The sequence below is a fragment of the Eschscholzia californica genome, unplaced genomic scaffold (genome assembly GCF_041429995.1).
Source record: "Eschscholzia californica isolate CP2 unplaced genomic scaffold, dmEscCali1.0.p SCAF_2, whole genome shotgun sequence".
Taxonomy (NCBI): domain Eukaryota; kingdom Viridiplantae; phylum Streptophyta; class Magnoliopsida; order Ranunculales; family Papaveraceae; genus Eschscholzia; species Eschscholzia californica.
Window position 1 is genome coordinate 56,910,437 of NW_028238309.1, and position 283,857 is coordinate 57,194,293.

A 283,857-nucleotide genomic window follows, 5' to 3' on the forward strand; every position below is an offset into this window, starting at 1 on the left:
TATTGAAACCCTCAAAAAAATCATAAACTTAGAGTGATTTTGATTTGATTTCAAAATCTAGAGAGAGAAAGAACCTAAAAATTTGTCGACGAAGCCAAGAAAAAGAAGATTGAAAAAAAGAACCACAATATTTTATCTGAAAAATTATAGAGGCGCCCCATAACTGTTAAAGGACCCCATGTTACTATTAAAGGCACCCCACATTACTGTTAAAGGTGCCCCCTGATATTTATTTGGGAAGTTTGAATTTGTTAATTACCTCTTGTTATAACGGTCTTGCAGAGAAGTCATTCACTTTGCACCCTAAGCTAAATGTGAGATTGCAGATTAACCTTTAAACTAACATATTATATTATAATTTTGTTAATATTTATATGTTTGCCCCTTGTGTTAACTAATTATAACTATTCACCATAACACAATGTTATTTTTGAGTATTATATACAATTACGATATATTTAAATTATTTATGTGGTTTTGTAAAATTTGTACACTGTCGGAATATTTTTACGAAAATTTTTCACTTTTCGACCGACCGAAATTTCTACTGAAATCGACATTTCGTCCCTTGCTCTCAACTACTTTTTTTTTTTCTATAAAATATATGTGTGACATGTGTAACAATTAGAGTTTTTTTTTTATTCTTGCATTGGAGAATGACTTGATTTCGACACTCAATTTAACCACATACGAAATTAAGCGAATCGCAATTGAGACTGACACATAAGTCAATTAGAATTTTTTTTTTTTTAGTTTTTGCATTGGAGATGCTCGTAGAAGACAACTGTTGGTGTTCAACTTCATATTCTCGCTCATAGGCTCCGTTTTTCTCTTTTTTTTTGTATTAAAAACTAGAAAAAATGAAGGAAGATAATGGATAAAATCATAAAATTATAAATAATTAATATTGGGCACAAAAGTAGTTTTTGGCGCAAACGGTGACAATGGGGAAAATTGACATTGGATAAATGGTTGCCTTATTAGATCAATAAAATTGTATTGTCCATTTTCTCGAGATGTGTGGTGTTTGGATCTGCTCCACATAGTGCAACATCCGACCCTGAAAGTAAATTTAGTTTTTCTTTTTATTGAAAGAAAGTACATTATCCGACCCTGAAAGTACATTTAGTTTTCTTTCTTTTTTGTTGAAAGAAAATACATTTAGTTAATACTCCGTCCGTCTTATATTAAGAGTCCCACTTTGGAACTCCATTTTTTTTTCATATATTTTGTTCTTTCACTTCTACCCTTCTTTATCGTAGAAAAAATCGAAAATTAAAGAGAGTCTCATTTTTCCACCTCACTAAACATTAAAGTGCTTTTATAGCAAAAACTAATTCCAACATATTATCATTGACTCAAGGTAAGGGCATTGTGGGAAAGTAGATGGATTTTATATGATAAAAAAAGGAGTGGGACTCTTAATATGAGACATCTCTAAAAGGAAAGTGAGACTCTTAATATGAGACAGAGGAAGTAATATATTAGATACAACAAAACTACTTAAACCACCAGTTTGAACCGTCCCATGAACCGGCCAAGAGAGAAACCCTTGTTTCTCTCTCCATGTGACTTCACACGTTAGAAGCGAGAGAAACAAGGGTGTCTCTCTTTGGCGGTTCATGGGACGGTTCAAATTGGCGGTTTGAATATAATTTTTCTATTATATATACTATTTGAATTTCCTGTGAGAATAGTCCCACATGAGAAAATGAATATGTAGCAACCAAGAATATAAGGTGTAGGTCCTCTCCACTCATTGTCATTTGGTTTTGAGTTGGATGACCACAAACTTAACATTTCCAAGATGATGGAATATCAATCTGAATGTGTCTTTAAGTTGATCTTCTCATCATCTTCAACAATATAAACTCAAAATAATAAGTAAAAAAAGAAATTCAAGAAAGTCAAAGTTACAAATAAAGACCGGAGAGTACTAGACTTCACGACCCTTAAAATTTTGGTAAGTAAAGCATCTTGAGAGTCCAGATGACTAGGACAATTAGACAATCTCAAAGTGACACTATAAAAATATAATGTCTTCTTGAGATATCTCTATTTAACTATCGTTATATCATCTTAAAGATCTAAATTGAGTTTTGTATTAGAGAAAATTAAGAAAAATCTATTTGACGCTCTTACTTTCTAATATTGAGCAGGGCCGTGCCTGACAATTTAGGGGCCCGGTGCTAACTTTGAAGTGGGCCCCTTTATATAAAAAAACAAGAGAGTTTTCTTTTATCTGAACTTTTTTGTTTTCAAATGATTTAACTATAAACTTAAGATTGAATCATTAACAAATCCAAACTCAATGTATAATGTTAATATATGATTGTCGTGACACGTTTTATGTAAAACTTCTCTGGTTTGACGAGAGTCTTATTTTTATAAAACATTAGTTTGAAATTTAAATAAGAAACATTAAACTATGGAAATAAAAATTAACATTTAGGCCTGTTTGCTTTTTTTCCTTGATAACAAAACAACTTTTTTCTTAAAATAATCAAATGTTAGTGTATACTAAGATTTTAGAAAAATTAAATTATTGATCTTGTCAATGTGTGACTGTCGATTATGATTTTAACTTAGAACAGATTTAAAAGTGAAGCGAGGTCCGTGAACAAAAGAAAGACACATTTTTAAGAAAGGTTTACGCTAGAGACTGATGAAGAGTGATTTGAGATTTACAGTCTCTAATCCTTATTTCGTAAACAAAAACTATACGAAACAACTAGCAAAGCAAAAAAGTGGTTTGCTCTTAAAAAGAAGCAATAAAACACATAAGTCGTAAAAAAAGAAAAGAAAATTGTCATCCGTGTGACTTGAACTTGGGACTTCCCAGTATTGGTAATGAAGCATCAAACCAACTAAGCTGCTTGCATTAAGATGCTTATAATATGACACTCTTTTTACTTATTCACTTCTCCCTACACCTCCCTACACCTCTCAAAGCTAAAAATAGGCCCCGTGTGGTGGGAGGCCCTGTGCGGGCGCACGGCTCGCACCCCTCACCACACGGCCCTGATATTGAGTGTCCCATTAGATATGCTCTAAACCACTAAATCTTGTCAATATTTTAGTTTTAGTTCTATGTAGTGAAACCGCTCCAGTCTTTACTCTATACAACCAAAAGCAATTGGAGCGGCAATAACAATTATACAGGAAGGGGGCCCGCTTAGAACATTGTTTAGTACTGACTACTGAGAGTCTGAGACAACCATTTCTCCCGCCAAAACCAAATGTTTAGTCTCTTACTCTCTTCTATATAAAACTAAATACAGCCAATAAAATTGGAAACTCTAAATTTTGATAAACTCCTTTTCTTTCTCTAGTTTTTTAATAGTTATTTTCCTTCTCTCTCTCATCTGTCAATTTCAACTTCAATTTCTTTATTACCCACATGTTGTTCGAACATGTTCAAATCAGAATCAATTCCCATTTTTTTTTTCATTAGTTCTTCCTCTTCATGTTTTCCTTTTCGTGTTTTAGTACTAAAAATTGGCGGAAGCTATTGAACTTATCCTTGAAATTGATCTGATTATGAAAATTAATCGAAAAGCTAAGCCAAAATCTAAATATGGGAACATAATTAACGAGGTTCGGCTTAAAGCTTATGTCTTCGAACAAGAAAACTTTATTGAAGGATAGATGAAGACGACTCACACAATCCGCAAGTTCGTCCCAAGATGGTACCGTATAGAAATTAACCTCATATAGTAGATCTTCGACGACCGAGAAATTAAACACCGCTCAAAACGATGAATAAAATTTCTCTCTCACTTGCTCTCACTTTATGTTGAATAATTGTTGTGTTTTGTTGTATGTTTCAAGCAGTTTTCCAATTTTGAGTAATTTCTAATTTTGAGCGATTTCCAATTTTGAGTCCAATTTGAAAATCCAATTTGGAAAAAGATTCCTAACACCAACCGCCTATCACATGTTTAATCAACCACCATTTTGTCTGATTTCGAAAAGTGAAAAGGGTTTTTTATGTTTTTAAATTCTCTTTAATTGAGTTAATAATGGGTACTTCTTCAATTGAATTTTCTAGGATTTTTTCTCTGTTTAATTTCACCATATTTAAGTTCTCAGAGGTTGAGGAATAAAGAATCCATGGCTACTCTATCATTATCTTCTCTTGGTGTTAAAATTTTACTTAAATTTCCTGTAAGTGCTGAGCCTGAAATTTGGGCTAGAATCAAGTTTCATAGATTAGCTAGTAGTAGTGGAAATTCGATTTCGATATCGTCTGAATCACTTGGAATTAATGGGTCTGTAATTAATGAAGGAAAGAAGTTAAATTTTGGGTCAAAAGATGAGGAGAAGAAGAGTGAGGAAATTCAAAGAAGTTCAGAAGAGTTGGAAGCATTGTGGGATGATGGATATGGGACTAAAAGTGTGAAAGATTACTTTGATATAGCAAAGGATATGGTTAAACCTGATGGTGGTCCTCCAAGATGGTTTTGCCCTATTGAGTGTGGGAATCCAATCAAAGACTCCCCTGTTCTTCTATTCTTGCCTGGTAATTGTGCATTTAACCCTAATTGAAATTGCTCTTATACCAATTTATATTGTTAAAGTATGGTCGTTGGGAAGAATTTTTACCAATGAATTTCTATTTTCAATCCTATGTATTTTTTTGCCATAAAGGTTGAATATAGTTTATACGGGTTCGCACAATTTGTACCGTTTGCACAGGAAGCTCAAGCTTGAAAAAATATTGACATATCATTTTAACAAGGACAAACCGAAAATTGGCCCAATACCCTAAAGAAATCGACATATCCTATTTCCTGTATTGGGTTATCATATAATTTAGTTGAGAAAGTTTACGGAGTTGTTTGTGGTTGCTTGAGTTAGTTTGCTTCAAATATGAGTAGCTACATGATTGTTCATGGTATGGATTTTGACAGGAATTGATGGTACAGGGTTGGGACTCATTTTGCACCACAAAGCTCTTGGGAAGTAAGTTTCCGAATTATTGTCTTTGTGGTGGAGTAGCTAACTAGACTACTAATTTTACAGGAATAGCCTGGTTCACGAAATGCACGGATATGTTGGAAAATTCATCGGTTTCTTTAAGTGCAGGGTATTTGAAGTTCGGTGCTTTCACATTCCCGTCAATGATCGCACTCCACTTGAAGGTTTTGATCCTAAGTACTTTTCTTGTGTTTTTAAACAAGTGTTCGTGGTGTAAATATTAATGTTTTCGGATAAACTTCTTTTTGTATCTTCATTAATGTTGAATTATCTTGTTTGAAGGGCTATTGAAAATCATCGAAAATACCGTGAGGCATGAGCATGCTTTATATCCAAATAAACCAATTTATCTAGTTGGGGATTCCATTGGAGGATGCTTGGCACTTTCTGTTGCTGCTCGAAATCCTAACATGGACCTTGTACTGATATTATCAAATCCGGGTTAGTCTCCGAAGTTCTAGTTTATCTATGAACGTTTTGTTAGTACGAATCTGAATTTATGTTCGAAATTTATGATGATTATTACATTTTTTTATTCAGCAACATCATTTGGCAAGTCGCAGTTGCAACCTTTGCTCCCTATCTTGGAGGGTTTGCCAGACGACTTTCATACTACTCTACCTTATCTTTTTAACTTTATCATGGGTACATTTTCCTCGCTATCTCTACACTTGCCGAGTAAATCTGAGTTAGAAACTTCTCCTGGGAAATTCTCTGGTAGTAATACTTACAGTTTCATTACTTTGGTTCAGGAAACCCGCTTAAGATAGCGCTTGTCAACATTGAAAATGATGGGATTCCTCCGGCACAATTACTTGCACAATTGTTCGGGAACCTTATTGCTTTACTCCCACGCCTTTCTGTGAGAACGATTTCTTTAGATGCTAGGTTTCTTAATTGTAAATCCATATGCAAATTTAAGTTCTTAGTTGTATACTTCTATGCGATAGTCCAGAAACAGATACGAACACGTGTAAATTAGACATAATGAACCCATCTTTTCTGTCAAAATAATGGATTTACCTTTCTCTATGATTCCCATTTGTACAGGGTTTGTCTGATGTAATACCGAAAAAGACTCTCTTATGGAAGATAAAGCTGCTTAAATCAGCAGCTGCTTATACTAATTCTCGTTTACATGCTGTCAAAGCTGAAGTACTTGTTCTTGCCAGGTGCTAATTCTTAAGATTTATGTATTTTCCACTTCTTTCGATAACTTTCTCCAGTAACTTAAGCTGTCTAATTGGGTTTAGCTTTAATTATATACTTTAGTGGAAATGATAATATGCTACCAAGTGGAGATGAAGCTCGGCGACTATGGACTTCGCTAGGGAATTGCAAGGTTCGCTATTTCAGGGACAATGGTCATACTCTTTTATTGGTAGGTACGGAAACTATTTTACCTGTGAGTTTCACAATTATGTTTCGTAGGTGTAACTTCAATGGGCATCGGTTCAACCTGAAACAAAACAGTTGGGGGTGGGATGGTGCACACTTCATATTGTATTTTCTTATACAAAGGCCTATGCTCTAGTCTAACAATCCTAACCAGTTCACGAGTTACTCAGATGGATTGGCCGACCCAAGTACTTAGTCCCGAAATACACCAACCAATACTCATCCTGGTCCTGTTATAGTTTCTATCTTTTCATCAGTGTAAAGATTTAAGAAAATCTAGTTCCCCTACATATGCAATTTATTCGAAAAATGTTCAATCTCATCATCCTTTTTGATACACCAGCTAGCAATATCAGAAGAGAAATTATCTAATAGCGAATGACCTTGAATGTGTAATATTTCATTCTAAAATGTAGTGTGACATTGTGCAGGAAGATGGTCCGAATTTGTTATCTGTTATTAGAGCTACACGTACATACCGTCAATCTAGAAGACACGATTACATCTCAGATTATATTCCACCTAGTATGTCAGAGTACACGAAAATTCTTGTTGAAGGAAATATGTAAGTGTTAACTACTAGCTTAGTGATCTTTTGACTACTAGCACTCATTTATTTTCTTTATGAGATTTTTTGTTGTCAAACCTTTAGGTTCAGATTCTACCGAATGGCTACTAGTTCAGTGATGCTTTCGACTTTAGAAGATGGCCGAATAGTGAGGGGTCTAGATGGCATTCCTAGTAAAGGGCCTGTTCTATTAGTCGGTTATCATATGTTGATGGGACTCGAACTTCCTTCAATTATTCAAGAATTCTTGAGAGAGAAAGGTGTTATGGTTCGTGGTCTTGCTCACCCTATGGTGTTCTCTCGAAAGAACGAAACTCCATTGGAAGAGTTCCCAAGGTATGATATAGTAAGCGTGTTTGGTGGGCTACCCGTTTCACCGAGCCACTTGTATAAATTGATGTCAACAAACTCATTCGTTCTACTTTTTCCGGGTGGTGCACGTGAAGCTCTTCATCGGAAGGTGGGAGCTTCAAAATTACCATTTCATTTTCAAGTAATTTTATTTTTAATTCGGGCGATGCATTTTTCCTGTAGTCTAAAATGGTTGCTCCTTTCAGGGTGAAGAGTACAAGTGTTTTTGGCCAGATCAACCTGAATTTGTGAGAATGGCAGCTCAATTTGGGGCTACAATTATTCCATTCGGAGCAGTTGGGGAAGACGATATGGCACATGTAAGCGTATACATTCATAGCAATATTTTTCTATCCATTAAAATTACAAGAAGACCCACAGAGAGAGACATGAATCTTCAGTATCAAGTTAATGATATAATCTTTCATCTTGAATTTCTTTTTAATGAAATTGAAAGTTGTTGTTTATTGCAGTATGTTCTTGATTATGACGATCTAATGAACATTCCCATTGTGAGAGAGTACTTGATAAAAGAAAATAAAGAACTTGAACGATTAAGGTAAGCAACTATATGCATATTCCCAAACTCTTTTTTCTTTATCGAAACATTTGTTCTTTTTTTACATCATCAATTAAGTTATGATTCTTATAACAAGACGCTCCTCTGATTTTTAGAACCGATGCAACCGGAGAGGTTGCGAAGCAAGACATGTTCGCTCCGGGGCTTTTACCCAAGATACCAGGTCGTCTTTATTTCCTCTTTGGAAAACCAATTGAAACAATGGGGCAGAAAGAAGGGTTGAAAGACAAAGATAATGCAAATTCAATGTACTTGAAGATCAAAACTGAGGTAGAAAACATAATGTCTTATTTGGTGAGGAAAAGGAAGGAAGACCCATATAGAGGTATATTCAAAAGGACAGTTTATAAGACTTTCCAAGCACCCATAGATCAAATCCCTACATTTGAACCTTAGACTTTTTAATTTTTAATAATAATTTGTTTTTTTGTTGTTGAAATAATATTTAGTTTGTTGTTACTTATTATTTATTTGCTCTTTCTTAGATTTCAATAGTTATTAGTTTTTACGATAAACTTGATACAACTCCCTTGAGGACTGCATAGTTATACTCGTTCGTGTTAACTTTAGGTTTCACTTAGTATCGTATCTCAAGTTATCTGATTGTTAGTTTTTATTAGAGGTATTGGACCCGACACGTTAGGGTCCGGCCATGCACACGTCCAAGGCCCACCGACCAGTCTCCACCTCCTTCTAATTATTGTATTCCACCTCCTTCTAATTATTTGTATAAGGGTTTCTAATTGTATTATATTTAGGACTCATGTATTTATATATATACCCACATTGTAAACCAATATCAATAAGCAAAGTTGATTGTATCTTAATCTCTCCTCTTGGTTAGCTTCTTTTTCTCGTTCTCATCTTGCTCTTGGTTGATTAGAACATTCAAGTTCTATAACTTCACATGGTATAAGAGCCAAGTTATTTTTTTTGAGAAACGATGTCTTTTACAGATGACGTTAACTCTGTTGCTACTACTACTACTCAACTTAATGCACCTTTTGATGTTCATCACTCTAATTGACCCACCGTAATTCTCATCACTCCACTTCTTTCTGGGATAATTATGCATCTTGGTCTCGAGGTATGAAGAAGACTCTTCGAGCCAAAGATAAACTAGGTTTTGTTGATGGTTCTTTCCCAAAACTCAATGATATTCACTCTTGGGAACATTGCAACGATTTGGTTGCAAGTTGGATTATTAATTCAGTCGATCCTAGTATTCGCTCTTCTATTCTTTATGATGATAACGTTGCCGATATATGGCGTAACTTATTTGATCATTTTCATCAAACTAATTCTCCTAAGGTATTCCAAATTAGACGAGCAATTTCTTCCTTGAAGCAAGAGTCGTCTGATGTCTCTACTTATTTTACTACTTTGAAATCCCTTCAAGATGAATTACAATCATTAATGGTTATCGAACCATGTACTTGCAATCATGGCAAGTCACTTATTGATCGTGTGAATCAAGAAAGAGAAATGGAGTTTTTGCAAGGACTACATGACCGTTTTTTGGCTATTCTTAGTCAAATCTTAATCGTGGATCCGTTCTCGTCTCTTCTTAAGATACATAGTCTTGTCAAGCAAGAAAAAGTTCAGCAAAATATCATGCTTGACACTCCCATGGTCTCGGATTCAACCATTCTTGCCATTGGTCAATCAGACCAATCTTCCCGCTTCCGGTCGGATCGTCCAAACCGACCAGACCGAGGTGATAAATCACGTCTGAAATGTCCACGACCCTTATGTGATTATTGTGGTCTTCATGGTCACGTTAGGGCCTCTTGTTATCAAACTCATGGTTACCCGGATCATGTTCGCAAAGCTAGGTCAACTTCGGTTGCAACTGTCCAACAAAATTCGGAGATGCCTGCAGCCACTTCAATGTCGGTTGAACAATATCTCCACCTCGTCTCTCTTCTCCAAACCGAGACCGACAACCTACATGCACCCCTCAACCGATCCTACCTCTCCCTTCATCAACTTGACAGGTATGTCTCTATACTCTAAACCATGGATTGTTGATTCGGGAGCCGCAAGGAATATTTTCTCTCTTCTTTCCTTGTTTACTTCTTATACTCCTGCTCTACCGAACTTCTATGTTCATCCACCGGATGTTCACGTTCCCGGGTTCACAACATTGGTTCTAGCACTTTTAAATCAAATTTTACTCTAGAAGCGGTTCTTCATACCCTTTCTTTTCACTTCAATTTGATTTCTATTTCTCAAATTACAAAGTCTCTCTCTTGTAATGTTAATTTTGATTCTATATCTTGTGTCTTTCAGGACCAAGTAACGATATGGACGATTGGACTTGGTGATCAATACGATGGATTATATTTTCTACGCACGGAAGTTCGTATTTTGGCGTCTTCTTTACCGTTTGATAATTTTTCTTCTTTTAGTATATGGTATTGGCGTCTAGGCCACCCATCTCCTTCCCGTTTTAAGTATTTAGCTAGTCGTTTACCTTGTATGGATTTTTCTTTTATTAATAATATTAATAAAGTTCTGTGCACTATTTGTCCGCTTTCTAAAGCTTCTCGTTTACCTTTTCCGATTAGTACTTCAACTACTTCTCACCCTTTTGAATTAGTTCAAGCTGACTTATGCGGACCCTTTCCAGTCCTGTCTACTTCTGGAAGTCGTTATTTTCTCACTTTGGTTGACGACTTTAGTCGATGTACATGGTTTTTTCTAATGCCAGCCAAATCTGATGTATTCTCTTTCTTTTCCAAATTTTTTAACTATGTTAAAACTCAATTTCGGACTTCCATTCAGATTTTTCATTCTGACAATGGTACGGAGTTTCTCAACTCCAAATTCGGTATTTTTTTTCTGATAATGGGATCCTTCATGAAAGAAGTTATACCCATACTCCTCAACAAAACGGTGTTGTTGGGAGGAAACATCGTCACATTCTTGAAGTGGCCTGTTCTCTTCGTCTTCAAGCACACCTTCTCCCTCTTTTTGGGGAGAGTGTGTCCTCACCGCTGCTTATCTTATCAATAAACTTCCTACTTTGGTTTTAGACGAATTGTCTCCACATGAAAAGTTACTTGGTTCTCCACCAAAGTTGACCCATCTTTGTGTTTTTGAATGTTTATGCCACGCTAAATTCACATCCACTAAGTCTAAGCTTGATCCAAGAGCTTTTTCCGGTAATTTCCTTGGTTATCCTCATGGTCAAAAGGGCTACAAGGTTCTTAACCTTTCCACCAATCGTATCATCACTTCTCGTGATGTTGTTTTCAAGGAGGATACTTTTCCAATGGTTCATCTTCCTTCTTCTTCACCGACCATTTGTACTCCTTCATTTATTTCAATATCGGATGACGACTCTTTCACTTTCTGGCGTCCCGACGATGTCGTCGTTCACCGTCCCGCCCATGATGTCCCGCCGGACGAGTCTTCTCCTTCTGCCAACACGACTGATCAGTTGGCTTCCTCCGCCGATGCTGCTGTTCCCAGCTCCCAGCTCCTAGTCCGTCCGTAGGTGCCCCTAACGAGCCCACCAGAACTAGCTGTTCGGGATCTTTCGCGGGCACCCCCGCTTCTTCATAGCATCCATCCATGGGTGCCTCTAAGGAGCCCAACAACACCAGCGGTTCAGGCTCTTCTGCGGGCAACCCCGCTTCTTCTAACGCCAGTCACCATACCCACGGATCATCAAGGTCGTGCGACCAGAAATCGCCTTCTTCCGAAACACCTTTCGGATTATATTTGCACCTCTTCGACTGACTCCATAATCCGGTTCCCTCTTTATGATTATATTTCTCTGGATCGTTTCTCTCCGACTCATAGGTCTTTCATTGGTTCAGTTCTTTCTCATATTAAACCCTCCTCCTTCGCCGAGACTATGGAATCGCCCAATTGGCGTGACGCCATGGCTGCCGAAATCAAGGCTCTGGAATCAAATAATACTTGGTCTCTTGTTCCCTTACCACTAGGCAAACACCCAAATGGCTCTAAATGGGTGTATAAGATTAAGTATCGTTCAGACGGATCCGTCGAACGTTATAAAGCCCGCCTCATTGCCAAGGATACACTCAGATTGAGGGGCTTGATTATCATGACACTTTTGCTCCGGTCGCAAAATTGGTCACTGTCTGTATTCTTCTCTCTCTTGCCTCCATTAAGGGATGGTCTCTTCATCAATTGGATGTTAACAACGCCTTTCTCCAAGGCGATCACTGTTGGGTTTTACACCCTTATACTAATGTCTATGGCGGAAATAAGACATCTAATGTCTACATTAGTATTCCCAGGATCACATGCATAAGCCCATAATGGTACCAAGTAAAAACTAGAAGATGAATAGCTTATTCGCTAGTTTTTCCCTCGAACCTTTCTAGTCGCTTTTGAGAAGACCAAGAGCTTCAAACGTAGCTTCTCTACTTGGGACACGAGCAATCAACTTGATCTCCCACCTTGTTGTTTAGCTAGCACACCAATGGTGGTTGGAAGAAGAACACCTTTCTTCTTTGACTAGATAGATAGTAATGGGAATTAACTCACTTTCTCCTCTCTACTTGATGTGGTAGAGTAAGCTTAGAGAGAAATTCCACACCTTATTCTCTGCCCTAAGAGTGTTTATATAGAACCCTAATGAGAATACACTTCCTCAAAGATTTCCTAAAACACCCTTTAGAATAAGATTTAGGAAAATAGTCGAAAATAGCATCTAATGATATTTTCTCAATTACCTAAGGAGGGGGTGTCCAAACACCACGAAATTTTGCATTCATATTACTGGATATGTCAGAAATCTCCCCTCAAAATTTCAGCCCAATCCGAGCCCTAGAAGTAGGGGTGGGATTTTGGTCCGGAAACCCGGAATCCGCCCATGACCGCCCGAGTCCGAAGCGTCCGTGACCGTCCGTTGCCCGAATCGGTCCGTACCCGCCCGACCGAAAGAGCTTAAGCGGACGGACGCGGGCATAGGTCCTCCGAAATCTCAATATCTCATTAGTAACCCTTGAACCCACAATACACCGTAGAACCCACAATGTACCGATCGTAATCCATGTGAAGAAGAATACAACCGATCGTAATCCATGAGAAATTTCAATGATTATCTTTTAATTTTGTATTCGTATACTTTTTGGAATTGTAAAGTGGGAGTTTAGAAAGTTGTATTTAGTTACTAAACATTTTTAATTTCGGGAGAAATTTTTTTTAATTTGTTCATTAGTAACCGGTGCCCGACCGACCGATACCCGGTTTGCCCGACTATCAAAACGGTCACGGACGGGCACTTTGTTAGAGAAAAATCCGAAATGCCCGCCCGTTTTGTCCGTATGTCCGAATGGACACTTAAGACTTATGCCCGTTCCGCCCGGACCGGTTGACTTAGTGTCTGTTTCCCACCCGTCCGAACCGATTCCCACCCCTACCTAGAAGTGGCCGAATCGGCTAAGGCCCAAAAACCCTGTTTTTGGCCTTTTTGTACTATCTTTGCCTAATTCCTTTTTAGGCCTATGAGATATGTTTATGGGGCACTCCCATGATTATATGTCACTCCCACTAGTCATATCCTAGATCAATTTGTCACTCTTATGTGTAATCCGTTGTAGGATCCGATCGAAGTTAGCCGCGAATTACTTCGTAACTCGACGAGCGTAGTTGGTCTCTAGCTAAAACTCTACGATCCCTAAATCAATCAGACTTGATGATCTTCTACATCAATTGTCCTATATGACAAATTGTTCGCATTGTCACCTTGGTCGAAGGACATCTCCTTCAACTCCTTCAATCACGATGAAGTTGTTTTTGTGAAACCTCCTCCGGGATTTTCGCGAAAGGGGAAGCAACTTGTTTGTCGGTTAAACAAATCCCTTTATGGTCTAAAGCAAGCCTCCCGTCAGTGGTTCGCGAAATTTTCTTCCACACTAATACAACATGGATTCATCCAGTCTCTTGCTGATTATTCTTTATTCACCTATACATCTAAGAATGTGTCTCTCTATGTTCTTGTGTATGTTGATGACAGAATCAATACCGGTACTGATGATTCAGTTATTTCCAGACTAAGTATTTTCTTCATAAGACATTCTCCCTCAAAGATAATAGGTCGCCTACAATATTTTTTAAGGTATTGAAGTTTCACGCTCCTCTCAAGAAATTTTTCTAAGTCAACGAAAATATACCCTTGACATTATCGCCGATTCTGGCCTCATTGGTTCCAAACCTTTTCCCTTCCCCATGGAACAAAAGCTGAACCTTCACAATTCCACTGGGATCCCATTCCTGATCCATCTATTTATGGCCGCCTTATTGGTCGTCTTCTTTATCTCACGGTGACTCGACCGAAAATTACTTTTTCGGTAAATTATTTGAGCCAGTTTTTACAGTCACCAACTTCCTCGCAGCTGGATGCCGCTCATAGGGTCCTTCGTATCTCAAAAGTTCCCTTGACAATGGTATTTTCCTTTCTGCCAACAGTCCCACAGTAGTATTTGGATTCTGTGATTCTGATTGGGCCAGTTGCCCGTCCTCCCGTCGCTCCACTACGAGTTATATTACCTTTTTAAGGTCCAACCCTCTCTCTTAGAAACCCAAGAAATAAACTACCGACGCTCGTTCTTCCGCTGAAGCTGAATATAGAGCATTGGCTTTACTGACTTGTGAATTCCAATGACTTCAATTTCTTCTTAAAGATTTCGGTATCCCTCACCCTACTCCTATGGCCGTCATTGTGACAACTGTGCTGCCCTCCATATTGCTGACAATCCGGTGTTTCATGAACGCACCAAACATATTGAGATCGGCTGTCACTTGGTTCGTGAGAAGATTATGACCAAGTTAATTGCGCCTCGTTTCACGCCATCCAACGAACAACTTACTGACATATTCACCAAACCGCTTGACGCAAATGCTCTTAAGAAGATTACTTGCAAGTTCGGTGTTGTTCCCCTTCCCTCTCCAACTTGAGGGGGAGTATTAGAGGTATTAGATCCGACCCGTTAGGGTCCGACCATGCACATGTCCAAGGCCCACCGACCGGTCTCCACCTCTTTTTAGTTATAGTATTCCACCTCCTTTTAATTATTTGTATAAGGGTTTTTAATTGTATTATATTTAGGACTTATGTATTTCTATATATACCCACATTGTAAACCAATATCAATAACAAAGTTGATTGTAATCTTAATTTCTACTCTTGGTTAGCTTCTCTTTCTCGTGTTGCTTTTGGTTGATTACAACATTCAAGTTCTATAACATTATCGTTTTTCTTAACAATTGATCTCCAAATTATCAATGAGGGATTTGAGGAGGATTTATTTAGGTTTCACTTATCTCTTTCTTCCTCTTTGTCTTCTCTTTTGTGATTTAATTTTATGTAGAGACAACGCGACTAAACATTTTATTATCATATCTTTGTTTCCACGGTAGAAGTTAATCACGTTCTAGTATTCAAGGTCACATTCATAGTTGACTTTTTTTAGAAACCATATGTCTGAAATAAAAATAATCTCAAAACGATATAAATATAATAATCAACACACAAACAAATTGGAATCGATTATATTAGTTGATGTACTACTTTTTGTGGTCCATAGTTGTGGAGAGAGTCCTAGTTCTTTTTTTTGTTGAAAGGAGAGAGTCTTAGTAAGACTCCATCTCTTGGAAGGAGAGAATATCTAGATCAATCTTAATAAAACAAGAAAAAAAAAAGTAGTACATCTCCTTTTAGACAATTCAATTTTGATAAAAGTTGGTAACTTTTATAGCCAAGAAAATTAGGATTCTTGTCTTTTCATTACGTGACATGTTAAGCTCCTCAAATGTTTTTACTCTTCAAGTGTGGAAGTGAGAAAGCCACATAAGTAAACAAAGATACAAAATTGACACCGAACATTACTCCCGCCCTTATCCGTTACCTTAATCTAACGGTGCATATTATAAATATCTACTAAATCGCTTCGGTCTAGGAAGGCGAGAGCGGGATAAATTCGGTTTCTCGGTACAAATATAACCTTAACAAAGGCGCCAAAATGAAAACAAAAACCAGAACTTTCTGTGACGTATCCCGCCAAAATCACGTCTTCCACATATCCTCTCTCTCTCTCTAGATTTCTATCTCTCTCTCTCTCTAGATCTGAATCTGTTAATGGGTATTGTTGAATTCAACTTATTAATCTTCTATTTTGTTTCTACCCAACGTTTTTCACTACCTTCTTACCCTTTTTTTTCTTTTCTGGTATCAATCAATCACATCTTTTTTGTCTTGATTCATAAAGTTTCCGTTTTTATTTTTATTTCTTAAGCAACTAATCAATACCCATTTAAGTTTAAATTTAGGGGTTTGTTCTGTATTTGATTTCATTCTTAGATATTTGTTGTTGTATTATCTACTTTCAATCTTTTTCCATTAAAGCTTTAGATTTTATTTTCTATTGTGTTCTAGATAGATTCTTCTTATTTGGGTCTAATTTGATTATTTGGGTTTAATCTGAAAGGGGAAAAAGGCCAACACTTTTTGAGTTTTGACCTAATTTTCACTTTTGGATTGCTCTGTAGAATTCATGGCATCTGCTTTAACATTCTTTTCTTCTTGTTCTTCATCTGGTATTAGGAGTTTACATTCTTTTCCTTCAATTCCTGAGTCTGAGATTCGAACTAGAGATCGATTTCGTGCCTTAGTGAGTGGGAATTCGATTTCGTTACAGTCTGAATCAGTTGAATTCAATGGGGCTTCTTTAGTTAAAGGGAAGGAGAGAAATGGGTTGGTTGCTGATGAACAAAATAATAAGCTAATTTTTTCAATAGATGAGGAGAAGAAGAAGAAAAAGGAGATTAATAGAAGTTCAGAAAAGTTGGAGGTTTTGTGGGATGATGGTTATGGGACTAAAAGTGTGAAGGATTACTTAGATATAGCCAAGGATATGGTTAAACCTGATGGTGGTCCTCCAAGATGGTTTTGCCCTATTGATTGTGGGAATCCAATCAAAGGTTCCCCTGTTCTTCTATTCTTGCCTGGTAAATTGTTGCTTAGACTTACTTGAATTGCTTCTTATTTTCAATTTGAGTTCTTCGATTTCATCGATGAGATTCGTTTTAGTTAGTTACTACTATTTATCTTATGTTTGCACCCATGGGTTTTAGAGCAAAATTTTGTTCTTTGTTTTATAATTTTAACAGATACTTATCTGATTGAGTGTTGGAATTGTTGATTCTGTTTGTTGCAATTAGTTGTTTCGAATATTTACGTGCTGGTTGTGTGAATGGGTACTGGCAGGAATGGATGGAATTGGGTTGGGACTCATTTTGCACCACAAAGCTCTTGGGAAGTAAGTTTCAATATTCTTATCTTGTTTAATAGTAGCTTATTGGATTTTACATCACCAAATTCGTCTCACTGAGCACAGAACTAAAAGAACTAACAATTGGATCAACGTGGATCGCCAAAATCCTGCTTACATCCACAAGCAACCTCTGCAATATCCACTACTGATATGTCATTCTGGCGTGAATCGAACTGAGACACCATGAAACCACTAATAAGCAACCCCTTTGAACAACATCAAATAAAATATCACTGTCGTACACCCCTCTCTTGATCCATCTCTATAATAGATATCTAATAATGAGATCACCCGATTAAGAGTTTCGGCAAAACTCGAAGGTATCAGTGACACCCAAACCCCCCATTGCCGGCACATGTAGAAAGGGAGAGAAATATAATTACCACTTCCAAAATTAAGTTTGGGAGGATATTTCAACAAGTAGGATAAATTTTATTCACCCCATTTGTTGATTTGAGTGCAGGGTTTTTGAAGTTAGGTGCCTACATATTCCTGTCAATGACCGGACACCATTTGAAGGTTTTGATCCTTATACCTCTTTAACTTATTTTTTGCAAATCTTTCGTTGGGTATGTGAATCTTGACGTTTTTTAAAATTCAATAGATGCTCCTTTTCTAGTTTTCAAGCCTTATATGTAGAGGTGGTAATTGGTAATGGTATAGAGTATATACCTTATCTGTTTTGTCATTGACAATGAAATTATTTTGTCTGAAGGTTTGTTGAAACTCGTCGAAAATACTGTGAGGCACGAGCATGCTTTGTGTCCAAATAAACCAATTTATTTAGTTGGGGATTCCTTCGGAGGATGCTTGGCACTTGCCGTTGCTGCTCGTAACCCTAAGATTGATCTTGTCCTGATATTATCTAATCCAGGTTAGTCAACCAATTTCATTAAATCCTTGTTCATAATTCTTGGGATGCCTTTTTCCCATCTTTATCGTTTCGAGTTAGATCTGAATTGACAACTTTGTTACTTTTTTTTTTCAATCCAGCAACATCATTTGGCAAGTCACAGTTGCAGCCTTTGATTCCTCTCTTGGAGGCTTTGCCTGCTGACCTCCATGTCACCGTTCCTTATGCTCTTAGCTTTGTCATGGGTACATCCTCTTTGAAAAATTTCGCCTTTTGGTAAAAAATGTTAGAATTAAACTTATCTAAAGAAATTCACTCTGAGAGTAATCAACTTTTCTTCATTACTTTAGGGGACCCGCTGAAGATGGCTCTTGTTGATATTGAAAATGGGCTTCCTCCTGCTCAAACACTTGAACAATTGTCAAGCAACCTTACTGGTTTACTACCTCGTCTCTCTGTAAGAAATACTTCCATTAAATGTGTCTTTTTTTTACTTAAGTTTTAAATTCTGCATGGTATATTTTATCTGTTTGTACTCTTTTCTTTCCTACCATCTTTTCTTATGCAAATACATATTCAAAAGTAGAAGTTTCGAGCTTCATTCTCCGACTTGGTTTTCAGTTGGGAGACAGTAGTCCACATAATGTAACCAGTTTTTAATTCCCCCTCACTCTCCTCCACCCTGAAAAGGATGGAACCTTGTATATATATATATATATATATGTTTTAGTTATTAATTCAAATCTTACAAAAGAGAAAAGACGGTGCTTATTCTGATTACGGAAATGAGATCATTCCACATTGATGAACTAGCTATGTACATGAAATGATTTAATATGAATGCATTTATATCTAAGGTTTTATTCTTATGTGTGTTTTACGTTACTTCAATCATCTAAAGAAACAAGTATTATGTCATTCGGACGATTTTTAATACAATAGGACCCCCTTTGTCAACGGTTCTTGTTCATATACTTTGCACCATTTCCTGCAGGGTTTGTCTGATATCATACCCAAGGGGACTCTTTTGTGGAAAATAAAGCTGCTCAATTCCGCTGCTGCTTATACAAATTCTCGTTTACATGCTATTAAAGCTGAAGTACTAGTGCTTGCCAGGTAGCCCTCTTAAGCTTTAACATATAAAGTTCCTTGTTTCTAGCAATGCAATTTCTCTGCACCTCTCTAGTCGAATGACGTGATGGTTATTTTGGTATAGCTATAAAAGTAGATTGCTGTTTGGATAATGATTCTCATTAATTCGATAATCATTGTTCGACCCTACTGCTGATAGACTAATAGTCATTTTATTAGATATAATATATCTACTCCTTGTAAAAGACAGTATGTTTTTTAAGTTAGTTTCTTTCTTTAATAGTCTAATTGCATTTTAGTGGAAAGGATAATATGCTACCAAGTGGAGATGAAGCTCGACGACTTTGGAACTCATTAAAGAATTGCAAAGTTCGTTATTTTAAGGACAATGGCCATACCCTTTTATTGGTAGGTGAGGAAAATGTTTTTTTTCCCTTCCAAGTTGAAGTATTTCTATTTTTAGGTAAATATATGTATCATGCGTTTGTCAAAATTCTTGTTGGTGTTGCTAAAGCTGTGAAAAACCATTATAATTTCGTATGTGCCATTGTGCAGGAAGCTGATGTAAATCTGTTATCTGTTATTAAAGCAACTCGTTCTTATCGTCGTTCTAGGCGACGTGATTATTTCTCTGATTACATTCCACCTAGTATGTCAGAACACATTAAGTTTACCCAAGATAATGCGTAAGTTATTACCTATTAAATTGTAACTTTTCAAAACTATCAAATTTTATTTTCTTCATGAGATTCTGATCTTGTCAAGAAATTTATTACAGATTATTTCGCCTGGCTACTAGTTCAGTTATGTTTTCAACTTTAGGAGATGGCAAGATAGTGAGAGGTCTAGGTGGGGTTCCTAATGAAGGTCCTGTTCTGTTAGTGGGTTATCACATGTTAATGGGTCTCGAACTTCCTTCACTTATGGAAGAATTCTTGAAAGAGAAAAAAGTTTTGGTTCGTGGCATTGCCCACCCATTGTTGTTTTCTTCACTGAATGAAACTCCGTCACAAGAGGTCTCCCAATTTGACACAATCAGCCTGTATGGTGGAATACCTGTCTCACCAAGCAACTTGTATAAAGCGTTATCAACTAATTCAATTGTTCTTCTTTATCCCGGTGGTGTTCGTGAGGCTCTTCATCGAAAGGTGAACCAAAATAATAGATTCACTTTCAAATTTTTAGTAATATTTTCTGGAAAAATATCTGTATATAATAGCAGGAAACATATAAAATTTCGAAAGATGATTCGTGTTATGTCTAGAGTTTAGTGATTGATAATCTTTCTCCCGTTATCGCATTTGTTTAGAAGTAATTATGTTGCTTTTCTTGATTATCAGGGTGAAGAGTACAAGTGTTTTTGGCCAGACCAACCTGAATTCGTAAGAATGGCAGCTCGATTTGGGGCTACAATAATTCCATTTGGAACTGTAGGAGAAGATGATATTGTTCAAGTAAGCCTACATTAGCTTTGAAATGTCCTTCCTTACTCAGCATTTCTTGATCTTATGTTGGTATAATCATGAAAGTTGGATAGACGGCATTCTAGCTAAGTTTGGTTGTTTATTTGTTTGTCGCCTGTCCTTCTTAACAAAAATTTGTCTTCTCTCTGGGAAAAAAGAGATTCTTGGTCGTCTAATTAATCTTATTTTCTACTTACAAAAGAATTTAAATATTGTTGCTTGTTGGTGCAGTACGTTCTTGATTACGAAGATCAAAAGAAAATTCCGTTTCTAAGGGAGTACTGGAAAGAACAAAACGAACAAGTTTTCAAGTTGAGGTAATTCGGTATTTTTCATTTCTCAAGTTCTTTTAGTATAACAAGTGAAGGAGAAAGTTCTCTTGTTCCATTAATTTAACTATAACCAATACTTTGTTTTGCTTTTGGCTTATAGAACTGATGCAACCGGCGAGGTTGCAAACCAAGATGTTTACATTCCTGGGCTTTTACCGAAGATACCGGGCCGCCTTTACTACCTTTTTGGTAAACCAATTGAGACAAAGGGCAAGAAAGAAGAACTTAAAGACAAAGAGAATGCAAATGCAGTTTACTTGCAGATCAAATCTGAGGTAGAAAACATAATGATGTATTTGGTAAAGAAGAGGGAGGAAGATCCATACAGAGGTATCGTTGAAAGGACTATTTATACGTCCTTTCAAGCTTCAACAGAAGAAATTCCAACCTTTGAACCTTAGCCTGATATCTTTGTACTCTTTTACAATTTTACAAATAAGCACTTATCTTTTTAAAGTTTAACTTTTATACAAAGAACCAAAACCATTTTGTTGTATCATCAATCAACATTTACATACACCACATGGTGTATTTGTGTTTTGTATACATTCTTCACATTTGTTAGTTGGAATTTAACTTCATCGTTGGCTTTATATGCTTTTTCGATAACTTTTTGTTGCTTTTAAGTCTTGTTCTCTTATTCGGTGCTATCTTTTGCTCATTGATTAGTATATAGTCCTTTCTCCCCGAAAAAAAATCATGGCTGGCTAGGCTATGATGTGGGTGGTGTTAAGTTTGATTTGTGAAGTACTGAAGTCCTTTGTGAAACCCACTTATATAATTGTTAAATCTTAATAATAGCATATTGAGCTTTTAGAATAAGCAAACTTGTTTGGCAAACCATTAGTCTTGTGAATGTGCAGTTTGATGATTTATTAGCTTGTTTTAGTAGGATTGCTACTAAAAATAGATCTTAATCTCATAGGTTGAGGAGGGGTTTGGATTAAACCCTCTGCTTTTTGGTATCGAAAAGTTTGGCAAGGTGGCCTTCATACTAACTCAACAATCTCTGTTTTGATTGAGGAGCCCCTTAAGTCTGACTATGTCTCTGCTGGTTGAGTGGGCTTCGGCTGAGGATTTGATGCTTAGCTTGGGCAGAACCCAAGTTTCACCTGTCTAGTTTCAAACTCTCATTCCAAAAGAGAAATTTGAAGAACTCCTAAAATCTTGTGTGATAGAAATACTTTGACATTCTCAAACAGTTTTCACATTTTTTGATCGCCTTTAGAGATAGATTACTGCAATCTCATTTCTGATATTCTTACCCGTTATTTCATTACTTCACTGTTTGCGGACCACTTATAACAATTAGTATGTTAAAATAGTCAACTACGTGGAAGCATAACAAAATCTTACATCATTTCAGGTTGTGAAAATAGAAGAAATTCTTGTCACTTTTTCTTTATTCTATTCGTGAAAGCTAACATAAATTCTTTCAATCTCGAAAGGATCAGATACCTTGCAAAAGAAGGTTTAAACGAAGAACATCAAATATCGAAGATGAGAAGATTAGTTTTGCTCCGTTTAGAAGAATCTAATCTTAAACAGCATCTCTTCAGTGCTGCGATTAGATTCTTTAAACAGAATATGATCCTTCTCCACTATTTCTTGCTACCTGTTTACTAGCTATGAACAATGAAGCCACTGGTATAAAATGGCAAGGTGAGTTGATGGTAAGAATGTGAAGCAAGTGTGAGTTTCTTATCAACAAGAACAAGACTCCTAAGCTTACTAATGGCTGCTACTAAATATGAAGCATGGAAGAGAAACTACAATGGATATGAAACACCTTTGGATGGCGATGGATGGAGCAACTCGGGTTTTTCTGAGGAATATCGGGATGGGGATCAAGTTTTTCGAAGGTCAGTCATTGCTTGCAATCCGATTGAGGGATGTGTTCTCACAACTGAAATGATAGTCGAACAAGTACGAGTACCTGCATTGACCATACATGGAGGTAGGTTTCCAGAGGGAGGAGAGTTGAAGCTTTATGAGTTTGGAGATGGAAAAAGCTCTCCCATGAGTACAGGAGCCATGAGAGTTTACGGGGCGGCTGGTAACCGAGGGGATATGTCTCCGCGCTCATCTCACAATATGGGTCATACAAGCCCCACAAACTGGAAGGAGAAACCCAGCTCCAAACATCCTAATGGGTCGGGTTTCAGTACCGAAAGTAGGAAGGTTGGCTATCCTGAGAAGAGAGGGCAATTGGAACCTTATGAGGTTGACCATAATGGAGGGAGCTCTCCTATAAGTAGGGTACCCATGAAAACTGATGGGGGGGCTCATGACAAATGGAATGTGTCTGTAAGCCCACCTCACCAAACGGGTGCGCGCCCTATGAGCACCACAAACTGGAAGCACAGACCCAATTCTAATGGATCTATAACTAATGGGAGCACCTACAGTTGGACAAACGACTATTCTCCAAAGGGAGGTCATTTGGAACCCAATGAGGTCGAGGATAACTGTCGGAGTTCTCCTGTAAGTAGGGGAGACGTGAAAGTTTACGAGGGTGTAGATAACAAATGGAATATGTCAGTAAGTCCGCCTCAGAAGACGGGCCCTATGAGCACCATGAACTGGAAACAGAGGCCTAATTCTAATGGACATGGTGGAAGCCCTGACAATTGGAGGAACGGTGTTGGTACTAACGTTCATGCTGGACATAGCGGATATGCATCAAATGAAATCCGTCGACATGAGTCAGAAGGAAACCATGGAAGAAATGAGAAGTTAACCGATACAAAACATAAGTTTAATCCGATCAAGGAGACAGGCATCACTGGTGTTGATGATAACGAGAAGGAGACAAGGAAATCTCCAACAGCCCCAACTCGACCTGGACGAACGCAAGGACGATTTACAATAACTCATTCTGCGGCACCAAAAGAAATCCTCCCATCAACTATTGATAGCAGCGAGGCCGCTCGGAGATTTGGTGGGTATTTGGTACCACCTCAGGTAATGAAAGAAGCAAGGACTTATACTCCAACTATTGACAGCAATGACGCTGCGAAGTTATACAAGGGGCAGATACTGTGAAAGCAAAGATTAAAGTACCAAGTGGAAAACAGATTTCAACAACAAAAAAAGTAGAAAACCGATAATATATGTATGTGGAATAAATGGAGCTTCCTTATTGAAGAAGCTTGTTTATATTTACTAGTAAGTGTACGATCGGTGTGTGGGTGTATACTGCTATCTGTGATTGTCATATCATAAGGAAAAGTTACTTGTTCGAAGATGATACACCACTAATGAAAATATATTACTAAGGCAGTGTTTTTTTTATAAGTCAGAAACGAAATCTTACTCGAGCTTTGAATTCACTCAGTAAGAGTACTGCTTTTTTGTTTTTGACTACCTAGTGATGTCTGACGAGTCTAAATGGCTGATTTCGATTGTTTTTAAGGCAATTTGATTGAGACAATTCCGTTGAGTCAGACAAGTTAGTTTCAGACAATGAGAAAGGAACAAATACCATCTAAAACTATTTGATATGCATTTTACATTGATGAACCAATTAAGAGGAGATAATTCAGATCAATTTGGTTCCTATAGTTAGAAAATTAATTAGAGAATCGATTAAATAAAAAACAAAGATCTTGTGATACATATGTTTTTAAAAGTTGATTATGATAATAAATTTTGGAAGTCTTTAATAGTAAACTTATTGATCACTTTATTTGGTAAATATATCTTCAAAAGCTTGATACACATTTTATACATGTCCCTTTCATCATCAAAATTCTTAGACCCTTTTCTTGTTTTCGATCCAAAATGACATAAAAACCAAGGGGAGATGCTAGGTTCACAAAAAAATTTGACAATTTTATCGGAATGACGTGGTAAGATTCTTTTCAAACTTCCACTGAAGCTGGACCGTTCTCTTTATGAGCGAATTATGTTTTAACAGTCAGGATTCCGTCAGACTTTGAAAATAGACTTACCACATCATTTCGGCAAAACTTTTGTCGATATGAATGACACGTGGGGCGAGTGTCTAGACCTTGGAATATATATTGGTGTGGTACTAGTACCTTGGAATGTCAAAGCATATCGGTTGGCGCCTGTAAATGCTCAAAGAAAGAGTTAATGAACATGTATCCTTTGGGTTTTACTGGTTCGATTCGAATATCTTGTTTATGTATTTTGTAACTATCACTCCTCTCCATAGACTGTCTAATTCCTTTACAACAATTTTCCCATTAGTGCCCTGCACGGCTGCACCATGTCTTTAAGTTTGCAGACTTTTTTCGGATTTGACATTGTGTATATTCGATTACCCCCACAAGGGATTTCTTATAAGCTTCTCTATGCACTCAATGTTCTTATAAATAGGTACAGAGAGAGAGAGAGAGAGATTGTTAATATAAAAAGTGCATTTTATTTCTATTTTGCTAATCAACCAATGTTCAAGACCAGTGGTGACATTCCTCCCTAACAAATGAGAGTTTCATAGTATTAAGATCATACAAAAGCCTATGATTAGCAGTCTGATGTGCTCCTATAATTACTCCTGAACGAATATCATCTGATGGAACGATGGCAAGACAAAAAAACATACGAAAACTTAGGAATCCAAATTTTGTATCAAAATCAGCATCTTGAAAATGATATGTTATCGTCGGATATTTATAAAAATCAGCCGATGGTTTTTGATAACAAAGATCTAGATTTCCCACAGGGTGTTCCAATGGCTTCAACTTCAACCCCAAAAAGTAGTGAACAACATGAAGTTTAATAAGCTCATACTCTTGTCTTCGAAAATGGGTGAATGAAGTTCCTGAATCTATAACACAACCACCACTTGGTCCACTTCCATCATTTTTCGACTTAAATGTACCAGGGGGGAACCCAATTTTTTTCCCACCAACACTCACATCCAGCAAATTCAAGTTATAGATTGAGCCATGACTAAAAGAAATAGGAGTTGTATAAATTCTCTCTCCAGAAGTACTTCCTATATTTGCATCGTCACCAAAACGTAAAAATGTGCTGGTGGTATCACCGCCAGTATACGGTTGTAAGCAATAGGAAAATCGATTTTTTCCCATATTACCTAATTGTCTTAAAAATGACTTTGGTGATCCTGATAAACTTAAAATTCCTGATACCACATCAGGTTGCCCTCTGCGTCGTCTATCACCTATTGGTGACATATTTTGTTGGTCTAGTCCACACCCAAAAACAAAAGAATTGAATTCCTCAGTCCCATAAATATCAGAAGATAAAGTAAGTCTTTCAGTAGCAAGAATACCAGATGTACTTGAACCATCAGCGTAACTTTCACTGTAGGAACATACTCCGCCATTACACTTTCCTTGTTCGCAAAGATCATGTTTACAAGGAAGAGCATGGAAAGAAAGCGATCTTTTATAAGGGAAAAGAGGTTGGTCTTGATGAAAACAATTAACACAACCTTCACATTGAATCCATGTTAGATCACTCCCAGTATCAACAATCAAACTATAAGACTTATAATGTGGTAATTCAGCAACAGTACCTATTCCAAATTCTGCAATATAATAGGATCCTTCGAAAGAAACAGGTAGACGAGCTATCAAAGGATTAATTGTTCCGCTGGTTATGTTACCGGCCATCAACTTCTTTAACGTGAGATGGTTGGCTCTGGCTTTCGATTGTTGGACAAGTCTTTGAACTCTCTCTTCTGTGGTAAGGTTACCAGGGTAGATAGGTGACTCTATGGAGTCTCTGTGAACTATCTTCATACTAAACCCATTTGGACCTCCATTTACAAATGGTGAGTTACTTAATGCTAATAGAGATACACCCAGAAGGTATAGAAAGAATACATGAATATCATGATTATTTATTCGAGCCATATCGATTAATATGGTCTCTACTGGAAGGAATACTGGTGAATTTGGAGAACTGTCAGGTTGATATATATAAGATTTTGGGTAGATAATTGGATCATGCTGAATAATCATCTTGTTACTACATATGTACAATAAACTTTTTATGGTTAGTGAGATTTTCCTCATAATTAGTGTCCATAAATTCATTCTTTTTATCACATTAGTTGGATTTGACAATAAAATGAGATTTTTTTATAAATGTTGGAGTAATTATGATTATATCTTTTAAAAATCTCTCATGACAATCTCAGTGATCCTCTTAATTGGGATTGGAGAAATGCTACATGTACAAATTAAAATATGGAAAAAGCATCCAGGTTGACATGGACCCTATATAGCATGATGCATCTTGGAGGTCAAAATACACTAATTAGTTGTTTCTTGCCTTTCCGAACAACCCTCTATTTTTCTCTTCTGTCTAAATCTTTTGTGTTTCCTCTTTGACCGCTGGTATCCGATTGACTCAGCTTTAAATCCCAATTTAAACAGAAAATGGTTGAAGCATTCGTACCATGCACGGGAATATTTTTGTACAACGCTGATAGGGGGACTCCATGGCATACCCCATGGTGTACTCCTAATAGGACAAGATATATTTTAGTCTTTTTAGACTGTAGTGTCTTCTTAAGATGACAAATATGAGTGGGTCGCTCAAAATCAACATAACATGGAAGCGGAGCCATAAAAACCTCCTCATGAAGTTCCTTTTGAAGGAAAGCATTCTTCACATCTAACTGAAAAATATCCCGATAAAATGATACGTATAGTGGCGGGTTTAATCACATGACCGAACATTTAGTCCAAGTCGACCCCAGGTTTCTGAGCAAAGGCTTGAGCAACAAGGCTCGCCTTGGAGGGATCAATAGAACCATCTTGTTTTGATTTAGTACGGTAGACCCATTTGGAGCCTACAACGTTCACAGAAGAAGAATGAGGTACTAAATCCCAAGTTACCTGCTTTTATAGAGCCATCATTTCTTCATCCATAGTCTTCTGCGACTGGAGCTTCTGAGAGGCTGATAATAAACTCCTAGGTCCCATGATAGCAGACAGAGCTGCATAAAAATAGGAGCCAAGATAACCAAAAGTAACAGGATTAGGCAATGGAAAAAAAATAGTGAGTAGATACTTGTAAACTGTAATAGATGATGGCACAATAGCTGCCCGTTCATAACCTCAGCTAAGAGCAACTCCAGTGTGTGCCAGGCTGAGGCTAAAAATTCAAATTTTTGGCCTCACCCAGGCACTCCAGTCACGGTCGACTGAAGTTCCCCAACGGTCATGTTGGGGGTGATCCTAGCCGTTTGATCAAATCCAACGGCTAGATCTTCTCCTTTTATTTATTTATTTATTTATTTTTTTCGAACTTTTTTACAAATTTTAATTAGTTTAAATATTTTTTGAAACTCTATAAATTAATAATTAAAATACATCCCACTAACGTATCGGTCTCCGACTTTGGAAAAAAATTTATTTCGAAAATAGTTCAAATACATGTTTTGCTCATACATAAGATCACACACGTTTTCCATACACCCACAATAAACCACACATGTGTTTCCCACATGCACAAATTTTCGGCCTCAAGAGAGGCTGAGGTTGGAGTTGAATTTTTTAGACTGAGCTGAGGCAGAAAATTTTGGCTGAAAAAGTGGGTTTTTCGGCCTAAGACAGGCTGGGGTCGGAGTTGCTCTAAAGGCCGATATCTCTACAATCAGGAAAACTAGCTAGCAGCTGAATTCTACGAAGAAGCACTCACTAACCAGAAGAAGAACCAATCCCGAAACCCAACGATGATACATTAAGTGGTAGAGGAATACAAAGTACAGAAACTAGAGTAACTAGTGACGAAGAGAGGTGACCAAAAGCCAAAGGAGAAAAAAGAGGTGAGTCAGTCTTAGGTGACACCGGTGCAGTGGCCACGATGTGGTGGAGCCTGAGGGCAGATAATTGGGACAACAAAATATCGAGAAGCTTACCAAAGAAAACAAAATATCGAGAAGAATTTTGAAGAATCAACGTAGGCATGCGGTTGATTAGAGAACTGCAGACCTTTAACCCAAAAAATTTGGAAACCTTACTAAGAAATAGGAGACTTAAGCCCGTTTCAGTGATATGTTTGTGCTTTCTTTGAGCACGAGCACTCTGAGAGAGAGTATAAGGACAAGATAAACGTTATTGAATGCCCGAACTTGGAAAAACAGATAAAAACGCTAAACTTAAGAATTTAGTGCCACCATCATGTTGAAGACACTTAATGGTGGTAGAGACTGATTTTCGACTAAAGCCTTAGAGTTATTAAAAAACAAATTCAGATTTAGATGCGATGGGTATAACCAAGTAAAACAACTACAATCATTTATCAACAAAACATAGTACCGAAAATATGAAGAATAAAAATAGGCAAAGACCCCCATACGTCAATATGAATTAAAGTAAACATAATTTTGTGACTCTTACTCATATGACAAGGAGTACAAGAAGAAAAATCATTGGTTGAAGTGAATTACATTATCTATATTTAAAAGTTCTAAAATCGGAGAAGAAAAATGACCAAGGCGCATATGCCAGACACTAGATAGAGCTTTAGGAGAAATACTACTGGAAGTAAAATACCCGAATTGTCTGAATCTAAAATATATAAATTGCCCCGCACCAAGATCTAGTATGTTTCTTGTATTTATGCTTTAAGGTAAGATCTAACTCCTAATATCTAGTTTATTATTGTGGGAGAACTTCTTATGATTTGTTTATGAGATTGTGTAGATCTACAGAAACTTTATAATTAAAACATGTTGATCAGAATCCTTTGAGTTTATTTGATGGTGTATCTATCTATACCTTCAAATCTCCAAGATTTTGAAGCTAAATAAAACTCTGTTAGATATGTGTAGTAACACTTTTATTCATAAACCAAAGCTCCCAAGAACCTTATATATACCAAGTACACCTTATATATACCAAGTACCTCCTAGCTAGAAACCCCACATTACTAACTTACCAACATACCATTTCAGTTGAAAATGGCTGGAAGAGATACTGATCATATCAACGTACTCTTTCTATACCTTCTGATCATATCTCTATTAGCATTAAGCAACTCATCATTTGTAAATGGAGGTCCAAATGGGTTGAGTATTGAGATAGTTCATAGAGACTCCATTGAGTCACCTCTCTACCCAGGTAATCTAACCATAGAAGAAAGAGTTCAGAGACTCGTCCAACAATCGAAGGCCTTACACTAAGGAAATCGATAGCAGGTAACATAACCCGTGGAACAATTCATCCTGAGGCCCGTCTACCCGTTTCTTGGGAAGGGTCTTATTATATTGCTGAAATTGGGATTGGTACTTTTTATGGAAGGCCACAATATAAGTCCTACAGTTTGATTGTTGATACTGGGAGTGCTCTCACATGGCTCCAATGTCAAGGTTGTGCTCATTGTTTTCATCAAGACAAACCTCTTTTCCCTTATCGAAAGTCAAGTTCTTATATGGGTCTTCAGTGTGATATCCACCCTCTTTGTGACCGAGGAAAATGTTACGGTCCAATTTGTTCTTACAGTACTGGATACATCGATGATTCAACCACATCTGGTTATCTTGCTAGTGAAACACTTACTGTGTTTTCTGAGAGAGGTGGAGTGGAAGAAATTAGGCCTTTTGTTTTTGGGTGTGGACTAAACCAACAGAATTGGTCACCAATAGGCGATGGAAGACAGAAAGGTAAACCTGATGTGATAGCAGGAATTTTAGGTATATCAGGATCACTAAAGTCATTTGTAAGGCAATTAGGTGATAGAGGAAAAAATCGATTTTCGTATTGCTTACCACCGTATACTGACGGTGCTACGACGAGCACATTCTTACGTTTTGGTGACGACGCAAATATTGTAAGTAATAATAGGGAGAGAATATATACAACTCCTATTACTACTTTAACTCGGGAGTCTGTTTATTATTTGGAATTACTGGATGTCAGTATAGATGGAAAAAGACTTGGGTTCCCTCCGAATACTTTTGAGGTGAAAAGTGATCGAAGTGGTGGTTGTATTTTAGATTCAGGAACTACAATAACCCATTTTCCAAAGAGAGAGTATGAGGTTATTAAACTCTCTGTTGTTAAGTATTTTAGGAACTTAGGGTTGGAGCCATTGACACACCCTTTGAACAGTGGTTTTGATCTTTGTTACACAAAACCGACAAGAGGTCTTTCTAATTTCCCCAAGATAACTTTTCATTTTCGAGATGCTGATTTTGATGCAGAATTTGGATTTATGAGTGTTGATACAAATTTCTGTCTAGGTATTCTTCCAATAGGAGGTATTATTAGAGGATCAGTAATTATAGGAACACATCAGACTGCTAATCATAGGCTTTTATATGATCTTAATATTATGAAACTCTCATTTGCTAAGGAGAGATGCCAATAATACAGCTCATGAACATTGCTTGATTAGCAAACTGGAAAATAAAAATGCAAGTTTTACATTAACTCTCCCTCTCTTACACACATATGGGTATAACCTGTGTATGTCAAAGTAGTGGTGGCCAACGAGTTGTGTCGGCCCGGAAACGACATGGCACGATCCGCTTATAAGGCAACACGGTACGATCCGGAATTGTTCTGTGTACTCGGAATTTGGTTATGTACTAGACATTTTTTGTACAGGGAATTTTCTTGTTTACTGGAAGTTTTCTTCTTTACCGTAAATTGTTCTGTTTATTAGGAATTTGGTTATGTACTAGACGTTTTTGTACAGAAAATTTTCTTGTGTACCGAGAATTGTTCTGTGTACTGAAAATTTGGTTATGTATTAGACATTTTTGTACTGGGAAATTTTCTTGTGTACTGGGAATTGTTCTGTGTACTGGGAATTTAGTTAAATACTTGACATTTTTGTACTTGAAATTTTCTTGTGTACTGGGGATTGTTCTGTGTACTGGTCAACTTATACCAATTTCTTTTATTTATTTATTTTGTTTCCAAATCTTTCCAGATTTATTTATTTATTCTTTTTTTATTTTCTTTCCAACTTTGAACCAATTTCGAAAATTTTCTCTGACTTTCCAGATTTTTTTTTTTTTTTTTTTTTTCAGATTTCTCTCTCCAATCTCAATAGATTTCTTTCTCTTTTAAAATATTTTTCTATTTTAGTAGATAATCTCTCAAAAAAGATAGAGAGGGCAATAATATAATTGATTTTTTCTGACATTTGGACCTGCTTTACATTTTCTCTATCACATATCCCATTTGGAAATAAAAAAAAATCTTTGGAGAATAAAAATTCTCTACAAAATTGGTCAACTGAGATTGACTTTTTTTTATATCTATTTGTTGTTATAGGGCTCCCAATTTTAGAGTTAAACAAAACTAAATTTTAAGAAGATCCTATAAACGAAATTAGAAAGAACTTTTATTAATTTAAGCAAAATCTTTCTAGGGTTCTAAACCCTAACTCTTTCCAAGTTTCTTCTTTTCTTCATCTTATTTTTCAAAGCTTTGTTTTCTTCTAATCACTAAACCCTAAAAACATAGGAGAACAACCTAATGTTTAGAAGTGAATATGTTTTAGGGTTTCAAAATTAATTAATTTTTAGGGTTTATAATGTGTTTATCTTGAGGAGGACTAATGGAGGAAGAAACTTTCTTTGGACATCCCATGGAAGATGTATTAAGAACTCCAAAATATTTTTTTTGATGATTTGTAGGGTTTAGAATGTTTTTTTCCTCTTTACCCCTCTAACTTTGTTGTTGATTTTAGAGAAATAAGGTTAGTATGTATTTGAGATTTGGGGAAGATAAGTATAAGAAGTGATAGAGAAGAAAAAAAGATGAGATGATTATGTTTTTTTTCCGAGAAGAAGAAAGAAGAAGGAAAGAAGAAAGAGGTGTAAGTTATTAAAAAAATTGTGTTCCCCATAAAAAAATATTCCCTAGAGATTTCACAAAGAAACATGGATTCCTCGGAGAATTTATTGCCCGGAGATTTTTCTTTATTCCCCAAAGCCGCGGCCTTCCTATTTTCTCTCCCATTTGTAACCAATTTCGAATTTTTTTATGTACTGGTAATTTTCTTGTGTACCGGGAATTGTTTTATGTACTATCCATTTGGTTATGTGCTGGACACTTTTGTACTGGGAATTTTCTTGTGTACCGAAATTGTTTTATTTACTAGGAATTTTCTTGTGTACTAGACACTTTTGTACTGGGAATTTCATTATGTACCCCGAATAGTTTTATTTACTGGGAATTTTCTTGTGTACTAGACACTTTTGTACCGGAAATTTTCTTGTGTACCGGAAATTATTCTATTTACTATCAATTTTCTTTTGTACTGGACACTTTTGTACTGAGAATTTTCTTGTTTACCGAGAATTGTTTTATTTACTGGGAATTTTCTTGTGTACTGGACACTTTTCGAACTGGGAATTTTCTTGTTTACCGAGAATTGTAATATCTACAGGGAATTTTCTTGTGTACTAGACACTTTTCGAACTGGGAATTTTCTTGTGTACCGGGAATCGTTTTGTGTACTAGCCATTGGGTTATGTACTAGACACTTTTCGAATATCTCTCTAGATTTTTCTTATTTTCTCTCTCTCTAAATTTTATTTTATTTTCTTTTTTTATTTTCAGATTTATCACAACAGATTTCTTTCTCTTTAAAAATAGTTTTCTGTTTTAGTAGATAATCTTCCAAAAAAGAGAGAGGGCAGTAATATAATCGATTTTGAAAGATTTATAAAGAGAGAGGAATAATAAATAAAAACATAAAACTTTTAGAGAGAAAAAGAACAAAAAACTTTGAGGTTTTAGAGATTGAAAGAGATAAAATGTGAAACAAAATGAGAGTGACGAAGAAGATTTTTGAAGTATAAATAAGAAGGAAGAAGGAATTGAAACAAAATATAATGGGTTGGATCCAAAAAAATCTATTCAAAATTTCGATAGATTCGAAATCTAGCTTACATAAATTTCTTGTCAAATTTCTGTCAAAATCTATTCGAAATTTCGATAGATTCGAAATAATGGTGGATTATTCAAGAGATTTCTTTCCTAAGTTGATCACAGACTCATACCTCCGTGTCGGGTTATTTAAGAGATTTTTATGTTACATTTCTTCAATGGATTTCTTCACCATTCTTGACTGATTTGGAGTGAATTTTATTCAAGAGATTTATTCCCTAATTTGAAAGAAAATCTAGAGAGGAGGCGTCGGTTTCTCTAAACTTGACGAAGTTTAAATCTGAGAAATTAGGGTTAATTAGGGAGAGATTCTCTGTTGTTACTAAGCAGGTACATTGAGTTTGATGTTTAGTTTGCTTTTAGGTCTTCAATATTTGACGCTTATTATAACTGTTCAGAAGTTAATTTTATTCAAGTTAGCCACCTGATTTTATTGTGTTCTTCCATTTTAACCCCTAAACTAACAGATGACTATTTTGTGGATGTTATTTTCATTACACATTTATTTAGCCCAAAATCTAATTGTTTACTGTATATTAACCTTCTAATTAACAGTTTATTATAGATTAGTCCTTTGTAAAATTTCCACACAGACCGAAACGTTTCCATGAAATGTTTTCGCTTTTGGACTGACCAAAATTTCCACTGAAACCGACATTTCATTCCAAAATTTCAAATATTCATTAACCCCTCTGTCAACTCGGTAAAAGATTCCAAATATTCATTAATGATGACAGGTGCTAGCATCTCTCTTTAACAAAGGAGAGTTGCATTCTATTAAGATCATACAAAAGCCTATGATTAGCTGTTTGATGTGCTCCTATAATTACTCCTGCTCCCGCTCTATCTGATGGAACGATGCCTAGACAGAAATTCGAACCAGCGTCAACAAATCCCAATTCTGCATCAAAATCAGCTCCTCCTTCAAAATGATAAGTTATCACCAGAAAGTTGTTGAAATCTCTCCAAGGTTTACGGTAACAAAGATCATAACCATGGACGTGGTTCCAACCCGTCAATGGTTCCAACCCTATGTTATGATAATAGTCGATTACAAATCGTTTAATACGCTCATATTGTGGTCTTGCGAAATGAGTAAGTGGAGCTCCTGTGTGAAGAGGTATCAACCTCTGACAATGATGATCTCGGTTGAGGCCGAGAGATAGAGAGATCGAGAGAGAGAGAGAGCTCGTCTCGGTTGAGGCCGAGAGATAGAGTGATCGAGTGAGGGAGAGAGCTTGACTCGGTTGGAAGCCGAGAGTGAGAGAGATAGAGAAATCGTGGAGGAGAGATAGAGATGAAAGAGATCAAGTACAAAGAGTTGGTTAGTTACAGTTAACAATTGTATTCTCTTTGTATTGATGATTAATGAAGTTTACACAAGTAGTATATATAGGGTTTACAATGAATATAGGGTTTCCTATTCTAAATATATTGTTTCTATGACTAAAGATACTAAGAATATATATTATGGAAGTTTCCATTATGTACACAAGATAGCCCACTCGGTTGGCCGAGTGGACTTGGGGCGGTATCCCCTAATACTCCCCCTCAAGTTGGAGCAGTAATCGAAGTAATGCCCAACTTGCCAATAATAGTCTTGAATGAGTCAGCTCCTAAAGGTTTTGTGAATATGTCGGCAAGCTGATTGTCTGAAGATGTGAAGCGTGTGGCAATTATATTATCTTTGATCTTCTCGCGAACAATGTGGCAGTCGATTTCGATGTGCTTGGTGCGTTCATGGAAGACCGGATTGTCTGCAATATGGAGGGCCGCCCGATTATCACAGTAAACTGTCATCGGGCTAGAATGGTCGATGCCAAAATCGAGTAAGAGATATTTGAGCCATTGGAGCTCACAAGTGAGAAAGGCGAGAGCACGATATTCTGCTTCCGCAGAAGATTTAGCAACCGTATGTTGCTTCTTGGATTTCCATGATAATGGACTTGAACCAAGCATGGTAAAGTAGCCGGTGGTAGAGCGGCGAGTAGTTGGGCAACCAGCCCAATCAGAATCACAGTAGCCTGTGATGTGAAGAGAGCTGTCAGCGGATAAAAAAATTCCATTATTGAGGGAACCTTTGAGATAACGGACCACACGATGAGCAGCATCTAAGTGGACTTGACTTGGAGTCTGCATAAATTGACTCAAATTATTTACCGCATAGGAGATATCGGGCCGTGTAACGGTGAGATAGATGAGTCGACCGATTAGTCGACGGTAGACTGAAGGGTCCTTTAAAGGAACTCCATCAGTGGGACTTAGACGCAATTTTTGTTCCATAGGAAAATCCGAGGGACGAGAAGCGGTGAGTCCGGAATCTTTGATAATGTCAAGGGCATATTTGCGTTGACCAAGAAATATGCCTTTGGAAGAACGGGAAACTTCGATACCGAGGAAGTATTGTAATCGTCCCAAATCCTTGAGAGAGAATGTATGGTCAAGGAAGGACTTGAGTTTGGAAATGGCGACTTCGTTATTTCCTGTAATGATGATGTCGTCGACGTAGACGAGAACGAATATTTGCGTGGATTTCGAAGAATATGTGAATAGGGAGTAATCACTTTTGGATTGAGAAAAGCCTCTATCTAAGAGGACTGAGGAAAATTTGGAAAACCATTGTCTAGATGCCTGTTTAAGGCCATAGAGCGATTTTTGTAGACGACAGACTTTGGACTCCCCCTGAGTGGAGAATCCGGGAGGAAGTTTCATATAGACCTCTTCATTCAAGTCACCCTGAAGGAAGGCATTATTGACATCAAGTTGGTGGAGTGACCACCCTTTGATGGCTGCAATGGAAAGAAAGACCCGAACAGTTGCTAGCTTAGCTACCGGGGCAAATGTATCGGTATAGTCTAAGCCTTCAACTTGAGTGTAGCCTTTGGCGACAAGGCGAGCCTTAAAGCGCTCGATAGAGCCATCAGACTTGAATTTTACTTTATATACCCATTTGCAACCAATTGGGCGTTTTCCTGGAGGAAGGGGGACGATGGACCATGTATTGTTAGCTTCCAAAGCAGAGATTTCTTTGGACATAGCTTCTCGCCAATGAGGAGATTTCATGGCTTGAGTGAAAGAAGTAGGTTCAACCGTGGATAAGACGGAAGAGAGAAAAATTTGATGAGACGTTGAGAAAGAATTGATAGAAAAATAGTTCTCGATTGGATACTTGATGTTGACGGATGGAGTGGAACAAACATAGTCCTTTAAATGTCTTGGCGGACGATGTTGACGGGTAGGTCGTTCTACGACGATGGGAGATGATTCGGCGACCTCTAATGGTGCGTCCGGTGTAGCCGATGGAGTCTCGCGTTGAATCGAGACTCCCGGTGTAGCCGATGAAGTCTCGGTTTGAGCCGAGGGAGATGAATCGGGTGGTGCTAAAGGCACCACCGTAGGGTTTGACGACGGAGGTGATGAAGTCACCTCTGTCGGTTGGCCGATCGGGGAATTGGAATCGGTAGTCACCGATGGGACCGAAGGCGGGATAGCCGGAAATGTGAACGAACCATCGTCCGGAATGGAGATGAAGTGGCGAAGTGAATCGGTGGACGGTGAGAGGGAGGTTAATGGCCGAGACATCGGAAATCTTGTTTCATGAAATACAACATCCCGAGATGTATAAATTCGACGAGAATGAAGGTCATATATACGGTATCCCTTTTGACCATTAGGGTAACCGAGAAATATACCGGCGGAAGCACGGGGATCCATTTTCGTTTTGACTAACGGGATACGGGCATAACAGAGACACCCAAACACACGTAAGTGTGAAAGATCGGGTGGAGAACCCATTAAGACTTCATGTGGGGAAAGGCCACGAAGAATTGGAGTAGGCAGTTTATTGATTAAATAGACTGCAGTTAAGACACACTCTCCCCAAAAAGAGAGAGGGAGATGAGCCTGTAAACGGATTGAACGAGCCACTTCAAGAATGTGGCGGTGTTTTCTTTCCACCACCCCATTTTGTTGAGGTGTATGGGTACAACTTCTTTGGTGAATAACTCCTTCGGAAAGGAACCAAGATTGTAAGTGATTATTCATAAATTCAGTACCGTTATCTGAACGGAAAACTTTGATTTTAGTGTTAAATTGAGTGGAGACGTAATTGAAAAAATTTGATATTAATTTGAATGTGTCGGATTTTGAACACATGAGAAAAATCCACGTACAACGAGAGAAATCGTCTACGAGGGTAAGAAAATATCGACAACCGTTAGTGGAGGGAACCGGAAAAGGTCCCCAAACATCGGCATGAATTAAATCAAAAGAATTAGCGGAGGTTGAATTATGAGATGGAAACGGTAAACGGGTTTGTTTAGAACGGGGACAAACATCGCACGGCACTTTATTATTAATATTAATAGAATTCATACATGGAATGCGAGAAATAAAATATTGAAGACGAGACATAGATGGGTGGCCAAGACGCCAATGCCATAAATTAGACGAAATACTACTAGGACTACTATCCAAACTAGTAATTGAAAAAACTGGACGCTCCGTGCGAAGAAAATAGAGATCGTCGTGAAGACTACCATGCCCAATCGTTTTCCTCGTCCTTTTGTCCTGAAATAAACATAAGTCGGAGTCAAATAAGATGGTGCATTGGAGAGATTTAGATAGTTGAGAAATTGAGATAAGATTGACTTGAAAAGATGGGATATGTAATACATCTTGTAAATATAAATCATTAGAGAAAAAAATTGATCCTATATGGAGAACACGGACTCGAGAACCATCCGGTAGTCTAACAAAAAGGTTAGGAGGAGCGCTTGAATACGTAGAAAAACGAGTAAGTGTCGAACATATGTGTTTTGCGGCACCGGAGTCTATAACCCAAGGAGGAGAAAAGGAAGAAGAAAACGTACCCGTGAGATTAATTCGAGGAGAGTCGAATGGATTAGCCGATTGCTTTTGTTGATCCAAGAGAGCAATGAGTGATTTGAATTGATCGGCGGTGAGAGAGGAGACGTTTGGAGTCGAGTCGCCGGATTGGTCTTGAACGGCGGCGGCTAGAGGACCCGTTCGGTTTCGGGTACGAGGACGATCACCGGATTGAGGTGGATAACCATGGAGTTGATAACATGTTGATATAGTATGTCCATGGATTTTGCAATGATCACAAAACGGGCGAGGACGTTTTGGGCGTTGTTTATCCGATCGATCAAAAGAGGAACGTCCATTGTCATGGGAGCCGACGGCAAGAGTAGCAGCTTCATTGTTGTTAATGGTGTTCAATAAACTTTGCTGAATTTCTTCTTGCTTAACAAGGGAATGAATACGAAGGATGGATGGAAAAGGGTCCATTAATAAGATTTGGCTTCGAATAGCCGAAAACCGGTCGTCAAGACCTTGAAGGAATTCCATAGCTCTATCTTGATTTGTACGATCAAGAAGAGATCTTGCATGTCCGCAAATACATGGTTCAGTAGTCATGAGAGAATTCAATTCATCTTGGAGAGATTTTAGATTGGTGAAATAAGTGGAGACATCGGAACCACTTTGCTTGAGTGAGGAAATAGCCCGTTTGAGTTGAAAAACCTTCGGAGCATTGGTTTGATAAAACCGGTCATGGAGATCTTTCCAAACATCATAAGCATTGTCATCATAAAGAATTGATGAACGAAGAGAAGGGTCAACGGAGTTGACGAGCCAACTTGAAACTAAGTCGTTGCAACGACTCCAAACATGTAAATCAATAGGATCGGTAGGTTTGGTGATAGTTCCATCAACAAAACCTAACTTGTCCTTTGCCCGAAGAGCCTTGATCATCCCTCGAGACCATGAAGAATAGTTATCACCCGTAAGAAATGGTGTGATAAGGACAGTAGTAGGAGAATCCGAATGGTGAACATCGAATGGACCACCAGGAATTGGTTGAGAATTAACAACGGTTTCAGAATCGTTGGTAGACATGATTAAAAAAAAAATATAACTAGCTCTTATACCATGTGAAGAGGTATCAACCTCTGACAATGATGATCTCGGTTGAGGCCGAGAGATAGAGAGATCGAGAGAGAGAGAGAGCTCGTCTCGGTTGAGGCCGAGAGATAGAGTGATCGAGTGAGGGAGAGAGCTTGACTCGGTTGGAAGCCGAGAGTGAGAGAGATAGAGAAATCGTGGAGGAGAGATAGAGATGAAAGAGATCAAGTACAAAGAGTTGGTTAGTTACAGTTAACAATTGTATTCTCTTTGTATTGATGATTAATGAAGTTTACACAAGTAGTATATATAGGGTTTACAATGAATATAGGGTTTCCTATTCTAAATATATTGTTTCTATGACTAAAGATACTAAGAATATATATTATGGAAGTTTCCATTATGTACACAAGATAGCCCACTCGGTTGGCCGAGTGGACTTGGGGCGGTATCCCCTAATATCCTGTATCCAGAAGACAACCACCACTTCCGTTATCTCTTAACGTAAAACTATTACGAGGGAACCTAAGTCTTGTCTCAGCCACACTAACATCTATTAAGTTCAAGTAATAAAGAGGGACTCGACGACCAATTTTTATAGGAGTTGTATATATTCTCTCTCCAGTATTACTTCCAATAGTTGCGTCGTCACCGAAACGTAATAATGTGCTCGCTGTAGTACCATGGTTATATGGTGGGAAGCAATAAGAAAATCGGTTTCTTCCAACTTGTTTTACAAAAGACTTATCTCCTGCTGATAACCCTAAAATTCCTGAAACCTCATTCTCTTCGTCAAAGTTCTGCTGCTCTAGTCCACACCCAAAAACAAAAGACCCAACCTGTGCCGTCCTGCCATCAATCTCAGAATTTACAGTAAGTGTTTCATGGGCAAGAATGCCACTTGTCTTTGAACCATCACCATACGAGTAAGAGTAGGCACACGCTGGACCATCACAAAGACCAAGATCGCAAAGATGATGCCGGTCACAAGGAAGAGGTTCATAAGAACTCGACCTTCGATAAGGGAAAAGAGGTTCGTTTTGATGAAAACAATGCCTGCAACCTTCACATTGAGTCCATGTGAGATCACTCCCGGTATCAACAATCAAGCCGTAAGCTTTATAGGATGTTCGTTCATTATTAAAAGTACCAAATCCAACTTTTGCAATATAATATGATCCATAGTGAAAAATTGACATGCGTGGACCGTCGGGATGAATCGCTCCGCTGGTTATGTTAGCCGATATCAACTTTCTTAAGGTGAGGTAACTGGCTCGGGCTTTTGATTGTTAGACAAGTCTCTCGACTCTTTCTTCTATGGTTAGATTACCAGGATAGAGAGGTGATTCAATAGAGTCTCTGTGCACTATCTCCAAACTAAACCCATTTGGACCACCATTGACAGATGATGAGTTGCTTAATACTAATAATTGAGATATGATGAAAAGGTATAGGAAGAACAATACATGGATATCATGAGTATGTACTTGAGCTGCCATATTGGATCTGTACAATCTCTAATGGAACTCAAGACACTGGTGGTGAATTGGGAGTACTGTGAGATTGCTATATATATATATATATATATATATATATATATATATATATATATAGTTCCCTTTGGGAAGATCATTTGGATTCTTTCATTGAATGAAAGCATGCTGCTCAGAATCCTTCAAATCTCTACCAATTTTGAATCTGAATTTTGAGTCCAGATTACCATAAACTCAAGATGATAATGTATAAAATTAGAATTATGTGGTTTTAATTAGAATATTAGTCATTAGCAACAAATAGTATCTTTGTAACTAATCCCAAGGATATGATATGATACTTAGATACAACTGCCTCTTTAATTTTAAAGCTAGGGAAAAGCACAATTAGATTGTGTAGATCAATTTTTTTTTTTTATCTACACAATCTTATAGACAAATAATATAATGTTCTCTCACAATAGTAAACTAGATATTAGATGTTAGTTGAGTTCTTACTTTAAACACAAGAAACATATTAGATCTATATCTTGTTCAAGTTTCTTCCTCACTATTCTCCTTATTTTTTTTTTGATCTCTCTAGACAAAAAAGATACTGTCATTTTTCTTAAGAACAAAGCCCACCAGATTTTAGAATACAAAAATGATACTATGCCCGGCAAGTATCCCGGCTGAATCCTGGCGGGGGTACTTGGAAGGGCATGATCTAGTGAGAGAAAGTCTTATCACCGCTGTTTAGAATATATGTTGATTTATTTTCAGACTTGAAACTCTGAAACTGACCAACTTAAACCCTCGCAACTATTAAATGGACATAGCAAGCCCAAGCTTACTGAAATAGGAATTTGGTTTAGTCCGGAATTCAACATCCCCTTCAAAACAAATTTCCATAGCTTCTCATGCCCAACATTCATTTCGATCTTTTCAAATTTTGGGTCTCCGCCATGCATCTAATGCCATCCTCTTGGGGATGAGCTGAGGCTCAGCCTCAAGTTGCACCTTCAGTCAACTCAAGTAATTGAGTCGACTGAAGGGGGTCACATGACCGTTTTTTCCTGAAAATCTTTCTTTTTACGATTTTTTTTTTCACGAAAACAATTTAAAGTAAAATAGAAAAATATATCCTGAAAAAAAAACAATTTATGACTGAAAAAACGATTTATGAAAAAATTGCTTTTGGAAAAAATAGGTTCCGAAAAACGGTTGCTGGGGGAAAAACGGCTGGAAAAAGTTATCTCTGGAAAAAATATTTCAGAAAAAAGGTTTTCGTGAAAAATTACAGTTTGGAAAAAAAATTCGAAGACAAAAGGATCTGAAAAAAGTTATTTTCGAACGGTTTCCATGAAAAAATGTTTTTTGAAAAAAATCAATTTCAAAAAAACAAATCTTAGAGAAAAATAAAATGTTTTTGAGGAAATATTATTTTTGTTGATTTTAATAGTTTCAAATTTTGGCTTAACAATTCAAAGTCCTAACAAATCTTAGGAGATAGGGTGGATTTTGATCCAATAAGAATATACGATTTAGGAATCCTTAGGAGTTAAGAGTCCTACAATTTTTTGTAACGAAATAGACCAAAAAATCTTGATACCTACCAAATCTCATTTTTAGTAAGAATCCTACTTGAGAATCCTACGACCAAACGAACTATTAGTGTTTTATGAAGTTGATATTAGTTTAGAAGATTCACACTGTTTTATCTTTTTATTTCCTTTCATGTTAGACAAATTTGATGTATTTCTCTAAGAGAAGGCACTTTTCAACATTTTAATGTTTACCCAGAGTTCCTTATATTCACTCATAGAGATATTATTGTACTTAATTCTAAGTTTGTCAAAGTGGGTTTATGTTTTGAGTATTGAGTATTAATTATTTTGATTTCTATTTTTTTTTTAAACCATAGTAAGAACAAAAATTCTTAAATTTTGTTGTTCGAAAACCGTATAAACTTCAAATTGCATCTTTAGCATTTCTTTTTTGTTTGCAATGGTCGATTTTCTTCTTTTTGCCTTCTATCGTACTTCTTCACATGTTGAACAACGTTCTGTCTTCATCATTTGTCATCAATATTGCCTCTTTAATATCTTGTACATTTTGTTATCACGAACGAACCTATATTATTTGGGTTTGTAATTTAGTACATTCTCTTTAGGAGTTCCTCTAGTTGTCCTTTACCATTTGGTATTTCTTTTTTGAATAATAGTAGATCTGTCGATATAAATAACCTCCCTTGTGGAAGTCTATATTTGAGACATTGGAATTAATTAATGTAGACGCCTTGTTTGAAATTTTGTGAAACGCGTTTCATCTGAAAGTGACAAGTCACTCAACTTCTCTTCTTCTTCCTCTTTTTTTTTTCTTTGTTTCCTAGAATTAAGCCTGAAACTGATTAATTGAAGACTACCCAAAGGAAGAAACATGACCAATATTATATTCAGATATTCGGATGACGACTCCGAGTCAATCTATGTATCTGAAACTGAATCTCCTCGTGCTATAATCTCTACCGCCCAATTCCAAAGAATGGGTGTTATTGGTAGAATGAATTGTTTTGGTCTCTCTGCTTCATCATCACCTTTGAACAACACCATCATCGATGGAGAAGTATCCAATCCTCCTCCAAACTATGTTGACAAACAATATGGTGAATGGCCTTCTTGGCTTTCTTCTGCTATTCCTGATGCAACCAAGGACTGGTGCCCTCGTCGATCCCATTCTTTTAAGAAGCTCGAGAAAGGTTCTCTCTCGAAACTCTTTGGTTTGTCTGATTTGGTAGTGTTTGTTTTTTCTCTAATCAGATGTGAAATCTGACTCGATGTCTGGGTTGACCCGAGTCATATTTAAGAGTGTGGGTCTTGGTCCGGATAACTGACTCTGGTTGATTTTGAGTCAGACTATTCAAAGTCAGAAAAATCAGACGAGTCAGATTTAAACAATGAGAGAAAATGAACACCACCTTAGTCATCTTAGAAGTTCAGACTTGAGAGCTTATGTATGTAAGCATGTATTCTCTTTATCTAGGTTTATGAAGGACCTCACAGCATGGGTTTCAGGTAAAATGTTATATGAGACAACTATTATCAAGGCTCGATCATTGTCACAGTCGTGGAGTAATCCACTGGAACATCAATGAGTCAAATCTTCTTATAGGTTAAGGAGGAATACTTAAGATTTGCGGGTTTGGATCAACTTCATTTTCAGACTCTACCCTCAATCAATTTAAGACCATCAGTGTCGAAACTTCATGGTATCGAGCTCCCGAGTTTCTCCCAGGGAGGGCGCCTTATGATATGAGGATAGACCTCTGGAGCAGTGGTTGTTTACTAGAAAACTTACTAGCTTTGACATCTTTCGAGCTAGGAATTCGAGATGTGATTCTTTTTTCCTTGCCTTTTTCCTCCTTATAAGTAGTATAATTTCTCTTAAATGAATTTTTCGTCATTGAGCTTTGTTCAAGCCTTTTAACCAAATGTTCTACTAATTAACATCAAACAGCTGCCACTAGTTGGAACTCTTTTGGCAAGTAATCCAGTTGAACGTCAAACAGCTGCAGCTGCATTGAGGAGTAAGGTAATTTATTTTCTACTTCCAAATTCCAATAACCTACTGCTCATATTAACTAGATTTATGAAATAGAGAGAAAGAAAAAGAAGATGTTTTGGAGACCCTCGGTTAGATAAGAACTGAGGAGGTTGGGTTTCATTATTACCATAAATTATGGTGTTTGTTTGTTTCTCATAACTTGAGTGAGAGCATCTCCAGCCCCAGCCGGGCGGAGCGGAGGCTGGAGCTCCTCCCTCAGTCGCCCCTAACATTAGGGGCGACTGAAGGAGGCCCCAAGTGACCGTTGGGGCCGGTCACTTAGGGAATGCCCCTAGCAGTTGGAGCAAATCCAACGGCTAGAAATGGGTCCAACCCCTATAAATAGGGGTTGGACCCATTATTCATCTCTCACACTCTTCATCTCACTTTCTTTCTCTCATTCTTGCAACTTCCATCCTCTCCATTTCATTTATATCTGTAAGAGAGTTGATGGTGATGAACCAGGGACTAGAATCGAAGACAAATAGACAGAGAGACTTAGAAGAAGAGGATCGGTTATGAAAGGATGAAAGAAGAATTAAGCAGTTTCCATGGGCACTCCTACACTCGTGTCATTCACTCGTGTGTTTCTTATTAACAGAAGGGATTAGTAGAAGTGTTAGTTAATTGTTAGTTATCCTAAAACTAACTTTCTCTCTCTAGGTATTAGTTTCATATTTCTGTTAAGTGTTTCCTTAAAACTCTATATAAAGAGATTTCTTGTAAACCATTTGGTATTGATTGAAGTAATAAGAATTCAAGCTTCTCTTTCATGCATATGCCAACTGCAACTTTCCTCATCAATAGGACTCCAAGTAAGGTACTTTCTTACAAAACTCCTTATGAGGTTTTATTCAATAGGGTCCCTGATTATAATATGATTAAAGTCTTTGGTTCCACTTGCTATCCCTATCTTGGAGACATTAAGATTGACAAACTGAGTCCAAGATCAACAAAGTGTGTGTTTATAGGATATAGTCCTACACATAAGGGATTCAAATGCTTGGATCTCACTTCAAATAAAGAGTATGTCTCTAGACATGTTATTTTTGATGAGTACTCTTTTCCTTTTAGTGAAATGACTCAGTCTCCTACTCCCTCATCTAGTGAATCCTCAGCTCCTTATGAAGTTATTGTCCTCCCTTCTTTACCAGCTAGTTGTGACACTTCTTTAAGTGATCACCACACCAATTACCCTATTCATGATCAAGATACTCCAACCCCTACTGTTGAACTCCCTGAGACAAATCCCTTATCTGCTCAACCCTCAGCCACATCTCTTTCTAATACGCATTCTATGCAGACTAGGTCTAAGAGTGGTATTGCTAAACCTAAGCACATACCTGATTATGTGGCCTTATTGACCTCTCCACATACTTTTCACTCTTCTTTTATGGCTGCTCATACCCAATCTATCCCTGAACCAATTTCTTACAAGGAGGCCAGTAAAAGTGAGGAGTGGTGTAACGCTATGTCTGCTGAATTTCAGGCTCTTACCCAAAACAAAACTTGGTCTTTGGTACCTAGGCTTCCCTCTATGAATGTGCTGGGTAGTAAGTGGGTCTTTAAGGTCAAATATAGGTCAGATGGATCACTTGAAAGATATAAAGCTAGGTTAGTAGCACAAGGCTACAACCAACAAGAGGGAATTGACTATCAAGAGACTTTTAGCCCTGTGGTTAAGATACAAACAGTGAGAATTGTGTTGACTCTAGCAGTCACAAGGTCTTGGTCTATTCTCCAATTGGATGTTTCAAATGCCTTCCTCCATGGGGACTTGTTTGAGAATGTATACATGAAGCAGCCACAGGGGTTTGTTGATCCTATTCATCCTGATTTTGTGTGTCACCTACACAAATCTCTATATGGCCTTAAGCAGGCACCTAGGGCCTGGTTTACCAAAATAGCTACCTATTTAGTTCAATGGGGTTTTACAAAGAGCTCTTCAGACTCTTCAATGTTTGTTTATAGCAAGAATGGTGATCTTTTGGTGTTTCTTCTGTATGTTGATGACATCATTTTGACTGGTTCAAGTACAATTTTGGTTCAGACCTTAGTTCATGATTTGGGTACTGCATTTGCAATGAAGGAGTTGGGTATTCTTCATTATTTTTTAGGAATTGAGGTCCATAGGTGTTCTTCTTCCACTTCTCTTCAGCTTACACAGACCAAGTATATACTTGAACTGCTCCAGAAGGTGGACTTGGTCAATTGTAAGCCTAGTGGAGTTCCTGTGACTCATGGCAAGAGAGTCTCTAAGCTAGATGGTGATTTACTTGAGGATCCATTGACATATAGGAGTATTGTTGGTGGATTACAGTATGTAACTCTCACCAGACCAGATGTTACTTATGCCATTAACTATCTCTCACAGTTTATGCACAGCCCTACCTCTACTCATTTGGTTTTACTCAAGAAAGTTCTTAGATACTTAAAGGGCAGCATTGGAGCAGGCATCACCATTGCCTCAGGGGATCTTTCATCTTTGTCTGGTTACTCTGATTCAGATTGGGGGAGTTGTCCAGATTCTAGGAGGTCTACAAGTGGGTTTTGTATCTTCTTAGGCTCTTCTTTGATTTCTTGGTCTTCTAAGAAGCAGAATACTGTCTCTAGGTCTTCAACTGAGGCTGAATACAGGGCTTTGTCCTTAGCCACATCTGAACTTCTGTGGGTCTCTTACTTGCTGCATGATCTTACCATTCCTATCTCTTTTCCAATGATTCTCTACTGTGACAACATGGGGGCTAAGTATTTGGCTTCTAATCCTGTGTTTCATGCTAGAACTAAGCATGTAGAGATTGATGTTCATTTTGTTCGAGACTTGGTCAATTTGAATCATTTGGAGGTCAAGTTTGTATCTTCAGATTTAAATCTTGCTGACATATTGACAAAGGGTCTTCTTCTCTCCTCTTTTGAGTTTCTCAGAAGCAAACTTATGTTCCTTCCATCCTTGGAACATATGTTTGAGGGGGGCTGTAAGAGAGTTGATGGTGATGAACCAGGGACTAGAATCGAAGACAAATAGACAGAGAGACTTAGAAGAAGAGGATCGGTTATGAAAGGATGAAAGAAGAATTAAGCAGTTTCCATGGGCACTCCTACACTCGTGTCATTCACTCGTGTGTTTCTTATTAACAGAAGGGATTAGTAGAAGTGTTAGTTAATTGTTAGTTATCCTAAAACTAACTTTTTCTCTCTAGGTATTAGTTTCATATTTCTGTTAATTGTTTCCTTAAAACTCTATATAAAGAGATTTCTTGTAAACCATTTGGTATTGATTGAAGTAATAAGAATTCAAGCTTCTCTTTCAATATCTCTCTTTCTTTCAATTTTTTCTTGATCTTTTTATTTGTTCACCCATGGATCCATTAGACATCAATGAATTCGATAACCAAAGTTATATGGAAATGTTGTCCCCTAATTCTACTTACCCGTCGGCTCAATTAGGAGTTGATGATTATGAAGTATGTGAGGATTCTTGCGTGCAAGGAGGGACGACTTCGACAAAGATAACTAAACGGGAACCGTATAAGCCGGATGAAGATATTTTACTTGCTAATTGTTATTTGAGAATCACATTTGATGCGGTTGTCGGAAATAGTAAAAAATATAAAGTTTTTGGCAAAAAATATCGGATGAATAGCGAGTGCAAAGTTTCAACGCACACTTAGAAGTTGTAAATCTCGTTTCAGTGAGATAAGCTCGGAATATCAAAGTTTTATATCGACTACACTTAGAAGTTGTAAATCTCAACGAATGCTTTTAGCAGCGCGAGACGCTTGGTTCAACGGTCTACCACGAGACCCAAGAAACCCCTTCTAGTTATTTTTAATTAATTTTTCTAGTGTTGTTTAGTCGTATTTAAGTAGTTTTAAATTTTTAATCAGTTATTAGTTGTAATCGATATTTTTTTAATTGAATTTTATTAGTAATTTGGGAAATTTCTAATTCAAATTTTCGGCCTCAAGAGAGGCTGGAGCTGGAGCTGAATTTAGAGGTTGAGCTGAGGCCAATAATTTTAGGTGAAAAAGTGGTTTTTTCGGCCTAAGACAGGCTGGGATTGGAGATGCTCTGACTTGTCTGAATGACCCGTTTGATACTCAAATGGATCCAAAATATACTAAATTAGCCATTCCGACGAATCTGACATCACATATCAGACAAAACACAAATATTCTGAAACCTTACTTGAGTGACTTCGAGCCAAGATTTCAAATCTAACTTGGAAAAAGAACAACACAAGACATTTGATGTCCAAACTTGTGGTTCATCTCAAGACACATCCACCTAAGTAGTACTTACAAATTTAATGGGCGTCCCAGATGACTTCCCCTCTACATATTCAGATCCGATCGAACTCTAGAGGCAGCTAGGGTGAAGTTTTTGTCAGTCTAAATTGTACTCGTCTGGTCACCTAAAATCAGCCACCCGGATGGACCGGATAAAGAAAAAACCGGTACTTCAGTGAAAAAATCGGTGAAATTTTCTAATTAAAAAGAGTTGCTTAGTGTTGTTTTTGCAGTTCTTTACAGTGGAGCCTTATGCATGTAATCGTTCCAGTCTCCCAAAATGTTCTCCCAAGAATAAGATTAATGATTGTGTCCTTAAACAATCAAGGTTTGTTCCTTAACCTGAATTCATCTTCTCCTATTGTAAGAAATATGTCCTTGATTCATTTTTCCTAGTGTCAATCAAATGAATGTGATCATTTCACATGATATTCATGCTCAAATGTAATTGATGTGCTAACTTTCAATATTTCATAAAATGGTTTCATATTTCATGATCCAAATAACTATTAATAGCGTGAATATTATTTATAGATATACTTCCTACGCAGACGTCTACCATCTAGCGTTTAGAACACAATTGTTACAATAGAAATAAAGGTTGTTTTGCTACTAACTCAGCCACCACCATTTTGTTTTTTTTCGTTACATGACTGATATGACTGAACTGTTGGGTTTTCCTCGTAGTGGGGAAACCTAGTTGGGTTTGGATTAGGAAACCAAACCCGGACCCAAGTCGAGTTTCTTAGGGTCGGTTACTTATGATGGTGGAATTAGGATTAAGGGGAAGTCTATAAATACTTCCTTAATCTTAATTAGAAGTATGCAACACAATTAGAAACGCACAAGAGAAGAGGGGAGAAAAGGAGGTTGTCGAGAAGAGCGGGGAAGAACTTTTTCAGCACGAGCAGTCTTCGTTGTTCGGAAAATCCGACGGTGAGTTCTTCTCTGATTGAGCTGCAATTTGCAGAACTGTTCTTGACATATTCATCTAGTATTTGTATGGTGGGATCGTTGATTGGTGGCCGGAATTCTAGTGAATTTATGGTCGTTTTGGGCTGCAAATTTCTGGGATATTTTGTTCTTTCTTGTGAGGGTTTTTCCGTGTTTCTTCGTGTTTGAGATTGATTCCTTTTGGGGGTCTGAGTCTCGGGTGGACGTAGTTTGTAATTACTTTGCTTATCATAGTTGATTTGGTTGATCCGTAGTTTTTACTTCTCATATTGAGGAGGTTTTTCACGTTAAAAACCGTTGTCTTATTTACTTTCAGTTCTTTGTTTATTGCGCCCACTATTCTTCTGTATTATCCTCGTAATTAAATCAAAGAGGAAAAACTTATATTCCGCTACGCCTAAGTGCCCGTTTTTCCCAATATGAACTTTTAAGTAAATGTTTTTTTGTTTATTTGTGGTTGTGTCGTATCCTGTTACACTAAAAAATCATTCTGGTGAGGGGTCTCTTAGGAAAGCAGGCCTGGGTTTACGTAGCCTTCAAATAAGCTCGTAGAACATTCGCCAAGAAAAACCATGTTTCTGTTGGACTTGGGTCAGGTATCAAAAGCTAGAACAATATGAAATAACTGTTAGGTTTGGATCGTAACAACTAAAGTAAGAGAGGTCGAGTGCAAGATTTTATTGAGAAAACGGAAAACCGCATTTTATTTTATTGTTTAATGTTTCAAGACAAGTGTGCTAGCTAGCATCTCTCTTTAACAAATGAGAGTTGCATCCTATTAAGATCAACCAAAACCCTATGATTAACACTCTGAACTGCTCCTATCATTACTCCTCCATTCCGGAGATGAGCCTCTGCTGGAACAATGGATAGACAGAAATTTAAACCACCAGCAGACAGAAATCCATTTTCAGCTACAAAATCAGCTCCTTGATCAAAATGATAAGTTATCTTGGGATAATTGTTGAAATTTCCATTGGGTTTACGAAGACAAAGATCATAACCATTGTTCAAATTCACTTGTCGCAATGCCGGTATGAATTGGTAATAGTCTAGAACAGCTTGTTTAATACGCAAATAGTGTCGTCTTTCAAAATGTGTTAATGGAGTTCCTGAATCCATTTGACAACCACCAGTTCCATCCGTTTTAAAACTAAAAGTACCAGGACGGAACCTAAGTCTTCTCCCACCCACACTGTGACGCCCCGTGCCCCATAACTAGGCACGAGCACGCCCCGGCAATTCACAGACGAACCGAAAATTCGGCAACATCTCCTCTGTAAATCGAACCGGTCGCACCTGTAGAACCTGTCATGCAAACCATACATTCGCATACACAAACACAACGGAAGCTAAAATGAAACTAAAATTAAACTAACAGACTCTGGTTCAAAACCGAACCACCAGAACTCACTTAACTCATCCTGCATAAATCCATACGTCCTTATACAACTTATGTGATACATATATATGTTATATGGTTCTTCGTGAAATAAAATATAACTTGAAGCTAAAGAAAACCAAAGTGAAAAGAGATAACACCCAAAGTGGCACCCCGCCACAACCACTGCAATCCATCTGCTAACCCAGCCACTGCAGATGATTCTAACTAAGAACCTGCACACTAAGAACTGGTAGGGGGTCAGTAACTCACCGACACGAGTTAAACTGGTAGAGGAGTCCCAAAACAAAACTACGATAAGCCTTTTCTCGAGTAAAACATGCATACATATAAATATATATCAATCCTAATACTAGCATACAATAGCAGACTTAACTGCCCACCCTTGGTATGCCTCTCAATTAACAGAGAGTTACCCAGAGAATTCTATAGTACTTTGGCTAGTACCGTCCCATTTCCGGCACTAACCAAGGTACTCAAATTCTCTCGAGAAAGTGGCTTACCCCTAGGTAGGTAAGCCCCTCTCCCACTAGGCGACTCCACAGTCATTGAAAAGCTAACCTCGTGATAAATATATACACCTAGCTTAACTAGATACGTTTTAGCTTCACCGAAGTCGAATAGTCAGGTCGTCCCTCCAGTATTCGTGTTGGGACGAAAAGCATATTCTCATTGGTACCCTAGCATGCAACTATTTCTTCTGGTTTTGGAAAAGTATTTATTGTGTCAACCACTGAAATAATACTCTTTTCTTGTGAAAACATCCTTCACCCACAATCTCAGCAGATTCGGAACTCACCCATTACGCCCTCGACTGAGATAGGCTTTTTAAAACATTACTTATCTTATCACACACAGAAGTGGCACAACCAAGAGTCATATCATAACGTGCAGAGGGATCCCAATCACCAAACCAGTCGGGCGGTCAGAGGTGTACAGCCTCTGAGCCCCGAGGGTAAGAACAAACAGGCTTACAGTCCAATCGAGCGGTCAAGGGTAGCAAATCCCTGAGCCCCGAGAGTCCAACCTAAACGAGAATCCTGGCCAGAGAGTGGAGCACTACAACTGCCAAGACCCTCATGACTCGTTTCAGTCCACTTCACCAATCACATACAACATACGAAATCGTTACGTTTTCAAAACATCGATATACAATCCGTTTAGAAAACCATTTCTCTAGGAATCATTCGTAAGATATTTTTCATATATAAACCATCACATCAATAAGGAAAGTTCACGATAACAGTTCCATTGAAATCAGAGTCTAAATCGTTAACCCATCAATAATCAATAATCCAAACCAACGATACTATTTTCATTGAAATCAAGGGTTTAAATCATGCATATATGATCACCTACCACCTACATATAATGATGCATGCATATCTCCTACTTCTAGCATGAATCTAGACAATAGTATAAAAGAAAACAAGAGGTATCCCCTACCTAGCGATGCAGGACTCCGTCCTCATCCGATTTGCTTCGAGCATCTTGCTCCCAACTTGTTTCGGCTTTCCTTCTGACCTCCTAGACAAAGATAAACTTAGATTCCTCGACAAGAATCTTAAGATGACATAAATAACTCTGAAAAGACAATACGACAAGAGGGACAAAAGAGACTTGACTCGCATTAACATCGGAAGACCCCGAGTGACTCTATTCTGTCTTAGATTCATTCTCGTCACAATTTAGTCCCAATTCAAGCATATCTTATATCGTTGAAAAGCTACTTCAGTTTCTAACATTTCAGTACTTAGTATCTCGGTCAAACTTAAAGTGTACGGTCCTCGAAATAGCAAAATACAAACAGCAGCAAATCTGAATTTCCTAACAGCGCGTTGCGCGCTAGAACAGTCATAAATCTCTCATCGCTGATCGGTTTCAGTCCATTCTTTCGTCTTCGGAAAGTTTATCTCATCTATAATGTTTTGTTCTCAGGTGGTTTCTCTTAATTCCCCCTCAAACATCTCCGAAAACCACAAACTGTACGCAGCAGTGCATCAGTTTCACTGATCGTACGCTGCGTGTTCTAACGGTCATATCTTTCTCATCCAAACTCGAAATAACATGTACCACACCATTTCGGAAAGATAACATCCTAATCTACGAGTCTCGTGTTTCCGGAAAATCCGTCCGAACAATCTACAAGGCCAGAAATACTAAAACAGTGGACTGCTCGTAACAGTCCCTCACACAGTTGTTTGATCGATAATCAAACACCATTAACCTCTCCAACATCATTTAAATCTCGTAATTAACTAATTCCCTTCCATATTAACCTTAAAATTCCATTGACTATGAAACATCCCTAAATTTCATACTCATAAACCCTAGATTTTAGAACATGATCAATTAAATCAATTTGGGTGAAATTAACATCATTTACCTTCTCTTTGATGTTGTCCCTTTGATTTCTTTCATCACTTCTTTATCTCTACACATGCAACAATAAACCTCCATTAAAACTAGTTAATTCATCTCACAATCATCACCTAGAGAGAGAAAGTAAGAATTCTTACCAAAGCTTCCATAAAACCTAGCTCAAATCCCATCTTCCATCCTTGAATCAACAATCAAGCATTTCCCCTTTGAAATTCTACCCGAATCTTCTCTTTGACCAATTTTTCCTACTCCAAAAACCCAACACCACTCTTGAACTCGGTTGCAAGATGAAAGAAAACCCGGTTCTGATATTTTTCCCATTAAACAGCCGAATTTCATTTTTAGTCCCTGATTTAGTACTGATTGCGAAAAGACCCCTGATTCTGACCCGATTGCACATTTAGTCCCTGATTTCACTTAGTCTGAATCCAGAATGGTCCCTCATCTAACTTCAACTCGTGGGATGTTACAATCTTCCCCCCTTAAAAGAAATTTCGTCCTCGAAATTTGGATTAACTCGGATTTTCTCGCAATAAATGTATTGAATCGACTCATTCCTAACTAAATCATGTAGTGACCCTTCTTTATCACTCCACACTATAATCATGAACTTTCGACTGTATCGACAACTGTTCTAAGAGCTTCTTTTGTTGCAGTACTTATGAGCTCATTCAGAGAACATACTCGATTCTCCTTTACCATCTCAAGACCTCAGATCTTTTAACACTATATCTCTCACCACCCTTACATTCCTTATGGATTTTGATCTCTGGAGAGTTTTGGATGTTCTCGAATTTCCGCCTCCTTCTCCCATGGTGATTCTTTGATGTTGTTGTGCCTCCATAGAACTACCACCAACGGGATTTCCTCGTTCCTTGGTACTTTTAGCAGATTGTCTCAAATCATAATTGGCATGAACTCATAGTTCGCGTCTTCATCAATCTCTAACTCGTCCCCACAAACCACATGAGATGGGATTCTAGTCGATACTTCCTCAGTTCTGAGAAGTGAACTATATTCTGATCTTTCACTAACTTTGTTGGCAAACATACTTGATATGCTACTACACCCACTCTCTTAAGGATAACAAAAAGACAACCGAATCTCGGCTCTAGCATACCCTGAAGTTCAAATCTCTTTACTCCTTTCCTTAGTGACACCTTTACATGCACATGCCATTCACAATCAAATTCTAACAATCGTCGTCGTCGTTTGTGGGCATCACACTTTTGGCTATCCTGGGGTCGCAGCATCTTCGATTGATTAACCTCACCTCACAACCTGTTACCCGGATCACGCTTCGAATGGTGCCATACCAGTAGTGTCTGTATATTGATATTATAGGATTCTGCTAAGGATAAATGATCTGTCCAAAAGCCTCTAAATTCTAGCACACATGCTCAAATCATGCCTTCAAGGATCTGAATGGTCCTTTCTGAACGCCAATTTGTCTGAGGATGAAAACTGGTACTTAGGCGTAATTCCGATCCTAGAGCCCACTGGAAAACCTCCCACAATCTTGATGTAAATTGAGGATCACGGTACGAAACTATTGATGTCGGTACTCCATGCAATCTGATGATGTTACCTAAGTACAAGCTACCAAGCTTCTCTAGTGAGTAAGTCAGGCTTACTGGTATGAAGTGAGCTGATTTGGTAAGTCGATCCACGATCACCCTACTGCATCATGTACTAATATGCTTCTAGGTAAATCTGTCACAAAATCTATCGTCATACGTTGTCATTTCCATTCGGTTACCTCAAGTGACTGGAGGAGTCCCGCTTCGCATGGTGTTTCAGATTCACTCGATGACAAGTACCACATATCTTCACATGTTCTAATATGTCTCTTTTCATTCCTGACTACCAAGAACTTCGTCTCAAATCCTTGTACATCTTTGTAGTCCTTGGATGTACTGTATGTCAAGTCTCTTCAGCTGTCTCAAACTTCTTTACCAATTTTCCTGTCACTCGGTACCCATAGTCTTCCTTTAATCTAAACTGCCATATGTTTGTATCTGCCAGTCCAGGTTCTCGCTACCCTTGCTTGCCTTTTTAATCTGTGAGTACTGATGATCAGAAATGTACTGGCTAACCACTGCTCAATGAATCAGGGTGTGATATGGGAATATTGTACCGGTATTTGATTCATCTTCTCTGAGGTTTCAATCTCTTGCTAGTCAAAACTACACTCACCACCAATACTTGGCATAGAGAATAACTTGGTTGTATCCTGTATGACAACTTCTTATTTCTTTCGACCCAAGGCATCCGCTACCACATTTGCCTTGCTTGTGTGATGAAGCAAGCCAATGTCACAGTCCCTCAAGAATTCCAACCGCCTTCTTTGTTTCATACTCCACTCTTTTTGCGAACATAAGTACTTCAACTTTTTTCTTCCCAAATACTACGGGTGCTCCTCATGGAGAATTACTAGGCTAGATGAACCCTCAACATACCAATTCCTGACTTTGTTGCACTCAAAATCAACATCACAATACTTACTCGCTTATCCAACATAATCATCTCTGATCTAGTCTTGTATTTGTCGAGTTATTCCCAACCCAACTCGTCGTCAAATATCTTTTTCTCTCGATACTGTACCCTTGAATAACCGAAGATTCGATAATATTCTCTAACATGTTTCTTTTATTGTCCCAACCATTTTACTTATCCTCATAATTCACAACCATCTTATTTCTTGTCGACCTTATAGCTTTCTTTTATCTGAATCTCTGAGCTCTTTCAACTACTCATCTTGGAAGTCCCTTTTTATTGTATAATCTTCCAGGTCGTATGATCCTTCATAACGTCCTTTGGTCATTAACTTCTTATGCGGTTCAATCCGTAGCTTCTTTGTTACTCGAGGGCATTTCCCATATTACCGGTTCGCCTAGGTTAGCTACTCCTGGCAATGCCTTCATATGAGAATCACCAGCTCGAGTGACTTAGGCTCAAAAGACTTTACCACTACTCCATCACTATTGACCAAGTTAACCATGCTTATGCATCCTTATCTGTGTTGTCTCCCAGCAGTAACCATTGTTGTTTTGATTGCTACCACACTTAACCTCCACTCGCTGAAAATCTCTTAGTTCCCTTGCTTACGAATTCCTTAAAATCTCCCCTTTTCTTTGTGACCTCCGAAAGATAACTTCTCTAAACCATACTTGTTTCCCCAAGTTCTGAAATACATTTCCTCAATAAGTCACTAATCGGTCCTTTGACTTCTTTCTCTGTTTTCCGTAAATTCAAGCTAACCTTATCACCTTTCATACCACCATGTATCAAATTCACTTGATGTTTGCAATTTGACATTATTTGGTCTTTCCACGACCAAGATGTGATTTGCTAATCCAAAAGTTTTCCACCAAATCCACTGACTAACCCTGTCTGTCATCCTAGTCTTACTAGTTGTTCGTACGAAAACTTCGTGGGCACCAGCATCCTCTTAATCTAACACCCAACTCTTATGACCAAGTTGTCCTTTCTTCACTAATCTTAATTGCCTCGATACCCAACTTTCCTTCATCATTGGTAACTATTATCCAACTCACAACAAGTTTGTCTTCTTGACGAATCGTAGTCATCTCTAAGACTCCAACCCCACATTAAACCACACTGAAGGAATTAACTTACGATTATCACCCATCAATCGGTTCTTCCTTTTGCGAGTAAAACGAAGCAAGAAACAAAAATCATAAGAAAAACAAAACAAATCAAATACTATATAGCATCTTTTACTCTTGATTGTTTTTAATCTTGAAGCTTTTAGACACCTAGTCTTGATCATTTTTATCTTTCCCTAAAACTCAGAGCAATTTATGCTCTACACTCCCCACCTCTTATCGGTCACCAGAACTCATGCTCTGATACCACTTGTGACGCCCCGTGCCCCATAACTAGGCACGAGCACGCCCCGGCAATTCACAGACGAACCGAAAATTCGGCAGCATCTCCTCTGTAAATCGAACCGGTCGCACCTGTAGAACCTGTCATGCAAACCATACATTCGCATACACAAACACAACGGAAGCTAAAATGAAACTAAAATTAAACTAACAGACTCTGGTTCAAAACCGAACCACCAGAACTCACTTAACTCATCCTGCATAAATCCATACGTCCTTATACAACTTATGTGATACATATATATGTTATATGGTTCTTCGTGAAATAAAATATAACTTGAAGCTAAAGAAAACCAAAGTGAAAAGAGATAACACCCAAAGTGGCACCCCGCCACAACCACTGCAATCCATCTGCTAACCCAGCCACTGCAGATGATTCTAACTAAGAACCTGCACACTAAGAACTGGTAGGGGGTCAGTAACTCACCGACACGAGTTAAACTGGTAGAGGAGTCCCAAAACAAAACTACGATAAGCCTTTTCTCGAGTAAAACATGCATACATATAAATATATATCAATCCTAATACTAGCATACAATAGCAGACTTAACTGCCCACCCTTGGTATGCCTCTCAATTAACAGAGAGTTACCCAGAGAATTCTATAGTACTTTGGCTAGTACCGTCCCATTTCCGGCACTAACCAAGGTACTCAAATTCTCTCGAGAAAGTGGCTTACCCCTAGGTAGGTAAGCCCCTCTCCCACTAGGCGACTCCACAGTCATTGAAAAGCTAACCTCGTGATAAATATATACACCTAGCTTAACTAGATACGTTTTAGCTTCACCGAAGTCGAATAGTCAGGTCGTCCCTCCAGTATTCGTGTTGGGACGAAAAGCATATTCTCATCGGTACCCTAGCATGCAACTATTTCTTCTGGTTTTGGAAAAGTATTTATTGTGTCAACCACTGAAATAATACTCTTTTCTTGTGAAAACATCCTTCACCCACAATCTCAGCAGATTCGGAACTCACCCATTACGCCCTCGACTGAGATAGGCTTTTTAAAACATTACTTATCTTATCACACACAGAAGTGGCACAACCAAGAGTCATATCATAACGTGCAGAGGGATCCCAATCACCAAACCAGTCGGGCGGTCAGAGGTGTACAGCCTCTGAGCCCCGAGGGTAAGAACAAACAGGCTTACAGTCCAATCGAGCGGTCAAGGGTAGCAAATCCCTGAGCCCCGAGAGTCCAACCTAAACGAGAATCCTGGCCAGAGAGTGGAGCACTACAACTGCCAAGACCCTCATGACTCGTTTCAGTCCACTTCACCAATCACATACAACATACGAAATCGTTACGTTTTCAAAACATCGATATACAATCCGTTTAGAAAACCATTTCTCTAGGAATCATTCGTAAGATATTTTTCATATATAAACCATCACATCAATAAGGAAAGTTCACGATAACAGTTCCATTGAAATCAGAGTCTAAATCGTTAACCCATCAATAATCAATAATCCAAACCAACGATACTATTTTCATTGAAATCAAGGGTTTAAATCATGCATATATGATCACCTACCACCTACATATAATGATGCATGCATATCTCCTACTTCTAGCATGAATCTAGACAATAGTATAAAAGAAAACAAGAGGTATCCCCTACCTAGCGATGCAGGACTCCGTCCTCATCCGATTTGCTTCGAGCATCTTGCTCCCAACTCGTTTCGGCTTTCCTTCTGACCTCCTAGACAAAGATAAACTTAGATTCCTCGACAAGAATCTTAAGATGACATAAATAACTCTGAAAAGACAATACGACAAGAGGGACAAAAGAGACTTGACTCGCATTAACATCGGAAGACCCCGAGTGACTCTATTCTGTCTTAGATTCATTCTCGTCACAATTTAGTCCCAATTCAAGCATATCTTATATCGTTGAAAAGCTACTTCAGTTTCTAACATTTCAGTACTTAGTATCTCGGTCAAACTTAAAGTGTACGGTCCTCGAAATAGCAAAATACAAACAGCAGCAAATCTGAATTTCCTAACAGCGCGTTGCGCGCTATAACAGTCATAAATCTCTCATCGCTGATCGGTTTCAGTCCATTCTTTCGTCTTCGGAAAGTTTATCTCATCTATAATGTTTTGTTCTCAGGTGGTTTCTCTTAATTCCCCCTCAAACATCTCCGAAAACCACAAACTGTACGCAGCAGTGCATCAGTTTCACTGATCGTACGCTGCGTGTTCTAACGGTCATATCTTTCTCATCCAAACTCGAAATAACATGTACCACACCATTTCGGAAAGATAACATCCTAATCTACGAGTCTCGTGTTTCCGGAAAATCCGTCCGAACAATCTACAAGGCCAGAAATACTAAAACAGTGGACTGCTCGTAACAGTCCCTCACACAGTTGTTTGATCGATAATCAAACACCATTAACCTCTCCAACATCATTTAAATCTCGTAATTAACTAATTCCCTTCCATATTAACCTTAAAATTCCATTGACTATGAAACATCCCTAAATTTCATACTCATAAACCCTAGATTTTAGAACATGATCAATTAAATCAATTTGGGTGAAATTAACATCATTTACCTTCTCTTTGATGTTGTCCCTTTGATTTCTTTCATCACTTCTTTATCTCTACACATGCAACAATAAACCTCCATTAAAACTAGTTAATTCATCTCACAATCATCACCTAGAGAGAGAAAGTAAGAATTCTTACCAAAGCTTCCATAAAACCTAGCTCAAATCCCATCTTCCATCCTTGAATCAACAATCAAGCATTTCCCCTTTGAAATTCTACCCGAATCTTCTCTTTGACCAATTTTTCCTACTCCAAAAACCCAACACCACTCTTGAACTCGGTTGCAAGATGAAAGAAAACCCGGTTCTGATATTTTTCCCATTAAACAGCCGAATTTCATTTTTAGTCCCTTATTTAGTACTGATTGCGAAAAGACCCCTGATTCTGACCCGATTGCACATTTAGTCCCTGATTTCACTTAGTCTGAATCCAGAATGGTCCCTCATCTAACTTCAACTCGTGGGATGTTACACACACTAACATCCACTAAATTCAAGTAATAAAGAAAGTCATCAGGACCAAGAGTTATAGGAGTTGTATATACTCTTTCTCCAGTATTACTTCCAATATTTGCATTGCTACCGAAACGTATATATGTGCTCCTTGTAGAACCATCCGATGGTTGTAAGCAATAAGAAAATCGGTTTCCTCCAACTTGTCTTACAAATGACTTTTCTCCTCCTGATAGTCCTAAAATTCCTGATACGCTACCGTCTTCGTGAAAGTTTTGCTGGTTTAACCCAAAACCCATAATAAAATTATTAAAATGTTCCCTGCCATTTCCCTCAGAAGGTAGTGTAAGTCTTTCATGGCCAAGAATACCATATGACATTGAACCATCGCCATACATGACAGAGTAAGAACACGCTTGACCGTAACACTTTCCGAGTTCGCAAAGATCGTGCCCGTCACAAGGAAGAAAGCCATAAGAGCTTGACCTTGTATTAGGAAAAAGAGGTTCGTTTTGAGGAAAGCAATTAATACAACCTTCCAATTGAGTCCATGTGAGATCACTTCCTGTATCAACATCTAAGCTGTAAGTTTTATAGGATTGTCGTTCATTAAAAGTACCAAGTCCAACTTTTGCAATATAATTTGATCCTGGGGCGTAAACGGGTATGCGTGCCGCATCAGGATGAATTGCTCCACTGGTTATGTTAGCCAATATCAACTTTCTTAAGGTGAGGTAACGGGCTCGGGCTTTCGATTGTTGGACAAGTCTCTCAACTCTTTCTTCTATGGTCAGATTACCAGGGTAGAGAGGTGATTCAATAGAATCTCTGTGCACTATCTCCAAACTAAACCCATCTACACCTCCATTGACAGATGATGAGTTGCTTAATACTAATAATTGAGATATGATCAAAAGGTATAGAAAGAAAAATACATGGATATCATGGGTATGTACTTGAGCTGCCATATTGAATCTCTATAATCTCTATTGGAACTCAAGAGACTGGTGAATTTGGAGTACTGTGAGATTGCTATATATAAGGTTTTGGGAAGATCATTTAGAGTCTTTCCTCTGGTGAATTTGGTTGGTGAGATTCTTTCCTATGAATGTTACTAAATTCATTCTTTTGTGGGAAAATATCTTTTACCATTATTATTGTGAGAGTACTTTTTATGATTTGCTTATGAGATTCTGTAGATCTAAAGAAAGTTTATTGAATGAAAGCATGTTGATCAGAATCCTTTGAGTTTATTTGATTGTGGCGTATATATAACTTTATTAGAGATATGTAGTAACTTCCAAGATGTCATATAGGATCACTGTCAATCTTGATGTTTTTTCCAGATTTTAAGTTGTCATGATAAATTTTTAGAAGATATTATCCTAATTACTCCAGTGTATAAAATCTATGCAATAACTAGACCAGCCACAAAGATTTACAAAAAAAAATGTCATTTTATAGTCAAATCCAACTAATTAATATGTGATAAAAGGAATGAATTTATGTACAATAATTTGGAGGAGAAAATCTGACCAACTATAAAAACTTTTGTACATTTGTAGTAACTAGATGATAATCATGATCTGATTATGTAACCAGAATCTTATAGATCAACTCCAAAATCATCACCAGTATCATCAGTTCCTCCCCGTACAGGCCATATCGATCGAAAATGGAGATATTTGTGTGTTCTTTCTATACCTACTGATCATATCTCTATTAGCTTTGAACAACTCATCCTTTGTAAATGGAGGTCCAAATGGATTTGTATTGAAAGTGAATTGGATATCAAAAACTCTAAAGGGACCGTCCGAAAGGACTGCCAAGTGAACCGTGTGAGAGAGGAGCCCCAGTTTCTCTCTCCTCACGTGACTTCACACGTGAGGAGAGAGAAACTGGGGCTCCTCTCTCACACGGTTTACTTGGCAGTCCCTTTGGACGATCTCCCCAGCCTTACTGATTGGATATGGGTTGCAACCCCCGAACCCGCTCTAACAGCTCTAACAACAATGGTTAGTTTGGGCCTCGACGCTAAATTTTAGACCCGCATAGCACGACTGATATTTAGAAGCAGGACTGACCTTATTGTTCGCGAAGTAATTCCATTGAAGGCGGTTATTAATATTAGGGGCATCCATGTAAATTTAGGTTTAGAAAGAGAGAAGCGGTGAGAATAGAGTTTTTAGTTGGCTATATAAACTGAAATCCTAGAGATACCTTATAACAAACTTGTTCTTCATTCATAGTGAAAATCGTCGCCTTTGTTCGCCGTGCAGTAGGTCTCACCAACCGAACCACGTAAATTTGTTTGTGTCATGTGTGATTGTTTTTATCGATTGTTTACTTTCTTCATTGCTTTCTTGGTTATTTGATTTTGTCGCAATAGTTTACTTTTTTTCCTTTCAATGTAGTTGGTCTATTTACACCATTTAACAACAAAAATTATTTACCAAAACATAAATTTAACTTTGAAATTTCTTAACGGCTTAAAAGAATTTTGCGAAAATAAGTACCGACTTTAGTGTTTGGGTCACATGTTTGTCCGTTATAGGGTCTGGGTCACTGACTAACCATTGACCCCGTTAACTGATGACAAAATTTAACTACCGTCTAAATTCATTGCAAATTACTATTTTACCCTAAAACTTAAATTAAATTCACGAAATAACCAGTCGTCTTTCCGTTAGGTGGGCCTCCATTGATCCTCTCTTCGGCCAAACTGGTCCTCCTCCCCACCAGCACCACCACCACCGTGTTTCCTTTCATAAACCAAAACCACCAAATATCTCTTACCGCCACCAAAACCACAATCACCACCACCACTACCACCAATATCAATCAATTCCACAAAAATAAGATTTAACTTTTGACTGATTCACTAAACTTCTCAGAAATAAAAATTTCTTAAATCTCAGATCTATATAGACCAATTATTAAAAATCTCTATGCTTTCTCTTCAAATTCAACCCTTTTCTCAATCTTAATTGCTTCAATTTCAGTGGTCCATCAACAATCAAATTTAGGGTTTTAGGAATCATGGGTGGAAGAGGTACGACAAGATTAGGATCCCAATTAACAAGTTCTAATGCTCGTCCATAAGAAGTATCAACAGTTTTAAATCGATAAGTGTGATTATTACAAAGACTAGATCGAAAATTCGGTGGAAGCCCAATATCAGGTCCGATATGAACAAGTTTTGATAAAAGAAGACGATGATGAGTTGATAACATGAGAAGTTTTTGTAGTTTAATGACTAAAGCAGTTGAAATTGAACATTTTAGGGCTAATTCTTTAGAAGCTAGGGTTTGTGCTTTAGGTGTTAAACGAACACAAAGCTGATCTTGATGAGTAGATGAAGATGGGATTGTGAATGTTTGAAAAATTGTTGGGTAATGATGAATCATTGAGAGAAGAGAACGAGTTTTTGGAAGAGAAAGATAAGAACAACATTTTGAGAGGATTTGAATTGGGATACAATCTTTAGGTTTTAATAAATTAAGGTTTTGAGTTTTTGAACAAATCTTATTTTGTTTTGATTCATTGTTTTTCTATTTAAGCTTTAGGGTAATATAGTAATTTGCACTAAATTCAGACGGTTGTTAACTTTCGTCAACAGTCAACGGAGTCAATGGTTAGTCTGTGATCCAGACCCTATAACGGACAAACATGTGACCCAAACACTAAAGTCGGTACTTATCCTTGACCCAACCGCTAAATATCCCTAAATAAAAAGAAGAAGAAGAAGAAGAAGAAGAAGAAGAAGAAGAAGAAGAAGAAGAAGAAGAAGAAGAAGAAGAAGAAGAAGAAGAAGAAAAAGAAGAAGAAGGAGAAGAAGAAGAAGAAGAAGGAGAAGCAGAAGGAGAATAAGAAGGTAAACAAACAAAGATTGTGAAGAAGAGAGATTCTTTTTTCCAAATTTTGGACGGAGGGGTTAAGTCAAAAAAAAATTTCACTTAATCATTGACCTAACGGTGACAACTATGCCGTTAGGTCAAACCCAGCTAAGGCACTGCCGTCTATTGACTAGATTGCCTCTAACCATTTGTGAGATTGTCATTAGCAAAATTATTGTTATGTGGCCGACCCACCCACCTTGGTCGGCCATCACATGGCCGGCCACTTGAGCCTGTCCCCGACACCCCTTCGAAGCATGGTTTTTTCTATCGTTGTTTCGCATCATCATTCGAACCCTTTTGGCCTATTTAGCTGGACCCAATCCATCTTTAGCCTAGCTCCTTCTAGTCAAATCTCTCTGATCAAGTAACCACTCTTATGTGTAACCCGTTGTAGAATTCAGTTTATGTTAGCCGCGAATCACCGAAGTGATTCAACGATCGTAAGCCGCTTCTAGCAAAGCATTACGACCCCTAATTGGACCGGATTGGATGATCTTCAGGATGAGTTCATCGTTATCCTAGCTGACAAATTGAGCGCATTGTTACCTTGGTCGAAGGGCATCTCCTTCAAACCGAACGGATATATCCTTCAAAAACAACACAAGTTCACTTTGCTGATATCAAAATTTTACCTTCCAGTATTATCCAGAATTTTACCTTCAAAAACTACTATTCCTGTGCGGTGGCACTGGGCCCCCGCTTTATCCAGGCCCCCAAATATTATTTGTTAGTCAATAGTTATAACTAAAAAAGTTTTAGTAAGTAGAAAGAAAGGAATATATAGTTCGTTGTAGTATTGCTTTCTCTTTCTAACTTTTGTTTCTCTCTCTACTGTTCTTCTCTCTCTTTAATATATGCAATAGGTACTGTTGCACTTTTATTCTTGTATTCTCTCCAAGACTTTGACAGTACTCCAACGTTCTTTAACTTGAGTCAATTCGAAAAACATTTTTAATATTTGCAATTAATTAACCTAATTGTAATGTGCTATGTGTCATGTGTTAATGTTCTTTGTGTCATGTGTTAATGTGCTATTTGTCATGTGGGTAGTTTGTTTCTCTCTCTAACTCACCTATATACTTCTACAATATATATATATATATGTTATACTGTCTTATTTGATAGTTAAAACTATTTTTTTCATATGGTAATTTTGTGTTAAAATAGCTATTTATATGATTTTAATCTCATTAGGTGTAATATCTCTTGTTGTTTTGTTGAGATATTTTTCATTTCTCAATTTTAGTATGGAGGGCCCACGATTAAAATTCCGCACTGGGTCCCCAAATTCTCAACCGCACCACTGGTTGGATTTCGCTGTGAATGATGAGATTGCTACGTTGATTCCTGCGTTCGCTCCTCTAAAGCTAGAGGAAACCTGCAAGGAGTTGGAAACATCTTTGGCGCATAAGATAGTCGTTTCCCTTGCAGTTGATTGCCTTTTATTGGCTGCTTTGACTGACTGTAAGGAGGCGGTGTAATTGAGGTGTGTGATCCACCATGTTAATTGGAGCTATTATTTCGTAGTTGGGAGATAATAAGGTTTCCCTTTGAGGTTATCTCGCATCCTTGATATTTAGGAATTCAATAGTTTAAGGATAATTGATAGATATGTTTTCGAGTTTGTGGATCCTGCTTTGAATGATGAGATTGTTTCGTTGAATCCTGCATCCACTCCTCTGAACCTAGGGGAAACCTGCAAGGAGTTCGGGAACCTCTCTGAAGCTTAGGACAGTCAGTTGCCTTTGTAGTTGGTTACCTTTTATAGGTTGTTTTGACTGACTGCAAGGAGGTGATGTAATTGAGGCAGTTGTGATCCACCATATTGATTTGGAACTACTATTTCATAGTTAGAAGATAATAAGGTTTCCCTTTGAAATTATCCCGTATCTTTGATATTTAAGAATTCAATTGTTTAAGCATACTTGATAGACATGTTTCCGAGTTTGTGAAACTCTTAGGAGTCCTTTACAACGATGAGTTGCTTAATGCTAATAGAGATATAATCTGAGGTTATAGAAAGAGTACATTGATATGGTTAGTATATGTTCCAGCCATTTTCTACTGATATGGCTTGTTGGTAAGTTAGGAGTATTGCGGGGTTTCTAGGGAGGAATTACTTGGTATATATATTGAAGGATATATTCCCTCGATCAGAAGGAACGGTATCCTTCCGAAGGAATGTCCTTCGATCATGGTTGCAATGCGTACGATTTAGCGAATAGGATCATGACCTTAATCGAAATTTAGTCCGGTCGAATTAGGAATCGTAATGCTTTAGCTAGAAGCCGCTTACGATCGTCGGATAACATCGGTAATCCGCGACTAACATAGATCGGATCCTACAAGGGTTACATATAAGAGTAATGATTTGAACGGAGAGAATTGACTAGAAAGAGAATGACAAATAAGCGGATTGGATCCATTATTGGTAAGTCCAGTTAGTTCGGCGGAGTCCGAACAAAGATAAACACATCCGGGCCGAAAGGGAGACCCGAAAAGGCTTTAGGTGGGCCGGCCATGTGATGGCCGACCATAGCAACGGGCCCGCAATTACATAGCCGGTTAGGCCCTAAGTGGGTCGGCCAAGGAAGCCCATAAAGGGCTATGTTGGCCAGCCACACAAGAGGAAACCCTAAAAGGGTAATTTTGGAAATTACCTTATAATTAGGTTTTAGGAATCCTAGTTTGGGTCAAACACCTTTTCTAAGGATTTCTATATAAGACCTAATTAGACAAACCTAAAGAGAGACTAGTGGGTGTGTGGAAAATCAAAGAGACACAGAAACAAGTAAGTTCTTCTCAGAGAGGGAGAGAGAGCTGTCTGAAAGAGAGAAAATGAGTTTTCTCAATTATCTAGTCAAGAAGAAGGAGTTCTTCATCTCAACCTTCAAGAAGGTCCTAGCTCACTCGAAGGAGGGAGTTCAAGTCATATACTCGGTGTCTCAAGTAGAGGAGCTACAATTGGAGCTCTTATCTTCCGAATACTGGTCGGGATTTAGTTCGTGGGAAAGCGATTAGAGGTAATCTTCTTTCCAATCTAGTTCATTGATATGTTCATGTATAAATCTTAGTAATCTAGTGTTAATTAAACATAGAGTTTGAAATTCCTCTTAGAACACTAGACAATTAGATGCATTAGATACACACATATTCCTTCATATATAAGGTTCTCGAGAGGTTTGGTTTATGAATGTTTGTCAACTATACATTAGTAATAAAGTTACTTTTGGTGGGTGAGATTCTTTCTTTTAAATGTCCCTAAATTCATTTTAATTGCTACATATGAATTCCTTGTTGGGTCCCTTGTAGATAAGCCTGTCAATGGATATTCGAATATTCGACATCCAATCCGTATCCGTATTTAAAAAATGTCCGAAATTTCGGATATAGGATACGGATTCGGATATTCCTTATCGGATATCTGCTTATCGGATATCGGGTACGGAAACACTAATATTCGATCCGATAAATATCCGTATCCGATAAGTAATATAAAAAATAATAAGAATTTAAATTTATTCATAATAATATATAAAATGTATGGTTGAGATTTATTATTTAGATCTAATGGTTAAAAATTTGAAAGTTTGTTAAAGTTTCGAATATCGGGTATTATCAGATATCCGTTAATACTATCGGATTCAGATATTGATTTATAATATCCATTAGATAATTATCGGATACGGATATTCGGATAGCTTATCGGATTCGGATACGGATATGCCTATATCCGATCCGATAAGCTACCGTTTATAGGCCTTGTAGACCTTGTGAATGATCATTTATCATTTTAATTTATGGAGATAAGTTTTCAATCTTGAGGATTAGTTTCTAGCAGGAAGTCATGCATGCGGGTAGAAAAGAGAAGATAAAAGAAAAGGGTTATTGGTTGGTGCGGACCAGCCTTCTGAGCTGCTAGTGATATTGTCTGTTTTGGCTCACTTGGACCTCACGATTTTAAAAGGGCTCATTAGTGAAAGGTGTTTAACCTCTTAAGAGAAACACCGCACTCTGTCTCACCACCGATGTGAGATTGTTGCCACAAAAAAAAGCAATTTTCAACATTTTAATGTTTCTGTATAGTTCCTTATATTCACGGGTAGAGATATTATTGTAGTTAATTCCTTAAGTTTGTCAAACTGGGTTATGTTTTGGATATGAGTATTAATTACTTCGATTTCTATTTTATTTTTTTTCAGAAGTCGACTACGATCTACATTTGTCGTTACAAAGCATGCCCAACAGCATGAAAGAAGCCTAATGCCCGACAAATTTATAAGATCACTTACAATATTTATAACCTAAATTACATGGGATAATTGTTGATGGCAAACTGCTTCCACCGAGACTCGATCCCACGACCACATAGGCTTAAGAGGGGGTGTCCAACCACTACACCAAAGGGTGGTGGACACTTTGATTTCTATTTAAATCATACTAAGAAAAAAATTCTGAAATTTTGTTGTTTGAAAACCGTATAAACTTCAAATTATATCTTTAGCATTTCTTTTGCAATGGTCGATTTTCCATCTATCGTACTTCTTTACATGTTCAACAACATTCATTTTCGTCCCTTGTCATCAATATTGTCTCTTTCATCTCTTGTACATTTTGTTATCACCAGCAAATTGTGTACTATTTAGGCGTGATTAATACAACCTTCCAATTGAGTCCATGTGAGATCACTTCTTGTATCAACAACTAAGCTGCAAGTTTTATAGGATTGTCGTTCATTAAAAGTACCAAGTCCAACTTTTGCAATATAATTTGATCCTCGGGCGTAAGAGGGTATGCGTGTCGCATCAGGATGAATCGCTCCACTGGTTATGTTAGCCAATATCAACTTTCTTAAGGTGAGGTAACGGGCTCGGCTTTCGATTGTTGGACAAGTCTTTCAACTCTTTCTTCTATGATCAGATTACCAGCGTAGAGAGGTGATTCATAGAATCTATGTGCACTATCTCCAAACTAAACCCATCTACACCTCCATTGACAGATGATGTGTTGCATAATACTAATAATTGAGATATGATCAAAAGGTATAGAAAGAAAAATACATGGATATCACGAGTATGTACTTGAGCTGCCATATTGGATCTCTATAATCTCTATTGGAACTCAAGACACTGGTGAATTTGGAGTACTGTGGGATTTCTATATACAAGGTTTTGGGGAGATCAGTTAGATTCTTTCTTCTGGTGAATTGGGTTGGTGTCAATAGTTATAACTAAAAAAGTTTTAGGAAGTAAAAAGAAAGGAATATATAGTTCGTTGTAGTATTGCTTTCTCTTTCTAACTTTTGTTTTTCTCTCCACTTTTCTTCTCTCTCTTTAATATATGCAATAGGTACTGTTGCACTTTTATTCTTGTATTCTCTCCAACACTTTTACAGTACTCCAACGTTCTTTAACTTGGGTCAATCCGAAAAGCATTTTTAATATTTGCAATTAATTAACTTAATTGTAATGTGTCATGTGTTAATGTGTTGTGTGTCATGTGTTAATGTGTTATTTGTCATGTGGATAGTTTGTTTCTCTCTCAAACTCGCCTACATACTTCTACAATATATATATATATATATATATTTGCAATTAATTAACCTATTGCATATATATGTTATATTGTCTTATTGTAGTTAATTCCTTAAGTCTGTCAAAGTGGGTTTATGTTTTGGATATGTTTTGGATATGAGGGGGCCCTACAATATCTCCCATAAGAAAATAGGGGCGTTACAACCCTCCTCCGAAAATACACTAAGCGTTTCTTTAGCAAGTAAACCAGTTGTGTTTGAACCATCTTCGTACTCAACACTGTAAGAACAAGGGCCACCAGAACGTTTCCGTTTATCACAAAAAGGGTGGTTACCAGGAAGACCCACATAAGACTTTGACTTTTGATAAGGGAAAAGAGGTTGGTCTTGATGAAAACAATGAGTACAACCTTCACATTGGAGCCATGTTATATCACTCCCAGTATCAACCATCAAACTGTAAGACTTATAAGGTGGTTTTTCATTGAAAGTACCAATCCCAATTTCAGCAATATAAGAAAACCCTTCCCAAGAAAAGGGTAGACGGGCCTCCGGATGAATCGCTCCACTGGCTATGTTAGCCAATACCATCTTTCTTAAGGTGAGATAGAAGGCTCGAGCTTCCGATTGTTGGACAAGTCTCTCAACTCTTTCTTTTATGGTTAAATTACCAGGGTAGCGGGGCCGTGTTTGGGCCCGTGCGGGCAGGGCGCTCGCACAGGCCCCCACCTATAAGGGCCCATTCTTGATAATTTTCAAACTTGGTGCTATACTACTATTGATACAAGAATCATATGTTCATAAGTTATGTGGCTTGTGGCTTGTGGCTTGTGGCTTGTGGCTTGTGGCTTGTGGCTTGTGGCGGTTTATTGGATGTATGTGGCTTGTGGCAGTTTATTGGATGTAGGCGGTTTTGAATTGTGGATGCATACCAGTTTGAGTTTCTAATTCCTATAGTTATGTCGGCTTATATTATATATTTTTTTTTTTTATGAGAGGCTTATATTATATTTAAATAGGGGATTTGAGAGCCTATTCAAATTATCAACAAACACAACAACTCTTCTTTAGAGAGAGCTAGAGAGAGAGAGAGAGCAAGTGAGAGAGAAATTTTGTTCATAGTTTTGAGCGGTGTTTAATTTCCCGGTCGTCGAAGATTTAGTATAAAAGGTTAAATTCTATACGGTACCATCTTGGGACGAACTTGCAAGTTGTGTGAGTCGTCTTCATCTATCCTTCAATAAAAATTTCTTGTTCGCCTGAGGACGTAGGCTTTAAAGCCGAACCTCGTTAATTTTGTTTGCATATTTGGTTTTGGCATAGCTTTTCGATTAATTTTCATAATCTGATCAATTTCTAGGATAGGTTCGATAGCTTTCGCGACTTTTAGTACTAACAAAAATAATCATGCATACTTTGTGAAAATTATCAAGAATGGGCCCTTATAGGTGATACTGGGAGTGATATAACATGGCGCTCGCACATGCCCCCACCTATAAGGGCCCCACCTATAAGGGCCCATTCTTGATAATTTTCAGAATAGTATTAGCTGGATTAGGCAAGGAGTATAGTCAATTTGTGATAGCAATTGATAGTCGAACAACAAGAATCAACTATCCTGAGCTTCGATCTCGTCTTCTCCATCATGAACAGTGGCTTTTATCTCAGGAAAAATTTGAAGAACAATCAGCCTACTTTGTGAAACCTAATAAATCTTCTAATCCACCTCAAAAACAACACTATAATAGACAATCAAGTCAGTTCAATACGAATAATAACAGATCAAACTATCACCAATACAACAGATCTCAGTCAGATCACAACAGATCTCAGTCAGATCATCAACCAACACAAGCTTATATTAAACAAGGTGATCGATCAGCTTCAAAACCTCAGGTTCCTATTTCATCTACACAACAAAATCAACAACAATTACATAATCAAAAGGCTATGAATCTTGATTTTTCAACCATTCCTTGTGGTATTTGTCACAAATGGGGTCACCAAGCCAGTAAATGCAGATTCAGGTATGCTCCATCTCGAAATTCAACTTCTAATGAATTTGCTGGTTTACACTTAGATAATTCAGATACAAAACTTCACATAACAATGATTCCCAACACACACAAGAGGAATGTAATTTTGCTACACATAATGAGTGTTTTGTAGCAAGCTCTTCTAGTTTTGCTAAACCTAAGAGATGGTTAGCTGATACAGGGGCTTCTAGCCATATGACAAATGATAGAGATATGATTACTTCTCCTAAACCATACAATGGTGGTGAATCTGTCATGGTAGGAAGTGGTACATCTATTCCAGTTAAGAGTTGTGGTAATACTAAGGTTGTACACTCAGATGTTCCCTATGGTCTTAACAACATACTCCTAGTGCCTAAATTGACAAAGAATTTGCTATCTATATCTAAATTCACCAAGGACAACAGTTGTTCAGTTGAGTTCTATCCTTGGGGGTATAGTATTAAAGATCTTTTATCTCACATTACTCTTATATACTCAAGGTCCTATGGTGAATAATCTTTATCCTATTGACTTTGATACACTGAGAAAGCCTCAAATTGAGGCCTTATCTGCTACTATAGTTGCTTCTCCCACTCTTTGGCACAAGAGATTGGGCCACACACCCAAAGGCATTCTTGATCAACTTAAGAAGTCAAATCTCATTGATTATGATTTTGAGGACTTCTCTTTTTGTGAGACTTGTCCACTTGGGAAGAGCAAGTGTTTACCATCTGAACTATCTACAACACTTACACCTGGCCCATTACATTTTATACACTGTGACATATGGGGTCCTGCACCTGTACCAACAGCTACTGGTGCTAGATATTTCATTTTGTTTGTGGATGACTTTACTAGATTCTTTTGGATACATCCCATGACAGTGAAGAGTGAAGCTTTATCTTGTTTTAAGAAATTCAAGACAGCCTATGAGAATCTATTAGCAACTTCAATCAAGTTGTTTCAGTGTGATGGTGCACCTGAGCTTTGCAAAGGAGATTTTTATAAATTTCTTACAGAGTCTGGTATTCTCTTAAGAATTTCATGTCCATATACTCCTCAGCAGAATGGTAGAGCTAAGAGAAAGAATAGACAAATTACAGAGATGGGTAATACATTGAGGTTTGAAGCATCTGTTCCAAAAAGGTTTTGGTTTGACTCTTTTGCTGCTGCAACTCATATCATTAATAGACTTCCAATCAAATTACATAATGGTGTCTCTCCTTTTGAAATGTTATTTCAGAGGGTACCAAATTATACTTCTATGAAGGTATTTGGCTCAGCTTGTTTCCCTCATTTATCTGTTGTCAGACAAGATAAGCTAAGTCCTAAGTCTACTAAGTGTGTGTACTTGGGTATTAGCTCTCTACATAAAGGTTTTAAATGTTTGGACTTGGTAACAAACAAGGTGCACATCTCTAGACATGTTATGTTTGATGAAGAATGTTTTCCTTTCAAGGAGGTTCCTTCATCCACATCATCTGCTGAGCTTCCCATTTCTTCTCCAGTGGTGTTAGAATTTCAGCCTGATATTCCTCTTGCAGTTGAGCCAGAGGTGGTGGTTGGTTCTCTCCAGCCAGAGATGGTAGTCCCTTCTTCATCTCAGGTAGCTTTGATGAGACATGAAAATGTCCCATCTGAATCTCTTAACTCGAGTTAGTTAGTCCATTTCGAGCAGTTACTTTCATGAATTACTTGTTTCTCTTTCTCAGGGGTCTCTTACGGAGTTTAATGTGAAAGACGGATAAAATTGGGAGAAAGGCATACAAAGGGCATTTTGGTAATTTGGAGATTATTGTAGTCTGGTGATTAGGCCAATTTTAGTGCTCAGGTGAAAGTAGAGTCCAACACGAATCCGACGGAGAAAGCGGAAGTGAAATCGGAATCCGAGTGCGAAAATTATATCGAGTCAAAGTTTTGGTCAAAAATGGGTCAAGTTGGAGCTTTTCAGTGCCACGTGGCGGCAACCTGACGTTGAGGGACACACTCTCGGTACACCAGTGGGCAGAAGAGACATTTTTGGGAGTCAGACCTGGCTTTGATTCAGTGCATTGCGTTGGAAATACTTCGGTGTTCCCCGAACGATCCAGTGATCCCATTTTGCAACACGTACCCGATCGGACGGCTGTTGTTAGTTCCTTAACACATATACGTGATTGGTGGGAGAATCTTCCTTACTTTCTCTTTTCTTCCTTCCACGAACAGTAATGGTTGAAGAGATTTTCTCTCTTCTTTGAGATACCAAAACAGAGAAAGATTCTCTTATCCTTTCTCATATACACATGAGATTTTCAAAGGAAACAAGAGAAATATAGAAATAACTGAAATGGGAAATTCCTTTTGGAGTTTCCAGAGAACGTAGAGAGAGAGAGATAGAGAAGGAAATAAATCCTATTATATGGAGAAACCATCTCCTAAATGGAAAGAAGATGAAACCGAGAGATGGAGAAGGTCGGCTAGGGGTGATCGGCTCTGAAATAAAAACAGAGAGCAAAGGAGGAGTAAAAGACATCTCTCAACCGAGGGTTCTCTCTGAGCTAAAACAGAATTATGAAAGAGAGAGAGAGAGAGAAGCTCGGTTTTTGAAGGACTGAAATCAGAGGGAAAGAGCTGAGAAGAAAAAAATCTTTAGAGAGAGAAAGAAAGAGAGAAAAACCGAGAGCTAGGAGCTAGAGAGAGAGAGGGAAATTTGTAGTTTCTGTTTCTGTTCTTATTCTTCTTCTGATTCTTCACTTTGTGAGAGAGAGAAGATTAGATATAAAGAGTTAAGAGAGAGAGAGATACTGTAGAGAGAGAGAGAGAGAGATTGAATTAATATAAACTCCATTAAAATTTCTTTATCTTCTTCTTTCTTTACTATTTCGGTTAGAGAGAGAAAGGGGTGTTACTGGTTTGTTTTAGAAAGAGAAAGAGAAAGTTTAGAAAGAGAAAGAAGGAGAAAACAGAGAAGGAAAGAGAAAAACCAGAGAAGGAAAATTATTTTCTCACCTGGAAATCGTTTCCGGGAAGATGAGAAAATAATTTTCCCTAAGGTTCTGTTTGGCTGCGCAGAAGAAAAAAAAAAAAGCGAAAAAAGGTGTTTTCTTCTCCGAATCTTTTTCTTTCTTTAATGTTATTAATTTTTATCTCTCCCACCATGATTATGATCTCTTTAGTGATGAGTAGCTAATTTATCTAATCTAGGGTTAGGATGAAACCATATTCGAGCTTTTAGAAACACGAGTTATTTGGTTAATTCTTTGAATGTGATTTAATGTTTAAATTGTTTTAATTTGTCAAGTCGATTATCTTTTCACTATCTATGCTTTTAGGTTTGATGTATCGTGCTTAGGTTAGATCCTTTGACGATACATACTTATTGATTGATAGATAGTAGTTTAGAAATTCATTTTTTAAATAAGACAATTACAATCATGAGTTAAAAACCGATTTTATCGAAAACATCTCCCGGAATTAGGATAGTTCATTATCCGAAATTCTGAGTTATAAAACGAGAGAATTAGTCAGTTGATTTCATGTGTTTAAAAGTGAGTTAATTGGTGGATTCCAGACACCCTAAGTCATCTCCCCCCATTTGAGTTCCTTGTATCATTTGTATTTTATTTCCGTCATTTTATTTTAATATTTTATTCATTTCAAAACCAAAACCAAATCATTGAAAAAACCGTCTTACTTCCAAGTCTTAGAATAGATTTCACTTAGTCTCTGAGGAACGAACCGGTCTTACCGGAATTTATTACAACTTGACGCCCGTGCACTTGCGGGTGTAGACCTATTTAGGAAACTTTCTAGGCCCATCAAGCTTCTTCTCCTAATACACCTATTGATATGTCAACCCAATTGGTACAAGATAATATTGTGCTCCCTGGTACTTCTGCACATCCTATGATCACTAGAGCTAAGGCTGGTATACATAGACCCAAATATCTACCTGACTATGTTGCTAATTTCTCTGTGTGTCATCCTCTCTCTGAGACATATGTGGCCTTATTAGAACATACCCCTGATCCTACATCATTCACACAAGCATCTAAGGTTCCTGAATGGTGTCAGGCTATGTCTGAAGAGATTAGTGCTTTAAAACAGAATGAAACATGGGTGTTAGTGCCAGCAACATCCTCTATGAACATTCTAGGATGTAAATGGGTGTTCAAAACAAAACTTAAGGCTGATGGAAGTATTGAGAGGTACAAAGCCAGGCTGGTGGCTAAGGGGTTTCATCAGCTAGATGGGCTAGACTATTTTGAGACATTTAGTCCAGTAGCTAAACCAACTACCATAAGGTCTGTTCTCACAGTTGCTGTTACAAAAGGCTGGTCCATCAAACAACTTGATGTGTCTAATGCCTTCTTACATGGTGATCTTGAAGAAGATGTTTTTATGAAGCAGCCTCCTGGTTTTGTAGACAGGTCAAAGAAGGATTATGTATGTCATTTGAAGAAATCATTATATGGCCTGAAACAGGCTCCTAGGGCATGGTTCACCAAATTTGCTGAGTTTCTTTTGAATTATGGTTTTCAAAAGAGCTCTACTGATCACTCCTTGTTTGTGTATAGATTGGGAGTTGATACATTGGTGTTACTTCTATATGTGGATGATATAATATTGGCTGGGTCTTCTTCATCTATGATAGATCATCTAGTCACTGCCATGAGCTTGGAGTTTACTATGAAGGATTTAGGAACTCTTCATTACTTTTTGGGTATTGAAGTTAATCCCATTCCTTCTTTTTCAGGTCTCTTACTTACCCAAAAGAAATACACCTTAGAGCTTCTCCAAAAAGCTGATATGCTTGATTGTAAGTCCATTTCTACTCCTATTCCTTTTGGACAGAGACTATCAAGTCAGGAAGGTGATCTTCTTGAGGATCCTTTCCTATATAGAAGCCTTGTGGGTGGATTACAGTATTTGATAATGACCAGACCTGATATCTGTTTTGGAGTGAATTATGTTGCTCAGTTTGTATCAGCTCCAAGAACATATCATCTTCAGCTGGTTAAGAGAATTTTGAGATACCTCAAGGGCACTTTGGGTTCTGGAATTTCTATTCTACCAAGTGATCTTTCACACTTAACTGCCTTTTGTGATTCAGATTGGGCAGGTCGTCCGGATTCCAGAAGATCAACCAGTGGTTATGGAGTTTTTCTTGGGTCTACCTTAGTTGCTTGGTCCTCTAAGAAGCAGCCTACTGTGGCTAGGTCGAGCACAAAAGCTGAGTACAAGTCAATGGCAGTGGCTACTTCAGAATTGCTATGGATTTCCTATGTTCTTGAAGAATTGGGTCTTCCTTTATCACTTCCTATGGTTCTGAAATGTGATAATATGGGAGCAAAACATTTGGCCATGAATCCTGTTTTCCATGCTCGCACCAAGCATGTTGAAATAGATTACCATTTTGTTAGAGAATTGGTTGCTACTGGTGTCATTCGTGTGGACTTCATTCCTTCTTCTGCTCAGCTTGCTGATGTTTTCACAAAGGGATTGTCTGATCCACTTTACTCTCATCTTCTCTCCAATCTTATGCTTCGTCACTCTGCCTCAGATTGAGGGGGAATGTTAGAGAAGACGATGGTGTCATTGAAGTGTTAGTATAATTTTAGTTGTTTCTCTTATGAGTGTGTATAGGCACTCCTTTTAGTGTTAGCTAAACATAACAGACTTTGTCTCCTTTCTTCTCTCTCTATAACAAACTCTATAAATAGAGCAGAGATGTAATCTTGTGATTCAAGTAATAATACAAACTCATTACTACTAAAATCTCTATCTCTCTTATAAACTTAGGGTTTCTAATAAAAGCAATGACGCATACTTGAAAGGGATCAATATACTTCCACTGAGAAAAAGATTCGTTCAAATTGAGATTTCTTCTTAAGGAACTCACTAAGGAATCCATGAAAAAGACAGTCACTTAGATGGTTAGCTTTCAATATCCCAAACAGATTAGTTTGGATAAATAAGACTTAATGTTTTATGAAAATGGTAGTGGTTTGGAGGATTCACACTGTTTTATCCTTCTATTTCCTCTCAAGTTAGACAAATTGGCGGTATCTCTCTTTTTAGAAAAAAAGAAAACAGAAAAGAGAAGGCAATTTTCAACCCTTTGATGTTTTTGTAAAATTCTTTTTCTTCTTACCTAAAGATAAACGCAATAAATGTCTTTTAGTTTCTACCATGAGAGAATATGTGAAGGTTATAATATTATTGTAGTTAATTCCTTAAGCTTATTAAAGTAGATTATGTTTTTCGAATGAGTACTAATTTCTTGATTTCTATTTAAATTATACGAAGAAACAAAAATTCTGAAATTGTATAGTTCGAAAAACCATGTAAACCTCAAAAATCATTTTTTAAAGGTTAGTAAGTTTGTATTATTGAATGAGATTGTGTTTTTTTTTTTCTTTTCCGAGTATCATCCAAGTGAAGAGAAAATAAATCTCTTCATAAAAATAAAATGTCTTTTAAGTTTCTTACTTGATTTATTTATCCCACAAGTTAAGCTTTTTTTTTGTTGTTGAAATCCACAAGTTAAGCTTAAAAAATAAAACCTCTGGTATAAGATTATGACAGTAAATAATAATTCATCTATAAAAATGGCATATATACACATACATAAACATACATAAATTGATAAATAACAGGTTGTTCATGACTTTGTACAAGAAATCAATGCTTCTTGACTCCATAGAAGAAATTAATCATCAATATACACGTACAAAAATAGCAAAAGCAAGTTGTTTATGTATGTGTACATATGCTACTTTAATAGGTGAATTATTATTTATTGTCATAATCTTATACAAGAGGTTTTAATTTAAGCTTAACTTGTGAGGTAAATAAATCAAGGAAAGTAAAAGTTTAAAAATTATTTTATGTTTGTATTTTATGTTTGTGGATAGATTTAATTTCTCTTCACTTGGATGATACTCGGAAAAGTAATTAATACTCATTGGCAAAACATAACCCACTTTAATAAACTTAAGGAATCAACTACAATAATTTATCTCATGAAAAAAAAACTACAATAATATATGTATAACCTTCACATATTTCCTTATAGTACAAACAAAGACACATTTCTATTATCTTTATGTATGAATAAAATAACTTTACATAAACATCTAAGTGTTGAAAATTGTCTTCTCTTTTTATTTTCTAAAAGGAGAAATACTTCTCCAATTTGTCTAACTTTAGAGGAATAGAAGGATAAAACAATGGGAATTCTCCAAACCACTACAGTTTTCATAAAACAATTTGTGAATTGAATAATCCCATGAGGTGAATCGAGAGAGAGAGGGAGAGACGTGGACTTGAGCAATAGAGAGAGAATTCTTAGTAAATAATTTCTTATGTATTTTAATCAATGTACATCTTCCTATTTATACAAGTAGTATTTGAATTCTATAAGGATACACACAATACTATTGAAGTTTATCAAATAATATCAAGACTAAAACCCTAAATTAACCGACCGGGTCGTGAGACCCAGCCAGGTTGGGTAGACCATGCGTCTACTCATAATACTCCCCCTCAAGTTGGAGCAGAAATGGTAATGAGGCCCAACTTGCGAATGTTCCTCTGTATGGCTTCAGCTCCAAGCGGCTTTGTAATGATGTCTTCATTTTCATCAGAAAACAGTGTGTATTGAGGGAGAATAAGATTTGACTTAATTTTATCAAGAACAGGTGACAATCAATTTCTATATGTTTTGTACGTTCGTGAAATACCGGATTATCAGCAATATGTAAAACTGCTTTATTGTCACAATGCACAGGTGTTTAATCCCAAAATCATTTAAGAGAAACTTGACCCATTGAAGTTCACAAGTCAATGTAGCTAAGACTCTATATTCAGCCTAAACAGATGAACGAGCAACAATATGTTGCTTCTTTGATTTCCAAGATAAGGGGCTAGTACTAGCATAATAAAATAAGTTGTAGTAGAGCGACGAGGTGATGGACAACCAGCCTAGTCAGAATCACAATAACCTGAAATCAGTAAAGAATTGGAAGCCAAGAAAAATAGACTTTTTCCAACAGAGTCCTTTAGGTACCAAAGGATACAACGAACGACATTTAAATGAATGTCTGTCGAATTTGTTAGAAATCGACTAAGATTGTTAACTGCATAGCAGATTGGTCAAGTGACTGTTAAGTAAAGGAGGCGACCAATGAGTCGTCGATAGAGAGAAGGACCTTCTAACGGAGAACCCTCGGTTCTAACGAGACGAGATTTCTCTTCCATGGGAAAAGGAGAAACTTTGGTAGCCGTGAGGCCAGAATCTTGCAAAATGTCAAGGATGTATTTCGTTGGCATAAGAAAATTCTTTGAGAAGAGCGGGAGACTTCAGTTCCCAAAAAATATTGAAGACGCCCAATGTCTTTGAGAGAGAATCTACGAACCAGAAAAGATTTTAAGGAGGAAATAGCCTTGGGATTATTTCCAGTGATAACAATGTCATCGACATAAACTAAAACGTAGATGCAAGCTGACTTGTGAGAGTAGGTGAAGAGGGAATAATCACATAAAGATTGTGTGAATCCATGAGAGGTTAAAAAAGAAAAGAATATCATCGTCTGAATAGTTGTCCGCTTGTTTTTTCACAGATTGACTCGAGTCAGATTTTAGAGGGTCTGTCTTCGTTCGGGTGACTGATTCAGGTTGATTTTGAGTCTCGCTGAGTCAGACGATTCAGTATCAGGAGAATCGGACGAGTCATATTTGAACAGTGAGAGAAAAGGAAAACCATCTTAGAAGTTCAGACTTGAGAGCTAATGTATGTATGTATGTATGTATGTATGTATGTATGTATGTATGTATGTATGTATGTATGTATGTATGTATGTATGTATGTATGTATGTATGTATGTATGTATGTATGTATGTATGTATGTATGTATGTATGTATGTATGTATGTATGTATGTATGTATGTATGTATGTATGTATGTATGTATGTATGTATGTATGTATGTATGTATGTATGTATGTATGTATGTATGTATGTATGTATGTATGTATGTATGTATGTATGTATGTATGTATGTATGTATGTATGTATGTATGTATGTATGTATGTATGTATGTATGTATGTATGTATGTATGTATGTATGTAGGTTTCTGAAGTACCTCACAGTATTGTTTACAAAGCTATAGATGCATCCACAGGAAGAACAGTGGCTTTAAAGAAGGTCAAGTTTCAACTCTTGAGCCCTGAAAGTGTGAAATCTATGGTTAGAGAAGTTCTAATTTTACGCAGTTTGGGTGATTCAGGATGGGCTGAAAATTTTAACTAATGAAAATTAATATCTTTTATCAATAGTGCACAAAATTATTTTTTAGTTGTATGTGTCTAGTAAAGTTTAATTCATTATCTATAAGTTCATGTACGTATTTGTAACAAATCGAACTATTAATAATTGTAAACCCTACTTCCATTCATACGATACATTAGATTATACGGGGGATAAGAAAGTTGAGTCTCAAATTACTCTTCAATATTCAAAATATTGGGACCATATTTTGTTGGTGATACTTATATTAGCTTAGGCAGTGGCGAGGCCAGAAAATTATACCAATGGGGGCACTTTATACTTACTCGAAAATATTCATCTAGTGGTTCATCCAGCCAATACATATTTATAATCGTACAAGACGAATCTACATCATTATAATAGTTATCAAATTATTATATCATTCTCATCATAAGCGCAAGTTAGCATTTATCTATACATTTATTATTCAATATCGTAGTTAGTTTTGACAATGTTCATACCTGCAAATAATGGTGGATCTATGATATATAAATATGAAATACCAAGAGCAACAAATAAACACTTTTATTTATACCATATCAACGTAACTGAAGAGCAAATTAAATTTGAAAGAAAGGCGACGGACACACAGATATTTAAACAAAAGAGTTGGTACAGTAGAAAATTTGAAACAAATATTTTACGCTAAATTGTTAATAAGCCCTGAAAGCCTAAGTTGATCATTTTAACTTAAGAATTATGAAGGAAGAATGGAAAAAGTTTTGAAGGGGCTAGTTTCAAACCTTGATGTATCATTTTAGGTTAACAAAAACAACTTAAAAAGAAAAAATAAGGTCTCAGGGTTTTGAACCCAAGACCTAGTGTTCTAAACAAATGAAGTCCTCCCATTCTACCAACTAAGCTGCAGTGCTAATTTGAATTGGAAAGTCGTCGATAAGTATATATTCAGTGTATTTGGGTAAATAAGCAGTAAAAGCCACAGGGGTTGTGGGGGCACGTGCCCCCACTTGCCCCTATGTGGCATCGCCCCTGAGCTTAGGTCATCGTCTTCTTTTTTATTACAAAAACTAGATAAGATTTATCACAAAAACTAGATAATGTTGTGGCAACAATCCCACATCAGTGGGAGACAGGAGTGTGGTGCTCCTCTTAAGAGGTTAAGCACCCTTCTCTAGTGAGGCCTTTTAAAATCGTGAGGCCCAGGTGTGCCAAAGCGGACAGTATCACTAGCAGCCCGGTAGGCTGGTCCGCACCATCCTATAACACGTTATCAGCACGATTCGCTCTACTATGATGTGGTCTTGGGAGGGTGTGCTGTGGCAACAATCCCACATTGGTGGGAAACAGAAGTGTGGTGCTCCTCTTAAGAGGTTAAGCACCCTTCCCTAGTAAGGCCTTTTAAAACCGTGAGGCCCAGGTGTGCCAAAGCGGACAGTATCACTAGCAGCCCGGTAGTTATTATTAATAAAAATTGTAGTTAAGAAGGAAAGATAAAAGTTGAAGATATTAGAGAAAACCAAACATAGATTTTCTTTGGATATTTTGTCAAAGAAGATTATGAGTTCAAACATGAGTTTCCCATGAAGTTTAATTGGGCATAAAGGCAAAAATCCATTGGAACATAAACATGGAACACCAGCCCTCTATGTGTAAGCTGATGAAGAACTCCACCGTTTGCCACTTAGCAATAAACATTCCCCATAAATGAAGTTAGTACCTGTATACATCATTACCGAAGTACACCCGGAATGCAGCACGACGGAGCCCACTAGTGGCTCCGCCTCTACCAGTCATCCTAATGTTAATAAAAACGGGAAGGTATAGTGTTTATCCCATGTTTCATCTAATTTGTACCTTGTATTTGATCTCATGGAAAATGATTTGGCTGATCTCACTATAGTCCACTAAATCAAACTTACAGAGCCTCAGGTAAAAATATTATATATCTTGTATCAATTTTGTCTGAAATGATGAAACTGAATCTGAATTCATTAAAGGGAAATTTTATACGGCCCCTCATTTTTGTTAAAAAAAGCCCCCCTCAATGATAATTTTTCAAGTGAAATGGTTTATGGGGACGTCTTTTGACAAAAATGGGGAGGCCTTATAAAACTTCCCATCATTAAATTGAATCTTTTATGAACAAAAGGTTTCAGGTAAAATGTTCAATATTATTTGAGTCAACTATTATCAGGGCTTGATCATTGTCCCAGTCGTGGGGTAGTCCACGGTAACATCAATGAGTCAAATCTTCTTATAGGTGAAGGTAGAATACTTAAGATTTGCGGGTTTGGATCAGCTTCATTTTCAGAGTCTACTATTAGGATAGGCGGGTTGCCTATCCGACGCGACTGGGTCCACCAACCCGGTCGGTTAGAATCCATGCATTATGGTTATCAATATTAGGATAACCATCAAGCTAATGTTGTATTTATCAAAGTCGTAATAGTGTTTGTATTAGGATTAACCTCACATTACTATAAATAGGGTTGTAACCTCATTAATAATGTACAAGAAAATATTTTACCAAGCTCTCTCTCTCTATTTGCCATCTCTCACTCTCGGCCGAGTCTCTCTCGCCTATCTCTCTCTCTTTTTTTTGTCTCTCTCTATCTCTCTCTCTCGCGGTTCAATCTACGTGAGTGAGAATTTCACATGGTATAAGAGCTAGACATTAATCAATCGCTTGTTTAATATTTTTTTCTCTTTTTCCCTCTCTATGGCTTCTTCTCATGATACCGGTTCTGAAACTATATCACCTACTTCTAATGCCATCTTCGATGTTCATCATTCGGATTCTCCGACTTCTATTCTCCTCACCCCACTTTTAAGCGGAGATAACTATGCCTCTTGGTCACGTGGGATGAAGATGGCTCTACGAGCTAAAGATAAATTCAGTTTTGTTGATGGAACAATCCGAAAACCATCTTCTACCACTAACTTGCATGCATGGGGACGTTGTAATGACCTAGTAGCAAGTTGGTTGGTTAATTCCGTTACTCCGGAAATTCGACAATCAATTCTCTATGATGAATTGGCAGCAGCTATTTGGCAAAATCTTTTTGAACGATTCCATCAAACTAATGCACCTAAGATATTTCAACTTAAGTGTGCTATTTCTTCTCATAAGCAAGATGGAATGGATGTATCTACCTATTTCACTAAGCTTAAGACTAATCAAGATGAACTTCAATCTCTCATGGTACTCGAACCATGTCAATGTGGTCAAGGAAAATCATTACTTGATCGCACAAATCAAGACCGGGCAATGGAGTTTCTTCAAGGACTCCATGACCGTTTTTCGGCTATTCGTAGCCAGATACTATTAATGGATCCCTTTCCATCTCTTTTGAAAATACATAGTTTGGTTAAACAAGAAGAAACTCAACAAGCCATTATGTATGATACTACCAATGGAATCGAAGCCGCGACCCTCGCAGTTAACCGATTTTAATCATCTCGGCCTCCCTCTTTGGACCGATCGGATAAACCACGATCTAAAAGAGTTCGTCCATACTGTGACCATTGTCACATGCATGGACACGTAAAAGAAACATGCTACAAGCTTCATGGTTATCCTGCTCGGTCCAGACAATCATCCACCATTGCCTCGATTTCCAATGGACCACAAGAGGCGCCCCCAGCAACGTCCATGACGTTAGAACAGTAAAAAAATTTGAATAGCCTCCTCAACCAACAGCGAACTTCTGCGGGCACCTTCACTGGAGGCACCTTCGCTGGAGGCACCTCCGCTGGGAACGCCTTCGTTGTTCACCAGCAGATCACGCTCCCCCGCAACGCTTCGGGCTTCCCTACTGCTGGAGACACCTCCGCTGAAGGCACCATAGGTAAGTTCTTTACTTCTCTTCCTTGGATAGTCGATTCGGGTGCGCCAAGACACATATGTTGCACCCTTTCATCTTTTTCTAACTACGTAATTGCTCCACCCAATTTGTTCGCCTACCCGATGGTTCTCGTTGCCGGGTTTTCCATATTGGTTCTATTACTTTCTCTAACGAACTATCTCTATGTAATGTTTTACATATCCCAAGTTTCAAGTTCAATCTTATCTTCGTCTCTCAAGTTACCAAGTCTCTTTCGTGTGATGTTAATTTTAACTCATCCTCTTGTGTCTTTCAGGACACAACGACAAATCGAACAATTGGACTTGGTGATCAACTTGAAGGTCTTTATTTTCTACGCACGGAGCATAGAATTTTTTCTTTTTCAATTTCTAGTACGAGTGATTTTGATGTATGGCATTGGCGTTTAGCCCACCCGTCTTTACCTCGTTTTCGTTTAATTTTGGACAAATTTCCATGTATTAAGTCTAATTTAGTGAATAAACCTCCGTGTTCTATTTGTCCTCTTGCTAAACAATCACGTCTACCATTTAATCGTAGTATTACACGATTACGTAGACCTTTTGAATTAATCCATGCAGACATATGGGGACCATTCTCTATCCCCTCTCACTCCGGATGTCGCTTTTTCTCACTATTGTAGATGATTTTTCTAGATGCATGTGGATTTTTCTAATGCATTCGAAATCGGAAACTACAAAAACATTAACAAATTTCTTCGCTTATGCGACAACTCAGTTTTATCATAAAATCTCCTTTATTAGTTCCGGTAATGGAGATTTATTATTTCCACAATTATAGACTTTCCGTTCTGATAATGGTACGGAATTTTTATCTAATGACACACAACGTTGGTTTCAAGAAAAAGGTATCATCCACCAACGTAGTTGTGTATATACACCTCAGCAGAATGGGGTTGTTGAAAGAAAACATCGGCATATTCTCGATGTCGCTAGAGCTCTTCGCCTTCAAGCCAATTTACCCCTCTCTTTTTGGGGAGAATGTGTCCTTACGGAAGTATATCTAATCAATAAGTTACCGACTCCTCTTTTGAATGGAAAATCACCTCATGAGATGTTAATTGGCTCTCCGCCTTCCATCACTGACCTTCGGGTGTTTGATTGTCGTTGTTTTGTTCATAACAGCCATATCAAAAATAAGTTCGATGCACGAACTATAGAAGGTATCTTCGTCGATTACCTACAAGGGCAAAAAGGCTATCATATTTACGATCCTTCAAGCAATAAAATATTCTCCTCTCGCAATGTTGCTTTTCACGAGAATATTTTTCCTATGCATTCTACTACCGGCACCGTTAGCCCTCCACGACCCTTCATCACGTTGTCGGATAACGGTTCCTACGTCTATCTGACGACCATTGCATCTCTCCCTATCGGTTCGTCTAGTGTGTGCCCACAGACAGCTGACCGGAACCTGGGCCTAATCACAGACGATCCTCCTGCGGGAACTCCCGATCTCCTTCCAGTGGGTGACTCTTCCAATTCTGACGGCACCTCCGCCACACCCACTGCTTCTGACGGAGCCTTTGTGCCCACGCCACCGAATGTCTCCTCGCGAGAATCTGTGGGCACCCCTGTGCCAGTATCTTTAGACATCTCGTGAGACTCTGTAGGCACCCCTGTGCCAACGCAATCTTTGGATCAGGGACAGGGTCGACCGACCCGGTCTCGCCGCCCGCCGGCTCACTTGGCCGATTATGATTGCAACACTATCACATTGCCATTTTCGGATAACTCCGCTTCCGTCAATCATCCTCTATCCAACTGTCTTTCAGTATCACAGTTTTCTCCTTCTCATCAGGTTTTTTTTTTGCTATAGTCCTTAATACAGAAGAACCTACTTCTTTTAAACAAGCGGCGACCTCTCCTCTCTGGCGAGAGGCTATGTCTAAAGAGATCGCCGCTCTTGAATCTAATAATACTTGGACTCTCATTGACCTTCCATCTGGTAAACGATCTATTGGATGTAAGTGGGTCTACAAGATTAAGTTAAGATCCGATGGCTCGATCGAGCGTTACAAAGCCTGCCTGGTTGCAAAGGGATACACTCAAATTGAAGGACTGGATTATCATGACACTTTCGCCCCAGTCGCCAAACTAGTGACTGTACGGGTTCTTCTTTCTATAGTACTGTGCAATATTACGGTAGGCTCGAACCGATTTTATGCCATTTGACGGCTCGAGCCCACCGTAATATTGCACAGTAAGTCAAATATTGTTCTGCAATATTTCGGTGGCCATGAGTCGTAAAATGGCAAAAAATCGGTTCGATCCCACCATAAAATTGCACAGTAACTACTAAGTTTAACCATTCGGTCTGGTGCGACCGTATTATGATTTTGAAACATTAAAATTACTAACTCTAATTGAATTTCAAACACTGAATTGAAAAAAAATCATGAATATCATAACAACACACATCATCAAATCAAAAATAACGAAATAAAATCATAAAAAGGTTAGATTTAATGGTTTACCTGAAAAATTTGGGGGTTTTCTATCTCTCTCTCTTTTCTCCCATAACCAGACGCAATGAACTACAAATTAGGGCTGAAACTTGTTGGCTTCTATTGTAAATAAATTAATTGAAGTGTTTAAGCCATTTATTTCAAAAATCAAATAAACTATAACCTAGGGATTTCTTTTATTTCATTTACAAAGAGATACAAGGAGAGAGAGAGAGAGAGATACTAACCGAGAGAGATGAGATGTTGTAGGTGATTTGAGAGAGAGGGCGAGAGAGAGAGGGCGGGAGATAGAGAAAAAGAGAGAAGCTGCTCGAATGAATGAAAGGGAAGGAGAAGGTCAAGGGTTTTAGGGTCTTGGGTTAAGTTTGACCTAACGGCGTTAACTTTGCTGTTAGGTCAAATATAGATGAAGGAGGTGCTCATTTGTAGAGGGGACCCTATAGCTAAATGAGTTATAATGGGGTGCTTTTAGCGGGGAGGCCTTTTAAAAAATGATGTTTGTCCCAGTCATCGTTTTCCCTTCTGTTTTATTATCTATATAACAAATGACATAGGTTTTGGTGCCATGTCATAACTTTGGTTTATAAATCTCGGTCGTCCAATTTTCTTTTGTAAATCATGACCCTTCATTTTAAAGAATCTTTGAAAAGATAAATATTTAATATTCAAAATAACTACCCACTCCCTAAAAACTCTCTAACTCTTTTTCTCTCTTTCCCCTTTTCTCCCTTCAAACAACTCAATATAACTTCCAAAAAAACTCAATATGATCTGAGTTATTATTTTAAATATATTTTATTACTTCGATATTTATGTAAGATCAAAATATTTAATAATTTTGTACAACATAAATATAAAAAATTTCGTGCCCATAGGGCACGGGCTATACCCTAGTATAGATATAAAAGGTAATAATAAATGGTTTGGTTTAGTTTTTTTGGTTACCCGTGTCAAACTAATCCATCCACCGAACCAAACCACTCGATTTTTACATTTTAGTATCCAAACCAATCCGGATAACCATTGGATCGGTGTCCAAATCTGTTTGGATTGCATTGGTTTGGTCGGTTCGGATACTAAAGGTACACCCTAGTTCCAGTGTTTGGTACTTTTTTTTTCTTGACAATAGACCAATAGTAGATCTGTCATCTGCCCATATAAATAACTTCATTTTAAGTGGAAGTGTATATTTGAAATATTGGAATTAATTGATGTAGCCGCCTAGTTTGAAATTTCCCAAAACGCGTTTCATCTGAAATTGACAAGTCACTCAACTTCTCTTCTTCTTCCTCTTTTTCTTTCCTTTGTTTCATAGAATTAAGCCTGAGACTGATTAATTGAAGACTACTCAAGGGAAGAAACATGACCAATATTATATTCAGATATTCCGATGACGACTCTGAGTCAACCGATGTATCTGAAACCCAATCTCCTTCTGCTATTATCTCTACCACCCAATTCCAAAGAATGGGTGTTATTAGTAGAATGAATTGTTTTGGTGTCTCTACTTCATCATCACCTTTGAACAACATCATCATCAATGGAGAAGTATCCAATCCTCCTCCAAACTATGTTGACAAACAATATGGTGAATGGCCTTCTTGGCTTTCTTCTGCTATTCCTGATGCAACCAAGGATTGGTACCCTCGTCGATCCCGTTCTTTTAAGAAGCTCGAAATGGTTCTCTTTATCTCTAAACTCTTTGGTTTGTCTGATTCGGTAGTGTTTGTGTTTTCTTCTAAGTCAGATCTGAAATCTGACTCGAGGTCTGGATTAAACCTAGTCATATTTAAGAGGGTGGGTCAGTGGGTCTTGGTCCGGAACTCTCCGGATAACTGATTCTGGTTGATTTTGACAAAACTTCTCTCTCTCTCTCTCTCTCTTTATCTAGGTTACTGAAGGATCTCACAGCATTGTCTACAAAGCTATAGATGCATCCACAGGAAGAACAATGGCTTTAAAGAAGGTCAGGTTTCAATGCTTCAGACCTGAAAGTGTGAAATCTATGGTCAGCGAGATTCAAATTTTACGCAGTTTGGATCATCCTAATGTTATTAAACTGGAAGGTTTAGTGTTTATACCAGATGATTCTTCTAATTTGTACCTAGTATTTGAATTTATGGAACATGATTTGGCTGATCTCTCTATAGTTCAGAAAATCAATCTTACAGAGCCTCAGGTAAAAAAAAAATATATATATCTTGTTTAAATTTTGTCTGAAATGATGAAACTGAATTCATCAAGTTATGAACATGGGTTTCAGGTAAAATGTTATATGAGTCAACTTTTATCAGGGCTTGATCATTGTCACAGTCGCGGAGTAGTCCACGGTAACATCAATGAGTCAAATCTTCTTATAGGTGAAGGAGGAATACTTAAGATTTGCGGGTTTGGATCAGCTTCATTTTCAGACTCTACCCTCAATCAATCTAAAACTATCAGTGTCAAAACTTTATGGTATATAGCTCCCGAGCTTTTCCCAGAGAGGAACCATTATGATTTGGGGATAGACCTCTGGAGCAGTGGTTGTGTCCTAGAAAATTTACTAGCTTTGACATCTTTCGCCCTACGTCTTCAAGATGTAATTCTTTTTTCCTTGCCTTTTTCCTCCTTATAAGTAGTATAATGTTTCTCATAACTTCAGTGACTTGTCTGGATGACTCGTTTGATTGGTACTCAAATGGATCCAAAATATACTAAATTAGTCATTCAGACGAATCGGACATCACATATCAGACAAAACACAAATATTCTGAAACCTTACTTGAGTGACTTCAAGCCAAGATTTCAAATCTAACTTGGAAAAAGAACAACACAAGACATTTGATATCCAAACTTGTGGTTCATCTCAAGACCCATCCACCTAAATAGTACTTACAAGTTTAATGGGCGCCCGAGATGACTTCCCCTCTACATATTCAGATCCGATCGAACTCTAGAGGCAGCTAAGGTGAAGTTTTTGTCCGTCTAAATTTAACTCGCCTGGACCCCTAAAATCAGCCACCCGGATGGGCCGGATAAAGAAAAAAATGGTACTTCAGTGAAAAAATCGGTACTTGGGTAAAATTTTCTAATAAAAAAGAGTTGCTTAATGCATGTGATCATTTTTCCTAGTGTCAATCAAATGAGCAGTGGTTGTGTCCTAGAAAACTTACTAGATTTGACATCTTTCCCCCTAGAACTTGAAGATGTAATTCTTTTTTCCTTGCCTTTTTCCTCCTTATGAGTAGTACAGTATAATTTCTCTAACTAAATTTTTCGCCCTAGGACTTCGAGGTGCCACTAGTTGGAACTCTTTTGGCAAGTAATCCAGTCGAACGTCAAACAGCTGAAGCTGCATTGAGGAGTAAGGTAATTTATCTTCTACTTCCAATAATCTACTGCTCATATTAACGAGATTTACGAAATAGAGAGAAAGAGAAAGAAATGTTTTGGAGATTGGGTTTCATTATGACCATAAATTATGATGTTTGTTTGTTTCTCATTACCTCAGTGACTTGTCTGAATGACTCCTTTGATACTCAAATGGATCCAGCATAAACTAAATTAGCCATTCAGACGTATCGAACATCACATATCAAACAAAAACAAATATTTTGAAACCCGACTTGAGTCAATTTAGACTTCAAGCCAAGATTTCAAATCTAACTTGGAAAAAGAAAAACACAGGACCTTTGATGTCAAACTTGTGGTTCATCTCAAGACCCATTCACCTAAGTAGCACTTAGAAGTTTAAAGGGCGCACGAGATGTCTTCCCCTCTACATATTTAGATCTGATTGAACTCTAAAGGCAGCGAAGGTGAAGTTTTTGTCAGTCTAAACTTAACTCGCCTGATCACCTAAAATCAGCCACCCGGATGGACCGGATAAAGAAAAAAACGGTACTTAAGTGGAAAAATCGGTACTTCGGTGAAATTTTCTAATAATAAAGAGTTGCTTAATGCTTTTTTTTTTTTGCAGTTCTTTACAGAGGTGCCTCATGCATGTAATCCTTCGAGTCTCCCAAAATGTTCTCCCAAGAATAAGATTAATGATTATATCATTAAACAATCAAGGTTTGTTCCTTAACCTGAATTCATCTTCTCCTATTGTAAGAAATATGTCCTTGATTCATTTTTCCTAGTGTCAATCAAATGAATGTGATCATTTCACATGATATTCATGCTCGAATGTAATTGATCTTTTATAGATGCTTCTTAGGCAGACGTCTACACACGCATCTAGCGTCTAGAACACAATTGTTACAATAGAAATATAAGTTGTTTTGCTAGTGACTCAGCCACCACCATTTTGTTTTTTTTTTTCGTTACATGACTGGTATGACTGAACTTTCAAGTAAGTGCTTTTTGTTTATTTGTGGTTGTGTCAGTATCTTGTTTCGCTAAAAAATCATTCTGGTGAGTGATTTCTCTGTACAACAACATTTTGACTCGTTTGCAATTACTTTACCATTGGTTAAAGTTTGTCCGTAAAACCTCTGTATTGGTAAGATTATATAATATTTTGTTAATTTGTTGTATAATAATGTCTGGCTTGCTAGGGTTATTGATTGCTTTTACCTTACGATCTTTTTTAACTTTTAAACTAGGAAACGGGGGTCAACCCTTGATAACTTTATCATATCTTAGTATTCAATTGCATGACAATTTTGTTGTTGGTTTTGTAGAGAATTTCGATACACCGCCTAAATCGAGAAGAGCACCTCCCTCGTGTATACCTCTTTTCTCCCTCATCCATTATTGATGTATTGAGAGCAAGATCGTCGAGTTAGAAGTCCCTTAACACATCTACGCCTTCCGTGGAAATAATGTTATGTAATTGTAGTAAGATGGTATTATTAGTTTAAAAGCCAAAGATAAACAATGTTATTTTTTTCCGAAAACACATCCATTTTGGGACAAACTTAATCTGGCTCTGAAATAATACTGTAATTTAAACCCGAATCAAATATTTGTCTACTTAAAAGTTTGTCTTGATTGAGAAAAACTTTTGCTACATCGAAAAGTTAAGTCATTTGAATCAGCTATCTGAATCTTCTCACACCACGTATATTTAAGAACAAATCATGTAAGAGAAACAAGAGGTTTTCATGGTTGTCGAGTTAATCCCTCATATTACAGTATATTTAATCATACACTCATTGAGTACACAAGTGAATCAAAAGAATGAACCACCATCTGGTTATAAATGCATTTTCCTGCTAAGAATGAAGCCAACTGCACTTTAGGTTGTGTTTATTTTTTTACTAGAGAGATGAATGCATGCATGAACTCGTGTTCCACATGAACGAAATTCAGATTCAGACTCAGATCCGTTAAGAAAACAAACACAACCTTAGCTATAAACCAGTTTTACCTGAAACTGGAATTCCAGTTATTGTGGAAGAACAGGCGGAGAAGTTGTCCGTGTATTGTAAGATTTGCAGTGACAGCATTTCTGCCCAATTATGTGAAAGAAAACTTCCGTAGTTTCATTGCAGTCATTACATAGGATCCAGACCTGCAACATTAATTCTTTTTTCTTTATCTCAGATGCAAAAAGGCATTAATGAATATAAGGAAAATGGAGGAATGAAAAACGGGATGGCTTTTGTTGTGTTTTATCAGTTCAGCAGATATAGAGGATCAACACAGAAATTGGGTCATTCAAAAGATGCTCAATCGATCAAAACAGTCTTATTAGCTTCTATGTAGTAGATCGAAATTGAATTTCTATACTGCCCCAAAATTTATGCACATAATCAAGTAATTTAATAAATTTAGCTCACTTATCCTACATTAATAAGTTCAATAGTAGGTTCAACTAAAACCAAGAATCTCAGTGTAAACTGCAGATGTCGTTGGGAGAATCTTGTATTGGTAGAGGAAGAGGTAGGTTGCAAATTCTTTAAGTAGGGAGCGTGACAAGCCTCGCCTCTGGGGCTAGCTTTTCGGGAGAGACAGTAAGAAAGGCCCAAAACCCCCAACACTAAGAGAGAGCTGGACATAACCCTCAATCTAGTGGAGAGATCCGGCAGAAAGAAGAGAGGAGAAATTGGAAACGGAAAAAGACTTAAAAAACAGACAGATGGAATCATAGAATTGTCAGAAAAAATCTAACAATGGACAGTCACGTATCATCAATAGAGTCATATAGACGAGAGTTTTGTTGTTACAATTTCTGAGAATGGGATGTCAGTTACAGATGCCAGAGTATCGGATAGTTATAGTACTCATACTGGGGACCAAGAGGTGGGTTTGGTGGAATTGGAAGCTATTTGGTAATTAAACCTTAAAAATACAAAGGGGGAAGTGAAGGCACCTTTTTATCCCGATAGTCTTCAGGCATCATAGTTGCTTCAATCTGATAAAGAAAAACTGTTTTGTTAGCATAGAGCGCAATTAAAATCTAATAGGATAATCCAACGGAAGAAAATAACACTAGATTTAAGTATTATAGGCAGGAATACAAGTTGATTATAGTTCACACATGAAGAGTGCATACATGTCAAGTTGTCAACTACTTAAGATAAGAGACAAACAGCCATACCTCCTCATCTATTCTTTGCCAGGCCATAGACATGTCAATCACTGATTTGGAGCAAATAGGGCAACAATATCTGCCAGAAGAAACAAACACACATTAGTTGTATTAAAAGGTACGCAAGAGTAAATTCTACATAGGGTTAATGAACGATTCAAATCGATTTTGCTACGATCCGACTTGGAATTTACGATTTGGATGTTAAATCTTACGATTTTAACAACACTGGTATTAGGGTCATAGACACACACCAGGCGATTGGTCCGGTCATGATTTTCTAAGTTCCGGTGTTTAGGTAACGGACTCGCATTGACCATTAAGTTTAGCGATTACTTAAAAGTGGAATTTGAGTCCATACCCAAACTCAATAAATTGAAAAATCATAAGCCCGATATGTCACCTAGTATGTCTACTTGACCTATATGTAAAATATCCCTTATATTTTTAAGAAAACAAGATGCTTACTGGGCATGCTTCCTCATCTCTTCAAAACAATCGCAATGTATTGTGTGGCCACACTTGAGAACTGTTGTATCTTTCATTGAATCAAAGAGATACTATGCCATAAAGAGAACAATGTAGTCACTCAGAAAAGTAATTATAATTTTTAAGTCAGTTGAAGTAGTTTAATGCACAACCTCATAACATATCGGGCAATGGTGTCGCATTGAGTTCTCCACACAAAGATGATTATCACGTAAACCAACCGCATAGCAAGAACCTGTTTTTATTGTCATACATTAAAATGAGCAAAAGAAACCTTCTACCTGAATACTACTTTGAGGTTATAAACGATATTCCACGATAAAGATATCTAGCATGTATAAGCTTAACTAAGCTCAAAACGAGTGGATAATGGAGAAAAGAAGGAAATTTCACCCAGCATACAGCATTGAAATGATAATGAAATACATGCACAGTTTCATGAAGTTTATGAGTCATAGTAATGTTTATCTTATTAGGTTGGGTAGTAACTGAAGTAAAGTGAAAATCACAATTCCCAACTTGGATAGTTCGTCAATTTGACTATACATCATTTGAGGACAGGAGAAGCCGGACCATAAAACACAAAAGTTTCAATGTGTCACTCTCTGTTGTTTTATTTACTCGGTTATTCTTTAATGAAGAAGGAAAAAGAGGCAGAGTTAGCTATTTTTTTATAGGTTCGAGAATATTTTGTCGAAATGAGTACATATTACATACCACACTTTTGGCAATGGAAGAAGTTCTCGCGACCCCCAACTCTGATACAGAATTACAAGCATTGGAGTATAAAGTAGTTCAGTTCAATATAAAGAATTGCAATTAATCAAAGCAAATAGAACTTTAAAGACTTCATTGGGAGTTCAACAAACCTGCAAATCCCACAATCATTGCAATGGAATTGTCCTTTCTCGGTCTGAATTGCAGCAAAATAGTAAAATCAGATAAAAAATAGGATGATACATCAAATTTCAAACTCCAATCAACGAATGATAAATGAACGCAAAATAACAAAACATGTACAAACATATTACATCGTCATCGTAGAATTTGCAAACATCACAAAAGTATTCTCCCATGTTAACTCCACAATTTGAACAGACATGAGCAACCTGCTCAAAGAAACCCACTTGTAAAAACTTGGGAAGACAAAGAAAGAGTAAAAAACAAGAGAAAGAACCTATTATCCAAAATACACCCAATAAGCACCTCTTGCTCTGTATCACAAACTGCACAAATAACCTGAAACAATGAATTAAAGCTCCATATTCAATCAACCCAGTTGAAATCTTAACAAAAAAAACAATAATAACATATTGAAACTCACTTGCTTAACATCATGCCTAACAATCTCATGACGATCTTGGGGTTTGATTAGGGTGCTCTAACAACACAAAAAAGTAACAATAATTAACAACAACCCATATTCAAGAAGAGATTATTTGTCTCTAATTAGTTGAAAGAAAACAAAAATAAAAGGGGGTTTCTGATTTTATACCGTGAACTCGTTATGACAGTGACGACAAGGGAAAATCTCATTACAACATGGAGCTCTGATTTTACATCTTCTCCTATAATGTTTGCATCTAAAAGATCCACCATTAAAACTAATCAATCAAAGAAACCCTCAAAAAGTAGAAGAGTAAAGAGCTAGATTGGAAAAAAAAACATACCCATATTCCATCTTTCCGAAATTCAGGCGTTCATCGGCAGATCCCTCCATTGATGAGTTATAAATTGAGTATAAGGTAGAAGAGGAAGCTAGCCGAAGATCCTGGGTTCGGACAAGATAGGTGGATTGTGAATATGAGAAAGAGGGGAATAACCTAATATAATATAAATATATATATATGTCAATATTTTATAGACTAAAGTCAAAAAAACAAGGGTTATTTTGCGAAAGGGACGTAGATAAGTACCGGATTTTGCGAAAGGGACATGACTATTTATTATTTTGGGAAGGGGTCGTGGACTAACATTGACCGTTAAATAAATGTTAAATTTAACATCACATTACATGAATAGTTAACATCATTCATCTTCTTATTTTTTTTCTTTCTTCCACCTTCGATTTTAATCGAAAATTGAAAGAGGTGTTGTCGCTTGAGTTTTACTAAGAGATTGTGCCGACAAGAGAAGAGCTTAGGATTTTTTTTTGGTTTTTTTTTTAATTTTTTTTTTTACGAATCCTCATCACACTTCTTAAATTCCTTTTACTTTCTAACTCTTTAAATTGAGTAGACTGAATAAAGTTTAGATTTATATTCATGTGCTTTTATATTTTTTTTTTCTCACTTGTTTATGTCGGAGTTGAAATTTTGCTTCTTTTTTTATATTTTACATAAATATATTTTGATTGTATCATTTATTAATCATATAGTAGATTATGAAATTCATTATTTAAATGTGTAATGCTAAAAAATCTAGAAAAATAATGTTTTTCAAGGTGGATGTCTTTTTTTCACCTTTGCGAATTTAGTGTCAAAATAGCATAAACTTCTTAAATGTAACAATATATTTTTTAAGTAATGGAATTAGATTAATGGTGTTAGAACTTAACCGGTCAACACTAGTCCACGACCCTTTTGCAAAAAAATAAAAGGTCATGCCCCTTTTGCAAAACCCGGTACTTATGTATGACCCTTTCGCAAAATACCCAAAAAAACAAAGCCCCCATAATTGTAGGGGTCAGAAGATTGGGTGAGTTTTAGAGAGAGAAACCTCCACGAAAGCAAAGTTTTTAAGACTCTTGAAACTTGCTCTATCTTTTTCTTTCTCCCTCTAGATGAAGATCTTGAGATGATTAGCTTTTGATACTAATCAGGAGCTTTGACGATTCTTCAAATTCGGTATTTTGCTTATTAATCAGAGAACGTAGTTCGATCAAAAGCTAATTACTCTCTTAGTTGACTTTCAGAGAAACAAGATAGTAATCTAGGGAGTAGTAGGTTACTTAAATTGATTGCCCTAATCTTTTGATAATCTGAACAAAATTAGATAATCCAAAACTATAGATCTGATAAGTGGAAACCTAGCTTTAACTATTATAACTTACAATTTGACATATTCAATATAAAGATTACCTGAAATTGAAGCAAGATTAGAAAATTCCAGATCAGATGAGGTCAGGCTGGCGAAGATATGATCTAGATTCTAGTTAGAGAGAGAGAAAAAAAAATTAACTGATTTTAGTTAGAGAGAGATGGAGGGAATTTTGTAATGGTTTGGATGACCAAATTTATTTGCTCCAATTTCCCTCTCCCGCCACCTGAAATGTTTTGTAGTGGATGGTGGCCTGGTGGGTGTGCCCATTTGGCCTTGAGGGCTGATTGTATGCCCGCCTGGCCGGAGTACTTGGTCGGCTCAGATCTAGTGAGCTTCTCTCACTAGATCTGAGCCGACCAAGTACTCCGGCCGGGATATTGGCGGGCATAGGATCATTTTTGTTTGCCCTTGGGATTGAGTAGTCGTTCAATTAGAGAAAACGGAGTTCAAATTTTACATTTCTAAGAGATGTATTCAGGTTGCCATTCTCAAGAGTCATCTCATTGTATTATCTAAAGTCACATTAAAAAAGGTCATGAGTAGGCGATGGATTTTGTTAGTTCGTTATTGCTCGGCTAATATTGTTTTGGATAAAAGAAACTATGTTGCAATCTTGGTTCAAAAACTATAATCAAAATGACAGATTTCAAGATCAATTCCTCTAGCCATAGGTCATAGCTTGCAAACTTGAATACCATAATATGATAAAGAGGAACTTCTACATTTCTCCTAGATGGAATGAAATTACCAAGATTTTCATAACTTAACTGACCCATTATCTATTTAGGCTCTCCTTATTGGTGGCATCTTTTGTTGCTAGGTTTTGTGTGCCTCAATTGACCTATCTTCAAGTATATGAATGAATCAGTTCTAGGTTATGACATGAGATTTGAATTGATTTCTGCATCCATGTTTTCTTCAGTTTCAGGGGCTCAGAGTCGGAGCTAAAAGACAACCAAAAAAGTAAGAAAATTTTCACACAATCAATTCTATTATTATTATTATTATTAGGGGTTCATATTGGAATAAACCCCAAAGATTAGATTATATTTACATAAAGGGTCATGAAATTACTATATTACATTCTCTAGCAACTAATTATATACACAGATTCCTTCAACAAAAAAAAAAAAAAAAAAAAAAAAATTATATACACAGATGACTTATGTCGAATTTCTTTAACCATCTTCAGAGCTCTCTCTTTTCACATCCTTCTTCGACACCAATTGATCATCAAAATAAGTTATGAAACAGAGGTACTATCAATATTCGTTGAAGTATTTAGTTCTATAAATGATTTAGTAGGATCTCTTGACAAAACAAAATTCCCACTTGGATCTTTTAAAGTGTATTTTTGTATATGCGGGTGCATCTGATCGAACACGAGTCTGCATGAACCCCATGTTTCAGCTTGTAGTTCAATACCAAAATACGATAAATGATCGAGGATGCTACTTCCAGTCACACCCCTGCTCAAAATCAGTATCAGAGAAAGAGCTATATTAGAGTTGGTATAGATTTTCTTTTCATATTCATCTGTCATTAGAAAGCTAACTGTTTAATGTGTGTATGAGAGATGAAACACGCTTACCTACTACATGTTGGATCTTCACCAGATTCGTCGCAGATCTTCTCGACGGGGCAAACTAGACTATCCAAAACAACATTATAAAGCCACACCTGCAATAAGAGAGAGAAAGAAGGAAATGGGTTCTTAGGGATTGATGACCGACAATAAAGAGAAATGGGCTTAAAGGAAATAAAATGCACAGCTTCAGAATCCCCAACGCCAAAATTAAATTCTTCCTTCATTATCTGCACAACTATTGCAGTCGAAAACATCTACTTGCGGTATAATCCCAAGCTCACCGAAAAAGACAATCTTCTAGAACAAATATCTAGTATACCAGCTAAACCATTTATAAAATGCTCTCTTCTTTTCATGGTCTGTATATGTGAGCGTAGCTGGATAACCTCAGACCTAAAATGTCTGCGACTTATTTATCAAAATACCAAATTACAGGGTATGATGTGTTTTTCATTGGCGATAACAGTTTCAACGGGTTTTGAGTATCAAACAAGTTAACATCATACTATACCTCTCTTGGAAAGTGGTGATATGTCTTTTGCGGAAATAAAGTATAGTACGGAGGCAGATGCGGAACAATATCATGATCATGTGTGACTCTGATTGTTCTTGGCACGTTTTTACTGAAGTAAGATGCAAACAATGCATTCCCAATACGAGGTTGTCCAAATGTCATGAGCTGAATTTCACAGGGTCCGTAATTGACCTGCAAATCAGTAGAATTGAATTCTCAAAACTTAATATTAATATAATGGGTTGAAATAAGATAAGGTGAAATTACTCGCATCTGAAGCATAAGAGACAGTGTAAGGTGTTCTTTGCTTCCAAATTAGCAACATTCAAAGTCCATGTTTGTCTTTCGGTGCAAGGGAGCATTCTAAATAAGCTTTCCTAGTTCACAACTTCGAATGGTCCACCATGTTCATTAATATTTGAAGAATCCAATAAATTACTACTTATTATGAGGAATATAACCACAATATTGAAGTTCATGTTCAAGTTAAGAAAATCTACTTACTGCAAGATCAAGTGCACAAAAGGAAGCCATTGCCCCACCCATAGAATGCCCTGTCACCATAATAGGTATATTTCCACATAACTTCCTGGCCCTTTTCACAGCATGAACAACACAATGTCGTATTGTCGTGTTATGATAAGCTGAATAAAATCCATGGTGCACCTAAAACCACAACAGAGAAACTTTTATAGTGATCACTATTACAACAGATTTTTCGCCAAGTACTAAATTCTCGTTTTACGCACCATTGCACCAGGCATGTCAGGGTAGTTTAGGTCAAGTTGCTTCCAGAATAAATCTTCTACCCAATTCTGTATACTGTAAAAATGCAGTTACACCATGAACAAGCTTGTGAGGGCAGATAAAACTGATAACTAGTTAACAATTTTGGCATAAGCCTTAGTGTACTTTAAAAGAATGCGAATATAACTCAGTATATTACTGAAATTACAACCAGGATACCGATTATCCAAAGCCAGATCAATAGCAATCATAGATAAAAAATGACAACCAGGGACTCTCATTTTTTATATCCGTGAAAGTAGCACTCATATCTAACAAATTTTTAAAGATCCATATTTTCACTGATTCTTCATCATTTGGAGGCTAAATACATATAAAGGTGCATATAAATCAGAACATGTTGTCATCTTCTTTCTCGTTTTTTATTTTTAGTTTTCAATGTCCAAAGCTAAATATGTTGGATTTCTCCCGTAAAAACAAAAAACTGAATATGTGATAAGAGACATCAATACCTGTGTTCCTGAGTGCCCCTAAATGCAATTACTATGGCATTAAGATCCTTTGCTATCCCGACAAATGCCTGCGTAAAAGGTGAGTCAAGCCTTCAGGAATGAAGAAAACAAGTACAATAACAACAGACAGAGTAACATGAAAATTGACAGGTGAAAGCTTGTTCTAAGGTATGAAGTTATTACACAACACCTGTAAGCAATGCTGAACATCAACAATGATCTCTAGCACTTCAAACCCCTGTTGATGTAAAGAAATAATTTCACTAAATCATCTCCAAAAACTTTATCACGTACCGGGCTCAACATAAAATACAGAGATACATATGCATACCTTGGTCATACCATCACACCTTTTGCACGTCCAAGAAAACAATGCTGTAAGATCTGACATATAAACCTAAAAGATGTACATCATGTCTCGATTAAAATAGCATGTCTCGATTAAAAATTTGGAGGTTAAGATTCTACTGTAAAGTATAAAACACGGATACACCTTTTCAACATTTTTGCTTTGCCGTGTCGCATATTGATACTTCTATGATTTATCCAATAATCGTATTGTATACTTGTTGAATACTCGAACAAACATCAAGGGTTGTATGGAGATTTTTGTTATGGGGTCGGGTCAAGTTGGCAGTGAGTATTAAATGCAACTGGAATGAAGATACCATTTCTTCCCTTGATTTTAGGAAGAAACCTCTTGCCAAGAATTAAGTGAAAGTAAGGTGCAGCGAGGTTATCAAGGATTTTTTACTTTCAAGCATTTTAATGTTCTCCAATTCCTCTGGGCAAGAGCCTATAAATAGGACAATCCTCACTCTCAAATCTATAGTGGATTAGCATGGTGCGGCTAAAAGTGGACGTAGGACTTGCTCCAAACCTCTATAAATCTTACGGGTCATTATTCTTTGCTTTCTTCGTGGTTATGTTGTATTTATTCACCATTGCATTCTAAGATCTTGATATTTCCACATTAGAGAAAACCTCTAAGTAGACTAATCACCTATTATGAGTGGCTTATTCTCTCAAGTCTCAACAACATTTTCCTTTCATCTTGTCAGTACTTGCACAAAATTGTGTTTCCTTCATAAAATTTTATTCTAACATAATGTCATTTATGTGTAATTTAACAATCCTTGATCCAAAATTCGAAAAATTATAAGTTAAAATAAAGAATCTTGTAATTAAGACAAATATGTACAGCCATGTCCCAGCTCGGGGACTTTAGGTTTTCATGTTCAACATGAATAATAATTGATATCCCTACAAGTATCCATGTCATATGGCAAATTTTCATTAAGAGGCTAATTTGACAAAGGTGACAAAACATTAAAACGTGGAATAAAAAAACTGAAGGCTCACCGCAGAAGCATACTCCACTAGTATCTTCGCAAGAGTGCTATTGTAGACAAGACTACTGTCAGCCTGCTCAATCGTTAGTTCTGTAATGTGGGAAACATAGATAGAAAACCCCAATGAATTTAGAACAAAGATTACAGCTTGAGTACTTCATAACTACAAGATTAGGTAACAACTACATTTTTTAGGTCATAAAATTTCATCACAATCCATAACTTTCTTAAAGTCATACAGAAATTAGTTACCTCTTGCGCCAGAAACTGTAAGTAAACTGATTAACACAATGACTTTTAACCACTTAAATCGTTCCATAACCTGTACAAAAATCAAACTATATGAACTTGATGCACTCCTAATCAGTAAGATCAAATCTTTTAAATTTCAACCTAAAATTAGTGAATCAAAACAAGTCAACTGAAACTAAATCTTGTGGTTTTCAAAATCCAGTAAGGTTTTTCAAGGTCCTTAACTGATTCATAACCCCCTAACCAAACAAACTACTAAAACTACTCAAAATCAGGAAAATAAAATTACATAGTTTTTTTTTTTTTGATGAGATAGAAAATTACATAGTTACGAATCGAACTAAATCAACCATCAAAACAAATGAATTAAACCAACATTTAAGTTCTATCTTCACAAACTTCATAAACAGAGATTAAAATATGATGGCGTAAATTAGTTCCAAACAAATTTGGAGTATAATAGAAGAAGTAAAACGAAAGTAAAGAAAGATCAACTCACAGAGATGAAGTTGGAAACTTTTTAATGCCGATGTTTTCGGATGAAATCTGGTTCGCTGGATTCTTTTATAACAATAGGAAAGGAAAGGAAATAGAGATTGGATCAGGTTAGGATAGACCAAATCCAACTAAACATTGACGATTTTGAACAAGAGGAAGGAGCGTGAAAGAAACAATTTGTCCTTGATTGTAGAGAGAGAAAGCGATGAGAGTGACACGGAGAGAGAGAGAGAGAGAGAGAGGGAAGGGTAGATGGAATTTTATGAGGAAGAACCAAATATTCCCTCTACATTTCAATGAAATGTCGATTTTACCCGTACGATGCTTGTTAAAATTTAGACTATTTTTTTTTGTGACAAATCAACTGTGATCTACAATAATCATTCCAAGAAGTCATTCATACAGTAATAATAAACCGACCAATTTATTATTATTTACACCTTTAATAACTTAAATTTACTAATCATCGGATTTCACTTTTTCTGAGAATTGAACCTGAGACTTTTAGGATTTTGAAGTTTATGTCAACACTAGGGGTGGGAATCGGGCGGGTATGGGCGCCCATGGGCACTTGAAGCATCGGGCTGGGCGGGTCGGGCACAAAACTTCAATGGCTATTAGGGTAAGCGTGTTAATCGGGCGGGCAATTTTGAACTTTGCCTTGTCCATTACCCGCCCAAGCCCATTAAGAAGCTCGGGTAATTCGGGTATGGGCGGGCGGGTAGCGGGTAATCTCATGACTTGAAAAAATTCACTTTTTCCTCTCCTTTTATAAAATCTCCTAACACCTTTCCTGATTCTAAAGAGACAATGTGAGATTAAAACTAGACATTATTTGTATTGTTCCTTTTAGGAATTTAATCTTACATTGAAAACTAATGAAGAATTCTCATGAGATATAATAAAACTTATCCCACTCTTTGTTCCCTCAAAGCCAAAGACTACTTCAGTATTCAACTAGGAATTCTCTTGGGCCACTGGAAATGCATTGGGTTCGTGCGATTGCCCTTAAACATATTGTTTACCATCTCAACTAAGCCTAGCAACATGGACGGTTGGGTTTCATCAACCAATAAAGTTGATGTAATTTGGTTGGTTATCATTGGGTGAGCTTAAGTGGGTGCGGGCATGAGCGGGTGCGCGGGTAGAGGTTTTAACCCATGCCCGCCCACCAAAATTTGGCGGGCTGGGCGGGTTATGCCCGAGATGGGCGCGGGCGTCCATGGTCCTCGTTGGGCTCGGGTGCCCGTGGGCGGGTTCGGGCTTATGGGCAAAATTCCCACCCCTAGTCAACACTATCAACACTTAGGTAACCAACCGGACTGATGTTATTCAGGGCAGCCCAAACCCTCTGATCAGTCAAAAGCCCACGTGACCAGGACCACGAAATACGTACGGTCAATAGTGGTCAATATTAAATTTAAATGTTCGGATGACGTTAGAACACGTCTGCCCGTGGATAAATGTGCCAACCCGTTTCCCCACACATAGTCCAACATAACATGTTTATGATTACCAAGCCACACTTGTTAGGCCTACCTTACTTCTGTGATAACTAATGACAATATCATGATAGTATTACAAAAGTTAGAACTGAACTTCTTTATATGGCCCATTTTTCTAAATTTATACAACAATAGTGTTAGCTTTGTAAATCACCTCATTATGTTTAGTTGATTTGGCATGAATGACTTAATAGAGAAAAGAAAAGTAACCTAAGATGTTGGAGTAAATTGAATATTTTACATAAAACAGACGGTAGTTATGTGAGGAGAGAATAGATTGATGTTAACAGTAAAAAAAATTTATATGGTTTTTTGTCTTCTTTCATAGGGATGAAGAGGATAATCCTTTTTCGAACTCAAGATTTCCACATTTTAAAGTTTTAACAGCTAAAAAATCAGTTGTAACATCAAAATTGGCGATCGATTCGGATACCCCTAGGACAAGTTGTAGTTGTGTAATCCATCGTGAATGTATAGAGAGAAAGGGTTTACTACTTTTTGAGATAGGAAGAGCTTGTGATCTTGAGAGCGAAAAAGCTTGCGGTTTTGAGAGAGAAAAAACTTGTGATTTTGAGAGAGAAAATGATATTAGAGGAGATGGTTTTAAAAGACGATTTACAGAGTAGGTTTTGCTCTTTGCAGCACAAAAAGTTTCAATATTTTTACTTTATCTTTGAATAAAATTATGTTATTTACAGATAATGTAAGGACTAAAATAAAATTCTCGTAAATATCAAGCTGAAATAAATAATAAACCAAATATAGCAAAAAAAAAATTTGTTATTTACAGATAATGTAAGGACTCATATAACAATATTCTAAGTGAGTAAATATTCCGGTCGGCCATCTTTAACCTAATTCTTTTTTTATTCCGGTCGGCGACCTTTCGCCGGAGAATAAAGGTGAGGTGGAGAGGAGGTGGTGTGATGGAGGAGATATAGGGTGAAGTGGAGGAGAAAGAAAGAGGTGATGTGGCTTTTATGCTTTTAACTTTTTTTGAAAAATATTTCTATTTTGGCCCCTGAGGATAATTCTGGAAAAAATTTAGCCCTTGGGAGCTAAATCGATCTGTCGGACAGTTATGGGAGCCAAAACGGTGGGTCACAAATTGGGGGCCAAGACGGAATCAACCCATTTATTCTACAAAAAAATACAACCTCTTTGTGACCCTTTTCACAACTAATCTTCACTTTCATCTTCTTCATCGCTTGATTCTCCCTCTGCAGTCATTTTTTCTTTTAATGTGGACATTGAATATGACCAGAAAATGAGTACAACCTTTCAAGCTTGTCATGAAATATTCTCTTCAATCTTGGACCTATTGGTGTGTCGGTGTCCTCCTCTAAAATCTGTGTTACAACTTCCTCTTCCTAAATTTGTGTTGCGACTTCCTTCCTAAAGTTGGTGTTATGACTTCCTCCACTAAAGTTGGTGGTATTACTTCCTCTAAAGTTTGTATTGCAGCTTCCTCCTGAAGTCGTTGTTGATTTTCAACTATCTGCTTGAGATTGGATTGTGTTGCCCTCTATATTTCACCTCGTACTACTTTGTGTTTTGTTGTGTGATTATTAATACGAGTTCGGAATTTCGTCCCCTCTGCATAAATTAATAAAGTGAAAAAAATATGAATCACAAAGCAATGGATATAAACTATGAATACAAATAAAATTTTCGCTGGATAAAAATTTAAAGTTTCCGGTCGAAAAAATAAAATAAAAAAGATAAACACAATATGACAACAGAAAAGAAGAATTTTTCAGCAGAATCGACCGAAGAATCTAATTTTCTTCCATTTATAGCAACTGAAAATTTTCATCTTCTTCAAAATCGTACCATGAAACCTAATACTTAGTAAAAGAAGCTATGAAACCCTAGCTAAAACTAGTAAAATCCTACTTAAAGAGAAACCTACTTATATGAATATCAATGATCCAAGATTTTTAGATTGAAAGCAAAAATCATATTGTAATGAGACCTATTATAATACCCACGTAACAAAATCACTCCATAGTTTCAATAAGTTCAGAAAAAATCTTTAATATTTAAAGAGAAACTAACCATAAATAAAAATCATAAATCTTGGCTTTTTTTTTAGGGTGATCACTGTTCGGCTCGATTCGGTTTTTAGGCCGAACTGATCACTGTTCGGTTCGATTCGACCGAAAAATCGATTAACCCAAACCGACTTGGTTTGGCTTCAGGTTGGGTTTCTAAAAGCCGCCCAAACCGAACCGACCGAACCCTATGAATTTTACAACAATAAAATATTATCCAGGGGTGGAGATTAAAAAACACTAAACTTTAAGACTAGTTTAATAAAAGATTATAAGTATTAACTATTAAACTAGAAAGGAAAAGAAAACCCTAAAGTGTTCAAGAGTCCACTGTCCTCCCACCTTCCCGCCTATTGTTGTTGTTGTCTTCATCACATTCATCAAGCAGGAACAATTAAACAGGTATGGTAATTGCCTATTTTTTTTTGTGAAGATACTATCATATAAGCATTGATCAAAAGTACGCCGATTTCTTAAGTTTTGTTTTGGGTATATGCAATGGAATGATTTTAATTTTCTCTAAATTGTGCTCGGTTAAACCGATCAACCGAACCGAACTTTGTCGGCCGGCCGAATGATCGGCTCGACTTCGGCCGATGATTTAGTCAAACCGCGACTTAATCATTCGGCTTCGGCTCGAGTCAAATCGAAAACAACCGACCGCTGCTCACCCCTAATTTTTTTGAAAACTTCAACAAAAAACATAGAGAGTAAAAAAAACAAAGTTTTACATTTGCTTTTGAGATTTTTCATTGTGGATGGAGATTTTTTCGTACAAGCATTGATTAAAAGTACGGCGAGTTCCTAAGTTTTGTTTTGGGTATATGCAATGGAATGATTTTAATTTTCTTTAAATTGTGCTCGGTTAAACCGATCAACCGAACCCAACCGAGCCGAACCAAACCGAACCGAACCTTGTCGGCCGACCGAATGATCGGCTCGACTTCGGCCGATGATTTAGTCAAACCGTCACTTAATGATTCGACTTCGGCTCGAGCCAAAACCGAAAAAAACCGACCGCTGCTCACCCCTAATTTTTTTGAAACCTTCAACAAAAAACATAGAGAGTAAAAAGAACAAAGTTTTACATTTACTTCTGAGATTTTTCATTGTGGATGGAGAAATTTTTAGATAAGTTTTTTTGTGTGGGAAGAACATCTTTTGATTAAGAAATTTTAGATGGGTTTCTAAAAGGACCAATTTCTGAAATAGTTCCCTATTTCTAAATATTTAATAAATTTTACAGTAAGTACAACATATCCTCTAAATATCAAAAAGTGTATCTCTAACCATCATACTCTATAAGCTGCTTTCCCTTTGCAAATACCAATGCCCAGCAACTCATTGTCTTATTCTTCTTCCCTTTACCATAATTATGTTTCCGCCGCGTCCTACGGACGCTATAGATCCCTCTTAGCTACGCCGGTAAACAACATTTTATCTGAAGAAGAATGAAGATAAAGATAACGATTTAAAAGAATTTATGAGAAAGAAGAAGAAAAAAGAAGATATAGATAAGGGAGAATGGAAAGTTACGGAAGGTAGAGAAAAAATGGAGACGATAAGAGAGAAACCGTGAGATGTTGAGACATATTTTTAGGAGATTTTTAACTGATTTAATTGTTGACACTAATACCCCTCTATTTTGAGAGGATTTACACGAAAATGATTTTATATCATCCATTCGATGTAATCTCTATCAAGTTCCCAACAAAAATGGACGGTCAGACTTATCCAAAATAACCGACTGACCTGTTTTTATATAGAATTTTTTAGCGTATAGACCCAAAAACAACCCTTAATAACAGTTTAGTCCTCCCTAATCTCATAAAGGGTTTAAAAACCAAAATATTAATCTTAATGGATATCTAGTCCATTTGTATACATCTAAAAAGAAAACACAAATTCCTAGAATACATAATAAATCTTAATACCTAAACTAACCCTCCTTAAATATAAAAACACATTTACCCTCAAATTCCCCAAATATCTCTTTCCTTTTTTATCTCCCACCTTTCTCTCTCCAATCACGTTTCTAAACAAAGTAACCGTGATCTTCATTATCTTCAGTAACCGAAACCTGCTTATTCTCTCTCTCTCTAAATCAGAATCGTTTGATAATCATCCATTAATCTCAGAAATCTTGTTTCTTCTTCATTAGAGCAGCTGAAATCATCTTCATCGTTTATCAGGTAAAACACATTATAGAAGTCATTTTTCGTTCCATTGATAAGATTTTATATTGTGTTTCAGGTTATTGTAACAGATTATCTCTCTCTTAAGTTAATCATATATGATTTTGAGTAAAAGTATCAAAGATTTGTTTACTATTTCATTAATTTAATGTTTGATGTTTATTTTCTCTCTCTTAAATTTTCATTATTGTTTTTTATCTTGATGTTTAATAGATATTTACTGATTAGTTCAAATCGAGTATGTTATTTTTTCAATCAATCATCATATCATATTTCTTTAGAAGTAGTTTAAGCTTAATGATTTTCACATTCTTTTTCTTCAGATCTCATTTTTCTATCCGTACAGATATATGAACCAGGCGTTTTTCTGTACGGTTCTTCATAACAGAATTTACATTACCTGTAATTTACAGTAAATTCCCATAATTTATAGTAAATTACGCAAACATCTTCCGTACGATGTTTTTATAACAGAAAACACAATATATGTATTCTTTAACAAATTATCCATACTTTATCAAGAATATCCAAAACATTATATTAATGTTCATAAATTATGGGTAATTTATTGACAATTACGCGTAATGTTAATGATGGGTCTAGAAAGTTTCCTAAATAGGTCACCACCCGCAAGTATACGGGCGTCAAGTAATAGTTCCGGCAAGACCGGTTCGTTCCTCAGAGACTAAGTCAATCTATTCTGACTCCTATAACTAATTTGGATTTACTTCGGTGTAAAATGTTGTGGTGGGAAAAATAATAAATAATTCAAAATGACGGGAAAATAAAGTGTAAAGAGAAGTTTTATATGGAGAAAATCTAAGGTTTCGGAATCCACCTAAATATGCGTAAATTATTGCCTAATTAGTGACAACTCGATCTTCTATAACTTAAGGAGAGACAAACCTATCATCCTCGGAAAATACAACTTTCTTAGAACAAAATATAATGCTTTGATTTCAAAAATAAATATTCAAGTGATAATCTAACTATTAACTATCAAATCCTAAGCATGAGACATTAAAGACACTTAGTCTAAACATGAATCATCAAAATATAAGTATAGGTAATGAAAGAAATATCATGAATTTAAATGAGAGAAATCAATTTTTCATTTAAAGGTAATTGGAAGATCTTTGGTATGAGTTGAAAAAGTCAGACATTTACGCGATACTAAGGTTTCATCCTAACCCTAGATCGGGAAAGTTAGTTACTCATCACTTAAGAGATCATAATCATGGTGGGATAAAATAAAAATTAATAAAATAAGAGAGGGAGAAAGAATCAGCAAAGAAACAATATTTTTTCTCGCAATTTTCCCTCTGCGCAGCCAAACAGACCCTTAGGGAAGTGTATTTTCCTTCTGGTTTTGCTGAATTCTGCCAAACGCGCCCCAGAAACTATTTAGCTTTCCCCAAAGCGCTGGCCAAAGAAAATGAAGGTGAAACCCTATGTCACTCATTTATATACACAAAGGTGTTTAAGAAATTATGAGAAAAGGGTTGACCACATCTACCACGGAACAAATATTTTTAATGGAACTATCGTTTGATCAAATAATTTTGGCCAAAATTGTCATCTTCTTGTTTTTTTTTTTGAAATATCACATTCTTGTTATTTAACACCAAATCGAGTAACTGTTTTTTACACAGAAATATTTTTTCCCAGACAGCCACTGGACTCGATTCCAAATCCTAAAGGTTGCAATTGAACATCTAGACTCACAATTAACCCTCAAAATAGCCTCACAATTTTTTCTTATGTCAAAAGTTTCGAGAGACATGTGTACCTCTCCATAAGTCCAACAACGTCCATCTAGAAAAGATAGGATAATTGCACATCGATTTTAATCCTCTTTAGCATGTCTTGGATTCTTGTTTCAGGTTTGATTGTTCTACATGCAAATAGAGTTCAATCGCACACAACATTGCCAAATCTTTTCTTCATCCTTAAGTTCTCTTGTATTACCAATTCAGTCCCTCTTCTGTTTGGAGTTGTTTATTGGTCCTTTTAACTTCATCTTATGTAATCCCCTAGCCATTTGGCAAACCAATGAAGTTTTATTTTCAAAAAAAAAAAAAAAAAGAGAGTTCAATCTCAAAGCCGTATCATAATCTAAAAATCTCAAATGCATATAGGTTCACCTAGAAAATAAATTTAATTTTAAAATTACCTTTACTTGGATTTTAAACACGAGTACATTATATTTTATAAATTTTAAATGTGGAACTCATGATTTGAATGACCAAAATATAATAAGGTCAAATTAATCAGAAATAATAAAAAAACACTTTCTTCTTCACTCAGTTCTCCATTTTTAACTTCAGCTTCTCAGTTCTCTCAATGTCCCCTTTGGTTTTTCCTCTTGCACTCTATTTCCTTCATAATTAGCTACAAATCTCTGGCGACTTTTTATCAAGTAAAATTGGAAATAGTATATTTTGATGAATCTTTTTGTGACTTTTTTTCTGAAGAGGATTGATATGTTATATCTCAGTATAATCATATTTTTTCACCAAATTTTAGAAATAGAAAGAACTTTAACTAATGTGCCTAGTTTTTGTTACTATGTTTTTCTCGTCTAGGGGCGATTCGAATGTCTGTAGAAATTGGAGAAATTTGATGAAGAAAACAACACAAATATATAGTTCGCTAGGGAAAACATACGGTTTTCACTTTTTATCACCATATTTTCCTCAATTGGGGAGGAAATTTGTTGAAGAAAATAATATATATATATATATATATATATTTGGTTCTCTAGGGAAACGTATTAGTTTTATCTTTTTCTTTTGCCATTTTTCATTTTTTCCAGTAACCTTGGGGAAAATTTTGTAAAACGAATACTAAAATTTAACCGAAATATTTGTCCAAAATTCCTTACATCTTGAGAGAGATCTTCATCTATGATATTACTTTTTGATGGAGCTGACGGTTGTTGGTTCGATTGAAAAATATATTCTTTCTCTATTAAAACGACATCAGAAATATCTTAAGACATAATAAATTTAAGTTTCCAATAGAAGAAGAAAGTGTGAATAATTAAATTAGTTTATGTGTATTAATAGTTGTTGTGTAACTTGATAGTGGAAAAGAAAAGAGAGGAATTGTTATCGAAATATTTAGGATTTAAGGAAGAAGATGACAAAAGGAAAAATTGGAACATTAAATTTTTTAAATTATGTAATTGTTTTTTCTAATCCCTCTACATCTCTTTCTGTTTAATTTCAAATCCTAAAATATAGTTCACAATACCAATTTGGTACAGGGAACCAAAGTACAAAAAATTGATTTTGTACCGTAGCTCCCCAACAACAATATTCAACTCCCCTTACCAAACGCCATGAATTTTACGATGAAGAACCAAATATTTCTTCAGTGTTTCAATGAAATGTCGATTTTACCCTTACGATGTTTGTTAAATTTCAGAATGGTGCTATTTGGACCGAGGCAAGCCCCTCTGACCAGTCAAATGCACCCACTTGACCACGATCAAGAAACGTGTACGGTCAACTATAGTCAATGGTCTGGTTGAGAGGGTCAAATGATGTTGTTAAAGAGTCAAATATGGTCATATTTAAAGGCATCAGAAATTTGGGTCTACAATCAACCGGCTTCTGTAGGGCTTTAACTTTTGGAATTAACACAATCTATATAATAAAACAGAAGGGAAAACGCTGACTGGGACAAACACCCTTTCTTAATAAAAGATATTGTCTAGAAGTCTTTCTCAAAATTTAAAATATAGTCTTTCGTAGAGATAAAGTTACCTATTTAAAAAATAATAACCGTATCTTTCTTAGAAATAAAATAACTAATTTAAGAAAAAAAGAAAAAAATAAATTTCAAGAGTTAAAAAAAGAAATTAAAATCTCTATCTCTCATTAAAATAATAACTAATTTAAGAAAAAGGAAACAAAAAAAATAATACAAAAAATGAGGGTATCCAGAATATCTATATAATAAAACAGAAGGGAAAACGCTGACTGGGACAAACACCCCTTCTTAATAAAAGATATTGTCTAGAAGTCCTTCTCAAAATTTAAAATATAGTCCTTCGTAGAGATAAAGTTACCTATTTAAAAAATAATAACCGTATCTTTCTTAAAAATAAAATGTCCAATTTAAGAAAAAAATAAATAAAATAATTTTCAAGAGTTAAAAAAAAAATTAAAATCTCGCTCTCTCAATAAAATAATAATTAATTTAAGAAAAAGGAAACAAAAAAAATACAAAATATGAGGGTATCTAAAATGTAACAATAAAATTTCGTTACATTTGATTGGTACAACTGTCCGTGACCTAGGGCACGGGATATACCCTAGTCTATTATATAAAACAGAAGGAAAAACGATGACTGGGACAAACATCCTTTTTTAATTATGCATATTGTCTAGAAGCCCTTCTCAAAATTTAAAATATAGTCCTTCGTAGAAATAAAGTTACCTATTTAAAAAACAAAAATCCTTTCCTTCTTAGAAATAAAATAACTAATTAAAGAAAAAAAAGAAACAAAATAAATTTCAAGGGTTAAAAAAGAAATTAAAATCTCTCTCTCTCTCTCTCTAAATAAAATAATAACTAATTTAAGAGAAAAGAAACAAAAAATAATACCAAAAAATAATAACTAACAAAAATCTCTCTCTCTCTCTCTCTCTCTCAGTAAAATATAAAATAAATCTATTATATAAAACAGAAGGGAAAACGATGACTGGGACAAACATCCTTATTTAATTATGCATATTGTCTAGAAGCCCTTCTCAAAATTTAAAATATAGTCCTTCGTAGAAATAAAGTTACTTATTTAAAAAACAACAATCCTTTCCTTCTTAGAAATAAAATAACTAATTTAAGAAAAAAAGAAACAAAATAAATTTTAAGGGTTAAAGAAAGAAACTAAAATCTCTCTCTCTCAATAAAATAATAACTAATTTAAGAGAATAGAAACAAAAAAATAATAACTAACAAAGATCTCGCTCTCAGTAAAATATAAAATAAATTTTGTAACTTTTGATTGATATAAGTGTCCGTGCCCTAGGGCACGGGATATACCCTAGTCTATTATATAAAACAGAAGGGAAAACGATGACTGGGACAAACATCCTTTTTTAATAAAGGATATTGTCTAGAAGCCCTTCTCAAAATTTAAAATATAGTCCTTGTAGAAATAAAGTTACCTATTTAAAAAACAATAATCGTTCCATTCTTAGAAATAAAATAACTAATTTAACAAATAAAGAAACAAAATAAATTTCAAGGGTTGAAAAAATAAATTGAAATATTTCCCTTTCAATGGAATAATAACTAATTTAAGAGAAAAGAAACAAAAAAATAATAATTAATAAAAATTTCTCTTTCTCAATAAAATATAACAATAAATTTCGTAACATTTGATTGATACAAGTGTCCGTGCCCTAGGGCACGGGATATACCCTAGTATGTGAATAATTCAGGTTACCTAGCAAGCGGCCAGACTAAAATATGTACCTGATCCGACTCGTCACTTCGTTACCCATTAGCGTCCAAAACTTTTTATAGAATAATGTCGAAAACCCATTTGGCCCTGGAGTTTTGCACGATTTCATTTCCTTTATCGTTCTTAGAGGAGAAACATTGATGTCAATATTTCCTAATGCCGTGAGGGGTCTTGAAGTTAATTCTAAAGCTTCAAACTTTTCATCTTCTTACCTGAAAATGTGAGAATGAAGGCCAACCCTCACTAACATTTGGACAAGTTTAAATTCTTTTCTTGACCTATCAAACTGGATGATTTCATATATAATGACAATGAAGAGTGCTTTGTGGAACTCTGAATAAGGTGAGACGAGATAGAAAACTAAAATATTTTTGTTTATATTTCTAATGAGATTTTTGTTTTTCTCTATACGTTCTTACATGATTTTTTTTTCCCTTCGCTCATCAAAATTTATTGAAATTAATGTAAATGAGACTAATATGTACCATCGGATCATGAAGACATCAACAACATGTACTGTTAGATGACGAAGACTTAACATGATATTACTTATATATCTTTCAAATATATTATTTTCTATTGTATTTATGAAAGATATATTGTAATATTGAGAGGATATCTTAACTAGTCTTCTTACCTAATAGAGTGACTGTGAGAGTCTGTATATATTTCGGTTGTAATCAACAATTGTCATGAAATAAGTATTATGTATTTTCTCTAATTCTATTAATTAAAGCTACAAATCTGAAAGAGAAAATTGGGGGAAACAATTTCTTCTCTACTACTAGAACAAGTGAGACATTTATATTGGCTTTAAAATTTTTAAGACTAACCTAACTCAAAAGTAGATAAGGGTGCTTCTAAAGGCACCAAGCCAAAAGGCTGTTAGCATCCATCTCTATTAGCACCAGGCTCAACTGTTCATTTCTCTGTTAGCACCGTTCAACTATGTAGGCACCAGTCAAAGCCAACTTAACCCTAACACCTCCATCCGTTTATCACAAAATCAAACAAAATCTATTCGGACGGACTGAACCAGTCCGAGCCTTAAGAGGACCAAACGGATCAGCTGATCCGGGACCTAGGAGGGCCAAACGGATCAGCTGATCCGGGACCTAGGAGGACCAAACGGATCAGCTGATCCGGGACTTAGGAGGACCAAACGGATCAGCTGATCCGGGACCTAAGAGGGCCAAACGGATCAGCTGATCCGGGCCTTGAAAAACATCCCAATCTTCACTCTCTTTCTCGTGAAGTCGACCATGACCAGCTCCTCTGCTACTTCTCGCAAGGTTTTCTTCATCTTCCTCTCTCTAAAAACCCTTATTCTCATCTCTCTCTCTCTTTACCTTTCTGAATCTGGTAATCTTTCTTCTACATTTACAAAGGGGATATGGAAGGGATGAAGATGACCATGAGAAGGAAGAGGAGAGAAAATGAGTTTATTTTGTGGATGAAATTTGGTGAAGAAGGAAGAAGAGAGTGGACCCATTCTTTTCAATTTTGTGTATTACTAACATGAATAGAAAGTAAATAAAAAAAAATTTTCATTTTTTTTATCTAGATGAGCACACATGATTTTTGTTTTGGAAAAAAAATGGATTGGTATTCTTTTTATTTTGGAAGAAGAAGATGGAAGAAGCAAATGAAGGTGAATGTCACCCACATTAAAAACCGGTGCTTATAGAGAACTCGGGTCAATGGCTATTGACCCGAGTTACTAAAATTTTCAGATGCTAACAGCCTTTTGCCATGGTGCCTTTAGAAGCACCCAGTAGATAATTACTTAAACAAATATTCAAGAACATCCCAAATGAAGAAATTTGTTGGTTCTAAATTTTTCCTTAAATAAAAAACATAAAGTTTCATGTTGACTTAGGTTCTCGAATTAACGGATTTGGGCCAGTTGGGTTGAGTGATTGAGCTTCAACATAGAGTCATATGATCCGATGATCTTAAAGCCTGTGGATAATTGTGTGCCTGTGCCAACCTGTTTCCCACACATAGTCCATCATAACATGTTTATGATTACCCACCCAGCCACACTTCTTATACTTGTCTCACATATTCTGTGATAACTGATTGACAATATCATGATAGTATTTTTTTTTTGAAAGTATCATGATAGTATTAGAAAAGCTATAACTAAACTTTGTATGGCCCATTTTTTTGAGTTTATATACAATAGTAGTGTAAGCTTGGTAGAGAAAAAGAAAAATAACTTAAATGTTGGAGTAAATTGAATATGTAGTATTAGAAAATGATAATTATTCTAAGTGAAGAGGAATTCCTTTTTCGGGATCCTTTCCCCAATTGAGTCTTTCTACCGTGTGCCCTTAGGTCATATTATAAGCATTAAATTATTTGCTTTGAAAATGTAATTTCTTCACTAAAATCAATTCTGGATTTTCTAACTAGTTATAATTCCTCTTTTGCCCTTAATCATTTATGATTTTAAACTATTAGAGCATCCCCAATGGTTGGCACTAAAAATATCACCAAAAAGTCCCACCAAATCACTATTCATCACACTTAATTTCATTTATACCATTTTTAACACTAATTTTTCATAAAATAAATTTAACTAGTTGAAATTATAAGACTAAACCTACAAACTAAACGAATATGATATTTTACTAAAACTATAAACGGAAACTAATACAACATTTTATTAAAACTACGACATTTTAAGGTAGTTTTTTTTCGAAAATTTTGATGAAATGTTTAATTTCGGTTTTATTGTAATTTAATTAAGTAATTAAAATTTTTATCGGACCAAACACAAAATAAAAAACACTTACAGGATTAAAATAAAATATAAAATGGGTTCAAAAAGTAAATGAAAGAACAAAAAGAGACCAAAGAGTGATGAAAATACCCCTGGCCCACCTCGCACCATTTTGGTTAGAGGGAACAGTAACTGCCCAGATTTGGGCAGTTACTGTTCACGGCACAGCAGATTATTGGCAATCTGCTGTGCCGTTGGGTGAGGATTTCTCAGGAGATCACCAAAATTTGGTGATCTCCTGAGCCATTGGGGATGCTCTTACTACCACTACTTTTTACATGTCTCTTGAATTTACATTAGTCTTAATGAATGACATCTTTCTTTCTTTTTCTCTTTTCTCTCTCTTATAAACAATTACAACAATCAAATTATCTCTACATCTATTCTTTTTATATTATCATAGATTAAGTAAAATTAATTCATCTTTAGTTATTAGTTCAACCTCTGTATACTAGAGTTTAGAAGGTTTTTTTTTTTTTGTTAATAGATCTTTAACTATTCACAATTCTTTCTACCAAATTTTGGATATCAACATAAGTGAAGCAATTCAACAAAAAATAAAACATATGTGAAGCAAATTATTTCCAAAACAAAAAAAAAAGTGGGGCAACAAATTTCAGTTTCTAACTTGTGTTATTTTGGGGGCATTTTTTTGGCTTAAAAGTAATTGGGTGTAGGTAAATTAAGTTGGAAACAACCAAAACTAAGGATCTAACAATAAATACCAACTTTTAATCCTACTTCTTCGTCTTCATCGCCATAGTTCATGAAGGATAAACAATATCTTCTTCTTCTTCAATGAACTATTCTAAGAATTGAACTTTAAGCCTTCTTCTTCAATGAACCTAATTCAAGGAAACCCTAAAAATATCCGGTACCACAACACTTTTCTTTCTAAACCATTGAAGAAGAAGTATGCAATTTTCTCTTCTCAAAGTCTGAAATTTTCTCTTATCAATGTATCTAAACAAAACAATATAGTATTCTATAATAGGGATCGATCTAAGAAAAAATTTCTTAAAAAGAGAAGCTATTGAAGTAGACCAATTGACACTCACGTAATTTTTCAAAAAGATTACTACTATTTATTTTCTTCTAATTTTTCAGTTTCTCTCTCTAAGAAGCAGAGATGGATTAATTAAATTGAATAGGAAAGAAAATCAGATCTTTGCAATACCTTCTCTAAGTCTTTTAATTTTTACTGAAATCAATGTCCTTTAAATGTTGATGAAGATCGAACATAATGGTAGTTCTGAGTAAAGGGGCCGCCGGAGTAAATGGTGGTCGAGATAGTAGATTGGATAATGACTGACTGATCGTGAAGAATGAAAAAAATAAAATGAGTATTGGTCCTTCGATACTCACTATATTTAGTTGCCCCCAACTCGTTTGTCCACTTAAAAAGTTCAGTTGTCCATATATTGTCCACTTGGAATTTAATATATTACAACTTAATTATTTTATTTTTTTAATATAGAAATATATATTTTTATTTAATTTTTTTAATGTAAAAATGTATGACAAGTAATATAAATGGTTAGTGAATCTAAAAGTTATTTTATAAATGATGCCAAAAAATATCCCTATATTCTAGAGAAAATGAGTTAATTCGAGGGAGATAGATTAATTTATTAAAAAAAAAAACAAAGAAAAAAAATGAATTACTAGAGTAGAGATAAATAAAAATGTGTCATTAATTAAGACTAATATAATCTTGAGAGAAACAAATAAAATAATTTGAGATCATAAATGATTAAGTATAAAACAGGAATTACAACTAGTTTGAAAACCCATAATCAATTTTGTGATTTATCTAAGAATTGAGATGACAATGTAGAAGGAGCTTTTTTTTTTCTATAGTTTTCCCCGTTTTTTTGTTCTTCTTTTTATCTCTTGAACACGTGCTTGTTATTTTTCTAAAGATTTAAGTTAATAACTACTAAAGTAAGTCATAATATCTTGATTTATCTGAGATTTTGAAAGTTTAATTTTGATTATATGCTTGTTGATTCAATGAAATTCTGAAAGATTTCTTTCTTTTACTTGACTTTCTGTGAAGGTTGAATATTTGAAGATTATGCATATACTCTATTTGATAAAATGCCTCAGAGAAATGTTTAAGATTTAACCACTACCCATAAAAATCTAATGACCTACTGCTATTTTATTACCCGTTTATGGAAGATTGAAGTCACAAAAAATGAAAACTTGAAATATGATATTGTTTGATATCACTGAGTTCTTTCTAATTGATTGTAACAGGTAGAATTCTTTGTTACTGGGTAGAAACTTTTGTCACTATCTTTCCAACTATGTTTTTGATGATAAAAATTTCATGCTCCTTACTCTTGAATCCTCTAGTTGATTTTTTTCTTTTGTTTTGTGGTAAAATTGACAGTATGATGATGAGGTGTGGTTGCTCCCCAACCAAGGGGTTAGTGTTGAATCTTGGCTGCTTCGTCTTCGGTGCTACTCTGTTTGCTATTGGTGCGCACTACTCATTCAAGAACATCGGACCTCAACAAGTCCGGATCCAAGCTCGAAGCGAGCTTCTCAGAGCACATCTCATTAAGAAATTCGGCAATGATGTCATCTTTTCTAACCCATCAAACTCCAGAACTAATGAACCAGGTTCTCTCTCTAATAGCAATAGCTAATGTATGTATTGGTACTGATCCTCTCCCATCCTTGGCTCAACCCACTAGTGTTGTTCATTGCTCTATAACAGGGGAGGCCCGTGACCAAAGCCACCAAAGCGGTCGCTTTGGGCCCCAAATAATCAAGGGGTTTTCATAGAACTTTCACATTAAAGTACAAACCCAATTGAAAGACATAGGCTTGTAGTCGAGTTGGTAGTGAATATCTGTCTAACTTCTGGATCAATATTATTTGCTTCTTTCATCTGGTATCTTCTTCTTCAGCTAAAATGATCAACTGGGGGTGTCTTTAGAGAAGAGTCCCTTCTCAGTAATATAAACAATAAACATGGGGGCATTCTATAAGCACCATTACTTAAAGCAACTCGATATGACGACCATATCACTTGATTTGTTTGCACAGTTGGGAACCCATCACTGAAGCGGTTTGACACTCAAAGTGCCAAACCCGACAGTCTTCCAGTAAACTTTATTATACATTAGTTACCGAGCCTTACATTCTATCTTTTGCCAAAATAAAGTATATATGCGTGTAAGAGAAAGCCGTTAGTGAACTTAACTAGTCGTATTGGTTTTTGTCGTTGTCCAATCTTAACGTACCATAGTCATATGGTTTTGAACCCCAAGTTCGAACTAAATCAAGCTTAGGTATATAATTTTCCTTTTGAACCCCAAGTTTGAACATAGTCATACGAAAATAAAATATACCGTATATTTCAACATGTTCTACTCAAAAAACAATTTGCCTTTTGCCAATTTCATAACACGCATTTATAAAAACGAAAAGAACAACACCAAACACCATCCAAATTATGAAACTACTCATTTTATTTCCGTTATATAAATTGCCTAGTACATGGGTTTCAACTTAATGATAAATGTATCACCACATGACGAAACCTTTTCTCCATAATGTATCACGTGTCACCAACCAACTTCACAAGCAGTTGTTTATGGGCCGAAACTTTATTACATAATACATAAGCTAATAATGAACGAAGATGTTTTATGATAAACTTATTTGTTCTCAACCCACACTGCAGATATTTTCCTTAGAGCCAGAGCGCTCCAACCCTTTTGAGTAAACGGTTTAAGGACCCATTAAGGTGGAGGGCCATAACCTCATTGGCACCACCCACCAGCTCGCCACCGATAAACACCGCAGGAACGGCTGGGTTACACCCTTTTTTCACAAGAGCCCTCTCCATTTCCTTTCCTTTGGGGTCTTCGTCGAGTTCGTGAATCATTGCGTGCACACCAAGTTCGGAAAATAAACTCTTAATTGTATGACTCATACAACATGAACTCTTACTGAAAATTACTACCGCCTTTTGTCCCGCTAATCCTTTTACCCTCTCCATCTTAACGGTCGGATTAAGTGAAGTTTTTCTAAGGAAAAATTATTAGTAACAAAAGAGGTTTTCAATGTGAATAACTTAGTAGGTGCAAATGCAACAAAAGTAAGAAGAGATCGAAGAACTTGTAAAGAAACAATGAAAATATGTTTGAACGGAAGGATGATGAAGAGAAATGAGTGTAGAGAAGTGTATTGAGGATTTGTGATGGTATGTTTGAGCTTGGTATGCCTATTTATAGTGGCATTGGTTAGTGGCAAATCATGGTAGTGGTGTAGTGGATATTGTATGTATGCGAAAACAAGAAAAAGGTTTGAGAGAGAGAGAGAGAGGGAGTGTGAGTGAGAGAATGTTCCCAAATGATATTTGTCCAATCTTATTTGTTTGATAAAGACATTTCCTTGGTGCGCGTTTATATCTCATCCTTTTGGACACGTTACGACACATGCTATAAAAGTAGTACGTGATACATTTATCGACTCAATCCCTCATAGTCTGGCTTAGCTAGTTGTGTTGTGTCGTGGATATTTGGGGTGTTAGTCATGATGCAATCTAGTATTTTAGGTCATAATATGACTTGTCATGAGCGAACATGGCATGGTAACGACATATACATTATCATTTGTGTTCCCTTAAAAACAATAAAAATTTAAGTATAATGAAATTGCATATATAAAAGTACACATAATAAATGGCTCCATGAGTTATTATTCTCATCTCTGGCTTACCCTTCCTTAGAATTGGTTTTACAAGAAATATTATGTCCTATAGAGAATTTTTCCATTTCAACAAAGAAAGATATAGAGAATTTGCCACTTTGGTGTACGGCTGATTTGAGAGTATAATTTGTCAAACTAGGGTCCTATACAAATAATATCAAATTTAAAATCAAGAAGAGTAGAAATTTATGACATATTATCAATTGATATATATATATATCTTTTATACATTACATGTGTTGTATCTATCAATAGAGAATCTGGTGAGTAGGAGTAAGAATTAGAATTTATCCATTAAAGATCAACTACTTTTCTTTTCTTGAGACATAATTCTCATGTATTTTTCCTTAAATGGAATATATTTGTAATGGAAGTAAGCATGAAATACAAACACAAATTTTTGGAAGTAAGAATAAAGCATGTTAATACAATTCCATCTTCATATTTGATCTTTGAACCTTCATTTATTTTTCGTAACTATTAGTTTACAGTGTTCGTAGCACACGATTAGAGATAGAAGAATTCAACTAATAGTACTGATTATATAGCTACATCTTAAAGAGGAGAGATTGTTAAGTTTGTGGCCATCCAACTCAAAACCAATTGGCAATGAGTGGAGAGGACCTATACTTTATATTATTGGTTGCTGGTTACCCATTCTCCCATGTGGGACTATTCTCACAGAGATCAATGAAACCAAAGGAACTTTCGACTTTCTTTAAAATGTTATGTTGAGGAATCAAAGTGAGCACCAAATGAAAGATATAGTGTTTGTCGGCGACACAATTTGGTCCCAAAATTCCATCCACAAAGCATTACTAGACAAAAACCTTAGCGCATAAAAGGTGTCGCTAAATGCCACGGAAGATAACAACACAAAAATGCATAATCGGAAAAGGATTAAAAAAGTTATGAACAACAAAATTTCAAACACAGGTGTCGTATAATGGTTCGTGAGTAGGAAACCTAATGTTGCACCTAACGAGTTACCTTTCATGGTTTTAGAAATGTTCATTTGTTTGAGGAGTCTCAAGAAAAATGAGAAACCAGAACGAACTAGACCCTAAAGAATCTTTTTGATCGAGAAATTTATAATTTTTGTTCACTTTTTCTCCGCCTCCCCATATTTTCTACCAAAATTACACAATGTTATCCTCGTGCAATTAATTAAACAAGTAATACAAAGATAATATACATGAACTAAGCTCTTCGGCAATTATTTTATCCTTGAACTACGAATCCACTTCTATCTCAATCGAGCAAACTATGAGAGAATAAGTAGTACATGAGTTTTAGAAGCCACATAGTTGGCATCTTGTAAAGAAAGTGACATGGAACATATTGATAAGGAAAAACAAAAGAAACTTTGGGCGATCATTAGAAGCCACACATTTGGTATCTATATTACATAAGTGACGATTGCTAAATAGAAGCGTCGTTTCTCCCCCCAAGTCACTATACTTTTGTAAGGGCAAGTAACTAATTTGGGTCCTTAACAAAAAAAAGTAACTAATTTGGGTATGATCGAATTGGGATTTCACTTTTGAGGGTAACCTAAAGATACTTCAAGCTAAACCCACATCTAATTGTCTCCATTACTTGTAATATTAGCTTAGTAGTTGGATTGAGTATTTAAAAAATGGCCATTATAACTGAAATAAACGTCATCTTTTTGTACAGTCTCTTATTGTTATTGTTAATGAATACACCTGATAGAGAATAAACGTCGTCTTTTTATTGACATTATTCCAGTTCAATAGACCAAGTCAAGCTTTTTGGAGGATAGATACAGTGAAAAAGGGGACCTATATAATTTCCTTACTAAATTTTCATGTTTGGGCTTGGGCTTAGTGTTCCATGAGGTTGGTTGGTCTCATAAGGTTGTCGATTGACACTAGAATTCTGATAAGTGTGTGAGATTCTATAGGCGTCACCACCTCCTCCGTCGACCCCGGTACCGCACTGACTCCCATCAAATGGCTTAAAAACTTTGGGGGTCCTATTTCCTTCTTTGTCTCTCTATGAACCCATGTTTGAAGGGTGACAATCAACGAGCAAGAATACGAAGAAGAAAGCACGCGAAAAAATTGATTTAAAAGTTTGGAGAGGATGGATGATTTTGATTGTTTCATTTCAAATGTGAAAATTACCCACATTCCCAACTAGAGCGTCCAAAAACTTTGGTTATCTGGTTACAATTTTGAAAATAATTTGATGAGAAAACTTTGGCGTGCTCTTTATTGGGACGATTATTGAATTAGTTGTATATCAAGCTTCGATCTGGTGTGGATAACGCAAATATCCAAGCAACATTGAGACAGTAGCTTGACGAATAAACATTGTATAATAACAACGGACTATAGCCATTTAACAAAAAATTACACTTAACGATCAAAAGCAATCTGAGTTTAGAGGCCCATAGAAACAAAACTGCACTTAGTAATCATAATAACGAAGAATTCAGAGGTTTACGAAAATGAAAAGAGACTGTAAGTAATCAAGGTTCAGAGGCTCTTTCACTCAAATCGGCCCTAGTTTAAGGCGATATCGACGGGCGATACAAATCTCTAATGAGGAAGAAACAACTACTCATGATAAAATTGCTCCTTGTGGTTGTTTTCGGATTGATCTTGCACCAATATTGAACTAATCTTGAACAAGAAAAACACCATATATTAATTCAATGTTATTGTCTCATCAAAACATTTTGGCGTCGGTTTTAATATTCCATGAAGGATGGCAGCACACAAGCACTCGCCGATAAAGAAAAGTGTCGAAGTTCACCCAGGTTGGATACATTTAATTCCACTGTTGGAATAGCTTACTACCTCAGCCAAGTTAGCAAACAAAGTTGCTTTAACTTGTGGAAATCAATTTGTGTATTATATAGATGGAGAACAACTTACATTGTTTCTCTCGTAACCACTTCATGTCAACTGAGTAATGTTGGGAAAAACGAACGCATTGGCGCAGCAGAATATAAGTTTTCACCCTTTGTGTTAGTTATGAGAAAATATGTAGAATAGTGGTAGCAATAAACGAAGAACTGAAATTAAATAAGACAACGGTTTTAACGTAGAAAACCTCCTCAATATGAGAAGTAAAAATCTCGAGACAAGTAGTCCACTCCAAAACAACTATAATAAGTAATTGAGTTACAAACTACGTCCTCCTTGTTCAAAAGAACAAAACCCAAGGCTCAGACTCCAAACGGATCAATCTCAAACACGAAGAAAGCCTCACAAGAAAGAGTAAAACATCCCAGAAATATGCGGTCCAAAACGACTCTAAAATTACTCGGATTCTGGCCCCAAATATCTATCCAGACGTCCAAATACTAGATAAACAAGTCACAGATACCTCTGCAAAATTTCAGCTTAACCGGAGAAGATGTCACCGTGAGATTTCCGAACACCGAAGCATGTACGTGTCGAAAATACTCAGCCCGACTGAAGACTTCCTCTCGGCAGACCTATTTCTCTCTTCTCTTGTGCGTTTCTTATTGTGTTCGGTACTTCTCGCACACTTCTAAATTAGATTAAGGTAGTATTTATAGACTTTACTTTAACCCTAATTTCATCGACCCATAAAAAACCAACTTGGTTCCGAATTTAGTTTACTAGATCAAACCTAACTAGGTTTCCCCACTAGGAGGAAAACAAGTAAACCAACATCGCACATCAAAAATAAAGAATATTGTCCTTTGAAGCTTGACTATGTTGGTGAAGAGAAAGAATCTCAAACAATAAATTATTCAAATCTAAATTAAATATGGCGAGAATTCATCTAGGTCTTGAAATTAATCATTAATACCAAAAAAAAATCAAATACTAATCTAATTGAAAAAAGAAAAAAAAAATATAACTATGATTTGAACAGATGGTAATCATTTAAGCGAGTACTTTGATTAGGTAAGCAGAAACAGAATAGAATCGAAACTATACTTTGTTAGAGTTTTCTGGTCTTAAATACCATGTTAAATATGTGATCATTAACTCAAAACTAATTGATAATGAATAGAGATGATGTAGACATTATATTCTTGGATATCTTATCACCCTCCTCCCATTTCGAAAGAAGAGATAGAAAGAGATGATTGTGGTGGTGGTTGTTTGGTGGTGATAGAAGGGGGAGCACAAAAGTAAGAAAAAGAAGTTGCATCTAAGAGCTGACCCGAAGGAAAGATTTTTAAATTTGGTGGAAAATATAAAAAATATGATGACGGTTAAAGTTAGTTCTTTAAAAAAAAAAAAAAAAAAAACGGAAGGTTTTTTTTTTTATGAGACTAAAACGGAAGTTGGTCATCGTTAGGGGGCAAAAAGATTTACCCTATATTTTCATACTTGAAATACAAAATGATTTACTTCCATGTTCTTTAACCCTACTTTCAACCAAAATTTTAATGTGATCTACAAGTTTTTTTTATAAGGTGATCTACAAGTTACAAATGAAGTTTAATTGAGTGTTACAATGGATGAACTGTACCATATAGAGTATTTGTCACGTGAGTCTACAAAATATTAATTGGGTGTTAAACTCCCCAAATAATTTTTGGGTTCATACAAAATCAGTACTAGATAAAAGTTCAATGAGAAGATTTTTTGCAGGATATATAGTAGTGATTTTTTTGTTCATTTTGTTTGATTCTTCATTATCTTTCACAAAATTTGGACAAAATTTGTCCCGAGTTTTGCATAGGCAGGTCTTATCGTTTGTAGTTCCATAGTGTGGTAGAACTATTTGAACTACGATAAAGAGGGCTGATTTCAAACCTAACTAATACCAAGTTACTAACTTAGTAATATTTATGATGGGTGATTATGGTGTGATTCTTCTGTAATCAGAAAGTAGTTAGACTTTTATCTGATGTTAAAGAACGATCAGTAATCTCAGTACGTGCAAACTGGTTAAATAACTAGTTGGGATAAATTTGAACTCGCTAGTGCAAGTGGAAATCAGATGGACTACAAGCATTTTTCTTAACATGTTGAAAACGACAATATTAAAAGCTGAGAATAGTTGTGATGTTAGGATGAAACTTAACATATAGATCTAACGGTTGAGGTCATTTTCTTTTTTACTTCTGTCATCGTCCATATCTTTGGTGAAAAAGAATACCACTAGAAGATGTATGAGTTTTAGCTTTACATCTTGATAAAAATAGAATTTTGATGTTGTGTTACGATGAACATCACAAATTTGAAAAAGTTGAGGATTCTAATTTTCTTCTACCTTTTCAAGGAATATTAAGAGAATCTCAATGAAATGGTGAGAATCAATGTCCCCAAGTTGCAAGACCCTTTTTTCTGTTAGAGATACAAGTTTTTTCTCGTTTTTCGCTAGCAATCATAAAATGAGGACTGTTCTAAAATGCTAAGCAACTATATATTAGCATTTTGAACTATTTTAAGTGTCTATGGAAAAATGGAGGTACCTTTAAATTTTGTTAGATAAATGGACTTGAGATATTTGTCAGACAGTTATAAACGACGATTAACCACGCTCTTCAAAATATACAATGTTGGTGGTTTAATTAATACAATTGACTATTCTTTCTTCTTTTTGTACTTACCCTTTTAGTTTTCAAATTTTGCCTCAGACAGTTATTAAGAAGCTAGAGAAAGCAGAAAGGACCTTTTGGTGGGGTCATGAGATTACTGATAGGAAATTGCATTTCCTTAGATGGGATATACTTTGTAGTCCTAAACACAAGGGTGGACTTGGCATCAGATCCTTAAGGGAGGTCAATGAATCTCTTGAAGGAGTTGAAGGAGATGTCCTTCGACCAAGATGGCAATGCGAGCAATATGTCGGATTGGATAATTGATGCGGAAGATCATCAAGTCCGATTGATTTAGGGATCGTAGAGTTGTAGCTAGAGACCAACTACGATCGTCGAATTACGAAGTAATTCGCGGCTAACTTCGATCGGATCCTACAACGGGTTACACATAAGAGTGACAAATTGATCTAGGATATGACTAGTGGGAGTGAGATATAATCATGGGAGTGTCCCATAAACATATCTCATAGGCCTAAAAAGGAATTAGGCAAAGATAGTACAAAAAGGCCAAAAACAGGGTTTTTGGGCCTAGACCGGTTCGGGTACTTCTAGGACTCGGATTGGGCTGAATTTTGGAGGGTTAGTTTCTGATATAATAAACATTATATCTGCCAATTTTCGTGGTGTTTGGACACCTCCTCCTTAGGGAATTGAGAAAATACCAATAGTTGCTATTTTCGACTATTTCCCTAAATCTTATTCTAAAGGGTGTTTTAGGAAACCTAAAAGGAGGTGGATTCTTATTAGGGTTCTATATAAACACTCTTAGGGCAGAGAATAAGGTGTGGAATTTCTCTCTAAGCTTTCTTACTCTACCACATCAAGTAGAGAGGAGAAAGTGAGCTAATTCCCATTACTATCAATCTAGTCAAAGAAGAAAGGAGTTCTTCTTTTCCAACCACCATTGGTGTGCTAGCTATACAACAAGGTGGGAGATCAAATTGATTGCTCGTGTCCCAAGTAGAGGAGCTACACTTGAAGCTCTTGGTCTTCTTCAATCAATTCAACTAGTTCGAGGGAAAAGCGATTAAGGTAATCTACTATCTCCATTAGATTAATTACTAGTTTTGCATGTGATCCTGGGAATACTAGTGTAGACATTAGATGTCATATTTCCGCTATAAACACTAGTAGAAGGGTGTAAATCCCAACAGTGGCGTCAGAGCCTCTTGCCATTAACTAGTTTTTGCTAAGAATCGAACTAATTAATATGCTTGATAGTTTGAAAATTGAGTTTATAAATGTATTTTAAAAGGTGTTTTAAAAGGTATTTTTAACTCATAATTTGATAGGATTCAATAAATTTTCAAATTGAGAATCACATTGATGATTAAAAGTGTTTTAAAAGTCTCAATTTGATTGAATTTCAAACTAATCCATGCTTGATTAAATTGATAGTTATGTTTAAAAGATTTTAAAACATAAAATTTGATTAATTTTGAATTGGATTCAAAGATTTTTCAAAATTGATTTCAAAATTGTTCTTTGAAAAATTTCAAAAACCTAGATTTTGATCCAAAATTGGTTTGATTAAGAGTTGTTTTTAAGTTTTGGAAACTTTTGAAAAACAACATTTTGGAATTTTAGAATTTTAGAAGTGTTCTAAAAAGAGTAGTTTTGACTTTAGGAAGCTCTCAAAACAAATTTGGAAAAATTTAAAAGTTTCTAAAAGTTTTAAAATTTTTTTTAGAAGTGTTCTAAAAGGAATTTCAAAAATTTAAGAAAAGTTTTAAAATTGGAAAATAGCAACTTAGAGTTGCATAAGAAAAAAAAAAAAAAATTTCTTTTTGGAAACTAGGGTTTTGAAAAACCCTAGTGTCCGGCCAGGAAGCTTCCTGGCCGGACCAGAAGCTCCTGGATGCGTCCTCTGGACGCGTCCAGAGCAGCTGCTGAGACGCGTCTTGAAGACGCGACCAACAGCTGCGACAGAAGCTTCTGGACGCGTCTTTGAGACGCGTCCAGAGCAGCTACTAAGGACGCGTCTTGAAGACGCGTCCAGGTCGCGTCTAAGACGCGACCAGCAGCTGCGAAGGAGCTTCCTGGACGCGTCTTGAAGACGCGTCTGGGAGGTTCTGGGTGTCTCGGACTAGTCCGAGACACCTAGTGCTGGTCCGGTCCAGTACCAGACACGTCTAGGACGCGTCTGGTACATGGACTAGCGTCCTGGCTCCGGCCAGGACGAGACCAGGCCTTGATAGGCCTCGGCCAGGACATGCCGGCCCTATGGGTCGTGCTATGTCCGGACCTTGTCCGAGCCCTTTTTGGGCTTGGGCCGGGACTTGTCTAGGACTTGTCCCGGGCTTTTTCGAGGCTTTTCGGACCACGAAAAGGGACCATCATTCGAGTGGGAGTTTTTTCCAAAATTTTTTCCGATTCCAACCAAATAATTCCAAAATCAATCCGGGCCATCCAATAGCCCAAAACGGATTTCTCTTTAAATTGATTTATGAAATCATTAAGAATCGAACCAATATTTTTTTTTCCGAAATGGACCCGGGCTTTCTCGAGCCCAAAACGGAGTTTTTCTTAAAGATGAGTTTAGAAATCATAAAAGATAAAACCGGAAAGCACCATTAGTAGAATTCTTCGAATTTAGACTTAAGGTCCGTAATGTGACATGTGATGTCAACAAAAGTATTTCCCAAGATAATCATGCATATATAATTCTTAGCCTTGATATATTATATGATTGCATGTGATGTGAATGCGGGAAACTAGTATGGCCATAGATTTATTTCTTTATTCTTGTTTTAAGCACGGATGGGTGCATGCTTTGTAATTAATTTTAATTTCAAGTTTATACGATCTGCGAATCGTTAGAGTCTTGTAATTAGAGTTTAGGGTCTATGAGTCCATTGAAGAAACTCGAGGATGAAATCCAAAGGCGAGTGGGAGAAATCAATGGAGGTTCAAAGATGGCGATCTAAGACGAACCAAAAGGCGAAACAAGAAGAAAACCAAGGGTGATTAGATCTTCTAGGTTAGGGGCCATACTAGGATCCATGTCTGCTTGATTTACTTTCTCGCGCGCATTTACTTACTTATTTACGCTTTATGTCGTGGATGTTAGTTAGGCTAAATAGTTCACTATAACAAACGCCAGACTAGCGTAAAAGTCCCCAAAAGTAATCTTGAGTAATCGCCTATCCAGATTAAGACACTCGTTGCGCCCTTGTTCGAGGAAGGTGGGTCGGCCTTCGCAGAGTACCTCCTCTACCTTGGGACAATGCGGGTAGGTCTATAGAAGAGGCCTACACGTCTAAATGGTTCTACTCAACGAAATCAGCAAGAGAGTCTTGGATACTCGAGGCAAAAGGATAGATTAGTCATTCATTAATGAAATTTATCAACCAAGAGTCATAAGGTATGATCAGTGAAGTAGTTCGCTCACCCGGAACGACGGAGTCAAAGGGTAGGGCCTTCGTCCGCTTTACTTCGAAGAACTGGGGTCTTGGAATCACTTATTCAATCGGGGACGATTTTTATTGAATAATGTGGGAAAACTAATGTTTTTCAAAAACGATAACGAGTTTTAAAACTTTGCCATTTCTTTATGTAGTTTTAAGATGACACAAACGATTTCAACATTGAATCACACCTAAGGGAGGTGCTGATCCACTTCCTAGAATGGAAGAATGAATCCGAGAATAATTCTCAGATTCAAAAGGAAGGTCACTAGAATACCCAATCCCAATGTTGACTCATACAAGAGAAGGTCAAAAGCCATTTGCAAGCAATCGTATAACATTCTCTTTGGAAGAATAATGAATGCTAGCATAACCATTAAGACAAACTGAGGAAGAATTTCCCACAGAAGTTATAAATGGAGAGGTACGAGACCTCCAAGGCAATCTGAAAGTCATCCTAACGGAAGACAACAGAATACATCTATCACCCAATTCAATATTGATTGAACAAAGATAGATAAGACCTTAGATGAGTCACTCAGGTTGTTACAAACAAACTGAGCAGAACATACGGGAATATCCAGTCTAAGAAAGGTTCTTAAGATTTGGTACAAAGAATCTAAGAAATAGATTCAAAAGGGCAAAAGGATCAGTCAAGTGAGACAAACATTTGATCAAAGAAAGGCAGCTACCGAGTACATGATCAAGAGTATTTCTCATTACTGTGAATGTTTCTGAACAATGGCTAGACCATTTAAAAGGAAACTACCTTTAGCACCTGGAGGACAAAAGGAATGGAATTATGAATTCCGATTCCGTATCCTTGTTAACAAAGTTAAAAACAAGTATCGTAAAATTCTTTCATCAGGTATTTAAGACCAGATGAGCGGCTCAGTGGGAGCTCAAGGAAATCACATACTTGACTAAAAGAAGTAAAGATCCAAGAGGGAGCAGAAGCAGTAATGCTAGGGATGCTGAAAGGGATCGAAGTCTTCTTTTAGACACTGATCTAGCTTAGAACTTAATAGTGATTATTTTGTTCTTCTAGAAACGTCTGATGTTTTAAACCAGTGATAAAATTAACTGAAGGTTAACTTTGATAATGGCTAAAATCAAGAGATTCAAACTCATTAAACTTCAGCATTGTCAATTGGGTCTTAAGGACTAATTGACAAAGTCACCCTTTTCAAAAGGCATAAAGACTAGTAATCTATTAGGACTCATACGGTGTTATGCAGACCTATAAGTTTACTTGCAGAAGCTAACGAGAGAAACTTCAAAAACGTACTCTGACAACTTCATGAAGTATGGAAACGTACAAATCATAAAGTATAAGTCAGAATGTTTGAAAGGTTCAAACAAAGTACAAACCGAAGTAAAGAATCACTTTGACAAGATAGTGAAAACTTGAGTCAAACACTTGATAACCATCAAAGGAGTTGAGAAACAGTTTCCCAACTCTGCTCCATGGAACACATCCGACGGATGGTGGATTCAGTGGGAGCAATCGAACATTGCTATGCATAATTCGATCAAAGATGGGTTTAAGCCAGTCTTCCGAATATTTTGGGACATATTCTATAAACGATTGTTTTCACACTTACCAAAATTCCGTCTAAAGCTAAATTTGTAAAAGCATTACAAAACTAGCTAATATCTGACGCAATTTCTTTTTTAAAAAGAAATTTGGGCTTCTTCCATAACCAATCAAGAGAACAAAGTGTTTGTTGCTCATGATAGTATTCTTCTAATAATTAGCACACCTAGTAGTCTGGGAGAAAACACTAATTATTACAAGAATAAGTGGGAGAAAAGTACAAGTCGATTTAATTCGATCATGAGAAAAATCATGGAGGGTCATGAAGAACAATCATGAAACTTGTACAAGACGATTAAAGTCGACCAAGAGCAACAAACTGCGGCTCCTCGGAAAAGGAAAGGTTAAAGACATGATCTTATAAACCCACCGCACAAAAGCGAATGTCATTCGCCGGAGAACTCTCAAAACAAGTGAAAGTGTCTCTAAAGGAATATCTCAAAGTAGTTGAGAAAATTCCAAATTGTTGTTCAAAAGCCCTAAAAGGTCAAATCTCAAAGACACAGAAAATAAAGGTTTTTTCTGAAGAGATAAAAGACCTGCGCAGAAACAGAAACTAACTCTAGATTTTGGCTAGAAGCCAAAATCATCGTGGAATCCATATCTCGTCAAGACATGAAGATTGATAATTTAAGTCAACAGAAGACCTAAATTGGTTTTCTAAAGTAGAAAACTGAGAAGGATGGAAACATTCATGTTTCCCGAAACTAGACAAGAAGAATAAGATTCTTTCAATCAAGTTATGTCCACAAGCATGCTTCAGAAATCTATCGACGGATTAAAAGCACGCAAGAGTTAGAATCTTCGATTCAAAAGGCAATCAGAGAAATTTGATTCCTGGAGAATGAAGAAAATCTTGAATCACGAGTTTCAAGAAGGTAAGTGGGAGTAAACAAACCTTCCGGGTCCGTATGCAGAGTACATACAAAAGATTGAGTACGACATAAGGTGTTGTATAACAGTAACGAACTGACTCAATAAAGGACCACACACAAAAGGATAAAATGCCATTTTGGGCATCTGAAGATCTATAAGCATAGATCAAAAGGATGATAGGATTAGAGAGACTCAGTACGCTGAGATGCTTGAGATCCGAAACAGAAAATCTAAGACTCGGAAAGTCTAAAAGAATTTCGACCCAAAAACTCATGACAGAGGGCGTTGCAAAACTCGGAGTCTAAAAGACACCGATGAGCTAGCACGCATGAGAGAGACATTTATGTTCGAAAACATAAAGTCAATCATGTTGGACATGATTAGCATTTAAACATCCGAATTCGGATTGGAAAACCGAAACACTACTTAGTACATCCTAGAAGGCTAAAGGATGAAGTAGTACAAAGTTGAACATGTCATCGTAGCAAACTTCCAGACATGGAAGGAAAGTAGGCTAAAAGTGTTTTAAGCCGGGAACTGTTGCAAATACTACACAAAGAATTAAAGGCCTTAACTCTAGTAAAGATTACTAGATATTATCAAGGTTGAAGATAGTAATCTTAAAATTAATTGATAATAAGCAAAGTTTAAAACCGACTACCACGGTAGTCAAACTAAACTGTCACCTAAGACATAGTATGAGATTCATACACAGTCTAAGGCATGAGGTGTAATTTTAAACCTCGACAAGTAAAACTGAGTGGGTAAAAGGAGTTTTACGGAAGAGGCTCAGATTTACAACTCTCGTTATCAGAAATAATAAGAATTATTTCACCAGTCGTCTAAACTTGGTTTAGTGTTTAAACGACAGTCCATCGATAATAAAACGTTCCGAATAGGTTTGTCAGATACGTGATCTGATGAATGAAACCCTATTAAGTGAACTTGGAATATTTATTATCAAAAATCCCTGGTCCAGGTCATTGCATGGACAACAATGACTCACGAAGACTAGCACGGGAGTCGATGGGTTAGCGCAGTTTCATGGGCTATAGGAATAGTATATTCTATTCGACTACGTGGGTGTATAAAAGGTTTATACACTGGATAACCCTCAAATGAGAAGTACATCATTCGTGATGAACGTCAATACTTCTCATAAAGACAATTGGAGAGATTCCTCAAAACATGAGTGCTCCACTCATCTTATGTAAGGAATGCCCGACTTTGGTTCCGTTAAACGTCGCGCCGTAAAAGGAGGTTATAAAGACGGATACTGGGAAGGACAGGATAGACATGAAGTTAAGTGGGAGCGTAAGAATGGATTGTGTCACCCTAATCACATTAGGTACAAAGTGTCTCAAGGCCACTTGATGAGTAGCAACTGAAAATGCGTGGCCGCGCTCAAACGGATTAAAAGTTAATCGTTTGTCTTTTACAGTTGTACTCGGATATCAAGAAAGTCTGAATGACGTGACGTATCAGATGGGATACTAAATTGACACGGGAATCGAGGCATTGCACTTGTTCTAAGTCCAAGTGGGAGTCTGAAGGAGTTGAAGAAGATGTCCTTCGACCAAGATGGCAATGCGAGCAATATGTCGGATTGGATAATTGATGCGGAAGATCATCAAGTCCGATTGATTTAGGGATCGTAGAGTTGTAGCTAGAGACCAACTACGATCGTCGAATTACGAAGTAATTCGCGGCTAACTTCGATCGGATCCTACAACGGGTTACACATAAGAGTGACAAATTGATCTAGGATATGACTAGTGGGAGTGAGATATAATCATGGGAGTGTCCCATAAACATATCTCATAGGCCTAAAAAGGAATTAGGCAAAGATAGTACAAAAAGGCCAAAAACAGGGTTTTTGGGCCTAGACCGGTTCGGGTACTTCTAGGACTCGGATTGGGCTGAATTTTGGAGGGTTAGTTTCTGATATAATAAACATTATATCTGCCAATTTTCGTGGTGTTTGGACACCTCCTCCTTAGGGAATTGAGAAAATACCAATAGTTGCTATTTTCGACTATTTCCCTAAATCTTATTCTAAAGGGTGTTTTAGGAAACCTAAAAGGAGGTGGATTCTTATTAGGGTTCTATATAAACACTCTTAGGGCAGAGAATAAGGTGTGGAATTTCTCTCTAAGCTTTCTTACTCTACCACATCAAGTAGAGAGGAGAAAGTGAGCTAATTCCCATTACTATCAATCTAGTCAAAGAAGAAAGGAGTTCTTCTTTTCCAACCACCATTGGTGTGCTAGCTATACAACAAGGTGGGAGATCAAATTGATTGCTCGTGTCCCAAGTAGAGGAGCTACACTTGAAGCTCTTGGTCTTCTTCAATCAATTCAACTAGTTCGAGGGAAAAGCGATTAAGGTAATCTACTATCTCCATTAGATTAATTACTAGTTTTGCATGTGATCCTGGGAATACTAGTGTAGACATTAGATGTCATATTTCCGCTATAAACACTAGTAGAAGGGTGTAAATCCCAACATCTCTTATAGCTAAACTCACATGGAAGCTCCTCACCAATCCTAACAGTATATGGGTCAAGCTAGTTAAGTCCAAATACATAGGGGATGATGACTTTTGGACTTCTGAAAGTCCCTCGTCAACTTCGAATTTCTGGAAGGCTATTATTACTACAAGGGATACTATTCATAATAATTTTCTTTGGATGATTGGGGATGGTACCAATATCAAAATAAAACAGGACCCATGGATTCCTAACATTCAAGGACATAAACCACAAATTATACAGGAACTCCCAACCAACATCTTCTGGGTGGCAGATCTTATGAAGAGGGAATCAACATCATACCATTGGGATCAGGAACGATTAAAAACATATTTTGATGATACCACTGTACAAGCTATAATAAATATACCCATTCCTCAACATCAACAACAAGATAAACTCATTTCGACATGTGTGGAGAACGGCAAATTTTCAACAAAATCATACTATCAACAGATCAAGAATAATCAAATAATGTCAGATCAAGCACATAACTTCCCTTGGAAGAAATTTTGGAAACAGAAACATATGGATCCTAACATTCAAATATTTATATGGAAGTTGATACATGATGGTTTACCCAATTTAACCAATATTAGCAGTAAGGTTCCGAACATACCTAATTTATGCATTATTTGTGATAGACAAGAAATCGAAACCAGAGATCATCTATTCAGTACCTGCAAAGTGTTTAGAGATCTTGTTAATCATACTAATAACCCGGATCTTCATCAACTTACTATTGATTTGGTTGGTACCCTCAAAAATATGCTTGTAAATGATAATAATAGTTCTCACATATGGTATGAAGCTACTTATCTGGTATGGAATTGGTGGAAGATGAGGAATGATTCAATCTTCAACCAAACACCGGTTGATATAGCTAGATGCTAGCGACGCACCCGAGAGTCACTGAGGTATGTAATACATAACTATACTCCTAGTATTTCTGATAATCTCGTGCAGGAGCATGATTGGAATCCACCTCCAGTGGGCAAAGTAAAGATAAACTGTGACGGATCTTTTCGATCTAATGGTGGATCTTGTGCCGCGGTTGCTAGAAATAGCTCAGGCACCATCATCGGAGAAAAAACTAAACTAATCGCACCAGCAACTGCTCTAGAAAGTGAGATGCTTGCCATTTCTTTAGGGTTGGAGTTGGCGACTAATCTGGAAATAGAGGGGTTTATATTGGAGACGGATTCTAGGGTTATGGTTGATTTGATCACAACCATCGATCCTTCAATCCCGTGGCGTTTGTGGACGGCTATTAATGATCTACGTGCAAGAATAACTTCGGGACGCGTGGAGACAATCTATTGTCCACGTTCACAGAATCAACTGGCACATAACTTAGCATCTTCATGGTTTAATCCTCCATAATTATTTTGTCTGTTTTGTGTCCCTAGAAGTTAACATGTTACTTTGTAGTCCTTTTATTGTCTTATTCTTTCCATTCTCAAGGACATCATTGTAATCTTTTCAGTTTAATGGTATTTCAGTTCAAATAAAAAAAAATAATACAATTGACTAGTGCTTCCATCATTCAAAAAGGTTCTTCTCATTATCGCTTCTCTCTCCGTTGTCAGAGAAGGGACTATAGGGATGACCGTTGGTTTTCATGATGACCCATCACCAGATAAAATAAAACATTCTTCTTCCCTCTTCCCCAACCACTACTACCGAAAAGGCACAACTACCATCATTACTCTCTCACGCAGTCTCTCTCTCGTGTGGGTCTCCTCACAATTTCGTCTGGGATTCAGGAGAATTCTGAAGAGTAGAGTAGAGGAAACTCCCTCTTCATCGGAACTAGAGAACAGGGAGAGAGAGAAGGAAAAAAAGAGAGAAAGAGGAGGACGAAGAAAAAGGGGGAAAGAGAAAGATACAATGGTGGTGGTGGTGGCGGTTTTCGATGATGGTGGTGCTGGTGGGGGAAACAAGATGACGAAGAAAAAAAGTTATTGTGATGGGTTGTTGGCGGCGTGTCACCCAGTGGGGATTCTGGACCCTTCTCTGAAGATGGAGAAAGAAATGATAAAATGATCTGAAAAACAGATTCTTTTTACTAATTGTTAAAGTTGACTGAAGTCGATTAACTAAAAAATCAAAGGGTAGTTTCATAGGGACCCCCCATTCTTGTTAAAAGGGCCCCTCCTTGTGAATTTCGTACGAGCCCACCGTATTCACAAGAGACTATTCAGTGCGAGTCCACCGAATTCACAAGAGACTATTGGATACGAGTCCACCGAAATTCACTCCAGTAGCCCATTTTTGTGAATTTGGTGGACTCGTATCGAATTTGAATTCGGTGGAGTCATACAGAATTCACGAGAGGGGCCCTTTCAACAAAAGTGGGGAGCTCCTTTAAAATTTCCCAAAATCAAAATAGGGTGATATTAGAAGGTGGTCATTTTAAGAAAATCATTTTGCAAAATTAACTATCTTTAGGGGGAGGAATGGCCTTGACCTTTTATTTTTTAAGTCATTTTGTATTACCTACGTTGGGTGGGGAAGTTTTTCTCGAACAATTACGACTCAAATCATGAAATACACATGTGTATATACTATTACTAGGTTTCCACTGCGTCAACAGACGCAACAAATCTCTCTTAGCTAACAGTGTAACATTATCGATTTTGCTATTTAAAAATAATTCATTAATGACACTATTGCCCTTCTCTTTTGAGTTATGATAGAATACGTCTTGTCTATCTCGACGAAATGGGAGGAATAGCTATCCCAATGGCCAAAATATTTACAATGTTCAGTAGCTTCTCGATGACCTTTCTTGCATTGTCGCAGGTACATAAACTGTTTGAATTGAAGTTATGGATCCCTCTCATGCAAATAGTCCATTTCTGTACGTATGACTCCTAATGGGGGCTTTAAGTTGGTAGAAATGATCAAGCAGTACTTCCCCACGATCCCGATCTCGAGTATGCTCCTAACCAGTATAGTCCTTGTTTCATCCCGCTGTAGGGTTTTATACCCTTCTACTAGTGTTTATAGCGGAAATATGACATCTAATGTCTACACTAGTATTCCCAGGATCACATGCAAAACTAGTAATTAATCTAATGGAGATAGTGGATTACCTTAATCGCTTTTCCCTCAAACTAGTTGAATTGATTGAAGAAGACCAAGAGCTTCAAGTGTAGCTCCTCTACTTGGGACACGAGCAATCAATTTGATCTCCCACCTTGTTGTATAGCTAGCACACCAATGGTGGTTGGATAATAAGAAGACCTTCTTCTTGCTTGACTAGATAGATAGTTAATGGGAATTAGCTCACTTTCTCCTCTCTACTTGATGTGGTAGAGTAAGAAAGCTTAGAGAGAAATTCCACACCTTATTCTCTGCCCTAAGAGTGTTTATATAGAACCCTAATAAGAATCCACCTCCTTTTAGGTTTCCCAAAACACCCTTTAGAATAAGATTTAGGGAAATAGTCGAAAATAGCAACTATTGGTATTTTCTCAATTCCCTAAGGAGATGACGTCCAAACCCAGCCAAAATTGGCAGATTTAATGTTCATAACATAAGGAAACGTCCCTCCAAAAATCAGCCCAATCCGAGCCCTAAAAGTGCCCGAATCGGCTAAGGCCCAAAAACCCTGTTTTTGGCCTTTTTGTACTATCTTTGCCTAATTCCTTTTTAGGCCTATGAGATATGTTTATGGGACACTCCCATGATTATATCTCACTCCCACTAGTCATATCCTAGATCAATTTGTCACTCTTATGTGTAACCCGTTGTAGGATCCGATCGAAGTTAGCCGCGAATTACTTCGTAATTCGACGATCGTAGTTGGTCTCTAGCTACAACTCTACGATCCCTAAATCAATCGGACTTGATGATCTTCCACATCAATGATCCTATCCGACATATTGCTCGCATTGCCATCTTGGTCGAAGGACATCTCCTTCAACTCCTTCAGACTCCCACTTGGACTTAGAACAAGTGCAATGCCTCGATTCCCGTGTCAATTTAGTATCCCATCTGATACGTCACGTCATTCAGACTTTCTTGATATCCGAGTACAACTGTAAAAGACAAACGATTAACTTTTAATCCGTTTGAGCGCGGCCACGCATTTTCAGTTGCTACTCATCAAGTGGCCTTGAGACACTTTGTACCTAATGTGATTAGGGTGACACAATCCATTCTTGCGCTCCCACTTAACTTCATGTCTATCCTGTCCTTCCCAGTATCCGTCTTTATAACCTCCTTTTACGGCGCGGCGTTTAACGGAACCAAAGTCGGGCATTCCTTACATAAGATGAGTGGAGCACTCATGTTTTGAGGAATCTCTCCAATTGTCTTTATGAGAAGTATTGACGTTCATCACGAGTGATGTACTTCTCATTTGAGGGTTATCCAGTGTATAAACCTTTTACACACCCACGTAGTCGAATAAAATATACCATTCCTATAGCCCATGAAACTGCGCTATCCCATCGACTCCCGTACTAGTCTTCGTGAGTCATTGTTGTCCATGCAATGACCTGGACCAGGGAATTCGATAATAAATATTCCAAGTTCACTTAATAGGGTTTCATTCATCAGATCACGTATCTGACAAACCTATTCGGAACGTTTTATTATCGATGGACTGTCGTTTAAATACTAAACCAAATTTAGACGACTGGTGAAATAACTCTTATTATTTCTGATAACGAGAGTTGTAAATCTGAGCCTCTTCCGTAAAACTCCTTTTACCCACTCAATTTTACTTGTCGAGGTTTAAAATTATACCTCATGCCTTAGACTGTGTATGAATCTCATACTATGTCTTAGGTGACAGTTTAGTTTGACTACCGTGGTAGTCGGTTTTAAACTTTGCTAATTATCAATTAATTTGAAGACGGTTATCTTCAACCTTGATAATTTCTAATAACTTTTACTAGAGTTAAGGCTTTTAATTCTTTATGTAGTATTTGCAACAGTTCCCGGCTTAAACACTTTTAGCCTACTTTCCTTCCATGTCTGAAAGTTTGCTACGATGACATGTTCAATTTTGTACTACTTCATCCTTTAGCCTTCTAGGATGTACTAAGTAGTGTTTCGGTTTTCCAATCCGAATTCGGATGTTTAAATGCTAATCATGTCCAACATGATTGACTTTATGTTTTCGAACATAAATGTCTCTCTCATGCGTGCTAGCTCATCGGTGTCTTTTCAGACTCCGATTTTTGCAACGCCCTCTGTCATGAGTTTTTGGGTCGAAATTCTTTTAGACTTTCCGAGTCTTAGATTTTCTGTTTCGGATCTCAAGCATCTCAGCGTACTGAGTCTCTCTAATCCTATCATCCTTTTGATCTATGCTTATAGATCTTCAGATGCCCAAAATGGCATTTTATCCTTTTGTGTGTGGTCCTTTATTGAGTCAGTTCGTTACTGTTATACAACACCTTATGTCGTACTCAATCTTTTGTATGTACTCTGCATACGGACCCGGAAGGTTTGTTTACTCCCACTTACCTTCTTGAAATTTCGTGATTCAAGATTTTCTTCATTCCTCAGGAATCAAACTTCTTTGATTGCCTTTTGAATCGAAGATTCTAACTCTTGCGTGCTTTTAATCCGTCGATAGATTTCTTAAGCATGCTTGTGGACATAACTTGATTGAAAGAATCTTATTCTTCTTGTCTAGTTTCGGGAAATATGAATGTTTCCATCCTTCTCAGTTTTCTACTTTGGAAAACCAATTTAGGTCTTCTGTTGACTTAAATTATCAAGCTTCATGTCTTGACGAGATATGGATTCCACGATGATTTTGGCTTCTAGCCAAAATCTAGAGTCAGTTTCCGTTTCTGCGCAGGTCTTTTATCTCTTCAGAAATAACCTTTATTTTCTGAGTCTTTAAGATTTTATTTTGACCTTTCAGGGCTTTTGAACAACAATTTGGAGTTATCTCAACTACTTTGAGATATTCCTTTAGAGACACTTTCACTCGCTTTGAGAGTTCTCCTGCGAATGACATTCGCTTTTGTGCGGTGGGTTTACAAGATCATATCTTTAACCTTTCCTTTTCCAAGGAGTCGCAGTTTGTTGCTCTTGGTCGAATTTAATCGACTTGTACAAGTTTCATGATTGTTCTTCATGACCCTCCATGATTTTTCTCATGATCGAATTAAATCGACTTGTACTTTTCTCCCACTTATTCTTGTAATAATTAGTGTTTTCTCCCAGACTACTAGGTGTGCTAATTATTAGAAGAATACTATCATGAGCAACAAACACTTTGTTCTCTTGATTGGTTATGGAAGAAGCCCAAATTTCTTTTAAAAAAGAAATTGCGTCAGATATTAGCTAGTTTTGTAATGCTTTTACAAATTTAGCTTTAGACGGAATTTTGGTAAGTGTGAAAACAATCGTTTATAGAATATGTCCCAAAATATTCGGAAGACTGGCTTAAACCCATCTTTGATCGAATTATGCATAGCAATGTTCGATTGCTCCCACTGAATCCACCATCCGTCGGATGTGTTCCATGGAGCAGAGTTGGGAAACTGTTTCTCAACTCCTTTGATGGTTATCAAGTGTTTGACTCAAGTTTTCACTATCTTGTCAAAGTGATTCTTTACTTCGGTTTGTACTTTGTTTGAACCTTTCAAACATTCTGACTTATACTTTATGATTTGTACGTTTCCATACTTCATGAAGTTGTCAGAGTACGTATTTGAAGTTTCTCTCGTTAGCTTCTGCAAGTAAACTTATAGGTCTGCATAACACCGTATGAGTCCTAATAGATTACTAGTCTTTATGCCTTTTGAAAAGGGTGACTTTGTCAATTAGTCCTTAAGACCCAATTTACAATGCTGAAGTTTAATGAGTTTGAATCTCTTGATTTTAGCCATTATCAATGTTAACCTTCAGTTAATTTTATCACTGGTTTAAAACATCAGACGTTTCTAGAAGAACAAAATAATCACTATTAAGTTCTAAGCTAGATCAGTGTCTAAAAGAAGACTTCGATCCCTTTCAGCATCCCTAGCATCACTGCTTCTGCTCCCTCTTGGATCTTTACTTCTTTTAGTCAAGTATGTGATTTCCTTGAGCTCCCACTGAGCCGCTCATCTGGTCTTAAATACCTGATGAAGGAATTTTACGATACTTGTTTTTAACTTTGTTAACAAGGATACGGAATCGGAATTCATAATTCCATTCCTTTTGTCCTCCAAGTGCTAAAGGTAGTTTCCTTTTAAATGGTCTAGCCATTGTTCAGAAACATTCATAGTAATGAGAAATACTCTTGACCATGTACTCGGTAGCTGCTTTTCTTTGATCAAATGTTTGTCTCACTTGACTGATCCTTTTGCCCTTTTGAATCTGTTTCTTAGATTCTTTGTACCAAATCTCAAGAACCTTTCTTAGACTGGATATTCCCGTATGTTCTGCTCAGTTTGTTTGTAACAACCTGAGTGACTCATCTAAGGTCTTATCTATCTTTGTTCAATCAATATTGAATTGGGTGATAGATGTATTCTGTTGTCTTCCGTTAGGATGACTTTCAGATTGCCTTGGAGGTCTCGTACCTCTCCATTTATGACTTCTGTGGGAAATTCTTCCTCAGTTTGTCTTAATGGTTATGCTAGCATTCATTATTCTTCCAAAGAGAATGTTATACGATTGCTTGCAAATGGCTTTTGACCTTCTCTTGTATGAGTCAACATTGGGATTGGGTATTCTAGTGACCTTCCTTTTGAATCTGAGAATTATTCTCGGATTCATTCTTCCATTCTAGGAAGTGGATCAACACCTCCCTTAGGTGTGATTCAATGTTGAAATCGTTTGTGTCATCTTAAAACTACATAAAGAAATGGCAAAGTTTTAAAACTCGTTATCATTTTTGAAAAACTTAGTTTTCCCACATTATTCAATAAAAATCGTCCCCGATTGAATAAGTGATTCCAAGACCCCAGTTCTTCGGAGTAAAGCGGACGAAGGCCCTACCCTTTGACTCCGTCGTTCCGGGTGAGTGAACTACTTCACTGATCATACCTTATGACTCTTGGTTGATAGATTTCATTAATGAATGACTAATCTATCCTTTTGCCTCGAGTATCCAAGACTCTCTTGCTGATCTCGTTGAGTAGAACCATTTAGACGTGTAGGCCTCTTCTATAGACCTACCCGCATTGTCCCAAGGTAGAGGAGGTACTCTGCGAAGGCCGACCCACCTTCCTCGAACAAGGGCGCAACGAGTGTCTTAATCTGGATAGGCGATTACTCAAGATTACTTTTGGGGACTTTTACGCTAGTCTGGCGTTTGTTATAGTGAACTATTTAGCCTAACTAACATCCACGACATAAAGCGTAAATAAGTAAGTAAATGCGCGCGAGAAAGTAAATCAAGCAGACATGGATCCTAGTATGGCCCCTAACCTAGAAGATCTAATCTCCTTTGGTTTTCTTCTTGTTTCGCCTTTTGGTTCGTCTAGATCTCCATCCTTGAACCTCCATTGATTTCTCCCACTCGCCTTTGGATTCCATCCTTGAGTTTTCTTCAATGGACTCATTGACCCTAAACTCTAATTACAAGACTCTAACGATTCGCAGATCGTATAAACTTGAAATTAAAATTAATTACAAAGCATGCACCCATCCGTGCTTAAAACAAGAATAAAGATATAAATCTATGGCCATACTAGTTTCCCGCATTCACATCACATGCAATCATATAATATATCAAGGCTAAGAATTATATATGCATGATTATCTTGGGAGATACTTTTGTTGACATCACATGTCACATTACGGACCTTAAGTCTAAATTCGAAGAATTCAACTAGTGGTGCGTTCCGGTTTTATCTTTTATGATTTCTAAAATCATCTTTAAGAAAAACTCCGTTTCGGGTTTTGAAAGCCCGGGTCAATTTCGGAAAAACATTGGTTCGATTCTTAATGATTTCATAAATCAATTTAAAGAGAAATCCGTTTTGGCCTTCTGGATGGCCCGGATTGATTTTGGAATTATTTGGTTGGAATCGGAAGAAATTTTGGCAAAAACTCCCACTCGAATGATGGTTCCTTTTTGTGGTCCGAAAAGCCTCGAAAAAGCCCGGGACAAGTCCTAGACAAGTCCCGGCCCAAGCCCAGAAAAGGGCTCGGACAAGGTCCGGACATAGCACGGCCCATAGGCCGGCATGTCCTGGCCGAAACCTATCAAGGCCTGGTCTCGTCCTGGCCGGAGCCAGGACGCTAGTCCATGTACCAGACGCGTCCTAGACGTGTCTGGTGCTGGACCGGACCAGCACTAGGTGTCTCGGACTAGTCCGAGACACCCAGAACCTCCCAGACGCGTCTCCAAGACGCGTCTGGTCGAGTGCTCTGGACGCGTCCTAGACGCGTCCAGGAAGCTCCCTCCGCAGCTGCTGGTCGCGTCTCCAAGACGCGTCCCAACAGCTGCTCTGGACGCGTCTTCAAGACGCGTCCAGAAGCTTCTGTCGCAGCTGCTGGTCGCGTCCTAGACGCGTCTCAGCAGCTGCTCTGGATGCGTCCAGAGGACGCATCCAGGAGCTCCCGGTCCGGCCAGGAAGCTTCCTGGCCGGACACTAGGGTTTTTCAAAACCCTAGTTTCCAAAAATTTTTTTTTTCTTTTGCAACTCTAAGTTGCTATTTTCCAAATTTAAAACTTTTCTTAAAATTTTGAAATCTTTTAGAACACTTCTAAAATTTTTACAAAACTTGTAGAAACTTTTAAAATTTCCAAATTTTGTTTTGAGAGTTTCCCAAAACTCAAAACACTTCTTTTTAGAACACTTCTAAAATTCCAAAAATCTTTGTTTTTCAAAAGTTTCCAAAACTTGAAAACAACTCTTAATCAAACCAATTTTGGATCAAAGTCTAGGTTTTTTGAAAACTTTTTCAAAGAACAATTTTGAAATCTATTTGAAAAATTCTTGAATCCCATTCAAAATCAATCAATTTCTTATGTTTAAAACTCTTTTAAACATAACTATCAACTTAATCAAGCATGGATTAGTCCGAAATTCAATCTAATTGAGTTTTAAAACACTTTTAATCATCAATTTGATTCTTAATTTGAAATTCATTGAATCCCATTCAATATTATCAAATTGTGAGTTTAAATAGTTTTAAAACACTTTTAAAATATTTTTATAAACTCAATTTATCAAACTATCAATTATATCTAATATGAACTAGTTCGATTCTTAGCAAAAACTAGTTAATAGCAAGAGGCTCTGACGCCACTGTAGGGTTTTATACCCTTCTACTAGTGTTTATAGCGGAAATATGACATCTAATGTCTACACTAGTATTCCCAGGATCACATGCAAAACTAGTAATTAATCTAATGGAGATAGTGGATTACCTTAATCGCTTTTCCCTCAAACTAGTTGAATTGATTGAAGAAGACCAAGAGCTTCAAGTGTAGCTCCTCTACTTGGGACACGAGCAATCAATTTGATCTCCCACCTTGTTGTATAGCTAGCACACCAATGGTGGTTGGATAATAAGAAGACCTTCTTCTTGCTTGACTAGATAGATAGTTAATGGGAATTAGCTCACTTTCTCCTCTCTACTTGATGTGGTAGAGTAAGAAAGCTTAGAGAGAAATTCCACACCTTATTCTCTGCCCTAAGAGTGTTTATATAGAACCCTAATAAGAATCCACCTCCTTTTAGGTTTCCCAAAACACCCTTTAGAATAAGATTTAGGGAAATAGTCGAAAATAGCAACTATTGGTATTTTCTCAATTCCCTAAGGAGATGACGTCCAAACCCAGCCAAAATTGGCAGATTTAATGTTCATAACATAAGGAAACGTCCCTCCAAAAATCAGCCCAATCCGAGCCCTAAAAGTGCCCGAATCGGCTAAGGCCCAAAAACCCTGTTTTTGGCCTTTTTGTACTATCTTTGCCTAATTCCTTTTTAGGCCTATGAGATATGTTTATGGGACACTCCCATGATTATATCTCACTCCCACTAGTCATATCCTAGATCAATTTGTCACTCTTATGTGTAACCCGTTGTAGGATCCGATCGAAGTTAGCCGCGAATTACTTCGTAATTCGACGATCGTAGTTGGTCTCTAGCTACAACTCTACGATCCCTAAATCAATCGGACTTGATGATCTTCCACATCAATGATCCTATCCGACATATTGCTCGCATTGCCATCTTGGTCGAAGGACATCTCCTTCAACTCCTTCACCCGCAAGGATCAAGATCAAATGAATGTTCATTTTTTTTCCAAAGGAAGATATATGTCTAGCATCTCCGTATGAAGGAGATACATTAGTTACATTTTTACATGAAAAATCGAGATCGGGTGAATAACGCAAGGCCTTCCAAAAGTAGAACAAGTGTTACAAGTGCGCTCGATTGATTCAATATCAATGAACCGTGAAAACGGAGTTGTGCCACATCCAATCCTTCTTTGTCTATTAGTTCCCAGCTAGTCGCTTCAGCGCGGGGTAGAGCAGCTTGGTAGCTCGCAAGGCTCATAACTTTGAGGGTTTCATTTTTCAAACTCTGGCTCTTTCACAAATACAAGAAAAATAATATGTCGGTTCTGGATCCCTGACTTACAATCAGATTGGATTTAGTTTGGGTTGGAGTTTTTAGTCGGGCAGGGTCAAGAACAACGAATATCTTTATGATAAACAGATCCATGTTGCAAGTTCGTTATTAAGGGTAGTTCCTACAAAGGATCAGACCAGATTTGATCATATCTAATGAAACGTTCTTGAATCAAATGACAAAGACAATGTTGAGAAAGAGATGGCTTTCCCTAGATGAAATGAAACATACGTTCCCACTGTGAATTTAGATGAGAATCCCAATATCAAAGTCCTCCCATTTCATCTGTTTATTCATTCATCACAGACGAAATGGAAGGACCGGAGTCGTAGGGATTGATAAAGACTCCACGGGCCCATTCCTTTTTTAGTAAAGGATTGGGCCGAATAACGAATGGGGCTCCTATTGCATCTATTTTCCATCTATATACATACTATACTAGATCTAGGTATACAAGATCTAAGACTAAAACACTTAAACGCTTATATTGTTGGATCTATAATTAATCCCGGCATCCCCCTTCTTGCGGTTAAGGTAACGACTTCGGGCATGGCCAGCTCACATAGTGTGACGGGCGGTGTTTACAAGGCCCGGAAACGAGTTCACCGTTGTATGGCTGACTGGCGATTACTAGCGATTCCGGCTTCATGGAGGCGAGAGTTCAAAATGATCAATATGTGGAATCCGAACAATTAATTCCTGAGATCCGCGCGGGAGCATCCGTCTTGAGTTTTAAAGAGAGTCCAGAAACTCAACGCCACTGTTCCTGAAAAATTTATAATCAGACCTTCTTTTCTTTTCGCACTATTATGGATACGGAAATAATGGAAAAAATTGGATTCAATTGACAACTGCTCATATCCTTCCCATGTTCTCGCCTACATGTATAGGATATTTTAAGAAGTAAACGTCTTTTTTAGTAGTGAGGTCTCGGGAAAAGATAGGACACGTGATTTCAAGATTAAGTCTCGTTTCCTATGTACAAGAGTTAATCGGAAATAAACAGTATAAATTACCCCAAGATTGGTTGATTAGTTATCATGATTTGAAGCGGGTAGAAAAGATCAACTGGATGGAGTTCTAACGGTTGTATGTATTGCGATACCGAGGATCAAGCAAAAATGAGTTGCCCGATTCGGGAATCTCCGGATCTACGCTTAATTTTTACTCCCTGAATCATTTCGTCGCTTGCTACGCCCTTCATCGTCTCTGGGTGCCTAGGTATCCACCACACCCCGAACCTGACTGAGGAAGAGTTGCAGGGAGTAAAATTCAAAAATATGCTGATTCGGGTCGGGCATACTATATTTCATAATGGAATCATTCGCGAGAAATAATAAATGAAAAGAAAAAGTAAGACAATTCAATTTCAACAAAAGAGGGATTTATACCAGCCATTAGAAGTGATCTTTATGAAACTCCTAATAAAAATGGACAGATAGACTTATTCCTCACATAGCTGACTGACATGTTTCATCATAACAGATATTTATACTAATAAGGTACAAATGAATTTTGTACATACAGTCAGGTGAATTCATACACATATCAATCCTAATATGCGCCATCAAACTGTTTATATCAACATAATATTAATATATCAATATACTGACTTGTATACATAGATACGTATAATACCAATAATATATATCTATGAAATTAATGCAGCATATGTTGTATGTACAGTCAGTATAGTATTGGAGTCGTCAACATTTGGTAGTTCAATTAGTGGATAATGTTGACATAAATTCGAAAATGCTAGAGGTTCTATGTTCGATTCAACTTGAGATATTATGGTATGAATAAGGGTTAATTCTGTTTTGCCCCGTAAGTGTCTGGCAGTTCGATTTAGTTCCCAGGAAACAAAAAAATGTCAAGTTTTTTCAGAACCACTCTGGGGGCCAAAATGATATTAATTCCAAAAAATTTAAAAACATAAACGTCATCTCATTTCCCCTCTCTCTTTTATTTCATCACATCTATCCTCCACTTCATCTCTCTCGCCACCTCATTATCTTCACCAGAGAAGGTCGCCGACCAACCAATTTTTCGATAGGCGACCTTCAAACATTAAAAAAAAAAAAAATTATTTCTCTCTATTCTTGTCCTTCCTTCTTCTTTCTCTCTCTCTCTTCTTCACTCTTCTCCTCTCTCCCCTTCACCGACCAGAAAATAGAAAGAGAGAGAGAGAGAGAGAAAAAATTATGTTTGAAGGTCGTTGGCCGGAAAATTGGTCAGTCGACGATCTTCGCCGGTGAAGACGATAAGGTGGCGAGAAAGAGGAGGAGTTGAGACGGTATTTTTGTTTTTAAAAAAAATTGAAATTAATTTCATTTTGGCCTCAATGATAATTATCGAAAAAGTTGAAATTTTTTTAGCTCATGAAAATCAAGATGGAATTAATCTTATAAATAATGTAGTTGGACTTTAGATCATAGTTTACGCGGCTCTTATAAAAGTTTGAATTAGGCGGTTATATGACTATCCTCGTCAGTTTCCAAAAAAATCAAATAAAGTGCAGAATTGGATTTATATACAGAAAGGAGGGTTGCCCCATACAGCATTGGGAACATTGTGAGGAATCCCACAGCATCTTGTAAAAGCTGATAAGGTGAAGGCACAAAGCTATGGCTTTTGCTTCTTTTCTTTTTTATCTAACAAAAGCTTTTACAGATTTTTAGTTATGGTATTTTCTAACGAACACAAACTAGATTAGTAAACACTTAAAAGATCGGCTAAAAACTTTTTATTGTTGTTTAAAAGATCGCTAAAATGTTGTCTGTTTATTCTTAAACAAAACCAAGTGTTGACCATTATTGAGACACATAAGGTAGAAGTAAAGAAATACTAATTTATTAGAGAATACAATATTACAATTACAAGCCAATTGTCACTACTACATATAGTTATATGCTAAATAACTTCAATTATCCCTGCATGGGTAGTGTGACATGAGGATATAGTACATAATTTTGCAAGCTTAATTACTTACACGTGCCTACATAATTTTTTAATATGATATAAAACAAACAGCAAGCAAAGTCTGGAAAATACATCTTTTTAGCTAGTGTGAAACACGATATGGTCTAATCATAGAAACCAAAGAGCCTCCAAGATGAAGAGACATGACCTCATTTGTCGAACCTACCAAATTACCATCGATGAAAACTGCAGGAATTGGTGTCTTACACCCAAGCTTTATAAGCGCCTTCTCAATGTCCTTCCCTTGTGGGTCATGGTCAAGTTCATGAACCTTAGGATTAACCCCTAGTTCATGAAATAAAACTTTTACAGCATAACACATACAACATGAATTCTTACTGAAAATCACGACTCCTCTCTCAGATACAATTCTTGTAATTGCTTCCATTTTCGACAGTTGAGATTGTTTGAATAAAGAAATCAGATATCTTGATTTTAACTATCGAGTAACAAAACAAAATGTAAATCAAAACCTAATTGTTTTAAGTAGAATAAGAAACTAAGTGATGAGAGAAACTAAATTAGGTTGAAGTTTTGATGAACTAAAGAGTCTCAAAAACAAGTTATTTATATAGAGAATTCTATATCAATATGGATTCCATATTAAAGCAAGAATATTGGAAGAAAAGCATGCGCATGAACTATATTCCATTTTACCACTCCCATGCCATTGGATTTACAACTTGCAAATAAGATACTTATTTTGACTGGTCAAATGGAGGTTTGACCATTCAATTCTCCTAGATGATTGAATGTCTATGGTTGCAAAATCACTTGGTGGGTCCAATGGTACTTTATTTAGCTGTCTAAAAATCATCTTCTTTTCACTGGTGTGACATTCGAGGGTGATCTAACGGTCGGAATACTTAAGAAGTGAAAGGCAAAAATAAAGTAAGATGAGAAAGATTCTAGACTTTATTGACCACACAAGATATGCATATATATGAGGTTGATTATTCTGCAGTCACATAAAATCTAAGAAAATGATCTCCCATTAATGTTGGAAAATGGTAGTCAACTGTAAACATTCCGACAAGTGCATGGGGAGCTCAACACTAGCTAGATGAGTGTGGACTGTGGAGAATGATAGAGAGAGTGTAACTCAAGTGTAAACTCTAGTGTCCGTCTATTAGAGGAGTTCTTAAATTTGGAATCTACAATCTCAAACTTTTCGAGGAGTGTTGTACTATTTCTACCACTCTCCAACTCCAACTCCAACTCCAACTCCAAGTGGTCTATCTGCATATGTGAAATCAAAACTTGAATTTAGACATAACTCCTATTAGATTTATTTTTAAAATTCTCTTACATAGGGAGACTTAGTCATGTAGATCTACTTTTGGAACTAAAATATTATGTCTTTGGACATGTTTTCTTTGATAGACATGATAGCGGTTGATTGTCATGTTAAGTAGTATGATTGTTCAAGTAATAAAGGAATTTATGACTTATTTTTGCCACTCGGTTGAAATTGAGCTAGTTTACTAGTTTTTTTTTGTTTGTAAGCTTAGCTTTGTTGGTAGGTCAATTTAGGCCTATTTAGACTTGAATTTGATTCCTTTGATTTTTGAAACCATTTCAGTCAATTAACAAGCAACTATAAGGTTATTATGAATTTTTCAGCCACTCGCTAAGCTAGTCTACTTTAGTTTTGTTGGTAGGTGATAATGAAGTCACTGATGGTGTAATTCAGGTTTATCATCAAAAGTATTTTAGAAATGAAGAAGGTGTAATTGGAGTGTCAACATAAGAAGCTTAAGAGTTGGTGGTGCCCATAACCAAATCATAACAAACTCAAACAGACTTGTAACTAACTGAGTTAGTTACAACAGTCGTTTCTCTCTCTTCTCTCTCTCTTCTATAACCGAATGCTTGAAGCTATAAAGCTTGATTTTTAGTTGTAATAAGATCTTATCTTGATTTCTAATACAATAAGTTTTCTCTCTCTCTGACTTTTATCATGGTATAAGAGCCTGGTGAATTTTTTTTTCATCCCAATTTCCGATCAAATTCACTTTCTCTCACTAGAAATTATAGTTCTTCCTGGTTTCAACAATGGCGTCTTCTTCTTCTCACTCTGTTTCTTCTCAAAATATTTCACTTCCAAACTCTTCCATTGCTAATATAGCAAGCTTTGTTTCAGAAAAGCTAGATGGCTCGAATTATCTCATCTGGAAGGATCAATTTGAGGCAATTTTGATAAGTACGGATTTATTTGGTTTTGTTGATGGATCAATTGAGATTCCATTACAGACGATTGTTGAAAACAATATTGAAATCTCAAATCCTTTATATTGTCAATGGCGGAAGACGGATAATTTTGTTAAATCATGTATGAAAGCCACATTTACTCATTCAATCTCGTCGGATGTTCTCGGTCTTAAGACTTCAAGAGAAGTTTGGAGATTTCTTGAACAAAGTTATGCTGAAGAATATGAAGCTAAAATAGCTTCTCTTCGTGAGCAAATTCAACACATTACAAGAGGAGATTCATCTGCTACTGATTATCTTCGAAAGATCAAGGTACTTTCTGATTCTTTAACTGCTGTTAATGAAAGATTATCTGATAAAGAGCTTACTAGAATTGTTCTTAAAGGATTAGGCAGAGATTATAGATCATTTGTTGTTGCTATTTATAATCGAGAATCTTCTATATCATTTGCTGAGCTAAGAACTCGAATTATTCATCATGAGCAATGGCTCAAAACTCAAAATCAGGAAGATGAGAGTTCAGCTTATTATGTTCATAATAATCCTTCTAGAAGCTCTTACAAGTCTTATGTACCTAATAGGACTTCTCAATTTCATCAATCTAACAGAAGTTCACAGAAAAATGATCAAATTAGATCCAATCCTCATTTTCATAGTAATCAAAATAGGCCTTTTGCCCAATATCATAAAGGATCATCCTCTATTAGTCATAATTTAGGTGATTCAGCCTCTGATTTTGATTTCTCGATTGTTCCTTGTGGTATATGTAAAAAGTGAGGACATTTTGCATCTAAATGTCGTTTTAGGTATGCTCCTGAGGATAATACCTTTAATTCTCAAAGTAAAACAGAACCTATCTCCCAACAAAGGAGATTCCAACAGCAAATACAAAGAGGCAATTTTGCTGGCATCCATCTATATGAAAACTTAGATGAAAGTAAAAATGGTAAAAATGATAAAATGGAAAATGAGTTTCCTACTCAAGAGGAGTTATATGAGTCAAGTTTTGACTATAACTCAGAAGATTTTTCCTATGAAGAGGCTAATATGGTGGCTATAGTTCCATCCAAGCCAAATACTACAAATGAAGTTCATATTTCTATCACTGAGAAGGTCTGGTTAGCTGATACTGGGGCTACCAGCCATATGACAAATGATCAATCAACTCTCAAGGAATCAAGAGATTATAAAGGAGCAGATTCTGTCATGGTGGGAAATGGTCTCTCTATTCCTATAGTTGCTACAGGTACTACTCAAATTCAGACATCCACCTTCAATTTTGATCTATTCAATGTGTTATTTGTTCCAAAACTTAAAAGGAACTTACTCTCTATATCAAAATTTACACATGATAATCAATGTTCTATGACTTTTACTCCATGGGGTTACCAAATTAGAGATCTATGGTCTGATCATATACTAAATGAAGGCTCTATGAAGAACAATTTATATCCTATTACTTTTGGTGTTCAAGAGAGTGATTCTTCTCAAAGTTTTGTAGCAACTTTGGCTGCACCTTTTTCTATATGGCACACTAGACTAGGCCATACATCTGATAATATTCTCCATCTACTCTCAAGGAATAAGTTGATATCTGTCCAAGACAAACCTTCTAAGAGCTTGTGTCACTCTTGCTCATTAGCAAAGAGTAAGCACCTGCCATTTTCTCTTTCAGAAAGCTTTACAGAATCACCATTGTATTTGATTCATTGTGATATCTGGGGGCCATCACCACATTCAACTGTGACAGGAGATAAATACTTTATTCTATTCTTAGATGACTTCAGCAGATTCATATGGATTTTTCCATTAAAGTACAAGTCAGATAGTCTTAAGCACTTCAAGCTGTTCAAAGCAACAAATGAGAACCTGTTCTCAACCTCCATCAAGTATTTTCAAAGTGATGGAGCTTTAGAATTATCAAAAGGAGCATTCAAAGAGTTTCTAGATGAGTGTGGTATAATCTCTAGAAGATCTTGTCCTTATACCCCACAACAAAATGGAAGGGCTGAAAGGAGGAACAGACAAATTACTGAAATGGGAAATTCTCTTATGTTTCAGTCAAGTGCACCAAAATCCTTTTGGTTTGAAGCATTCTCAGCTGCTGTGTTCACAATCAATAGGCTTCCTACTAAGCTCCTACAGGGACAATCTCCTTATCAGGTACTTTTTCATAAGACTCCTGACTATTCTTTGTTAAAAACATTTGGCTGCCTATGCTATCCTCATTTGGGTGCAACTAGACATGATAAACTAAGTCCCAAGTCTAGCAAATGTATTTTTATTGGGTATAGCTCTTCTCATAAGGGTTATAAGTGCTTAGATGTCTTGTCTCAAAAGACCTACATTTCTAGAGATGTTATATTTGAAGAAACCACATTCCCATTTGCTGAATTAAACTCTTCCTCTCCTACTAATGAGATTGTTCCCATCACATTAAACTTACCAATTGACACTGTTCCACCCATCATACCTGTATTGGAGAACTCTCAACATTTGAGTCCCTCAATCTCTGAAGAATCTATTGCTGAACCAAGCAACAGAATGACAACCAGGTTAAGAAATGGAATTACCAAACCCAAGAACCTTCCTGATTTCATTTCTCACTTTACCATTAGACATCCTTTGTCTCAGTCATTCTTAACACTACTTTTACATCATAAAGAACCTACTACTTTCAAAGAAGCAGCAAAGGATCCAAAGTGGCTACAAGCTATGGAAGATGAATTTCAGGCTTTAGAAAGAAATGGTACTTGGTCATTAGTACCAGCTGATTCTTCTATGAATCTATTAGGCTGCAAGTGGGTTTTTAAAGTTAAGTATAAAGCTGATGGATCAGTAGAAAGGTATAAAGCAAGGTTGGTAGCAAAGGGTTATCATCAAAAAGATGGCCTTGATTATTCTGAAACCTTTAGCCCAGTGGTTAAGGCTGCTACAATTAGAACTATTCTCAATGTTGCTGTTTCTAATAAGTGGGATATTCAACAGCTAGATGTATCAAATGCATTTTTGCATGGTATACTACAAGAGAATGTCTATATGACACAACCTCAAGGTTTTATAGACTCAACTCATCCTACCTATGTCTGCCATCTACATAAAAGTCTCTATGGCTTGAAACAAGCTCCAAGAGCTTGGTTTCAAAGATTTGGTTCATTTTTACTAACTTTGGGATTTAAAAGAAGTGCTCATGATCACTCAATGTTTATTCAGCTCAAAGAATCATCAATTTTAGTTTTACTCCTCTATGTTGATGATATCATATTAACTGGTAGCAGCTCATTACTTATGAATTCCTTAGTGACTGTTTTGAGCAAAGAATTTGCTATGAAAAAGCTAGGTCCTCTTCATTTCTTTTTGGGAATTGAGGTGTCTAGAGATGCTTCCTCTGCTCTTCTACTAACTCAGAAGAAATATGCTTTGGGTCTTCTGAAAAAGGCTGAATTACTTGACTCTAAACCAAGTTGTACTCCTGTCTCTGGTGGAAACAGGCTTTCCAAATCTGATGGTATCATTATTGCTGATCCTTCTTTCTACAGAAGTATTGTTGGTGGTTTGCAATATCTCACAATGACAAGGCCTGACTTAGCCTATGCTGTGAACTATGCTGCCCAATTCATGAAAGAACCTAGGTCTGCTCATCTTCAAATGGTAAAGAAAATACTAAGGTATGTAAAGGGTACAATTGACTGTGGGATTTCTATTACTCCAGGAGATATTTCTGTTCTTAGAGGATATTCTGACTCGGATTGGGCTGGATGCCCTGATTCAAGAAGGTCAACTACTGGTTTTTGTGTGGTACTTGGAAGCTCACTTGTATCTTGGTGTTCTAAGAAACAACCAACTGTGGCCAAGTCTTCCACAGAGGCTGAGTATAAAGCCTTGTCCATCACTGCTGCTGAGTTATTATGGGTCTCTTACCTATTGATTGAGTTGAAACAAAGAGTTTCTTCTCCTATGGTTCTCTACTGTGATAACTTAGGTGCCAAAAATATTGCAGCCAACCCTGTCTGTCATGCCAGGACCAAACACATTGAGGTGGACTATCATTTTGTTAGAGACTTGGTTTCCTCTGATCAACTTGAGATTCATCATATTCCATCTGAGGAACAACCAGCAGATTTGCTTACTAAAGGTCTTTCAAAGGACTTGTTCATCTCCTTAAGGTCCAAGCTGATGGTTCTTGTCGACCCTTCATCTTGAGGGGGCATGATAATGAAGTCACTGATGGTGTAATTCAGGTTTATCATCAAAAGTATTTTAGAAATGAAGAAGATGTAATTGGAGTGTCAACATAAGAAGCTTAAGAGTTGGTGGTGCCCATAACCAAATCATAACAAACTCAAACAGACTTGTAACTAACTGAGTTAGTTACAACAGTCGTTTCTCTCTCTTCTCTCTCTCTTCTATAACCGAATGCTTGAAGCTATAAAGCTTGATTTTTAGTTGTAATAAGATCTTATCTTGATTTCTAATACAATAAGTTTTCTCTCTCTCTGACTTTTATCAGTAGGCCAATACAAGCTACACATACCTGAACTCCGTTCAGTTGAAACCATTACGATTGATTAACAAGTGCTCATAAAGCCACCCATAAATAACATCAATCGCCAATGTCCATGGAGATTTAGAATCTTAGAAAGCAAAACACAATATAATAAATAGCATCATAGAATGAAAGAGCACTTGAAGAATTTTAGGAAGCAAAATGGAATATAAGAAATACAATTTCTAATATTAAAATGTTAGGGAGCAAAACAGAATACTCATTAAACATGAAAAGTATGATGTCACGAGTTTATAAAAAAAAACTCTTTCATTTCAAATTTAGAATCTTGAGTTGATGAAATATTAAAATTTCATGAAAAACGAATTCATTGGGCATTTTTTGGAAATATCATTTGGTATTCTAAGAGATAAAAATTATCAAAATATTAACATTTGTGTATGTCATTTACTATTGGGAAGTTTTATATGCAATGCCCAAACTTGTGGAAGACAATGTGTTTTCCACTCCAAGACTTCTTCAAAACAAGTTGATCAAGTACAGTTAGAAGCGATGCCTAAACTTAAGGGTGTTTATCACCCATATTTTTTTTGTTTCCCTCCGTCAAAGAGTTGCCAACCGGATAAAGACCTTAATTAAAGAAAAAAAATTTGTTCTCATCCTTTCTTTTACCTCTGTCTTTCTAAACTTTCCGACAGACCCTTTTGCCAGAGTGTTTAGAAAGAGAGAGAGTAGAGAGAGTAAAGAGATAGAAGAGAAGGAAAAGGAGGTGGAAGAGGAGGAGACAATAGGAGGAAGAATTTTTTTGTTGTAGGTCGCCGATTGGAGATTCCAAACGGGCGACAACTTAACAACATCAATATGCCATTATGTCAAACTCAAATGGATATTGTCTTGACATTACCTCTAAGGAATATATGTTATTAAAGAAATTGTCTTCAGAAAAATCGTTTTTAACAAGTTTGGCATCGTCTATAAATCTTCTCTATTACTAACTTGTTTATAATAAAAATAACAAAAAAGTGTAAACAAGATCACAAGATATTAAAGGTAAAATTGTGAGTACTTTACGTCACAGAGAGTGGCGAAGGCAGAAAATTTTGTTTTCAGGGACACCTTTTGCCTAATATTGCTGCCAACAAATTATACTGGTCATTAACTCATCAGTTTCTTCGATCATTAGCGATGTTAATAACATCTCCATTGTGACACGTAAGAACACTATAAAAAAACTTAGTTGTCAAGTGTCAATTAAGATCTCTAAGAAATTTAAAGACACTCTAATTTTTTGTCTCTAATGGAGATCTCTAAAATAACTCTATTTGATACAATGACAATCTTAAATTTAATAGGATAAAAATAGTTAAAAAGATAGTTTTCTTTTTGTTTAAACTCTAGAGTGCCATGAGGTGACACTTAGAAAACTCAAAACGAACCTCTAATTTTATAGTGTATTCATTGAGAGTCTCTACAATAAATGTTTCCCATCATTATTAAGTGTGTAATAGAGTTTTCTTCTGAAGAAGGTTTTTTAACAAAACTCTAAAAATCTAAGGTGATGCTCTAAGTTTTAGAAGTTGAGTGCTCCATTGGAGATGTTTTGAAAAGCTTACCAAATTAACCTTTGTCTACCCACGGTACACTATGATCAACAATGGTGTTAAAGCGCTCACGAAGTTAACCTTTGTCGACTCAGTGTATTCTTTGATCGATAGTTATGTATGGCTCTAAAAATAGAGGTGACATCTTTGTGTTTAAACATACTTAAAGAATTTGGGCCAACTGCATCAGTCATCTGGCTATAGTCAGACGAATATTAGAGCCATACTTCAAATTTGTTATTCAGTAGTCTCGCCAACATCAATTTGGTTCCAGTACTGGTAAAATCCCAATTGAGACGAGCAAGGAAAAAAAAAAGAATTTCTTTTTGAAAAATCTACTACGATCTTCCGAACCTGAGATCTCTTGGATTTTAGAGTTTATATCAACACTATCAACCACTTGACCACGAAAGTGTTTACTGGAAAAAAAAAAGTCCAACCAGTTCAATGAGTGGTAACAACAAACGGCTAAGATTAAATCATATCTGATAAAAGGAATTTAACGATCAGATTTTATTGAGAAGGCGGATGATACAATAGAAATCCCAAATCCCCAATTAGGTCGGCTTCGTGCTCCACTCACCAAACCTCGCTCTTCAAGTTCTCTCTCAGGTACGAAAATCTCTCCATTTTAAGATTGATCAATTATTTCACTTAAACCCTCTTATAATTCCCTTTCTTGATTGATTGCTTCACTTTAAGGTTAAAACCCTTTCCTAATCACTTGAAGGTTTTAGCTTCTCTAGAAATAATAATGAATATTTTGTGTTCTCCGTGAATCAATACATGGTGTGCCATGTTTCTATGATCGACTTTATATATAAAAATTGATTTGTAAATTAGGTTTTCTGGATTTGTTTTAGGTTAATTTAGAGTAGATATATAAGAAAACTCTAAATTAAGGAAGAAGTAGAGAGAACTGAACTTCTAAACCTAGAGGAATTCGAGACCGAGAGAGAGAGAGAGATTGAACCCTGAATCCAATCGAGAGGTGAGAGATCTTCATCAATTTCTCCTTCTCAGCTTCCCTAACATCATCATCTATCTCTAATACTTATATAAGTTGAAGATTCAAAGTTAGAAATCTAGGGTTATTCGTAAACAAAGTCAAGTAATTAACTAATCAAGGGATTATCTACTGTCTAGGTAACTAAGGTAAGTGATGTTTCTTTAAGCATTATTATGCCTATACCACAGAATTCCCTAATAATTGTGTACAATTTGTTCTTATACTTGTCTAAAGTGTTTTTGTCTCACTGGAAAAAAATAAAACTTGATTTCTTGAATGGTAGTGAAGGAAATGGGCAAAGTAAAATCCCCTTATACCAGAGAATTCCCTAATTCTTAAATTTGGGCAGTTGTCATTTAGGGTTCATTCCAATAGTCTGTATTGGCTGCCCCCAATTTCAACCATCTTGAGTTGATACTTAATAGTTAATAGTAGCATTCCTCTTAAGTATCAGGTATCGTCAAGGTAATTAAGTTAGGCCTTCTCCCCGCTTATTAGTTTGGTAGAATTTGCCGCATATAAGGTTTAAATATTGATTTACTAATCTTAAACCGGGATAAAGATGCATGTAAATATTGGTAGATGTTCAAGATTAGGTGAACCAAAAAACTTAGAACTTTGTCGGTTGTGGATACCTAGTTTTGAATTTTTTTTAACTATCTAAGAAATGGTGTCTTACTTAATTGATGTCTCAAGATTGAATGGCGAGCTGGTGGTGATATATAGGGGGTGGGGGGTGGCCATTAACCATCTAAGGAATGGTGTGATACACGGTGTTTCAAAAGCTCGTCTACTTGCATTTCGATGTGTTGGCTTAAGATTTAATGATGTGGTGGAAACAATCCATTTCTAAACCCCCAAGGTTGTTAAAACTTCATCGGTTGGCACGGTGTGACGGTTGATACAATTATTAGCAATTTTTTTTGTTACGGGAAATCCATTTTCATACTTTTTGAGGGCAATCAAACAGTGGATTTCTGACTTTCTTGTGAAAATCGATTTTCCAATCCTGTTTTTCCATGTGACCCTAAGATGAAAAGAATTTACCAGTACCGTAAAGCTGACTAGAAGTGTGATGCTACAACTATTACAATGAAGTCTAGAAATATTTATACGTAGCACACTAGACTCCTGCTCCAGCAGTAAAGTAATGAGGAATCGAACATCCTCTAATCTTCTCCAACTTCACTTCTTTCCCTTTGAAGATAGCACTGTTCATTTCCTTCCATATTCCCCGGTCCATCACATGAGGAATTGAACTCCAGAGTTCCCATCAACATTGCGATTAAATTCTTACTTGTTTTGTAATTCTTTAAAGAATTGGAGTTTGGAACATTAGTTATTCAAGTTTATAACTGCAACATTTCTCGTGTATGCGTTTTCATTTGAGATGGAATTCAACAAGAGAAAAAGGATGTACGACTTTTAGTCGCCTTATTTTATAGCACTCGGTACGGGGCATAATAGCCCTATTCCTTCACTCTATGACAATACAATTCGTAGGTTGGAGTGCTCTAGATATTTTGACAAAATAAATTACTTTTTCTTGGTATTCCCTACTTGTCCAACTCCTTTCGCATGTTTGTGTATAATTCTATTTTATAACATTATATTCTCTTTCAAAGTTCTTCATTACTTTTAGGTATCTTCCTAGTTTTGACTTTCTTGTTTGCACGCTCGTGATCCATTCCATGTTGTTCTCTATTGATTTCTATAGGACCTAGCATGGAACATTCTCAGGAAGAAGAAAGGTTAAAAGAAGAAACTTCAGAAAATGAATCCGAAAAGCAACAGGAAACTCGAGAAGAGGTGCTCTCTAGGCACAGGTAAATTCTCATTTTAATGCTGCGTCATTGTCTTATTCCCATGGGAGTGCTTCATACTTCATAGGTTTTACCCTTGTTTCATGCAAGTATTTTTTTTGCCCCTCCATTGCCAATTGGATAAAAAGTATTTTTTAAACCTTAGTATGAGTGTTTGGGTTTGTGTTATTTCATGTTTTTGTGTCTATTTAAAGAACTTGAGAATGGAACTAAGTTGGTGTGTCTTTTTTATCTGACGGTCTGAATTTGAATCGTCTTAATTTAAACTTAATTTATGCCTGAACTAAATGGACCCAAAACTCTGCCATAGTCAGCCATCTACATGAGTCAACGCACGAGTTAGAAATCCCAAAATGGAAGAAAAAAAAATTTGTTCTGAAATATGACTCAGATAAATCTAGTTTTGATTTTAAGTCAGACTCCATATCTGAATTTGACAAAATTAATATACCTTAAGTCACTTATATATCCTAACACAATGTCTTCTCGAAATGAACCCCGTTGTTTGTGTGTAGAAAGGAGATTACACAGCTTCAGCATAAAGAAGTTGCCATGAAGAAAGCAGCTGCAAAAGGCAGCAAAGCTGAACAAAAGGCAAAGAAGAAGCAAGTGGAGGACGAGATCTCTATACTTTCAACAAAACTCAAAGAAAAGCACACACAAGAACTTGCTTCATTAGGGTATAACAATAGCACTGGCAAGGAAAAGAACGACCTTGATAATTTAGTAAAGGCCATCGCTGGTGTTTCAATGACCAGTCAAGGCGACTCTTCAAAACCGAGCAAAGGTGCCAAGAGACGTGAAAAACGAGCTCAACAAGAAGCAGATAGAGAGCAAAGAATACAAGAAGAACAGAGCAATATTGTCAGTGACCGAATTATCGAAGACGAAAAGTTGGAAAAAAAGCTCGAACCACTCGGGTTAACAGTTAATGAAATAAAACCAGACGGTCACTGCCTTTATCGAGCTGTTGAGAATCAACTAGCCAATTTTTCTGGAGGTTCTTCACCTTATACTTATCAAAAGCTTCGTGAAATGGTTGCTTCCTATATGAGAGAACATTCTACAGATTTTCTCCCATTTTTCTTGTCAGACAACAACATAGAATTGGGTTCTGATGAATCACATGCAGATAGATTCGAGAAATACTGTGCAGAAGTTGAATCAACAGCAGCTTGGGGAGGACAACTCGAACTTGGAGCGTTAACTCATTGCCTAAGAAAACATATTATGATATTTTCAGGATCTTTCCCTGACGTGGAAATGGGTAAAGAGTACAAATCGGGTAGTGGAATCAGCTCGTCTAATCCGAGTATCATGTTATCCTACCACAAGCATGCATTTGGACTTGGCGAACACTACAATTCTATTGTCCCCAGTGTGATCCACTAGGTATGTTGAGTTGAAGTCTGTTATTTTTGTGTGTTTCCGTTTATTTGAACATGTATTACGGGCATAGAGGTTATGTTCTTGTTTTGCGTTTTTTCGATCTTATGATTATTAGTTTTTCATAGAAACCCATTAGAAGTATGTTGAAACAATTACAAAAATACTTAGCAAACTGTGTTGGAAGATCAAAATGTAATGGAAATGTTAGCTTCAAAAGTGGAGAACTCATTCCGTAAGTGTTTTGAAGCTACTAAAATGATTCTATGAATTTGAGTTTTGTTAGTTATAAAGAAGTTTTTAATGTGAAGCTTGCTTTGTTTTGGTGGTAACATGTGTGACTTAGAGCATAGTTTGATGGGAGATTTATAGGCAATGCCCAAAGTTGTTATGGGCAATCTTGATAAAGGCAACTCCTAATTTGGTTAAAAGCAATGTGTGTTAAGAGGCAATGCATATTTGACGTAGTGGCATCAATTGCCGTTAGGTTGTGGCCGGCCACCGACTGTTTTTTTCCTTTCTTTTTCTTCGTCTTCATCTCCTTCCTCCATCATCTTCTTCTTTCCTTCTTGTTCTTCCTCGGATAAAGACCAATCTGATGATATTTTTTTCTCTCTAAACTCTCTCTATTTATGCCATCGAGAAGGAAAGAAAAGTGGATGAACAACGTCGTAGACGCAAATATTGAAGAATCTAGATCCACTTTAAGGTGTTATTATTTTCTTTACAAATCCAATTAATTCATGTCTATTTTAGGTTTAGTTTCCTTTGTCATACTCTCTTCCCTATTGCTTATGCTTCAACCATATTAGGGTTTTTTGTTCCCATACTTGTACTGCTATTGATAAACCTATAAGTTTATAATGCTTATTTCTTACATGTTAGTGTTTATTGTGGGACTTTGGGATCTGAAACTGTTATGCTTGGGTAAAAAAACGATCACATTCACTAATCATTAGGGTTCTTTTTTCTAATCTTGTATGTTTTTTTTTTTTTTTATTATGGTTATTCCAGTTGTTCTACTTGTGGTCTTTATCTTCAGGTTGTGTTAGTATATTGAGTTTGCGGGAGATATTCCTGAAAGTTGATCTTCCATGGCTAAAATCAAACCTCAAACGTTGTTACTTCAAAGCAAAAAGAAGAAAAGGCCCAACTCGAATAAATGCCACTACTATTATCATGTGCAATTTGATTTTCATCTTGATTATTCTATTGTTGTTTGCCACTTACAGCATGAAGGAAGAAGATGATGAAGGAAGAAGGTGAACAACTATTTTCTTTGGTTTGTTGTCCGGAAACAACTGGCCAACTGGCAACATTTAGCCGGATGAAGTGAACAAGATTAGGTGGGTGACAAACACCTTCAAATTTGGACATTGCCTCTAACCATACTTGGTAAACTTGTTTTTGACCAAGTTTTGGATAAAAAAAAAAGCATTGCCTTCAACGCATTTGGGCATTGCCTATAAAACTTCCCTAGTTTGATTTCTCGTGGTCAAAATTTATGATTCTCTACAAACTCACTGTGCCCACTTGGAGAAAAAAGAGGATGCTAGTTATAGTTGGAGGGGTTGATTATTAGCATGGTCTTGACTATGTGAATAGCATCTTGTGTGAAAAGATATGGAGTAACTCTTTTCCTTAGTAAATATATTTCAGTGTTGGTACTCTCTGATTTCACTTGTGCCAACTCAAGTTGAAGTCGCCAGTACAAAAATTTTGTGGACCTGAGTCTTGTTCAAAATTAGACCCAACAATGATAACAAAAACAAGAGGATGAACATCCTCCTGGGGGAAGACGCCGTAGCCATGGTAGCACGATGCCGTAGCCATGTTGGTGTGTGGCCAAATCTCAAAGGGTAACGCACGACCGCAGCCCTCGGGCATGAAACTGACCTTTAACAAGTCGTGTTGAGGTGTGCCCATATCTCAAAAAAAAAGGGTCATGCACGAGCACAACCCACGGGCATGAAACAACTAGCAGTGTCATTCCATAGTTGTTCTGAGGCTGCTGCTAGGTTAGCCTGCTGCAAGTCGCCCGTACCTATGTATCCAATGTGGGATAAAACCTTGCCACGACCCGACCTGGTCAATGTGGCAGGCCTTTGGCTCCAGTACAACAATTTTGGCGGAGACGGGTGACACAACTTAATGGGTTGTGCTAGCTGGACTAAAAAACATTACGTCAGTCGGCTCCTTACAGCCTGTTTTAAGATTATACTAACTAGTACATCCGTAGCATCTACCGTATTCAAAGCGTCGACCTCATGAACCTCATCCCAAACAAAAAAGAAAAAATAAAAACATGGACCACTAATGCTATCTTACCACGTTAAGACGACACGCATGAATATCAGCACAAGTAATCGATTCCAAATCTATTAACAAAAAAAAAAAAAAAAGTAATCGATTCCAAATATCAGGCCAACTCTTGAAAAGATTCCTATTTGATTATCTTATCAATCAGAATAAAGTGAACACAAATTGGGTGGTCAACATCTCATACAGATCTCCATAGAGAAAGTGAGAGTGGCGTTATACATATCGTAGAACCGACCAGGTGCAGTATGACACCAGAAATGTGATGCCAAGAATCGATCGCGAGTAGCTACTTTTTTAACTTTTATTTATCTTTCTTTTATCGAATATGCAGCAAACACTTCATAACTTTTTTTTGGTAGTGTACATGTAATAAAGAGAGAAGGCTAACAGTTCAACAAAAAAAAAAAAAAAGAGAAGGCTAACCACATAAAAAGTGAAGAATTTTTATATCTTTTCCTCTCTTACCATTCCCATGCAATTTGAACACCATTAAACCCATGCTTAGACATTGGTAGTTCAACTGGTTCTAATTTGTTACCCAGTTTTGTGAAATGGGTCGAGCAAATTATTCTTTTATATGGTAGAAAAATGATTTCACGTCATTTTTATAAGTAGTAACCTTCAAGAAATTCGAAAAACTTGATCAATGTTCAGAGGGTTGTACATTTTATGTAATTTTTTACTTTCTGTCGATAACATTCTCAGACCAATTTTATTTTTCTAATCTTACTGTTGACGAAATTTTTGTTCTACTAAAACAACATCTCGGTCTCAAGATTAGTAGACGAGAAACGAACAAGTGGAATTGTGCGGTATCAATACCATGAGACATAGGAAACTTTATATATAAATATAAATGTAGTTAAAAGGGGGGGTTAGTGGCCCTTGGTGAATGATAGGGCCATTGTTTTTGAGTTGGCTCCCATGCACATTCTTTAGTTTTACAAACTTACCCTCCCAAAACATGTATGTGGCCGTCTTTTAGAACCTCAATTGTTTGTGATGGGATACTATTTTTGTACTTTCACAAACTTTATTATCATGTTATTATCTTGAAACGAAAGAAATGAAAATGATTTGGAATCAAATATTCCAATATCATGGATAATAATTAGGGTAAAGGTCATGAAAGATGGATCAAATCTCTCAAGAATTTGGATATCTTAAATCTCATTCTTCCTATAAAATTAATTTCTTTTCATTCTTTTTTCTTTTCTTTTTTATTATTTCTTTACTTAATATTTATGGTTGTTTAACATTACGAATTTCACAAAAACGGGTACTAATATATATGGGTCAACATTTCACTTGAAAAATGAGTGGTGTCTCGTGGAGCAAAAGTACATGCATAATTGAAGTGTATGTCAAGTTATGCCAGTAGCCTAAGATCGAGTTAAGACCAATCAATTTCACAGAAATTAGATAACGTAGAACTAAACAATGCACACTTTATAAAGTTCTCTGATCAAACGAAAAAAGAAGTAAGTTTTGTATTTGATCAAATATTCAAATATCAATATAAAGTATTAATAAAATTTTATACTAGTTGACACTAGTTATTAACTTTTCAAGAGTTTTTTTTAAGGGTTAATTCCGTTTTGGCCCCCGATTTGTGACCAACTGGCCGTTTTGGCCTCTAATTGTGTCCGGCAGTTCGTTTTGGCCCCAAAAAATTCCTAAATGGCCCCAAATTTTTTCAACCTCCCAATTCTACCCCCATGACATTTCTGTAATTATTTTTTTTTCTTTTTCTTTGTCCACCTCATCTAACAATTGACACATCACTCTGTCCACCTCACCCTTCTTCTCCGGCGAAAGGTTGCCGGCCGGAATAAAAAATTCCGGCCGGCCACCTTTACCAAAATATTTTTTTTTTCATTTCTCTCTCTTCTTCATCTCCTTCTTTCTCTCTTCTTCTTTCTTTACCTCTCTCTCTCTCTAACCCCTCTCTCTCTCTCTATAACTCCGGCGAAGGGGCAGAGCCCCTTCGCCGGAGAACCAGACCTTAAAGGTCTGGTGCGAAACCAGATTCGGTCTGGTGCGAAACCAGATTCTGTCTGGTGCGAAACCAGATTCGGTCTGGTTTGAAACCAGATCGGAATCTGGTTTCAACTAACCAGATTCCGTTCTGGTTAGTTGAAACCAGATTCCGATCTGGTTTCAAACCAGACCGGGATCTGGTTGTAGAAACCAGATCTCGGTCTGGTTTCAAACCAGACCGAATCTGGTTTCGCACCAGACCTTGAAGGTCTGGTTCTCCGGCGAAGGGACTCCGCCCCTTCGTCGGAGTTATAGAGAGAGAGAGGAGATGAAGAAGAGAGAGAAAGAAGGAGATGAAGAAGAGAGAGAAAGAAGGAAATGAAGAAGAGAGAGAAATGAAAAAAAAAATTTATTTTGGTAAAGGTGGCAGGCCGGAATTTTTTATTCCAGCCGGCAACCTTTCGCCGGAGAAGAAGGGTGAGGTGGACAGAGTGATGTCAATTGTTAGATGAGGTGGACAAAGAAAAAGAAAAAAAATAATTACAGAAATGCCATGAGGGTAGAATTGGGAGGTTGAAAAAATTTGGGGCCATTTAGGAATTTTTTGGGGTCAAAACGAACTGCCGGACACAATTAAGGGCCAAAACGGCCAGTTGGTCACAAATCGGGGGCCAAAACGGAATTAACCCTTTTTTTAAACCCCTTTAGTATGGCCATGTTTATATAGTGTCTACATGATTTAGATTCAAATCTTCAAATGAGGAAAAAAAAAAAGAGGTGAAAATGGAATAAAACTTTAATTCCTTTCCATTTCAATTGATGCTCCTACTCTCTTGTCTCTTCATGTAAAGTACTAATCTTAACATAAGTGATGAGAAAAGAGCAAATTACAATAATAACATCTTAACCAAGATTGTCAACAATCCTCGGTTGGAGTGGTAAGAGGTGTAGAATTCTATTTTAGAAGTCAATAGTTCGAAACACGTTGAACGGTTCAAAAAAAAAATCTTCGTCAGGATTAAAATCAAGAGGCACTAATTGAGGTGCTTTCATTTTTGGTTTCAAATATATCTATACACATAGATCATACCAACGGAATAACATAGCTAAATTTTTATTTTTAAGAAAACTATTTTCTCTAGTTGTATGCTGGAATATTACAATAATATATTGTAGGAACTCAATTTGATACTCAAGAGATTATCAAGGGCAACTTGGGTATCTCATAAGTATCAAAGTACTTCTTTGCCATGCCACCAACTAGTATAAATACTTACTTAGGGAGGTCTTCTTTGTATACAATAGCATCATTCAACTCAAAAATAAAGAATCAACTTCCAAACACCAACCCTAAACCCCGAATTGCAAACCCTTCTTCTCGGTATAAACCAAACATTTTTTCGTTCGAACTTTATATTCATACTCTTGTATATAGATGGCAAGAAATCATTTTATTCCTCCTTCGGATTTCGGTGTTGGAAGGTTAGCTTCTCAAAATCGAGTAGTAATCTTTAGCAAGAGTACATGTTGCATGTGTCATGCAATCAAGACACTATTTCTTCAACTCGATATCAATCCTACAGTTTACGAGCTTGATCAAGACCCAAACGGGAAGCAAATGGAAAGAGTTCTTCTAGGGTTAGGGTGTAAACCGGCGGTACCAGCCGTTTTCATCGGTGGGCAATTAATTGGTGGACCTAATGAAGTCATGGCTCGTCATGTTGACGGTACCTTATTAAGTATTTATAATCAAACAAATCGTTAATCTATTGAATTTATAATAGTTGTGATACCATATTGTAAGAAAAATAATCTCATAAGATGCATGGTGAGACAGTGAGAACAATGCACAAGCATCACTAGTGTACTAATATTTATGAATGTATCCCTAGTTAATACTTGGTTTAAGTCCTTTCATTTCCTTGTATGTTAGTTGAAACCTATGTGTGTTGGTATTACTAGTGAAATGATCTTTAAAGTACGATTTACTAGTAAATTTCGTATGTACGTGTTCATAGTGCTTCTCTAAACAAAGTAACAACATCGTAAGTAAAATAGATTGACTTTTATTAGTCTGAAGGAAATGTGGAGCATTCTTCGTAACATGTGTTAATTAATGGTAATCATTTTGCGGAAGAGACAACAAGAAGTTTAATAGCGCTATTAATCTTCCTAACCTGAGTAAAAGTTGAACTAATAACAAAAGGTAAATGAATTGTTCAAAATGAACTTGGTTAAGTATTATCTATTTACATGGTAGCGGAAGGAAAAGAATCATCTCTACCCGCGATTCTTCAGCAAACGAAAAACATTTTTATACTGTAAAAAAAAATTAAAAATCGTGTGCATGTGTGTGCATGATCCCTTGTCTTCAATGTTTTGTTGGGCCGAGAAAATAAATCAAAAAACATTTTAATCATACGAGAAAAAAGAATAGGTAAAAACATTGTTCAAACCTCAATTTTTCAAGTTGAAACTCTTATTACATATGGTATCCTCATCTTAAACATATTACATATAACACTCTTCAAATATTTTCCTTTTGGTGTAATTTAATTGTCTAAGACTTTTATAGTTGTAGTAAAAGTGAATAGTGAGTTTGGTGTAATTTGATCATCTAAGACTCTTATAGTTCGATGAGGATAGTCTTCCTAATATTAGTGATGCCTGTAAAATTCCTAACTGACAACTACAAAAACACTCCAAAGATCGCCCCTCATTTCAGTCAGTTGGAGACAGATTGTGCCAACATGAATTTCAAATATAATTAAAATCTCATAAATGTACGAACAAATAAAAATCGGATTGGGATACCCTCATTTGAAAGTTGTGTTAAAATTAAAAAATTTAAAGGACTTCCACAAAATTAAAGGCTTCCAAAATGAGAGGAGTCGTGAGTGCCCTCATTTCAGAGCCCTTGTTGGATTTGCTCTAAAGGAGCCCAGATGTGAACTCCCATTTTGATTAGGATGTTCTGTAGGCGCTCCCCTCTGTTTTTCCTTGAGAAATCGACTACGATACACGTTAGTCATTACAAGGCATTGATACATCATCAAGATGTGATAAACACGACCTAATTTAAATTACAAATGAAAGAGACTTAAAGTCCAACAACATACTGAAGAGGTTTAAAGTCCGAAAAACTTATCATTATTTATACCATTAATAATCCAAATTCAATAACCATATATTCCACCTCCTCTAGCAATCGAAACTGTGACCTCCAAAATTTTTAGAGTTTATGTCAACACTTTCAATCACTTGGGGGCTCCCCTATGTTGTGCTCCTCCCTACTGCAAACTTTCGAAATGGGTGGATGGGTGAAAGGGAGCGCCTATAGAGGCACCCTATTTGAATTTGGATGTTCCCCTTCCCAACTACTATAAATAACCCATCACGGTTTGCACCTCGAGGAATTACTGATAACAGGCGAAAAGATCCTTTTAACACGTAAAGACATGAAAGATATCCTGGAAAATCGCAAAATCTCGAAAAGAGACAGGCACGTGTCAGTAATTTGTAACCGGATTACTTGACTTTTGAAACTTCTGGTGAAAAGTTTTGTTGCCAAGCTTTTTTCGCTGCGTCCCAAGAAAGCAATAGTTGTGTTTATCTTTACATGTCAGAGCAAAATCAACATGATATTTTTTACCATAGCTTTTACCAATACTTGATGATGGAGACATTTTTGAAGCTGGGTTTTTATTGTATGCCTCTAAAGGGGCATACCTTTTTTGCTGGGACGCTCCAACATTCTTGCCTCTTGCCACTTCGTGTGGGGTGTGAAGCGCCAAGAGTGAAGACCGGCCTGAGTAAAAAAAAAAAGAGGTAGGCAACCTACAGACACTTTAAGAGATATTTGATATTTACGGAATGAATTTGCAAGATCAAATAGTTTCAATGTGAACAACAAATTAATAATCGTTACATTTTATTATATTGTTTGTTTAAAATAATACAGATCAATCATATTTGTAATTATTCAGAAGAAATGTAAACTAACAAATTGTTCCACCCTGCATGGGTTTGAGGTTATAACTATAACGTTCAACAAAAAATTATAACAATAACTATAATTCGGAAGAGTAAGTGTGAATATATTAGAAAAGATCGTTAAGAAAGCAAATAAAGTGAAAGTACGAAAATCTCGTGACATCTACCATTGATTTTTGTGACACAATAACCTAACCAAACAAGGTAGGTGTAAAATATGAAAATTGTGACATAAAGAATTCGATGTCAAAATTAGATTTCCGAAAGAGTACTCATGTCCATTTCAATCCAAGTTTGTAAAATGAAGGAAAATGAGTATCTTGGAAGGGGAAGATAATAGCTTCCCAAACAGTGTCATTGATATGTGCACCTTGTGATTGATGGATACATCAAAACAATAATATCAAATTATAGCAAAAAAATTTCTCCTCTTGCTTACATCGAATTTTGGGTGTCTGTTGGGGGTTGGGTTTTCAGGTCCCTCAACACCACGGCGTATATTAGAACATTGTCTCAACTGTATCATGTGAACGTTATTCAGTGGTCCCCACATGAAGATCCCTCTTTAAGATCCAATGGAAACCCGATGACATCCAATCTCAGCCGTTAATGGTTACTATGACGAAGTAAGATAAAAGGGCTAATTCACGTTTAGGTCCCAAAACAATACAACTTGTTCGTTTGCCCACATCTATGTGACGGACTTCAGTTGTTTAGCTCCCTCTTGACCGTTCCGTTAAGAAACCATAAATACTTTTGTCTCTTCTAATTATTCCTTTGTCAATTTTTCCAATCTCATCTTCCTCGTACCTGAATCTTCAACTTTTTATCCTTTAATTCTTATGTTAATTATCTCGAATTTCACTCATAACACTCATTACTCTCCCTCTCTTCTCATGTGTCTTTCTTCGCACAATCGAAATCTTATAGGATTTTTGAGAACAAAATCTACTGAGGGATTTTAATCGGGTTGCACTCCAAAGTGTAGGGGTTGCAAATGGAAACCTAAGATGACATTGTGGAAGATGGAGACCCACCACCACGAGGTTTCGTTTTGTAGAAAGAAAATACTATGTAAGGGTGGGAGAGACAATATTAAAATTTAAAAATAAAGAGATAACTCGGAATTGAAAGAATAAGAAGATTGTGTAGAGATAAAAAAAAATACAAACCAGAAAATATGATAAAATTTGAAAAGAAATATCAAAGAACATTTCCTACTGAGGGTCCGTTTGATACCTATGAGAATCGGGTTGGAAAATCAATTTTCGTAAAAAGATCGATTTTTCACTGTTTGATACTACCACAAGAGTGTGAAAACTGAATTTCCGTAAGAAAAAATGGTTAGAAATCAAGTGAAGTATTTTCCTATCTAAAACTTCATAAAATCGCTTTCCCACGATCAAACGCTCTCTCTCTCCTCCCCTCGCTGTCATCCTATCCCGACTCATACTCTTTCTCTATTCTACCTCTCCTGACTTTGTTCCTCCATCTCTAAAATTCTAGGGGTTCACAGTGGGAAACACAAGACTAGACAAGAACCAAAATTCGTTGAATCCAACTATGTATTAACTTTAATTCTCAATCCATGGAAAAAAATACATGAATAAAACAGAATAACCTTCATTTCACAATCCATACAATCCATGAATAAAACAGAATAAAATACTACCCATCAAAAACATGTAATTTGAAAATTGTAAGATATCTTTTTAAAGATTCGTATACAAGTAGAGAGAGAGAGAGAGAGTGGCGAACCTCAATGCGATTAGAGAGAAATGTAAGGGGGGAAAGAAGTGGATGTGGGTTTCTAAAGTAAGAAAAGTTAAATATTAATGATGAAGAATTGGCATCTGAGATTGTTTGCAGCGAACCATTAACACATCTTTTTTGTCCAGGCACATAGATTTCTATCGATCTACTCTCCCTCTCCACCCAATCTGTTCTATCTCTCTCTCGATCTGCTTTATCTCTCTCTCGAATTGCTCTCTTTCTCCGATCTTCTCGTTCTTTTTTTATTGATTTGGGCTATTAGGGTAGATAAGACGAGATTAGTTTAAGAGGTATAAAGGCACTACGTAAACCCCAATTAGTATATAAAATTTCTAGAGACACCCTTATTTTCCTATGGTCCTACCAAACACTTCAAATTTAATTTCATATTAGAAAAATTTGATTTTCTTTCCCATCAAAAAAATGCTGATTTTCTTACTCAAACGGACCCTAAGCTATCAAAGAAGGGGTAAAAAGTAATGCATGACAAATATAGTTGGCCAAAATGCCAAATTAACTAATTAATCATATTGGAGACTAAACACTGCGCGGGGTTTTCTCGGGCGTCCCTCGGTACAAATATATAATTTAACGATGAAAGCGAAAGAACGCAAACGCCATGCAAGTAAAAACAAAAGAAACCCTAAAATACGCACCCTGTGACTGTGTGCCATTATAAAAATCTCAGAAAGACAAAAACTGACAATCGCCATTATTATTAAATATCGATCAACTCCCAAAATAAAGACATGATGTGAAAAGCAAAGTAAAGAAAGCTACTTCTTCTTCTTCTTCAAATCGAAAATAAAAATACTCAAATTAATAACTTAATCCAAAATCTACAAACAAAACAAGAAAAAACCCTAAAAACAGAAGTCACTAATAAATTCTTCTCGATTTTGTTCTCCAAATACACAAAAACCAATTCTATTTTACTTCGATTTCAGTTCTTTAATATTCATCACATTTAATGCTTTACTTCTTTACTGGAATCAGTAGTTCTTCAAGTAATGGTGTTGGATTTTGAATCGGTAAGAGTTGAAAAACCCTAACTCTACTTCTTCATTTTTACTTTCTCGCTCAAGGTTATTGTACTCTTCAAGTTTTGATTCTATTTGTCTGATTTCAGCTAATCTTTGTTTATACTCTGAAAGTAGTGGCTGTATTTCTGGATTTGTTTTCTCATTTGTACAGTTTTTAGTGACTTTTTTGTTGCTGATACTTTTGATTTTGTGATTTTATTTTGCTGTTGAGATACTGATGCTAGGGTTTTTGTTTGAAATTTTGTGATTTTTGTTTTGGTTTATGCAGTTTTGACTTTTTGATTGGAGGAAAAGAAAATGTTTGGATTTTCTCGGAAGCGTATGAAGATTGGAAGGTAATGTTCTGATTTTGATTGATTTCATCTTATTTTGTTCATTAAGTTTCATAATGGAGATGTAACTTTAATCATTTTTCCAGGTTGAAAGTTCAGCTTTCAGATACTACTCAGGGAACTAGAAGTCCTATTAGACATACTAAACGCCATAACAAATCCGATGTAACTTTCTCTCTCTTGAAATCAATCTACTTGTTTATTAATCTGTTCTTGTAATACTTGCTTAATAATGTCTTAATGTTTGTGAAGGGAGAAACTATTGTTCATCCGAAAGTTAGGTCAGATGATTATAAACGTCAAAGCTCAACAGATGAGACTGAAATTAACAATTCTCCATCTGTGAGTTCTGATGGTTGGATGGTTTTGTCAACTTCAGGAGACAAGCCTACGCCTCGATTCAATGTAATGGGTTTTTTTCAACTTTGGACTTCAATTTTACAGTTTTGAGTTCAATAATGTGTTTATTTTGATTCGAGAACAATGTTATGAACTTATGATAAGTTAGATTTTGGATTTCTACAGCATTCAGCAACTGTGATTGGGGATAAAATGTTGGTGGTTGGAGGTGAATCTGGTCAGGGATTATTGGACGATGTTCAGGTAAGAATAGGTTTGTTTCTTAATTCATTCTTTAGCGGGGAACAATGGATAATGGGTCAAGTTGTATTGGAGATTTAGGTTAGGTTTAATCTGGATTTCATGTCATGGGTCATCACTTTTTTGGGTATCTATTCAGAAAAGAACATTTCTGAATTTCTTATGAAGTTTGTTGTTTTTTTGAGTGATTGAACAGGTGCTAAGTTTTGAGAAATTTAGCTGGACAAAGGCTTCTTCAAAAATGTACTTATCACCAACAAGTCTTCCATTGAAAATTCCGGCATGTAGAGGTCATTGTATGGTATGAATGTTCAAACTTTTCATATATGATAATGATAATGGCCAAGAATACTATATTTTTATCCATTATCATTTGATAACCAATTTATGTATTAACCTTTTGATAGTTCCATCCAAGAACAATTAACTCCATGCTATTGATGTATTTCTACAATTAATGGAAAAAAAATGCTTTAGGCATTTGAATCAGTTTAAGGCAATTATTACGATGAAGAAGTCGAATAATTCATATTTGATGCTGCCATTCATGGTTGAAAATGACAATGGTTGTTAAACTTGGGATTGGGAGTATAAGGGGCTATTAGTATCCTTCAAATTTTCCACATATAATGCGTTTTAGCAAAGCATATTTTAATTTTCATACTAAACCATGTTTTCTTTCTTTGCCTTAAGTAGGTCGCTTGGGGAAAAAAGGCTCTTTTGATTGGAGGAAAAACTGATCCAGTGAGTGAAAGGGTTTCAGGTTCGAATTGTTTCTATTTCATATCCATAATAGCTGGTTCTATTTCTTCTTCGGGTGATAACTTAAAAGTATTTTTGTTTTCGCAGTATGGGCATTTGATACGGAGTCAGAATGCTGGTCACTTATGGAAGCGAAAGGGGACATTCCGGTATGTTCTCATACCAAAGAATTCAACATAAACTTCCATCTGTTCGTCATTGAGTTGCCTAAATCAAGATTTAGATAACTAAGTCGTAAATTGGTCAATCCATCAGCGTAGATTTTGAGCCAGTTAATTTCTTCTTTTAGAATAGTTGAAAATAGTCAATAGCTCTCTTTTGAGGCAGTTGATGTGCTTCTTCTTTCTTTGTAGCGTTCGTAGGACAGATTCATTTTGATGATGAAATTTGTGGATGACCATTTGACACCTTATAATACGTAATTTCCGTTTTCAATAAATTTTGCAGTAGAATAAGTCCAGTAACTATTGATATATCTGAAAAATGGGTTAATCTCAGACAATTTTACATGGCTACCTCGCTTTAACAACACGTTAAGTCAGTACCCAGTACAAATATGTGTATACATGTTTTTGTAGACGGGTTTGATTCGTTACCAGAATAAGTTTCGCTATGTTTCCAAGTATCTCAAATTGCAGTTCTGTATTGAGTGATTTTTAAAGCTATGCAATTCACTGAATTTCATTGCAGGTTGCCCGGAGTGGGCATACTGTGACAAGAGCAGGTTCTGTTTTAATACTTTTTGGCGGTGAAGATGCTAAAGGGAGGAAACTTAATGATCTTCATATGTTTGATCTTAAATCCCTGATGTGGCTTCCTCTGCATTGCACGTGAGTTGTTTCAGCATTTGAAATTGTTACTGTATCTTGGATGAAGCAATTTAGTTTGAGTGGAAAAAACATTGAATATTTTCGTTTTCCTGATGTTGATCAAGTTACTTTATACCCAAAGGTAGTATAACTCAACAATTCTCGACTTCAGTCATAATTTGTGTAATCGCATCGGTGTTGTTATGTATGTTCAGGGGAACCGGACCTTCTGCAAGATCCAACCATGTAGCCGCTCTACATGATGATAAAATCCTTCTTATTTTTGGAGGAACATCGAAGAAATCTAGAACTCTGAATGACCTATACTCTCTTGATTTCGAAACAGTATGTAATTTTCACATTTTGTTGTGTATTGCTGGAATTTATCTCTTCTCCCCTCATCATAGAACTGTTGAGGGATGCATCTTTGTAGCTACAGAATAATACTGATCCGTAATGTTTATGTTATTAGATGATATGGACGAGAATTAAGATTCGAGGATTCCATCCATCAGCTAGAGCAGGCAGCTGTGGCCTTTTATGTGGGAATAAATGGTATATTGCTGGAGGTGGAAGCAAGAAGAAACGTATACATCAAACTTTACAAAATATATACATCGCAGGAAGTCTTTAGGGAAACTTATTACTGCTTTTCTATATAATATTATAATTACATGCCAGTATGATCTTCTTGCTTATACGCTTTTCTAGTATGTTGGTAGGAAAAGTTTCTGGTGCAAAAAGTTTCATGCTTTCTGGTTTCTTGTGGTAATTACATTTCTTGTTTGTCAATCAAGAGAGTCATCTCCTTGTTAGCTATGCTCTATTCCCAATGCATGATATACTTATAGGGTTGTACTAGCTGGATTACTAGGGAATGATAATAAGTTATATATATAGGCGATAAGAGAATACTTTTCTATTTTTATGCTACATGTAAAGTAACGATTTTGCTTACCACTTTAATATCTACCATTTAACTTGTGTTAGGGTTCACATTAATGGATATTAATCATGTTTTTCAGGACCTGCGGAAACATTGATATTTGATGTCTTAAAGCTTGAGTGGTCGGTTGCTGTGGCAAGTTCTCCTTCCTCGATAACTTCAAACAAGGTGATCCTCTTTTGGATTTTCTGCTTGATCTCCACTTTCAGTGTTTAGGTTCTTTGCTCTAAGATATTTAATTGATATTTATATGATTCTGCTTCTCAATATTTATCACACTCTGAGTTTTGCTTTGGACCTAATTACAGCATTCACTTTGTTAGTTGTAATAATTGCTGAAATATGAATGTAGGGGTTCAGCATGGTTCTTGTGCAACAAAAGGAAAAAGTTTTCCTAGTAGCATTTGGCGGATATAAGAAGGAACCATCAAATCAGGTGGGAGGAGTAAAGTTTCCGGAGTTTTTTTTTATCGTATCATGTGCATATGGTAGATGGGCATTGATCCCTCCACCTCTCGGTACCAAAGAGCTTGTGGAGTTGTCCTTGACTAACTCAGCCCACACCTAAATTGGTATTTAAACAGTCAAATAATTGTTTACTCATGACTTATGTATGATGCTGTTTATTTAAGCTTTATACAGATAGAGGTATTGGTAATGGAAAGGAAGGAGCAGGATATGGGTTGGCAGTATAATGCGAATAAAAGTCAAGGTCAAACACTTTACGAGAACTGCTCCAGAGCCGTAGGTTGGGCGGGTCAACTTGGTAATGGTTCAGCCCCGTGTCCAGTTGATCCAGGTGTCAGAAATAACATAGCATCTGTGTTGGAGAACCATGGGTCTGGTAGAAAATCTGTTTCAGTCTCTTCTCTTGTCAGCTCTATTCCTAAACCTGGCAAGTACTCCCTCTCTAAGCAGCTTCACAAGGAAACAGAACATGAAGTGTCTTCAATTGTTCTTAGCAATCTTGAAGATGAAAGTTTCAAGGAGCCTGAAAATTGCTCAATGTCAAAGCAGTCATCCTTGCAGGTAAATTACCGCCCAAGCACCAACCTCTCGTATATTTTTCATATCATATGTTTTACGTCTATCAGTATTTTCAGCTATTTAAAAAGCTACCAGCAGGCCAAGGAACTCATAAATGGCAAATATCATTTCAATTGAATTACTACTAGAGACTTAGAGATGTTAACTTTTCTGAGTAGTGGCCATCCTTTCTTTTTATAAATTCATTTGCAGTTCCAAAAACGTTGCTATTAGTATTTTTTAAGGAAAAAAAGGATAAGAAATTGCCACGATCCTTAATAAATCAAATAGATAAAGGTTATTTTTTATCAAACTTGCTCTAAAAGTTCTATGTGGGTCTCATCTAATAGTCAGTTGTAGTCCTTCACGCAAGTTGCTTAGATTCGGTAGTTTCTAAAATAAAAATGTTCACATTCGTGGGCAGGGGTGGAAAGCCCCAGGCTACCTACCCTACTATTGTTTTTCTTTAGGGACCTAATAGTTAATTTTTTTGGATTTATACAAATCAGCGCAGGTCATCTTTTCCATTGTTTGTGTGTTGAAACAATACTTGTATGGCCGCTTTACCTCGTCTTACATTGCAGGAGATGGAGCATCAAGTAAGAACACTAGAAACAGGAGTTCAGACGGATTCTTCTGGAGGTACCATCAATGCAGAAGAGATTCCTTTTATAATTGATTCAGAAGACTCGAAATCCCATCAAAAGCAAGTGGATGGAAATCTTCTTTCTGATAAAGAAGGCATACTACTTTCAGAAGCAGACGGTAAAGCAGTTCCGTTGCGTGAATTATATGAAGCCAAAATTGATTGGTTGACAAAGAAGAATGGTATGCTTGAAGAACAGTTAGCTACTGCATTAACAAGCAAAGAAGCTGCTGAGAAGAATTTATCCTTAGTAATTAAGAGCAAACAGGATATGGAAAAAAAGTTTTCCGACACAGTGAAGGAAATGGAATTGTTGAGAGAGAAATTGGCAAGTATAGAACTTGCACAAGATGAGGCAAATAGCTTATCGAATATCGTTCACTCTGATAATGTGAGGCTTGAGCATGACGTCGCTTTCCTCAAAGCGGTTTTGGATGATACCCAGAAGGTAAAGTGCAGATTTCTGTTCTCTTTGGTTTACTTCTAACTGAACTTTTTGATGATAGTTTGTGTATGTTATGCCGAAATTGATCAATTATATTGATTTGTTTATCATGTCTTATAATGTAGGAGCTGCATTCAACTAGGGGAGTTCTTGCAGGAGAAAGAGGTAGAGCCTTTCAATTGCAGGTCTCTCTCTCTCTCTCTCTATATATATATATATATATATATATATATATATATATATTCCTGTCATGCTAATGCCACTAGGGCGAGAATTGAGCTGGGTACCCATAATACTACTTTGGTTAGGCCCACTGGAGCAAATAAGAAACACGTACACATTTATTTTCAGTCCCAACGAGTCTGGGTACATCGATATAAAGAATTACGCCCATTCCCCGTTTGAGCCTGGTTTGCTAACCTTGTCATTTTCTAACCCAGTAATGTTGTTACTTTTGCAGGTTGAGGTCTTCCATCTAAAACAAAGATTACAGTCTATGGAGAATCGAGCACCAACGCCTCGAAAACCTTTCCACTTGTAATTTCTTCATGAGCACAATTCAACAGCTTAAGTTTCTTGCTCAAGTTCATATCAATCTAAAGCGTGGGTAATTTTTTTTTGGTTGGTTTCATCCGGGCAAAAGCTGCCATTGATAATATGTATTTAACACTATCTACCTCTTACCACGTCTGTAATCTGTACATAAGCTGAACCTTCAACTTCATGTTTTTTGTACAATTTCTATGAAAGAAAAATTGGAAAGGATCACAACCACGATTTTGGATATGATGTATCATCATCATCATTTTGTATTCTTGTTCCATCTTGTAATGTGTATCCAAACAATTATTTGTAAAATCTATGGAAATTATAATTTTGTAGTTTGAATTATATTCTTTTGTACATACTAGAATTTAGTTGCCATACAATGCTAAACGAGACGATTCTCTGTTTTTTAACTTTGAAATAAGTACATGAGAGAAGTGGTTCCAATATGCATTCTGATGACATCAATCAGATTTCAGAATCAATTGTTCATTTTATAAACAATCCCTTTATAGATACTACATAGCAAAGCAAAATCTAAGAAGATATAGCTTGGTTTCAAGGGTCCCTTTATAGATACTACATAGCCGTATTTGTTCTTCTTGAACAAACATTTGTTCCCCGCGAGCAGATCTGGTATGTTGTCTGACCATTTTTTTTTCTGAAGATAGTTTATGGATGTCCTCACAAAGAGAGAAAGAAAAGAGCTCAACTTTTTAAAAAAAATTGGTATTAAATTTTCTTTTAAGGTCTCTATTAAGGGAGTTCCCAGAAGAGATGATGAAGATGAAAAGCGAAAAAAGTTAAGAAAAAAAGACCAAAGAAATATCAAGGATCATCTAGGATTTTAGGACAAATTGGTTCTGTGATAGTCCAACAAAAAAAATTTCATTCTGTGAGAAAGATATGAAATTGAAACGTCAAGCTCCACAATTTTTTTTTTTGGAAAAGACAGAAGAGAATACATGAACTTTATCTTTGGTGCGTGGATCTATGACTTATTTATTTCGCTGGTAGATCATACACCTTCTATCAAGGTCCAAAATGGATTTGAACTTTTTTTTTTTTCATAGGGTCTATTTATTTATTTATTTGAATTCTCAATCATTGACCTTTTGATGACGTGTATTTATTTATTTATTTCAATAAACTGTTTTATTAGGAATTATTTTTGTTCTCAAATTGATACAAAATAGGGTACTTCTAAAGGCACCGGGTCAAAAGGTTGTTAGCATCCGGAAATTATATTGACTCGGGTCAATGATCATTGACCCGAGTTATCTGTAAGCATCGGTTTTTAATGTGGGTGACACTCACCTTCGTTTGGCTCGTTCACCTACTTCAAAACATACAACTTGTTAAACTAGAAGAAGAAAATCTATAGACCAACATGGGTTGGTGTTGGAGCTGTTGTCCGAAGAAGAAGAAGATCAAGCTGGTTAATTTCCTATCCATCCATGGTCAAATAAGTACTCACTTTTAAACCCCCCACCCCCCTTTCTTTCATCATTTCAACCTTGTCTCAATCAACATTCCTTTTACCTTCTTTCCTATTAGCTTTTCTCTTTATCTTCCTCCACTCTAGGGTTTTTCTACTGTCTCCGGGAAGGAAATGTACAATCTTTTAGATTGCTTTTCTTTATGATTGCGAGTGAGTGTGGTTTTCATGAATGAACGGCAAGTTAAGTTGTAGATTTAACGCCATCGTTGTCCTTGTGATGTTGCAAATAAGGAGGACATCTTAATACAAAACCCTACGTTCATCATGCAATTTGCAAAGCTCGACGATTCTCTCATGTTTAGGAAACAGGTATGTGAAGGGAAACGGATTAGCCAATCCGTGTGTATGTGAAGAGTAACGGATTGGCTAATCCGTGACTTAATGGAAACAGGCGGACTGGTCCGGTCCGTCTAGTATTGTTTTGTACGAAATTGTGGTTGGGTTTTGTGAGAGATGGATGAAGGGGTTACGGTTAACTCCACTTGACCGGTGCCTACATAGTTGGACGGTGCTAATAGGAAAAAGAGCGATCGGGTATGATGCTAACAGAGATGGATGCTAACAACCTTTTGGTACGGTGCCTTTACAAACACCCTACAAAATAATATTACTTTCAACATTTTATATTATAATATTATTTTGTCTGCCCACTTTTAGGAAAATATCTCCAAACCAAATATACTCCTACCATTATCCTCATCTTATAATTTGGAGAATCTCCAATTAAACAGAATTACCAAGAAGGTGAGTTGGCATATACAAAGAGCTTACGTCGTTTCTAATAATTTCTACAGCTGACGTGGAATCCAGTAAAAATCATCACAGTATTTGTTTCTAGTGAGATTCTTCTTTAACCGCCCATGTCAATCCTTGTTGGAATTTTTTGGCCCTACTTGATTCCTTATCTTAACATTCAAATTCCTTATTCTTCTATATAAAATCCTAAAAAAATCTCACTCAAATCAGAGCTTGGAAGAAACAACCATATACATTCTTGTTGCTTAGGGTTTTGAAGGAGGTCCACAATGGATCAAAATTCCTCCTTCTCAAACCTTTTGCTTGCTATCTCTTCTTCTCAATTTGGTTCCAACCACGTCATGTCCCAAACTGAACCAACAATTCTTTTCGATCATAAACTATCTGTTTCAAGTGAAAACTTGGAACTACTGCGCTTTTCGGTTGGACTAATCGGTAGCTTATTCGTTCTCTTTCTAATCTTCCTTCTAATCTCGTTCGACTCGAATAAGGTATAATGTTTTTAAATTCACCCCTCAAACAATATTTCTTGTACTTTTGCAGGGAATGCGTTTTCCATACTTCTCTATGCGGCTCCCATGTAAAAAACAAAACTTATATTAGTTTTTATTAGTTTGTGTATTGTTTTTTTTTGTACTAATTTTTTTTTCGTGTGTTTGATTGCTCAGATTAACATTTAAACAAGTGACGAAGGATAAATCGACGGGCGGATTTTCTTGTATTCCATACATAACCGCTTTGTTGAATTGCTTGATTTATACGTGGTATGGCTCGCCTCTCGTTAGTAATAATTGGGAAAATCTACCATTAGTAACCATCAACAGTGTGGGAATAATCTTGGAGTTGTCTTTTATCTCAGTATATTTATGGTTTGCTTCGCGAAGAGGAAGGGTAATACTTTTCCCCATTTTTAAATTATTTTTTGTCATATGTATGATTAAATATAGATTTTAGTGATTATTATTTGAATTTTGTGCAGATATTTGTATCTCTAATAATGATATCGATTATCACTGCGTTTTCCGCCATGGTATTTGTTTTGATGTTTGAGTTTCAAGATCGTCCTCTTCGAAAAAGCATAATTGGAAGTATAGGATTTGTGTTTTCCATTGCAATGTATGGATCTCCATTAGTGGCAATGGTGAGTGATCTTATTGTTGTTAAATTGTGTACATTGTGAAGATATATTGGAAATCCCTTCGGGTTTACCATGAGAAAAATAAATATATTAATCATATCATACTAATTAATGTTTATCATTTGAAACTACAGAAGCGTGTTATTCAGACAGAAAGCGTTGAATACATGCCCTTTTTCCTATCTTTCTTTTCATTCCTCACAAGTGCAAGTTGGTTGGTATACGGCTTACTAGGCAAGGACATATTGCTCGCGGTGTGTATTTATTCTTATTAGTTACATATTTAATTTATTTTTCTTAATTAATTTACTAATATTGATTTCATCCCTTCTAACTATGTTTTATATTTATTTTTCCCCCTTTTTGCAGTCTCCTAATTTCATAGGATGCCCATTAGGTATCATCCAACTTGTTCTCTACTGTATTTATAGAGGAAGAAATGAAGTTATTGAAGAACCTATCAAGATTGATTTAGAAAGTGGAGGATCATCCTATCTTATTCAACCTCTAATTACCAATATTGATCTTGAAGATGATGGGAATGGCAATGTTGATGATGTGGTTGATGTTAATGTTGTAACGTCAGTGGTTTCCGAATGATAATAATTTGAAACTTCTCAACGACAATAATCTGAAACTGACAATCCAATAACGTTAGATATTGAGAAAGCCGTCAACCTGATAATGGCTTAGGTGAATAAAGCAAGGATATTTGGTATGATTTTGCTTTGAGAATTGTAATAGGTGATTTTCCTTTTCTTTTTTCTCCACTATATGTTTATGATTTTGTCTTAGATTGGTAATTCTTTTTCGAATATAAACTGAAATATGATTTTACGACTACTATTTGTAAATCTTTTTATTTCTCTTCTTCCAAAGTTCTACTTCTCATTGAGGTGGGTAGGATAAGAGGAAAATTTTCCTTCAGAAATTAGAAATTGTATACTGAACAGTGTCATGTAAAAGGTTAATGGGGCTACTGAATGTGCCAAACCGACCAATTGTAAACGAATAATGACATGGGAAATTTTCCAACCACTCTACATTTTGTTAAGTTAATACACTCTACATTTTTTTTTTTGAACATACACTCTACATTTTGTTAGTCAGACAACAATAATATTTCTTTTGACATTGACTCCAATTTATGAAACAAAGTCTATAACTACAATTATAGAAGACGATTTAAACTCTAAAAGCTATATAAAGACCTCTAGGCCATCTTAAGAGCGCGAAAGTCTTTCTCTATCTTTACTTATATACCTGAGTGTAGGAAATTTTGGTTAGGTCACACTGTGAGGATAACAAAAATGTAGTTCATAAGAAATTCCCTAATAATGATTGCCAAAAACGGAGTGTCTATAAAACCTTAGAATTAATGGACCCTATTCATATTTATAAGAAGACCCACTCGAATTGGTGTCGGACTGTACATAATTTATTTGTTGTCGGAGTAGCAGCAGACCCGAAAACTAGCCTTTGTCAAAATACGTCTAGTCGTCGTCGTCGCCGATTGACAAAATATTTGTCGGGGCAACCCCCTTTCTTTTCACACCTCGTATACACTTTCTCTTTCTCTCTCTAGATTCGTTCCTTTTGCTTCGCCTCAGCGAAAAGCACAAAGAAAGGTACTACTACTGGTGCTTCTTCCTTTCACTCTCTCTCTCTACTTTTTCTCTCTCTCTCTCTCTCTCTTCTCCGAGTATTGGAGGAAGAAGAAGGAGAAGAAGATGAGTGAAGAAGCGTTCATATACAGTTTTGTGGCAAGAGGAACGATGATCTTGGCTGAGTATACTGAGTTTACTGGAAATTTCCCTGCTATTGCATCTCAATGTCTTCAGAAACTTCCTTCTTCTAATAACAAGTTCACTTACAACTGTGATCATCATACTTTCAATTTTCTCGTTGAAGATGGATACGGTAACTTTTACTAAACTCTACTTCCTTCAATCTCTCCCTCTAATAATGATCGATCCACTAATTAAATGAATTTTAGGGTTTTGTACTTTGATTTGATTCAGAAAAAGTTGAATTTCTTAGTAGATCTTGATAAATAAGATTGTGAAATTGAATTTGATGTTAACAACAAGAGAAACTGGAATTCAGTTTGATCATTTTTCTACTAGTTTCTGAGATCTGTTAAGATAATAAGATCCTTGAAGTGGAGTATTGCTTATTGTTTATGTGTTTACGTCTTGATTCAATTTGGTTTAGTAGTAACCATAGCAGGATAGAGTGTTAAGACTTAAACCTAGATTTGGTGTGAAGTGATTTATTAAGTAGTTGTTGTACTTAAGGAAAATTATTGCCTCATTCGTTATTAATCCATTGTGGAAGAATTAGAGAACCATTAGGTTTAGTCATTAACTACAAAGAAGGAAACTTGTTTAGTTTCAGTTCGGTTTATGTGCCTTATTCCTAGCTTTGATTTGTGAAAAGGGTTTCTACACCCGTCTCTATGAAGATTAAATTGTTTCAGTCATTTCATGGGGTTAACTTTTCCGCTTGGTTGTCATATCTTGCTAACAGTAATTTCCTTTTTTCTTGATTTGCAGCATATTGTGTCGTTGCAAAAGAATCGGTGGGAAAACAAGTGTCTATTGCTTTCTTGGAACGTATGAAAGCAGATTTTAAGAAGAGATATGGAGGTGGGAAAGCTGATACAGCCATTGCTAAAAGTCTCAACAAGGAATTTGGGTAAAAAAATTATGCCAATTTTGTGTTTTTATTACGTCTTTTGAATAGCAATTTATATCACTTTCCTTTTAGTAACGAATATAGACTACAATCTCCTATTAAAACGGTATTTTGATAATACTGCAGGCCCATTATGAAAGAACATATGAAGTATATAATTGAACATGCTGAAGAGATTGGGAAGCTTTTGAAAGTGAAAGCACAAGTTTCAGAAGTTAAAAGTATTATGCTTGAAAATATAGACAAGGTACATTTTTCTTTCCTGGTTGTCATAACTATCTAGTTTGTGTGTTGATGAACATCATTTACCTCGGATGGAAGTCTTCACCTAGTTTTACATTATGCTGATACTTGCAGAGTCTTCACCTAGTTTTACTACTAAACATGTTACTATACCATGTCGCAGTATTCTCTTTCAAGGGGCTCCATAGTATATATTAATCGATCTAAGAGTGAAAGCTAAGTATTCATATTCATATTGATTGTCCATAAAATGTTATAGTTAAGCTAACACTTTGACAAGACTTCTCAATCTCAACGTGTTTAGTATGTTTATAGTGGATTGTTTTTTATATGTTGTAGCCTTGTAGTAGGTATTCAGGGACACCATTTGGGTGTAAAACTTTAAAAGTAACTATGTCACACCCCTCCCTTAGATCCTTTTAACCCTTCCCCGGCCCCCGCGATACACAACAAATGCGGGTGAAGTAATGGTCATCTCACGATTCTCACCATTAGATTTGGAGATGAAATGGTTAACTTAAGTGCAGAAGCTTGTATGTCCCTCAGCCAGTTGCTCAAGAGAGATACGTAAGAACCATTAGAGCCGAACGGCAGTTGGAAATGTGATTTATCTTTAATAGATTAATTCATTTTTTTTTAGTTGGGCATATAATCGTAAGATCCCTAGTGACGTAAACATACATATAGATGTGATGAGAGAGGCATCGACAGATGTTTAGCCTTTGAGTGATAACCTGAGTCTCCACTAGAGTCCTTTCACTCCTACAGTGAAAACACAAAAACAAAACATATAAAATTCAAACATAACAAACAATTTGAATGATAAGAAAACCCTGAATTCTAGGAATCAGATAACTAATACGTATTCCTAAAATAAAGAAACAACAAAAAATAAAAGAAAAAAAAACTCCTGCCTGCTGTTTGAAGTCGGTTGAAGTTATGATGTTCCCAGCTTTGGTTCGTGCTGGGCTGATTAACATCAGTTTCCAACCAACTGCTCAGCTCCATCTTATGAGTCCAACTCCTACCCACCATATTTTGTGCTCTTGCTTCTATTAAGTTCACTAGTATAGCCTAATAGAGAAGAATGTCTTGGTAGGGAACATCGTAATACTTGCATTTCCTTCACGCATATGATTCTGCCTAAAAAGTAAAGAATATCACGACTAGGAAGGTCTGAAGAATCTAAACCTCTATCAGGTCGTACCAGATACCCTTATGTTTCCTCAACATCTCTATAGTGAAAGTGCATGAAAAGATTCATCACTGGCAACATAGAAAACAGAAATAGCATCCTCAACCTTCTTCTCTCTTTTATCGAACGCCTATTCCTTGTGAGCCAATTTTGACAGTATGCTTGAGTAATTGACAGGTATAAAGAGTGGCTTTATACACAAAAGTTCGATTTTGCTCTGTTAAGATGCTGGAGGATAGAGACCTCTCCGAAGATCCAATGGCCCAAATGCAAAGATTCAATGGTTGAGATCAACCAAGACAACATCAAAGCCAATAATCAAGATCCTCTCGAATTATTATCTAATAGGCAAGATCGATCAAGTTATCCAAGATTTTTATCATCCAAGACTATGGAACATATTTTATACTTGAAAATACTTAGGTTGCCGTTTAATTGCTAGTCCACTAATATAGGAAGTTACATTTTCTCCGTTAAGTTTGTGGTCATCCAACTAAAAACCAATTGGCAATGAGTGGAGAGGACCTATATGAGTGGTTACTGTATCACCTCTTTCTCATGTCTGGATTACTCTCACACACTCCAGTGTGGCGTTCCATGAGCCTGACACGTGTTTTTTTTCGGGTTACGTGGAGTACGTGTGGCTTTTAACCTATTACTTGTGGGCCTAGCTCTAATACCATGTTAAGTTTGTGGTCATCCAACTCAAAACCAATTGGCGATGAGTGAAGAGGACCTATGCATTATATTCTTGGTCACTATATCATTTTTCTCTCACGTGGGACTATTCTCACATTCTCGGTTAACTATCCACGAAGATGCTAAGCTTAACGTTTTCTTCTTTTTGGTCAATTATCGATTTATTGTCTCACCATTGTCAATGTTTCATTACCCATCACGATCATCATATATTGTTTTGTAAATACAATATTCCGGGTCATGTGACATATAATTAGTTAAGCTGGTAGAAAAATGTATGATGCTTTTAACCTATAATCCTAAAAACGACTCTTTTTCAGGCCATGGATAGAGGAGAGAAGATAGATATTCTTGCTGAGAAGACCGAAGATCTGCGTTCACAGGTTTACAACTTTCTTACTTAATCATTTATCATTCTAACTTCAACTACATCTTAAATTGATAATTAACCCTCTATCTCATCCTATATACTAAAGGATTCTAGTAAACTTTTTCTCCAGGCTCAAGAATTCAGGAAAAAGGGGACACAGATCCGACGAAAAATGTGGTATCAAAATATGAAAATTAAACTGGTAGTTCTCGGAATCCTCTTGTTTCTTGTCTTAGTAATCTGGCTTTCTGTTTGCCATGGTTTTAAATGTACAAACTGAGCATACGTCAAGAAAACAATCCAGTCGCAGAGAATGATTTCTCCACTGATCAACATTCCAGAATTTCGGACGCGGTAGGGAAGAAGATATCCAGTTTAACGAGAACGATACCATGATCACATCATAGGCATAATCAGTTAAGTTGTAAAAATAACCCATTTCCCGGGTTGAGCTGTACTTCGGTAATGTGATTTCTGATCGACAATTCAAAAATGAATGTTTGTTGCATTACATTATGTAGTTATATTTCTTCTGTTCTTAAAACATAATAAATAAACATATATTAGGTTTGGAAGTGCAGATATGAACACCTTTGAAATTAGGTTTTGTTACTTACTAGTACCTGCTAAAACCTACTAATGATAACTTGATCATAATTTGTTGTTCTGGTGCTGCCCATTAATCTGGAAAATAGAGCTTCAGTAGGTGCCATCAATGCTCGACTAAAAGATCAAAGCTGAACTCTTGTCTGTAAGGCGAACGAAAAATTCTGCAGGCGCTCTCTGGGTTAGCTATTGGGCAGGTCCATATAGTCAGCTTTTTTTGTTTGTGGGTCTAGTCAGTTGAACCAAGTCTTTGCTGTGCCCAACCCTCAGTCAGATTTTGTAAAGATTAAATATTCTCACAAGAGGTATGCTATTTGGCCCGAAATTGGGAGCCGACCATAGGCCCAAAAGCTGATATAGCTGGCTCCTATGGGTCAGGTCCTTTCTCTCGGCATAGCCCGACTAGTGGGAGCCAGCCACATCAACCTTCGGCTTGTGGTCTGTCCCCACTTTTGGGCCAAATAACATTTCTATTTCTCATAATTGTCATGAAATTTTTCTTCAAACAGTCTATGCAACCTAAAAACTATACAACTCCCTTTTTTTTTTTGTTAAGGAACTACACAACTTCCCCAAGTATCATTATTTATACAAATTTTGGGTTTCTAGTCCAAAAATCTACCCCTAAACACACATTTAGTCCACCCTAATATTAATATAGGATTTTAAGCCAAAATAATAATTATAATGGATATTTAGTCCAACTTAGTTAAAGTATGTTTATATGTCAAGATTAAAGTGTTTTTCTGTTTATTGATTCTTGTTTTGTTTCATAAATTACCTGTTATTTATTGTTAAAGTTTCATACTTTATTTCATTTTTTTTATATGTGTTATACATAACACATTATGTATCAACAATGTTTCTTCAAAACGGAAAAGGACTAAAAACCTATTTTTCGAGAAGATTGGACCTTAAACCCTTTTTGAACTTTATTTTGGACTTAAAACCCATGGACCCTTATTTATACCCTAATACACAAAATCAATGAACAATAGATTTACATATGTACAACCAACTGAGCAAACAATTCCACATACTGATTAACTTTGTTATAACATAATATAATATATTTAAAAAAAAAAAAAACATAATATAATATATATTAATATTATAGAAATATACTCCATATAAGACAAACAAAACTTTGTTGAAACTAAATACATTCTTTGCCCTCAATAACTAAAGTAATATAGAAAATTTATAAGGTCTTCTTAGTTGCCAATTAGTTTTGAACTAATTCGGGGCCAAGGAAAAACAATGGCTAACGATCAAGAAATACCCACAGACAAAGGAAAAGGACCAGACAAAACAAAAGGAAAATAAGTAAAAAGGCCAATCAAAATACACTCAATCAGAACAATTCCAACCCAATAAGAATAGAATAAAGGTAGAGACAAGATAGCAATTAAAGTGTAAAAAGAGGTTCTATTTCCATAATTAGTCCTCATAATCATTAATTAGTGGGCATGTGGTCCTCAAAGTAGAGTTTTAGAGCACCCCTAATTGCATTAAGCATTTCATCATTTGGTAGGAAAAGAATCATAGCTTTTGAAAAATTGTTTCACAAATAAGTCATTTTTAGCAAACTAGGCCATTCAAGTAAAATAAAATGGTTGCTCTACGAGGGAAGAACAAATGAATAACATCTTGATTCGCAATTTCTTTCTTTTATGGGATTCTTTTGGCATGTTTCTTCTTTAATATTTCAATACAATTAGCTTTTATAATTATTTATGTAAGCTAGAAAATCAACTTGTTCTTTGTAAAGTTAATTATAAATAAGTTTTTGGCACGATGGATTTTTATTTTCCATACTCAATTACCTTATGTGTTTAAATTACATCCTCTTAGCAAGTCTTTTGATTGTCTCTGCATATACATATTTGTTCATAAGTAAATAGCACTGATCTGAAATGTCATTTTTATTCAACTATAAGAATTTTTTTTATTTGTGCATGTGTGAGTATCATTCTCACAAAAACTGTATCTAAACTTACTGATTAGTGACATAGAGCGTGATCGACATTTAGAACTATTACGTATAGATTATTAGTAGTGATGTATATCGTATGTAATTTACTTTTCCTTAGAGGTTATACTACATAGATTTATTCTGTATTATATATGTGTAATACCATATTAAGTTTGTCGTTCAACAAAAGAAACATTGATGGGCATTATTAAATGGGCAATGAGATTTTTCTCTCACTCAAATATCCTAGAAGACATACGCTACATGACAAGGTAATAAGTACTTACCCATCAAATCAAACTCAAGAAAGGACATTTCAACAAAAAAAAAACTCAAGAAAGGACATAAATGAATCTCTTTTTCTTCTTTCTTTCCCATACTTGTTGGATGGAATGGATAATGGAGCTTGTCTTCTTTCTCTCTCAAGAGATAAAGCTTTAGAGAAAGAGAGAGAGTGATCCAAAAGCCTAGCCTCCAAAGATCTTGAAGCATATCTATTGTGGATGAAGGTAAGTTTAAATGTGGAGTGAGTACAAGATCAGCACAAAGAGATGGCATCATGCATGAGATGTTCATTGAAAGAGAAATGGGAATGGGCTTAAAGTCTTAAACTGACATATCCATGCATACATCCCTAGCTTTATCTAGGGTTTCTATGGTGGGCTTCAATTCAACATGTGATGATAAGACTTTCCTTATCCACATTGATTTGATGGTGGGGTATTTCCAGAAACTTGTTTACTCTCACCTTTGGTGATGAGTATGCACAAGTATGATTTCGCCACGTGGTTGCCACATCAATAAAATTTTTTTTTTTTCGGTGATATTGGATATTCTTTTTATCCTATTTTACAACAATCTTATGAATTACAGGAAGACAAATAGAATGAAGGCAATTTTCATACAGGTTGATGGTTAATTAGCTAATTTGGAGTTTGCAAGACTCATTTTCCACAATGTAGTGTCACATATGATTTTAGTCCGATGGGCGTTTATCTTACCTTTACGGGTGTCTTATTAGTTTATGTTTTTTTATGCCATTTAGTCTTGCATCTGATAAAATACTTGTGCTTTGTAATTAAAACAATAGGTTCTATTCCTTCACTTATTCAAAGTATAATTTTTTCATTATCAAATTATTTTTTTGTCAACGGCTCAATGCTATTCCACTATTATCAAATTTGTCGTTTTTTAAAGAAGACAATCAAAATTAAGATTTAGGTGAGTACCATGAAAATTATTTTTAAACGTAATATCAACAAACCATATTCTTTTGGGGATCGTTATGTGCACAAATTTTATTTTTACTTAATTTGTTGCTTAACAAGTCATCTCAACTAAGACAAAAAATTCACAGTCAAACGATTTAGACCGTTTTGTTACCGGAGACTCATCAGTCAAAAATTAGGTCAAAATGTTTGATACATTATCCTATCTGGGATTCCTTTTTAGCAAAACTCATGCAGCTGGAAGGGTAAAAAGTTGTTTTTGTGACCTCAAAATTAGGGATGTGACTCCAGAAAAGATCCTCCCACATCAGTGGAAGGAGTCATTTTGCCATGTGAAACTTTAGACTTGTGAACTTATGTTGGGCTCATCAGTTGACACCCTCCCAAGTGTCAATCTACATCTACATGTGTAAATAAAGAGGTGTTGACAAAATAAAGAGCAGCACATAGACGCTAAAAGAGGGTTGCAAGTCAAAGCCTACTTCACTCCACGAAATCAACACTCTCTATTTTCGAGTCAATTTCATTTCTCTCTCTCTTGATGGATCTTTGCACTCTATATAGACTGTTGATTTCTGTTTAGGTGCGGGGTAGGTCCACTTTTATAGCCTCTTCTATCATTTTTTTTAATTCTTAAACCACTAATTTATAACAGAGTGCAACATATTTATCACACATTCTCCTAAACAACTGACATGTCAGCAAACTGCCACATGTGCATCACTAGAATGAATGAATTATCACACTTCAAAGTTCACACCACAAGAACATTTCAAGTTTTATTACTGAAATAACTACAAAAGTTACAATTAGTCACCGAAACATCTCTCCAACTGATTAGTACACCCCAAATTCTTGATTTCTTACACCCCATTTCCATCTCTTTCAAGTTCAACAACAAAAACAACACAATTACCTTCTTCATTTATGATCACCAACATAGAATAATTTCAAGATACCCAAGAACAAAAACAACACATATATGTATAAACACTCCATACCCAAACAACCAAACTAGTTTTAGAGAGAAAGAAAGAGAGAGGTCATGAGCTACATGTCCTTAACTAAGAAGATATTACGATTCTTAACAACAATATCATACATATGTATGGACCTAAATTTGTTGAAGTCTTTAGGAAGAGAAATAAGATCAAGAGATGATCTCTTATGGTATTGAATAAGAGAAGGATCATCATAATACCTTTCCCATCCAAGTGCCATTAACTTTCTATCAAGAACTGCATAAGATGTCATTACTTCATTACTTGGTAAGTGAACTAGAACTTTCTTACGTCCTTCTAAGGACTCCGCTCCTGGATTTTCGACTAGACTTACCACGCCGTTTTTCTTAAACACCCATACTCCAGACATATCTTATATACTAACTTAATTTGCTCAAGGGGTGGTGATGAAGATGGAAAGAGAATGGGAGGAAAAGTTTTTTCTCTTGAAAATATATTGAAGGAGTTCTCTAGGTAGGTGGTGAAGTTGGAATGAAGGGTGAATGGGGATATATATAGAGGTAAAAGTTGGATTAAATTATGAAATTTATTGGAAGAGAGGGGCTGCCCACCAAGGGCCAAGGCTAATATTATTGGGTTGCCCCATTTTTATGCTTTCACATTTATGCTATTTATTCTTGGGCCTTTAGTAACATCTTTTTGGGCCACAGGTGGATTTGTTAATGGATCAGGAGTACTTATATGGACCTATAAAGTCCATGAATGTGTGACATTCAAATTGGAATGTTTGAGGGTCCATGAATGCCTGTGGTATTGTGAAGTCTACATTAAATAGGTGATAATATGTGTATCTCTCTACTCTATTGGTAAATTATGATTCAAATATTGTTTCGGAAGAAAATGTGCAATTTTGGTTTTTCTCATCTCTCTAAAAGCTAAATCAAATGTGTTGGTAACTATCCCTTCAAATACAAAGGAATCACATCTGCCTTTAGGGCGGGATATTTACCTACAACCTTTCTCTATGACATTGATCTTAACTTTAATCGACTAGTGAACAGAGACTTATCGTGTTCGTAGGCCTTGGCTCCAGGATTGGGTGATGTTTTGCTTTTCTCACTCAAAAGCAACTTATGAGGTTAAGTCTCCCTCAATATCATTCGTTGTTGATGACTAACTTATTCACTTTATGTTGATCCGTAATGGAGATCTATCTTTATTGTTTCTAGCGCCTTCCGTTGTACTTAGTTATTATATTATGATAATAACGTCCGAATATTAAAATTCGATTATTAAGATCGTGATTACGAAGAACTTCAAGTAGGTAGATCTTTGTCTTTCTAAAGTGAGAAAAAGGTAGATATGTGTTCCGGGTACATATAAATAGAGATGACATTTCGTGTACGTCTTTAAAGGCATCCCTCAAAGTTCCTTCGTGTTGTCAATGTCGTTCAAATTCCTCAACTAGTGTTTGTGCAGTTTCCAATTTTAATGTAAAAATATGAAGTACAGAAAGTCATCGAGTCACAACTCAAATTCGAATTTTGTAATGCCTATCTAACTTTACCAGCCAAACAAGTTATACGAATTCCTTTTTTCGGTCATTTACAAGGTAACATTACTAAAGAGAGTGACATAAGCATCAAAACCGCATCCATGGTCAACATCAATGAATTCTTCAACTTTCAAAATCAGCCAGCCCCTTAGATTCCAAAACATGAATAGAACGGATAAGATTTTCCCACCTTTTGTTTTCTTGAGAAAAGTTATCCACTGGGAACATTTTCTTTTAGCCACCGTTCTCATTACCACCTTTACCTTCCATGCCAAAAAAAATTTCTTGCATTCTACCTTGAGATGAGACCCTGTAAAAGAGCAGGGTCTCCTGTCCATACACCCATCCCAAAAATGCCAAAGCCTAATTCTATGATCATGTACTTCGAAAACGTATTTGTATATATTGTGGCGGATGGTGACGAATGACAGGTGTCGTGTCACAATAAATACCGAGGACATAAAGACGTTATATATTTTTGTTTTGTAGAAAACAGGTTTTGAGCAAATAGTTATGTTAAATTCACGATTATGTGACGGAGAGATAAATTGAACTAGTGACACAATAATTTAACGTCATTGAGTCGAAGATCTTCTCCTACAATCTCGACTTACATCTAAGGACAAACCAAGAAAAGATTTATTTATAATCACCACACATGTAGATATCTTCAAATATTTTGAACTGAAGATCGTCGTCGGGTCTCGTCATCTCAATCCATCACGTATATCACGTGTTACACATGTATCTTAACAACTTATGATTTTTCATTGCCTCGTCCAGATAGAGGGAGATAGAGGAAGAGGCCGCTGGACATGTTTACATGCTAGATTTTAGGAGGGAAAAGTTCACCACATTTTGAGAGAGAACAAATTACTAGACGTAAAGGACAAATATTATAGATATCGAAAATTTTAACAAATTGAAAAATAAAATTTTAGTTACCTCAGTATTTTTCCTCTTTTAGGGGTGCATAAGAGAAGTCCCTCTTTTCAATAAAATTACTCCCTCAGTCTAAAAAAGAAGGCCGCGGCTTTGGGGAATAAAGAAAATTCTCCGGGGAGTAAAGACTTTTCTTAAAACTAGTCAAATAAGATTGACTTTTTATGTTTCTTTTTATTGCTAAGGGGCTTCTAATTTTAAAAGATGCTATAAAAAAGGCTCCTCCATCTCATCACCTCTTTCTACCACTTCATCTTCTCGACACCTCATCATCTTCTCCGGCGAAAGTCGCCGGCCGGCCAATTTTCCGGCCGGCGACCTTCAAACATAAAAAAAAACTATTTTTTTATTCTCTCTCTCTCTCATTTTTTTTTTCTTTTCTCTCTCTCCTTTTGTAATAATCCTATAAATTACTACCAAATCAGAATTATTGGTCCCATAATCAAACCACGGCCGTCTGCTTTCTCTCTTGTAGATAAACTTATAACAAAAGGAAAGGGTGCTATAACAGAGCAATTTCTTAACCTAATTCACTTGTTCTTTTTTTTTTATAGATCTGCAAATATCCCATACACTAGAGAGAGAAATATTCAATTTAGAATTCTTCATCAAGAGAGAGAGAGAGAGAAGATGTGTTGTGGGTGTAGATGTTGCATATGCTTGCTAGCATTGGTGGTATTGATCGGTCTTGTATTTGGATTTGGAGTATTTGGGCATGGATTTCATAAATTGAAGGAAATGATTCATGTTTCTAATCATAATGGAACTACCTTTTATCATTCTGGAAGACCTTTCTTGGGTTATGGAGCACCTGCTCCTTCTAGGGTTTTATTATCTGGTTCGTTTCTTTCATTTTGATGTTTCTCTAGGGTTTCTCATTCTAATACAGCAAAATGCACCTAATTGAAGGTCTGTTCTCTCTCTAGTTCTGTTCTAGAGAGAGAGAGAGAAAAGAACAAAAAAAAATTAGAGAGAGAGTGGAGAGAGAAAATAAAATAAAATAAAATTTTATGTTTGAAGGTCGCTGGCCGGCGACGACTTTCGTCGGAGAAGATGATGAGGTGTCGAGAAGATGAAGTGGCAGAGAGAACAGATGAGATGGATGAGAACTTTCAAAAAAGTGTATTCCCCATAAAAATTTATTCCCCGGAGAATTTTCAAAAAAATCTGGATTCCCTCGAGAATTTATTCCCCGGAGAATTTTCTTTATTCCCCAAAGCCGCGGCCAAAAAGAATGACCTATTTTAAAAACCCAACTTTTTAAACATCATTAATTGGAGTTTGACTTTAAAAAATAACATTGTTTCCAATTGTAACCTCATTACCTTTTGTAATTTACAATAAAAAAGTTAAATTTACTTTTAAATAAAGTTGTCATTAAATTTAAAGTAATGGGTATTGTTGGAAAGAGCCAAAAGTTCTTTTCTTTATTTTTAGAATAGGACACTAAAATGGGACAACTCAAAATAAAAATTAGGTCATTCAATGTGGGACGGAGGGAGTATCAAACAAGCGAATATAAACCCAAAAACGAAGGCGGAAATATGCTAACAATGTCGTTAAGTTGAGAAGAATAATGGTGATATAAATGGGCCCAAATATTGAGCATTATTTCATTCGAAAAATGGCTCTTGTATGAGGTCTACCCAAGATAAAAAGTAAGGAACCAACAAAATCAATGGTTGGAGTAACTTTAACCTTATTTCTAAACATTTTTTTTTTAATTATTATCTAGTATAGATGAATTTATTCTCCAACAAAACCTGTTTTAAGTCATTCAAGAGACACCGTAACTAGAAATCTAATGGGAAAAATAATATATTAATAAGGGAATAAATTGAAGTATAAAGTAATGGCTGTCTATTTTAGCCAATTTTATGCTTAACTTTGATGAATTAAAATTAAGAATGTATTTGGAGAATTTACATTTGATTAGATGAGAATAAAGCTTTTTAAACTATTGGGTTGTGGGATCAATTATACTTTTTGCCGGTAAAATAGAATAAACTGGTATTTAGTGAAACTTTTATCTTTTTTCGCCTCTAAAGATAGAGTTAAATAGCATTTGATTAGATCGATAACAAATATGAGAATTAGCATGAGTTATTGTAATTATGAGAATTGTTACTGTAATTCTCTCAATCATATGGATTTTGTCTCATTAGGTGATCTTTTAATATTTTATTTTATGTTCTTTTTAAAAGCTCAAAAGAATATTAGGAATTTAATTCTATATTTTCACCTCTTTTGTTTTGTTGCAAGCTACGTTTTCGCCTGTTTAATGTGGCTTATACAAAGTTATTACTTCTTTTTCAGTATAGTTCTATCTTTAGGCCATTAGGCCCCGTTTGGTTCCACTTAAAGAAAAGCTAAAAACCGGCTTTTAGCATATTTTAAACATTTATTGAAAACTTTGCATGTTTGGTTCAAAAAAGTTGTAGCTTATTTAAACTAAAGAAGCCCATTTTCTCTAAATAGTAAAAGCCACGATTTTGTGATTTTAATAGATGCGTGTAAAAAGCTAGATACGAATACAAAATAAAATATTTATTTTTTTGGTCACCATCAATAAACATCCACCACCATCAGTTCACAACCACCCGACCTCCTCTGCCACCACCATCACTCCACCACCTCTAACAATCACCCCACCACATCTGCCACCATTCCACCACCATCACCAACACTTCACCACTTCCATACCACCTCCGGCGCAACTCTATAACTACCACTTTTGCCGCAACTCACCACCACAACTATTCTAGCTCTTTAAGATATAAATTTTTTTTTTATGTAGCGTACCAAAAGACTTAGACAGATTTTTAAAAGGTGCTTTTATTTATGGACTTATAGAAAAGCTCATAATATAAGCTATTTGTGTACCCAAATGAGACCTTAGTTTGGCAAAATAAATCGTATTTGTGCGGCCACATGATAAATAGAAAATTCTTTTATTTATAGTTAATGTTAGCGTGGAATTCTATTAGGAACATCCCCAATGCAAAACTCAAAAAAGAACTCCATCCGTTCAATGTGTCGAAGACCAATTTCAATTTTTTCTTAGTTAAAAGGACAAGTTACATTTTGTTTGTTAAAACCCCAAAATTTATATATATATATATATATTTTTTTTTCTATTTTGTTTGGTTAAAAACTCAATATTTTTTGTAAAGCTGTTGGAAGGTGCTGCAATGCGTTGCAAAACTGTTGCAAGGTGGTTGCAAAGTTGTTGCAAGATGGTTACAAAGTTGTTGTAAGGCTGTTGCAAAGCTGTCGCAAGTACTTAAAGAGCTGAAGACTAAAAAAATTTGTTTGATCCTTTCTTCACCAAATCAAAAAATTTCTAGAGAGTTTTGACTAAATTTCTCTAATATTTAAGCAGACGAACAACATCAAGGATGGCAAATGGGCCATTTTGGGCTTTATACATGCTCGAGCTTCTCGACAATGAATTTTGCAGGTCCATTTGAAAGTTGAACCCATATATAACTTGCTAAACTCTTGTTAAAAGCTTATTATAAGCCAAACGAGGGTTAGGTTTTGAAATTGGGAATAGTTAAATGCACTCGCATCTCCTTTATTTTGAACAAAAAATACCTTTGATGTGAGTGGAGATACAATAAGGGTTAATTCCATTTTGCCTCCAATTTGTGACCGACTCATTGTGTTTGACCCCTCATAAGAGTTTGACAGTTCGATTTTGTCAATGGGCAAAAAAAATTCAACTTCTTCCGGATTTATTCTTGGGGTCAAAATAGAATTATTTTTCCAAAAAGTATAAAACATAAAAGCAAGATCACCTCTTTATTTTTTGTTCACTTCACCCCATCTCTCGTCCATCACATTTCTCCTATCCACCTCACCTTTCTGCTCAGACGGAAGGTCGTCAGTCGGAATAAAAAATTATGGTCAGCGAACTTGAACCCCCAAAAAGATCTTCTCCCTCTGGCTTATTCTTTTTTCTTTCTTCTTTTCTCCCTTCTCTCTCTAAGCTTTTCAGCGAAGGAATTTACCTTTGTCGGAGATTTGGTTCACCATATCTGCACCAGACCTTGATGGTCTATTGAAGATCTCGTTCAACAACTCTTCGAGGGTCTGTCAAAGGTCTGAACCAGACCTTCGAAGGTCTAGTGAGGATCTGTTTCAACAGACCTTCGAGGGTCTGTCGAAGATTAGGTTCAACAGACTTTCAAGGGTTTCTTGCCGGAGAGCTCATAGAGAGAAGGGAGAGAAGAAAAAAGATAGAAACAAGAAGAAGAAGAAAGAGAACGGAATTAGCCTTACCCCAACAAAAATGGTGAGTGCATTTAAAATTTCCCTCAGAAATTTCATAAGGGCTCTAAAATCATATCTTGGAGGGCCCAGATCATGAGCCACAGCTGTGGGCCGTAATAGTGGGTCTGAATCGTGGGGGCCGCGGGTAAGTAGAAACGGAATCACCTTCAACTTTCAATTTTCGCGCCGCACAAACCTCAACTCTGCAACTTTTCCTCTCTCCTCTCTCTAGAAACTGATTGGGAGTTGATCGCAATTGATGAAAACCTACTCGGACTAGTAAGTTCCTCAAGACCATTAATCGAATTTAAGGTTTTAGGTTGATGTCGATCTCTTTTTGTATGTTAATTGGAAACTTTAGCTTCTAGGGTTTAACTAATTTTGAGATGTTTACCGTTTAAAAATCCTTCCTCTATCACTGTTTCGATCTTACTATATCGTTTTAGATCACATTTCGCCCTCACTATCCAAAATAGAAAAATTGGGTTTCTTTAATTGTTTCGTATTTCACTATTTCGACCAATCTAAGTTCCAATTGATATAGCAGGTGTAGTTTCCACCAGCAGTGGTTTGAATTTTAGGGTTCATAAATTTATCTTGGAAGGTTTCTTATATATCATGGAAGGAAATAATGTATCTAGTGATCATGTCATTGCGGAACTAGTTGAAATGGGGTTTGAATTTTCTGAAGTTACAAAAGCAATACAAGTAGTAGGACCATCTCTTGAGGATGCAATTGATTTCATTATTAATGGTTCTTGTAAGAAAACTATTGGTCGATCGCCAAGTGGTTCTTATGGTTCAGATCGTAATAAAAGCACTATAAGCAAAGGGACCTCGTCTTCTGCTTCTTCGAGTAGAATGAAGCAATCTCGCATCGTCCAACATTTCCAACCACCCAGACCCAAAAGAAGCAAGAGCCACGTTGCACAAGACGTATCCTTTTCTAGCTCAAAATTGAAGGATACGATTGCAGAAGGGGAAGAGGTTACTCCTTATACTAATATTAATCCTGGTGATGCCACCGAGACTTCCTTGTTCCAATCCGATAACTTTCGATGCGAGGAAATTGGTTCAAACTGGGAGGAGAAAGTTAAGAGTCTCTTACACAAGCATTTTGGGTTTTCATCCTTGAAGAGTTTCCAGAAGGAGGCTCTAGAGGCTTGGTTAGCTAACCAAGATTCTCTTGTCCTTGCTGCAACAGGGTCTGGTATGTTTTTATTGAATTTCGCAGCTTCTTGTTTTTGTGTTCTTTCCATTAGGTGCACTTGAGGTCGTAGTATTAACTGTAGTAAATAAAAACTATTTCTACAGGGAAATCGCTTTGTTTCCAGATTCCTGCATTATTGACAGGAAAGGTCGTTGTTGTAATTTCACCCTTGATTAGCTTGATGCACGATCAGTGTCTAAAGCTAGCAAAACATGGGGTCTCAGCTTGTTTCCTTGGATCTGGACAAACTGATAGTAGTGTAGAACAAAAGGCAATGAATGGCTTGTATGGGGTGATTTATGTTTGCCCTGAGACAATTTTGAGGTAAAAGAATGAACGTTTATCTACCATTTAGTTCATACGGTGTGCCTGCTAAGATAAGTCTTTTGGGTTATCATCTTTTTTCTCTTTTCTCTGCAGGCTCGTAGAAAAGCTTCAAAGACTTGCAGAAACTCGTGGGATAGCACTTTTTGCAGTAGATGAAGCCCATTGCGTCTCTAAGTGGGGTCATGATTTTCGACCTGATTACAGGTCTAATTTTACTTGCCATTCACTATGTTTCTTATCTAAATTCTAGTTCTAGCTAGATGAACAGTACAAAATTCCTTGATTCAATTCATGCTCGTGTGTAGTGTCATGCTACATTTTAGTGTAGAATAAGCTTAAAAAAAACTATTCATCAAGAATATGCTGTGACATTTATGCAGTAACGGGCCATCAAATTCTGTCCTGCTTAGGAAATTTGCATTTCAATGGAACTGATCAAATTGTCATACCAGTCGAACGATGACTCTCTTAGGGATTATCTCGCTGCATCAGTTGCAGACTGTACACATGAATGATATATTTGCAAATTATGGCGAAAGAGGATAACTGTGTGTTCTTCATGTATATTGTCATTATACTGTATTTTTGTCCAGCAATGCTGGTTTGTTAGATTTCAAGGTTGTACGAGCAACTGCTTACTTAGCTGATGTTGATATTTTACATGCTCTAGGAAGTTATCTGTGTTGAGAGAAAGCTTTAGGGCCTGCAAGTTGAAATTCCTGAAGTTTGATATCCCTCTGATGGCATTGACTGCTACTGCTACTATTCGTGTTCGGGAAGACATTCTTAAATCACTGTGCATGCCGATAGAGACAAAGATTGTGATCACTTCATTCTTCCGACCAAATCTCCGGTTCTCGGTGAGTTGTGGATCATGATTTGTGATTAGGGACATGTTTCCTTTAGAATACTCTTGTTTGCATGTGAATATGTGAGAACAGTTAAATGTAATGTTCGATTACTATTAACTCAAGACTCATATCTGATCATGTAGCCAACTAGAGTTTTATTTACTTGTCTAGAGCCTTTGGAAGATGTTGCTTTATGCTTCTTCTGACAACATAATTCATTCTTTATTTCTTTTTGTACAAATTAACAGGTGAAACATAGTAGGACATCTTCTGTGAATTCTTATGAGAAGGACTTCTGTGAATTGATAAATTTTTACAAGTCACATGATCTTGTGGGTAAAAACGAAGGTAGTAGTAGCACCATGGTTCCTGACTCGGAGGATGAGTCTGACCACTCCCTGCAACTGCTGAATGGTAGTTTATCTGATGGAGAAGAAACATCTCCAAGTGATTTGGAGAACTTTGAAGAAGACCACTTAGATGGAAACTTGAAAGATGTACCTTCTCGTAAGAGAAAGCAGATGTCAGTTGAATATCTGGAAGATGAGTTAGATGTTCTTGACGTGGATGATTTGGATGGTATTGTTCTTAGAATGTATCTTCTACTTCTATTCTCTAACAAATTTTATGTGTATAATTTAGCTTGAATCTTTCTATAACTATTAAGGAACAGAAGGTCAAAATATTTTTCAAAATCCGATTCTAAGGTTTACTCGTACACGCGCTCATTAATGTCATAAATGATGGTGTTTACAGTTGCCTGTGCTGAGTTCCGTGGAGTAGCTTCTACTGGGAGAATGGATTCACCGGAGCCGCTTGAGACACTCAATCCCCTAATCAATCCAGAGGAAAGACTGAAACTTTTGAAAGAGCCTTTAGGAGGTGGTCCAACTATTGTGTATGTGCCAACAAGAAAAGAAACTTTAGCATTAGCAAAGTTTTTCTGTAGGTGCGGCGTTAAGGCTGCCGCTTATAATGCAAAGGTAATAACTTTACCAATTCAGGCTAAATTAGACTATCTTTACATCGTCCACCTTCCAGTAAGAATGCATTTTAGTCTCCAGAGAGGCAAAAAGTAATCGATCTAGTAGCTGAGTGCAGATTTGCACAGCAGGGGGCATAACAAGTACATAACATCTGCACTCTTTTCTGCTTCTGTTTGTTGCAGTGTTGTGAATCAAGATTTGAACTGAATATACTTGAGCAGTTCCTGTAACTGTTCTAACGTGCTTGTGATATTTTGGAATCCAGGAGTTCATTTCCTTATTATTATTATGACAAGTAATCTTCTCTCATTGTTTCAGCTGCCAAAAGCACATCTGAGACAGGTGCACAAGGAATTCCATGAAAATGCTTTAGAGGTATGGAGGTAGACTATTTATCCAAGCAAATCGATTTAGCTTTCGCTTTCATTACAAACTTACCAATGGTTTTCAAAATATGCCGCAACTTTTTTTTCTCCTTCCTGTTTTTTTCTCCTCTACCCGCTCTATAACCCACTGAGTCTCTGGTAGAAATTAGACTTTTATGAACTATGAAGTGCTTTGGTCATTTTGAAGAATGTGCACCTGAATTAGTGTAAGACTCGGGAATAACTGGGGTCTCCCCGCTATGTGTATTTCCGAAAGGTTCTTACTGACCTTGTTATTAACCATACAGATAATTCCAGAAGAGTTTGAAGCCCAAATCGCTCTTGCTCCGTGTTTTGCATCTTTATATCAGTATAACTTACATGGTGGTTCTCTAGGATACGAATTATTATCTAATATTACGAGGTTTCAACATTTAAACTTCCATTAGGAGCTACTAATGATGTCATCAGGGGTCTGCTTATTTGTTAAATGTGTACTTTCTTTGACGACTATAGACTCCAAGCTGCCATGTATTGCATGATGTGCTTGTATTCTTTGACGACTAAAGACTCCAAGCTGCCAAGTATTCCATGATACGCCACATTAGCTGTTTATATACCTTACAGTAATCTGTACATTAGACCTCCCCGCGTTCGTGGTTCTCTGCCTTGCTTAAAAAAAATCGTGACGCTTTATCTTGTCCTGCCAAGTATAAAAGCATTAATACACACATAATCTACATTACTTCCTATTCCCTAACTCTGATCAAATGAAGTGTATTGCTTAAATCAGTTATATGGTGACACTTCATCAGATATTCAGATTGCTGACTTGAACAGTCACCTTTATTCAGTATCTTGCTAGTACAATCACATATGAGCATTTGCACACTGTTATAACAGGATCTCAAAATTCATTTTGATTCTTCGACTCCAGGTTATTGTTGCGACAATCGCATTTGGTATGGGAATAGACAAGTCCAATGTCCGAAGAATCATTCACTATGGCTGGCCACAGGTCTATCTCTTACTCTTTATACATCTGTGCAATTTCCTATATGAGGTTTAGTATGTCAATTTATGATTCAGAGTAAAGAAAAATCTAATGGTGTTTTCACGTGGAAGCTCCTCAATATGTGTTCTATAATTCACTATCTACTTGCACAAAGTATTAACTAATCATTGTGATGAGTGGGCTTAATATGTATAGGATGCCTAAAATAAACTGCTAACAGTATATTTTTTTACTCCATACTTGTTATAATTTAGATCTGATCGTGTATTTATGGGGTTGTAAGTGGAAGGCCGAATTAGCATTTGCATTAAGTATCTAATGTGAACTAACCGTGGACCCTATTGGGTGTTTTAGTTTAATTAGGATAAAATTTTTGATTGGAAATTAGTTGCTATTTTTTTTTGCTAATTTTCGTATTTGCTGTTAGGAGGATCTTAAATGGCCAATAACTTTCTATAGTATCTCATATTTAAAAAGACTCCTAGGTATATGAGGTATTTATTTAGCAAATTTTGGGTATTTAGTATGTACAGAAGTCCTTTTAATGAAGTTATTTATATAAGGAAGTCTCATTATAAATTTTTTAGTTTTTTGGATTGTCGGTTTTAGTGAAATTTGTATTATTAGTGAGTAAATCAACTTGTGTTTGCTCCGTAGCAAGATTTACATTAAATTGGTACTGAAGCAGGTTCACTCTTGGATAGGTGGTCCTTGTGTAGCCCAGTGATAAGCTACACCTACACTCTCGCCACAAATAATAATTTAACATTTACAAAATTTGTAATAAGATCTTCTTGTATAGATAATTCTATAGAAAAGACTCCTAAGCCTACTAAAATACCAAAATCTTGCTACATAATATACTTAGGAATCTTTTATGTATAAGATAACTCCAAAAAAATAATTATGACCCTTCTTAGATCTTACGAAATTCGAACAACTAATACGAAAATTGTAAGAAATAACAACTAATCCCTAATTTAAAACAATATTCTACTTTAATCAAAACACCAAATGGGTCCCACAATTGATTCTCATCAGTATCGAGGGTGGCATTCTTGCTAATACTTTTCAAAAACCCAATGGGAATACCACTTCTTTTGCTGTGCTCTAAGGTCATGATTTAATTGTCTTTTAATCAACTGATGGAAAAAAGATCTTTAGATACCAATTTCTATTTTTAGTGTCTTTTTGTTATAAGGTCAGCCTACATTAAGGGGTATGAATTTGTTTCTCGAACCCGAGACCTAGTGGGTGGAAACTAACTTGATACCACTTCATAGTTGGTTGTCGGCCTTCTCAAAGCGTAGTTTGTTGTCGTCGCAAGCAACTAATTTTGTTTTGTTTTTCATATATTTCATCCTTTTCCACATCAGAGCTTGGAAGCATACTATCAAGAAGCAGGCCGTGCCGGAAGGGATGGGAAATTAGCAGATTGCAGTAAGTGCTTAACTCAGTCAATTGCACCATAGGGATATCAAACCTTCTTTTCAAATACATGCGCATTGTTCACTCTCTAAAAAGGTTCTAGGAACAGAAATTACGTTAATAAGGTTCAAAACATGCAAACTACCTCATAAAATTTATGGTCGCCTAACTTGTGACTGCATCAAGAAACCGTTGAAGTGTCTTTCTAGGTGACTAGGTCGCTGATTTTTCATGTCAATATCACATTGATACACTTGAAAGAGCAACTGATATACCATTTAAATCTTCTCTTCCAAGGTTAAAGGCTAGAGCTGTTTAAAGATTTATGTGCTGGGTTGGCAGAAGTGTTTATAAACAAGTAAAGGTCCTTGGTATCATCCTCTAGAGTAATATATCATCATGAGACTAGTAAGTCGATTTGAGATCTAACCATCAATGTTTTGGCCTGAAAATAGTGTTCTTTCTCCATGAAATATTATGCTTGTATGTTCACCTTCATGCTGGATAGAGAAAGATATCAATATCATCTCAACCTTGCGCTTCAATTATTGATCTTTACGAGTAAATGTACTATACATTGAGCCTCACAATATGACTAGCGTTGCACCTCTTACCCTACTCATTGTCTATTTCTTCCTCTTTGGGGAGCAATAAATAATTAAATGCCTCAAATGTATTGTGGTGGAAGATGGAACCACGTCACTCTCCAGTATTCACTACATATCATGTCCAGTTAATGTTTATCGGCCTATGTAAAAATATTTATTTGTTACTCTTTCTGAATCCTTATCTAATTTTTTTTGTTTTTGTCGAGCAGTTTTATATGCTAACCTATCAAGAATACCTACGCTGTTGCCGAGTCATAGAAGTGAAGAACAGACAAAACAAGCATATAAGATGTTGTCTGATTGCTTTAGGTTTTGTATATATGTGGTGTTTAACCCATTCCATTATTGTACTTTTCCTTGACAAGCTATACCTCTTTCTTGTTTATGGACCTTTAAACATTTTATCTCAATTTTGTTTTCATGTCTAGGTATGGTATGGGTAAGGCAACTTGTCGAGCTAAGACACTTGTAGAGTACTTCGGAGAAGATTTTGGCCACGAGAAATGCCTATTGTAAGTCTACCCAAATTAATATCAATTTCTTCCATTTATATCCCTAGATTAGTTTATTTAACTTATAACATACCCTTGAGATGGACCAGTGGCTATATGGTATCGTTGATAGTCGTCCTAAACCCCTAATACTTAAATTACAAATAGATTCATACTTGGACATTACAGATATTAGTTGATTGTTTCTTAATGGATGAATAACCCATCCTAATCATAAAATGTGAAAACTATTGTGGCTGTCGAGTAACAATATTAGTGTATATTCTTTTCGTTCGTGGTTCTTGCTTTAGTATCGACTGTAAGTAGAATTTCCACCAGAGGAAGAGTTAAAGAGAAAGCAGTGGGAGGACTTTCCTTCATCCTAACTTTTCAATATATCACCAGAATCCAAATCGCAGTTAAGTCAACAGAAAAATCCTTAGCGGGCATTACCAATTGACAGTTTCTAAAAAATCTGATCTGGGGAGAGATAGTACAGACTACAGAAGATAACTAAATGGCGTTGAAACATAAAACTCCCAATGTTATGTTTTTGAAACTAGATTAGTAATATCTATAGGCTATCTCTTTTATATGTCGGATGGGAACTCATGAAATAGGTGCGATGTCTGTGTGGCTGGACCTCCTGAATTACAAAATCTGAAGGCGGAGACAGATATTTTCTTGCAAGTAGTTGGAGCTCGATCAGTGAGTACCTTTATTAGTCGTGTGCTTTTATTTCATTCATGTACATATTTGAACCGAATATCTATCAAAATTTTAGGAGCAAAGCGGTGAACATGGCTCTTATGATGATGCACTCTATAGTGAGAGATTCATGGAGAAACCAAACTTCAGGATGGTAGTCAGTGTAATAAGAGAGCAGGTAAGATCTGAGACTTTAACTGCCTTTGGGCCGAAACATTTACTATATTACACAATTTTTTGTGCTAAAGAAAATTTTTGACGTTATTGTCTGCTCCTAACCGTAATTCATACCTCATTCTTGTGAAAACATTGATCAACTCCAAAATTAATTAGCACATCTTAGACAAATGAATGCGAGTTGAAATGATATTTCGATTCTTCATGGAATTTCAGTAATATCACTTTAAAATTAATCGAAATTTTGCGGAGATAAATTTACTTCTTAAAAAGTTTATCCTTACCAATATTTCATCCTACATTTATCTTCATGTGTGCCCTATAAACTCATGTATAAGAGAAGGTTATCTTAAGAAATGGGTGTTTCGTGTTTGGATCAAATGTTGTTATAAACTTATTTAGTTTGTCGCTTTGTTATCCCCAAGGTCTGATGTATCATCATTTGTACAGTTCCCGAAGTTCGCTGCAACTGATCGATTATGGTGGCAAGGTCTTGCTCGCATATTAAAAGACAAGGGATACGTAAGAGAGGGTGGTGATATGGTAACGTCTTGAAGTTGCAGTGTTGAAATTTTGTAGCTGTTCAGTTGATACTTCCTTAGTTATCATAATAAGCTTTGTTTCTGACTCTTTTGTGTGTATTCTTTCAGATTCGGCCTGCCATTAAGTTCCCAGAGCTAACAAGTTCGGGATTGAGATTCCTTCAGTCTGATAGAGAAACAGCTCTTTACGCCTACCCTGAAGCAGACATGCTTCTCTCAACGACATTAGAGAAATCCTTTTCGACCTTCTCAGAATGGGGAAAAGGTTGGGCAGATCCTGAGATCCGTCGCCGACGTTTACAAGGGAAGAAGGGTAGAAGAAAAGGAAGAAGAATGAAGCCACAAAGAAAGCAGAAGGATTTGAAAACGGTTAGAGGAAGATTAACAGCAAAACTGACTAAATAAAAGAACTAATTTGATTCCAGTTTAGAGAATTAATATCTTCCTTAACCACTCCACAAAAAAGAGCTTCACGTGGATCTCGGTACATCATCTATTCCAAGAACATTATAAGCTGAAACCCAGAAGTGAAAGGATATGAATTCGAGCGAATGGATGTTCTGAAATAGAAAAGAACGAAACGACCAACTGTGTCTTTATTTTTTGAAATTGTCAGCGTGCCTCAAACCCTCCTTTAGGGTGGAAGACTTAACCTCTTACCACTCTAACCAAGGGTTGTTGGCACGCCAATTCTCTTTGCTCCTAAAGTATGACAGAAACAAAGACGAACAAAATGTATATTTATACGTCAATGTATGCGTTTATTTGTGATTAAGTGTGTACTAGTATTTTGTAGTTCTGATATTTGCTTCTTTCACCATGATTCTTACTCGGTCTTCTCATCAGTTTACTGTAATCCATAACCATTGGAATTATTACCAAGGTGTTACCAAGTGGGCTCTAAGACGAACATTGCAGAAAGTCCAACAGAAGTGGCAGATATGCGCATCCAAATTCATGGTGTTGCGAGATATGATAAAACCATGTATTTCAGAATTCCATTTCGGTTATTAGTTTACATGCAGTAGGCTATCCAAGAAGTATGTTGGTTTCTACACCAAAAGCTTACCAATTGTTCAACTTGAAGCATGACCCTTAACTAATTAATCATGAACTTTGCATGTTTTCATGGCCATTAACTACTATATAAGTTGAGCCAAGCTTTTAGTATACTTTAGGATACTTATCTCTGAATAAAGTGAATCACATTAGAACACTATACAGGAAACTAAAACCATATTTAACACACTAAAATTTGGGATTTACAGAACTAAATTAACATTTTTGGTATGCATTTACTTTTATCCAAATTAGGTCATTTGAAAGATGCTGCCCGAATTTCACTTCAGTTATCTAGGGAACATGATGCTTCGAATACCAAATAGATGAAATAATTTTAGATCATTTGTCGATTCAATACGGTTAAATGAGGGGTTCAAACTTTCTGTCTCTAATTTTAATTTTTCCGCCCATTCACATCTCAATCTCAATTATCAAACAAATAATTATTCATCAACTCATACCTTACGATTTACCCAAATTTTCTTCCCAATTTAGAGAATTCATTAAATTTATTCAAATTAGGGTTTCAGAATTTAAACTAAGTCACATTGTTCTTGCCCTTTCATTAGTCAATCATCTTGATTAAGGCTTATGGTAAAACTTTAATGTAACATAAAGCTGTAAATGTAATTCACATATCAAATAAATAAATATTCATATTATTCAATAACATAGAAGACATTACATTGCTCACGAAACCAAATTCGTAGTATGAAATTTCTTATGATCGATTCTATTAATTTCTAGTAATATTTATTTGATATGCAAGCACTATAACAACTAAATAATTAGACTCCTTGATGATAGAAAAAACAAAATGAATATTAGAGATGATAGTCAAAACATGTAGAACTAAGATCTCGTGTCAGGATAGGGTAACATAAAACTTGATAATATTGTGAAAATTATTTTGGTATAAAACTGAAAATTATATAAATACTTCGTTACAAAAAAATTAAAAATAAGAGAGATATCCATGCTCACGAAGTCTAATTTGATTTGTACTAATTTGAAAAACAAGGTTGAATTTTCTCCAAAACCATGAAACCCCTAGAATATTTGAAACCTCATTAAATAGAATAAGAACTTGTGAAATTCAGACAGCCAACAAGAATAAGTAGGGGCAATTACGGAACCACCCTAAGAAAATAAAAACAAATGTTGTTCATGGGATTCAAAACCCACGACAATAGACGCATGGAGCAAGCTCATCTCCGCTGAGGCATTCATAATAACGTATGTAGAAGCCTCGTTATTATACTTAATGTAAAAAAACTGGATTGGACCCTGTTTTGGTGCCCCACCCCCTCAAGCACGAGTTTTATGTAACTGTATTTGCAATATCATCACTGGCTTTTCCATTGGATTTCCAACGCCTGTTTAACCCATGAAACCAATTCTTGTTGTTGTTGTTGTTGTTGTTGTTGTTGTTGTTGTTGTTGTTGTTGTTGTTGTTTCTGAATTTCAAAATCATCTCACAATTCCTCAAATCATGGTTGTTAGAATTTCAACATTTTTGTTCCTTAATTTTTGGTGCCACAGGACTTGTGCCTTTCTTCTACTGGTTCATTCATTTACTTGTTGTTCATGGTGTTCAACTTTAATAAGGTATTACTTTTGCTTTCTGACAGTCAAGTTAACACGAGGGTAGTTTCGTCCCAAAAGAAATGCGTGATTCTCATTCCCCTCGTCTAATGGGCAATTGATAGGAAAAAAACCAGTGAGAATTAACGCGTAAACGATAATCATTTTAGAAGTGTAGTCCTAATATAATAAAATTGCAAATATCCCAAAATGGAACAAAACCAAAAAATTGGGTTGTGTTATGGGTCGATATTGTATAATCAGCAGAACTGGTGAGCCCAACTGGTATATATGCCTTATTGCCTTCCCTCTCCCTCTCCCTCTCAGAAAACCCTAAAACCAACAAAATTTGGGATTCCATCATCTACAGGTTTTATGTAACTGTTATTTGCAATATCATCACTGGCTTTCCCTTTGGATTTTCAACGCATGTTCAACCCATGAAACCAATTTTTGTTGTTGTTGTTGTTGTTTCTGAGTTTCAAAATCATCTCACAATTCCTCAAATCATAGTTGTCGGAATTTCAACATTTTTGTTCCTTAATTCTAGGTGCCTCTAGACTTGTGTCTTTCTTCTACTGGTTCATTCCTTTACCTGTTGTTCATGGTGTTCAACTTTAATAAGGTATTACTTTTGCTTTCTGACGGTCAGGTTAACACGAGGGTAGTTTCGTCCCAAAAGAAATGTGTGATTCTCATTCCTCTCGTCTAATAGGCAATTGATAGGAAAAAAACCAGTGAGAATTAACGCGTAAACGATAATCATTTTAGAAATGTAGTCCTAATATAATAAAATTGCAAATATCCTAAAATGGAACAAAACTAAAAAATTGGACTTTGTTATGGGTCGATATTGTATAATATGCGGAACTGGTGAGCCCAATTGGTATATATGCCTTATTGCCTTCCCTCTCCCTCTCAGTAAACCCTAAAACCAACAAAATTTGGGATTTCATCATCCACGGGTTTTATGTAACTATTTTTTGCAATATCATCACTGGCTTTCTCTTTGGAATTCCGACGCCTGTTCTACCCATGAAACCAATTTTTGTTGTTGTTGTTGTTGTTTCTGAATTTCAAACTCATCTCACAATTCCTCAAATCATGGTTGTTAGAATTTCAACATTATTGTTCTTTGATTCTAGGTGCCACTGGACTTTTGTCTCTCTTCGACTGGTTCATTCCTTTACCTGTTGTTCATGGTGTTTAACTTCAATAAGGTATTACTTTTGCTTTCTGACGGTCAGGTTAACACGAGGGTAGTTTCGTCTTGAAAGAAATGTGTGATTCTCGTTCCCCTCGTCTAATGGGCAATTGACATGAAAAAACCAGTGAGAATTAACGCGTAAACGATAATCATTTTAGAAGTGTAGTCCTAATATAATAAAATTGCAAATATCCCAAAATGGAACAAAACCAAAAAATTGAATGTGTTATGGGTCGATATTGTATAATATGCGGAACTGGTGAGCCCAACTGGTATATATGCCTTATTGCCTTCCCTCTCCCTCTCAGTAAACCCTAAAACCAACAAAATTTGGGATTTCATCATCCACAGGTTTTATGTAACTGGTTTTTGCAATATCATCACTTGCTTTCTCTTTGGATTACCAACGCCTGTTCAACCCATGAAACCAATTTTTGTTGTTGTTGTTGTTGTTGTTTCCGAATTTCAAACTCATCTCATAATTCCTCAAATCATGGTTGTCAGAATTTCAACATTTTTGTTCCTTGATTCTAGGTGCCACTGGACTTTTGTCTTTCTTCTACTGGTTCATTCCTTTACATGTTGTTCATGGTGTTCAACTTTAATAAGGTATTACTTTTGCTTTCTGACAGTCAAGTTAACACGAGGGCAGTTTCGTTCCAAAAGAAATGTGTGATTCTCATGGCCCTCGTCTAATGGGCAATTGACAGGAAAAAAACCAGTGAGAATTAACGCGTAAACGATAATCATTTTAGAAGTGTAGTCCTAATATAATAAAATTGCAAATATCCCAAAATGGAACAAAACCAAAAAACTGGGCTATGTTATGGGCTGATATTGTATAATCAGCGGAACTGGTGAGCCCAGCCCAATTGGTATATATGCCGTATTGCCTTATCTCTCCCTCTCAGTTAACTTTAAAACCAACAAAATTTGGGATTTCATCATCAACGGGTTTTATGTTACTGTTTTTTGCAATATCATCACTGGCTTTCTCGTTGGATTTTCAACGCCTGTTCAACCCATCAAACCAATTTTTGCTGTTGTTGTTGTTTCTGAATTTCAAACACATCTCACAATTCCTCAAATCATTCAACATTTTTGTTCCTTGATTCTAGGTGCCACTGGACTTGTGTCTTTCTTCTACTGGTTCATTCCTTTACCTGTTGTTCATGGTGTTCAACTTTAATAAGGTATTACTTTTGCTTTCTGACGGTCAAGTTACACGAGGGTAGTTTCGTCCTAAAAGAAATGTGTGATTCTCATGCCCCTCGTCTAATGGGCAATTGACAGGAAAAAACCCAGTGAGAATTAACTCGTAAACAATAATCATTTTAAATGTGTAGTCCTAATATGATAAAATTGCAAATATCCCAAAATGGAACAAAACCAAAAAATTGGTTGTGTTATGGGCCGATATTGTATAATCAGCGGAAATGGTGAGCCCAATTGATATATATGCCTTATTGCCTTCCCTCTCCCTCTCAGTAAACCCTAAACCAACAAAATTTGGGATTTCATCATCCACGGGTTTTATGTATCATCACTGGCTTTCTCTTTGGATTTTGAACGCCTGTTCAACCTATCAAACCAATTTTTGTTGTTGTTGTTGTTTCTGAGTTTCAAAGTCATCTCACAACTCTTCAAATCATGGTTGTCGGAATTTCAACATTTTTGTTCCTTAATTCTAGGTGCCACTGGACTTGTGTCTTTTTTCTACTGGTTCATTCCTTTACCTGTTGTTCATGATGTTTAACTTTAATAAGGTATTACTTTTGCTTTATGACGGTTAGTTAACACGTGGGTAGTTTCGTCCCAAAAGGAATGTGTGATTCTCATGCCCCTCGTCTAATGAGCAATTGACAGGAAAAAACCAGTGAGAATTAACGCGTAAACGATAATCATTTTAGAAGTGTAGTCCTAATGTAATAAAATTGCAAATATCCCAAAATGGAACAAAACCAAATAATTAGGGGTGTTTGTGGGCCGGTATTGTATAATCAACAGAACTGGTGAGTCCAAATTGGTATATATGCCTTATTGCCTTCCCTCTCCCTTTCAGTAAACCCTAAAACCAAAAAAATTTGGATTCTATTATCCACGGGTTTTATGTAACTGTTTTTCGCAATATCGTCACTGACTTTCTCTTTGGATTTCCAACGCCTGTTCAACTCATGAAACCAATTTTTGTTGTTGTTGTTGTTTCTGAATTTCAAACTCATCTCACAATTCCTCAAATCATGGTTGTCGGAATTTCATCATTTTTGTTCCTTGATTCTTGGTGCCACTGGACCTGTGACTTTCTTCTACTGGTTCACTCCTTTACCTGTTGTTCATGGTGTTCAACTTTAATAAGGTATTACTTTTGCTTTCTAACGGTCAGGTTAACACAAGGGTAGTTTCGTCCCAAAAGAAATGTGTGATTCTCATGTCCCTCGTCTAATGGGCAATTGACAGGAAAAACCCAGTGGGAATTAACACGTAAACGGTAATCATTTTAGAAGTGTAGTCCTAATATACTCCCTCCGTCTCAAAACGAAAGTTCATTATTCGTTTTTGAGTTGTCTCAAAATGAAAGTCTCATACCATATATAACCTATAATATCCCATGTTTTGGCAAATATACCTCTCCTTATTTCTATCAATATCAAGTGCATTTATTGGGAAAGATAATGCATGCACTACTTTGTCCAATAAAATTCACGAGATCGAATTACAATAAATAGTAGCACTCTTTTTTAATAAAGACAATATGGGAACACACAAAACGAAAATAAATTGGGTGAATTTGGAGAATAGACTTTCATTTTTTGACGGAGGGAGTAGTAAAGTTGCAAATATCCCAAAATAGAACAAAACCAAAAAATTGGGGCTGTTTATGGGCCGGTATTGTATAATCAACGGAACTGGTGAGCCCAAATTGGTATATATGCCTTATAGCCTTCGCTCTTCCTCTCACTAAACCCTAAAACCAACAATATTTGAGATTTCACCCATTACACATACTAAAACCCTAATATTAAACATGAAGACGATTTCTGGATCTGTCATCTCCTCCAAGAGAATATCTCTCTCTAAAGCTGGATCAGTTTTAAACAGTTTTATTTCCTATGAAAACGGAGCTTCAAACGCCATTTCTGCTTATCTGAGACGAACTTCAGAGTCTTTAAACGATTTAGTTCAGTTTCATGGTGATCTTAGGGTTAGAAAATCCCAAAAAAGTAATCGTCTTGAAACAGTGGATCCAGACCAGAGCATTGAAGAGGGAAAAGGAAGTGATGGAAAGAAGAAGAAGATAAGAAAAGTACAATTAGAAAATGGGGAGTTGATTGATGGAGATGAGAATCAAAGCAGAATGAAGAAGAAGAGGAAACATTATAAGTAGTTCCAAGTAGGTAATTTTTAATTTGACATTGTTGTTCAAAGTTAATATTTTTAGGGTATTTTCCAATGTTTAAATGAGAAAATGTGCCCTTGAATATCTTCATATAGTAAAGAAATTGTGGTTCAATCCTATAATATAATTTTCAATGTTGGCTGATTTCTTTTATTCTTTGTTTTTATAGAGTTGGGGTTATGTTGTTAAACTTGTGAGAGTATCTCCAAACGTGTTTATTTCTTCGTATATAGAAATTTTGAAGCTCCAAAGGTTCCTCTACTTCTTTATAATGCAGAGAATGATAAATAGTGAGCTTTCACATGTGAAGGCTCACTATTCACTTCTTTAGATTATAGAGGTGATGAGACATAATAGATTTTTGGTCCTTGGTTTCCATAAAATTTATACTTGAGTCCTTAATATGTTTTATAAATTGATACTTTTGTCGTATTACTTTTGTATTCTAGTAAACTAATAATACTATTCAATTAATTATATAATTATAAATGGTCATAATTAAAATTTTATTAATAAACATAAAATACGTAACAAAATACAAAATTAGATTATAAATAAGATCATATCGTCTCGTAGAATCTAATCATTTTTCTAAGACGAAGTATCACCCCGTCTTGCCTATAAATGCTCAACCAAAGCATTTTTTAACGCGTAATGACCCTCTTTATCTTTGATTTTTTTTATGTCGAGATAGGAATTGTGGAAAACTTTCAGTGTCTTCTTCTTGGATATCTTCATCCGAGCTAAGTGTTTCATAAATAGGGTCAAAATCCTTTTCATGTTCATCCTCTACGATCATGTTATTCATTATAATGTACGCATTGTAATATCTCTAATATTATATATATTTTTTAATATAATATTTTTATATATAATCTATATTAATTATATTTAATTTATCAAATTTATAAGTAATAAAAATAATAAGTTATAAATTTAAAACTAATAAAATAACAAAGATGTCGATATAGAGACTTGAATAATGTTTTGCGTTTGGAGTGAAACTCTATTTAAGGAGTAAAAATATTGAGATTATGCCAATATAGAGGTTTCACGTTTGGAGATGCTCTGAGAGAGAGGGAACAAATTTGTACAATTCATAATTGTTTGAAATTCATTCTTTCAATCAATTTATGGCTGGTAAAAGGAGTTTGGCATTAGAGTATCTCATGTTGTTTCAATTGGCTTATAATCTGAATGTGAATGGATAGCAATAGATGTTCAAAACCTAGAGAAGCATAATGACTAATTGGATGGCAGCAGCAGATGGAGATGGGTGTGGGTGGTAGATAGAGAGCCCAACCCTTGGAATATGAGAGAAACAATGACAACTGTAAATTTATATATCAATCTGAAATTCTCAATTTTATCCTACCTAATCAGGAACCTATACGAAGCGGCCAACAATCTTGGTTTGAGTGGTAAGAGGTTTAGTCTTCCACCCAGAGATCCTTGATATATACATTCTTTAGCAAGTCGGGCTGAGATATATAGCAAACTACAAACTCTGGTCCTGCTAGACTGTAACAACAATCAAACAACAAGAAAACAAAATGAATGAAGTATTTGGTGTCATTTATTGATCAGGAGAAATATAAACAGAAGTACGGAGAGACCATAGATAGAGGAGGATCTCAGACCTGCTGTCTCTAACAGCAATGAGGATGGTTAATACCAGCTTTCCACTTTACCAAGCTAATTACAGCGACAACCTGATGAGACTGAATACAATAGATTGTCAGTTGCAAGAGTTAAATAGTCGACTTATTGAAAACTCAGTAGAACTACTAGTTCGTAGCTCCACATTAGTTTCTCGTGAAGTTTCCAATTTTTTTAGGATTGATGACTGTGATATGGTAGATAAGTTTTATCCATGAGATTTTGTAGATCATGAGAAGAACTACAACGTAAGAACATATCCAATGTAGTTCAATGTCTTGACTTCAATATTTTGACAACGATCTCTGATTTGTGCCTTAGTGAAGACAAGAAAATTAAACTAGCTGGGCTTATGGTAACTCTTTTTGTTTCTATTCCGACAGTGGAACTATCTTTTTCATCTATGCGCGTAACGAAAACAAGACATCACAACAAAGTAGATGGTAGTTTTCTCTCAAATTCCTTGATTTTGTACATTAAAAAGGAAAATGCCCAGAAATTTAACACAAACTCCATAGATGATTTAGAGGTTTGAATGAGCAACCTGTCAATTTTGATACATTCAAGAGAAAAGCAGGCATGAAATACCCATGTTATATTTTTATTTGTCTTTAATTTTGATGACTTAACTGATATTTATAGGCAATGAAACTAGGTTGCAGAATTTTGAATGAGATTGTTACGTACATTTCTGAACTTAGTTTATGGACGGAATGATTCAACCCCCCAAACAAAATTCTACACTTTCGTTCGTGAGAAAATTGATATATGATGATTTATGGGAAGGCTATACTTTCCCATAAGTGAAGTCTCCTCATTCGACAAGTTTGTAATCTTTCTTTGGCGTACTTCCTAAGCACTGGCCACTAGGTTTATATCTACCGTTTCATTAAGAAAAGAGTTATTTTGTAAAGGGGCAAAGATAAGTACCAGATGATGAGTTTGGGACACGACTTTATAGCTTGGGGCATAGTCTAACATTGACCGTTTGAATTTTACTAACTATCATCATTATATCAAATTTTACTAACTATCATCTTAATGATATAATTAATTACATTAATTCTTGGCATTTCTCTTTAAAATCCCTTTGGGTTAATCAAAACCTAAAAAGAATTATTAAAGGGGCAATTACTGAAACCCCCACCTTTTTATAATGCAGATTACTGAAACCCCCACCTTTCATTTATAATTACAAAAACCCCCCACCTTTTTGAAAATTCTGTTAGATTTAACTTTATAATTTTAAATATTACTTTGTTACCCCTCTTACTAAAACCCCCACCTTTTCATAATAAACTTACTAAAACCCCCACCTTTTCTAATACACTTACTGAAACCCCCACCTTTTCTAAACAGACTTTGCCTCTTACTGAAACCCCCACCTTTTCATTTTATGTCTTTGGTCTACCCGGTTGTCTGACACAAAAAAAATGTAACGATTGGACTCGGGATGACAAAAGCAGGGAGATATACAAAGCTGATTATGGAGTAGCAACGAAAAGTAGTTACATTTAGCTAGAGCTATACATATAAAATCATATATATTTTATAGCATTATATTACCGCAAACATTATTCAACATCTTCATTTACATTATAACTTAAATATTCCAATACAAAGAAACCTTAGATTGAACTGCCAAAAGCTGATAAGATTTAACATCCTCAGATCTTTATAAGACGAAGTTTGTTTAGAGCTTAGAAGTTGCAAGTTTAATGAGATCCTTCCTTAGTATCTTTCCTGATGGATTTTTGGGGATTGCAGAAACAAATGCCACTCTTCTAACCCTCTTGTATGGTGCTACCTGTAAACATAATAATAACATCTCTTCAGATTACATATACAGAGCCCCACGACTTCGTAGTTTTTGTTGTACTTCAAAACTGAAATCTAACTCCAAACTCGACTAGGCCAAAATAAAATTTGAGTTTCGAAATCTAACACGAGCTAGGTCCGGATTAGCTCGAGTCATATTTCAAAATTTTTGGTTTTTGTGCGACTCGAAACAATGTCCAACTCAGGCTAGTTTTGGATCCATTCGTACCAGATGTAAAGTACGTCCAAACTATGAGTTCATGATCTGAAATAATTATTGTATATCAACTGTTGAAGCATTGCATATCAAATTCAGAACTTTAACAAATTTCAGTGAAAATCTATGATTTACCAACACATAATCCAATTCTAATTAATAAAAATGGGTACCCAACTAAACCCTAGTCCTGAAAACTTTTTTGCTAGGTTATATGCCATCACTAATCACATGGAAGCCGGATATTCAAAGAGAGAGAAAGTATTTACTTGATTCCAAGATTAAGAGCTTGATAAAGACAGTGGGTTAGCCAACTAGATTCATACTTCGAGTAACCCTAACTTGATCAAGCACAAGAAGTCTTACCTCTGCTCGGTTTTTGCTCCCAAAATTTAATCCAACTTGCAATCTAAGTTGACGGTAGACAATATGTTCCTGGACAAGTGAACTTTGTCAGAGATAGTACCGTACTATCAACGTCATTTAAAATAAACAATAACATGTAACTAGCACATATAACTCATTCTTCCAAAATCCTATTCATTAACATGTTCTGCTAATAGACCCTCTACGAGATAATAAAAGAACACCATAGCAGATAAATGGAAGTCAAACAGCTTAATAGAGATAATTGGTAAGAACTACCAGTCTCAAGATTCAACAACTTCATGGCATTCAATGAATTAACATATCATTCGTACATTAGTGGATCCATGTGAAGAAGCTAACAGAAAAAATCAGTATTCTGAAAAGAGAGAAAATCCAATCAACATATGAAAGAAAAAATCAGTATTCTGAAAAGAGAGAAAATCCAAAAGACAAAATCTGCATAGCTCATAAGTATGAAACATCCATCTCTCGTCCCTTGATAATATTAGTATATCTAAATGTGTTGGTAGTAATAATCAGGTAGTAATAATCAGGAAGGATCTATTCATCACATCTAAGCTATGGTAATTAATTATGTGCATATCCATTTTATGTCTGACTTTATGACCCTATATACATACTATCCTGATTTCCTGAAAGAAGATACTGATCTTTATGTTAACCAGTTTGGGTACTACATCAATTAAGTTACTAATCTTTATGTTAAAATGTGTAACAATATGTTGAAGAAAATGAGAGACTCAGAGCTATATTAGGAGAATGGAGTACTCGAGCAGCAAAGGTACTACTTCATCAATGAACTTTACTCCATTAACGTTAATTAATAGTTTGACTATTTTCCTTTTCAATAGATGCCTTTCTTATTAAATTTAAAACTAATGTAATCATGGAAATACTTAAAGCTCGAACGATCATTGGAGTCTGAACGAAGTATGTGTTGTAGTCCTATATTCACAACTAGCACGATTCATTATTGTATTAGTATCTGCATTGTCACTGGTAGTATACTTTGTGAACATGCATTTTAATGCATCTTGGGTTTCAAAATTGAACTACTTAAGTAATTAACTAGGGTTTCACATTCAAGCTTGACAAGTCTGAAAATTGAACTACTTAAGTACATAACTAGGGTTTCACATCCTCATATATGAATTAATACCAAATGTTCATTGATTAAACTAGGGTTTCACGTCGTTATTCTGAATTGAAACCAATTCATATTCTAACTATTGGACTTAGGGTTTCAATTTATTTGGGAAGACTTAGGGTTTCAGTTTATTTGGGAAGATAAGCAAAACAATTCTCAGGAATGAACTTACCAAGGTGATAGTTGAAGAGGAGAGTTACCGTCGATTGGCGTCGGTGATTGAAGGGAGAGTTTCCGTCGGTGATAGTCGGTGATTGAAGAGGATAGTTGCTCGGTGATCTCCTAATCCTAAGAGAGATGCTAGAATCACAAAAGATTTTGACAAAAAAAAGTTCCCAGCTGATGTGGCGGTTGTGATTTTCATCTCTCAACGGCCTAGATTTGGTCAAAGTTTGAAACCACACCCGCCACATCAGCTGGGAACCTTTTTTTGTCAAAATCTTTTGTAACTTTATCATTTCCCTAATCCTAAACCCTGGAACTCCCACCTTTGAAACTCGTTTTTTGCTGGGTGGGATGGAGAAGATAGGTGGGTTATTTGCGCCCGCCTTTTTTGTTCGAAGGCGCCCAGTTTTTTTATTTCAGAAAGGTGGGGGCTTGTTTAAACAATGGCCATTTTGATCAATGCACATTACTAACGGCGTGGTGCCGTTCAATCTGACGGAAAATTCAAAAAAGGTGGGGGTTTTTGTAATTATAATTGAAAGGTGGGGGTTTCAGTAATGTGCATATGGAAAAGGTGGGGGTTTCAGTAATTCCCCCATTATTAAACAAACAGTCGAACTATTTTCCGCCTAAACAGAAAGAGGAGGAGAGGAGTTTCATCATCTTCTGCCATTATTTCAGTACTAAAACTATAATACAAGGGGTTTTGTTGGAGTTTCTTTTCTGGATAATATGTATCCCTATAGTTTCTTTGTTTTTCTGTTCTTATAAAATCAAATTTAGGAGTTCTGATTTTCAATTTTCAATTCTTGAGATAACATGATTTTGTTGTGTCTCATTTCTTGTTTTGATTGATTAATTCTAGATGTTTGGATATTACGAATTAACGTTTAATCAATAATTTGTGTTGATTTATAATTTTGTGTGTTGATTCCTCTTTTGATACTTAAGGTTTGTTTAATCAAAAAATAATTTTGTTTGAAAATTTTGAGTTGGTTAACCTATGTAGGTTTATACATAGGGAAGTCTAATTGTAAGAAATCAGTATTTGGGGCATTAAAACTTCAAAAATAAGTAACTCATGTGTGGTATTTGAAACGTCTTCCTAGTTATATCGCGAATCTTTTAGATAAACCTCTTAAAGAATTAGAAGGCCTAGTATACTGCGATGTGTGATTTGATCAAAATATTATTTTACAGATTGGGAATAAGAAACTGTCACCTCCACGCGGCATAGCTCCGTCAGGCTTTCGCCCATTGCGGAAAATTCCCCACTGCTGCCTCCCGTAGGAGTCTGGGCCGTGTCTCAGTCCCAGTGTGGCTGATCATCCTCCCGGACCAGCTACTGATCATCGCCCAACTTATTAGAAACACAAGACAGCCAATCAGAAATGTCACAAAATCCCCCGCTCTTCGGGGATGTCCTCAGCGTCGAGGAACATGTACTAGGATGTATGTGCGACTCGTTTAGATCATGAACTGGAACAAAAGAAAGGAGACAAGGCATTTTACGTCTAAGACAAACAAAATAATTTACTACTGTTACTTTTTGGACGACAAAGTTAGTCAAAGTTAAATCATGTCCCAAACTCAAAAAAATTCAAAATCGTGACCCAAACTAATCAGTCGGTACTTATCTTTGCCCCTTTTACAAAAGGACGCGGCTTTGGGGAATAAAGAAATTCTCCGGGGAATAAATTCTTCAGGGAATCCAAATTTTTTTGAAACTTCTCCGGGGAATAAATTTTTATGGGGAATACAGAATACATTTTTTTAAAAGTTCTCCTCCATCTCATCTGTTCTCTCTTCCACTTCATCTTCTCGACACCTTCAAACATAAAAAAAAACTTTTTTTAAAATTTTTCTCTCTCCTCTCTCTCTAAATTTTCAGTAGTCCATTTGAAGAAATAGAAAAAGGGACAAGCTTGATCTTTCGTCTTTGAATCAGGTACAGATAAAAGTGTTCTTATCTAGTAGTAATATGTCTACTAGGGTTTATCTTCAATCTTTAATATCACTTTCTAGATCTAGGGTTTTCTTTTCAGATGTCTGTTAAGGTTTATTTTGATGATTCAATTCGTTTATAGGTTGATCCGTCTATACACCGTCGATTTAATTACTGAACTTGCAGGAACTCCAAAACCCCAAATTCTAAAATGCCTAGCATAATTGGAAATGGTTCGTCTGAATTATTAGGGTTTGATAAGGAGAAGACTCCCATTAAGAAATCTAAAGAGACTATTACGCCCAAAAATAGGCAATTGAGATCCACAACAATGCAAAAAGATCCAATCTCTAATCAGATGAAGGAAATTTCTCCAACTAAGTGGAAATCGCCTCGTAGATCCATTAGTGATAGTCCCAACAGTATCACGAATGTAAGTTTTGACCTAGGCTCAATTAGTTTTTAATAGTTTATTCATCAATTATCTATTTGCAAAGTACTAAAGTTTGATTAATTATGCAGGAGATTTGCAAGACTTTTGAATCTAAGACAACGGTTTCATCGAAGAAAAACCTCTCCACTCTACTGGAAACACCTAAATGGAATCCTAAAGGTAAACTTAATTTTTTCTATTCAGGAAATGATTGTTTTAGTTTGCTCTTTGTATTGATTGTGAAGTACTCAATCTCAACTGTAAGTAGATTCTAGTTTTTTTTTTACTTCATTTGATTGATTTAGCGTTTCCCCCCTTTCTTCATTTAAGGATCACTTATACCTCGAATTGGACTATAGGAGTAATCAGACAAGCTCGATTGTTCATGAGAACAGACCTTCTCTCTCTAGATCTGTTCTAGCGAGAGAGAAAATAAAAATTATATTTGAAGGTCGCCGGCCGGAAAATTGGCCGGTCGGCGACTTTCGCCGGAGAAGATGATGAGGTGTCGAGAAGATGAAGTGGTAGAGAGAGGTGATGAGATGGAGGAGCCTTTTTATAGCATCTTCTAAAATTAGAAGCCCCTTAGCAATAAAAAGAAACATAAAAAGTCAATCTTATTTGACTAGTTTTAAGAAAAGTCTTTATTCCTCGGAGAATTTTCTTTATTCCCCAAAGCCGCGGCCTTTACAAAATAACTCTTAAGAAAAATATAATCTGTCGAAAATATTGAACCCAAAAGATTTTTTAAATTCCAACAGTACGATTTTTCAGCATTTCTTAAGTTTTATGTTCGGTATCTTTTATCCTTCAAGTTTTAGATTTTTAGTTCGTATTTTTTTAGGTAAGTTGTAGCATAAAAAAACCTAAGACAGCGGTTTGATTAATTATCTATTATAATCTGTCGAGAACAGACCTTCTCTCTCTCTAGATCTGTTCTAGCGAGAGAGAAAATAAAAATTATATTTGAAGGTCGCCGGTCGGAAAATTGGCCGGTCGGCGACTTTCGCCGGAGAAGATGATGAGGTGTCGAGAAGATGAAGTGGTAGAGAGAGGTGATGAGATGGAGGAGCCTTTTTTATAGCATCTTCTAAAATTAGAAGCCCCTTAGCAATAAAAAGAAACATAAAAAGTCAATCTTATTTGACTAGTTTTAAGAAAAGTCTTTATTCCTCGGAGAATTTTCTTTATTCCCCAAAGCCGCGGCCTTTACAAAATAACTCTTAAGAAAAATATAATTAGTCGAAAATATTGAACCCAAAAGATTTTTTAAATTCCAACCGTACGATTTTTCAGCATTTCTTAAGTTTTATGTTCGGTATCTTTTATCCTTCAAGTTTTAGATTTTTAGTTCGTATTTTTTTAGGTAAGTTGTAGCATAAAAAAAATTATCTATTTGCAAAGTACTAAAGTTTGATTAATTATGCAGGAGATTTGCAAGACTTTTGAATCTAAGACTGCGGTTTCATCGAAGAAAAACCTCTCCACTCTACTGGAAACACCTAAATGGAATCCTAAAGGTAAACTTAATTTTTTCTATTCAGGAAATGATTGTTTTAGTTTGCTTTTTGTATTGATTGTGAAGTACTCAATCTCAACTGTAAGTAGATTCTAGTTTTTTTTTTTACTTCATTTGATTGATTTAGCGTTTCCCCCCTTTCTTCATTTAAGGATCACTTATACCTCGAATTGGACTATAGGAGTAATCAGACAAGCTCGATTGTTCATGAGAACAAACCTTCTCTCTCTCTAGATATTTTTTAAAAATAAAATATGAATTCCACCTCATTTCCATCTCCACGTCACCTCTCTCTCTCTCTCTCTCCATCTCACCTCTCTTTCCAACTTACCTCTCTCTCTCTCTCTCCAACTCACCACTCTCTTCTCCGAATTTTCCGACCGACGACCTTCAGACGTAAAAAAAAAACAAAAAACAAAACACTCATCTCTCTCTCTAAACACTCCGGCGAATGGGTTTCCCTTTGTCGGAGATCAAGTCTGTTGAACAGACCTATTCACACATATAGAGAGTAAGATTTCATCTTTAACAAAAAATATATCAGAAAGATTAGATCTCATTATTCTTTTCTTTCAAAAATAACAAACCAATGAAAGTAATAGATCAGATACCATTTAGCATTCAAATATTTGATTCTTTCAGACATGCAATAATCTGATAGTTAGGTTAGCCACCAGAACTGTGTAATTCCGGCAAAGTTCTGTCTAGGGTTTTATTAAATAGAACTTAGATCTGCATGAAACCCTAAGGGGGTTATATTGAATAGAAATCATAATGACAAAACATGAAAGAGAGAAAAAAAAGGTGGCCAATACGCGGACAACCGTTTTTCTTATATGGACAACTATTTTCGGGTCCGATGCGAGTCAACTATGCTTGACTTAGTTGACTTTGATTTAATAAGGGGACAACTCCATAAAGTCTTAAATACTAATAATTAGTAACATATGGACTACTAACAAAAATAATAGTTAAACATTGAAAACCTAAACTGTTTTCTTCTTCATCTTCTTCCTTCTTCTTAGTCTTATTCTTCTTTCTTCACTTCTACTAAAAGTAAACTGTAGTTTATACCATATTTTTTTATCAAATCCTAGATGGATGAAGAAGACAAAATCTCTTCTTAGTCTTATTCTTCTTTCTTCACTTCTACTAAAAGTAAACTGTAGTTTCTACCATTTTCTTTTATCAAACCCTAGATGGATGAAGAAGGCAAAATCCCTCAATCTACACCTGAAGAAGTTTTTCCGGACGTTTCTATAATAGGCATTAATGACATTGATGAGCTAAAACAGAACATAACTTGCGACGAAAATCTGGCAAAATCGGACAATTTTCCAGATTTTCGTAGCAACTTAGCTTCGGTTATGCCATATTTTCGCAGAAAACCGACGAAAATATTGCATAACAGAAGCTAAGTTGCGACGAAAATCTGGCATAATCAGAAAACTTGCCAGATTTTCGTCGCAAGTGATGTTCTGTTATGCCATATTTTTGCACAACCCGAAGTACCAGATTCATCTTCCTCTTCACCATCGTTTTCAGAGTCGGAACCAACAGATCCATCTTCGTCTTCCACATCTTCTCTGATTTTCTCTGCCATCAGTACCATCTTCTTCTTCATGGTTGGTTTTAGAGTTTTAGGGTTCTAACCTTTGTCTTTGGGAAGATTCTACAACAACTCCCTTGCCTTTGTTTGATGTCATAACCACCAATGCTTCTCCAAGGAATTTCTCTCTCTACAAATTTGGGTGATGATGAAGAACAAGTAATAGAAGAAAACTAAACTAACTTAGGGATTATGGAAAAAGAGGGAGGTCATCAAATAATACATCTGATTCCAAGAGGACTTGAGTGAAAATAATAGAGAGTTGTCCCCTTAAAAACTGATGTCCATATAAAAATTTAATTTTTTTGCGTTGTCCACATAAGATAGTTGTCCATATAAGAAAAACGGTTGTCCGCGTATTGGCCACCAAAAAAAAAACAATGAAAGATTTAGGAAGAGAAAATCAATAATGGGTGATGGTGATTACCTTTCTAGATCCTCCTCATGAGAGAGAGAAAACAAGAGTCAATAACCTTCATCGTTACACCAATCTGTACCCCTAAATCCTAAAATAGGTGATTGACTACTACGATTTTATGTTTTGCTCTGTATAATCAAACAAACTCTCAAATGAAATTAAATCGCACAAAATCAAAAGATCTGAAGAAAGAAAACTAATTACCCATTTCTTTATATTTGATGATTGAATCAGTAAAAGCTTAATTTGTTGATGAGATAATTAGGGGGAATGAACCCCCTTCTTCGGAGTGTTTAGAGAGAGAGATGAGTGATTTTGTTTTTGTTTTCTTAATGTTTGAAGGTCGCCGGCCGGAAATTTTCCGGCCGACGACCTTCGTTGGAGAAGAGATAGGTGACTAGGAGAGAGAGATGAGAGAAAAAAAATTGAAGGTCGCCAGCCGGAAAATTTTCCGCCTGGCGACCTTCATCGGAGAAGAGAGTGGTGAGTTGGAGAGAGAGAGAGAGCGGTGACGTGGAGAGAGATGTGTGGTGGAGATGGAAGTGAGGTGCAATTCATGTTTTATTTTTAAATTTATTTAAAAAAAAATTCATAGAAAGGATAGTGAGGCCATATATATCAAAAAAGAGGGTCATATTTGAACTTACAGAAAATAGGGGGCCATGAAGGAAGCTGGTCACAAAGTAGGAGGCCAAATAGGAATTAACTCTATTTTTTTCTTAAAAATAAATTATTTTATTTCTAAGAAAGACTATATTTTAAATTTGGAGAAGGACTTCTAGACAACATTCATATAACAAATTAGTTAAGGTTTTTTGCCATGTCATAACTTAGAGTTATAAATCTAGATCGTTGAATTATCTTTGTAAATCTTGACCTTTCTTTTAAAAAGTCTTGAAGAGATATTATGTTTAAACATCAAAATAAAAACCCACTTCTTATAAATTCTCTAACTGTTTTCTCTTTCATATCTTAAAACTAATAATTCACTCAATTCTTTTTCTCCATCTTCTCTTCCTTCAAACAATCCAATTATATCTCAAAACTCAAAGTAATTACAATTATCATGTATATTACAATTATATCTCAAAACTCAGTGTAATTACAATTACAGAAAGTTCGTGCCCTACGGGCACGGGCTATACTCTAGTTCTTCATTAAAAAAGGATGTTATCCTATTTATCATTTTTCTTTCCTTTTTTGTTATATAGATTTTTCTAGATCTTGTCTGATAAGAAACTTCTGTTGGACTTTATATTATGAGAAATATCCCATTATGGACCATAATTTAATATGCCGTGAATGAATGTAAATTAAAAATCTAAAATTTACCTAAGATTTCAGGTTCTAATTGAATTATTGGAGCAACTCCAACACTAAAAGGTCGCCGACCGAAATTCAAATATTGGGTCTCAACTCTCAAGCCCTCACTCCAACTCGAGATTTTTGGGGTTGAGCCTCGGTCAACCCTTAGTCGACTTTACTTGTAGAGTCTACTGAGGGACTTCCCCACATGACCATTGGGGTTCTAACGATCCTGTGGGGAAGTCCCATGGTCGTTGACTCGGTAGAGTTAAATATAGGGAACCGACCCATAATTTCTAAAAAGAAAAAGATGAATTAAAAAAATCAAAAAAAGATTAAAAGGAGTACAGACGCCTGTTTTACACATACACAAGACTACACTTGTTTTTCGTACACCCTCTTGAATTGAAGTTGAACACCTTGGTTTAATTTTGGTTGAGAAAGTGATTTTTAGGCCTAAGTCAAGAGAATCATGACCCTTAACTAATTAATCATGAACTTTGCATGTTTTCTTGGCCATCAACTACTCTATAAGTTGAGCCAAGTTTTAGGATACTTATCTTTGAATAAAGTGAATCACATTAGAACAATATAGAAAAATGATTACATGAGATATTGGAGGAAACTAAAATCATATTTAACAAACTAAAATCATATTTAACAAACTAAAATTGTGGAATTACAAAAGTAAATTAACATCTTTGGTATGCATTTACTTTTATTTTTATTTTCTAGTCTAAGTAACTCAAACGGAAGTAGATGTACAATAACTAACATCTTTGGTATATAAATACTTTTACTTTTACTTTTATTTTCTAATCTTTGAGTAACTCAAATTGAAGTAGGTATACAATAACTAACATCTATTTCAAGTTTGGATACGTGGCAAATATTTTTTGAATCTTTGTAGTCGAAACCCACGAATAAACTAGTCTTGGTTTGAACTTTACACACACTTTTGATTTGAGATTCATTTAACATTAAATGAGTAGAAACAAGGGAAGAAGTGAAAAAGAAATCGAGCAAAAATTAAAATTTATATCAAGTCAAATTTGAGCTGCATGTAAAGTTGGAGTCAAATTTGCATAAAAAAATTGGAAGTAGAACGTAAAATAGAAGGAAAATCTGTTGTTTGGACTTCTTTTCTTATATTTGACCTGTTGTGTGAACCCTAAACAATTTACCATTCCATAATCAATATTGTAGTTTGAACCTCTTAGTTTACAAGCTTGTTGCATCATAAATGGTCTCAAATTATTTTGTGTTTTTGTTCAATAAATAATCTGCAGGAACAACACTAAATTCTTGATCATCATGTTCATTAGATGAATGAAATGTAATTCAGACAACATCTTCAAATGATGTTCTCTTGGAGCTTGTTGAAATTGATAATGGACTTCGTAATAATAGCAAGAAGAAGCGAAATGATAAAATATCAAGAAGAAGCGAAATGATAAAATACCCATATTCATCAATTGGGAAATAAAAAATCACGACCTTCATTCTCTTATTATACTAGGAATGGACAATCAATGTATGGTTTACCTTTGGTATTTGCTTATAGTGTTTTTTCGGGTCATTGTTTGATTAGAAAAATGTCTACTAGTTGAATTTGTTTATTAATATAAATATAATTTGCAAAGTTGGTTAGTCCTTTTTGTTAATTATTTTCCAAGTCATATCGAGTTGGGATATGTTGTTGAAGTTGTTATACACCAAACTTCTACAATTCTTTTTTTTGGTTGAGAGAACATCTATAATTCATACTTGTTTAAAATTCATTCATTCAATCTATGAGCAAAACCTCATCCTATATATGTGGAATAATAAGTGTTCAAAAACAAGAGAAACATAGTTACTACTTACTAATTCTCAGTTGTATTTGATTTCATTTATTGATCAAGAGAAATACAAACTACAAACTTGGATCTCTACCTATTAAAATGCTCACTTTCTCATTGTCATTCTCTTGAAGACACTTGGTAGATTCATCATGTTCTCAAAATGTGCTTCCTTAACTTATTGGTTTTAGCTCTAGAAAGTATTTCATTCAAGAAACTTTTTTTTAGGAACTCATTAAAATATCAATAAATGGGCATTGCCATAGAAATTTCTCAAATTAATTTATGAATAAAATGGTTCAACCTCCCTCAAAAAAAACTTTGGGAAAACTATAATTTATAGTCAGTGAACTCTCCTTGTTTCAGCGATTTTGTAATTTTTCTTTTTCATGCTTCCAATGGGTTAATGGATTATCTTTTCACAAAGAAAAAGACAATATCTAGAAAGTATTGTTTAAATCTCTGTCTATCTTTCAGCATACCATGTTCTAAACACCAACAATGAAGCGCATCTGGTGTAGTGGTATCATAGTACCCTCCCACGGTACTGACCAGGGTTCGATTCCCTGGATGCGCATTTTTCCATTTCCTTCTTTTTTTTTTTGCTTTGTTTTCATATCCCTTCTGTTCTTCTCCTTCTTCATTCTTCCACCTGGAAAAACCTAGAAAAATATAATCAAATTTAGGTTAAAGAGGAAAACTTGTTGGGAACTCAATGAGATTTGGAACAAAATTCTTTTTCACTTTAAAACTTGGACTTCTACTGCTCAATTTTATCAAATCTAAGCTCAAATCATCCTTCATAATCTCCACCCTAACTCCACCAAATTTATCTCATATTGGAGCTAGTTATAATGTTTCATGCGAAATTATTTGGTTCTCCACCAAATTTATCTCATCTTCGTGTTTTTGAATGTTTGTGTTACGTTAAAGTACTCACATCCACTAAGACTAAGCTTGGCTCTCGGGGTTTTTTCGGCATATTCTTTTGGGTTTTTGGTATAGGAAGAGCACTATTTAGTAAAGGCAGTGCGTTAGAAAGGTCAATTTATGTATTTTCTCTTCCTTTACCAAATTAGTTTAAGGAGGGCGTTATAAGGATCATTTAATAAATAGTGCCAAAATAGAAGGACTTAGATAAAAATTAATAACAAATCTAATATTTTATTCACTTGTAGTTTCTCTCACATAAACAACCAAAACCCTAATATCGTCACTACTATCAACATCACCATTAGTATTAAAAAACTTGCAAAGTTTACCATCACTATAGTCTTAGTTTTGAGTTTTTAATGGTGCCTCAAGATCTCATGGATGAGGAACCACCGTTAATGAAGGAGACAACCTACATTAAGAAATAAGATTCCTTTGACTTAAACGTAGACATCGACTTAAACGAAACCATCGACTTAAACAAGGACATCAACTTAAACGAAGTTATCGACTTAAACAAAGACATTTATAATGAAGATAATATGTCTCATGTAAAGAAATATCATTTTCTTGTCTTTCTCTATGGTTGAACAAACGTTTTAGGGTTTTAGGTCGTTTTTTTCGTAAAGAATTTTCGGTTGGATCGACGGAAAAAAACAACAAATTTCGGTCATAACGGCTGAAAAAGATGACAAATTTCGGTTGGGTCGATTGAAAAAGATAACGAATTTCGGCCGGTTCCGCTGAAAATAGTAATAAATTTCGGCTGAGGTGGCTGAAATTAGTTTGTTTTTTCAACCGGTTTGGCCGAATTTTTTACAATTTTTAGTTGGTATTCATGAATTTTTATTTATGCTAAGCGAAATTTCTTTTATGTAAATGTCGATTATATATTTTACGAGTTACATCCTTGTTTGTATTCTTCGTTGCAATATTGATACTGGAAATCTCCGAAAGTTACTTTAATGAGTGTTAAAACCCTAAAAATCTATGGGAAATCAAGCAATATCAAGAATTACAAACTCTCTATGGAGATGGGTGTTGTGTTAGTCATCTAGGGTTTAGGTTTCTATCTCTGTATCTCTCTTTTTGATAGAATCAAACAGATTTAGGGCTTTTCAGGATGTTCATCTCTCTTCTCTCTCTTTGATTTGATCGAAGGTTTTAGGTCGAGCAGGATTCTCTCTTATCTCTCGAAAGCTTTTAGTCGAACATGAGGATACTCTCTTCTCTCTCTTTTGGTCCAAAATAGTTTGATGGGAGGGACCAAAGTATAAATTTGGGAAATTTAAAAAAAAAATGTTTATCCCTCCCTATTCTAAAAAGGGTGCTCTCCCTATCTAATGCTCTGCCTTTGCTAAAAAATGCTCTTCCTATACCAAAACCCTTCTTTTGTTATCCTCACGGTCAAAAGGGGTACAAGGTTCTTAATCTCTCTACCATTGTATCATCACTTCCCGTGATGTTGTATTCAAAGAGGATACTTTTCCAATGGCCAGCCTACATTCTAGCTTACCGACCAATAGTGCACCCTTTCTGTTTCTCTCTATCTCGGATGATGGATCGTTTGATTTCTGGCGTCCCACCGATAATGACGTTGACCGTCTACCTTCTCCGTCACCGCGTACCACTGCTGCTCCGACAGAGAGCTTCTTATCTCTGATTATCCTTCTCGATCAGTCACCTACAGTTCTCGGTGATGTTCTTCCAAGCACCCATGGGCTTCGGCCTGGTGGTGCCCTTAGTAAACCCGACGATACTCACTGTTTGTCGGATTTTGCAGGCACCTCGGTTTTGCCATACCCGGTTTCCCTCCACCGAGTGGCAAGGTCGACCGATCTGAAACCGTGTTCCTCTTAAATCTCTCAGACTATATTTGTTCTTCTTCCTCTAAATCAGACATCAAATTTCTGTTTTGTGATTATATCTCTTTAGACCGGTTTTCTCCGTCTCATAAATTGTTTATTGGTTTGGTTCTCTCTAATATTGAACCCTCCTCCTTCACTAAAGCCATGGAATCTTCGCATTACCGCGATGCCATGGTTTCTGAGATCAAAGCTATAGAATCTAATAACACATGGTCCCTAGTCCCTTTGCCGACGGGTAAGCACCCTATTGGATGCAAATGGGTTTACAAAATTAAGTATTGTTCGGACGGTATGATCGAACAGTATAAAGTCCGCCTTATTGTTAAGGGGTACACCCATGTCGAAGGGCTTGATTACCATGACACTTTTGCCCTCGTTGCAAAGTTAGTCATTGTCTGTGTTCTCCTGGCACTTGCCTCCATTAAAGGTTGGTCCCTTCACCAACTGGATGTAAATAACATTTTTCTTCAAGGCGATCTAGGTGAGGAAGTTTTTATGAAGCCACCTCCGGATTTTTCACGAAAGGGGGAGCCACTTGTTTGTCGTTTTAACAAATCCCTCTATGGTCTGAAGCAGGCCTCTCCTTCAATTTTACTTCAGCATGGATTTGTTCAGTCTCTTGCTGACTACTCCCAATTCACATGTCCTTCTAAGAATGTGGCTCTCTACGTTCTTGTCTACGTAGATGATATTATCATCACTGGTACCTATGACTCGGATATCTCCCATTTAAAGTCTTTTCTTCACAAGATTTCTCCCTCAAGGACCTTGGTCGTCTACAATATATTTTGGGTATTGAAGTCTCTCGTTCTTCTCAAGAATTTTTTCTATGTCAATGCAAATACACTCTTGACATTATCACTGATTCTGGCCTCATTGGCTCAAAACTTTCTCCATTTCCTATGGAACAAAAATTGAATCTTCACGATTCCATTAAGAATATTCTTCCAGATCCCTCTGTTTACCGTCGTCTAATCGTCTGTCTTTTATATCTTACAGTTACTCGACCTGACATCACCATTTTTAGTTAACTATCTAAGTCAATTTCTGCAATCACCGAGATCTTCTCACCTCGACGTTGTTCTTAGAGTCCTTCGTTATCTCAAAGGCTCCCTTAATAATGGGCTTCTTCTCTCTGTAACAAGCCCAACAGTTTTTGATATTCCGTTTGGGCCGATTGTCCGTCCTCTCGTCAATCGACTACGTGTTATATCACTTTCCTGGTCTCCAACCCACTTTCTTGAAAATCCAAAAAACTGACCAACGTCGCTCGTTCTTCTGCTGAAGCTGGGTACAGAGCTTTGGTTACACTCACTTGTGAACTCCAATGGCTTCAATATCTTCTTAAAGACCTTGGCGTTCCTCATCTTTCTCCAATGGTGGTTGACTGTGACAATCGTGTCGCACTCCACATTGCTGATGATCCGGTGTTCCATAAGCGGACCAAACATATTGAGATTGTCTGTCACCTAGTTCGTGAGAAGATTATAACCAAGTTAATTGCGCACCGCTTTATGCCTACCAACGAACAACTTGCTGATATATTCACCAGACCACTTGCCGCTTTCCACTTCCCTCTCCAACTTGAGGGGGGGGGGGGGGGGGGGGAGGGGGGTAATAGAGGTCATGGACCCGACCCGTTAGGTTTCGACCATCTATCCTGATGCACACGAGAAGGGCCCCATGCAAACTGACTACACAAGAGTCCTCCCACATCCAGACTCAAGGGCCAAAGAGACAATCTTCAACAACTTGTATAGCTTATCTAATTGTTTTGTATTCCCACTAGGTTTCATCCTCTTGTACATCTATATATACCCATCGTGTATAACTTAATCAATACAACAAAGAGTTAATTGTATCTCTCTCTATATCCCAATCCATCTAGCTCTCAGTTTCACAATCAATCTCCTAGAACATTCAAGTTCTAGGATTTCACAGTATATGAAGTTGGGTTCATATAAGTCTAATTAACTTAATCATCTGACTTAGTTATTAGAGTTAAAATCATTAATATCTATCCAAGTCCAACCTAATTTCTGAAATAGTATTGGAGAACAAGTGAACAACCACCTATTAAGACCTTGACGCAGCGGAAAAACTGATAAAAGCCTTAGAACTCCGTCTTTATATAGACCTAGGGTTTCCTAATCTTGGTCAAACTCCAATAGAAACTCCTAAAAGTTAAATACTAGAATAGTAGTAATCCTAAACTGAAAACAATTACCAAAAATAGAAAAAAAACTAGTAAAAGTCCGTTTTGAGGCCCTAAATGATGGAATTTGCCCCTCAAAGTGGGTCCTGTGTGGCAAAGCCACCATCAATGACCGGAACGCTATTTCGCACAATCCCTCAAAATTTCGTCCAATTCCGACACTCGTAGCTTCGATTTTGGCCGTTTTAGTCTGTCACCCTTGTATTTGGCCGCTTCTATTTCATCCATATATTTCTCGGCCAATTCCTCTACATCAGACCTAATCAAAAGTTCAATTTCATATAGAAAAGTATATATGAAAGAGCATGACAATGAACGTATCAATTCAACAAAAAGAAAATGAACATATCAATGACATCAGACATTGTCCTTTATCAATGGCAAGTATGAAGTGTAATTTGGTGGGTATCACCGAATAAAGTAACTTTTTTTTCTTTTGTTGAACTCGGAATAAAGTAACTTGCTGGAAGAAACTAAAAGAAGCAGTAGCTTACTAGCTTTATGAACCCCTAACACATGAATTCAGAATTGCTTCCTTGGCTTAAAAGGCCAATTTTTTCAAAACTTTGCCAAATGTTAGAAGATTAAATTTAAATAATAAATAATTTTAAATACTAATCAACAAAGTAAAAAAAAAAAGTTCCAATACCAAATGTTAGAAGATTAAATTTAAATAGATAATCGGGACGGTTCTTTCCCTACCAATTTATTTATGGGACAAATTTGGGGAGATGGTGACCCGGCCTTAATCCATCACGACCCATTCATTTAAGTTGCGGGAGACAGATTCAGGGAGGGAGATGGTTACCTATAATCTATCCAGATCTATTTCTCTACGAGTAATATTAAAGGAAAATAGAAGTATGCCCGACCATTCTCCCGGATGAATTCCGACCGGGTGAGGTGGTCGGGCTAGATTTAGAGAGAGAAAGATGGGATTCACCCGGGAGAGTGGCCGGGCATTCTATCACGGTTAAATATTAAAAGAGGCAACAAACCAAAACTTACTCCAGACATACACGAAATCAGCAGTCATCATTGTCAAGTCAACTCACTTTCTTCTCTTAATGGATTTTTTCACTTTCAATGGACGGTCTATTCATACTAGATTTGTGGTAGGTCTATTTTTGTTAACTCTTCTATCATTTTAATTTGTTTTTTTGTCGAACAAGTCTGAAGAGATGTTGACCTGTCCCGGGTTCGTCCTCTTTACATTCTCAAATGAAGGTAGTGAATAAAGATGTGCGAGAGAGGGAAAGTGGCTTCTATAGATAGGGGTTAAACATCTCACGCAGCTAAGGCAGCTAAAGTCTAAAGAAAGGAGCAGAAAATAAGCGTGAAATGTAGTAAGTAATATTATTATTACAACTCCCTCAGAGTTGAAGCTAAAGGAGCCAAAGGCATGCACATAAAACTGTCACGAGACTGAGACACAAAGCATTTATTGACATGACTCAACCTAGAATTCTTGTAGAGAAAGAGATATATTCTGGCTTGGTGGGAGGGAGTTGGTGGATCATGAAGGAGAACTATATATATGGTACTACTACATAATACTAACTCATCATCATGTGTGAGTGTGCGATCATATGTATATATAAATCATATGTGCGTAAAGAGAGAGTAGTAAGAACATAGAGAGAGAGAGAGAGAGTAAAGGGAGATGGCACATATAGCAGTGGAGAGGAATAGAAGGAAGTTGATGAATGAGCATCTTAAGGTTCTAAGATCCTTGACACCATGTTTCTATGTCAAACGAGTATGTCTACCCACCAACCACATACTTTTAATCCCATTATTAATTTCGGCCAGCCTCCAAAGAGAAAAGAGAAATTTCATCCTATCTCTCCATTTGGTCTCTCGCCCAGCCCTCCACTTGTTGTGGCGACATATCACTTGAGCGTGAAACAAATGGAGAGAGAATACTAAGAATATATGCTCAAGTGATATGTTGCCACATTAGGCGGAGGAGGTACTTAATGGAGGGATGAATAGAAAATTTGAAGAGAAAAAAAGTGAAGTCTAATAAACTAGTTATCACCCCACAATCTCAGTCATCTAAATATTTTGGTGCCATGATATTATTTTTAATTCAATTTAAAGGCTTAAGGCAAATATTGATCAATGAACATAAGCTAGAATATCACAAAAAATGTATATACATACACATGTAAACCCTAGTTTAATATGGGGTTCAATTATTGGCGTCCCGAGATAACAGATCTAGCTAAACTCTTTTTTAATCTAATTATGTCTTTTTTGTGTTCTTGCATGTGGTGGTGGTTTATGTGTGCAGGGAGATCAAGCATCAATTGTAGGAGGAGTAGTAGAATTTATCAAGGAATTGCACCAAATTCTTGACTCATTGGAATCTAAGAAGAGAAGGAAAAGCTTAAGCTTGAGCCCTAGCCCTAGAACTCCAAGGACAACATTACTGCATGAGCTAAGTACTGCAACACCTCCTCCTCCTCCATCCTTACCATCTCATGATAATCCAAATAACAATTTTGGGTTTGAAAATAATACTAATAACATTAGTAATGTTCAAGAACTTGGGGCATGTTGCAACTCTTCAGTTGCAGATGTTGAAGCAAAACTAATATCGGGTTCTAAAGTCGTTCTTCGAACAATTTCAAAGCGAATTCCTGGCCAAATAGTGAAGTTAATTGAGACTTTGGAGAAACTATCGTTCGAAATACTTCATCTCAATATTAGTAGCATGGAAGATACTGTTCTATACTCCTTTGTGATTAAGGTAAGTAGAAATTATTCATCATCTCAATCCATTATTATAGCTAGTAATCTATTATCTATATAAACGGAAAACCAAAAAGTATACATAAATTTTACTTCGTTCAACCTCAAATATCAAATGAACAAAATATATTATTTTTCGAGTATATTTCAATAGTAATAATAGATAATATTATATGTGTATAGACTATTGATTATTGAACTAATGTCATGTGTATTTTAACAGATTGGACTTGAATGCAATCTTAGCGTGGAGGAGTTGGCTGTTGAAGTCCAACACGCCTTCTTTTAGTTTTTCTTTTTTTTTTGTTGCAAGTACCTAATTTTGGTTGGTTATTTGTATTTCTCACTAAAAAAGAAAGATGGTTATTTGTAGGCTCGACTCATTTCATCTTTTGTGGGTGTTGTAGCACATCTTTTTATATGCATGACATATTAGAATAAAGTTTGGAAGAGGCATTTTATCAAATTTACCTAATGGGTCAAGGTAATACAGAGTGATCATAATTTATTTTTGATATTACATTGAGCACATCGTACATGAATCAAATGTATACATCGAAAAAAAATCAAACTACTATCACATATATAATTGAGTCAAAATTTTTATGAACTTAGCATTTCCCATTATCTATTACATTACAACTTTGTTTAGTGCCTATAATTAAGATTTAAGTGGGCTAAATCCTGAGAATAAATTACTTTCGCAGCACCTTAAACATTCAAAGGCTTAATTTGAACTTTTGTGGAGCAAACCTTCCATTTCAGAAGGGAACTTCTGTTGGCAATTTGAACCATTGCCTTGGTTCAACCATTGCCTTGGTTGAATTAAAATTAGGAGAGACACCTCCCGAGGATTATGTCTCTCCATGTAGTCACCATCATCTATATATACATAGTCAGATTTCATGGTAGAGATAGAAAAAATCAATTAGTTTTCTGAGTTTAGAGTTTGCATTAGAAGTCTAAGAAGTTCAAAGAGTTCTCTACTTATTTGGTTCGAAGTTTCTTGAAGAACGAAGTGTTGCGCTTGAAGGCAAGACTGTTTTATCTTGGGAGACGATTCGTCTATACAACCCGGCTTAGCACCATTGCGGGACGAATAACGTCTTAAGGAGAGAGTATCAAATACTCGACTCGGTCATAAAACTATTACTTGTTAGTTTACTTACTTGATTATATAATTTGTCGAGCGGAATCATTATCGAATTGTGTATTCGAGAAGGACAATTAAACTAATTAGTCCAACAACTTCTCACCCAAGGAGGCGAGAAGCTACAAATTCCACAATAGAGGAATGCAAGCCATGTACCAAATGCTCATTCACCAGAATAATCATAATTGAATGTTACTACAAGTTGATATAAATATATTAGTGTAGGTTTTATATTTATTTTTTTGATTAAACTATAATTTCATTCGTAAGTGATAGCAATCCCAAGATTACATGGTAGATAATTCATATTGCTCTGAGAACTTCATGAGAGTTACATAAGTAAAGTTCACAGAACTTTCGAATGTGAAGTGTCTCATGAAGGGAAAAGAATTGACAAGACACAGACTAAAAAAACCACAAAGGTCGAAAAAGGAGATCCTTAAGATCGAGAATGAAAAGACCCTAAAGGTCACAAATTAAAGACCATAAAGGTCGACAATAATAAAATTACATCAATAATATTACTCTAATAAAAGTGAAATGTTGATAGTTCTTTTCTCTTGTGTTGTAAATTCATCTTCAATCTTCTTGAGAGGTTCATCGTAGAAATCGGCAACAGTGACTCTTCTTTTCTCACTAACATCTATATCCATACTTCCATTCCATAAACATTTAAAATCACCAAAAAGTTGATTATATCCTTCATCGAATTTAAATGTTGTAAGGCGATCCATGTTCGAGAGAGAAGAACAAGAAGAAGATGAAGAATTGAAGATGAGAGAATTGGCGATCTAATTGGTGATAACGATATTTCTTTAGAGTTAAGAGAGAGATAGAGAGAGAAAACTGTGTAGTATGGGTTTAGATTCAATTGTTTCTCTCTCTAAAACCTACACTCCAAGATCTGTAAAAGTAGTTTTAGAGAGATACAGAGAAGAGATGAAACGGTTTCTAAGATCTGTGAAACGGTTTCTAAGATCTGTGAGAGGCTTAAGAGTTTGTATTGTTGTTTAGTGGAGGTTTCATAAGTGCCTTCCATTATTGCAGTGGCTCCCGTGAGAGGGAAAATGGTTATTTGGGTCAAAACATTATCCTTATTTATAATAGCAAAAAAATCAACATTTTTCTTTCTTAATTGGAAGTTGCCAAAATTGGCAACTATTGTTGGGGGTGATGTATAAAGTTTCAAATAATGAGTAATTAACGATGAGGTCATTTTCTATTATGTTTTTTTCCAAAATACCCTTATATCTAAAATTTACTTTCTCTTTCCCTCCATTCTTCTCTCCGTTCTCCTTCTTCAACTATTTTTCATGAAGTCTTGAATCTTTTATCTTCTTCTGATCTTCCACTTCTTCTTCCTCAAATGCTTCTCCGCCTTGGATGCTAATTGCACCCTGAGAACCACTGAACAAGTGGTGATGCACTGTGGTAGGGTTTTTTCCTTCTTTCCGATCTTCCACTTCTTCTTCAAATCTTCTTCTTCTTTGAATCAAGTTAACTTTCGTCTTCCTCATATTTGTTGGTACCTTTTAAGTTTTACTAGGTATATCCCGTGCCCTAGGGCACGGACACTTGTATCAATCAAATGTTACGAAATTTATTGTTATATTTTATTGAGAAAGAGGGAGATTTTTATTAGTTACTATTTTATTTATTTATTTATTTTGTTTCTTTTCTCATAAATTAGTTATTATTTTATTGAGAGAGAGAGAGATTTTAATTTCTTTTTTTAACCATTGAAATTTATTTTGTTTCTCTTTTTCTTAAATTAGTTATTTTATTTCTAAGCAGGAAACGATTATTATTTTTTTAAATAGGTAACTTTATTTCTACGAAGGACTATATTTTAAATTTTGAGAAGAGCTTTTAGACAATATTTGGTCAACCCGGGATCGGTCCGTATTTTTTAAGTTTTATGTTCCGTATTTTTTATCCTTTAAATTTTGGATTTTTAATTCGTAATCTTCTATCAATAACACTAAAAGAGCAAAATGAAGGATCTATACATTGATGCTTATAGGTCCAGGCCAGCCCGTACAGATAACATGTTTGGTCAACTCGGGGTCGGTCCTGGGTTGGGCCTCCATTCTGAGCCCGACGGGCTAGGTTTGGCCCAACCAAAACCCGGGTTGGGACCGACTTTTCTTTGTTTTTGTTTTTTTAATACTCCAACAATTATATTTGTTAGTATTTTTTATGTTCGGTATCTTTTATTTTTTAAGATATAGATTTTTAATTCGTTTTTTTTGTTGGTAAGTTGTACCATAAAAAATTTAAGTAAGTTTTTCCATAATTAATAAGATAGATTTTTGGGAAAGTTATAGATTTTAAATTTATAATCTTTTAGGTATGTTGTTCGATAAAAAATAATTAGATAAATTTATCATTAATCTATAAGGTAGATTCTTAGGTAAGCTTCAAATTTTTAATTTATATTCACTCGGGCGTATTAGATTATAATCCACAATGGAATATTCCCCATAATATAAAGTTCAACTGAAAAGCAGATAAGTGCATCCAATTCCGTGGTGTTGCGGGATCTGACTAGATCGATAAAATCATTTAGTTCAAATTCCGATTGAATTATTAGAGCAACTCCATCCCTAAGGGAATTAGGCCCAAATTGAAATTTTGGACCTCCATCCCTCGCTCTAACTCAGACTCCTGGGGCTGAGCCTCAAACATCCTTCAATCTGACTCTTGGGGTTTTAACAGTCATGTGGGAAAGGCCCTTGGTCATTTTTTTTTGTTAAGGAAAGTCCCTTGGTCGTTGGAGTTAAATCCAACTACCCAAATTGGGTCGGTTCCCTATTTGTAGGGGAATGCTCGAAAAAAAACTAGAAGGAGTTCACACATGCTTTTCCCACGTCCACAAAAATTCACACACGTGTTTTGTACATACACAAATTTTAAGCTTAAATTTCTCTTGGGTTGGAGTTGATTTTTGAAGTCCATTCACTTTATTTTATTTGTGAAAGCCGTTTTTTAGGCTTGAACCCATCCTGAGTTGGAATTGCTCCTAGTAAGTATGTAAAAGTTTATTTTAGGGTTTTTTGTGTCTACCCCCTCAATACTAATTGGTAATTGAGTTTATTCCCCTCAATAATTGATAATTGAGTTTACCTCCCTAGATTTACTATTTTTGACAAAATACGAAGTTTGACGTAAAGGGATTGAATCACAAATTAAATAGTGTGCGGACAAAATAAGTCTTTACGAATCATATTCTTGACTAAATCTAACATACTAAGGTATTACAATTACTAAAATAACATTACACGGTCATTATTTTTTACAGGCATGTTTTTTTTACACACCGTCAAGCATTGTCTTAGTGTTTTTAAAAAAAATAGTAAGTTGAGGGGGGTAAACTAAATTATCAATTATCGAGGAGAATAAACTCAATTACCAATTAGTATCGAGGGAGTAAACTAAAAAAACCCTTTTTATAGTTTGGTTGTTTTCTAGAGAGGCGCAAATTGTTCAACTTGGAGCATGACCTTTAACTAATTAATCATGAACTTTGCATGTTTTGATGGCCATTACCTACTATATAAGTTGAGCCAAGTTTTAGGATATTTATCTTTGAACAAAGTGAATCACATTAGAACACTATAGAAACATGATTACACGAGATATGGGAGGAAACTAAAACCATATTTAACAAATAAATTGGGGAATCACACAAGTAAACTAACATCTTTGGTATGCATTTACTTGTATTTATTTTTATTTTTTCTAATCTTGAGTAACTCAAATTGAAGTAGATCTACAAGAACTAATATTTATTTTAAATTTGGATGCCTAGTAAATATTTTTTAAATTTTGGAGTTAAAACCCGTGAATAAACTAGTCGTGGTTTAAACTTCACACACTCTTTTGATTTTAGATTTATTTTAAAATTAAATAAGTAGGAGGAAGGGAAAAACTGGACAAAAAAAAATCGAGCAAAAATCGAAAGACTCCCTGTTAAATTTGTTTGTATTTAATTTCATTCATTGATTAGGGGGAATACAAACTTGTGTCTCTACCTATTAAAATTCTCACTTTTTCATTGTCATTATATTGAAGAGATACTTGGTAGATTCGTCATGTTGTCAAAATTTGTGTTGTAGAAACAAAAAATCACTCATTAAAAAGATAATATGGGTTAATATATTATCTTTCCCTACTTCCTACCACTAAATCTTCTCAGAACATAGGGCCTCTAGGGGAACAATTTTAAACTTTTTTGGGTAAAACGGATAAAATTTCCACCGTCCAAGACTCCAAAGTGAATCAGGTGGTGCATTAATAAGCCCTACAAAATCTACATTATATTAATCTATGGAAAATTTTATAGGGTCTCCCTAGTTTTGTTAAAAGGTCTCCCCGTAAACCATTTCACTTGGTAAATAGTCACTGCGGGGGGCTATAACAAGTAACAACTAAACTCTTTCAACAAAAAAAATGTAACAACTAAACTATACTAATAACAAGTGATAAAGTTTGAGCAAAAAAAAAACAAGTGATAATATGGAGGATGCGGGCGATTTACATTCTTAAGATATGAGATGTCGCAAATTATTTTATTGATAGAGATGAATATCGAACAGGTCGTGGCGCAGACGTCAAGTGATCAGTTTATAAGTGTGAGGAGAATACCCACTCGACCACTCTTTGATTAAATTTTGGACTGACAAGTCCAAAACTACACATAATATCACATCTTAGACCTATCAACGCCTTGTAATAACTATCATACGTCGACGTCAAATTATCGAAAAAAAAAAAAGATTTGAAATCGATTGGATAATCTATTCTGTCTAATATAGTATGAAATAACAATTGAAAAAACAAAGCGCATCTGGTGTAGTGGTATCATAGTACCCTCCCACGGTACTGACCAGGGTTCGATTCCCTGGATGCGCATTTTTCCATTTCCTTTTTCTTTTTTGCTTTGTTTTCATATCCCTTCTTTTCTTCTCCTTCTTCATTCTTCCTCCTGGAAAAACCTAGAAAAATATAACCAAATTTATGTTAAAGATGAGAACTTGTTGGGAACTCAATGAGATTGGGAACAAAATTCTTTTTCACTTAAAAACTTGCACTTCTACTGCTCAATTTCATCAAATCCAAGCTCAAATCATCCTTCATAATCTCCACCCTAACTCCACTATCACTTCTCATTTCATCAATACCTCTCATTCTCTTAACCTATTAAACACATCTCTCCGTCTCTTCAATCAAATTCCAACACCCCATGTTTATATTTGTAACACTCTCATTAGATCTTTCTCTTACTCTAATTCTCCTCAAACTTCATTTTTAATTTACACCCATATGCTTAAAAATTCAATCTCTCCTAATAATTATACATTCCCTTTTGTTCTTAAGTCATTATCTGATCTTAAAAATCTTAAAGAAGGGAAAATTATTCATACCCATGTTGTTAAATTGGGTCATTTTAATGATATCTATATTCAAAATTCAATCTTGAATCTTTACTCATCTTGTGGTGAAATGGGTAATTGTCGAAAAGTGTTTGATGAAATGCCACAAAGAGATGTTGTTTCGTGGACGATATTAATTGAAGGTAATAAAAATGCTGGAAAATTTGATGATGCTTTGTTTGCTTTTGAACAAATGCAATTTTCAGGTGTTGAACCAAATCAAGTAACAATGGTGAATGCTTTATCAGCTTGTGCTAGTTCAGGTGTTCTTGAAATGGGTATTTGGATTCATGATTTCATTATAAGAAATGGGTGGGATTTGGATTTGATTTTAGGTACCTCTTTGATTGATATGTATGGAAAATGTGGTAAAATTGATATGGGTCTGATTGTTTTTCAAAGTATGAAAGAAAAGAATATTTTTACTTGGAATTCATTGATCAAAGGACTTGCTCTAGCAGAAAATGCAGGATTTGCTTTGAACTGGTTCTATAAAATGGAACAAGAAGGAATTAAACCTAATGAAGTAACCCTGGTTGGAGTTTTATCTGCTTGTAGTCATGGAGGTTTGGTTCAAAAAGGTCAAGAAATTTTCAATTCTTTGATTAATGGGAAGTATGGATTTTCACCAAATATTAAGCATTATGGGTGTATGATTGATCTATTAGGAAGAGGAGGGTTTCTTCAAGAAGCCATGGAAATGATAAAGAATATGCCTTTTGAGCCAACAAAATCTATGTGGGGAGCAATACTTGGTGGGTCTAGAGCTAATGGAGATTTGGAGTTGAGTGAGTTTGTAGTGAAGAAGCTTGTGGAGTTAGAGCCAGAGAATGGGAGTTATTATGTTTTATTGTCTAATTTATATGCAGAGATGAAGAAGTGGGAAGATGTTGAGAGAGTAAGGAAGGTGATAAGAGAGAAAGGACTTGAAAAGGATTTAGGTTGCAGTTTTATTGAAGTTGAAGAACCAAAAAGAAAATTTTGATTCTCAATTGTTAACAATTTGAAACCATTTTTGGGTTTTAATGCTTGTAAATAATGAAGTCCTTTTTTACTTTAACCTAGATTCAATACAAAAAGAAATAGAAAATCGGATAATTTCTCGGCGGTCTCGGATAGTAGAAACATGCAACTACGTATTTTTGTCGTACGATTTTATAGCAAGAAATGATTTTTTTTTTTCATTCAGACTATTTTTTTCCTTGTAAATAACCAACACTTTGTTCTTTGAAGGAGTAGTGGAATATTTTGTCTTGATAATTTTTTGTTATAATATCATTATAAACCTTACTTCCAACTTCATAAATGGGTAGAATGTGATACTAAACCCTGTGGAGGATTTGATACCTAATAATGTCATTTAGATGAAGCAACCAGAGTGGTTACTCCTTACCAAAGTAAAGGATCTATTAAACATTTTTTATATTTTATTTCCTTCAATTCTTACTTGCCAATATCATGAATTCTAGTTACATTATTGGTGTTCTCTTTGGTTTCTCTGTCTCAATCTTTCTCTGTTTACCAAATCTAAAGAAATGGCAAACACAACAGATTCTTGAAGAAAAACTTAGAATAGTAAGCGAAGCTCTCGATCGCGCTGAAGTAAGATTGGTCCGGTTTCAGGAACGACATGATCGTCTACTCAATCAGATATGTTCATATTACTTCTGTCATCAACAACTAGAAGAAGCTCTGGTGAGTGCTCGAACAGCTATGAACGAAGCTCTTGAATCCGTTGTTAATCTAAGAGAGCTGCAGATAAGAATAATTCGGTCTTACCCATACGAGTTTTCAGACATTTTTCAATTTAATAGGTCTTATAGAATTTCAGATCGATCGAGGAACAATTAGAAGAATAAGAAGCACTAGCAATCCGAGAATCCTTCATAGCTTCAGATATGTTCTTCCCATTTCAGCAAGTAATTCGCAGATCTCGAAAAAGCAAAGCAAATACCTACTTCGTTGAAGAAACTCGATAAGATCACCATTAGAGATTTTCCACAAACAATATTACTTCAGATGTTTTCACTATTGAACCAGCACAAAACACATGGCAATTTGGGGTATGGGTTCATAGTTGAACATCAATGCAAGGAAGATGCTATATGAGAGAAATTTAAATCTAACTTATTCCATCTCTATATTTCAATCTAATTGTCTCATACATTTATCTCATTACAACTATTTAACCTTGCAGGTTAATAAAATAGACTAAGTTGAAACTTAAGTATAGTTCTGTGCAGATAGATATATTTGTAGATACAGCAACTTCGAATCAAATGTCTTATCCTGCAACTTATCAGAATCGTGTACATTTCGGAACAACTAATAACTAGAAAATGGGTAGTTTGAATCTTAAATTTTAATGAGTATAACTAATCAAAGTAGTTATATTGAGATACTACTAAGATCTTGAAGCACCAAAACACAATAGTGAAATCAAAGAGTAGAGTTTATGTACTACCTTCTTGATTATGTGAACAATAACAGAGAACTCCAATCAATAGTCGGATGATAAAAAATTGTAATCGTGTTAGTAAAGAATTTGCCATTGTTCATCCATCAGTTGAGTACTCTAAGACCCATACGAGTCCCTTCACGAAGCAAGAATTTTAGGAGGTATTTTTTATTAGAAAATTAGTTTTTACCTAGAGAAGTCAATTTTGGACTAGTTAGATTCAAATACTTAGAAAAATAAACACCACCCTAGAGCATGAAATAAATCAACCTTATCAAATAAAACTCTACAATTAAAATCAATCCAATTGATATCACAGATAATGTCTAGGTTTTCCCCCTCGTTGCCAATTGAGTACTCGCATCCAGGCATGTTAACTTTCCTCCCACCTCTCCCCTTCGCTGTGAACTACAAGGGTTTGTTATGGGAGCTGCCCTAGCAGATGAACTAGGGAGAGGTAATTTCTAGAAAGGTCAAAATAATATTGGAAATGATTAGAAAAGCACAAAACATTTGAAAATTATTATTCAGGTCAAAAAGTGTGCAAATACTAAAATACCCTTTTTTGTCATTTTGTGTAACTAAATTCTTTTATTTTTCTTTAAACTTTAAATCGATATAACTTTTGTATGAGATGTCGGATTTCTATAAAAATTATATATTTAGAAATGATTTTTCATTAGCTTTCTAACAAGATCCACTTTTAATACTTTTTTTCAAAAAAAAAAACCCGGCGTTTTTTTCCTTTACGTTTTTCTGCAAACGTGTTTGCAACTATCTGTTATGCAAACGTGTTTGCAACGGTCTGTTCTGCAAACGTATTTGCAACGATCTGTTATGCAAACGTGTTTGCAACGATCTGTTATGCAAACGTGTTTGCAACGATCTGTTATGCAAACGTGTTTGCAACGATCTGTTCCGCAAACGTGTTTGCAACAATCTGTTCCGCAAACATGTGTTTGCATAATGTAAGCTGCAAACTGTGTTTGCAAAATATAAATTGCCAACATAATTTGCAAGCTTTGCGGAATATAATCTTGAGTTGCATATCTTGCAAACTCAATTTGCATATCTAAAATATAAATTAAGAGTATGTGTCTACGAAATCTTGAGTTTGGAATTGATTTTATCATTCATCATATAAAACGCATGAAGAAATTTTGTGGTCGACTTTAAGATCAAACCTTAAAAATTCTAATTGTATTCTACTTTAAGATTAAACCTTCAATACGTTTTGTCTTTTTAGCTTATATCGAAAATTTACATAGAGTTTGGAGATAGAGTCGGCGGGAGCAAATTGGGTGCTCACAATATCCAGTAATAGAACACTTATTAAATCCTTTTAAGCATTTGTAACATCGATAATGCTTTTTGAAGAGAGATTAGTACTGAGAAACTAATTTATGATTTTAGAAGAAAGAATGTCTTTTTAATCCTCTTAAGCATTCAGAGCGTCGATAGTGCGCTCTTTGAGAAGTAACAAAACTACTACATAGTTCTTAAGAGCTAGTTAAATCGTTCATGAAATAGAATGTCGTTGATTTCTTTTGGCCTTTGATGTCAGAAGTCTTGACGCCATCGAGACTCATAAAGGGGGAGAACCATCCAATTTTTTTCGACAATGTGTTCATAATAGACTTTTTAGGCAATTGTGACTTACCCATAGACTTCAGAGTACTAGTAGAAGGCGATTTGCTTAACGAAGATTTCTCTAGTTCTTTTATCCGCATCCGCATACTGAGTAACTCTACTTTCAATTCTTCATTCTGTCTTTGTAAACTCAATAACTCGGTTCTGGATGGTTGGAAATCCATATAATACACTTTAACTTTTTCCGGCATTGTGGATGATTCTACTGTCATTAGATTATCGTTCATGGAATCTTGAAGCTTTTGTTTGTCATGGTAAAGAACTTGAACCACAGTTTGCATAGAGAACCAATTATTTGGAGTTTCATGAGTCGAACCTTCAACTGATTGCTTAGAACAGTTTCATGAGTCGAACCTTCAACTTATTTGGAGTTTCATGAGTCGAATCTTCTTCTTCTCCATATCACTCAATTTGGGATGAGCCTGAAAATGGCATCAAAACAAGACAGATTAGGGAAGTTGAAATCAAAGAAGTCAAGTTCAAATGGTTACATAGAAAAGCAATGCAAGAACATTATCTAAAACTTAGATTTTCATAACATTCAATTAACAGTGACCATAAATCTGAAGTTCTTGCTCTAGTTACTTCATCACACATTAAATAACACAAGATTAATCACCACCTGAAAAAGGGGATCTAAACTGGAAGTCTTAATATGAGTTTCAGAGGCAGATAACCTGCAAATGAACTACAATAGGATATAAAATGTAATCGAAAAGCAATTATTTCACCAAATTCGGATTTAGTAGAAGATCAAGAATGTTGCGCTTATATTTTTGACTGTTTAGCGATCTTGAACCACTCGGTATGAAACGATCCAGACATGTCGGTCCACTCATTGGTATGAGCTCCAAAATAATCTCTTTGAGCCTGGACCAAAATTAGCTGGAAGCCTATCCTCTTGTAAGTATCAAAATAAGCAAGACTAGAAGACATACCCGGGGTACTAATACCCGAATTGATAGCGAGACAGATAACACGGCGCCAAGCTGATTTTCGCTCAACGATTTCCTTCGCAAATGCAGGATCCACAACAAGGTTCACAAGATCTGGGTTCCTATCATATGCTTGCTTAATACAATTAAGAAATACAATAATGCACCCTCCTTTCCAAATTCTCGCCAGTTCTCCCAACTTCAAGTCCAATCCCTGCTCTAGACTCTTTGCACGGATCATAAGAACATTCTTCACAATTCAAAGGATAAACTTCACTAATAGCAACTGAATTCCTAAATTGAACCTTCTTGCATAAAGTAAACAAAACCAATTGAACCTTCTTGCATAAAGTAAACAATACCAATTGAACTTTCTTGCATAAGATTCAACAATTTTAACAACAACAACACCTAGGGTAACTGTTGTGCATTCTCATGATGATCCCATCCAAATTTGTCTCAGGCAATTATAATGGATAATTTGGATTTGAATTTACCTGGTCCATGAACTTTGTGTTATACATTTTAGAAGGAATACCGATGCAATCATAAGAACACCGGACTTCGCCACCAATTGTTCCCCTCTCATGAACGCCATTTCTAACTTCACCACCAGTAGATCTCCTCTCATGAATGCCATCTTTAGCTTTCTCTCTCTAGCGCTTGATCTTCTCTATGACTCTCTCACTACGGTTCACGATAAGGTCATTTGATCATCCCTCTTTATCTGATCTCCAGATTTGCACAAAGAAAAACAGAAGAAGAACCCTAATTTCTGGAGAGAGAAAGAGAAGAAACCCAACTTCGGGTTTGCAACGAGAGACCGGATTTTAATAGCCGAGGGTATTTTGGAGATAAAAAAAATACAAATTGACCTTATTAGTAATTATCTAAATTATTTTGAGCTTAACATATGATTAGCCATAATATATTATATATTATCACCTTTTAGTCAATAGAAAGATACACATGATCTTTTAGTTATTATGAATAATATTACAACCCAAACAACCATTTTCTCAACTAGGGATCCACTACTAAAGGGGATTTGAGATCCATCGTAAGATTTCTCACGGACGACCAAGACTACACACCATGGAGGCCGTTGGATACTATATTGAGATTGCGTGTACGGTTAGTAACTTGCCATGTGGCGGCGCAATACTGTCCAAGGGAGAATAACTCGTGCACATGGAATTGTTGCGAGTTCAGCACCGGCTAATTAGCAATGTAGCTAGTTAAGACCTTCGGTTAATCTTTTTACAGTTTTCAGACCCTAGTTTTACGTTTCTCGTTTACTTACGGGCTATCTTGTAAACTCTGATTATGAATGGAAGGATTTAAAAAAAAAAAAAAAAAAAAATCATCCTCTATACGCAGATACTCACAGACATCAATTAAGTGAAGATAAAAATAACATTTAGATCCAATTTCCTACGATCATGAGTTCATGTACGAGAAATTCCAAAGAGATTAGTTTTTCTCTATTGATATATCTTTAGGGAGTATGTATATGTATTTAGATTTGGGTATGCAGGAGGAGAAGAGATCAATAACCTAGAGAGTGTGAGAGAGGGAATTGACGAAATTAACCACAATCAGAATGGGCTATAACAGTTCCGGTTCTTTTCTTATTTTCAATTCATAAAAATTGAAAAATTGAAATTTCATCAACTTTAACTCTTGTTCCCGCCTAAATGAAAAATTCAAATTTCCCTCCAAAAAAAATTTGTAGTATTTCAGAAAGGATGAATTCATTGGCTAAAACAAAAACACACGGATTGCTGACATGTAAGTTTTCTGTCCGTTAGATGGTGATCGAGGGAGGAGAAAAATCATAAAGTAAATCTCCATCTCACTACACTATAAGAACACCACCAAAATCCAAATTATTCACAGAGTTCAATATAATCCAATCTCTCTCTCTATTTCGTTCTCTAGAAACCCTAATTCTACTTTTGTCTGGTTTTCTTTTTCATTCATTAGAAAAAGTTTCAAGTTTCAGAAATGGAAGCAGGAAAGGTTGGAAAAGGAGGAAGACGAGGAGGTGAGAAGAAGAAATCTGTTACAAAATCAACCAAAGCCGGTTTACAATTTCCAGTTGGTAGAATTGCTCGATTCTTGAAGAAAGGTCGATACTCACAAAGGGTTGGTTCTGGTGCTCCGATCTATCTTGCCGCCGTTCTTGAATACCTAGCCGCCGAGGTAATAATCCATATACAAATTTCAGATTTCATCATTTTAGTCATTACCCACAATGGTTTGATGATTTAAAACCCTAATTTTTGAATGCTTTTCAAAATTTGTAGGTTTTGGAATTGGCCGGAAATGCTGCAAGAGACAATAAGAAGTCAAGAATCATCCCAAGACATGTGTTATTAGCAGTGAGGAATGATGAAGAATTGGGGAAATTACTTGCTGGAGTCACCATTTCTGCTGGGGGAGTTCTTCCTAATATAAACCCTGTTTTGTTGCCTAAAAAGACTGAGAAGAGTGAGAAAGTTAGTGAGGGAAAGTCTCCTAAGAAGGCTTAGGGTTTAGGATTGTTATTAGTTTTAAGTACTTTTGTAATCAATCAGTATCTAACTTTTTTTGGTTGATTGGGTTAATGTGGATGTTGATTGGATCCTCTTTAGGTTAGGGTTCTACTTTAGTGTTTTGGGTAGTTGTCATTACTATTACAACTTACAAATGTCAATGGAAAATTAGTATTACTTTATCTTAATTTTGTGCTTCTTGATTATTTCAGTTTTGAGCATATTTTCACATAATTGTTTATTTCTTCTTGCAATGATTATTGGCATATCAATGTTGTTGTATGATATTAGCTATCGGCAATGAGGAATATTTAGCTTTGTTGATTCACATGGGAGACCACGTGCTTTGTGCTACTTGGGTGAGAGCGTGAGCTTGTGATGCTTTCAACTATTGAACTCTAGCCAAATTGGTTAGAATGAGATCCTACATTGTTTTGAAATTTTGTTGTTGTGTTGCCATTGTAACACTTATAAATGATTGTTTTGTCATATTGTTGATGGTGTTGAATAGAAATTTAGAATGGGCTATAGTGGCTTAGCGATAGACCACAATATTTTGCTTTCGCGGACCATTTGTTTGTCACGATTGAACATGTCCTGCCATGGTTTTCTAGGAGGTCGACAATGCTAGCCTGCCAGGACATGATTAGCCCACTTAGGAAAAGAAATAGGAAAAAGGGAACCATATTATCACTTGTTTAAATAGCTATAAATCACACTTAGAAAATGAGAAAAAAAACAAGACACCCACTCTACTCAAAATTTGAAAAAAAAAGCAAAAGCTTATTTATTAAAAATGAAAAGCAACAAACAAGAGTGAGTAGATTAAACACTCACAATAGTTTTTAATCTTTAAAATGAAATTGGATAACAAAATCCATATTCTTAGTGGCTCTTGATCATCTCAACAACCTTCACCCAAGAAGGGCGAGACAAGATATCTTTACTCCAAGCTGAAACATGTGGGCGGCTATTAAACAATTCCATAGTAGGTGTATCAATCAAGCATTGAATATTAGGTAAATGATGAAGATCGACTAAGCTAAACTCATCTCCACCTAAATACTTCGACTCACTAAGCCGTTTCTCATAAACGTCCAATACGTTAGCCAGCTTAGCATCATTTTCCTTTACGGCGTCTGCATCTGTGGTCATACCAAATAACGGCTTGTAAAATAACTCCCCGGCTAAAGCTGATGAAGCTGACTCGAACTTATGAGCTTCAACTTCTAGCCATACCAACAACGTAGCCATTTTCTTATCGGGGTAGGTTAGTTGAGTTCCATTGTTGGCGTACTCATGAGCTATATACCCATTAATTGCCCTCGATTCTGGAAATTTATAAAAGTTAGTCAACTATAATATGCTTAGTTAATTTTGGTTGGTGCTTATATTTTAGAATTATTGGCCAACAATTTGTGACCAACTGGTAAATTTAGTTCGAAATCTAACAGTTTGGTCCTGTTTTCGTTTGGATATTTTATTATCATCCATCTTTATCACTGCTTTCATTCTTTTGTTTTCTTATCTTTTTCTTTCCCTTTCTTACTTTCTTTTCCGCACTTGAGAAACACATAGGATGCCAACGAATCTCTCTCTCCTCTCGCTTTTATGTGGAAGGGGGGGGGGGGGGTGCTTTCTATCCTCTTGGTCAGAAGCTAGATGAAGGGGAGATAGAGGAATCTCTCTCCCCACAAAAAAACACACGGGATTAGAGGAAAAATCCTCGGGAGAGAGTCGACTTATTTGCCATCGAATTTTTGTTTGAGGCGAGTAAAACAATTACGAGCATACAAAGAATGGTAAGGTTGGAAAATAGAGAAAATACTTAATAGAACCCCACTCGATCTGTTAGTTTAGGGGCCAAAGTTTCCAAAAGACAAATATACAAGGGTCAAAAAGTAATAACCCTATATCTTACTTACCAAATAGTTTCACATCCCCATGTTCCAAAGCTGGAACTTGACCAAATGGCTGAAAAAATGATTATAAAAAAAATATTTAGGAATTAAAGGTGCGTTTGGATTAATATTCTAATAAATGAAATTTAAGAGTAATCGAACTTACATTGAGAGAGAGGTATGGTTCTTTCTTATGTTCTTCTTCGGCCATATTAATAGAAACAAACTCGTACGCTAGACCTTTCTCTTCTACACAAGCGAGAACCCTCTGTGTCGCTGTTGAAATAATGTTTCCATAGACTTTAAGAGCAGCCATGATCGTCTTGTATTTTCGAAAGAGAGAATTTTAAAGAGAGCTTGAGAGGAAGATGACTTTGTGATTTTGACCAGATCCACTTTGTGAGAATTTATAAGCAAGAAAAAGATGTAATTAGACAAGAGAGGAGCATTTATTACAGTAATGCCCTTCTCTAAGTTAAATATATTTGTGGCATTTCCTTAATTTTTATTAATTCAATGCTAAAAAGGAATCTAACATATAATTATTTACTCGATGTACTCTACACGGCTCGTTTAAAATATTAATTTATTGTTTTTACGAAAGACATGTATCCACAATCTGCGCTATAATATATTTATTACAAAATTAAGATAAACAAGTTTCTCACGAGTTCTTGTGCCGCGTAGTTTAGCCGTGTTTTGCATCTTAATTACTCCGCACTACCATTTCTTCGTAATAAAATTAAAATTATTTTGCAACAAAGACTTAGATTAACACCGACCATGTTCTTTCACAATAGAATAAAAAAGTTTGTACTATGCTTTTGGAAGATGGCTACTGATTCACTATCTTTTTGCATAATAACCATAAAATAATGTTATTATAACCTAACAGAAATCATCCAAATTTCACATCTCAGGAAGGAATAGTTTAACAAAGGATTGCATTACACAATAGCATCATGCCATCATTGATCTTATTTCAGATCATAAATCATTAGGATAATGTGATTCAGACTCCCAAAATACAGAAGAAGTCAAGAAAGTAGATACTTTAAGTCCTAAAATTTGTAAATCACTTTTATTTAGGTAAAGTTGAATAAAATTCACTCTCAAAGTGCCTACTTTCTTGACTTCTTATGTATTTGGGTGTATAAATAGCATTGTCCAAATCATTAATAACGTGGGGACTCAGAAATGAAAAGTCTTTGTGTGTGGTTTTTTTACTAGCCCTTATGGGTATGGGTTGTTGCTTTTGTGATTTTCATGTGAAAAATAATATCTATCCATTTTTCTGATTTTCTTGTTTCTATTTTTAGGTCATGTTTTTTATAGGCCAGCGCTTTGGGGAAAGCAAAATAGTTTCCGGGGTGTGAAGACTTGGTCAAAAATTGGTCAATTTTGTTTGACAATTTTATTTAGGGGGAAAGCAAAATAACTTCTCCACCTCAGTTCTCTCTCTCTCCACCTCACTTTCTCTCTCTGCCATCTCATCGTCTTCACCGGTGAAAGTCGCCGGCCGGCCAATTTCCGGCCGGCGACCTTCAACCACAAAAATAAATTTTTTTTTTTTTTTTTTTTTTCTTCTCCTCTCTCTCTAGATCTGATCTAGAGAGAGAGGAGACCTCCATTGGAGGTCCGAACAGACCTTCAATGGGTCTGTTCGGACCTCCAATGGAGGTCTGGAACAGACCCATTGAAGGTCTGTTCCGACCTCCAATGGAGGTCTGCGAACAGACCTTCAAAAGGTCTGTTCGCAGACCTCCATTGGAGGTCCGAGCAGACCTTCAATGGGTCTGTTCGGACCTCCTGGAGGTCTGGAACAGACCCTTTGAAGGTCTGTTCGGACCTCCAATGGAGGTCTGTTTGCAGACCTCCATTGGAGGTCGGAACAGACCTCCATTGGAGGTCCGAACAGACCTTCAATGGGTCTGTTCCAGACCTCCATTGGAGGTCCGAACAGACCCATTGAAGGTCTGTTCGGACCTCCAATGGAGGTCTCCTCTCTCTCTAGATCAGATCTAGAGAGAGAGGAGAAGAAAAAAAAAAAAAAAAAAAAAATTATTTTTGTGGTTGAAGGTCGCCGGCCGGAAATTGGCCGGCCGGCGACCTTCACCGGTGAAGACGATGAGGTGGCGAATACATGAGATGTTAGAAAATATTCCCCATAAAATATATTTCCCCGGAAAATTTTCAAAATTCTACATATTCCCTTTAAAATTTCATACCCCGGAAACTATTTAGCTTTCCCCAAAGCGCTGGCCTTTTTATATTGGATTTATTGATCTCTCTAGAAGTAATATCTATCAATTTTTTAGTGGATCAATTTCTCTCTGCAAAAACAAAATTGTTATTTATTGAAGTTTTGATATAGTTGAATTTAGAATAGAAGAGACTATTTATAATAATCTTACAACTGAAGTGCAACAAACAATGCTAAAATGTAGGAACTACTAAGAAAGTGCTAAGACTGGTTCAATATAACTAATTATCTAATTATCTGGACTCCACTAACCACTACTAACTAAGATTATTGACTAAGTCTAAGAGCATCTCCAATGCAACACTCAAACTCTAAATCTTAAAGTATCACATAAGATTTTTTAGAGTTTTTCTTGAAAATCCATCTCCAATGCAAAACTCAACATGAATCTCTAAAGTGACGTGTCAAGATTTATTTAGAGATCCTTAAGAGGACACTCTAAGTGACACATAAGCAAATCCATTAGTTTTAAATCAAAATATAGGTTTTTAGAGTTTCTCTTTAAGTGTTGTATTGGAGAAGGTTTTGTAATAGAGTGTCTATAAATGGCCAAATAGGAAAAGAGACCATTTAGAGATCCATTTTTCACACTTGACATATAAGACTTTTAGAGTTTTTCTTGAGTCTTGCATTGGAGATGCTCTAAGTTATATGCTGAATAATCTGTAACTCTACTATATGCTGCCCGTATCATTCATCCCCCCCTTAAGGTTCCTTGTCCGCAAGGAGAAAAATCTGGATAGGACCTAGTGAAGCGCCATTCATTTTTCCAATGTTGCATCTTCCTTCGGAGCCCCCTTCTATTTGATCAAGATCTCACGTTTTGGGCGATATTTCCCCTTTTGAATAACTCGGTGATCAGGTATTAATTCAGGTTGTGGTAATATCACAAAATCCTCTGAAATTGGAGGGAGTTGAGTTGAAACTGCAGCTGGCAATGGTCCCAAATGCTTGCACAACAGGCTAACATGAAATACATTGTGAATTTTGGAACCTGGAGGAACAACTAACTGATATGATACTGCACCCACTCTTTTAGTAATCTGGTAAGGATAAAAAAAACGTGGAGCAAGCTTCACCGAAGCTCGGAAGGCCATTGAAGTTTGACGATACGACTGGAGCTTAAGATAGACATAATTGCCAACATCAAATTAGACTTCTCTTCGTTTCCGGTCTGCCTGACATTTCATTCGCTGACTTGCCATGGAGAGATTATGACGCAGTACCCGTAAAATGGTGCACGGAGGTACTCATCAATTGCTTGAATGCGAGAAGTACCTGCGGTATGAGCAAGAATACTCGGCAGAGGGATACCATAAACAGCTTCAAACGGTGTCATTTTGGTGGAGGAATGGGTTGATGTATCATAGCTAAATTCGGCCCAAGGAATCCATTCAGGCCACTTTTGTGGTTAATCACCTGCGAAGCATCACAAATGTCGTTTTAGGGTACGGTTAACTACCTCAGTTTGTCCATCAGTTTGACTTGAACTCATACAAGCTTGGTTCCATGTAACTGAAATAATGTCTTCCAAAAAGAACTTAGAAACACCTTATCTCGATCACTTACAATGGATTTTGGAACACCGTGAACACGAAATATGTTGACAACAAAGGCTTTAGCCACAGTGATTGCTGTAAATAGGTGCTTTAAAGCAACAAAATATGCATATTTTGTCAAGCGATCGACCACTACCTCGATAACTGTGTGACCATTTGATGGTGGTAGTCCTTCGATAAAATCCATGGATACTTCAGTCCACATCTGGACTGGGATAGGCAATGGTTGGAGTAGGCCCGCTGGGTTCATGCAATCTGTCTTATATCTTTGACATATCTCGCTTGTTGTAAAAACTCCTTCACAACCTGTTGCATATTAAGCTACTTGAAACGAAGTTTGATGCGAGAAAGAGTTTTGTTAAACCCAAAGTGTCCCCCAGTCGGTGATGAGTGAAAATCTGCAATAATTTGTTGGGTTAAGGATGAGATGGGATTCAAGTAGATCCTGCCCTTTTTTAACCAAAGACCATCTCGTTGTGCTAGCTTAGAAGGTGATTGAGTTTGACTTAGTTTATGATAAAAATGATCTTCTTGCACTTCTTTTCGTAAGTTGTCCCACCAATTTGGATGTGCCATCGAGATAGGTAAGAATTGAAATTCAACCATCCTCGAAAGAGAGTCAGCTACTTGATTTTCAGGTCCATGTTTGTACTCAATTTCATAATCGTACCCCGTGATTTTGGAAAGTCATCTAGTTTGGGCTGGAGTAGTAACTCGATGCTCTAGTAAGTATTTCAGGCTCCTTTGGTCAGTACGAACAGTAAATGACTTGCCTTGGAGATAAGTACACCACTTTTGAATTGACTTAACAATGACCAACATTTTTTTTCATAAGTAGATAGTAACAAGGCTGACCCTTTCAAAGCTTCACTGAAATAAACTATTGGGCGTTGGTTTTGAGACATCACTGCTCCGATTCCAATCCCACTAGCGTCACATTCAAAGACTATTTATAGTAGTCTTACAACTAAAGTGCAACAAACAATGCTAAAATGTAGGAACTACTAAGAAAGTGCTAAAGACTTGTTCAATATAACTAATTATCTAGACTCCACTAACCCACTACTGACTAAGATTATTGACTAAAGTCTAAGTTATATGCTGAACGAAGATTTTATAGAGGTTGGGTTATGTGAAGATTTTGGCCATGACAATCTAGTTCCACTTTCGCAAATAACTGTTTGTAAGATTTTTGCAAACATTTGTTTACAAGATATGCCTGAGTTTTTTTTTTTTTTTTTTCCAAAAGTTCAATTTTGCAAACAATTGTTTGCAAACAACCTTTTCCAAAGTTTTGATTTTACAAGCATGGGTTTGGTCAAATTAAAGGAGTACTTTCGTCTTTGTACGACTTTTGATTATCTTTTTTCTTAAAGTTAATTCCATTTTGGTCCCCAATCATAGAGTGTAACAGTATATCGAATTTTTACTATTTCACGAGGTTGATAAGTAATTAAGATTTTTTTTATTGCACCTAGAGTGTCGTTCTTGCTATAGTTCGTTTTGGTTTTCCTGCCTTTTGTTTTTGGTTTCTTTTGTATCTTGTGTTTTACATGCTTTACCTTTTATAAGCTCATCTACTTGGAGCTTTAATGAACCTTCGACGAATTGTATCAATATGTACCTTAAACCAGATCTAGAGTTTGGGAAAACCCAAACCAGAATTACGGTTTAGGAAAATCCCAAACCTTAGTGTAGAGAGATGAAGAAAGAGAAGAAGAAAAATGAAGAAGGAAGAAGAAGAGAGAGAAACAAAGAAAAAAAGCAAGTTTGAAGTTTTTCGGTGAGATGGATAGATGAAGTGAAGGAAAGAGGTGATGAAATAGAGAGGAGTGATGAGGTGGATTGAAATGTTTGAAGTTTATTTAGAAAGAATTCTATTTGGCCCATTAAGAGTATATATGAAAAAGGTTGAAATATTCTTGACGCTCGGAGACCAAATCAAACTGTCAGACACTTACAGAGGCTAAAACGACGAGTTGGTCACGAATTGGAGACCAGATTGAAATTAACCTTTTTTTTTTATTCTGAAATGTCTATGGCTTTTATGCTTAATATGAACATTATATTTGCTCATTTTGTCATTAGTTGTATAATAATGTCATACCATTTCACCTTGTGTAACACGCTTGGTCACATCGCTTGCATCCATTGAACGTAAATTATACCTCATAAACTATATAACTAGTGCAAAAAAATCAATATAACTAGATTAACCACTTGGATGACTCTCCAATCACAAGCTGTCCAATTTGAGCTTTTGCAGGTCAATTATCTGAGGAGAAGCTCTAAATTCAAAAGGGATTTTGGTCGGAGAGCCCGTGCCCGGAGGCAGAAGAGAGGGAAAGATAATTTGAAGACTAGCCAAAGGAACTGAATGCGTAAATGTTCATATTTTTCCGTTTTCTTCCTTCTAAGTTCGAATTTATTAATCATTTTGTTCTTAATTAATTCTAGGTAGGATAGATTAAAACTTTCAAGGGATTAACCATATGTTGCCAGTGGCCTAGCCCTTTTGTCTGAGCGATTTAGTTATGGGTATGAGTCCTAAAATGTATAGATTAGTTTATCCTATTTGGAACTATCTTTTGAATCTTTAGCCTTTGGCATGAACTATCAACGAAAAGAAGATGGCGAGAATAGCTCAAATTAAGATCCCAAAAACGATAAGATCCAATGCGTTTTTCTATTGCATACTCCAATTTCGAAACATTATTTCTCAAAGTACTGACACGAACCACACACTTAAGTACTCCACTAGTCCTTCTACATTTTCAGGCCCGGAGCAAGCTTGACGAAAGTTGGCCTGGCTGAGATGTCCTCCCACCATGCCTTAACATGGGGCCTGGAGTTGATCACATCTGCATATGGAGTTTGCATTATGTAGCAAGTTTGAGGAAGGTGGTTGAGATCTGCAAGGGTGAAAGAATCTCCTGCAAGGTACTTTGAGTTGCTAAGCCTTTTCTCATACACATCTAGCACAGCACCAAGTTTCTCGACACTTGCATCAATGATCGACTGATCAGAGGCTCTGCCGAAAATAGGCGCCACAAAATGTTGAAAGATGATTGAAGTTGCAGGTTCGGCGAAATATTGGGATTCCACCTCTACCCACACTCCAACTAATGCCGCTTCTTCAATGTTGTCATGTTTAAGAAGGTCAGTACCTTGACCTTTGTACTTTTCAGCCAAGTACTTATTGATTGCTCGTGATTCTACAAAAAGTAAAGTAAACATAAATATTTACGATTGTTAATATAAGAACATTTCTCTTCACAGCAAGCGTTACAATCGCTTAGGTGGTGTTTGTTTTATTTTTATTGTTTGATACCGTCTCGTCTGAGTCGTAGTTGGGTGAATCTGACTCGTAACAACTCTTGTCTGAAGCTAGCTCATCTGAGTCTTGTCTGAAGCTGACTCGTCTGAATCTAACTTGTTTTGGTCAGGCGTCAAGGTCACAATATTCACTTTGGGACTTATCTTTGTTTGGTTTAAAGCGAAAAAAAATCAATCCAAATCAATTTTCCAAATAAGTAAGACCATGAAATCCAACAAAAAACAAAGATTTTGGTATTTGACTCGGGCCTTTCCAGATCTCCGGTCAGATTTTAAATCAGAATTTTACTCCTAATCTTATTGCCCAGAGCACTAATTTCACCACTGTTCTATTGATCTTAAATCAAATAAGATTTTCAAAAACACTTGATGAAAATATGTGTCTAGGATGATACCGAATCAACCTCGGTAAAACTCAACAAAAACAGGCATTAGAAAATTATGAGAAGAAACTTACCGAAAAGCACAAGTGAACCATCCTCTAAAGCAGGAACCTTACCAAATGGCTGCAAAACAAAAGATAATAAGAAGAAAACAAAGTCAATATGGCTTTTAAATAGTACTTAAAACAATGTCAATTGAAGTTCTTTTTTTTTGGAAACAGAGAGTCTGCCCATAAAATAAAAAGAAATTAGAGAACTACTAACATTCTTAGCCAGATAATCAGGGGATTTATGTTCTCCTTTAGAGAGATCAATGGGCACTAGCTCATAGTCAACTCCTTTCTCAGCAAGCACAGTCAACACAGAGACAGTGGGAGCAGACAAAGGAAGTCCATAAACCTTCAAACCCATGGCTATTCTAGAGAAACAAATAAAAACTAGAGAAAGAAATTGTACTAGAAACAAGAGAGAAGTGTTGATGTAGTGAGGATATCTATTGGTATGAGACATCTTTATATAGAGGTATAGAAGGTTATTAATGGAATTGGATGATTTATTTCTTAATCATTTGTGAAAATTTTCATTTAATGAATATTTTGAAGTCTCTAGAGTAATTTAGGAAAACAACAAAATCTTTTCTGCAAATGGGTGTAGTGTAAAGAGTATTCACATGGAAATTCATTAACGGGTCTTCCTAACATGTGCTATTTTGACAAATGTTTCTAACATGTCATAATCTTTACATTCTTTCTGTTTTTACTGAGCTAAAGGTCAAATTTATTCGTAACCGATTTCATTCTGTAAGTTATAAAAAGAAAAGTTTATTTCTTTACATGTACGTTATAACAAATTTTTGAAACAGTATAATTTAAATGATTACTAGTAGTTTTGAATCTTTATTGAGATTACCTAAAATGTTTCTAAAATTCCAAGTGTTCTTGATTTTCAACCAATATTCAGATATCTACCCGTGGTTCTCATTTTGAATACTTCATTTTTTGTTGCAAACATCCTTTACTTAATATTCCAACTTAAACTGTATATGTCCCTATATAGAAGGAAAATAATAATAATAATAACACAGAAGGGAAAACGCTGACCGAGACAAACATCCTTTTTTAATAAGGGATATTGTCTACAAACTCTTTCCAAAATTTAAAATATAGTCATTCTTAGAAATAAAATAACCTATTTAAAGGAAAAAAATAACTGTGTCCTTGTAAAAAATAACTAATTTAAGAAAAAAAAAAAGAAATTTCAAGAGTTGAAAAAATAAAATAAAATCTCTCTCTCTCTCTCTCTCTCTCTCTCTCTCTCAATAAAGTAATAACTAATTTATGGAAAAGGAAACAAAAGAAAATCATACCAAAAATCTAGGATATCCATAATATAACAATAATAAATATAGAAAATCGGGTGGCATGTTTGGAGAGAGCGCCTAGAACAATACGGGGCGACTCTATGAACCAACATCGATGGACATCAATGGGTGTATTATTAAAGATCGATGCATTTGTACATTTCCACCATTCCCAAAGAAGGTACGTATAAATCAACCAAGTTCTATCTACACTGACTCCATTATTTAGTAGATTTGAAAGAATTTGCGTCGGATATGTGGATAATCTTTGTAACTCTTGAATGTCAGAAACCCTAATGAGGTATTTGAATATTGGGTTATTTCTCGAAAGACCCCCTACTTTATCAAAATTATCCAGATCTCTTTTTCCGTTACCGTTAAATGTCTGTTAACTCTCTCTCCTCCATTTCATCACCTCTCTCTACCGCGCCATCTCTCTCACCACCTCATCATCTTCTTCGATAAGTGCGTCGACCAGTCAAAATTTCTGGCGACCTTCGTACTTTAAATTTCTTTTCCCTCTCTCTCTCCACACCACCTCTCTCTCCTCCGAAATTTTTTTCGCCCATCGACCTTCAAACATAAAAGAAGGTCCCCCTGCTTCAACGAACAAGAACAAACCTACCTCCGGCGAACGGAAACTCTGTCGCCGGAGGGCTTAGAGAGAGAGAGAGAGAGAGAGAGAGAGAGAGAGAAGAGATAAATTTTTTTTATGTTTGAAGGTCGTCGGCCGATAAAATTTTTGGCAGGCGACCTTCGTCAAAGAAGATGATGATGTGGCGTCATAGATGACGTGGCAGAGAGAAGTTATGAGATGGAGGAGAGAGAGTAACATACATTTAATGGTAACGGAAAAAAGGAGACCTTCTCGATAAAGTGGGGGGCTTCGCGGGAAGGTGGTCACAAAGTAGGGTGCTTCTAGGGAAATAGCCCAAAAAAATTCTTTCATCTCTCTCTCTAAACACTCCGGCGAAGGGGTCTCCCATCGCCGGAGTCTTTAAAGAGAAGAGATATTTTTTTATGTTTAAAGGTCGCCTAAGAAGAGAGAGGTGAGGTGGAGAGAGAAGAGGGTATTAGTGTAATTTGTTTAAAAAAATATCAAAATCAGTACGATACCCCTAAAATAACTAACTCATGTGTCTTCTCCCTATTTTTTTCTCTCACGATTCAGATACTCTCGTTTCTCTGCACGTAATTCGGTTTTAGCTAGGGACAACTACCCAACATATTTCTTCTTCCTTAACCTCTTTATTTTCTTCCCCAAATTTCTCTTCAATCTTTTTTACTTTTATAGTTTGATCTCATCTTTATTACTCTCTCTTTCTATCGATTAAGAAATGGGAACTCTTCTAGTACCCTAGATTTGAAAAGATTATGTATATTGAAAGATGCTTATTTTCTCTTTTCATCTTCAAAGGTACTTTTTTTAGCGAGATCAAAACTAAATCTGATCTACCTGCATTAACATAGAGGGATCTGCCGCATCTATAAGATGACTTTCACAAATATGTAAAATAATTGATTTCATTTGGGAGTGTCCTATGTACACTACTTTTTATTCAAAAAAATCTACTATTGGGTGGTTTGAATATTGAACCTAATCCAATTTTGTCATTTCACCGAAGCTGAACAATCAATAAGAGAAGGTAAATGTAAGAATTTTGACAAAGTGTCCAGAATATATACCATAACAATACCATAAGTCTAATACTCCATCAACACAAAATAAGTCAAAAGACCAAAAAAAAGTAGGGAATACAAATTATTTTTTAGGATTTACCAAACAAATCATTTTTTCATGACTTTATATGTTATCACATTAAACAAAATGTAAATAACTTTATATATTTTACTGTTTAACTTCACGCAATTTGATTTGTGTTGCGTATAAAACAAATCTATTCCTACACATATCTACACATCCACTAAACAATTAACGCATTAATTAGTGATATATTTGTGTATGGGTATGAGGAAAAAAATAATTATTCAAAAAAATAAAATAAACTTTTACCTATTCTATATTAAGTTTGGACCTTAAACGCAATATTTATTAATTTTGTAATCGCCCACCAACCCCTGAAATTTAATCACTGGTACAATTTCTTTTATGGTTAACACCACCTTGGGGATAACTTGTGACCAACTAAAAAAAAGGGCCAGCGCTTTGGGGAAAGTTAAATAGTTTCCGGGGTGTGAAGACTTGGTCAAAAATTGGTCAATTTTGTTTGACAATTTTATTTAGGGGGAAAACAAAATAGCTTCTCCACCTCACCTCTCTCTCTCTGTCCACCTCACTTCTCTCCCTCCACCTCATCTTCTCTCTCTCTTCTCCGATTAGGTCGCCGGCCGGAAAATTTTCCGGCCGGCGACCATGAAAAAAAAAAAAAAAATTTCACTCACTCTCTCTCTAGAAACTCCGGCGAAGGGGTTTCCCTTCGCCGGAGTTCCGGTCTGTTCTTCAACAGACCAGATCTGGCCTGTTGAAGAACATACCAGATCTTCAACAGACCAGTTCCAGTCTGTTGAAGAACAGACCGGAACTCCGGCGAAGGGAAACCCCTTCGCCGGAGTTTCTAGAGAGAGAGAGTGAGTGAAATTATTATTTTTTTTTCATGGTCGCCGGCAGAAAAATTTTCCGGCCGGCGACCTAATCGGAGAAGAGAGAGAGAAGATGAGGTGGAGAGAGAAGATGAGGTGGAGGGAGGTGAGGTGAGGTGGAGGGAGGTGAGGGGGAGAGTTTTTTTATTTTGAACCATATTCCCCATAAAATATGTTTCTCCGGAAACTTTTCAAAATTTTGCATATTCCCTTTAAAATTTCACACCCAGGAAACTATTTAGCTTTCCCCAAAGCGCTGGCCAAAAAAAGTTTAGTCTCTATATTTGTCAAATATTTTAGTTTGACGGTGAAAATCATAATTTTGTTAACCAAACTAAAAAAATCACAATTTTTCTTATTTTTCACCCTTTTATTTTCAAAACTAATTTCATCATCTCTTTACTTTGTCATTATCGATGACAACCCGTTGACAATGATCAGTGAGTAGTTCCCCTAGGGGTGTACACGAGCCGAGCTCTTAACGAGCTGCTCGAGCTCGACTCGACTATTGCTCGTGCTCGACTCGAATATTGACGAACACGAGCTTAACACGAGCCCAAAATCATGTTCGTTTATGTAAACGAGTCGAGCTTGATCATTCTTCAGTGTATCACGAGCTACTCGTGAACAGCTCGTTTAACATACTCTTATAATATTGTAGTACATAATTACGTATTAGTATTGAAACTTGTACATGAAATATCAACCATTAAAAAATTATCGGAATATGAATCATTAATCATTATTATTATATGTGACAAATGATCATTGAAGTATTTTGATATATTAAAAGTTTTCATTTGAAGTATTTTGATAAACGAGCTTAAAAGAATGCGATCTCGAGCTCGAGCTCTTTCAAACTTATACAAACCGAGCTTGAACAAGTGGACAATTACTCGAACGACCTCGAGCTCGAGTTCGACAGTCAAATACACGTACCGAGCTTAAACATCTTACTACTCGGCTCGGCTCGACTCGAGTGAAGGGGAATAACCTAGTGTATCTCATACACCTAATAGACTAGTGTTGGTAGCGGAATCTCAAACATCATATGTTTAACACTATTTCCAGGATCTATACATGAACATACCAATGAACTAGATTGGAAAGATGATTACCTCTTAATCGCTTTCCCACGAATTAAATTCCGATCAGTATTCGGAAGATAAGAGCTCCAAGTGTAGCTCCTCTACTTGAGACACCGAATAATAACTTGAACTCCCTCCTTTCAGTCAGCTAGGACCTTCTTGAAGGTTGAGATGAAGAACTCCTTCTTCTTGACTAGATACTTGAGAAAACTCCTTTTCTCTCTCTCTCTCTGAGATGTATATTCTGAAACTCTTTCAGTTAACCCTCTCAGTTGTTGAGAATTCAATCTCTAAAGTTGTCTCTTAAGTTGTCTCTCTCTTTAGGTTGTATAATTAGGTATATATAGAAATCCCTAGAAGAGGTATTAGACTCAAACTAGGATTCCATAAACCTAATTATTAGGCAACACCCAAAATACCCTCCATTGGGTCTCTTTAGTGTGGCCGGCCAACATAGCCCTTTATGGGCTTCATTGGCCGGCCCACTTAGGGCCTGGCCGGCCATCACATGGCCGGCCTTCCTAAAGCCATTCCGGGCCTCCCTTTTGGGCCCGGACATGTTTATCTCTTCGGACTTCTCCGAATCTTTCAGGACTTACCAATAACGGATCCAATCCACTTATTTGCCATTATCCATCTAGTCAATTCTCTCCGTTCAAATCATTACTCTGTTGTGTAACCCTTGTAGGATCCGGTCTATGTTAGCCTCGAATCAACTCTTGATTCGACGATCGTAGTTGGCTTCTAGCTAAGCATTACGACCCCTAATTGGACCGGACTAATGATCTTCCGAATAAGCTCATTAAGATCCTAATAGCCAAATTGCACGCATTGCATCCTTGGTCGAAGGACACTCCTTCGGAAGGATACCATTCCTTCAGACTTTAGGCATTATATCCTTCAGTCTCCCACTTGTACTTAGAACAAGTGCAATGCTCGATTCCCATGTTTTTTCGTATCTCATCATCAGACTCTCTTGATCCCGAGAACAACTTCCAATCCAAACGATTAACTCTTAATCCGTTTGAGCACGGCCATGCATTTTTCAGTTGTTTCTCATCAAGTGGCCCGGAGATACTTTATCCTGATTTTACTCAGGAAAACATAATCCATTCTTGTACTCCCACTCAATTTCATGTCTATCCTGTCTCCCCCAGTATGCCGCTTTTATAACCACTTTTTACGGATGGCGTTTGACGGTACCAAAGTTCGACATTCCTTCCATAAACTGAGTGAGTACTCATGTTTTGAGGAATCTCTCCAATTTGCTTAAATGAGAGTTATGACATCTTATAACTTCAACTCTTGAAGTACTCTCATTCGGCGGGTTTCCAGTGTATCAACTATACACCCATGAAGTTGACCTTTGAATACTCCTATTCCCATAGCCCAAGAAACAGCGCTATCTTGTCAATCCCTCATGCTAGTCTTCCTAAGTCATTATTGTCCAACTAATGACCTGGACTAGGGATAGTAGGATGATGTGCTTCCATGTTCACTTAGTAAGGTTTCTTTCATTAGATCACGTATCTAATAAACCTACCTGGAACACTCCATCCTTTTGGACTGTCGTCTAAATTCTAAACCACAATTTAGATGACGAAATAAACCCAGTTTATTTCGGATAACAAGAGTCTGTAAAATTTGAGCACCCGCATGAACTCCTTCACGTTCTCAATTTTACAAGTCTTTTTAGGATTCTCCTCCTGGATCCTAATTCCTTAGACCCGAGCATCTCATGATCGTTCTAAGGTGACAGTTTATTTTCCTTTTCACTTCGCTTTGTTATTACCTTGCTTTCGAACTCTTCGTAAGCTGTTATGATAATATCAGTTTTCTCCCACTGAAATTAGCACTTCCCAAGTTCTAATTTTACTTTCTTATCTAGTAGAGTTAAGCAACGACTCCCAGCATGGAAAACTCTTTCCCATCTGTTAGCCCTTCCTAAAAGATTCCTATCTTTATTTTTGGAAGATTACTTTTATGACTTTCTTCAATCTTCTGACTTGTATGGGCGACGTCATCCTTTCGTACTCCAAGTACTTATAGATGTTCGGGTAAACAACAATCATCTCATGATCGTTCTTATGTTTTCTAACATAAGTGTCTCTCCTGTGTTTATCACGGGAGTTGGGTAGAATTTCTCTCCAAGAGAACTTCTTATTCAGACTTCTTCAAAACTCCTTTTGAACGAGTCTTTATCATCCTCCGGTCTATCTCCATAGACTTTTGATGCCCATGGTTAATTCACCCTCGTCTTCTTGTCCTTTCTTGTATGTCTCCTACATACAGGACCTGAAACAACTCTTGTTTCACTCCCACTTACCTTCTTGTCTCACAAGATTTAACCATTCTTACTCTTATCTCTTTGGATTTCCGATCCAATTTCAGAGTGGTTTCTGCTATAGTTCTTTTGAATCTTCTAAAGATTCTTTGGGGTTTTTGAGCAACCTTCTTAACTCCTTAAGAAGTTTCCAGGCGATCGTCTCTTTGAACCATTCAAGTCGACATCCCTTGTCACGTAAGCCGAGTAACTCTTACTCTCTTTCGTTTTAAGCCGAGTAACTCTTACTCTCTTTTATTTCAAGGCAAGTAACTCCTTACTTCCTCTTGTTGCTCTTTATCGAATCCCATTCGATTTTTCCTCCCACTTGTCTTCTTAGAAGGACCCTCCTTTTAATGAAGACACCATCGAGAGCAACAATCTCATTGTGTTCCGATGATTGGCGAGAAAACCCCGTTCTTCTTCTTGAAGAACTTTTGTCTAACACGCTTTAGACATTAGAATAATTGACAAATTTTTAGAACTCCTTCTAAAATAATATCCATATCCAAATGGACTCAATTATTTACTATAGCTTTTTAGGTTTTTTAGTGGTTTGGCAGATTCGTATTAGACTTTGTGTTTTGGAAGACCGATGACTATCGAACTTATGATCTCATCATATTCTTTAGTCATCCAGACCCACTTCTTGATTTTGGATTTGTTTCTAAAACTTCTCCACAATCAAGTCTTACGTCCATTCTAATCACACTAATCGCAGACTTTCATGTCTAACATTATTTTCTACGATTAACTGAACTCTTGTACTCTTACAAGATTTAGAATGACTAAGTCGGATCATTCGTTAAAATTACTTAAAAGTTAGATAGGCTCTTTTAAGAACATCATAAAATATCTCATATTTTATTCACTCCCATAATCTCATTACAGAGTCATTGTTCTAAAAAGAAAAAGAAATACTAAAACTACTTTAAAGTATTGCCTATCGAGTCTATGATCCTTCTTGAGCTTTTCCAGCAACTCTTGCCTTCTCAGCTTTCGACAGGTTCATCTCCTCTTCAATAAATACTCAGTTCCCTCTTGCTCCTGTCATTCATAATGATAAGAGTCTTTTAGGTATCACATACCTCGAGGAATGTGTATTTAATTGAATAACTTTTAATAATTTTTACCTTGACCGGAACTCCCAGCTCCGTCGTTTAGATCTTCCAAGAATCGCGGGCAATCTCTTAATCGAATATGAGATGTACTACCGCACACAAGACATCTCTTGTTAGGAAGGATAGTTCTGGGTCTTGGTGCTTTCCTGCCCATTCTCCTGCCAGACTGCTTCCTTCTCCTAACGTCTTCCGTTCCCGTATTTACAGTCTCCTGAATTCCTAGAATCTCTTCTAGAGTTTCAGGGGTGCTGAATCTACTTTCAGCTACTTCCAGAATCGCCAGTAGACTTTCGAAGGATACCCGTCCAAACTTATCTTCAAAGTTTGCTACTACATCCTGAAACCTTTCATCCAATGAATTCAGGATGATGTCAACTGCCATTACGACTGGCATAGGAGACCCCATCCATTCCATGTCTTTGAAGTGATCAATCATCTCCAAAACATGATAACGGACGGGTTTCCCTTTCTCCAGTCGCATTCCCAGTGTCACCATTGTGATTCTAAATCTTTCCATTCGACATTGTGTTCCAAACACTTCTCTCAGCCGTCGAATAATGGTGTATGCCTCCATTTCAATGAACATATCTTTATATTTTCTTTCCATGGCCATTAGCATTAAACCGGTTACTGGCGCTGACTTCCTTCGAATATCGTCTACTTGCTTACGTTCTTCATCAGAAGAAGTTTCTGAAAGCACGGGGATCGAAATGTCCAATATTTCTGCGCTTTCTCCTAGAACCTTTCTCAGGTTCCTCTCCCATTGAACGAAGTTGGTATCGTTCAATTTCTCAAGTATGGTGTAGAGGTTGAAGATGTTTGTTGTCATAATTAAACTACATGTAAGAAATGCGAAAGTGATTAAACTTGTTATCCTGGCAATTTTTCTTAATTTGCCTATATTATTCTACTTTTGATGTCCCCTTAGAATAATATAATTCCAAGATCCCATTCCTTCGAAATTAAGCGTACTTTGGCACTGCCCTTAATTCGTCGTCCTGGGTAAGTAACTCCTTACTGATCATATCTCATATGACTCTTGGTTAACGATTTAAACATTAAATCGTCCTTTAGCCTCGAAGTCCAAAACCCTTTTGCTGACTCGTTTGAGAATAACCATTTAGACATGTAGACCTCTTCATAGATCTACCCGTATTGTCCCGAGGTAAAAGATGGCACCCTGCTTTGGCATGACCCACCATCGATGAACAAGGGCTCAACAGGTGTCTTAATCTGGGTAGGCTTTACTCAAAATTCTTTTTGGGACTTATTACGTAATTTATCAAGTTGCGTTACTGTGAACTCTTGCATAACCATTCATGATTTATTACGTAAAAGTTTATGTGGGTTTGCGTAATGATTTGTTAAATCTTAGTATTACCCCTTAAAAGATCCCATCTTTTAAGTTTATTTCTTGTTCGCCTATGGTTCGATTGGATTCATATCCAAGAACCTCTATTGACTACTCCCACTTGAACCATGATCTCATCATTCAGTTCGTCAATAGATTCTAAGACCCTATACTCTAAGTATTATTCGGGCACAACTCCTTGCGCTTAGAACAAGAAACGATAATCCTATCTAAAGGTATACTATTCTACACAATCACACACATCCATACATACAAAAATATGACAATCATAATAAATAAAGTATATATCCTAGATTCGTTTCTAGGTTTTGCTATCGTATAGCTATTCGTGGGAATTTGTGACATCTCTATGTCTAATGTTTCTAAAGTTTCGTATTCTCAATACTCAAACTAGAAGCATATTATGTTTCTTCCTTAATTGTTTCCAAAATCAATATAAGGAAAAACTCCGTTCGGGTTCTCCTCTAACCCGGGTCTATGTCGGAAAAAATAAAATTATGCTCGGAACCGGGAGAAAAGTCTGAAAAACTCCCTTTCAGATCATGGCCCAAAAAGCCCTTGAGTCTCACTCAAAAAGATCTGAGTCAACCCTGGTCAAAGTCCCTTGACTGGTCTTTGGTCAACTCTTGACTCAGCCTGGTCAAGGTCCGGTCCTAGAGACAACACCTTCCTGCCGTGCTTTGTCTCTCGGGCAGACGCGTCCTAGCCCAGCTAGACGCTTCTGTCCTAGGACAGACCATAGACATCTCGGGTGAGATGTCTAGGATGCGTCCTGGTCGCGTCCCAGACGCGTCCAGACCATCCGGTTGCCTTATATGCCTCTCGGATGCACAATCCGAGAGCTGTTGGAACTCCCAGACGCGTCCCAGACGTGTCTGGTCTCGGGACAACACATGTGCCATCTCGGATGTTCGGTCCGAGATGCACCAGTTCCCCACAGTCGCGTCCCAGACGCTTCTGTGCACAGACGGCAAGGGATGGGGATGCCTTCTGGACGCGTCCAGACGCGTCCTAGATGCTTCTGGATGCTCCGGTCGCATCCGAGTTGCGTCCGGAAGCTTCCAGTCGCATCCGAGTTGCGTCCGGAAACTTCCAGTCGCATCCGAGATGCTTCTGGTTGCTCCAGACGCATCCTGGATGCATCCGGACACTCGTCCAGTGTCTCGGTCCTAGACCGAGACTCTAAATAGGTTCCCTCGAGCGCGTCCCAGACGCGTCAGAGATATCCGAGACGCTCCTGTCTCGGAATCCTATTCCGTCTCGGACTGGGATGTCCCAGACGCGTCCCACGCGCTGGGACGTCCGAGACCCGAGAATCTCGGACTCCTAGTCCGTGTTGGACTGGGATATCCCAGACGCGTCCTAGACGCTCTGGGATGTCCGAGACCCGAGAGTCTCGGACTCCTAGTCCAGCTCGGACTAGGATTCCCGGTCCTTCACGGACTGGGATTTCCAGTCCGTGTCCCTGTCTGTCTCGGACTGTCTGTCCGAGACGTGCTGGTCCTGCCCAGACGCGTCCTGGACGCGTCCTGGCCGGTCCGGCCAGTAGGGTTTCCAAACTTTTTGGAAATCCTACCGTTCCAACTGATTTTTCTTTTCTTTTTCTTTGTTCCAGCTGCTGTTAGGTACTGTTTTTGATCAATTCATCAACCAATCTTCATGGTTTTGATGATTTTTATCAAAATTCTAATATCTCAACACTTGTTTATGAAAACTCTTTTCATAAAACTATGTTTCTAGTGTTTCTAGGTCATGAATCTCATCCAAAACCCTAGTTTGATCTCATCAAACTTATGTTTAAATCTCTATTCAAACATTAAAACACTAATATCTAGTTGTTCAAGTAAGAATCTAATTCATCTAGTCAAAGATAGTTCATGCAAACGGCTCGTGATGCCACTGAAGGGGAATAACCTAGTGTATCTCATACACCTAATAGACTAGTGTTGGTAGCGGAATCTCAAACATCATATGTTTAACACTATTTCCAGGATCTATACATGAACATACCAATGAACTAGATTGGAAAGATGATTACCTCTTAATCGCTTTCCCACGAACTAAATTCCGATCAGTATTCGGAAGATAAGAGCTCCAAGTGTAGCTCCTCTACTTGAGACACCGAATAATAACTTGAACTCCCTCCTTTCAGTCAGCTAGGACCTTCTTGAAGGTTGAGATAAAGAACTCCTTCTTCTTGACTAGATACTTGAGAAAACTCCTTTTCTCTCTCTCTCTCTGAGATGTATATTCTGAAACTCTTTCAGTTAACCCTCTCAGTTGTTGAGAATTCAATCTCTAAAGTTGTCTCTCTCTTTAGGTTGTATAATTAGGTATATATAGAAATCCCTAGAAGAGGTATTAGACTCAAACTAGGATTCCATAAACCTAATTATTAGGCAACACCCAAAATACCCTCCATTGGGTCTCTTTAGTGTGGCCGGCCAACATAGCCCTTTATGGGCTTCCTTGGCCGGCCCACTTAGGGCCTGGCCGGCCATCACATGGCCGGCCCTATTGCCTGGGCCGGCCATCACATGGCCGGCCTTCCTAAAGCCATTCCGGGCCTCCCTTTTGGGCCCGGACATGTTTATCTCTTCGGACTTCTCCGAATCTTTCAGGACTTACCAATAACGGATCCAATCCACTTATTTGCCATTATCCATCTAGTCAATTCTCTCCGTTCAAATCATTACTCTGTTGTGTAACCCTTGTCGGATCCGGTCTATGTTAGCCTCGAATCAACTCTTGATTCGACGATCGTAGTTGGCTTCTAGCTAAGCATTACGACCCCTAATTGGACCGGACTAATGATCTTCCGAATAAGCTCATTAAGATCCTAATAGCCAAATTGCACGCATTGCATCCTTGGTCGAAGGACACTCCTTCGGAAGGATACCATTCCTTCAGACTTTAGGCATTATATCCTTCATCGAGTACACCCCTAAGTTCCCCATCTGTATAGAGAGAAAAATGTGGTTTTGAAAAATCTTGATAATCTTCGGCCATCCAAATTTTTTTGGATGAAAATTTATTGGATGCCCCCCAGCTTCACCATCCTCAGTCCGCCGACTGCTTAATATTTTTTTCACTTTTTATTCCTCTTCTCTCACCACCAAGATGTCTCTCTCTCCCTCTATATTTATCCCTTCCTCTCTCTTCCGGCGAAAGGAAATGTTGGAAATTAAACTGAATTGAATGGGTATCAATTACTATTAGTAGAAGATAATGGTTGGAAGATGAATCAAAAGATGTTTTATATATTATTATATGCCCCAAATTATAATATTTAAGTAATATTATTATGGTAGTAGTAGTTACTTATGTTATGGTATTTTAAAAGTCAAGAGTCTTTTGTATTTAGTTAGAAGTAATTAAGTATTATCTTGGGCATTTATAAGTACTTAAATTATAATGTTTTTCAAGTAAGAAGTGAGAAAGAAAATAGAGTAAAGAGTTTTAGCCATCTCCTTCTCCTCTTGTCTAGTTTTATTTCCAACAAGAAAAAATTCTCTTTCTTGGAACCCGTTTCGGATGAGACGAAGGAAAAGATTTCAAGCCAAATCTTAAAATCTGGTAGAAGTGCTTCTTGTGTGAAACCCTCATCGAGGAGTATTTCCGACGAAATCCTTGAGGGGTTTGTGGCAGGTCGACCACGAGGTGTGGAGTCTACATCTCGTGGTCGACCGACCACGAAATCGCTCAAGGAAGGTTTCACAGGAAACCCACCTCGAGGGTTTTAGCCTTTCATCATTGGAATAAAGAGAGAAAAAGATGGTCGTGGTTGTCAAAGGTTGTGGTCGGAAGTAGTGGTTGGAGATGGTAAGGTGAGGAGAAGGGGTTTTCAAAAATAATCATTTGTCAACGGCTCAAATTGGAACAACCGTCATGATTGCATTTTTTCTACGGCTTATGTACATTACAATAGTATTAGCCACAAGCCCTTTTGTAACACCCGTAACAATATTAGTAACGCCTGTGAGTTGTTACAAATACTCCTTGTTTTTGGAACAGTAGTGGGTATGAATACTAGATGATTATAGATTATTTTTTTGTTGAAAGAGATGATTATAGATTAGTTGGTCCTATTTTAAACTATCTTTTTGTTGAAAAGAAATTAAGATCCCAAAAACGATAAGATCCAATGCATTTTTCTATTGCATACTCCAATTTCGAAACATTATTTTTTTCAAAGTACTGCCACAAACCACACACTTTAGTACTCCACTGGTCCTTCTACATTTTCAGGCCCGGAGCAAGCTTGACGAAAGTTGGCCTGGCTGAGATGTCCTCCCACCATGCCTTAACATGGGGCCTGGAGTTGATCACATCTGCATATGGAGTTTGCATTATGTAGCAAGTTTGAGGAAGGTGGTTGAGATCTGCAAGGGTGAAAGAATCTCCTGCAAGGTACTTTGAGTTGCTAAGCCTTTTCTCATACACATCTAGCACAGCACCAAGTTTCTCGACACTTGCATCAATGATCGACTGATCAGAGGCTCTGCCGAAAATAGGCGCCACAAAATGTTGAAAGATGATTGCAGTTGCAGGTTCGGCGAAATATTGGGATTCCACCTCTACCCACACTCCAACTAATGCCGCTTCTTCAATGTTGTCATGTTTAAGAAGGTCAGTACCTTGACCTTTGTACTTTTCGGCCAAGTACTTAGTGATTGCTCGCGATTCTACAAAAAGTTGAGTAAACATAAATATTTACAATATTTAATTTAAAACACTAATTTCACCATTGTTCTATTGATCTTAAATCAAACAAGATTTTCAATAAAAGTTTGATGAAAATATATGTCCAGGATAATGCCTTATCAACCTCGATAAAACGCAAGGAAAACAAGCATTAGAAAATTATGAGAAGAAACTTACCGAAAAGCACAAGTGAACCATCCTCTAGAGCAGGAACCTTACCAAATGGCTGCAAAACAAAAGATAATAAGAAGACAACAAAATCAATATGGTTATATGGCTTGTAAATAGTACTTAAAACAATGTCAATTGAAGCTTTTTTTTCGGAAGAAGAGAGTCTGCCCATAAAATAAAAAGAAATTAGAGAACTACTAACATTCTTAGCCAGATAATCAGGGGATTTATGTTCTCCTTTAGAGAGATCAATGGGCACTAGTTCATAGTCAACTCCTTTCTCAGCAAGCACAGTCAACACAGAGACAGTAGGAGCAGACAAAGGAAGTCCATAAACCTTCAAAGCCATGGCTATTCTAGAGAAACAAATAAAAACTAGAGAAAGAAATTGTATTAGAAACAAGAGAGAAGTGTTGATGTAGTGAGGATGTCTATTGGTATGAGACATCTTTATATAGAGGTATAGAAGGTAATTAATGGAATTGGATAATTTATTTCTTAATCATTTGTGAAAATTTTCATTTAATGAATATTTTGAAGTCTCTAGAGTAATTAAGGAAAACAACAAAATCTTTTCTGCAAATGGGTGTAGTGTAAACAGTATTCACATGGAAATTCATTAACGGGTCTTCCTAACATGTGCTATTTTGACAAATGTTTCTAACATGTCAAAGCCTTTACAGTCTTTCTGTTTTTACTGAGCTAAAGGTCAAATTTATTCGTAACCGATTTCAATCTGTAAGTTATAAAAAGAAAAGTTTGTTTCTTTACATGTACGTTATAACAGATTTTTGAAACAGTAAAATTTAAATGATTACTAGTAGTTTTGAATAGAGAGGAAAATTATAAGGCCCAAAATTCGGGTTAAAATATCAAATAAAGCCTAACCCGGAATAATAATGCAAAAAAAACCCAAAAGTTAAATTACAAAACATTTTTAAAAATTTCTGAAATAAACAAAGTTTGCTCTCAACAATTTTGTGTTTGCTTTCAACAATTTTGTAAATGTATAAACAAATTTGTTTTTGTTCACACATAATTATATATGTTGTCACAGTTTCAAAAGTGTTGTAACAGTTTTAAAAGTGTTGCCAACTGTTTAAAAATTGGGTTTTTTTTACATTATTATTCCCGAGTGTTTTTTTTTTCGTATTTGGGCCCAAATCTTGGGTTTTTCTTACATAGACAATTTTGAGTATTTAATGAGTTTACCTAAAATGTTTCCAAAATTCCAAGTGTTCTTGATTTTCAACAAATATTCAAATATTCCAACTTAGAGTATGTCCCCTATATAGAAGGAAAATAATAATAATAATAATAATAATAATAATAATAATAATAATAATTTTCTTTTAATGTACCTAAGCTTTAATCCAAAAGAATTCACTATCGGCCCATCAGTTATGAAAATTTGAATTTTGAATCTAACCAATTGTGACATTTCACATGAGTTGAACAATTAAGAAGGAAAGTTAAATGAAAAGATTTCATAAGGTGAATTCTTTGGGGAATAACAAAAAGTCTCAGGGAATAAAGACGTAGCCAGTTGAGATTGACTTAGGGAACATATTTGTTTTTAGCCCAAAATTAAATATGTTTGTACTTTAGCCCTTAATCTTCATCCCCCAATTCCACCCACAAACACCACCACAATCATTTCGATCCACCAAGATTATCACCATTAATTCTCTTTCTCCTCCTCTCTCTCTCTCTCTCCCTCCTTCCCCTTTTCTTTCTCATCCTTTCCTTGTTTCCCTCTCTAAAAAGCCTATCAGTTGGCCTGCTGCTATGGTGAAGCAAAGAAGAAGGGGAGCCCCTTCATCATGGCAACAGATCTGCTTCCTTCATTGAAAAATTGAAGAAGGACCTGGGCCGATTCCAAACCAATCCTCGAAGCCATGAAAGTCCTAATTTGTTCATCTTCCAAATTTATTTCAGTGTCCTTAGATTTTCCAGAAAGAGGGCTTAACAATTCACCGAGGACATCCAAAAAATTTCTCTTACAATTTCAAATAATTCAAAAAATTCATTTGTTAGTCTTTGTGATTCCTTCATATTTAATGTTAGGGCACAAAATATAACTAAACTTTTTTAAAAAGTGAAGTTGAAGAGAATCCTAATATAGATCCAGGATAAATCATATAATTTAACTTGATTTCAAATTTAAGAAACTCCATTGAAGCCTCTGATGAAGATATTCGACCATGAAAACATATGTTAAGTAGAAAGGTGGAAAATTATATGTTTATACCTGCATGCTCTGGTGAAGATGAAGATAAAGGATTAAAAAGTAATCGGAATTATTTTTGGACCTAAAACGAATATGCGCCATAGGTCAAATTTTATTGACCCAAATCTTTATTCCCTCGAGATTTTTCTTTATGCCCCAAAGCCGCGGCCTTTCATAAAGATGACAACTTAGATGATTGTAACAATTTCTCTTATCTTGGGGTCCATTTTGTGACCCATTGGAAAATTTTCACCCTTCATTTAATAAATAATTTTATCTAATTTTATCTTATCGTTCTCTTTATTAACTACAAATCATTCGCCAATGATGATCGACTGATGACCAATTGCTGGTTTCAACAAAGAAAATTATTTTCCGCTTTTCTTCTAATTTAACACTACCACAACTGTACGACCACCATCACCCATCTTCTCTCTCACTTACTCACTCAATCAATCACTCACTCATCTCTTTCTCTCGATCGTTTGAAACACTAGGCCACTAGTATTTACAAACCTAATTATTTAGAGAATACCTTTTTGATATTTACATAGCTTTCTCAAAAGATTTTTAAATTATAAATAATTAACAGTTAAGGACTTCATTTGTTTATATATCTCAAATGTGGGTGGTCAAAAAGTCTACGTATCAGAAGTCTGACTGTCAACAGATCAAAAACTAGACGTCTTAACGAGTTGAGTTCAATATTCCAGGCACCGTAAATGTGGAAAAATGACCTGCAAACAAAAAAGAGACAAACGATCGTGAAGCCTCTAGACAATGGGGTGGCGTCAGCCAAAGGAGCTCCAATAGTCAAGTCAACAACTAGATACGTAAAGGTGAAATCGAAATGAGCGAGAAGGAAATAACTGTTGTCGGGATACTTTGAGTTGACTCGACTAGTGGAGTAGCCGAAACATATCTCTACGAAAAATATACACTTACAGTTGATGATGCTCATGTGCAATAATGATTGTTTTGAAGGCGATATAGTCCGTCTCTGTAACAAGCTTCTACTTCCACAAGTCATGGCAGTAGGAATCTACTCCCACCAGCCTAGATGGTTTGCTTTTCTTTTTACCATAGGTTGGTTGTCAAGTAATTCTTTTGTACAGCAGACATGTAGCACCTATTGCTAAAGGAGGATGTCACCTAGAACTTATATTTTGATTATAATGTTGATAACTTGTATCTCTCAATTTCTAAGACTATAGGTGAGAGAGTAGAAGATTATTGAGCAAAGTAAAGCAAGAGATGAGAATAGAAGAGGAGAGTAGAATGCTGAGTTGTGGAAGTTAATAGGTCATTACAAGCTGCGCGACAGATATTGCCTTCTGCTACCAAACAATTGAAGGGCTTCGTGGTAATTGTACTTATGGAGCGAGTGGTTTCATATGAGTATGTAGCCTTTGACCCATGCTTGTGTCGAATGTGCGTGAAGTGGCTTATAGCTTCGCGGGCCCTTGACCCTCTAGCTTTAGCGGGTCGGCTCACATTTGGGCGCAAGTTGGACTGGATTTTAGGGCGCCCAATTAAGATGAATTTTACTCATACAACAAAACAACCCCTCCTCTCAAAATCCTAAAACATCTTAGGTTGTGTTTGATATCAAGGAAATAATTCCATGAAAACAAAAGAATTCCGTAGGAAGTCTTTATTCCGTGGAAATAAGAGTTCTTTCGTTTGGTAGTCATTTATTATTTCGTGGAATTACGAACTTTGTTATTTGGTTGACAACTAACTTCTACGAATATAATATTCCATTAAGTGTTTTTATTTACTCTTTATGTAGTCAAAATGTCATTTTTTTTTTTTACTTTTATTTTGCTAAAATTACATTTTCATCCTTATGGTGTCTAAATTACATTTTTTTCCCTTATGTTTTCGAAATTATATTGTTACCCCTATGTTGTAAAATTATTTAACCTTGTGTCACTTTGGTAATTTAAGAGTAAGAATGTCAAAGTTGTGAAGAAATCAAGACAAAAATGTAAATTTAACAACGTATGGATAAAAAAGAGATTTTACTAATATAAAAGAGTAATATTATCAATTTAATGTAAAAGTGTAGACATGCCATTTTTACAAGATAAAAGTAAGAATGTCATTCAGACCAAACAAGGGTAAAAATATCATTTTGATATTATACGAGGGTAAAAATGTCATTTTGACAACATAAAGGTAAAACGTCAATTTGATATTATAAAAGAGTAAAGATGTAATTTTGACTATATAAAACCAAAATGTCATTTTGACAACTTTGTAAACATGTCATTTGATAAAAAAGACAAAAATGTCTTTTTTGCCCGATGTATAAGTAAAAGTTTATTTTGCTAAATTTTATGGGTCACAATGTCATTTTGAACATATATGGAGATAAATATTAGGTTTCGAGTATCTGAATATATTAAAATATTTTTATTTTTGACTTTCCACGGAAACTAATTTCTAGGGAGGAGCAAACAATTAAAAGTGGACTATTTAATGGAAATAGATTCCCTAGGGAATTAAAACCATGGAAATAGGAGATATCAAACACACCCTTGAAGCTTTCTAAATCAAAGAAATTTTGTATCATTCAACACCAATAGAAATAGATTTTGTGTTTTAATTGTGGTTTCAGTCCAATTTCCTGATTTTTTTGGTTAAAAAGACAACCTAACTTATTAACCAACTAGGGCCCAAGTAAGTTTTAAAAATAGACTTGAAGGACATTTTTACAGGCACTCACTTTTTAAAAGTCCAAATTGCCCTCTCTTCAATTACAAATACCTAGGAACCCAATTAAAACTAAATCAAAAAGTTTTTTTAAGGATTCATCTGAGCTAGTGGAATTGTGGTGGCCGAGTTGAATTTCTAGGGTTTGAATTGATTTTTGCTATAAGATAGGTTTATGTTTTTAGGTTTTGGTGATTTAATTATTTGTTTGTTGTTTGGAGATGATTTTGAGGGTTTTGATTTAGTTTTTGGTGCTAAATTCTAGAGAGAGAAAATTGCAATTTCTTTCATAGTTTGCTAGGGTTTTAAAAATTTTATATACTTTCAATGGAAGGAGAATATGATAGTGTTTCAAGGTATAATCTAACGTCTTCATTGCTTTCTTTTCATTGAATAATAGATTATGAGTTATGAATGATGAATGACAATTTGTTAGTTTTGATGTTCATGTTCAAACTTATTTATTGGATTTATATGGAAGTTGTGAAAGTATAGTTGATGCAAGGAATGTGTTTGATAAAATGCTTGAAAGAGACGTTGTTGCTTGGAATGCAATGTTAGTTGGTTATACAAGACTTAGGTTGGTTGAAATAGCTATAAAGTTGTTAGATGAAATGTCTGTGATGTTTTTTCTTGGACAATCATGATTGGTATTTATGTTCAAATTGAGAATTTAATAAAAGCTTTGGAAGTTTTTCGAAGAAATGTAAAATGATGGCGCTAGAGCTTATAAAATGACTATTATGAATTTGTAAGGGTTTTAGCTAGTTTGTTGATACACCATTCTTTAGACAAAATATAATAATTTGTAACAAATTTCATATTAAATCAATTCAAAAACTAATTTGCAAGGCACTGCAAGGTGTTTGCAAGGTTGAGCAAGTTGTTTGGAAGGCACTGCAAGCTCATTGCAAGGCTCTGCAAGGTATTTGTGAGGCACTAAAAGGTGTTTACAACGCACTACAAGATATTTGAAAGGCACTGCAAGGTGTTTGCAATGCACTGCAAGATTATAGTTTATATGACTTCATTAGTGATTTCTATCATGCCTCTCATTATCGTGCATCGTATGAGAAGGTTATTAAACTTGTTGTTGATTATGACCTTCCATTTCATCATTCCGACGAACTTATTGTTTTACCACCGACTGAGAAAAAAAAACCCTGAAAGACGAAGGCGAAAGAGGATACCAAACAGTGAATTAAAGTGGAAGAGGCCGATAAAGTGTAGTGTGTGCCATACGCGTGGTCACAACAAGAAGACGTGTAAACTTGATGTTTGAATAAATTTTCATTATGTTTTACTTTCTACCAAGAATACTTGCTCAATTCATGAATTAGTTTTCATTATGTTTTCACTTACTATTGTATTCATTTTTGTGATGAATTATGTTTACGTAATTGTTTGTGACAGTAGGTGAACTTTAGACCATTGTGGCCGCAGTTGTAACATAATTACAGATTCTGCAAACTATTTGCAAGGCTCTACAAGGTGTTTGCAAGGCTCTGCAAGGTGTTTGTAAAAGCCTTCTAAGCTTTGGAATTTTTTTTAGGATTGATCAAAATCACTTGAAATAACCATGAACTCTGTTCACATCATTTTCGTCTTCTTTATGGGGGTTCGTGGGCGAAGCCCCTATCTTTTTGAAGAAACTTATGTGTACCTTTATATTATAATTGTTGTCGACCTTCTATTTACAGGAGTTCGACGGCGGAGCCTCCGTTTTTGTGAAGAAATTTTCAAAGCAATTCATACGAAAATATGTAACTTTAGAATTTATTCAAAAAAATAATTAAATGAATAAAAATGTAACTTTAAGAGTTCGACATTTATATTGCAAATGTTGTTGACGTTCTTTTACAACGGTTCGGGGGCGGAGCCCCC

The 283,857-nt window shown here is 36.2% G+C and overlaps 26 protein-coding genes, 4 long non-coding RNA genes, 2 other non-coding genes and 3 pseudogenes across 48 annotated transcripts; 19 read left to right on the top strand and 16 right to left on the bottom strand.

The window, feature by feature from the left end:
- The first annotated feature begins 3,863 nt into the window (after nucleotides 1-3,863).
- LOC147559377 (phytyl ester synthase 1, chloroplastic-like) lies at nucleotides 3,864-8,340 on the top strand. The gene is made up of 13 exons (XM_086661283.1): nucleotides 3,864-4,522; nucleotides 4,914-4,965; nucleotides 5,089-5,144; nucleotides 5,263-5,421; nucleotides 5,521-5,625; nucleotides 5,733-5,842; nucleotides 6,031-6,152; nucleotides 6,253-6,361; nucleotides 6,810-6,943; nucleotides 7,031-7,406; nucleotides 7,504-7,617; nucleotides 7,771-7,856; nucleotides 7,973-8,340. The coding sequence occupies exons 1-13, from the start codon at nucleotides 4,114-4,116 to the stop codon at nucleotides 8,271-8,273; spliced, it is 2,133 nt and encodes a 710-aa protein (XP_086517409.1). The 5' UTR covers nucleotides 3,864-4,113; the 3' UTR covers nucleotides 8,274-8,340.
- A 7,424-nt stretch (nucleotides 8,341-15,764) lies between these two features.
- On the top strand, nucleotides 15,765-21,524 carry LOC147559378 (phytyl ester synthase 1, chloroplastic-like). Of its 2 annotated transcripts, XM_086661285.1 has the most exons (13): nucleotides 15,765-16,865; nucleotides 17,125-17,176; nucleotides 17,655-17,710; nucleotides 17,907-18,065; nucleotides 18,185-18,289; nucleotides 18,395-18,501; nucleotides 19,039-19,160; nucleotides 19,436-19,544; nucleotides 19,692-19,822; nucleotides 19,915-20,284; nucleotides 20,477-20,590; nucleotides 20,831-20,916; nucleotides 21,032-21,524. In XM_086661285.1, the coding sequence occupies exons 1-13, from the start codon at nucleotides 16,412-16,414 to the stop codon at nucleotides 21,330-21,332; spliced, it is 2,166 nt and encodes a 721-aa protein (XP_086517411.1). In that variant the 5' UTR covers nucleotides 15,765-16,411; the 3' UTR covers nucleotides 21,333-21,524. The 2 variants fall into 2 exon arrangements, with proteins under 2 accessions (XP_086517411.1, XP_086517410.1); XM_086661284.1 differs by having other exon boundaries at nucleotides 15,886-16,865; nucleotides 19,436-19,822.
- A 3,825-nt stretch (nucleotides 21,525-25,349) lies between these two features.
- Nucleotides 25,350-26,888, bottom strand: LOC147559379 (aspartic proteinase CDR1-like). Its single transcript, XM_086659168.1, has one exon. The coding sequence runs from the start codon at nucleotides 26,886-26,888 to the stop codon at nucleotides 25,350-25,352; it is 1,539 nt and encodes a 512-aa protein (XP_086515294.1).
- A 2,951-nt stretch (nucleotides 26,889-29,839) lies between these two features.
- LOC147559380 (aspartic proteinase nepenthesin-2-like) lies at nucleotides 29,840-31,248 on the top strand. Its single transcript, XM_086659169.1, has 2 exons — nucleotides 29,840-29,999; nucleotides 30,077-31,248. The coding sequence occupies exons 1-2, from the start codon at nucleotides 29,840-29,842 to the stop codon at nucleotides 31,246-31,248; spliced, it is 1,332 nt and encodes a 443-aa protein (XP_086515295.1).
- Nucleotides 31,249-38,319: 7,071 nt separating this feature from the next.
- LOC147559381 (uncharacterized) lies at nucleotides 38,320-39,704 on the bottom strand. Its single transcript, XM_086659170.1, has 2 exons — nucleotides 38,657-39,704; nucleotides 38,320-38,354 (listed from the first exon to the last, which is right to left on the bottom strand). The coding sequence occupies exons 1-2, from the start codon at nucleotides 39,702-39,704 to the stop codon at nucleotides 38,320-38,322; spliced, it is 1,083 nt and encodes a 360-aa protein (XP_086515296.1).
- Nucleotides 39,705-40,165: 461 nt separating this feature from the next.
- Nucleotides 40,166-40,909, bottom strand: LOC147559382 (aspartic proteinase nepenthesin-2-like). Its single transcript, XM_086659172.1, has one exon. It carries the CDS (start codon nucleotides 40,907-40,909, stop codon nucleotides 40,166-40,168), a length of 744 nt encoding a protein of 247 aa, XP_086515298.1.
- A 2,712-nt stretch (nucleotides 40,910-43,621) lies between these two features.
- Nucleotides 43,622-49,415, top strand: LOC147559383 (putative serine/threonine-protein kinase At1g54610; annotated as a pseudogene).
- A 1,288-nt stretch (nucleotides 49,416-50,703) lies between these two features.
- LOC147559384 (putative aspartic protease At2g35615) lies at nucleotides 50,704-61,737 on the bottom strand. Its single transcript, XM_086661286.1, has 2 exons — nucleotides 60,755-61,737; nucleotides 50,704-51,223 (listed from the first exon to the last, which is right to left on the bottom strand). Exons 1-2 carry the CDS (start codon nucleotides 61,697-61,699, stop codon nucleotides 51,203-51,205), a joined length of 966 nt encoding a protein of 321 aa, XP_086517412.1. The 5' UTR covers nucleotides 61,700-61,737; the 3' UTR covers nucleotides 50,704-51,202.
- On the bottom strand, nucleotides 51,377-52,990 carry LOC147559385 (uncharacterized). The gene is made up of 2 exons (XR_015234581.1): nucleotides 52,877-52,990; nucleotides 51,377-51,659 (listed from the first exon to the last, which is right to left on the bottom strand). It is a non-coding gene; the product is annotated as an uncharacterized LOC147559385 (long non-coding RNA).
- Nucleotides 57,845-60,574, bottom strand: LOC147559386 (uncharacterized). Its single transcript, XR_015234580.1, has 4 exons — nucleotides 60,418-60,574; nucleotides 60,285-60,332; nucleotides 59,345-59,425; nucleotides 57,845-58,127 (listed from the first exon to the last, which is right to left on the bottom strand). It is a non-coding gene; the product is annotated as an uncharacterized LOC147559386 (long non-coding RNA).
- Nucleotides 61,738-88,948: 27,211 nt separating the features above from the next.
- LOC147559387 (putative serine/threonine-protein kinase At1g54610) lies at nucleotides 88,949-92,687 on the top strand. 4 transcript variants are annotated; one of them, XR_015234577.1, is made up of 6 exons: nucleotides 88,949-89,484; nucleotides 89,696-89,983; nucleotides 90,068-90,374; nucleotides 91,072-91,155; nucleotides 91,766-91,860; nucleotides 92,472-92,687. XR_015234577.1 is itself a non-coding variant. In XM_086661287.1 (4 exons), the coding sequence occupies exons 1-4, from the start codon at nucleotides 89,167-89,169 to the stop codon at nucleotides 91,110-91,112; spliced, it is 954 nt and encodes a 317-aa protein (XP_086517413.1). In that variant the 5' UTR covers nucleotides 88,997-89,166; the 3' UTR covers nucleotides 91,113-91,468. The 4 variants fall into 4 exon arrangements, 1 of the variants encoding a protein (XP_086517413.1); XR_015234576.1 differs by having other exon boundaries at nucleotides 88,997-89,484; nucleotides 90,068-90,424; nucleotides 91,040-91,155; XR_015234579.1 differs by having other exon boundaries at nucleotides 89,059-89,570.
- Nucleotides 92,688-92,895: 208 nt separating this feature from the next.
- On the bottom strand, nucleotides 92,896-98,265 carry LOC147559388 (E3 ubiquitin-protein ligase MIEL1-like). 3 transcript variants are annotated; one of them, XM_086661290.1, is made up of 14 exons: nucleotides 97,894-98,243; nucleotides 96,484-96,584; nucleotides 96,309-96,396; nucleotides 96,138-96,194; nucleotides 96,020-96,052; nucleotides 95,845-95,922; nucleotides 95,683-95,726; nucleotides 95,531-95,571; nucleotides 94,966-95,048; nucleotides 94,793-94,884; nucleotides 94,334-94,403; nucleotides 94,106-94,147; nucleotides 93,161-93,304; nucleotides 92,896-93,002 (listed from the first exon to the last, which is right to left on the bottom strand). In XM_086661290.1, exons 2-13 carry the CDS (start codon nucleotides 96,531-96,533, stop codon nucleotides 93,179-93,181), a joined length of 804 nt encoding a protein of 267 aa, XP_086517416.1. In that variant the 5' UTR covers nucleotides 96,534-96,584; nucleotides 97,894-98,243; the 3' UTR covers nucleotides 92,896-93,002; nucleotides 93,161-93,178. The 3 variants fall into 3 exon arrangements, with proteins under 3 accessions (XP_086517416.1, XP_086517414.1, XP_086517415.1); XM_086661288.1 differs by having other exon boundaries at nucleotides 92,896-93,304; nucleotides 97,894-98,265; XM_086661289.1 differs by lacking the exon at nucleotides 97,894-98,243 and having other exon boundaries at nucleotides 96,484-96,644.
- Nucleotides 98,266-98,827: 562 nt separating this feature from the next.
- Nucleotides 98,828-103,568, bottom strand: LOC147559389 (alpha/beta-Hydrolases superfamily protein). 4 transcript variants are annotated; one of them, XM_086661298.1, is made up of 11 exons: nucleotides 103,320-103,568; nucleotides 102,821-102,890; nucleotides 102,579-102,658; nucleotides 101,548-101,613; nucleotides 101,407-101,454; nucleotides 101,217-101,284; nucleotides 100,707-100,779; nucleotides 100,462-100,623; nucleotides 99,955-100,149; nucleotides 99,447-99,535; nucleotides 98,828-99,324 (listed from the first exon to the last, which is right to left on the bottom strand). In XM_086661298.1, the coding sequence occupies exons 2-11, from the start codon at nucleotides 102,885-102,887 to the stop codon at nucleotides 99,099-99,101; spliced, it is 1,074 nt and encodes a 357-aa protein (XP_086517424.1). In that variant the 5' UTR covers nucleotides 102,888-102,890; nucleotides 103,320-103,568; the 3' UTR covers nucleotides 98,828-99,098. The 4 variants fall into 4 exon arrangements, with proteins under 4 accessions (XP_086517424.1, XP_086517426.1, XP_086517425.1 ...); XM_086661300.1 differs by having other exon boundaries at nucleotides 101,548-101,600; nucleotides 103,320-103,458; XM_086661299.1 differs by lacking the exon at nucleotides 103,320-103,568 and adding an exon at nucleotides 103,145-103,312.
- A 16,173-nt stretch (nucleotides 103,569-119,741) lies between these two features.
- LOC147559390 (bric-a-brac protein) lies at nucleotides 119,742-119,993 on the top strand. Its single transcript, XM_086659173.1, has one exon. It carries the CDS (start codon nucleotides 119,742-119,744, stop codon nucleotides 119,991-119,993), a length of 252 nt encoding a protein of 83 aa, XP_086515299.1.
- An 810-nt stretch (nucleotides 119,994-120,803) lies between these two features.
- LOC147559391 (monothiol glutaredoxin-S7-like) lies at nucleotides 120,804-121,543 on the bottom strand. The gene has a single exon (XM_086661291.1). It carries the CDS (start codon nucleotides 121,352-121,354, stop codon nucleotides 121,046-121,048), a length of 309 nt encoding a protein of 102 aa, XP_086517417.1. The 5' UTR covers nucleotides 121,355-121,543; the 3' UTR covers nucleotides 120,804-121,045.
- Nucleotides 121,544-136,515: 14,972 nt separating this feature from the next.
- Nucleotides 136,516-137,424, top strand: LOC147559392 (uncharacterized). Its single transcript, XM_086659174.1, has 2 exons — nucleotides 136,516-136,863; nucleotides 137,008-137,424. The coding sequence occupies exons 1-2, from the start codon at nucleotides 136,516-136,518 to the stop codon at nucleotides 137,422-137,424; spliced, it is 765 nt and encodes a 254-aa protein (XP_086515300.1).
- Nucleotides 137,425-150,424: 13,000 nt separating this feature from the next.
- Nucleotides 150,425-151,095, bottom strand: LOC147559393 (monothiol glutaredoxin-S11 pseudogene; annotated as a pseudogene).
- Nucleotides 151,096-159,279: 8,184 nt separating this feature from the next.
- On the top strand, nucleotides 159,280-163,405 carry LOC147559394 (Cysteine proteinases superfamily protein). 3 transcript variants are annotated; one of them, XM_086661304.1, is made up of 4 exons: nucleotides 159,399-159,737; nucleotides 159,798-160,144; nucleotides 160,192-161,729; nucleotides 162,242-163,405. In XM_086661304.1, the coding sequence occupies exons 3-4, from the start codon at nucleotides 161,629-161,631 to the stop codon at nucleotides 163,116-163,118; spliced, it is 978 nt and encodes a 325-aa protein (XP_086517430.1). In that variant the 5' UTR covers nucleotides 159,399-159,737; nucleotides 159,798-160,144; nucleotides 160,192-161,628; the 3' UTR covers nucleotides 163,119-163,405. The 3 variants fall into 3 exon arrangements, with proteins under 3 accessions (XP_086517428.1, XP_086517430.1, XP_086517429.1); XM_086661302.1 differs by lacking the exon at nucleotides 159,798-160,144 and having other exon boundaries at nucleotides 159,280-159,506; nucleotides 161,621-161,729; XM_086661303.1 differs by lacking the exon at nucleotides 159,399-159,737 and having other exon boundaries at nucleotides 159,763-159,885; nucleotides 161,621-161,729.
- A 5,325-nt stretch (nucleotides 163,406-168,730) lies between these two features.
- Nucleotides 168,731-169,322, top strand: LOC147559395 (monothiol glutaredoxin-S3-like). The gene has a single exon (XM_086661306.1). It carries the CDS (start codon nucleotides 168,850-168,852, stop codon nucleotides 169,177-169,179), a length of 330 nt encoding a protein of 109 aa, XP_086517432.1. The 5' UTR covers nucleotides 168,731-168,849; the 3' UTR covers nucleotides 169,180-169,322.
- A 4,463-nt stretch (nucleotides 169,323-173,785) lies between these two features.
- On the top strand, nucleotides 173,786-180,680 carry LOC147559396 (Galactose oxidase/kelch repeat superfamily protein). 3 transcript variants are annotated; one of them, XM_086661294.1, is made up of 18 exons: nucleotides 173,793-174,211; nucleotides 174,492-174,558; nucleotides 174,642-174,720; nucleotides 174,808-174,960; nucleotides 175,081-175,158; nucleotides 175,352-175,456; nucleotides 175,852-175,918; nucleotides 176,005-176,066; nucleotides 176,608-176,747; nucleotides 176,942-177,071; nucleotides 177,199-177,313; nucleotides 177,752-177,840; nucleotides 178,025-178,108; nucleotides 178,315-178,354; nucleotides 178,421-178,701; nucleotides 179,283-179,792; nucleotides 179,915-179,974; nucleotides 180,250-180,680. In XM_086661294.1, exons 2-18 carry the CDS (start codon nucleotides 174,521-174,523, stop codon nucleotides 180,328-180,330), a joined length of 2,112 nt encoding a protein of 703 aa, XP_086517420.1. In that variant the 5' UTR covers nucleotides 173,793-174,211; nucleotides 174,492-174,520; the 3' UTR covers nucleotides 180,331-180,680. The 3 variants fall into 3 exon arrangements, with proteins under 3 accessions (XP_086517419.1, XP_086517420.1, XP_086517418.1); XM_086661293.1 differs by having other exon boundaries at nucleotides 173,786-174,211; nucleotides 178,315-178,701; XM_086661292.1 differs by lacking the exon at nucleotides 173,793-174,211 and having other exon boundaries at nucleotides 174,441-174,558; nucleotides 178,315-178,701.
- A 2,088-nt stretch (nucleotides 180,681-182,768) lies between these two features.
- LOC147559397 (bidirectional sugar transporter SWEET3b-like) lies at nucleotides 182,769-184,571 on the top strand. The gene is made up of 6 exons (XM_086661305.1): nucleotides 182,769-183,027; nucleotides 183,136-183,172; nucleotides 183,261-183,483; nucleotides 183,572-183,733; nucleotides 183,865-183,984; nucleotides 184,100-184,571. The coding sequence occupies exons 1-6, from the start codon at nucleotides 182,862-182,864 to the stop codon at nucleotides 184,328-184,330; spliced, it is 939 nt and encodes a 312-aa protein (XP_086517431.1). The 5' UTR covers nucleotides 182,769-182,861; the 3' UTR covers nucleotides 184,331-184,571.
- A 580-nt stretch (nucleotides 184,572-185,151) lies between these two features.
- On the top strand, nucleotides 185,152-189,514 carry LOC147559398 (vesicle-associated membrane protein 724). Its single transcript, XM_086661295.1, has 5 exons — nucleotides 185,152-185,650; nucleotides 186,286-186,427; nucleotides 186,554-186,674; nucleotides 188,885-188,947; nucleotides 189,065-189,514. Exons 1-5 carry the CDS (start codon nucleotides 185,461-185,463, stop codon nucleotides 189,212-189,214), a joined length of 666 nt encoding a protein of 221 aa, XP_086517421.1. The 5' UTR covers nucleotides 185,152-185,460; the 3' UTR covers nucleotides 189,215-189,514.
- A 3,983-nt stretch (nucleotides 189,515-193,497) lies between these two features.
- On the bottom strand, nucleotides 193,498-194,309 carry LOC147559399 (flowering-promoting factor 1-like protein 1). The gene has a single exon (XM_086657811.1). The coding sequence runs from the start codon at nucleotides 194,113-194,115 to the stop codon at nucleotides 193,795-193,797; it is 321 nt and encodes a 106-aa protein (XP_086513937.1). The 5' UTR covers nucleotides 194,116-194,309; the 3' UTR covers nucleotides 193,498-193,794.
- A 5,204-nt stretch (nucleotides 194,310-199,513) lies between these two features.
- RECQSIM (RECQ helicase SIM) lies at nucleotides 199,514-209,961 on the top strand. Of its 2 annotated transcripts, none has more exons than XM_086661296.1 (16): nucleotides 199,514-200,757; nucleotides 201,026-201,688; nucleotides 201,793-202,012; nucleotides 202,109-202,219; nucleotides 202,686-202,875; nucleotides 203,115-203,445; nucleotides 203,623-203,849; nucleotides 204,171-204,227; nucleotides 205,155-205,235; nucleotides 206,609-206,672; nucleotides 207,478-207,577; nucleotides 207,697-207,780; nucleotides 208,380-208,467; nucleotides 208,544-208,645; nucleotides 209,095-209,187; nucleotides 209,295-209,961. In XM_086661296.1, the coding sequence occupies exons 2-16, from the start codon at nucleotides 201,097-201,099 to the stop codon at nucleotides 209,589-209,591; spliced, it is 2,637 nt and encodes an 878-aa protein (XP_086517422.1). In that variant the 5' UTR covers nucleotides 199,514-200,757; nucleotides 201,026-201,096; the 3' UTR covers nucleotides 209,592-209,961. The 2 variants fall into 2 exon arrangements, with proteins under 2 accessions (XP_086517422.1, XP_086517423.1); XM_086661297.1 differs by having other exon boundaries at nucleotides 200,551-200,757; nucleotides 201,023-201,688.
- Nucleotides 209,962-216,064: 6,103 nt separating this feature from the next.
- On the top strand, nucleotides 216,065-216,470 carry LOC147559401 (uncharacterized). Its single transcript, XM_086661307.1, has one exon. The coding sequence runs from the start codon at nucleotides 216,065-216,067 to the stop codon at nucleotides 216,422-216,424; it is 360 nt and encodes a 119-aa protein (XP_086517433.1). The 3' UTR covers nucleotides 216,425-216,470.
- Nucleotides 216,471-219,626: 3,156 nt separating this feature from the next.
- On the bottom strand, nucleotides 219,627-221,959 carry LOC147559402 (uncharacterized). The gene is made up of 3 exons (XR_015233618.1): nucleotides 221,840-221,959; nucleotides 220,497-220,565; nucleotides 219,627-219,902 (listed from the first exon to the last, which is right to left on the bottom strand). It is a non-coding gene; the product is annotated as an uncharacterized LOC147559402 (long non-coding RNA).
- Nucleotides 221,960-231,408: 9,449 nt separating this feature from the next.
- TRNAG-CCC (transfer RNA glycine (anticodon CCC)) lies at nucleotides 231,409-231,479 on the top strand. Its single transcript has one exon. It is a non-coding gene; the product is annotated as a tRNA-Gly (tRNA).
- Nucleotides 231,480-237,481: 6,002 nt separating this feature from the next.
- LOC147559404 (transcription factor MUTE-like) lies at nucleotides 237,482-239,067 on the top strand. The gene is made up of 3 exons (XM_086657812.1): nucleotides 237,482-237,677; nucleotides 238,215-238,673; nucleotides 238,899-239,067. The coding sequence occupies exons 1-3, from the start codon at nucleotides 237,582-237,584 to the stop codon at nucleotides 238,962-238,964; spliced, it is 621 nt and encodes a 206-aa protein (XP_086513938.1). The 5' UTR covers nucleotides 237,482-237,581; the 3' UTR covers nucleotides 238,965-239,067.
- A 5,604-nt stretch (nucleotides 239,068-244,671) lies between these two features.
- Nucleotides 244,672-244,742, top strand: TRNAG-CCC (transfer RNA glycine (anticodon CCC)). Its single transcript has one exon. It is a non-coding gene; the product is annotated as a tRNA-Gly (tRNA).
- Nucleotides 244,743-244,790: 48 nt separating this feature from the next.
- Nucleotides 244,791-246,367, top strand: LOC147559406 (pentatricopeptide repeat-containing protein At2g20540 pseudogene; annotated as a pseudogene). Its single transcript, XR_015234584.1, has one exon. The product of XR_015234584.1 is annotated as a pentatricopeptide repeat-containing protein At2g20540 pseudogene (transcript).
- A 2,743-nt stretch (nucleotides 246,368-249,110) lies between these two features.
- On the bottom strand, nucleotides 249,111-251,108 carry LOC147559407 (uncharacterized). 2 transcript variants are annotated; one of them, XR_015234583.1, is made up of 2 exons: nucleotides 250,310-251,108; nucleotides 249,111-249,793 (listed from the first exon to the last, which is right to left on the bottom strand). It is a non-coding gene; the product is annotated as an uncharacterized LOC147559407 (long non-coding RNA). The 2 variants fall into 2 exon arrangements; XR_015234582.1 differs by having other exon boundaries at nucleotides 249,994-251,108.
- Nucleotides 251,109-252,177: 1,069 nt separating this feature from the next.
- HTA7 (histone H2A 7) lies at nucleotides 252,178-253,031 on the top strand. Its single transcript, XM_086661309.1, has 2 exons — nucleotides 252,178-252,511; nucleotides 252,616-253,031. Exons 1-2 carry the CDS (start codon nucleotides 252,314-252,316, stop codon nucleotides 252,838-252,840), a joined length of 423 nt encoding a protein of 140 aa, XP_086517435.1. The 5' UTR covers nucleotides 252,178-252,313; the 3' UTR covers nucleotides 252,841-253,031.
- Nucleotides 253,032-253,511: 480 nt separating this feature from the next.
- Nucleotides 253,512-255,200, bottom strand: LOC147559409 (glutathione S-transferase APIC-like). The gene is made up of 3 exons (XM_086661308.1): nucleotides 254,911-255,200; nucleotides 254,769-254,817; nucleotides 253,512-254,174 (listed from the first exon to the last, which is right to left on the bottom strand). The coding sequence occupies exons 1-3, from the start codon at nucleotides 255,058-255,060 to the stop codon at nucleotides 253,729-253,731; spliced, it is 645 nt and encodes a 214-aa protein (XP_086517434.1). The 5' UTR covers nucleotides 255,061-255,200; the 3' UTR covers nucleotides 253,512-253,728.
- A 6,035-nt stretch (nucleotides 255,201-261,235) lies between these two features.
- LOC147559410 (glutathione S-transferase F13-like) lies at nucleotides 261,236-262,765 on the bottom strand. The gene is made up of 3 exons (XM_086661312.1): nucleotides 262,550-262,765; nucleotides 262,360-262,408; nucleotides 261,236-261,781 (listed from the first exon to the last, which is right to left on the bottom strand). The coding sequence occupies exons 1-3, from the start codon at nucleotides 262,694-262,696 to the stop codon at nucleotides 261,333-261,335; spliced, it is 645 nt and encodes a 214-aa protein (XP_086517438.1). The 5' UTR covers nucleotides 262,697-262,765; the 3' UTR covers nucleotides 261,236-261,332.
- A 13,522-nt stretch (nucleotides 262,766-276,287) lies between these two features.
- LOC147559411 (glutathione S-transferase F13-like) lies at nucleotides 276,288-277,443 on the bottom strand. The gene is made up of 3 exons (XM_086661313.1): nucleotides 277,228-277,443; nucleotides 277,032-277,080; nucleotides 276,288-276,835 (listed from the first exon to the last, which is right to left on the bottom strand). The coding sequence occupies exons 1-3, from the start codon at nucleotides 277,372-277,374 to the stop codon at nucleotides 276,387-276,389; spliced, it is 645 nt and encodes a 214-aa protein (XP_086517439.1). The 5' UTR covers nucleotides 277,375-277,443; the 3' UTR covers nucleotides 276,288-276,386.
- Nucleotides 277,444-283,857: the final 6,414 nt, after the last annotated feature.

Coding starts and splice junctions, on each gene's coding strand:
- LOC147559377 (XM_086661283.1), top strand. CDS start 4,114: ATGGCTACTCTATCATTATCTTCTCTTGGTGTTAAAATTTTACTTAAA. Junction 4,523..4,913: donor TGTTCTTCTATTCTTGCCTG/GTAATTGTGCAT, acceptor GGATTTTGACAG/GAATTGATGGTACAGGGTTG. Junction 5,626..5,732: donor TCTTTTTAACTTTATCATGG/GTACATTTTCCT, acceptor ACTTTGGTTCAG/GAAACCCGCTTAAGATAGCG.
- LOC147559378 (XM_086661284.1), top strand. CDS start 16,412: ATGGCATCTGCTTTAACATTCTTTTCTTCTTGTTCTTCATCTGGTATT. Junction 18,290..18,394: donor TGCTCTTAGCTTTGTCATGG/GTACATCCTCTT, acceptor TCATTACTTTAG/GGGACCCGCTGAAGATGGCT. Junction 19,161..19,435: donor GAAGTACTAGTGCTTGCCAG/GTAGCCCTCTTA, acceptor ATTGCATTTTAG/TGGAAAGGATAATATGCTAC.
- LOC147559379 (XM_086659168.1), bottom strand. CDS start 26,888: ATGATTATTCAGCATGATCCAATTATCTACCCAAAATCTTATATATAT.
- LOC147559380 (XM_086659169.1), top strand. CDS start 29,840: ATGGCTGGAAGAGATACTGATCATATCAACGTACTCTTTCTATACCTT. Junction 30,000..30,076: donor TGAGTCACCTCTCTACCCAG/GTAATCTAACCA, acceptor AATCGATAGCAG/GTAACATAACCCGTGGAACA.
- LOC147559381 (XM_086659170.1), bottom strand. CDS start 39,704: ATGTCTACCAACGATTCTGAAACCGTTGTTAATTCTCAACCAATTCCT. Junction 38,355..38,656: donor TCCTCGAATTAATCTCACGG/GTACGTTTTCTT, acceptor TGTTTATTTCAG/GACAAAAGGACGAGGAAAAC.
- LOC147559382 (XM_086659172.1), bottom strand. CDS start 40,909: ATGTCAATTTTTCACTATGGATCATATTATATTGCAAAAGTTGGATTT.
- LOC147559384 (XM_086661286.1), bottom strand. CDS start 61,699: ATGGCAGCTCAAGTACATACCCATGATATCCATGTATTTTTCTTTCTA. Junction 51,224..60,754: donor TGAATTTAGTGGATGTTAGT/GTGTGTAACATC, acceptor GGGGCGTCACAG/TGTGGGTGGGAGAAGACTTA.
- LOC147559387 (XM_086661287.1), top strand. CDS start 89,167: ATGACCAATATTATATTCAGATATTCCGATGACGACTCTGAGTCAACC. Junction 89,485..89,695: donor CTTTTAAGAAGCTCGAAATG/GTTCTCTTTATC, acceptor CTCTTTATCTAG/GTTACTGAAGGATCTCACAG. Junction 89,984..90,067: donor TCAATCTTACAGAGCCTCAG/GTAAAAAAAAAA, acceptor CATGGGTTTCAG/GTAAAATGTTATATGAGTCA.
- LOC147559388 (XM_086661288.1), bottom strand. CDS start 96,533: ATGGAGGGATCTGCCGATGAACGCCTGAATTTCGGAAAGATGGAATAT. Junction 96,195..96,308: donor ACTGTCATAACGAGTTCACG/GTATAAAATCAG, acceptor TTGTGTTGTTAG/AGCACCCTAATCAAACCCCA. Junction 95,727..95,844: donor GCAAATTCTACGATGACGAT/GTAATATGTTTG, acceptor GCTGCAATTCAG/ACCGAGAAAGGACAATTCCA.
- LOC147559389 (XM_086661298.1), bottom strand. CDS start 102,887: ATGGAACGATTTAAGTGGTTAAAAGTCATTGTGTTAATCAGTTTACTT. Junction 101,455..101,547: donor GGTGTGATGGTATGACCAAG/GTATGCATATGT, acceptor TTACATCAACAG/GGGTTTGAAGTGCTAGAGAT. Junction 101,285..101,406: donor ATGTTCAGCATTGCTTACAG/GTGTTGTGTAAT, acceptor CCTTTTACGCAG/GCATTTGTCGGGATAGCAAA.
- LOC147559390 (XM_086659173.1), top strand. CDS start 119,742: ATGAGGTGTGGTTGCTCCCCAACCAAGGGGTTAGTGTTGAATCTTGGC.
- LOC147559391 (XM_086661291.1), bottom strand. CDS start 121,354: ATGGAGAGGGTAAAAGGATTAGCGGGACAAAAGGCGGTAGTAATTTTC.
- LOC147559392 (XM_086659174.1), top strand. CDS start 136,516: ATGTCAGATCAAGCACATAACTTCCCTTGGAAGAAATTTTGGAAACAG. Junction 136,864..137,007: donor GGTATGAAGCTACTTATCTG/GTATGGAATTGG, acceptor AATCTCGTGCAG/GAGCATGATTGGAATCCACC.
- LOC147559394 (XM_086661302.1), top strand. CDS start 161,629: ATGGAACATTCTCAGGAAGAAGAAAGGTTAAAAGAAGAAACTTCAGAA. Junction 161,730..162,241: donor GAGGTGCTCTCTAGGCACAG/GTAAATTCTCAT, acceptor GTTTGTGTGTAG/AAAGGAGATTACACAGCTTC.
- LOC147559395 (XM_086661306.1), top strand. CDS start 168,850: ATGGCAAGAAATCATTTTATTCCTCCTTCGGATTTCGGTGTTGGAAGG.
- LOC147559396 (XM_086661293.1), top strand. CDS start 174,521: ATGTTTGGATTTTCTCGGAAGCGTATGAAGATTGGAAG. Junction 174,559..174,641: donor AAGCGTATGAAGATTGGAAG/GTAATGTTCTGA, acceptor TCATTTTTCCAG/GTTGAAAGTTCAGCTTTCAG. Junction 174,961..175,080: donor AGCCTACGCCTCGATTCAAT/GTAATGGGTTTT, acceptor GGATTTCTACAG/CATTCAGCAACTGTGATTGG.
- LOC147559397 (XM_086661305.1), top strand. CDS start 182,862: ATGGATCAAAATTCCTCCTTCTCAAACCTTTTGCTTGCTATCTCTTCT. Junction 183,173..183,260: donor CTTCTCTATGCGGCTCCCAT/GTAAAAAACAAA, acceptor TTGATTGCTCAG/ATTAACATTTAAACAAGTGA. Junction 183,985..184,099: donor GCAAGGACATATTGCTCGCG/GTGTGTATTTAT, acceptor CCCTTTTTGCAG/TCTCCTAATTTCATAGGATG.
- LOC147559398 (XM_086661295.1), top strand. CDS start 185,461: ATGAGTGAAGAAGCGTTCATATACAGTTTTGTGGCAAGAGGAACGATG. Junction 186,428..186,553: donor AGTCTCAACAAGGAATTTGG/GTAAAAAAATTA, acceptor ATAATACTGCAG/GCCCATTATGAAAGAACATA. Junction 188,948..189,064: donor CCGAAGATCTGCGTTCACAG/GTTTACAACTTT, acceptor CTTTTTCTCCAG/GCTCAAGAATTCAGGAAAAA.
- LOC147559399 (XM_086657811.1), bottom strand. CDS start 194,115: ATGTCTGGAGTATGGGTGTTTAAGAAAAACGGCGTGGTAAGTCTAGTC.
- RECQSIM (XM_086661296.1), top strand. CDS start 201,097: ATGGAAGGAAATAATGTATCTAGTGATCATGTCATTGCGGAACTAGTT. Junction 201,689..201,792: donor CCTTGCTGCAACAGGGTCTG/GTATGTTTTTAT, acceptor CTATTTCTACAG/GGAAATCGCTTTGTTTCCAG. Junction 208,468..208,543: donor AAGTAGTTGGAGCTCGATCA/GTGAGTACCTTT, acceptor TCAAAATTTTAG/GAGCAAAGCGGTGAACATGG.
- LOC147559401 (XM_086661307.1), top strand. CDS start 216,065: ATGAAGACGATTTCTGGATCTGTCATCTCCTCCAAGAGAATATCTCTC.
- LOC147559404 (XM_086657812.1), top strand. CDS start 237,582: ATGGCACATATAGCAGTGGAGAGGAATAGAAGGAAGTTGATGAATGAG. Junction 237,678..238,214: donor CATGTTTCTATGTCAAACGA/GTATGTCTACCC, acceptor TTATGTGTGCAG/GGAGATCAAGCATCAATTGT. Junction 238,674..238,898: donor TATACTCCTTTGTGATTAAG/GTAAGTAGAAAT, acceptor GTATTTTAACAG/ATTGGACTTGAATGCAATCT.
- HTA7 (XM_086661309.1), top strand. CDS start 252,314: ATGGAAGCAGGAAAGGTTGGAAAAGGAGGAAGACGAGGAGGTGAGAAG. Junction 252,512..252,615: donor TTGAATACCTAGCCGCCGAG/GTAATAATCCAT, acceptor CAAAATTTGTAG/GTTTTGGAATTGGCCGGAAA.
- LOC147559409 (XM_086661308.1), bottom strand. CDS start 255,060: ATGGCTGCTCTTAAAGTCTATGGAAACATTATTTCAACAGCGACACAG. Junction 254,818..254,910: donor AACCATACCTCTCTCTCAAT/GTAAGTTCGATT, acceptor TCATTTTTTCAG/CCATTTGGTCAAGTTCCAGC. Junction 254,175..254,768: donor TGGGGATGTGAAACTATTTG/GTAAGTAAGATA, acceptor ATAAATTTCCAG/AATCGAGGGCAATTAATGGG.
- LOC147559410 (XM_086661312.1), bottom strand. CDS start 262,696: ATGGGTTTGAAGGTTTATGGACTTCCTTTGTCTGCTCCCACTGTCTCT. Junction 262,409..262,549: donor CTGATTATCTGGCTAAGAAT/GTTAGTAGTTCT, acceptor TTTGTTTTGCAG/CCATTTGGTAAGGTTCCTGC. Junction 261,782..262,359: donor TGGTTCACTTGTGCTTTTCG/GTAAGTTTCTTC, acceptor TACTTTTTGTAG/AATCACGAGCAATCAATAAG.
- LOC147559411 (XM_086661313.1), bottom strand. CDS start 277,374: ATGGCTTTGAAGGTTTATGGACTTCCTTTGTCTGCTCCTACTGTCTCT. Junction 277,081..277,227: donor CTGATTATCTGGCTAAGAAT/GTTAGTAGTTCT, acceptor TTTGTTTTGCAG/CCATTTGGTAAGGTTCCTGC. Junction 276,836..277,031: donor TGGTTCACTTGTGCTTTTCG/GTAAGTTTCTTC, acceptor AACTTTTTGTAG/AATCGCGAGCAATCACTAAG.